The sequence below is a fragment of the Pyrgilauda ruficollis genome, unplaced genomic scaffold, assembly GCF_017590135.1.
Source record: "Pyrgilauda ruficollis isolate IOZ18807 unplaced genomic scaffold, ASM1759013v1 scaffold14, whole genome shotgun sequence".
Taxonomy (NCBI): Eukaryota; Metazoa; Chordata; class Aves; order Passeriformes; family Passeridae; genus Pyrgilauda; species Pyrgilauda ruficollis.
In genome coordinates, this window is record NW_024512543.1 from 9,829,654 (window position 1) to 10,116,285 (window position 286,632).

The 286,632-nt window shown below is 40.2% G+C and overlaps 8 protein-coding genes across 40 annotated transcripts in view; 3 read left to right on the forward strand and 5 right to left on the reverse strand.

Annotated features, from left to right (window-relative positions):
- Positions 1-1,699: 1,699 nt before the first annotated feature.
- Positions 1,700-71,474, forward strand: MADD (MAP kinase activating death domain). Of its 19 annotated transcripts, XM_041459764.1 has the most exons (37): positions 1,700-1,734; positions 15,405-15,596; positions 18,085-18,699; positions 22,002-22,305; positions 22,655-22,786; positions 24,014-24,127; positions 24,938-25,018; positions 26,194-26,250; positions 26,994-27,172; positions 27,778-28,013; positions 28,370-28,526; positions 29,491-29,594; positions 30,429-30,622; positions 31,262-31,542; positions 32,197-32,336; positions 33,561-33,662; positions 35,568-35,627; positions 36,084-36,186; positions 37,251-37,437; positions 37,600-37,750; positions 40,382-40,588; positions 45,442-45,495; positions 48,521-48,618; positions 48,969-49,052; positions 49,504-49,662; positions 51,120-51,228; positions 51,763-51,825; positions 52,209-52,329; positions 53,467-53,572; positions 54,602-54,712; positions 55,609-55,716; positions 55,807-55,971; positions 57,081-57,153; positions 58,051-58,157; positions 63,583-63,652; positions 68,521-68,567; positions 70,026-71,474. In XM_041459764.1, the coding sequence occupies exons 2-37, from the start codon at positions 15,535-15,537 to the stop codon at positions 70,131-70,133; spliced, it is 5,049 nt and encodes a 1,682-aa protein (XP_041315698.1). In that variant the 5' UTR covers positions 1,700-1,734; positions 15,405-15,534; the 3' UTR covers positions 70,134-71,474. The 19 variants fall into 19 exon arrangements, with proteins under 19 accessions (XP_041315698.1, XP_041315678.1, XP_041315680.1 ...); XM_041459744.1 differs by lacking the exons at positions 1,700-1,734; positions 15,405-15,596; positions 18,085-18,699 and adding an exon at positions 19,215-19,417 and having other exon boundaries at positions 29,488-29,594; positions 31,211-31,542; XM_041459746.1 differs by lacking the exons at positions 1,700-1,734; positions 15,405-15,596; positions 18,085-18,699 and adding an exon at positions 19,215-19,417 and having other exon boundaries at positions 29,488-29,594.
- Positions 71,475-80,252: 8,778 nt separating this feature from the next.
- Positions 80,253-142,037, reverse strand: MYBPC3 (myosin binding protein C3). 2 transcript variants are annotated; one of them, XM_041459719.1, is made up of 35 exons: positions 141,888-142,037; positions 132,787-133,053; positions 130,848-130,943; positions 130,532-130,618; positions 130,242-130,390; positions 129,199-129,316; positions 127,805-127,853; positions 126,757-126,801; positions 124,494-124,550; positions 123,857-123,859; positions 119,738-119,761; positions 118,828-118,994; positions 117,914-118,046; positions 117,678-117,680; positions 117,147-117,271; positions 116,449-116,554; positions 112,347-112,513; positions 111,800-111,965; positions 110,786-110,892; positions 110,440-110,469; positions 110,127-110,263; positions 108,562-108,639; positions 107,289-107,448; positions 105,213-105,317; positions 101,897-102,085; positions 99,761-99,895; positions 98,380-98,547; positions 97,038-97,126; positions 91,891-92,086; positions 87,182-87,321; positions 86,260-86,419; positions 85,559-85,695; positions 82,905-83,091; positions 81,938-81,980; positions 80,253-81,482 (listed from the first exon to the last, which is right to left on the reverse strand). In XM_041459719.1, the coding sequence occupies exons 1-34, from the start codon at positions 141,910-141,912 to the stop codon at positions 81,970-81,972; spliced, it is 3,816 nt and encodes a 1,271-aa protein (XP_041315653.1). In that variant the 5' UTR covers positions 141,913-142,037; the 3' UTR covers positions 80,253-81,482; positions 81,938-81,969. The 2 variants fall into 2 exon arrangements, with proteins under 2 accessions (XP_041315653.1, XP_041315654.1); XM_041459720.1 differs by lacking the exon at positions 126,757-126,801 and having other exon boundaries at positions 141,888-141,983.
- An 8,461-nt stretch (positions 142,038-150,498) lies between these two features.
- Positions 150,499-170,267, reverse strand: SPI1 (Spi-1 proto-oncogene). The gene is made up of 5 exons (XM_041459721.1): positions 169,902-170,267; positions 163,374-163,467; positions 155,931-156,118; positions 152,022-152,169; positions 150,499-151,357 (listed from the first exon to the last, which is right to left on the reverse strand). Exons 1-5 carry the CDS (start codon positions 169,944-169,946, stop codon positions 151,041-151,043), a joined length of 792 nt encoding a protein of 263 aa, XP_041315655.1. The 5' UTR covers positions 169,947-170,267; the 3' UTR covers positions 150,499-151,040.
- A 32,138-nt stretch (positions 170,268-202,405) lies between these two features.
- On the forward strand, positions 202,406-222,531 carry SLC39A13 (solute carrier family 39 member 13). Of its 4 annotated transcripts, XM_041459978.1 has the most exons (12): positions 202,414-202,436; positions 203,347-203,394; positions 206,850-206,948; positions 208,149-208,448; positions 208,885-208,998; positions 210,663-210,781; positions 212,049-212,183; positions 217,315-217,404; positions 217,947-217,997; positions 218,234-218,366; positions 218,495-218,594; positions 220,037-222,531. In XM_041459978.1, exons 4-12 carry the CDS (start codon positions 208,181-208,183, stop codon positions 220,110-220,112), a joined length of 1,086 nt encoding a protein of 361 aa, XP_041315912.1. In that variant the 5' UTR covers positions 202,414-202,436; positions 203,347-203,394; positions 206,850-206,948; positions 208,149-208,180; the 3' UTR covers positions 220,113-222,531. The 4 variants fall into 4 exon arrangements, with proteins under 4 accessions (XP_041315913.1, XP_041315914.1, XP_041315912.1 ...); XM_041459979.1 differs by lacking the exon at positions 203,347-203,394 and having other exon boundaries at positions 202,406-202,436; XM_041459980.1 differs by lacking the exons at positions 203,347-203,394; positions 206,850-206,948 and having other exon boundaries at positions 202,406-202,436.
- A 2,287-nt stretch (positions 222,532-224,818) lies between these two features.
- LOC121349412 (transmembrane protein 178B-like) lies at positions 224,819-236,219 on the forward strand. The gene is made up of 4 exons (XM_041459775.1): positions 224,819-225,230; positions 231,986-232,099; positions 233,311-233,448; positions 234,581-236,219. Exons 1-4 carry the CDS (start codon positions 224,849-224,851, stop codon positions 234,823-234,825), a joined length of 879 nt encoding a protein of 292 aa, XP_041315709.1. The 5' UTR covers positions 224,819-224,848; the 3' UTR covers positions 234,826-236,219.
- Positions 236,220-236,671: 452 nt separating this feature from the next.
- PSMC3 (proteasome 26S subunit, ATPase 3) lies at positions 236,672-243,483 on the reverse strand. Its single transcript, XM_041459772.1, has 12 exons — positions 243,267-243,483; positions 243,095-243,175; positions 240,374-240,499; positions 239,530-239,634; positions 239,373-239,435; positions 238,778-238,915; positions 238,513-238,656; positions 238,144-238,292; positions 237,556-237,652; positions 237,262-237,407; positions 237,013-237,094; positions 236,672-236,891 (listed from the first exon to the last, which is right to left on the reverse strand). The coding sequence occupies exons 1-12, from the start codon at positions 243,291-243,293 to the stop codon at positions 236,781-236,783; spliced, it is 1,269 nt and encodes a 422-aa protein (XP_041315706.1). The 5' UTR covers positions 243,294-243,483; the 3' UTR covers positions 236,672-236,780.
- Positions 243,484-243,630: 147 nt separating this feature from the next.
- Positions 243,631-253,148, reverse strand: RAPSN (receptor associated protein of the synapse). Its single transcript, XM_041459774.1, has 8 exons — positions 252,600-253,148; positions 250,138-250,476; positions 248,753-248,911; positions 248,326-248,424; positions 248,108-248,230; positions 245,466-245,519; positions 244,669-244,868; positions 243,631-243,875 (listed from the first exon to the last, which is right to left on the reverse strand). Exons 1-8 carry the CDS (start codon positions 252,813-252,815, stop codon positions 243,803-243,805), a joined length of 1,263 nt encoding a protein of 420 aa, XP_041315708.1. The 5' UTR covers positions 252,816-253,148; the 3' UTR covers positions 243,631-243,802.
- A 4,188-nt stretch (positions 253,149-257,336) lies between these two features.
- CELF1 (CUGBP Elav-like family member 1) overlaps positions 257,337-286,632 on the reverse strand; it is a 57,731-nt gene continuing 28,435 nt past the window's right edge. For 4 of the 11 annotated variants that reach the window (XM_041459910.1, XM_041459911.1, XM_041459902.1 and 1 more), the window contains 13 exons: positions 285,424-285,611; positions 284,724-284,806; positions 284,276-284,324; positions 280,987-281,121; positions 280,711-280,790; positions 280,159-280,320; positions 278,747-278,828; positions 275,619-275,747; positions 269,209-269,322; positions 268,843-269,028; positions 267,839-267,982; positions 266,021-266,188; positions 257,337-260,331 (listed from right to left, as the gene is read on the reverse strand). In XM_041459910.1, the coding sequence (XP_041315844.1) occupies positions 266,061-266,188; positions 267,839-267,982; positions 268,843-269,028; positions 269,209-269,322; positions 275,619-275,747; positions 278,747-278,828; positions 280,159-280,320; positions 280,711-280,790; positions 280,987-281,121; positions 284,276-284,324; positions 284,724-284,806; positions 285,424-285,601 (1,470 nt within the window). In that variant the 5' untranslated portion in view covers positions 285,602-285,611 and the 3' untranslated portion in view covers positions 257,337-260,331; positions 266,021-266,060. The remainder of the gene's footprint in view (positions 260,332-266,020; positions 266,189-267,838; positions 267,983-268,842; positions 269,029-269,208; positions 269,323-275,618; positions 275,748-278,746; positions 278,829-280,158; positions 280,321-280,710; positions 280,791-280,986; positions 281,122-284,275; positions 284,325-284,723; positions 284,807-285,423; positions 285,612-286,632) is intronic. The other 7 variants (XM_041459909.1, XM_041459908.1, XM_041459905.1 and 4 more) reach the window with 7 other exon arrangements.

Genomic DNA, 286,632 nt, shown 5'->3' on the forward strand with positions numbered 1-286,632 from the left:
GGCAGCGGTGAAAACAGTGATTTCTCTTGCCTCTGTGTAGTGGTTTCACCCAGACAGCAGCCAAACCCCACACAATCACTTGCTCACTCCCCAGCAGCAGGAATGGGGAGAGAATCAGAAGGGTAAAAGCCAGAAAAGTCATGGGTTGCGATAAAGACAGTTTAATAGGGAAAGCAAAAGCTGCACACACAAGCAAAGCAAAGCAAGGACTTCATTCACTGTTTTCTGTGGACAAATCACAGCAGGTGTTCAGCCATCTCCAGGGGAGTGGGGCCTTACCACATGGAATTGTGACTTGGGAAGACAAACACCATCACTCCAAACATTCCCCTCTTCCTCCTTCTTCCTCCCTTTATATATTTAGTTATATGGTCTGGAATATCCCTTTGGTCAGTTGGGGTCACCTGTCCTGTGTCTCCTCTCAATCTCCCGTGCACCCCCAGTTCCCTCACCACCATGGCAGCATGGAAAGCAGAACAGGTCTTGGCTCTGTGTGAGCCCTGCTCAGCAACAACAAAAACATCCCTGCATTATCAACCCTGTGCTCAGCACAAATCCGAAACATAGTCACTGTGAAGAAAATGAACTCTTCCAGCCCAAACAAGCACACTTTTCATTATCATGTAGTCAAATACGATCTTCTTGTTTCCATCTTCACATTCTCACTTTTTTTGAACATGCAAATCAGTATAGAACCTTTTTTTTTTTTTGTCTTTTCGAAGCTTCACAGGTTAGCCCATGGTGCTCAAGAAAGCGTGTGGGGGAAGAACCATCTGTGAGATTGGTGACCCTTTGTACTTTTATGTTTACAAAATGCACTCTAGGCCTGAGATTCAATCCTGCTGCTCTCTCTGCCTGATCTATTTCATATTAATTTGGCTGATTTGGCCACTGGAGAAATCTTGGGGTGCTTGGATTAAAATCCTGGGAGGTGTTCCTGGTTGGCTGTACTCTTATTCAACAGCTGTATCTGCTGTATCTGCTCAGGTTGCATTCAGATCAATGCGGAGGGAGGAAAAGTATTTCTAAAAACCCAATTCCTCTACAGTGGGTAAAGTAAAGATGACAAATATCTAACAGTGTTTCTCCATTTTGCACTCCAGATGTATAAAAACTGTGGGTTACTTGTGGTGCTTTTGGTTGCATTTTGGGTTTATTTTGGTAGTTTTGGTTTTGTTAACAAATGGATTTGTTTGAGCAGCATACTGGTTTTTAACAGCTTGGAAGGAGTTTAAAAAAAGCTGTATCTCCAGCTTTTAATAACCAAATTCTCTCGTAATCTTACGAAGCTACTAGCAAATCAGCAAGTATGTAGCTCAACACAGAGGGTGAAAGCACACGGCACTGTGTCTCCTTGCTGCAAGGCAGCGAGCTCTTGTCCGTGTGGAGCCGGGCTTTGCTGCGAGGCTGCAGCTGCTGCTTGCCAGGACCAATGCGACGCTTCAAGCGGCTGAACTCTTCCCGGTTCTCTCGACGCAGCCTGCACAGGCGAGCTGCCTCTCTCCACGCTCCCTGACATCCCGCCTCCAATCCCGCCTCCATTCCCGCCTGCTCCTCCGCGGCTGCAGCGCCCCCTGCGGGCGGCTGGCGGCGCGGCTCCCCCCGCCCGGGCTGCGAGTGGTTCGTTCCGCCCGCCCCCGCTGCCCCCTGCTCCAGCAGTGGCGCGCGCCGCCGCCTGCTCTCGATGCGGAACTGGGCGGGCGGCGCAGAGCGGCGGCGGCGGCGGCGGCGCAGGTGAGCGGGGAGCCCCGGGCGGGGCCCGGTGCCGGTGCCGCAGACGGCCGGGTGCGTGCACATGTCACAAGCCGAGCCTGTCTCACCGACCCTACGTGTGGGTCGGGCTGGGGAGCGCGGAGCGCGGCCGGTAGCGCTGCCCGCTGTGACCCGCACCCGGACAGCTGGCGGCGGGGCCCCCCCGCCCGCCCCCAGCGCTGCCGCAGCCTCCCGGCCGGGAGCGGTGGTGATGCTCGAGAGCGGCGAGCCCTTCCGCAAGGTCACGGCCGGCGGCGGACAGAGATCGTGTCCCGCCGCCGCCGGGAGCGGGGCCGGTTCGGCTCCATCGTCCCGGGGCGCGGTGGCGGCCGCGGCCGCGATGTCCCGCTGTGGCCGCGGGCTCAGCCGGCCGCTGTCGGAGCCGTCCCCGCGCGGGTCGGCAGCAGCCCCTGCGGGCTCGCTTGCGGGTTTCCCGGCGGGACTGGGCGGCTTTAGGAATAGCGGCGTGGCCGGCCGGGGAGGGGGCTCTGCCGCCGGCGGGGCTGTGGGCGCGGGGCCGGCGCCCTCGGTCCGGCCGCCCGGAGGCTTGTCCTCGCTCCCTGCCGGGTGGAAGCGGGCAGGACGGTGAGGGGAGGGAGAAGGGCGGCTCAGGGCGGACAGAACCCCTTGGAAAGGGTGAGGCGTGCAGCCATGTGAAAGGGTTGCTGCGGTAATGTGACTGGAAAGGAGCTTTTACTCCATGGTTTGTAAACAGCAGATCCTGTTACTCTGCAAGACAATAGAATAGGAAATCCACTTTATAGTGGGCAATTTCTTATGAAGTCGACTTTAAATCAAGAGCATTTTTCCCGCAGAAATGGTTGTCACCACCGTGTTGTGAAGCTCGCTTTAATTGTCAGGTGGAGGAGGGGAAGAAAGCTTGCTCTGTGTCACTGTTTGTGTGGAGCCACGATAAAGAAGTGTTCTGAGAAATGATAAGCTTTGAAGGAAACTGATTTGTTTCCCATCTTTCTTCTCTCGCTTTCCCCCTGGACTCCTTCGTATCCCACACTGTTTTCAGTCATAGGTGCAATAACATACGTTATAAATTTGCAGCCCCATGGAGATGGGGCAGAGCTGTGGTCTGGCAATATGTTATGCTCTCCCTAGACAAGCCAGCCATTTTCTCTATGCCCAGTGCTACTCTGGGTCAGCATTTCTGTTGGTGTGCTCTCAAGTGTCCTTGCTGTGCTCCTTGCACCATTGCTTATCTGCAAAAAGGATGCTACTTGTAGACACAAACAAGGGGAGGGAAGATTTATTATGGTGTCCTGAGGGTCACATAATCAAACCAAAGTCATCCAAATATAGGTTATTTGGGAAGTGTCTCTATTTTTGGACTTTATACTGCTTGGATGTAGGCAACTGTTTTGGATTGGGCACAAGAAACACTTGCTGTGTTCAGCACTAATGAAAAGCTGCAATCCTGACACATCCGAGAGAGCACTTCACATCCAACATAGCTAAAATGCAGTTTTTACAGGATCTAATCTGGCCATCCCCTCACAGCATGTTATGTAACACTGAACTGATAGATCATTCCATCTATAAAATACTATTTTTGCCTTACTGTTGTATTGTTAGAAAATGCACAGCTTTTGAACACAATTTAATAGACACTGTAATTAAATGCACACTTGTTAAGTATCTTACTGTGTGTTTAACACAATGCAAAATCATCAGCAAGTCTCTAGAATGCTTTTGTTTGGAGATTAATACAGCCTTTTCCTCACTAAAAGATCTTGTACTTGCCTGTCCAGTGGTGCTGCAGTTGTATCACAGGTCTGGACTCCTGTGTTCTTACCAAATTAACAGGTTTCAAGCTGAAAGCTTCAGAGTTCTATTGCATTGCTTTCCAAATTACTGCTTTTAAAACAATTTAAGTTTACTGGATGGGCAAAAAGGGAAAACAGTGTCTTCCCTTGAACGACTGTTGCCTACACAAAATGCATAACATGGCCAAGACACAGTTCTAGGATGTGTATTATATGCCAAAGCTGTGAAAGGTGGTGAACCAAAGGCTGTGTGGAAATCGTCAAAAAAAAAAAAAAAAAAAAAGAAAAGTCTTCTAGTTTAAAGTTTTCATGGAAAAACATAAATATATACTAGAGGGCAAACCTCTTCTTCAGTCATGGTACCATTCTGTAATTCTTTTGAAAGCAGACAGGGCATGTATGTAATGAATCACAGAATGTGCTGAGCTGGAAGGGACCCACCAGGATCATTGAATCCAGCTCCTGGCCCTTCACAGGACTGTCCCCAAGAGCCTGAGAGTATTGAGTCCAACTTCTGCCTGTTTTAGAAGGATTTGGAGGTCAGAGGAGTAAAAGTTTTGAGGATTTTTAGCAGTAATCCTTGCCCACCTAGCCAAAGTAGCTTTTTAGGGTTTAGAGCATCAGGACTGGTTGTTCAGTTGAAATGGTAGAAGCATCAGTGCATTTCAGGCCTAACTAGAACACTTGTTCATATTATCTTCCTGAATTAAATTAGTGTTGGCTTTGGTTTTATCTGCCTTGGGCTCAGGGGCATAGAGGCTCATAATTTATAGCTTTCCCCCTCTCAAGCCATATCAAATACTCAGGTTCTGTATAGACAGGATATACTAGGCATACCTCTGTCAAGATGTTCAGTCTGGTCTATTTAATATCTTCTGTGGTGAGCCAGTGGCGAAACCAAATATTTATGAAAACTTTGAGTATTAAATTAGAAAGTCACAAGTACTGCTAAATTCTAAGAGAATAAATTTCTTCAAAGTTTTGAATTTCCAGCATTCCAGCTAGTAGATTTTCTCTGATACTCCTTTCCAGATACATTTGTTAGAAGAATGGCTTTCTTTTTTGGGGGGAAAAATTGGTAGAGATTTAGTATGTGAGAGTGGATAACAAATGGTGTAAAATACTGCATCTTCGCTGTCATTTCACACTGTCATTTTTAAACTGGATTTGCCATCGTACTCACAAGATGGTAATTGATACTTTTATGTTAAAACTTAGTACAGAGGTGAATGGTTCACTTACTTTCCATTAGGAAGGAATTGGAGACAGGCAATGCATATGTTACAACCCAGATGAATTCCTGCAATGTCCTTTGGCCCTGTTGTGCCTGCATTTAAGATATACTGCATTAAATTTCCAGGCAGTTGACATAGTTGTTCAGTGCACTGGTGGAAAGTACAGATACAGCTTCTGATTAGGGATTTGCAGCAATGAGGAAAGGCTTTAGTAAAAAAGAATGAAAGAGCTTGATATGCAAGATTAATATCATGCCCCCAGTTTAAAGAACTTTCATCTATCTCAAGATATTAATTTTTGTGAAGTGAAAGCATTGTAAGTGACCTAATGAGAAACTAAGTGAAATAAAAATGAGCATCATGAGGCATCAATTAGAAGGGAATGTATTTTAGTGGGATAATCGGTTAATCTGTGGAATAATTGTGATATTTCTTTTGAGGACAGAACGCTTTGCTGCTTTTCCTTCTCTGCCTTGAGAGCTATGAAAAACTTCCACTGACCTACTGCTCATTCTCTGTGGCTGAACCTGTATAATTCAGCTGGTCTTTGCTCTGTTGTTTGAGCTGGAAAATAATTTTAGAGCAGCTAGATTCTCTGTCACTGGATCTCCTTAAACCTGTCAAAACAACATGGAAATTACTGTTGATTATTGACAAACATGTTCCTGATTTCTGTTTGGAACTAGAATAGCCAGCTGAAACCCCAAACCAAGCAAACTGAAGAGCTGACCCATGTACTGCCAGGAGCTCTGAAGTATCTTTACACTGGAGAACACCCAGTTGGGGAGGTTGTGCCTGCTGGTGCCCAGAAACCACTGAATTGTGAGAGGTTGTGTTCACTTTAGATCACTGCTACTAGCAGGACCCTTGCAGGGATTTAGAAATAAGAAGTGCTGCTTGCATATGCCTAAATTACCTAAGCTGAGGCAGTTCTCATGCTGTGATCCCAGACACTGCAGTTAAATGAGAGACTTGTGCTTCTGGGTTGCTGTGAGAAATAATGCATCAGAGTAGCAGCAAGGAACAAGGTTTTATGTTTTTCTGTTTCTTCTACTGCCTCCATTATGTCAGAGCAGCAGCTTTCCTCAAAACAGAGCGGGTCATCATGTTGCCTTTGAGGTATCTGGTCATGTTTTCAGATATAACCTTTTTGTTTTGTTTGTAACTAATCTCTAAACAGTTGTGACAATCAGGGAATTATCATTTGCTTTTTTATACAAGGGACAAAGATACATTACTGTCAAATTTGTTATCAGATGACCTCCAGGAACTGTGTGTTATCTTTTGGGCAGAGCAGCCTTTTATTTAATATCCTGTTACTTTGTCACATCAGTGCCCTGGTTGTGTCCTGCTTCCCATTATATTCTGACTGAATTTGCCAATGTCAATATAAAACTTTTGATCACCTTCTTGCCTGTAGCTTTGACACCAGCTTGCCTGGATCTCTTCTTGCCTGGGTATCCTGTCCTTGCTCTGGAAAGGCCTTGGTGACAGGAGATGAGGAGTTGTGCCTCTGCCTGTTTCCCTGTCATCAGCTAGCAGGAGGAGTGCTTTTTGTGATACAGATAATTAAGAATCAAAACCAGTACCCACCAAAATTTGCTGCAGCCACACACACTGAGCAGCTCTGCTGCCGTGTGTTTCCTCTTGATGAGCAGTTAAACTGCTCTGCTGGAGCCACGAGCTGGACACTCTGCTTCTGTCCTCCAGGCCACCTGGTTTCTCCCTTCTCTCTTGTTAGAAGTCTTAAGACATACCCAGCAGGGTGGTGTTTTCCCTCCTTCCTTTGCTGTGGTGACTGCCACTGCCAGTGTCTAGAAGGACCTCTCAGGAGCCCTTGCTCTGTTGTTGGCTGCCTCCAACAGTTGCTTGAGGCAGTTCCTGTCCCTTCTTCACTCTGAGCTTGCTTCCCCCAATGTTTACGTGTGGGTGAGTCTGCCAAACACATGCTTCTCACACCCCAGAGCTCTTGCAGAGAGAAAATGGGCTTGTCTCTTTTATTTCCTTTCAGTTTTGACCAGCTGGTACTATGATTTGTCACCAAAATTAATAGTAGGATCGGTTTGAGAGTAGGAATTTCTGATCTTCCACAGTGTTGATGAAGAGAAGGGGAAGGTGTGTAGAGGGAAGGAATAACAAGCAGGTGGCACAGGTGGGGAGACAGGCTGAGCGTTTCTAATACACAAGGCAAAACAGATGTGGGGCTCTGAGTTCTGAGGTGCTAACAACAGCCAAATGACTGGATTATTTAAAGTACTTTATTTTCTGGTTCACGTTATCCTGAACAATGTTTCAGTGTTTCCACACTGGTTGTGAGCATTCCCCCCACTCTGTCTTACAAATGGCTGTAATTTATTGTTGAGATCCCATTTGTCAGTGTGACCAATTTCCAGGAAAGAGTTGAATGTGCCTGTATCTGGTGGTGGTGATGCCATGAGTGATGTCTCCTGGCCCAGAGCTGCTCACTGTGGCTGGGGGAGGCGCCGTGGCAAGGGAAAGCACTGAATAATTTAGCAGTTGCAGCTGCATCCAGCAGTTCTCTCAAATGTCACACGCTTTGTTGTTGTCTTGTTAATTTTTTTATGGCTGTACATTTACACTATTTGGTTATTGGAAAAAAACCTTCTGGTGCCTGCATTATGGGAACTGTGGCCTACTGCTCAAATTCCCAGTAGAGGGCTGGGAATGGAAGCATCTTGTGGGTGCTGGGGTCTGGACTGCACTCAGAAGCAGCACCAGCGTTTCTCAGCTCAAAGCTAATGCCAAAAGCAGTTCTGGTTTGGAAAAAAATGTAATTCTGTGGTGGTTGCAGGTGGTGTGAGGCTAATTGGGCTTGGGGGCATTGTGTGGGCTTTGGTTTGCCCTTCCTTCCGCTCACCCCCACTCCTTGCAAAATGTTCAGGTGCAGATTTGAGGATCGGTGAAAAGCTGATGAGATAGAGAAAATTAGAAGGCTCTTGTATTTTGTGATGGTGGCGTTTCACAAGGAGGGGCAAAAAAGGACAGACTTCAAAAGAGTTGGCCTTGTGTTACTGTTCTCTCATGCAAATCTCCAGAGATTAATTTTGAATAAGAGATGAATTTAAATTCAAACAGTGTAGAGCAGGAGAACTGGCCAGATTGGGAGAGGGTTTTTATGCCAGCATTTTTCCTATGATTCTGTAGTGAGTGGTGCCCTGCACAATGATCCTGGCCAGGAAGGATCACGAGAGAGATGTTTCACACAGTAAAGGAGGGGAAGAGAATAAGGTCTTCAACCTAAATCGAAGCATGTGAAACGTCCTGTGGCTGAGGCTAAAATCTGTCATCTCCTTCCTGTTGAGAAGTAGAGTCCTATAAAAGGGTGTGTTTTTCCTGCATTAGTTAATTGTTGATGGTTTCCCCCAGGAGTGTAATGGAATAAAATGGATAACAGTATTTGCATACTGTTTTTCCTCACATACTTATCTCTTGTTGCTCATTCAAGCCCTGGTCTTGATTTTTCTTCATGGCTTTCAGGTACTGCTGGTGGGTGCAGCTGTGGCTCTGTGGGGCAGGTGCTGCTGGAACTCTCCTTAGCCTTTGCTGCTGCCTGCAAGTTCCTGTTAGGATTGTGTGTTTGTGTTAGCACACTCTGCACGTTCTTTTTGTGCCTGCACTGCATGTTTGTGCAAGCATCCTGTGGGTACCTGGGTAAGCGGATTTTGTCAGCTGCGGTTGGTAACTCAGCTTTCTGTGCACAAGAATGCCTCCTGATATTTGTAGTACTCGTGGATATGGCAAGCTCATGGGCTGGGAGGCGTTTGGCATGTTGCAGATACTGTGCTATCATCTGGCCTGGGGCATGCAGGTGCCAGGAGGGCTCTGTTTCAGCGCTGACTCCGGGCAGTCCGTGTGTCTGGGTGAAGCTTGTTGGTAGTGTGGGCAGTGCTGGGAGCTTTGGTGGTGGAGCAGAGGGGGTGGAGCGCCGCAGCTGCTCTATAAATATACCCGACAGGCTGAAATCTGGGGACTAAAAGATTGGGTTGCTATGGTGATTGATCTGAATCAGATTACCTGTGGGGCTGTTTTCACAGCATGTGCATGTGTGGTGACTGCGTGATCTTGCATGTACAGCAGGCTGCTTTAGCCAAGCTTTTGGCTGAAGCAGGGAGGAGAGAGGAAGCAACACTGAAGGGCTGACATATGGCAAGGACGGGGAAATCTGTCACTATAGCAACCGGGAACCTGAATCAGTCCAGCTTCACTCTGTGATACTGCAAAAAGGTTCCCATCTGTGTGCCATGATTCTTCTGTTTGTGGAGTAATTCTGGTCATTTTCAGTCTATCTGTCAGCACCCCTGCCCATGCTACTTCCATTTTGCTCTTGACAACTAATGTGGAAGCTAAAGATGCTTGGCTGTGTCAGTTCTGTTTTCAGAAGGCAAAGAGATAATATTACTAAGTAGGAAAGGAAGAAATCTTTTAATTATTATAATTATTGAGAAGGCCTTCAAAATAAGACTTCTTGTATTACCAAAACCTGTTTTCCTCATTCATTCTTTAATTTTCTTTTATCTGGTTTGTTCTGCCCTTTCCCTCAAGATTTATTGATAGATGGAAAGTGGAAATAGTTGGGGTGCATCTGCTGTTTTACCTGTAAATAACTTTTACTGATTGAAGTGATGCATGTGCTCCAGGGCGGATGCTTTTAGAATTTGCCGGCAGTCCTGCACTCTGCTGGGTGATTATTTATGCTTGGAACTATCCCCATGGCATTTTGCAGAACCACACCTATGTTATAGATTAGCCATACTAGATAAATATGTCATTGTCTGTTTAGGTATGCTTGCAATTCTTTGCAAATATCCTTTTTATTATTTTTTTTCCCCCTCCAGAGTGCAAGTATCTTCTTAGGAGTCACATTTTTGGCATGCACTGGTGCCTTGCCAAGGTGCATGGTAACACACAAAGCAGCTGCACCAGTATAGCAAGTCCATCCAGGTCAGATTTTAGAAATTGTCCCATGTTCTGTCAGGTTCTGGAGAACGGGAAGTGTTCTCATCTCTGCTGTTGTCTGTTTCTTGTGTTAGCAGAAACACCGTAGTATCTGGAAAATAGCAATAATGAGCTTCCTAGAATGTTGCATATTTTAAAGTATCAAACTATTTGCAGTGTTTTATATAGTTGTTAAGCAGAGGAAGTGAAAAATGGCTCATGTGAAAAGAATACTGCCTGTCTGCTTCTTTAAAAGTTTAGTACAAGCAAAAATAGCATTTGCTATATCAGAGATAATGTCTGGCATCATTTGAAACACACTTGGAAGAAGAACTAACCAAAATTTCAGTGGTAAAGATTCCATAAAGATTATTAAAATGTCTAAAGACAAAGCTACCATGAACAGTTCATACTGGGCTTCAAACCATGTTGTTTCCAGTTCAGCAGTGAGTTCAATGGAATTCCTACCCACACACGTGAGGTTGGCTCGTCCTGAGGTACTCACACCTATTTCTCATAGCTTAGCAGATAGGTCAGGGTGTGTGATGTGAGAAAAAGAAACATAAATCAACCCAAAGGTGGGCATTGAAACTCCTGGCCCTATTTGTATTTGTTTCAGCTCTCAGTTTAGTTCAATTGGTGAGCCTTGAGTTCACAGAAAACAATGCACTAAGGTCAGCCTTAGCGGCTATTAGAGCTGAACTCAGTACAGACTGTCTTGGTGAGAGTAAATAGAAATTCAGGATGTTCCAAGGAAACAAAAAATTTAGTTCTTTTTGGGTGTGACTGGAAATCTGGTTTTTCACAAGGTGAAATTTCAGTGAACCATAATTTATGTGGCTTCTGTCCTGTAATTTGTTCTGTCTCCTTCACAATTTCCTCTTTTTTCTCTTACAAATTAATGTCCCATATATGCTCACTCTTCAGTCAGTGTGCGAATTGAATTGTATGATGCTGATTTATATTCTAAAGGTATCCATGCACTGGTGAACTGTGCAGTATGATTATTTTACCAGGTAAAAGCTGGAGATAATGAAAGGAGAAGCCTTTCTGGTTCCATCTTAAAGCATGGAAGAGTTGTAAGGAAAGCAGGGCTTAGCACTTGTTGGAAATGAATCTGTTGTCTTTGTACCGTTTTTGCAAGCAATGATGTAAATACCTGCTGGGCATCATGCAGTTCAGTGTAAGCCTGGCCCATCAAAGCTGGCAGCCTCTGTGTGAGGAAAACAACTTGAGTGTGGTGGGTTGTCCTTGGCTGGATGCCACTTGTCCACCAAGCCACTCTATCACACCCCTGCTCAGCAGAACAGGGAGAGGAAAATAAGATGGAAAAAAACTTGTGGGTAAAAGCAAAGGCAGTTTAATAAAGCAAAGATTGCATTCATGGAAGCAAAGAAGCCCAAGAAATTTTATTATCCACTTCCCAGAAGCAAGTGCTGTCCAGCCATTTCCTGGGAAGCAGAGCTTCATATAAATGTTTTAAATAATGGATTCTCTGCCTTTCTCCTCTCTCTTAGGTTTTTCCTGAGCAGATGTCATATGGGATATCCTTCTGGTCAGTTGGGGTCAGCAGTCCTGGCTGTGTCCCCTACCAAGACTCCCCAGTAGTGCTGGGAGGAAGATGTTGGAGAGGCAGCCTTGATGCTGTGCCAGCACTGCTCAGCAGTAGCCAAAACACAGATGTGTTATCAGCATCTTTCCAGTTACCAGTACACAGCACATCACTGGGAGGGCTGCTGTGGGGAAAATGACCTCCATCTCAGCCAGACCCCATACAGTGACACTAGCTGAGTTAAGTTTGTTGTATCTAAGTGATTCTAGACTAAATTGCTTTGTTCTTCTAGATTTGTGTCTCGAATGAGAAGACTCTTAACAAAGATTGAGAGCTCCAAGGGATAGATGAAACAGGATAACTGCACATGTCATTACTCCTACCTCAACTTGGGACTAATGCAGGGCATGGCTCTGACACAGATGACTCTAAATTGATAGAAAGTATGCTGTGGTTCTTTCATTTCATATCATGTGCTGTGGTGCTTTTCATGAGTGTGTGTGTTTGTTTATATAGACTTTTATTTCTGGGAGGACTTTAAATTGCAGAATACCATGCAGATTGTCCTCTAAGAAGTTGTGCTACAACCTAAAATGTGGGTGTTTGGGGAATTTTGAAATGCAGAGTAATGCCAATAATAGAAGTGTTTGTTGTTTTGAACACTTTTTTCATGTCTTGAGTTGCTGGTAAGCCGTGGTTTTCTGCTGGTTCTTGCCTTTTGTCTTTGTGCCTAGGCTACAGTGCCAGCTTTTACTAGTGAGTATCGCTGACAGCTGCTACAGTGTGTGGGTAGTGTTAGTTCTCACCAACCCGTTCACCATCCATGTAAGTGCTTATTTCAATTTTGGTGTTGTCTGAGACATGATCTGTTGGTGCAGTATTTTCCTGTGGTGGGCATTCCCTTCTCTATTTTTCTTCTTTTCTAGAGTTGAAATAATAGGAAGTCTCTTCTCAAGTGCTGCTTGAGGGTTCAGCCTTCAAAGGGCTGGTTCCAATATGTTTGCAAAGAGAAAAGACTCTGCACAAGGCCTTTTCAGAGAAAGCAATGTAAAGTTAAAGCAGTTTGAGAGAGAGAAGAGGTTTTGGCATATCATCCATCTGAGAGTCAAGATAATCTCTTGGTTCAGGTCCAAATTCCAACATAAAAGAGGAAAAAATGAAGTATCTCTTGGTTGTTTGATCTATTTCTGTCCTAATGTACTTAGTCTCTAAAATCTAGGAGGATGATTAGAAGGATGATAGGAAATCTCTTAGGAAGAAACTACTTTACCTCTATATTGTCTGTAGAGGTGCTGTCTGTAGTTCTGTGATCATCTGTGTTCAGTCAAGTCTTCCAGATTCCCTTAACTGCTCTCTCCTACCTTTTCTTTGTGCCTGCACAAGCATTTGTGGGGTCACTTGATGAACCACGTGAAAAAAAAAAACCCTTGTAAAAACGAAAGCGGCAAGGGAGAGAAGGGGGGGCGTTAGGTTTAGTCTGTATCAGTTCCACAGTCTGTTTTGCCCTGTAGCTGCACAAATTCTTCTGCCAGCACAGAGAACGGAACGATACTGGCCTGAAAGGAAGCCTTTGGCAGATAGGGAGGGGGAGGCAGGACTGTTTGTGGTGCCTTGTACAGATCATCAACTGTGGTGTCTGACTCCAAGCAGGAGTAGGAAGATGAGTTCCAACAAATGCTGGTGCAATACTCTAAGTGCTGTCATCAGCCATTGCTAGACTCTGAAGAAGCCAGAGATTGAATAGAGGAATGCAGAAAACCTACCCTTGGTTCTAATTCTTCTACCTCTTGCTCCAATCCAACAATAAATCATCTTCCCAAAAAGAGCCTTTGTCCTCTTATGTCTGACTGAAACTGTTGTGTTGTTAAATATAGTAAATCAATAAAGGTGGCTCTGGAATCCCTGGCACACCATCTGCATCCATCTGGTCTCTCTGGTACTTGTGTTGCAATAGAAAGCAGAAATCGTGGAAAGTGCTCAGATCTTTTATTAAAAAATGGACAGAAACTTCAGTGTCTGATATCAGTGCATTGTAGCTTCAGCCATTCCAGAGATATGGTAAGCCCTGCATATATTCCTTTTATTTGTCTGCTCAGATATTCTTGAAATTTCATTATTTCTAAGACCTTCATAATGCATACCTTGCTAACTCCTTTGCAGAGCTGTGGGAAATATGTGTAAGGAATTGCAGTTGTAAGACAAACGCAAAAGTGTATTTTCTCCACCTTCACTGAGGGGTTGGGTAGCCTCTGTTTTTGAGGAAAAATATCTTTGGTTACCACTAAGTACAAGAATTTCCTCAAAGTCGTACTTCTAGGTTGCATTGCGATGACTTCTCGCTATGTCCCTGTCTGTGACTGAGCAGTTTGTTCTTTAATTCTGGGGAAAGCCATTTGGAAGGAAAACAGATAAAGTAGTTCTTCAGAATGGAGACAAAAAGGACCACTTGATATTCCAACTTCATCTTGTTCCTCTTGAGTTTTTCTGTGCCAAGATATTTGCAGAATATCAAGGATCAAGAGCTTTTCCAGGACAGATTCTACAATGTTTTCAATAATGTCATTAAAACCTAGGAACAGAAACTTTGCTTCCTGTGTCTGTATTTTCTCTGTTGTTCAGATAAGATAATTTACAACAATATTGCTGCTCAGAGAAGATAATTCATCTTATGATGAATCCTAAGTCTGTTACTTAGGACTCTACAGTAACTGTAGTTGAGGATCTACTAAAAACATGCCACAGTTTCACAAAATGTGGGGGTTTTTTATGTGTGAGGCTTTAAGTTTCTTTCAGTTTATTACTCCTTTAATAGTGCCTACTGACTAGTATGATTTTCCTTTTTTGTAAATTGCATTTGTGCTTTTTTGTTCTTACTGTTGTAATGTTTTTGTATTCTTACTGCTGTTTGGAGGGCTAATGAATAAAACTTCCCTGCTGTGTATATGATGTTTTTGCATCCTGCCTTAGGATGTAAGCATGAACTGAAATGGAAACTTTATTCTGAATATGTCCCAGAAAGCAATCAATTAATTTTTAAATATAAAATAATTCTTATTAAAAAATCCATTGGAGTACTCAGTAAACTTCTAGAATACTCTGAGCATCTCTGATTTTTTAGTTTCAGAGACCTTTCCATTTCAGGAAGTTTCTGTTTTCAGGTTGGTTTCAAACACTGTAGGGAACACTGTAATGTGGAACTGTATTCCTTTTTAAAACTTTTTTTTTTCTCCCTGTTCTTTCATGAATTCTGTGAACTATGAATGGTGGGATTGGAAAAAATTATTTTCTGGATATCTATTAAGCATAATTATTGACAAGTAGTAATGCTGCAGTATAATCTCAGTTTTACCAAGAGGATCTTTCTACCATGAAATACTCAGAGAAATTAGCTGCAGGAGGCATGGGTATCAAGAGTAAGGAGTGAAGTTAAACAAGACAAATGGAACTGAACGAAGTAAGTGAAAAACCCAGTATGCTTTACAAGATGCACTTTTGCTATTGTAAACTGCAACTCTGTAGAACTGCAGTTCTGTATCTCCACAGAAAGTGTTAGAGATCACAGTCTTTGGGAATTGTGGAGATCATTCCTGCTGACAGCCATTTGCAGGTTTGGGATGGTGGGATGCGTTTTATCAAATTGGATTTCTGGTGTTACCTCTTCTTTGGTTGTTCTGTTTATCCCACAGCTAAAGTTCAGGTTGTGGTTTTTTTTCCTTCAGTCTTGCCAGTTGAAGCTCCCTTCCCAAGGACTCTCGAGATCTTCTGGATTTGCCTAAGCAACACACAAACCATGTAATGAGTAGCTCTTTGCCAGTGGTAGGCAGCTTTGTTGGTCTGTGTTCTCCCTTAGAGCAGAATCATAACATCATTTACGTTGGAAAAGACCTCTAAGATGATTGACTCCAACCATTAATTCTTGAGATACTCTTGTACTTTTTTGTGTGTGTTTTTCATCCCTCTGCTTTTGTGGGCATATGGCTGTGTTTTTATACTCATGAAGATAGAGATTGTGGGTGACCATGACTGCACCGAACATTGAGGCTTTTTGGGAATGTAATTAAGGTCATTAAGTTGCTTGTCTGTATTGGATGTTCCTGGTTGTGCTTTTGACACTCTTGCTTTTCTTGGTTATAGATTGGACTTGGCAGACCGTTCCAAGCAGATTCTGTTCCCCAAGGCACTGATCACGGCTGATGGGATAACTGACCACTGGATCAATGAACAGGAATTCCTTGAGATGACATAGGGAGGGGCATCGAGGACAATGGTGCAGAAAAAGAAAATCTGCTCTCGGCTACTGGACTATCTTGTGATCATTGGAGCCAGGTAATGTGAAACAGTCTCAGCAGAGCTTTTGCTTGGGCAGTAGAGTGGGGATAAATAGCCTTGCATCCACTGATGAGGCCTTCCTGATGCTCAGGAAGTGCTGTCTGAAATGTGTGCAGAGTGCTCCCCTTAGGAGAGCACCTGCTTGAGCCAGGGCACTTCTTGAAAGATACTAGTATAGTCAGAGTTTTTTAACTTGTGGTCTTTAGACTTCTTTTCAAGGGTCTGAAGAGGGTGACTAAGAAAAGCTAGTTTAACTCTCTGGTAGTCTTTGTGTCTGAACTTTGCTTCTACTGGCATCAGGACAGAGGGATTCACAAACTGAAAAACACTAAAAGCTAAATAGAAGTAAAATACAAGTTTTCTACTCCTCTTATTACTAGTAATGTGCTAGTAGTAGAATAATACTACTTTTCTAGCTTTTGAAATGTAGTCTGTAAACACAGTTTAAAAAAAAATCTGAAACTTGATTACTTGGCCATTTCTCCCTCTAATACTTATTTATCCTCACAGGAATGACATGAATGCTTTCTGGTTTTAAAGTCTTATTAATAGATAAAATGTTATGCATATTTACTTAAAGCACATATGAAATGCAGGGCTGATGTGTTCTGTTTGTCAAACACAGAGGTGCTCAATAAATGTTTATTTTTTCCTTATTCAAAGTTTATGCAGCAGCTTTCTGCAAATTCTATGTAATGGTGTATCCCAAAGTCTGTTTTACTTTCATTTCTAAATATCAGTGGTTCATGGGCATCAACCTGTTGCTATCTCTTGCTTTCTTTTCAGAATACTTTGAATGTAGTATTTAAATAGGCTGAGTGGAGGAAATTACATAATCTTGACTTATGGTTATTTTATTATTGCATTTTATGGACCGAATACTGTAATAGTTTAAAACTTCTTGCTGTCTGTAGAAAAACAACCAAATTTTCTTAATTTTCTATACCAACTAGGAAGAGGAGGGAGAAATGTTAGCTGCCTCCTCCAGTGAAGCTTATAGTGTCTGGTGTTCTCACTTAGAAATTTGCTACTATCACTTCTGGACTCCTACAGTTCTCTTGCTTTTTGCCAGCCCGTGCTGGTTGGACTGCTTCTGCTGTCTTGTTTGGCACTTTGGTAAATGCCTGTGATGAAAGATGGAGCTGGCTGAAACATCCTCTCCTACAAAGCCCTTAGGAGGTCCATGTGGCTTTTACTGTTACATCTTGTTATCCACTGTGCACAAACAGCAATTATTTTTGGAACTGTTTGGTTCAAACTTTCTTAATGTCTGAGAAAACTCTGTCCTTGTAGCTAATATTACAGCAAAAGCACGAAGTGGTGATACGTGCACTCCTACTTTGTTGATGTCATTTTTTGGATCATTTGCTGCCAAATAGACTCTCTAAATAGTACCAGCATTATTTGACGTTTCTTTTTCAGCACATGATGCATTAGTTGTGTCCATTAACATATAAAAGATTTTAGTGTTTCTCTTTCTTTCATACAGTATTTCAGTATCTAACTTTACAGGCAGTATAAATCTTGTTACCAGTTTTATTATGAAAGCATATTTACTTGTTTTAAATAAAATATTAGTTTGGAAGAATTAGTCAGCAGAGCTATTTACACCAGTGATTTTCTTTTGTAAACTGCAAGCATTCTATTACTACTTGTTGGAATTTTTTCACATCTCTTATATGAGAAAAGCAAGTGTCATTTGTATTTTGAAATAGGCAAAAGCATAATATCTTGAAAGAATCTAGTGGAAAATTAGGAAACAACAGTATTGCCTTTCTGTCTTCATGTTTCTGTAGTGATTTGTAGTCCAAAGATTAGTGAGTCACAGTGGTAAATAGCTGTGCATATTACCATGCAGTTTTTATATAAATTACACTTTAAATCCCAATTTGAAAATCAAACACATGTGTTTGTGGTTGCTAGAACTTTTTAATGAAAGTGGTTTTAGGGTGACGTCCATATCCCTCCACTATTCATCTGAGTTCTTTCCTGTAAATTCTTGCTTTCTCAGTTAGGAATTTTCCTGGATTTGTCATTTAATTTTTCATTTTGTTCGTAAATGGCTGAAATCTAGGAGCTTTTCCTCTGTGTATTTGGGGAGGGACAATGTGTTTCCTAGTGAAGTGTTGCATAGAGACCTGTGCAGTTAAATTAATTATGAAAATCAAAGTCAGAGCAACATGACAATACAGTGTTCTCCTGGGAACAACATATTCCTGGAAGGCATTTTCTTAATCAGATTTGAACAGGCTCCTTGCTAATGATTGTATAGACTTAGACTTCTTTACTGAACCTTTCTGCCTTGTGCTAGTGAGTGAGCTTTGTGGCTAGTGACTGAGAAACTGCACTTGCCCTGGACAGTAGGGAAGAGAGGGAACAAAGATGAAGCTGAGTCCTCAGGCTCCTGACACATTAGTAGGAAGTTCCCAAAAATATTTATTATTGGTCATCTATGTATGTGGTTTTTTGTTTGCTTCTTTTGTAGGCACCCAAGCAGCGACAGTGTTGCTCAGACTCCTGAGCTGCTGCGGCGCTACCCTCTGGAAGACCACGCAGACTTTCCTCTGCCGCCCGATGTTGTGTTCTTCTGCCAGCCAGAAGGATGCCTGAGCGTGCGGCAGAAGCGCATGAGCTTCCGTGATGACACTTCCTTCGTGTTCACCCTCACAGACAAGGACACGGGGGTCACTCGCTATGGAATCTGCGTCAACTTCTACCGCTCCTTCCAGAAGCGAGTACCCAAGGAGAAGGGAGAAGGCACGGGGGGGCATCGAGCTCGAGAGGGACAGAAGGTCCCTAAATCTGGGGATGCATCAGCACCCCAGGAGGAAGCGGGCACCGAGAGTTCAGAGAGCGGTTCTTCACTGCAGGCTCCCAGTGCGGAGTCCACCCCTGATGTGAATCGATCCCCGCGCAGTAAGCGCCTGGCCAAGGGCAGCCATCGCTCTCGGAACAGCACTCTGACTTCTCTGTGCATCCTTAGTCATTATCCCTTCTTTTCCACCTTCCGTGAGTGTCTGTACACCCTCAAGAGACTTGTGGACTGCTGTAGTGAGAGACTGTTGGGCAAGAAGTTGGGGATTCCACGTGGGGTGCAGAGGTACGTTGAGAGGGGGAAGCACTTTTTCCTCCTACTGTTTGTGTTCAGTGCTGCAATGTATTTGCGCGGTAAATTGTGGCTGCAGATGTGGTTGCAGAAGCAGCCAAACACCAAAGATTGGCCTTTTTCACTGTTTTAACCCAGGTTCACAGGAGGAAAAGGAAATTTTTGTAATGATTTCTTTAAAACTTCTGTCTCTGATTCTGTTCTGATAAGATTTTCATTTTTGGTGCTCCTAAGGAGGCACTACCCTTCTGATGACTGAAGCTAAGTGCTCATGCTGCTACTGTTGCTTTGGCATTTCAGCTCTGTGGCAGTATATGTCAGGACTGATTCTCTGGGAAATTAGAAACAGCCAAGAAATAAGAGAGAATTTCTACTTGGGGCAGGAGGGAAATGACAAAAATGTGCTTAACAAACTTATGAAACAGTCTAAACTTCAGTGTGGGAGAGAAAAGACTAGAGAAGCAGGATCAGCTGAAATAGGTCAAAGTACAATATTTGCCACCCCTGATGTGAATCGATCCCCGCGCAGTAAGCGCCTGGCCAAGGGCAGCCATCGCTCTCGGAACAGCACTCTGACTTCTCTGTGCATCCTTAGTCATTATCCCTTCTTTTCCACCTTCCGTGAGTGTCTGTACACCCTCAAGAGACTTGTGGACTGCTGTAGTGAGAGACTGTTGGGCAAGAAGTTGGGGATTCCACGTGGGGTGCAGAGGTACGTTGAGAGGGGAAAGCACTTTTTCCTCCTACTGTTTGTGTTCAGTGCTGCAATGTATTTGCGCGGTAAATTGTGGCTGCAGATGTGGTTGCAGAAGCAGCCAAACACCAAAGATTGGCCTTTTTCACTGTTTTAACCCAGGTTCACAGGAGGAAAAGGAAATTTTTGTAATGATTTCTTTAAAACTTCTGTCTCTGATTCTGTAATCTGGTATGATTTTCATGTTTGGTGCTCCTAAGGAGGCACTACCCTTCTGATGACTGAAGCTAAGTGCTCATGCTGCTACTGTTGCTTTGGCATTTCAGCTCTGTGGCAGTATATGTCAGGACTGATTCTCTGGGAAATTAGAAACAGCCAAGAAATAAGAGAGAATTTCTACTTGGGGCAGGAGGGAAATGACAAAAATGTGCTTAACAAGCTTATGAAACAGTCTAAACTTCAGTGTGGGAGAGAAAAGACTAGAGAAGCAGGATCAGCTGAAATAGGTCAAAGTACAATATTTGAGGAGGAGTGGGAGGAGAGGTAGAAAACAAAGCAGTTGTCTAGGAAACATGGGAATGGTTGTTGGTAACAGCAAATTGACAGGAACTTGGTGTATATTTAATATAATGTAGGAAACCTAACGTCTGCTGTTGTTGTGAGTATGTAACAGAAGCTGTTGCACCGTAGGGTATGGAAGGAACAATGTCTTCATGTATTTCAGTCAAGGATGTGTATCTGCTGCTGTGCCTGACATCTCCCTTCCGGGATGGTGTTTTCCTTTCCAATGTGCTGACTGAATAGGAAAAGTATGAAATGAATCTCTGGAGAAGCAGGGGATTATCTCAAAGGTTTGAGGGACAGGACTGTGCGGTAGTACATAATGTGAGTTAAGTAGCTTGGTACACACCAAATTAAACTTGTCAAAAGCAAAAAATGGCAGGATTATAATTATTATAATTTTTATCTTTCTAAGCTCTTTACATTTTGCATGAAATGGAAAATGTGTCCTATTTATAGAGCAGTGGCCTACTTCTTGGGCTACTGCCCTGGAATAGTTCTAGGAGACTGTTCTGGGCTAGTATGACTGCTTTCTGCATTAGAAGATTTATCACTTGAATCCACTGATGGGGAATAAATTATTTTGTCAGAGCCACAGTTCTCCCCCCAGTGGAATGTTATTTTGTCACTTGGTTTAGCCTGATAATTATTGAGGAAAAAACACCCCACTGAATTTCATGATTTTCCTCAATTCAGTGACATGTGGCATATGAAAAATTTGCTCTTATTGGGCATAATTCTTAAAGAGAATAATTGAGTGATGGATGAGGATAGTAAGAAAAGGAATATTGAGCATACATCTCTGGGAAAAGTAAAGCAGCAGATTTTAATTACCATGTGGTTTTCTAGTGGTGACCTGGAAAAGTAGAATAGTTTTGAAGTGGTGGAAGAATAAAGGTGAAACTCAATCCTTACAGCTGACAAAAGGTGGAGCACACCTCCTAGCAGCCTAATGTCTTATGCATGGCAAGTAGCTGAAGGAACAGTGGAGGATTAGAAGCATCACAGTTCCTGAGAGGTGTATCATGTACTCAGTGTAATCTCAAATTGCCCTTATTTTGAGCCATCCAAAGGTCTCAAATTATTCTGTCTTTCTGAAGCCTCCAGTGTCACAATATTTTTTCCTTTTTGTTATTTTTTTTAAAGTTGTGAACTGTAAGATAGAGCCTCCAATTTGAACCCATAACTTTCTGGGGGATCTGTTACAGTAACTCAAGATATTTATCAGGCTGAAGTTATTTGGAGAATGAATACAGAAGGTTTGCAGCCTTCACTGTGCTGCAGGGTAAAGGGCTCAAGTGGACAAGACTCTGTGCTTCCCTTGTAAGACCCAGTTTTGAGTTGTGAAGCTCTGAAGGCCCTGAGCAATGCTGTACCTGCTTTTTGGCCAGGCTGTCTGTGAGCTGCAGGTTTGCAGATTGCCAGCTTAGGGTGTGGAGAACTTGCTGCTTGTTTTGCTAAGGTATCTAAATGTTTTCTACGCAGCTTTCGGAGATTTAGCTGAAATAGATCCATTTTTCCCATGAGTTATTCAGCTCTTAAGAATGATACATTGCAATTTAGGACAGAATGATGAAGGGTATTTTATCTGGGAGATCTTGGATGTGGCATATTTTTATTATCTCAGGTTTAATTCCTATTCTTGCAAAGATTTGTAGACTGGTAGAAGCAGAGTCTTGCAGTCAATTTGCTACAGTTCTGGATGAGGTAGGAGAGTATCCTGTGTGCCTGCTGGATTTCAAGTGTGAGGGTGATGAGAGTCCTTCAGAGATCTGGACCTGACTGAATCCTTTAAATGTGTGAATGAAGTCTGAAGTGACATACTTGTGTTGTTCCCTGCCACAGAAAAATTTATTCTTCCTCACATTGTGGGTTGTGTCAGTAAGCTTGAATGCCTGTCTTCCATTCCTTTGGGTGATCAAAGGTTTGTCAGTTGCCTCTTTTAATCCTTGGTGGATCTGCCTTTTCTCTGGAAGAGCCTTGCGGGATAGCTGTCAAGTAAGGTTCTTGGAGTGTTAACCTTGGCGTTCTCCCCATCCAGGGACACAATGTGGCGGATTTTCACAGGCTCCCTCCTGGTGGAAGAGAAGTCCAGCGCCTTGCTTCACGACTTGCGGGAGATTGAGGCTTGGATATACCGGCTGCTCCGCTCCCCGATGCCCGTTGCTGGGCAGAAGCGGGTGGATGTGGAAGTCTTGCCACACGAGCTGCAGCCAGCTTTGACCTTTGCTCTTCCTGATCCATCCCGCTTCACTTTGGTGGATTTTCCATTACATCTGCCTTTGGAATTGCTGGGAGTGGATGCCTGCCTGCAGGTGCTGACCTGCATCCTTCTGGAGCATAAGGTAAGAAGGGAAGATCATTGATCTTTGGTAAGTATGTAGGAAGTTCTGCCCTCTTCAAACCAGGGTAGGCTGGATGTGTAGAACAGCTACACTGCCTGGAATGAGTTTTGTCTGTGGAGGATGAGGGGAATAAATAGCTCCTTCTGAGGTTCCTGTTTTGAAAAGTTGTTCTCACTCAAAAAAACACCCAAAGCTTGTTTTCAGACAGATTAATGGAGGGTTACCCAGTTTACAGCCATCGAATTTGAGTCTGCAGAGATCACAAAATCTGTGGTCTTTGTATACACTTGAGGGGAGTCTTAGAAGTGAATGGTTGCTGCAGTGCTAATGGGAGTTTCTTTGGTTGCAGGTTGTATTGCAGTCCCGAGATTACAATGCACTTTCAATGTCTGTGATGGCCTTTGTGGCCATGATCTACCCATTGGAGTACATGTTCCCAGTGATCCCTCTGCTTCCCACCTGCATGGCCTCTGCAGAACAGGTACATATTTTTCCTGTATTGGTCTTTCACAAAAGAGGTTTCTATGATGTCTGAAATTCATATAGTTGTAGTTCTTTTTTCATTCACCATCTTCTCAGAGATTGTGTCAAAGTCTGCCTTGCAAAGAACATTGCTTGAGTGTGACTATTTAAATCATAGGTAACACCACTTATGTAGGATATCTTCAGAGCACGCTCAGTGAATAGAATGATTCAAAGCAGTAGTTCACAAAAAATGCACTGAAGGACCATAGATTGACAATATTATGATGATATTTACTCCCTCCCCCTCTAAACTGAGTATTAAAGTTTCTTGAGGAGAGTAATATTTAAGGATGCTTGAGGGCTCTTTAATTCAGAATTCAGAAACTCTTGCCTGCAATCTCAGAAATATGAAGTGTTGTTTAGCTTCAGCTGGGAGCCTGGGTTTTGCCAGTAGTCAGTTCTTTTCAGGGGCTCATTATTCTGTTTGGAAAGATAGAATTCAGGACATCTTACTACTTCAGTGCTATCCTGCAACTGATGCTGCACATTTGTTCTTGTGCCACTCCTTGGAGCTGGCCAACAGTTCTGTATTAAAAGAATAAATTAGCCTCCCAAGCCACTGGTCTCAAGCTGCTATGTTGATTTAAAACTTTTTCCTCTGCACATTGCCTTATCAGAAGCAACCTGAATTTCCCCATAAGTTTTCCACATACATCTGAAAAAAATGTGTCTATCTTGTACTTCTTAGAGATGCTATTATTTTGAAACCAAATTGCCACTACAAGCATAAGGATAAAGTCCTTGTATGTGCCTATTTACAATGGCACAGACTCAGTCTGAGCTGAGGATGTATTCATCCATGACTTCCTTTTTTTAAACTTAGGCTCTTACTCTGAATATTTTTTTTTGGACCATGATAGACATGGAAAGCTGTTTCCAAAGAGCTATGTAGACGTATAAATTATGTCCTGGGTGGGAGTGGGATATGTAACATGGGAGATAGAAGTGTATTTTCTCCTAGATGAAAAATGAGACTTTCTGAGCAGGAGCTTTTATTATTTTTTTCTTTTTATTTTTATTTTTTTTATGCTTCCATTGCGTGGTAGTAATTACTTATTTATCAATGCCTTTTATGTTGTCTACTCTGTTATAAACATACAGTAGTCAATAAATAAAGATTTGGGAAGAACATGTTGATATGAAATGCAGATCTTGTCCTTAGTAATGTCTGTCTTTCTCTCAGTTGCTTCTAGCCCCTACACCTTATATCATTGGTGTTCCAGCAAGTTTCTTCCTTTACAAACTAGATTTTAAAATGCCTGATGATGTATGGCTTATTGACCTGGATACCAATAGGGTAAGTGGCACCTATAAGAAGTTGTGGCTTTGTTTCCAGGAGCTGTGTTCTGTCACCAGTGTGCCCACTGAGAATTTAGTAATGCCTGGCCTCAGTCTGCCTTTGCCACTCCCATCTTAAACTTTAGGATTCCGTTCCTTGTTGTGTCTCAAGGTCCCCATGTCTTTTGCATTAGGCATCCTTTTTCAGTTAATTGACCTGGCTATATCATTAGAAGGTAAACCCTCAAGCAAATGATAGAACTTCCTTCTTGACTAATTGTCAGACTGGCTTATAGCCCTACCTAAGAAACCCAGTCTGTTAAGAAGCTTCCCACAGGTTGTCATTATTCAAGTGGGGCTAAGTATCTCACTTTCTACAAGGGTATGAGCAAGGGTAATTTAAGGAAGATGTGAATAACAACATCAACATGATGGAAAGTGTGGGTTGCTTCAAACCCACAAACTGTGGTAAATGATAAAGTAACTCCATTGTTTATTATATTGTAAACAATAACAACCTTAAAGAAGTGAAGCAAGCAGGTGTCTGTCTAAGACTGTGGGGGTTTTTTTTCTTATTTTACTTTTGTGTCTTTTAGTCTTGTTTTTGTGGTAAATGATAAAGTAACTCCATTGTTTATTATATTGTAAACAATAACAACCTTAAAGAAGTGAAGCAAGCAGGTGTCTGTCTAAGACTGTGGGGGTTTTTTTTCTTATTTTACTTTTGTGTCTTTTATTCCTCGATGTCTGGAGTACTGGAGATTTTGGGGATTCTGTTTTGGAAATGACTACAGCTGGGGAATTTTTAGTCTGTTGTGCTTAATTCCAGGTGATTGTTCCCACAAATGCAGAATCTTTGCCAGCACTGCCAGAACCAGAAGCTTCAGAGCTGAAAAAGCATCTGAAACAGGTAATATGCACTTTGGGGAAAGGACTCAGATGCAGCAGGGTGTAGCATATGTAGTGTTGCCCAGTCTTCTGCTAGAGTGGATAAGAATGCAAGTCAGTGAATGTAAAGCTGAAATGTCCCTGTGCACAACAGAGGTGGTTTCTTATTTTTACCATTGTTTGAGGCTAACTTGTTTCCAGTCGATACAGAAAGTTCCAGATTTCTCCTTTATGTTTGCCATGTGGGCTTTAAACTCTGACTTGATCCATCAAGCTATGATCATCTTTGTTTCCCCTCCATTCACAGATCTGTGTGTGAAGTGTCAGTCTCTCCTCTCAGGTCCTGCTAAGCCATTAATCAGCTTGGGTCATCCTGGCTGATCGTGTCAAGCAGGTTTTATCTCTTCATTTCTGTTTTCCTTATGCACGCTGCATGCAGTATCTAAAGGTAAAGTGTGTTACTAATGTGATGAGGTTTGCTCTTTCTCTTTCCTCATAGACCAGGAGAGCAAAGTGTGTAACCTCTCTGATATCCCAGTACCTGCTGTCAGCACAGATGGAAGTGATGTATTGCCTGGAGTTTTGTTAGATCAGCCTTCCCCCCACTGCTGCCTCACCCCCTTGCAATTTCAGGCACTACTTAGCAAAACTGTCTCACTAGTGCGAAGGCAAACTCAAGTATCAGAAGAATAAATTGCAATTATTTTTGAGGATATATTTAAAATTCTCAGAGTGTTTACCCAAATGCAGATTATGTCCCCTGTGTATTCCTATTGACATTGTCATGAAGGGTTTGCCATCCATTTGGCAAAGGAGTGCTGCTGGTACAAAGCAGACAAATTGTGGCCCACATTATTAAGGTTGACACTTCTGTGTGCCTTTGGTTCTTAGAGTCAATAAATGAATTTCAGGATATCTACTTTTAAACTGCTGTAGAAAGTTCTTAGCTGCATCATTAAGGACAACAGGCTTGCCTGTTTCCAAAGTGGCCAGATGAGAATGCTTGGGGGTGGGGCAGTTATCCCTCTTTCCTAAGATGTGTCTATTTTGTGGTCCGTTTTGTTTTCCTCTCATTTGTGATATTTGGTAGTAATAGATATTTTTTTTCCTTCCATCTGTTTCTCTGTGGTCATGTGTTCGTCTTGGCTCTGATGGGCTGCTGTGGTGTTGTCATATGATCTTCCATCTTGCCTCCAGTGTCTGGTTAGCATGACTGCAATCACTCAGAAACAGCTGCTCACTCCTGACAACAAGGTTCTTTATTTTATTCTTTTCCCCTCAATTTTCCATTTTACCCTTTTCCTTTGGAGTTTTTTTTTTGTTTGTTTGTTTGTTTTCTTTGTTTTGGTTTAATATATTTATTTTTTAAACGAAAAGATGAAGCCTCAGTGGGCAAATGGGAAAAATGAGGAAGATTTAGGATAGGTCTGGGTGTCCAGGACTGATTCACCACTTGTGCTGCTCCTTGAAGTTTTTATGAGGGTTGAAGAGGTAACTTTAGAGACAGATGAAGGCTTCATTCCAATGAAAAGTGGAGGTTTTCAGGGATACAAGCAGATGTTTATGTAGAGGTGTCTCCACATTTTCCTGGAACGTCAAATTACTGGTTGTATAGCCACTTTTAAGGGCAAGTTTCAAGGCCTCTAATTCCCAAGATGTATTCAAATTACACATTACAAGCAGTAGAGTTGTGCAGTGCCATACTACTAGTGATCCAGTTAGGACTATCTGTTTTCATGTCATGAATGATCTAGCAAAATGGAATTCTGTGCTACTCCTTGACTGGCTCCAGGACTGTTTCAGCACTGAGGAGATAATTTTGACAATCAGCATAAAGGAGGGCCTGGAGATACTTGTTGACTCAGCGTGGAGGTGGTTTAAGACAAATTAACGGAGCATGCATAATGGTTGCAATTGCCTAGAGGGCAGGGTAGCTCTGATCATCTGTTCCTTAAATAACTGTTCTTGCTGAATGTGTGCATAATGTCCTTCAATAGGCCCTGGCCAGCATGAGCCTGAATACTCAGCCCATTCTTAATCTAGAGAAGTTTCATGAGGGGCAGGAGGTGCCTCTGCTGCTGGGAAGACCACAGAATGATTTGCAGTCTACTCCCTCCACAGAATTCAACCCTTTGATCTATGGAAATGATGTGGACTCTGTTGATGTGGCTACCAGGTGAGGCTTAACAGGAAGGTGGCATTGAGTCTTCATAAAAGTTTGCACTTGAGGGCAGCACAAACATTTCGTGGGTGAAACAGCATCTGTCAGGTACTATTGTAGATTCTCCTTGACATCATGTGGGGGAAAAGAGCAGCAATTACAGTGTTTATCTCAGATCTATTACCTGCAGGAACATAACTGTGTATCTTGAGGGGGTGTTTTGCTTCTTGCATTTTCCTGTAGATCATCTACTTTACCTGGATTTATCACTCTGGTATTGTATCCTCAGCTTAAATCACAAGCTTTAACTGCAGAAAAAAAGGAAAAAAAAAGCTGGGGACTTAGTTGTTACCTCAGCTAGTAGAAACAAGAATGCTATCTTTCACTGAGTGGGTGTTCATGTTAAGATGGTATATTAGAACAAAGTGATTTCTTGAGTTTTGGTTCGTTTGGATTTTTCTTTTATTTTTTGCAAGACAGCTGTTTACTAAGAAGAGTTAGGTTACCATTCTTCAAAGGTTTGAAACATTGTCTATGGCATACCTTTTAAGGGCTCTCTTTCTTCTTTTTTGTTATGCTCTGTGTTTTTATCTAATGTGTTGTTCTCTGGTTTTTTTTAGGGTTGCTATGGTGAGATTCTTCAACTCACCAAATGTTTTGCAAGGTTTCCAAATGCACACTCGCACTCTTCGCCTCTTCCCACGGCCAGTGGTAGCCTTCCAGGCAAATTCTTTTCTTGCCTCTAGGCCGAAGCAAACACCTTTTGCAGATAAGCTTTCCAGAACACAGGCAGTAGAATACTTTGGAGAATGGTCACTCAACCCTACTAATTATGCTTTCCAAAGAATTCATAACAGTAAGTGTTAGTCTTGCTTTTCCTGCACTTGGATGTAATGCAGGAGCTTGAAAACCAGACATTCTAGGGAAGGATTTAATTTTATACCGTATTAGTCCTGCTGGGGAGGAAAATCTAGTTCAAGGAATATTTTTCTCTTTTTATGTATGGCCTCATGTGTTTCTCCCAAGTTAGCCCTGCTATTGGTGAGTTGCTCCTCCAATTAATTTTACCTCGTTTGATTATGGGGAAGTCTTGTAGGCTTCTCAAAGACTGTCCCTTTGTTCAAGATTTAGTAGAGGGTAGTGTCACTGTGAATGAAGTCTTTGACGCCAGTAAATGAGTTTGATTAATGCTCTCCTTGGTTTTTTGTGCAGACATGTTTGACCCAGCCCTAATTGGTGACAAACCCAAGTGGTATGCTCACCAGCTGCAGCCCATCCACTATCGAGTCTATGACAGCAATTCACAGCTGGCTGAAGCCCTGAATGTCCCTGCAGAGAAGGAAACAGATTCTGATCCCACTGATGACAGGTTAGTGGGGAACATGCCCGTAGTCACATGAGTTATTTCAGATTGTTGGACCTCTCCTACTTCTCATTTGCAGTCTTTTCCTGTAGTCTGCCAGGCTGTTGTTTCATTTCTTGTCTGGGCAGAAAACTGGCACTGAAGTAAATTTTCTCACTGCTCTGTTATCACAGCAAACCTCTTATCCCTTTGCTAGTGTATTCATTTAATGTGATTCTCCATACTTATTTTCCTGTTTTCTTTTGCTACCTTTATGCCACTTGACATTTGTCATTTCCTCACACCCTAATTGTCTTTTCTTCCATGCTGTTCTTTCTCTGTTTCTTCTTTCTTTCTGTTGCAGTAATGCAAATACTCCCACCCATCCTACCACGCTTCCAAATCTCTGTTCCCTATCCTTAGTTATGCAAAACTTGTTAGTACTACCCACTGTCTGTGGCCACCTTGTGTGTTTAGTAAAATGAAAGGAAACTTTATATAGTAGTTTTTGGCCGTATTTCTTGGAGTTTTGTGTCTAGTTTTCCTTTCATTCCTTCCTGATTTGTGAGATCTTTCAGCCTTGGGCTTGCATGTATTTTGCATTCTACACAGCACCTGTGGTCCTAACAGAATGGGATTTATCGCTAGTGCAAAAAGGAAATGCTTTTACTTGTCATTCCCAGTTCCCTTGAAGTTATCCTACATAAACACACACATTTTGTGAATTTATACACTATTCTCTACTCATGTTTAGTCTCATAACTTTGCTAAGAGATTTTAAATGTTTTTCCATAACTCTTCACATACCTGAAAGTTATGTTTTTTGCTCTTACCTTTCATGAAGTTGGCCTGTGAAATTTATTTGTAGCTACTATAATATGAGATTTTTAGGAGGTCCATGAAAACCGTGCTGATTCACATCTTCAGAGCATCAGAGCCTGCTGTTGCTTTGATGCTGCCACTCATCTCTCTCTCTCGCCTGTTGCGGCAGTGGCAGTGACAGCGTCGACTACGACGATTCAAGTTCCTCCTACTCCTCCCTCGGTGACTTTGTCAGTGAGATGATGAAATGTGACATTAATGGTGATACCCCAAGTGAGTAACTTTTGCTTTTACTTTCACAAGGTCCACGTAGGTTCCTTTTCCTAATTCATCTGAAGAACTTCGGGAAAAAGGCCTCCCCTAAGTCTCTGAATCAGAACAAAGTATTGTCCCATTGTGGTTTTGCTCTGAGGTAAAAGTGTGTGGGTAGACTGAGAAAAGACATTTCTCCTGCTTATAAACAACTTCCTCCAAACAACACTGTGAAGAGGAAGAACAGAAATAGATGCTGCTGAACAAAACTGGTTCACTAGATGTGGAAACAACCTGCTGCTGCTAGTAAATACTGTGCAATATGGACAGCAGAGTGTGAGCTCTCTCCTGCCCCTGCATATTGATTCTCAGTGCTAGTTTTGAAGTATTACTCTGTCCTAGTGGAGACAGAAAAATGCATTCTCTGTGGCTTACACGGAACCTGCATAAACACTCACTTTGTTCAGTAAACTAAATCTAGAAGTCCCAAAACATTTCCCATGTCCCAAGGAGAAGAGGTAATAATCATAAGCTGCAACAAGGAAACTCAGGTGTAAGTAAAAAAACTTAATGTTTATTGTAGTTGAATAGGTTCCCAGGATCACTGTAGAATGTCAAACCTTGGAAACTTTAATAACTCAGTGGGACAAAGCCCTGAGCAACCTGCTTTAATTTTGAAGGTGCTCCTGCTTTGAGGAGAGAATTAGAATGGATGCCCTCCAAAAGCCCTTTACAACCTAAATTTTTATACAAGTTTATTCTGTTGAGCAGTCTTCATCTTCTAGGAATATTTAGTTAGATGGGCAAAAGGCTGAGGAAGGCCATGTTGTTTAATGAATAATGATGTGTTTGCAGATGTTGACCCCCTGACTCATGCAGCCCTTGGTGATGCTAGTGAAGTGGAATTTGATGATTTTCAAGAATATTCAGGGGATCCCGATGAACAGACCATGGACAGTGAGAACTCCCAAGAGAATAACCAGCCTCGCTCAAGTTCCAGTACTACAGCCAGTAGCAGCCCCAGCACTGTCATCCATGGAGTGAATCATGTGTGTACTGAGATGAGTTCAGCCTCAAGATCAGCGTATTAGGATATAAAGAATGGGAGAATGCACGTGGTTCTTTCTGAGAAGGGCAAAAGCTAATAGGACTGTGACACCATGCACAGATTTAATTGCATGCTCACCCTGGACTTTCTGAGCAAGGTGGAGTTTGCTGGTACCCTCTTATGCTGGGATAGACCATTCCTGTACAAAGAGTTTCAGTGCATTGAAAAATGCAGCGTTAGCAGAGAGATATGGTCCAGGTTGAGACTGCAGGAATTGCTTTTACAGCATCTGGAAAGACGTGATATCTTTAGGGGAACAAGGAGTGGGGTGGGGAAACTCATGATTTTGTGATCTTTTAAGAAAAATGAGAACATGGTAATGGAAAGCTGTTATCCTGAGCTAACATTTACTAGTCAGAGCTGTTTTAAAGAGAAGTAAGTCCCCAGAACAATGCACAAATACTGCAGTGTGTATGAAATCCTAGTTTAGAGACACAGATAGTGAGGATGTGGTGGGGGCCCCATAGCAAACAGCAAGAACTGTGCAGATTTCCCAGTTTGAAATAATTGTTCTTGTCCTGCCCTTCAGTTGTATGTACCCCACATTAGCGAACAGATCAATGATTTGACTGGTCCACAGGAGGCAGCAGACTCAGCAGAAATAGAAGAGAAGTTGGCTGCTGGATTTTCAAACCATCTCTCTTCCTTGCCACTGCAACCAAGCTTTCCCAAGATAAGCTTGGATCGTCGTGAGAGTGACATCACAGCTGGCAGCATGAGCTCCTCAGAAGGGGTGGTGAGGAAGCGAGAGTATGACAATCCATACTTTGAACCACAGTATGGTTTTCCTACAGAGGATGAAGATGATGAGCAGGAAGAGAGCTACACCCCAAGATTTAACCAGAATCTAAATGGAAGCAGGTGAGTCCTCCTTGTCTCCTGCTCTTCTGTACAGCGCTTCTGGGGTTTCTGTCTGCTTCATGTAGTTTAACATTCATGCACTCAAATGTCTTTGGCTACTGAGATGTGTTCTTGGTCACTTTCATTTAATATTGAAGTGCTGTCAACCCTTCTGGTTTGAATAAAAACCTTTGCTTAGTCCCTCAGTTCCTTACTTTTATGTAAGCAGTAGAAGCTATGAGAATTAACAATTCTTTCTAGAACATTCTAGTATATCATGTACTGATTTCTGGAAACTGTTTCAGTAAATCTTTGTCTTTTGGGGAAAAGATACTGCAGTGATTGGTGGCAATGGGTTTTCTTGTTACTCCTTTCAAACCCTTTCACCTGCTAGTCTGCCAACGCCCTTTTGTAGACAAGTTTTCAGCAGGCCCTGAAAAGCTATAAAAGCCTGCATGTAAAGATGTTTCAGTTCTCTCTTTTTTTTTTTTTTTTTTTTTTTTTTCCCTTTTCCTTGTTTGTTTGGGTGTTTTTTTTTCTTTTCCAGAGGATGGAGGTAGTGTGGTGGAAACTGGAGGGAGTGAGACCAACATGAGTCTACCACAACCATACGATGTATTGATTTGGGGCGGGAAGGGGGAATGTTAATAACAGATGTACTTAATTTCTTTAAAGGTCTCAGAAGTTACTTCGGCCAAACAGTTTAAAACTGGCCAGTGATTCTGATGCAGATTCAGATTCCAGGGCCAGCTCCCCAAACTCTACCATCTCCAACAACAGCAGTGAAGGTTTTGGGGGCATCATGTCTTTTGCAAGTATGTATGATGCATTAATTAAGCTAGTTTTATTTATTATATCAGAGTGTACAGAGAGATGGAATAGAGAGATGGCTAGTCAAGAGAATGAGTTGGTTGTCAAATTGTTACCAGCTCTCCAGCAGTCATGGTGGCTTACTGACAACTGCTGACGGCAGTGCTTTATATATTCTTCAGTAAGAAGGACTTTGGTTTTGCGGTTAGGCCCTTGAGTTGTGTGGTGCTTTAGGGCACAGATCAGAAATTTCTTCAGTTTTATTTAAACAAAGCATTGTGTAATTTTATGAAATGGATAAAATAATCTTACAGTAATATGGCTTCCATGCTGCCATGTTGTGTGCTTAGGTGCAAAATTCAATTCCTTGACTGCCGACTTTCAATTAAGTTTTTATTAAAAAGAACGTGGGTGTGAAACATGAATCTGGAATCTCTTAATGAGTGACAGAAGGCATGGCCACTTGAGTCTTGCACTACAATAAAAAGCAGTGAAAGAAGTTTGTAGCACTGGGAAAAATATATTAAATGTTTCTGGTAAGATGACTGTTGCTAAAATAAGTGTACAAAAAAACAAAGAACCAAAGCAAATTGAAATAATATGTTGGCACTTTAAATTAATAATTTGAAGTGTTAATCAGTATATCTAAATGTGGTGCTTTCAGGCTGTCTACAGGCTTAAGCAGATGATGATGCATAATTGTGTCCTTAAGATCTGCTTGTACCAGGAAGAATGTATGTTTTTTTCCTAATAAATGGAAAGCTTCTATTTCAAAGCATGGTTCCTTGGCAGATTTACAGTGTTTCACAAGACACAGTGCACAGTCCTCACTTCAGGGTTACATGTTTTGCAGATCTTCTGTCATCCTGTTTTCTCATGTGGCTCAGCCATTCATTTGCTCCCAAAAACAGGATCAAACTAGAAGGTAGACCTAAGGTGATGTGATCTAAGTACAGGAAGACAGGAGGATTTTGCTGTTACATTAGAGCCTTGAAGATCCAACATCAATTGTTGTAACGCGAAGCTACGACTTACGTTTTTGTACTGTTTAGAATAATCTGATTACAGATATGGTTGCAATGTAAATGAGGTCATGTTATGGTTGTGAGACTTTTGGGTAATAAGGAAGAACTTAATGATTAAGGATCTGAAATAAGATGGCGAATTACAGGATCTTTGGCTGTGTGCAGTGAGCAGTAGACATTAATTGTTTTTGTCTTCTGTCATAGGCAGCCTGTACAGAAACCACAGCACAAGTTTCAGTCTGTCCAACTTAGCCCTACCAACCAAAGTTGGGAGAGATAAGAATACTCCCTTTCCCAGCCTGAAAGGTAATGATTTTTCCCTTTGTCTTCTACAGCCTTTTCAGTTCTTGTGACTTGGCAATCTGAGGTCCTACCCCTAACAGGAATCCTGGGAGTGATGTCTTTTGGTCATTTGGGTAGTACCTGTGTTAAGGAGCAAGACAGTAAATTGTTGTGATATTTCTCAGTCAGTCTTTCTCCCAACAACTCTTGGGATGGGAGAGTGTCCAGTCTAGTCTGAGTTAACAGACAGAAAACAAAACCAACATTCACAGTGTATTTTGTTTAGTTTTATTTTTGAGTACTTAGTATAAAGAATGGGAACTAAGAGGTAGATCCTGCTTTTGTACTGCCACTATCTTCATGCTTAGCCTTAGGTAATTTATAAGAGTGATGATGCTGCATTTGTAAATGGGGGTAATGCCAACCTCCCATGGAGACTGCAGATTATGTGAGTTTCAAAAGTGTTTATCATCTTTTCAGATTGCTAAATAGAAAATCAGATTACAACCATGCTTTCAGTTCTATGAGAGTGAAGATCAATCCCTAGCATATGTGCACAATCTTCTCAATCTTTTCATTAGAACATCTCCTGTTTGCAGTGTCACTAGATAATATATCTGAATGGGCACTAGAGAAATGCCCCTCACACCATGGGTGTTAGACAGCCTGGTCATCCTTGTACCAAATGTAATATCACAGGGGTGACTGAGCTTGCACTGGTGTCGTAGTGTTGAGACCTTTTCAGATGCTACACCGAGGAGAGGTTTTATTTTGCCTTTCGAGTTATTCTATCTGATTAGAACTTACTGCTTTTGTTTTAATGTGTTGATTTTTTTTTCATTTATTTTTTCCTCCTCATCACTTTTATCGGTAAAGATTACTTTAATCTGGAATTGGGAAGGGATGTGGATGAAGGTTGGTATGACGTTTTGCTGACCTTTGACCTTGTAGAAACAAAGACCAAAAGGTGGATTTTGTGTTTCTGCTTTGGACTTTGTTTTTGAGACAAGTAATCATTCCCTGTGTGTAAAATGAGGAGTAACAGGACTGGTAGGGTGAAAACACTAGCAGAGACTCTGCACAGCTGTTTTTGACAACCTTTTACCAGTTGGTTATGTTTTTGTGTCCAGTTGTACTGGATAAGAAACATGCTTTGTGTCAGGGCTGTTTCCATGGGTAAACTTAATGACTGATTCCATGCATTGGAAGAAAACAGTGATGGGGTTTGCCATTCTTCATTCATGCTTTGTGCCTCATCTTCTGCACTTTGGTGTTCTTTTCTTGACTATTTTAATCCTGTAGGGCCTTTAATGTTACTGTGCAGATATGAGGATGGGATTTCCATGGAGTAGCTCAGTCTGTTTTATGCATGTGCGAGTGTGTGTGTGTGTGTGTGGTCATTTACATGTGCATGCTGGCTCACTGGGATTCCCACTGGGCACTTCAGTGGTTGTTAGATGCTTTTGTCTCTGTTGTAGAGATACAAAGTTGCTGTATTAACTTGTTCTTGCCAAGTGTGTGTTTCTAACTGTAATGGGAAATGATGCTGGGACTCCATTTCATTGCTGCTGTTTGACCACGTTCCATTTTCCTTTTTAATTTTTATTTCATGTGCATCCATTGATTTTTTTCATTGGTGATGCAGATGGTTTTTGTAGTGCCATTCAAATACAATATGTGCAATAATGTCCTTGAAGATGCAATACACTGGTTCCACGATGCCAAATTTCAAGTTGAGCACTTTCTCTTAAGATAAGTTATTCTGGCCCTTGTGGTCTTGGGCTTTCAAACATCCTTCCTGCTCTAGTGTCATTTGGGTTTTATTATGAGGGAGGGCTGGGAAGAAGCTGGTAGTTGGATTCTTTTGATGCTGACAGTGGGGAGTGTAGATATTTCAATACACTACTAATTGTATATTTTGTGTCCCAGTATTTGGGTTAAATACTATAATGGAGATTATTACTGAAGCTGGCCCAGTAAGCAATGAAGGTGGGTTCCCTACAGCATGAGCTGTGCATGATGTAACAATTTCCAGCATTCCCTGTGCCTGACTTCGGGCTACCTTTCTCGCTGGGTAACCAGTACCACATGATCTATACTAGTCACCCTCAATGCATTATGCTTTTACATATAGTGACTAATTTGAAGATGGTTCTTGTTGTGGAACTGCATGCAGAGCAGCCAAACTTTTCCTGTCTCTCACCTCCTGCTCCCATTACCATCTCTTTTTCTCTCTGCATTACTCCCATTACTGTTTTCTGCCGATGTGTGATGCTAGAATATGATATACGCTGCTGCTTTTTTGGAGTTTCCATTTTGTTTGAAGTCTGTTACCTGTAATTCGAATAGGTGTGTTAGCCAACTTTAGTGTTGCTTGTTACTGTCCTGGGATCACTTTGTTTTCTTCCCTCCTTTTCCTCTCATTCTGTTTCCTCTCCTCTTTAGGAAACAGACGGGCCCTTGTTGATCAGAAGTCTTCAGTCATAAAGCACAGCCCAACAGTGAAAAGAGAGTCTCCATCACCTCAGGGACGATCTAGCAATTCCAGGTAATATTTTTTCCTGCTTTTTAAGTATACAGTGTAGTTTGAGTGGCCTCATACCTGTCCAATGTTTTCTCAGAAGCCTAGCTGTTGAAAACTAAATAGTACTTTCCTGTTGCCCTAGACCTGGACATGTTATTGAGTAAGAAGATTTGGTACGGATGTCTTACAGTTAATAGTGCACATGCTTGTTTTTCTGTACTCCAAAATGTATCCTCCTTCTGTCTGAGATCCAAAATGTTCTAAGCTTCTACTTTAACTCAATAGTTATTCTTTGTAGTTGAGTGTTCTGGACAAGGTGATCTAGCCCATTAGAGTTTTAATGCACCATACAGGGGATCAACTGAGTCCAACGAAGAAGTCTGATTCCATAAAGTGCTTTCCTCAGCCTTGGGAAGGGACTCAGAATGGTGCAAGTAAACATTACCTGACCTGTGCCTGTGCTTTCTCCTCCCTTTGTTATGTAGCAGTCATGGGTAGAGTGAATTTATTTTGATCTAGTGGCTTTGGGGGACAAGTAAGAACAATAACTGTAGTTCAGACTGGGGAATGACTAGGTTCAGACTAGGGTGCAGTTCAGACTAGGTTGCACAGTAGTTTCCTTCTTCTTACCTTTCCCTCTGTGGCAAAAGAAGCTGAGCAAACATGCCACACGAAACATGTGCCAAAGCTGCTGCAGTAATGCATTAGTAGTGCTGCACTTCCTCTTTCAAAGAAAGCCTACAGCTCAGACTGGGGGCTCTGGAAGAAGGTTGAGGCATAAAGGATTCCTATGGATTCTGAGGGGTGCTGTGAAAGTGAAGGGTAGAGTGTTACCTCGAGGAGCTAGAGGAAAGCCTGATTATGGCTTTTTGTAGGAAATAAAGGACAAAATAAAGTATTTGATACTGCACCTGTGGAACAGAGCTTGAGCTGTGTGCAGTTACGTTAGCAGCAGGCAGAGCTGCATGTCAACTACTGTTGATAGGGAAGGTACTTCTGTGTGTGCCCGGGCCATATCTCTCTTCCCATGCAAGGCAAAGTAAGCAGAGGTTAACTAACTTTTGCCTGCTTTCTCTTAAATGTATCAGTGAGAACCAGCAATTCCTGAAGGAGGTGGTACACAATGTTCTTGATGGGCAAGGCGTTGGCTGGTTGAACATGAAGAGAGTCCGGCGTCTGCTGGAGAGTGAGCAGCTCCGTGTCTTTGTCCTGAGCAAGCTGAATCGCACGATCCAGTCCGAGGAGGATGCTCGACAGGATGTCATACAGGACGTGGTCAGTGCTGAACTCAGCAGGGTGCTCACACTGGGTGTCTGCTGAGGCTCAATTCACAGGAAGTTTTTGTCAATTGCAAAAAGCTGGTTACAGAACTTTTAGAAATTATGTTCTTGACTTACTTTCTTGCTAATAACAGCACTAATGGGGCTTTCATTGCAGGAGATCAGCCGCAAGGTTTATAAAGGCATGCTGGACCTGCTGAAGTGCACTGTGTTGAGCTTGGAGCAGTCATATGCAAATGCTGGCCTGGGAGGCATGGCCAGTGTTTTTGGCCTGCTAGAGATAGCACATACTCACTACTATAATAAAGGTAGGAAAAATGTTCATGAGAATACAGTGTTCATGAACCAAACAAGATTGGGAAGGTAGCTGGTTTTGTGCCTTTTGATATTTCAGGGCTTTTCCAACACTTCCAAAATGGTGAGAATTGTACCATTGTTACTGAAGCCTTATAAAGCTTGAAGCCTGTTTTGTGTTTCTTACACACATGTTACTGGACCTAAGCAAAATAATGGCCATACTGATCTTTAATTGAAAATGGAAACACTGCAGTAAGATGCAAAACCTGGCACTTCTACAGCTGAAGTGGGAAGTGTGGGAATGGGGACCTTCAGCTAAACCTGTCCCAGCCACAGTCTTGAAAAGTTGTTGCAGGCAACCTCAGTAGGGAGGGAGATACTTGTAATGTGGAACCATACAAAACTTGCATCTCACCAACCACGTTGCGCTACACAATTATTCTCGTACAACTAAATACTCTTAGAGGAGAAAGTCTGAAAATATCTCTTTATTTTTCAGCTGTTTCTTAAGAATCTGATTCTTAATGCAAAATAAGAAAATGCATGCTAAGGAAGAAAGCAAAAGATGACAAAAAGATAAACTTCTTCTTAGTATCTGATTTTTCTGTAATCTCAAATGATGAAAAGTTACTTATTTCATTGTAGCAGAGGAGTAGCATCTACTAAACCCTTTATAGTTGGTGTTCTGGGTCTTGTATCAGGAATTTTTTTATGTGTTGGCTTAGGTACACCCTGTGTTCCTTTCCAGTCGTTGTTAGAATGCTAAGGAAGGGTAAGGAAGGCTGTGCTAATGGAACAGTCCTGAATGTGGAGAATGGGCTGATCTTGGTAATTACAAGCTTTTAGTCTGACACTGATTTCTAAAGAAAATTGGAGTGGCTGATGTAAAACTCAGTAGTTTTAGAGTGAAGACCAAATGATGTAATTTGATGGTAGGTAGAGTTTTCCCAGTGCACTAATTGTGGTCATGACGGACAAAATTTGGTGCAAACCTTTAAAGACTCTTCTCATTATTGCATAACATCTTAATTTGCAGTAAAATTTTAACTTTTTAACTGTTAAGTGTGTTTTACTTGTTTTCAGTTAGTTGAAGTTAGTATTTATTTCTAGAAATGTTTTGTAGAGATTAGTCCTTATGTTGGTATTATTTAACATATAGGAATAAACTAGTAATCCTACAGGACATGATGGATATTGCTTATTTGTCTAGAGTAAGCTAAGTCTTAATAAAGCATGGTTGTGATTAGGTTATTATAATATGGTCAAACTGAGGACTTGTTTCTAGGAACAAGGATAGTTGACAATAATAGTAGGATTGGGAGTTATATCCTAGGAAGCAGTCTCCTGCTGCTGTACATGAACTTCCCACTATTTACTGTGTCTGTAAAAACTGGGCAGGGGGGCACTGTGTGTCTGTGAATACACATTTGGAATGCAGCTACTGTATAGTATCTTGGTATATCAGTAACAAGACCCACAACTGAGGTAGTGCTCCCACTTCTGGTATTCACATCTTGCAAAGCTGAGGAGGTTTCTGAAAGATCTGCAAGGAATTGGGGAAACACTTTTGCTCTAAAGGATGGAATTGTTCATTCTGTTGAGTGTTAGGTGTTGATTCTTTTCAATTACTGTCTAAATAGAAAGGTTTTACTGATAGCAGAATCTTAAATCCATTGAACAAAGGTATCACCAGATCTAGTGGTATGACAGTTAGATTCATCAGGTATTGAAATAGTTTGTGCAGGAGGCCCTTTATGGAAAACCTGGTTTTAATTATTCTTTTCTGAAGGTTTTGCTGTAGTTCAAACTGTGGGGTTTGATACAGAGAAATAATCCAAACTGCCTTAGGGACATATGGTTGTAGGAAGTCTCAGAGATTTATGGAAGAGCTATAGCTGATTGGTATTTTTTGGTTGGTTTTTTTTTCCCCCCTATTTAGATACTAGGAAATGAAGTTTTGACTATTAGATTCATCAGGTATTGAAATAGTTCGTGCAGGAGGCCCTTTATGGAAAACCTGGTTTTAATTATTCTTTTCTGAAGGTTTTGCTGTAGTTCAAACTGTGGGGTTTGATACAGAGAAATAATCCAAACTGCCTTAGGGACATATGGTTGTAGGAAGTCTCAGAGATTTATGATTTTTACCAATCAGCTATAGCTGATTGGTATTTTTTGGTTGGTTTTTTTTTCCCCCCTAACTGAAGTTTCATTTAGTGTTACCCATGAAACTGAATGCATTTGTCATTTTTGCACTGAGTGGAACTTGCTTATTTTCTACAAATTGTATTCTTGGTAGTTTAGGCAGAGTTGTTTAATTTTTCGCAATTTGGCAGAGGAGATGCTACAGTTACTGTGTCAGAGAAAATTCCTAGGTTTCAGATATACAGAAATGAGATACTTGAGTATCCCTAAAACTCTGGGTTTCTCCTCTACTATTTCCACCAGTATGTCGGACTATCAGCAAGCCATGTTGGCCTGTGGGAACAAATGTGGCACTGAGCTGTTTCAGTGCCAGGCTTAATGATTTAGGTGAGACCATCTGTCTCATCTTTCTTGTCCTGCTCTCATTTTCTTTTTCCTTAGGCTTCTTTCTATTTATTTATTTATTTATTTTCTATCAACACTGTTCTTTTAATTTAAAGAACCAGAAAAGAGAAAACGAAGTCCTACAGATGGATCTGTCACTCCAGTTGGCAAGGATCCTGCATCATCCCCAAGAGTGGAGCCAAAACCTGCGATGCAGCTGCCGGTACCTCAGCTAATGCCAAAGCCACCGAGCCCTGCAGGCAAAGGGCCAAGGGAGTTTGACACAAGAAGTCTAAAGGAAGAAAATTTTATTGCTTCCATTGGTGTGTATTGAGGTGCATGTGAAGTGCAGGGGGGACTTCTGGTTTGGCATTAGGTTCTATTTGCATTCTCTTCATTTTAACACACTACATTGCTACTATAACATGCTTCATTTACACCTTGGATCACAAGGAACAATCGTATGTGTTTTCACCCTACTCTTGGATAAACTATCCACCGCAATTTTCTCCCAGAAGCTATCTAATCTTAATTGTTTCTATATTTCATTACACCTTAAACAGCCTTATTTTTTGTTCTGTGATTGCTGTTTTCAAGCAACGGGAAATGGCAAAAGAGGAACAGGGGCAGCAGGACTTCAGAAAGGGCAGCTGTGGCAGGGAAATGTGAAACAAAGGTTTTCTGTCATTGCTGGCTGCTGTGAATAATGTATCCTGATGTAAGTGGGATCCAAAATCTGCTGTTTGTTAACAACAAAATTTCCAAAAGGATTTTAGTTACAGTTTCAGTGAACAGGAGTGATGGATTTTCCTTCTATGCAATAGCAAATAGAATGTGTGCATCTGCTAGGCTGGTCACTGGAGATTTTCCTGTCTTACTCTTAGATGGCCTAGCTTTTCCCTATGTCATGGGAAAAAGTTTGAAATAGGGCTTTCAGAACTGTTTTATTTAGAAAGGGCTTTACAGACTTTTTTGGTGGAGGAGAAAGAAAAAAATTACTTTGGTTGGATCCTCTGGGCTGTGGGTTGTAAACATGAGAAGTACCATCAGCATATGAGAAATTTTTTCTCAACTGCAAAATTATGTCGTGTTAAATTATAGACATTGCTTCTTGCAGCCTGTTTAAAATAACATTTTCATAAATCACTGTGTGAAAGATTAATCTTCTGAAAGTGTGGTGCTGTGAGGATTTGTATGTAGTTTGTGGCATAAGACAAGGGAATGTGTGTGTTGAGCAGCCAAGTGACAGGAGTACAGACATGCATTCTTATACACACATAATAATTGCAGGCTGGGTGCAGTCGAGTCCTGAACTGATACTGAACCCCTCTGACTTGACTGGCTTTCTGTTTAAAGAGGTAATCTATGGAGGCAGTTGCTCAGACACTGGTCTTGCACTCTGTTTGAAAAGCTGTCAGGAGGTTGAAAGAGTTGCAGATTCAGATGTCCAGCATTTTAGTTAGTTGTTTGGTTTGGTCTGGGTACTTTTCTCTTCTACTTTTCTATAGAAGAGGAAAAGGAAAGTATGCTTCTGGCACAACTAAGAATAAACCGGGCTCTAGGACAGTGTTCTTTTAAAAAATGAAGAGAGATCTTTTGATGAGGTTGCTAAGATTGCTTCTTTCCCTTTAATGAAATTAAAGCCTCATAGAAGTGGAAATCATAGATATCAGATAGTTCCTGTTTGTGAAGCATCATAAGAAGTGCTTTTCAAAAGAAGTGCTATGCAATATGCCATGTTAGCTGCTGTTGCCAGAATATAAGCCTTAAACAATTCACAGTCTTCAAGGATGGGCAAAGGTACATCCTCGTTGGTGGTTCTGATGCTATGATGGTTTCCACTTGTCTTTTATGGAGCTAAATTACAAGAAGAATATGGTTTTACCTAGACTGGCAAAGATCAAAAGACTTGAATGTTTTTTTTGAAGCCTTTTTTTCTAACTGCTTTTGTCTTTCACCACAAAACATGAACTGGTATGCAAGTCACTTTTTAGGAAATTGCTGTAAAAACAGTGTAGTCTCCATGTTCATCTGACTCGTGTGATCTAGAAGTAAAGGATGTTTCTCTTGTGTTGCAGAGAGATAATTCAATGCTGCTTGCCTGTTATATTTTCTTTATATTCTGTCATAGAAACTTCAGAACAAGACAGCTTCGGATATACAGGGCTGGTGTTAGTCATGGCTTAGCTGTGAAATGCAGGTGTTCTCATTCAAACTAATTTATTTAGGGAAGAGCATTTGGTAAACATTTACATCTTGCTGAAATAAGGTATTTGTAAGCAGTTCCATTTAAATATGGGGAAAAAAAGTTTTTATATGAAGGTGATCCAACACTAGAACAACTAGGTTGCCTGGAAAGGTGGTAGATTCTCCATCTGTGGAGAAAGTGAATACCTGAATGGACATGGTACTGTGGCAGGCAGCTTTAGTTGATCCTGCTTTAAGCAGGGAGTTGGACTAGGTGATGTTCTCAGGTCCCTTTGAACTTCAGCAGTTCTGTGATTCTGTGAAGTTTGGAAGGTACTTACAGCCTCAGGTTGCAGATACATAAATACAACTTTGAATTAATCTCGTGGTATTGTATGGATGAAATGAAAATTGGGCTGCTACCCTTTTTACCTAGATACAGGAGGAAATACTAGAATGAGAAGTCTTCAGAAGGATGGAGCAAAATAATGTACAGTTGTGTTTGCAGTAGTCATGTAAAGTATGTTAGTGTGGTGATTAAACTGCATCTCAAATCTGGAGCTGAATCTATGGTAGCTGAACCTGTGGAGTTTTCTGGTACTACAGGAACAACGGCCGTAAAGTTCATAGGTTTTCCTATTTCTGAGGTGAAGTAGGATGGATTTTTACTATCTGAGCTTTGATCTCGACTGTGCTTGATACCTAATTCCTACCTAGAAAATTCAGTATGAAGATGATGCTTCTGGTACTCACCAATTGCTTACTTCTGAGGTTCTTGTCTTCCAGGGTTTATCACCTGTAGTGTAGGTCATCACCTGTAGTGTAGGTCTTTTTGTTAGGACACTCGTGGCTTTTAAGTTGATAATTAATTTACCCCTTTATGTTAGTGATAAGTTTGGTTTATTGCATACTTTCCATAACTGTTAATGAAAATGTCAGTACTTACTTAAGTTTCCATTACTAGTTTTTAAATAATTTTATAATCCGGTCAGATCACTTTATTTTGGCTGGTTTTTTTTCAACAGAAAAGATTGTGCTACATACTTAATGCCCATCAGGTCCTTTTTGGACCTGCTGTCTTGTTTAGTTCAGGGTCATGTAACAAAGCCACAGGTGTAGTATTTTATGCCCTGTGAGTTTATTCAAAGTTTTGTTTTTCTTCTTTGACTAAGTAATTGACAGTAAAATCTAGTCTGTTTTTAATGTGCTAGGGTATACTCTACACTAAATTAACAGACAGGTCAGCTAAAAGTAAGTTAATGGCAGGTGTTGTAGCTTTCAGACTGGTGATTTTTAAAGTAAAGCCATATAGACTGAGCATGGAAGAGGCCAGATGTTTTCAAAGCCCCTTAACAAACAAATTCAGTCCATCTTAGAGATTGTTATCTCTGTCAGTGTATGCTTAGTTTGATAAGCCTGTAGGATGTTGTTTGGATCCCTCAGCAGTTTTATCTTACCCATCTGTCTATGAAAGTTGAAGGAACATCCATCAATCACGAAGCAGATCTAGAAATTGGTAGGCTAGAAGCCATCTTTCTAGCTTTTTCTACCTTGTTGCATGTCTTACTCCTTATGTCTTCTTTCATAATCCTTTGAAGCCTTGCTTCACAGTTGTAACCTATCCTTTTAAATTGTTTTTTCAGTGGACATTTTACTCAATACAACTTATTTAGAGCCTGTCTTGCCCTTATTTTTGCTATTTGCAGGGTGGAATGGGTTTCTAACACATTTAAGTGACCTTTCAGTTGCTCAGAAAGTTTTCTTAAAGAGCAGTAAAAGAACATTTTACTTCTTTTTCCTTCCATTTGCCACTTTTCTAAGAGGATCTTCCTCTGTAGCATCTCCAACTTAAATGGTGCTAGTGAGAGAGGACAGTGCCTAACACCTAGAGTCAGCTCACCATGTCAGGTTGTAATGTTTCCTTTGGCCAAAGGGCCAGCACCTGGAATGATCTGATGTTTCTGAGCGGAAAAGGTGACTGCATTTCAGAGTTGAACAATGTGAGTGATAGAAAAGTGCAAGTGTCTCGTGACTGTTTTGTCCCAGGGCTAAGTTTCAAATTCAGTTTTAAGGACACTTCAGACTGTTTTGCTGGTTTGTGCATTGTATAGTCTCTTAAAGAATTCATCGACTTTATTAGAGTGCTGTGACTTTGAGTTCTGGAAGTTGGAGTGAAGCATGTCTGATATCTTGCTTATTTTCAATTCTTCATCATTTTCTGTTCTCTGTGGGAGCAAGTGGATGCAGAGAAGTTCAGCTCTTTGCATATAGGACAGGTTCATAGGCAGAGCCAGACATTTATGGAGAATGTTGTCAGGTCAAAAATAACGTGTAAACTTTATGATAATATGTAAGACATAATATTGATTAAATGTTGTGTTAACCTACACTTTAATATTTTTGGAATTGTTGCTGTTGTTTTTTGTGTCTTCCTCCTTTCAGTGATATAAACTAGAGACATTAAAATGTTTCTGTTTATTAGAACTTCTGTGATGCCTGCGTTTTACAGGAGTAAATATCTGACAGTCTTAAATCCCTTTCTTAGTAAAGGTGATTAATTATTTGTTCATAAGAGCTGTTTTTCCTTAGTTGATTAACTGCTGTCGAAGTGTAGCCCGAGGAGGGGAGGGGGGATGCACCACCATCACTGTATGAAGTCATCTCTAATGTCTGAATACTGTTACTAAGAGATGATGCAGTGCTCAATACCTAACACTGATTTCTTTTAAACTGGTGTTAATTAACCCTTCACTCAGTAGTTGTCATAAAAGTATTCATTTTTTTGCCCTTTTTTTTTTTTTTTTGTTTTGTTTTTTGTTTGTTTTTGGTTTTTTTGTTTGGTTGGTTTTTTTTTTTGTTTGGTTTGGTTTGGTTTTTTTTGAGGTGAAGGGGTGGGGGTTTTTTTTGAAATTTTTTTCCCCATTTTCACCTGTCTGACCAGCTGCTGACTCTTTCTCTTTCTCTCCTGCTTTCAATGCATCTTGGGTAGAATTGTGGAACAAGCACCAGGAAGTGAAAAAGCAAAAATCTTTGGAAAAAACGAGTAAGGAAATTTAAAAAAAAATGTAGAAACTGACTCCTCCAGCCTCCCCATAACTGCCAACTCCCCAGGTTCAGGGTGAGCTTGCATCTCTGGCACACAGGTTTTATACTCACAAGAACAAAATCTATCAAGAAAGTCTCCATTAACGGACCAAACAGATCTGTTTGCCCTGAGGAAATTCTGTTCAAATGTCTCTTTCTTTTTTTTTTTCTTTCTTTTTCCTCCCCCAGTTGTTGCCTTCAGAGAAGAGGAAGCAGGTGTTCTGCATCCTCACTAATCAGATAAATATGAAAGAATTTTGAGATACTCCATCTCCTTCCTTAAAAGTTAAAACTTTTTTAACAAGTTGTTTACATTGATATATTGATTGATTAAATGTTACTGGAATGAAGAATTCCTACTTGTTCAAGCTGTGGGATGGTGAATTTTGTTAACTGGCATCAACTATGAACAGTCAGTCTGCAACAAGAAATACTTCTGAGGGGGAGAGAGAAGGTGTATGTGAATAACTGTATTTAGTGATGGCTTCTAGAAAATAGCCTCATAATAAGGAATCAACCTCATTTTGTTTTTCATATCCCTTGGTGAAGAAAGAGTGAAATAGTTTGAGGCTGTTGCAGAGTCTAAATAATAGTCTAAATCTAAACAAATCTGAACATCTGTTAAAATATGATAATGAATAAAATATTGAATGTGAATACTCTGCAGGTGCAATACCAGGTTTTGCTCTTTTGGTTGTCACTGTTGTAAATAGGGACATATGACTTAAGGGCAACAGCCAATGTATAACAACCATGCTGTGGTAGGTGTTTCTTAACCATAAGCTTAGTTTGTACTTCGCAGAGCTGATGCTACCTATTTTACAGACTGGAAATTGGGAAGGATTAATACCTGAGATGAATGAGTGAAGATTCCTAACATTCTGATTAGGCCTGGGTTTGCTTACATTAGTTTTAGGCAGATCAGTTAAATACTTCTGTTAAGTACAGATTGGGATGTGGAGTTAGTTCAAAGAGAATGTGGTGACTCTGCAGTACAGCTTACTGTCCTTCAGTTGTGAATTGCTACCTGCTGAGGTAGGAGTGTGTGAGACAGACACACAGCACATGCACACACCTGCCCTCCCAAACGGAGCCTTTCAGGTAGGTGCCTGCATTGGGAGGGATAAATAGAAGTTTTAGTGTTCCATGTGTATTAGAAATATGGCTCCATAAAGAAGGGAAAGGGAGGTTTTTAAGTGCCTGTAAATTGACAGTGACAACAATGTAGTTGTGGCTGTTGTGCTCCTTAAACTCAGTTGCAGGCCTCAAATATCTGAACTGCTTCAGTCAATTTCAATTCCTTTAAAAGTCAAACTGCCAGAAACATATCTGAATTATGTGTTGGGACGGGAAACTCCTAAATTGCTTAAAACACACAGCTGAAATTTTGTGTTATTTGCTGTAATAATAAGATATAAAACTTTTGGCTGTATCAGAGCTAGAAATGATGACCACTTGAATGAGTGGATATAGACCTCTAGAAGTGAGCTATGTGTATTTCAGTGAAAAATAATATTCCAAATTCTTAGAAAATATTTTTTTAGTTATTTTCTTCATCAATTCTGTTTATGCTTTCTCTTTCTTAGAGTCTTTGAGGAGTTGATTTACAGTAACTAAGGCATTTGGGTCTAGAGGCAAAATACTATAGCAAGCGAAGAATGCTTTCTGTAAACACTTCACAGGAAGAACTGATGGTTGAGTAGTAAGCTAGTATGGTCTGCACAGCCCGCTTATGGCTTTGCTATTCATGAGTTTACATATCATCTCAAACTCACTCCCACAAATCTTTGTATATTATCCTTCTCTCTCTCTCTCCTCCCTTCTCTTTTTCTTACCTTTTCACTATCTTATCCTCTCTAATATTACATGTAATACAAACATGTTCATAATTCCCAGGTTGTTGTGATCAGTGGTTACATAGGTAGTGGCATTGTTTGTTTAGGGATACTGGCTATAACATGGGTATAGAATGCAAATATTCCAGCAGCTGATCATGTCTTCCTGTTACTGAATAGTTGGCAGATATGGCTATGGCAGCAGTATTGCATTCAGTCTCTTCCCCTTTCTGAGAGTATTAACATCCTGTGCACCGCCTATAACACACTCTTTTCTTGCATTGTTATTTACTTCATTCAGTGCTTATCCAAATTTCTTTTCAGGCTCTACCTCTCCATCATTCTCTTTTCCTTCTGCCATCCCATCTGAGGACAATAGATGATACAATTGTAGAAGTGCATGGGAAATTGAACACAAAGTTCTTTATCCTTTCTTTCCCTTTTTTGTTTTTTTGGATTGTTGGGTTAATGAATGCATGACTTTAAAAGCTTGCTGATTTCCTCTCTCTCTCCTGCCTATGTGATTGCCAACTCTGGAGAGCCATTTGTTAATGTAATTGGGGAATGTTGTGAAGTACAGCATCATACAAGTTTAATCTTTGAAAGTATTATTGGGTAACACCAATTGTCGCTGTTTATTTGCTTGTCATGTGTTGCCTGATTTTTGCCTAGATAATTGCAGTGGGCAACCAAAAAACTCAGTCCAGGACTTTGAGCAATTTAGCTGTTCAAAAAAGGATTCTGACTTTTAAGTAAATAGGTATTCTTTTTTATTACCAAGAATTAAAGGAAGTGGCTTCCTAGAGTTGAATGTCAACTGCTCTGCATGTGTTATTGTAACTGGAAGCTACTTGACTGTCGTCTGTCCTCTTATCTCTCTTGAATGGCTAAGAAAGGTACTGTTTAATTATAGTCACTCCCGGACTTTGGAATATTTGAAATTCAAACTAATGTTTGAAGACTAGCACATGTGTTCTGCTGGCCTTGTTGTTTTCAGTACCAAGGAATAATAAAATATGCATTAAAAATCAAAGAAATGAGAAAGCAAATCTGTTTTCTTGGTACTGTTCCTGCTTCCAGTCTGTCATCTGCTTTCTCCTATGCTGTTTTTTCTTGGTACAGTAATTATTTACTCTTTCCTTTGTTCAGGACCAGAAGGTGTGAAACAGTTTGATTTGGGAGAAACAGATGAGAAGAAATCCCAAATCAGTGCAGACAGTGGCCTCAGTTTGGCCTCAGGTTCTCAGGTCAGTGGCTCCTATGCTTGCTTTATTTATGTGGTAAGAGATAGGATTCTTCTATTGACTGCTTACTTATGGGAAGACTTCTAAGGTTTGAGTATTCCCTCAAACCAAATGAGAGGCTAATTTGGTAAAATTCCTTTGCCCCTTTCTCTAGGGCATTGGTCTTTGTAAACTCAATTACAGGACACCATGGTCTTTTGACACTCAGACAGTAGTTTCTATCTGATTGGCTAAATAAACTAAGGAAGCATAAGGCATGGGATTCAAGAGCCCAGAAGAATGGGAAGTGATGTTCTCTCCTTATGGTAAAAACTAATGTGACTCTTCTTGTCCTTTATATGTTTTGACTGCAGAAGAGTGATTTTGACTCTATTCCCAGTGGAGGACCAGCAGTTATGGTCCGAAGTACAAGCCAAGATTCTGAAGTCAGCACTGTGGTAGGATATGCCCAGAGTGAAATCTGGATGTGATTGACTGCTTGTTAAAGTGGGAAAGGGCATTTTGTGCCTACATTTTGTGTGGTGTGGCAGCAGAGTGTCACACATGCATCTTGTACTCCATGAGTTGTCTCTCCAGAGCCTCTGAGTGGGCAGCAAGCATGTGTGTGTGCCAGAACATACATAGTGCTTGCTTTATGAGCACATTACAGCCTTCATATATGGTGCTCATTGCTGCTATGCATTCCTACATATTGGTGTATGTATGGAACTGGTGGATTGCAACAGTTCTATAAATATGTCTTAGTTTTGTATAAACTATCTATAAAAAATAAAAGTTTTAAAATGTAACCTGAGATCAAAGAAGGCAGGTTGTTTGATGCATTAAAAATGAGAGGAAATTCTCTGATGTATTATCTGTTGAAGGTAATGGCTTTATTTTTCTCCACAGGTTAGTAACAGTTCTGGAGAGACATTGGGAGCAGACAGTGACTTGAGTAGCAATGCTGGTGATGGCCCAAGTGTGGAAAATGGTGGCAATTTAGCAGGATCCAGAGGCACTGTGTCAGACAGTGAAATTGAGACAAACTCTGCTACTAGCTCTATCTTTGTAAGGGCATTGCAGACTTAATTTTTTTTTTCTTTTTAATCTTGTACAGTAATATTTCAATGTGTGTGCCTGATTCAATGTGTGTGCCTGATTTCAATGTGTGTGCCTGATTCTAAGGCTTAATCAGCAATGAGGTACAATATTACAATGTCAAAGATATAGTTTTGTCTGGATCCAGATACCTTTCTTCATCTACTCTGCAATAAATGTTTTTTTGAAAGTAGTAGAATCACATCTTGCACCACTTTAGAGACTCTAGCAATGTTTAATATTAATTCAATGTTTCTCTCAACCAAATGGACATTTGGTGGGCATTATTTGTCCTTAACTAAAATGAAAATTCCCTGTTTCTTAGGAGAAGCTGATTGAGTAAAGGAGTGATCCATGTTAGTTTTAGCAGCTGTTCTGTTTCTTTAAAGTATTACTTAATCCTATTTGAAGTGTAATCATAACTTTTAAATATATTAGCCTAGTTGGAAGGTCTGTATGCAGCAAAACCCAAATAATTTGTGAGCGCTTCATTTTGTAAAGTCCTTGATTATTGTGCATAACCTCTAATATGCATCTTACCAAGAAAATAATGATACACTTGTTTTGGCTAAATCAAGCTCTCAGTGAAATAAGAAAACAACTTGCAGTGCCTTAAGATTGGTCTCACTGTGTTCACTATTTTATAATCCTGATAAGATTGTAAAAGCCTTTACAGGGCTTCTTCTTCTAATGTTAAGAAAGAAACAAAACCATTGTGTTTCATGGCAGATTTCTACAAAAAGCATGAAAATTATTTAACCACATCTGCTTCCTTAGTTGGAAGTGGGTGTCCTCTCAGTTACTGAAGAGTCAGACTTCTTTTAACATTTATTTTTCTGTGTTTTTCTACTAAACTAAATAGAATAGAACTGAATAGAAATTAAATAGAATTCTAAGAAACCTCGCAAGAGATTTACAACAAAGATGATGGGTGTATATGAAGTGCAGTGAATTCAAATATTTCACCATAGTTTACCTGGTGTAGAGAAATAAATGGGCCAGCTTTGTTGTCACAGTTCCTGCTGGCTGGTCGTCCCAGCTCTCACTCTTCAGGCCAGATGAGATGTAATGATTTGCTTAATGTCACACCTTTATGAATGCATAAGTTTGAAATAGGGGGGATGACAGAAGAGTTTCTTTCCTTCAGTCTGGGGCTTGTGTTTTGCCTCAGTTTTCCTTCAGGGAAGCATTGTGCCTCCTCTGTGTTTTGATTTCTCTGTTTGTCTTTCTTAGATTTTTCTTTGGCTGACTCTGTGTTAAAGTGTATTCCGCTGCTCTTTGAACAAAGCAATTGTTTTGTGAATGTTTGCAGGAGAAGCTTTTTTGAAGTATAGCTTGAAAACTTGCATCTGTTAAACCCAACAGCACAAGAGAGATGCCTGCAAGGTGCAGAGTTAAATTGCCAATTCCTCTTGTATTATTTTCAGGCCAAGTCTCACAACCTGAAGCAGAGTGTGAAGGATAGCAAAGGGAGTACTCCAGGGAGAGGTCCAGAGGATGGGAGCCAGCGTGTCTATCTGTATGAAGGACTTTTGGGTAAGCTACTTTTATTTGTGGGGAGGGAATCTTTCAGGTTGAAGTTCAGGTGAAATCATGTCTAGGACAGACTGGAATTTTCACTTCCCCGACACTGTTTTTAACCTCTAGCTGTTGTCCGTGCTGGTAGAATAGGAAGGCACATCAGACCATTCAGAGTAAAGCCAAAGTTTTGTTGGGGAAATTAAGTAAGAGGAGATTGGTGTGAGTGGTGTAGTTTGCATAAAATTAAGTGTGTCCGAATCTCTTGCTCTTCTTGAATATGAATTCTTTAAACACGGTGAAGAAAGGGAGAAGGAAGTTAGCTATGTATGGAAAGCTAAAATATATCCCTGATCTTGAGAAAATATCATTCGCCTTAAGTCACTGAACAGAGGGCTAAACTCAGAATACTAAAGGGTTTTAAGTATATCCCTTGAACTAGTACATTGGCTATTTTGTATTTTGTCTGGACTTGCTGTTAATCAAAAGCTCTCTCTTCCTGTGTTTTTCATCCTTCCCATTTATCGTTCCTACCTGCTTGGAATGGTGCAGGTAGGGATAAAGGATCTGTCTGGGACCAGTTAGAGGATGCTGCAATGGAAACCTTCTCTCTGAGTAATAATCTTATCTTTCCACTTCTCTGTGTGTTTGCTGTGATCTGTGTCTGTCTGAGATATTCCTGTCTCTTTTGGGCAGTGTTAACAGTGTATGGAAGAAGCTGTACTCCTTAAAAAATAGAGATGAGAGGTACTTTACTGTAAGGGATTAAAAATATTGTGCCGTTAATTAGAATGAGAGATTTGTCTTGTCTTTTCTTTTAAACTTTTCTTCAGTTGTGATATTGCTTGTGGTTTACAAGTAACCTTTTTTTATTTAATATAGTTTCATTGTGTGTTGGCTTATGGTATTTTCAAGGAGTGGGAATGAACAGGAATTAACCATAAAGTATCTGACTGGAATAAACGGAATAAATGCTCAATTTTTTATACATTGCATAGGCAAAGAGCGTTCAACTTTGTGGGACCAGATGCAGTTCTGGGAAGATGCTTTCTTGGATGCTGTGATGTTAGAGAGAGAAGGAATGGGGATGGACCAGGGACCTCAGGAGATGATTGACAGGTGAATTCTTCAGTAGACCTTTTTCCTCCTCATTGTTTCACCTGGGGTTCAAATAGTAAAAATAGTAGGGAAAAAATTATTTTAGTTCTGCTTAACATGCTATTATCACTTTGTAAACCTTGTTACTATACCTGACTATTCCAAAGGGAGTCTCTTCTCTCTCTGCTGGTCAGTAGCTCCTGATATTGAAATACTTGTCTTTAGTTATGACATATGCATTTTTTAACTCTTGTGGTGAGATATTTCCAGAGAAATGGGTAATGTAAGCGTAAGAACAATATGAATGGATGGAATAGACTAGATCATTAGTAAAGCAAGAGATTTCTGTGGCAGGATGGCCATATTCTGGAATAATAGTGTGTTGACATACAGTGAAAAAATTAAGTAGCTCCAGAAATGGCATTTTGAGCCTTCTCAAAATGCAAAGTAACTTAAAGGTGTTTTCACAGCTTGTAGTTAAACAAAAAAACCCATGAGGAAACCACTCTCTAGAAATATCTGTGTGGTTGCCTAAGGCTTGACTGTTTCTAAGATGTCAATCTTGACTCACTTCCTCTTCCTCCCCCCAGCTCTGTTAACAGCTGATCATTCGGTGTTCATGTCTACCACCTGCAGCTCTACTCCCTCCATCCATGCTATCATGGAACATGAAATTTGGTAGCCAAAATAAGAACTAGTTTGGGGTGATAGTTTCAAAACTGTTGTTCCAGAAACTGCCTACCTTACTTGAAAAAGAGAGTGCCTGGTGCACTTCCTTCATCAGCTTTCTTCTGCCTTGCAGCTGTATTTAAGCTCTAATGTGGGATAGCTCTTGTGCTGTGTTATGTGTTCCTCTTCTGACAGTTGTAATTGTCATGGAGCTGCCACTGCAGAGAACAGGAAATGGATGATAAGCCCAGCAGACCACTAACAAATTTCCCACTGAACAGATGTTATTTGCTTCAACTAGTTAATAATTAAGGGAAATGTTCAATTACTGATGACAGTTTTTTACTGGAAAATGCACACTTGACTTAGTGTTTTTAGGGGTTTTATTTGCTGTATGCTTTGCAAACAGTGCTGTGTCCTCTGCCAGTGCTTTAGTGAAGTGGATGAAGAATGCCTGTGTGTCTGTTTCAGATGTAGCTCTTCTTGCAGGTATCTTTCCCTGGGAGAGCACGATCGAAAGCGTTTGGAGGATGATGAGGATCGCTTGTTGGCTACACTGCTGCACAATATGATTGCTTATATGCTTATGATAAAGGTGATTTCTTGTTCTTTTTAATAGATTGCTACTCAGATTTTCATTTGTGTTGAAACCATACATCTCTGCTAATGAAACTCAGAGCTGTGAATAATAAAGGCAGTTTCTAGTAGAAACTGGAAAGTTGGAGGGCTTTCTGTTACCAGACAGATTAATTTATTTGGGAAGGGAAGCATAATCCTGCAAAGCCAACACCTTGGTACTTTAATTTATTTTCTTGTTTTGCATAGCAGAGCCTAGTAGGTTTTAATTTTAAAATATATTGAAAAATACAATGCTTTCTTTCAAGCACAAAGAATTCAGCACAAAGAATTCTTCTGAATTTAGTGAAACAGACTGAGTTTGTTTTATATACTCCTCAACATTAAGGTCATAATGCAAATGTGTTAGAAAACATGTTTGATCCAGCTTGAAATCAGCATTCAAACATGTCTTTGAATCCTTTAGTATCAATGGCTGGCATTCATACTCACCTTTTGAAATGGAACCTAAGGCAGAAATATTTTGCTTCTGAGCTTGCCTGCAGCTCATCATCAGGAAGAGCCTTTTGCTGTTTGAAGGCTCTCTGGGAGTGCGTGTTAGAGCCACAGCCTAGTGACCAAGAAACACATGGTGAAAGAACGAGAACTCTGAAAGATACCATGTTGTGTTGAGGGCTCCACAGCTTCATAACTTGAGTCTGTGCAGAGGAGGAGGTGGAGGAGCTGGTCTGGCCAGTGAGACTCAGAAGTGGTAACATGGAGAACTGAGGCTTCTAATGTCAGTAGTTGGAAGTGGTGGGTAGTGGAACTGCAGCTTGTGCACATGGGCAGGCAGGAAATCTGTTGTGCACAGCATCACGTGCACAGGAGCTGGAAAAAGTGGGGAATGTGCAATGTGGTCCTGTGCTGCTGATTAAAGAGGTCCTGGCATCAGTGAATTGGATGTAAATTGTTTTGCTTCTTAGCAATGGAAACCAAGATATGTTTGGGAGATTGGAGTTGTCTGCTGTGAATAGAATATGCAACTGTCTGTATATCTGCTTTCTAGGTGAACAAGAATGATATTAGGAAAAAAGTGCGTCGTCTAATGGGAAAATCACATATTGGATTGGTGCATAGCCAGCAAATAAATGATATTCTAGACAAACTTGCCAATCTGGTAAGTAAAACAGATATCACAGTGATGAGTGATATACCTCTGGGATCTACAGTGGAGGAAATAAATTGCCTGAAAAGTCTTATGTATATTCTCTGCAACACTAATTTTAAAATATTAAAAATAATTAATTGAATTTTTGAATGCTACTCTTCAGAAGTATAGAGTAAAGACTGTGACTATATGAGCCTGTTTATAATGTTTTAATGTTACACAATTATCAGAGCTGCAATACAAATATCTATTAACATGACACTTATGTACCACAGTTCTGTGCAACATCAATGTTTTCTTAATAACTTTTGTTGGCAGGAACCTTTATGATTACTAAGACCGTAAGAAGTGTTTAGTTTTCCATCAGTTTCCAGGCCACTATAAGACTTATAGCAACCAGTTTCTGTACAAAACTGTTCCCAGTATTCATAGAGAAAAAACCTAATGTCCTCTAATGGTCAATAAGAATATAAGCTAAATCTTCAGTTAGTAAATCTAGCCAGTTTTTAACACAATCATCACCAGTGGGAACACAAGTTAGGCTCTTTTAAAGGTAATTTCTACCTTTGGAACTTACTTTTCTGCACAGAAAAGACACAAAATTATCTTATAATTAATTGGGAAAAATCAGACCAGTTTACTGCAATGATACCAGAGCTCAGACACCTCACTTTCCCATACTGAGTATGGTACTATGTGAATACTGTATGCTGTCATAACTCTCCCAATCACACTTTTTGAAACCAAACTCACTAGAGTATCTTGCTTACAGCTATGTCCAAAATTGTCTCCAATGAGCTCATTAAATTCTGTTAAAAATTCTTCTTCCTTTCATTTGTGTCACTGAATTTTTTTTGGTTTTTTCCCCAATGTTCATTCATGATTGCATGTGGGTTTTTTTCTAGAATGGACGGGAACTCCCTGTGAGACCCAGTGGCAGCCGCCATATCAAGAAGCAGACTTTTGTAGTACATGCTGGGACAGACACAACAGGAGACATATTTTTCATGGAGGTAGAGACAAGAATAATACTAATGCAACCAGTAGCAGAAGAAATAAGAGAAACAGCATTAAAAATCTTACATAATATTTTGTGCTCCTAGGTATGTGATGATTGTATTGTGCTGAGAAGCAACATTGGAACTGTGTATGAACGTTGGTGGTATGAGAAACTCATCAACATGACTTACTGTCCCAAAACAAAAGTGCTTTGCCTCTGGCGCAGGAATGGTCAGGAGACACAACTGAACAAGTTCTACACAAAGAAGGTTTGTATCTTGTCTAATATACACAATACTGCAGGAATAACTGCACAGAAAAAAACAAATCCTTTGTGTGTCATATTCTATGTTTAATCAAAAAATAGCACTCTCTTTCCAGCACTGGTTACTGGACTGCAGTGGCTGTTCAGCAACACTGACATCTGAAGCTGGCATTGTGCCCTGTCATTTACTTGAAAACAGTTGTCCACCAGAAAGTAATTTAAGAAATGACATGTAGCTTTTTTGTTGGAAGAAGGAAAACATCAGTATTACTACACACTGTGTGAGCTTGCAGGCTTGTGAAGATAGGAAAAATACTACAGAGGATTTGTGGACAAAACCTAAATAAAACTATGCCCTAGGAGTTAATGGTGTAATTTTTGATCTTAGAGTCGTAGAATGGCTTGTGTTGGAGAGGACTTTTAAGATCACCTGCTTTGAACCCCGCACTGCCATGGGGCACCGTCCATTAGTCCCTCTGTCCATGTCACTGACCCAGTACTGACACCCAAGGAACATCACTTGTCACCGTTTTCCACTTGGATGCTGAGCCATTGATCTCCACTCTTTTGTTTGTCCATCCATCAAATTTGTTTCTTTCTAGTACAGAGTAGCTCAGCCTTCTCTGTGTCCTGTATCTTGAGCTATAGAAAAATAGAAGATTTTCTGAAATTTAGCTCTGAGATTATGGCTTAATCTCAGAGTTGAAGGAAGATGAAGAGAAGAATATGCCATAAGGAAATTGATATGAATAACGTAATTATGTGCTTGACTAGCAATATTGATTGCTGGAAGCTGAAAGAAAGAGAGGGATTATTTTGATGCTTATTCTACAGTAAGAAACTGCATAGGCTTGGTTAGAATGTGCCAATGCATGAACTCTTCGCTAGCTTTTGTGGTTAAATGCAATGAAATAGTTTCTCTATCATCTTGGAAAAAAAAATATAAATACTAACTAGTAATTAGGTGTGCTTGAGCTTGTATAGACTTTTGGTTGTTAGGCATCACATGGGGCTTGTTCTTTTAATAGAATCTTAGAATCTTGCTGTTCTTTCCCTCCCTTAGTGATTTGGAGAAATAACATTGCATTACTCTTCTTATCTTTTATCTCTTAGTGCCGGGAACTGTACTACTGTGTAAAAGACAGTATGGAGCGAGCAGCAGCAAGGCAGCAAAGCATTAAACCAGGTACAAGATTTTAAATGTTGGGAACATTCGTTGTTTAATCTACAATCAGCAAATTTTTTTATTAATAACTCCTTTGAACATAATCTCCTTTTACTTGGAAATCTTGGGGTAGCTTTGTGCATCCATGTGCAAGTAGCAGACTGTTGTCTTTAGCAAGAGTGAATTGGAAAGGTATTTTAAGAGTTGGGCAATAATGTAGTATTCAAAATATGTTTGAAAAGTGTTTGCATTGTGTTAAAAGCCATTCCCCAGAGCTCGGTGGTTCTGCAAAAAATGATAATTTTTCAAAAATAATTTTAAGAACACACTTTTTAGCTGAATTGAGTAATGCAAAAGAAAGTAGATGAAAATGTCTGGATTATTTACCTATTAGTAACCTCCATTAAATGATTATTTAAATAATGTTTTGACATTTTAATTGCTTAAAACAATACCATGCAATGCTGCTCACAAATACAAGCCTCCTTTGTGCTGCTTATGTATCTGTACTTAAGACTATGCTCTCTATGGTATTATGTGATGGCAGGGTCTTACTATGCAGAAATGAGATGTGGCATTTAAAGCAAACACACAATACCCCAATATGACATACAATAAATACAGGATGAACTGACATTGATGTTACCAGAACGAAATTCATTACAATTTGTAAAATTCTAGTGGTTCTCAGAAAGCTGTCATTAGTGAGTGGACTCACGGAAGTGGTCTCTACTGTCCTTAGTAGTGTCCTTTTGCTATGCACATCAATAGGAATTATGTTTTTACTATTTTGTATTCCCCTTCCACATACCATGACTCTGCTGACTGCTTTCTGCACTCTCTCTCTCTCTCTCTCTCTGAATTTATGTTTATGTTTGTTTTTGTTTTGGATTTTTTTTGTCTTTATTAACATCACAGGCCCTGAGTTGGGTGGTGAGTTCCCTGTGCAGGATATGAAAACCGGTGAAGGAGGTCTTCTTCAGGTCACACTGGAAGGAATTAACCTGAAATTTATGCATAGTCAGGTATGAGGGAAATCTATGAGAAGACTGAGCATGAAGCTTCCTGCAGCATGCCTGTATAGGTGTTTCCTCTTGCCAGAGTATCAGTAAGGACAGGGGATAGCTTGATGTGGGTAAAAAACCTTAGATATATTTACACTCAAACCCACAAGCATGTATCAATATGTATATGTAAAAACACACTGAAATTAAATATCCTCAGGAAAACTATAATCTGCTAAAGAAAGATGTTGATAGATCTTTCAGCTTCTTGTTTCTTGTGGTCTGAATTGTCTAAGCAGAATACAAACGTTAGCCTGTATTAAGGAACAGAAAAAGTGATCAATAATAATCTAAGCTGCTATAATGCATCACACTGTGAACAAATCCTCATTGCATAAGCAGTCAGCCTTAAAGATACAGTGTTTGAGTATTACAGGTACAGAAGGCAACCTTCTGCATTGTATTTAATCTATCGTATTTTAAAATTTTAGACATTATCTAGAAGTTTGTATGAAAATAAAATAGGAAACTGGCTCTTGATGTAATTCCCAAAAAATAAGAAAAAAGTACTTATTCCTTTTTCCTTCGAAATAGCAGATATTGTGGGCATAGAGGAAACAAGTAGAATTGTCATTTTCTTCCTTTCTATGGATGTTGTTTCTGTTGCTTCCTTTGATCCTTGTTTTTTATTTTGCTTTATGTTTTTTTGTTTTGCATATATTAAATGCATGCTGTGCTAGACAGTAGAATCAATTTTTAGGGGAGAAGGGAGGGTGTGTGTATGTGTGTGTGAGAGAGAGAGAGAGAGAAAGAAAGAAAATCTTCTGTCAGTTCTCTGTGGAGTGTTTTTTCCTTTCCTCTTGACTAGACTTTTCTCCCCACACAAGCTTTGTTTTTCTTTGAGGATACATCAGTGTAGATCCCGCTGGAAGTGCACGTGCATCTCAAACACACATGCTCAGAACCTTTAATACTTCTCCCAAGGTCACAGCAGCACCATGTGGCACTTTGAGTTCATATGTGCCAGTATAAGGAGTGGAGAGTTGTGAACCTCCCTCAGTTTCCTTGCTGTCTCTTACAAGGATAGAACCTGGATTATGTCCAACCTGCTGTAGAGTTTCAGACCTGCTCCGTGATGGAACACTCTACTTGACTAAGTTACAGATTTTTTTTTTTTCATTGGGTGTGCTGAAATACAAAGAACTGTAAGAGGAAGTTATTGCTTGTACAGAATGAATTTCCATCGTTCTTGAAAATGACAGGTCTAAAGCCTTTGAAAATTAAGCCCTGGTCTCAAAGCAACACTTTGATATCTTTATAGGTGGATATAATAGAAATTAATTTGTCCTAAGGTAAGGACACAAAATAGGAATGTTCTGTTTGCTACTTCGCCCAGAAGTCAAAAAAGTTCTGCTCAAGCTGCTCATCTCTGTGGAGATGACTCCGTTTCATAAATGAAAAGGCAGGCAAATTCACATTTGCAGTGAGAAAAGACGTATGAAAAGATAGCCACGTCAGCAGCAGCATGGTTTCTTAAGTGTAGCAGGCATCTTCACAAGACAACGACACTCAGTATTAAGTACATAGTGAGCACACATGTATTTGTGCAAAAGAAAAACTCCGGATGCAAGCCTTTTTTTTTTTTTTTTCCTGAAAGGCTGAAATGACATTCAGAAAGAACTTTAGGGAAACCTTGTACTGATTTTTGTATGGGACTGTCTGGAGCATTACTTTAATTTTGTAGAGCAGGTACTGAGACCTGTGCTACTACCAGAACTCATAGAATACCAGCTTTATCATATCCTTCCTTAGAGAGAATGGTGTTTTAATTTGCTATCTGTCATGAAGATTCCTATCTTTTTTCTGGAAAAAAGTCTGTACAGGTCAGACCCAGGACATATGCCGGCAATCTCCCTCACCTGAAGGATTATTCCTTCTCTTCATCACCTTTCCAATGAAGCTATTGCCAGATGAGTTGCCATTACTTAAGATGGATATTGAAACAAGTGCAGTTCTGGAAAATACACTGCATTTATTCAATATGTTTAATTATTGGTCTGTTAGATTATATTACTATCTTACCAGGGCATTCAGTACCATTTAGGGGATCCAAGATATATAACCTTGTTTTCCTTCTCAAAGCAAAGTGTCTAGACAGATATCAAACATGTATCATTGGAGGGTATCTGTAGAATGGACAACTGTAGCAGTTACATAAAGGACTCATACTAGTTGCACTATGCAAAAAAAAAAAAACAACCAAAAAACAAACAAACAAACAAAAAAAAACCAAAAAAAAAAAAAAAAAAACAAACCAAAAAACAAAAAAACAAAACAAAAAAAAACCCCTCCAGTTTCATAATCTTTGGAGCTAAAGGATGTTGGCATTCTTATTCTGACACTCATCAACCAGTCTGTTTTCTTAATAAAAGGTCTGCTATTCTGGATGATTTTTTTTTTTTCAATTCTTGTATACATTGTGTGAATTGCTCCCTAAGGTGGCTGATTTCAGAATATTTATATAAGCATCATTAAAACCAGAATCTTACAGCTGTTTTTCAGTGGTGAAAATGGCATTTTCTATTTCTGTTGAGTTTGAATGGGGATATTGACCAGAAAAAGCCTACAGCCTACAGGATCTCATCAGGCCCAGCTTTCTCTTCATCTTCCTCTCCTTACTTAATATGAAGGCTCTATTCTTGGCTATCTTTCCAAGTATTCTTTTCAGTATTGTGGCTGACTAGTATAAGGGATTTCTATTGCTCTGCTTGATTGGACATCATAGAATTCATTTACAACGTAGGAAGAGGGGTTTCCACTTTTTAAAAGAAAAATATACATGGAGTCTGTGTTCAGAAGACTGAACATACTGCTTCAGTGTGAAGCTTGCTGTTATGAAGCTGTTTTTGAAGGCTCTTCATTTGCGGTGTGTGTACTTTCTTACCGTCTTGTGAATTCCTTAGGCAATGTCTCAGATGCACGGTGGGACAACCTGTTATTGACATGTGAGAGTTGTCTTTAGTGTTCACAGATTGTCTCACCATGCTGCAGCACATGTAAGTTTAAGAATAAAAAGTGTTGAAGTCTGTCTGTGCCTAGCAGGTTAGAGGATGTCCTTTAGAATAGGGAGGAATTAAATGTACCTGTGGCATTGGCAGATAATTCTGAGTTCACATCTACAAACTCTGTTGTAATATTGGGACTCAGTAGCCTGTGCCCGTTGCAAATTTGTCTGTGTAAAAATAGACGGAAGCTTAATAAATGCATAAGGCACATGCCCATCTACAGTAGGATCCACACTGAATGCTCTGTCTTGAGGAACCACAGTTTCCCTAGGGTAAGTAACTGCTATTTCCTTTATGTGTGTTTTCTGATGGAGTGAGAGGAGAGCATCTCTGTCCCTTAAACAACATAGCAAGAAATTGCCCTTTAACTCATATCTTCTGAAAATGGATTGTAATTGTGACAAACTTGATGCAAACTTTCATCTTGCTCATGGGTCTTGTGGAAATGCAGCACTCCATAACACTAACTCAGACTGTGAGCACCTGGGGCAGTCAAGTCTCTTAGGCAGTTTTACTCTTCCCAGATAAAATGGACAGTGTTTTGCTTTAGCGTTTCTATTGAGTTTCTGAATTTTTGTAATTCAGACTATTAGCAAAAACTTTTCACAGAAAAGATTACAGAATAAACAGAGCTAAGTGCAGTAAAGAAAGTATTCTGTTATTGATTTGTTTATTCTGTAAGCATGCCTCAAAAAATAAAGTGTTTTGGCCAAGTAAACTGATACAGAATATGAATGAAAACAGGCAAACAAACAAAAAAAAAAAAAGATGGGATTAAGTCTCCTTTCCCTTGAGTGCTTAAACATAAGCAGAAATAAAGATTTTTGGTTAAGTAAGTGGAAGTTTTGAGTTTTTATGCTGAACAAAAAATATCTCAGGTCTGTTGGTTAGTTCTCTACCAATAAAAATAATAATAAAATACCTTGAAAATCAGCATGTCTTATCTCAGATGTACAGTGGATTTACTGATCTCTCTTGATACAATAAGTCTCTTCAAAAAACTCCACAACAATTTCTAGTGTTGACATCCTTTGTCTTTCATGCATAGCATATAATGCATGACTACATTGGTGCTGCTAATATGGCATTCAAGAGGGTTGCAGAGTTTTACTTTCCCTTCTTTCCAAGACAATGAAGTTTCTCCAGTACCATTTTAAAAAAAGGTCCTGAGATCATGGTGTCCTAAGGGTGTAGGCACTTGAAGTATCAAACCACACTATTGTAATAGTTTTTAAAAGACCTCTCTAAGGTGTTTTGCATAGACAATCTGAATGTTAGGGCAGTGTTACTCTTAGTGTTTCTCTTGCCTTGAAAAGCAAGTCTATTAAAACTGGGATATGGATTAGAGTCTTTATAGCACTTGCTACAGCTTCTTGTGCTGTGTACTGACTTTGACCCTTCTGGACATGTGCATATAAGAAGGGTCTGTTTTGTATCTTCAAATAGATTGGATTTAAACAAACTCATTATGCAAAGAGAACTTGTTTATTCATGCAGTCTTGGTATCTACGTTCTGGACTGAAAAACCTCGTTGTGTAGTTCAACTGCTTTTGTCTTTTGGGGTGCATGTAAAACATGACTTAAAGGCAGGTTTATTTTATAAATGACTTGCTCAACTGGCAGAGCCATATGTGAAGTGAGCAAAACAGAGAAGGATCCAAACTCTCCCATCCTGCTTCAAGCAGAAAACTGGTACTGACTGTTAAAAGGAGATGGTTCCAAGAGTAACTCTGAAGATCATATGTCATAAACTCTAGTTACATGGCAGAACTGTCAGGGAAAAGAAAGGTTAGTGGTTCCTCACTGGATTCAATTTGACTACGTGGTAGGTTAGGAGGATCAGTGTCAGGGTGGGAAGTATAGTGCCCCTTACCTGCCCTCTGTGCTGGAGGAGGATGCATGGAGGGGCAGAAACTACCTGGGATGGATCAGAGGCTACAAATAGTGCCAAATTTGGGAGCCAGCTTTATTCTCGTCCCCCTCTTTTGCTGTATTTCAGGTGTGTTGGTATTCTTTTTGCAATAACTCATTTGAGTGCCTGAAGGGGTAGCAATGTTGGATATGTCAGAGTTACTAACTCCTTCGTTTCTCTTCCATGCTTTCTCCTCCTGCAAGGAGCGGAAGGTACTTCATCTTCTGCTGTCTTCGCTTCTTAGCACTTTTAAGTTTTTTGTTGATTTCTAGCATTGTGGCAAGTTTGTCTTCTGAATATTTATTTCACCCTTTATTTATATATTAAACTGTAAATGAACTGGTAGTGTATGCTATCAAACTTCAGGTTGTACCTGTTGTGATGATGTTTTTGTTTAGTTTTGATTTTTGGTTTCAAAAAAACTCCAAACTCAACTAATTTTATGTTACTTTTCCTCCTGTTTTTGTAGGTTTTCATAGAGCTGAATCACATTAAAAAGTGCAATACAGTGCGAGGAGTCTTTGTCCTGGAGGAATTTGGTAATTACATTATTTTGATATTAGGTCTATACTCACATGGCAGTAACTCAAATTTCCAGTCTTCAGATTCAGAGTTGCACTGCAATTTCAAAGATGGGAGAGAATGTAGATTGCCTATAAGGAGTTGCCTGAGAGATAGGTGACTTTACATAAAAATTTCCACATTAATTTTTATAATATTAAGACTTGTGATCTAGGTGCTTTTTATTATTAGACAGAGCAAAGGTTCTGAGTCATCTGAAACAAACAAAAACCAAATGTGGGTGTGTGTGAGAATTGGCTTGGTATGTTCCTTTTTCATCTGAGAAGCCACATTTTTAAAGCAGGATTTAAAGCTGATCTTTCTCAACACACCACACTTTCATTACAAAGAATTACTGTTAATTGCAAAGCTTTCTTTTTGCTCTAATGTAGTCTAATTTTTCTTGAATGGAGCAGAAACTGTTTTGTCAAGTTGTACTTTATTTATCCTGTGATTCTTATTTTGGAGCATGAGTGGAAAAGTAAAGGTTGAGGAGAACAGAGAGTTTGTGCTGTTTTAGTCAGTTATTGCTATTGCATATCTGCCTACACCAGAGTCTGGGGAAAATTTCAGGTTACTCTTCAGTGTTAGTGTCAGTCACAATATTAACAAGGGTCTGAAAAATACAAGTGACTTCAGAGGCAGCTCTCTGGAAGGGTGATCCACGTACTTCTGAAGCCCAAGCTGGTTTATTCTTCCAGCCATCTTTGAGGCATTTGTTTAGGTCTTAGGAGTATGTATGAAACATAGAAAAAGGAGCTGAAATTTAATTCCATATAGATCAGCATGCATTCTTTGGCCATTAAACAGAATCTGCATCAGCAGCTCCCATTACCAAGACTGTCATTGTTCTTTGGTACTGTAAACAGAATGTTCTGGCTGAGGGCTTCTCTCTTGAATTATAGAAGACTCATAACATGAAATTATAGAAATCTCATTAACATGAGATTTCTGAAATTAATGTCTTTGTCCATGAGAATGTATTGTCTCCTTTGGGTGACACAAAAGTTCTGAGTGATAAAACCATTCTGGCTGCTGCAGTTTGCCTGTTGTTTACCATAAATCTCTCAGGTGTTTCAGATTTAAATTGGTGAACAATTTTTTTTCCATTTTTTGAAAATGTTGTTCATGGTTCATATGATCAGATCTGTATATTTAAACCATGAACAGTTTCTAAGAGCTTAGATGTTCATAAGTTTTGTTCAATTTCTGTTCCTTTGATAGCATGTTTTCATACTGATGGGCACGATTGATTTTATTACTTACAGAAATTTCTGAAGTCAGTAAAAGATTATTGATGGGTTTTACAAGATGAGAATTCAGAAGCCATAAAATTAGCTTAAAGAATGGCTTCAGCTTCTGAAATCTTTACTTAAAAGAAATTATTTGGATCAGAAATTATTTTGGCTCCTTTTTTTAGGTTTTATGCAAAGAACTTATTTTAATAGTTTGTTTATATTGCACAAGAAGAAAGACAGTGTTTGACTTGGTTATTTCTAGTTAATTTGTATGGGTGACTCTGTAACAGAGCATTTAGCCCCTAAATAATATCTGTAATAAACATAAGAAAAAGTACTTCTTATTTCTTTACAAAAGATTTTGTAATCAAGGGCCTATTGCAAAAGCTAAAATTGTCATATGGAACTTATAAAAGGGTAATTTTAAGAAGTAATGAAAAATAAACTGTGAGTTGAAATCTACAAGCAAAAACTGAGAAATTAAACCACTTGAGTTAAAAATGTCCTCTCTCACAAAATAGAGGTCACAGACAAGAACCAAATTAGATGTACCAAATGAGATTGACAATTTTCCCATGCAGCTAATACGTAGGAAAAAAAAAAAAAAGGAGGATGTTGCAGGGGAGTTAACTTTTCTTCTTATGCTGAGATTAGAGTCTACCTCACCGCTGTTTTTTAAAAAGGTGAGAGGATATGACAATCTGTCCTGTTCAAGAGAAATGAAAATGTTTGGTAGTAGTAGACTAAAAGCATTCATCAAAAACTTACTTCAGAAGAATGAAGTCATTTGGTGTTAAATGTTTTAAACCTTGCCATCAGATTTATTATAGTAGGAGCATATTGAAGTAGTAGATGCTCTTAGAAAGGTAGAGTTTGGTGAGTGTGCATACTCCAGTCTGATGGGAAGTACTTCAATGCAAGATTTTGATTTTACCAAGCATGAGTGCTCCAAATTAGTGACAGCATGGGAGGAAATGAAAGGTCTGTTTGTGTAAATGCTGGGTTTAGATGGCAGCATCACAGCTGGACTTGTGGTTTCAGAGCAGGATGCAAGCAGAATTGTGTCCCACAAATGAAAGTGTAAACTTAAGTAAGTGAGGAAAAGTAAGGTTCTTCCCTCTGGAATTTGAGTTACTGCTGTGTACTTGTGCTTTACTTTCTTGTGGCCCCTTCACCGCCGCTGCTATGAAAACCTTCATTCTCCAGCAGGTAAAGTGATCTCCCCTAAACTCATTTTGTGGTAGCACCATATTTTAATTTACAGGACCAAAGGCTGCAGGATGTTGCCTAATTTACTCCCTTCATCCACTCAGTTCAAGAGCATCAGGAATAACTTTTAATGTTAGAAGAAAAGTGCTAATCTTTCAGTTTGAGGCTTGAATCTTTGAAAGCTTGGGTCTTTTCTTTGGGTTTTTTTCTTGTTGTGGTGGGGGGGGTCTTTTTTTATTTTGTGGGAGGACAGTTTCTTTTTTCCTTTCTTCCTTTTTTCTTTGTATTCTGCAGTAGTAGTGCTTTGACTTCTGTGTTTGTAAATGCAAACCCACTCTTCTTAATCTTCCTAACTCAGTCCTCTCAGGAGAATTTTCTGCATTGGAAGGACTGTGAAGGAGTATTTTATTTAAAGACAAGGCAACTTACTGTGGAGAGACAGTACCTTGCCTAGCTGCTCTCCTCTTCCCTCTCTTCCTATTCTCAGTTATGATACAGGACTTTACAGCTTCCCTTCTCTCCTTCCCTCGTGGCACAAGGTCCTTACAGCTTTCCCTTCCTGCTTTTTGAAGAGTATATGAACAATTGTATGTTATCCAGTGGGCAGTGAGACTTACACAGCTGTAAAAGTCCTACCCTATTTGGCTGTGCACCAGCCTCACTCCCACCTTTATCCCCTGGTGACATGGAGTTAATTTGGAACATCTGGTGCCAACGGGTAAGGTAGCTTGGATGTGCACCTCCTTATCTCCCCAGCTTTAGTCTCTGGTATCACTGGGGCAGTGCAGCCTGGGTGTGCACTTCCCTTGTTTCTCAGCCCTTCATGCATCTGCCAACTCCAAGGAGAGTGAGAGTTGAAAAATTAAACAAAAATATTACTTTTTATCATGATATTCTGTACTTTTCAATAGATTATTTTCAAGAATGACAGTACCATGACATATGAGAATTAGTAGGTACTGGTTTATATTTTGAGAACTTTCTCAAACCCAGTCTGCACTGCCTACTCTTGGCCCCTTAGAGTGTGATCCGTCTCCCTCTCCAGCGTTTAGCTGTGTCATACCATAGTTGAAGAGATGACATCTGCATGGATAGGTTTTGTTGTGGACTTTTCCTGGTTCTTCATACTGAACTCATCTGCCTTTGTTTCTTTTCTTGTCACTAGTACTATGTGTAATAAAACATTTATCCTTCCTCTATGAACCTGGAATGATTTGGTTTTGCATAATTTCTGTACTGCTTCTTCTAAATTCTTTTGTTGTGACACAGAAATTTCATGGCAAATTCCAGCTATTCTGGAAGGGAAGTACTCAGAGTTGGTCTTGGTATTCCCCTGATACGGACATTTTAAATTTGCCAGTTGAATGTTCTAGTGTGGTCTTTGTTCTCTTCTGGTGATTTCCCGTGGTATCTGTTCACAACATTTGCAGACCAAGTGTGGGCCAAAGGCACAGTTCAGATGCACTGCACACAAACAGGCTGGTTACAGTTTGCTTTTTTAGGCATTCTACAATGAGAGAAAAAGACAAATTTCCTTTACTTATGTTGTGCCAGTTTTCTTTCTATCAGTTTGAGGCAGTGCAATGGAACAAGGGCAGATTTTCTGGATAATAGATTTTTTTTAATCAATGCCCTAATCTTCTTTCTGTGTAAAGATTTCTATAAACCAACCAGCTTGGTATTTTAGGAATATGTGTCACTGAACTCAGCATTTTATTTTAAGGCAACTCATTCAAAAACTATGAATGTTTTCAGGGAGTATGTCAAGTAAATACCATCACACACATCCTATACAGGAGAAAGAGTATCTTGAGAAACTTTAGAGCTGGAAAACAGTCTTCAAGTTGAGAAAAAATTCTCCCTCAGCTCCTCTTTTTTCCCCTTGGATTTCACTAGCTTACTATACAGTATACAGTGTCCAACAGTTCTTTTGAAATCTCTTGCTCAGCAGAGAAGATCTCAAGGGTAAAATCTTTGGGACTCGTATAGTGACAAATTCCTGTGGAATTTTTGAGTCATGTTTTATTGTAGTAGGCATTAGGTATAGTTTGTCATTAAGAATATTTTTTCATTATTTTTACTGTCTAGCAGGAATAAGTAATATGAGAAAAGCCAGAGTCTCTTAAGAACCATCGAATATCTGCTGTGCCAAACAGAGGCAGTGAAAATTTTTGCTAGCTTGAGTAATTTATTGTGACATTACCAGTGTCTTCCAAGGATATATGTAATGTAAATGAAAAGAAGTATGTAGAAGTGAGGGATAGTGAAGTGCCCTGTTACCTGCACCTGCTGTCTGTCTGCCTCCCTTCCCTTTCCCATGGGAACATTGTGCTATTTCTTCCCCATTTGCCTCTCGTTTTTTGAACTTTTTGTTTTGTCTCTTGCCCGTCCGGTTTTAGTTCCTGAAACTAAAGAAGTGGTGAGCCACAAGTACAAGACGCCAATGGTGAGTCTACTGTGATGCCTCTGGTGGTTCTCTAGAGGATGTATCTTTACATTTTCATGTGGAGAAAAGAATTACATTGAGACTTCAGGATTTACAGTGAAACACCAGCTGCTCTTTATGACGTTTTCAGTAGGGGGAGACAGGAAAAGCAGTGCTTGTTGGATCTATGAAATTAGAGGAACTCACCAGTAGTGAGTTCTAACACTACTAATTTCAGTAGTTTTTCCTTTTTTAAGACCGATAAAGATGAAAGGTTGCCAATTTGACATTGAACTTCAGCACAATAGGAACTGGTGGAACTGTTAATTTTAAGACAGTGAAGAGCACAACCCTTACTCCATAGAAGCGATGGAAAGGGAAACTACTTGCTAAGAATAAAATGTTAACAGTTTGCAAAAAATTCCCATCTCCTCATGAGCAATGACTTGTGAGAGAACAGTAAAAGTATTGATTCCTGCTGTATAGATGAGTTCATGTTCTGGAATAATATTCAGTTCTTATAACATTTTTTGTGAACACCAACAGTTGATAATGATACTTAGCACTTTTATACATGATCAGGCTTATGTGCACTCATGAGGAAGAAACAGGAACCAATGATTATCATCAGAAGAGAAATTTCAGTTTATGTCTGATGTGCAGTGTGCACATTTGGTGATTTCATGGAAATGCAGTCCATCAAGAGGAGAGAGAGCAAAATCATTTGAAGAAGCTGGAAATGTTTTAGAACAAAATGCTTAGAATATATGGAGTTTAAGAAGCAAATAGCTGTATCTGTTAGTAAGAAAAGCCAGTTTAATGGAAAAAAGAGTATTTTATGGAAGTGTTTTAGCTTGTACTGTAATACAGCAAAACATGTTGTCTTGCTTATTACCTTTACAGAAAATTTAAGTGTCAGTTTAAAGGACAAGAATTTTTAAAATCATCAGAACAGCTGGTATTAGAACTGGTATATAATTTAAGTCTAAGTCTTACCTTCACTGAATTGAGCTGCCAGTCACATGATAAAAGAGGATTTTTGGTTAAATAATAGCACAGTTAATCAGTTAAATAATCGTGAAACTGCGTAGAGCTATGTGAAACCCTCTCTTTAGTTAGCTCTTTCAGCCCCTCCCAGAAAGTACCTTGTGATTTCATGCAACAGACCAAAAGCAAATATGCAGAATAGTTTTTCCAAAGCCAGTTGGCCAACTTTCTAGATTAGCATACTGTTCTTAAAAATTATTAAATCATACTGTTAAGCAGCTATCATTTTTATCCCAAAGGAATTTTTTAGTTCGTTATATGGCTCTTCTCTTTCCGTCTCAGTTAGAAGGTGGTAGGGGACACATTTTCCTGATTTTGTCTGTAGCCAGAGTAGTTGTCCCATGAAGGAAGACATGCAGGAAAATAAAAGTGTGCAATGGATTTTGTAAAACACTTAATCTGAATTTCAGTGTCTCTTCTAAATTCTTGTAGGCTCATGAGATCTGCTACTCCGTGCTGTGTCTCTTCTCTTATGTGGCTGCAATTCGTGGAAAAGAGGCAGAAAACAAAAGCAAACCACCTCGACCAGTTTCCAGTTGATCAGGATACTTGGAAATATCTACCCTTTGGCACACTGATATGCAGTACTCCCAGTTTTACTGCAGTTATTGGAGCTCACTTTCTGTCCTTTCTGAGAACTTGATTATTTATGTATGACCCTGCAAGTCTTTCCCCATAGAAAAACCTAAGCCTTCCCTGTTCAGTCTCCTTCTGAATTCATCCTTAATGGAGTTTTTAAATGAGCTTTTAATCAGACAGTTTTGAGCATCTGCATCCAGCTGTGAGTGATTTACTCTGGTTATTCCTTTGAAATTCCTTTTTTGTTGAGTTTGGTTGTTTTTTGTTCTAGTGATACTTGTTACAATTTGATCACTTCACAACTGCAGGCTTCTGCTTTCAGATTCTCTGGTATGTGCACAGTGGAAGCAGCCTGGTCCTGTATGTTGTTTCAATGTTGTGTTTTTGTTGTTTTCCTTCTGTGTTGTTCATTTTAAATTACCAACACGGCGTTCCTGTCGCACAGTTCTACAGTCCCTTTTGGTAGAGGTGAACAATTTAGCTGTCATCGTCTTAAAATATCATGTGACAGTTGAAGTTTGGTTATTTAATTGGTCTATCTGTGGGGATGGCTCTTCTCAAGCGGAGAGAGAAACTTTGAAGGTAGTATAGTGTAAAAAACCTCAACACTTTATGGGTTCTGTGGATTTTCAAATGGGATTTTAGATAACATTGGTAGCTACTCCAGCAGTAGAGTTCACAGATGAAAATAAGCACTCCCTAAAGCAGTTAATCACAGGGATTAGAAAATGAACAAGGCAGTGTAAAACTTGGAAACATTGTTGGCAGAAGCACAGTACAGAGATCTGCAGAATGTGTTCAGAAGCCCAGAGGATTTTGCTGTCTCCAAATTTTTTAAACTATTGCTTTTTATTTTGTTTTCAATCTGTACCTGTATATGAAGGGATCTTGAAAATATTGTGTTTATGTATAATGAAACTCACGTAGTTAAAACTATCCATCACATTCCTTATTTTAAACAGGCTGGATATGAATGGGTTTTTTGCATCCTCTTTTTGTTTGAACTGTACTGCACTTGTCTGGAAAGCTCTTAGGATGCTGGAAGGTGAGACTGTCTAGAGAAAATAATGTTACATGTAAAATACCAGGAAAAATTGCTCTGACACAAACTGATGTATTGTATGTTTTGACATAGAATCCTGACTAAATGCACCCAGAAATAACCCTTGGTCAGGGTATCTACCATTTAAAATGGAATATACTAGTATGGGTGAGGATGATGTAAATATTATAGTATCACATCTATTTATAGAAACTGTACAGCTCTCTGAATGTGAAAATAAAATGTCATTCAACCAGCAACTAGTTTTCATCCTCCTGTGCTTTTCTATCATTTGTTATTCTGAAACAAATGTAATTATATACAAAACACATCACACACATACATGAAGTAGTGGAAAACACTCTGTATGGACTAAATCTAAATTTCTTTCCACATAAGCAGCTTTAAATGATGTGGGGGTTTTTTTCTTCTAAAACAACATCTGTGTCATTTGTCTTTAAAACAAAAGTGTTTGAAAAACATGAATAGGGAAAACAGACACATCTGAAATATGGAAATTTCTTTTGCAAGCTTGCAAGTAGAAGTGGTACGTAAACGATCTTTCATCCTTTCCTAACACAAAAGCAAAACTGAAATTGGCAAATAATGAAATTAACCTGGTCTGAATTAATTTCCTTTCTTTTGTCTTTTGAGACCGTAAATTTTCTTACAGCAATATCTGAATTTTTAGTATTTGTAGTTTTCTTCATGCTATTGTATTTCAAGTACAGTTAAGACTGAAAGCACTTTGATCTACAATAGAGGTTCCATTTATGCAATGCTGGGTCCCACTGAGGTAGGCAATTTCAGTTTTTAGGTTGTCATTATGTTAGTAGGCCTATTAACATAATCAACTTAAAATTATAGGGGGAAGTTTATTAAATGCACAACATCATTTACTATATACAGCTCCTTTTTAAATTACATAAGCTGCTGTCTGCTTTAGGTTGATGAGAAACATCAGTGCAGAATAAGACTTTTAAAGGACCTGATAATAAAAATGGCCCTCTGTCCCTTTTGTTAGAATTTGTTTTGACAAACAAGTGTGGCTAAATATAGAGCTTGCTGTTCCATGGCTGGGATGAATCAGTAACAAGCTCAGCGACTGCTCTGACATTGGGCTTCTGCTCTTTAGGTGAGACTTGGCTTCAAAACTGAGGACATTTTTGAAATACATGAAATGTTTTGCATACTTGATGTTTTGGGTGTTGCATATTCATCTGAGCCAAAGATGTGCTGTGCAGTTTCCACCACTAAATGCCCGGTGCTGCTCTCTGGGCATTTGCTCTCTGCCAAATGCAAATGCAAGCTGGATTTTAAATTGTTACAAAAACGTAAATCTTTGGAATACAGTGTTCAATCCTTTCCACTCCATCACTCTACTTAGAGGTAGATAAACTTTATTTTGGAGGAAAAAAATTGTCACAGTGATTTGTGAGTGTTTTTAGTTATGTCCCTCTCATTTTGATATTTAGGTTACATTTCTTTGGCAATAGGTAAGAACATAGAGGCCTCTGAACCTTCCAGAACCTAATGGGAGGCTAACAGACTAATTAGGCTAACAGACTAACTATAAATCGTTCTAGAAATTTCCTGACACAAAAATAATAATTCCTACGTTTTTACCACTAGGAGGAGCCTGTGTCTTAGTTTTTAAAAATTTCAAAATTGCAACCTTTTTATTTTAACTCTTATTTCCAAGGCTCTTACGCAAATATGACAAAGAACATAAACTTGCCTTAGAACTTCCTTATGGCTGAACAGGTTTCTTTTCTTGCTAAAATTTCTTGTTCAAGGAAGTTGGTTTTCAAAGTGGTGGTTATAAAGTATTCTCTGGAAATGCTGGAATTTGTGAGTAGTCTTCCTGGCAGTTTTCAAATTGGAACTTACGTTACTAAGTTATCTGTATTCTGCTTATCAGATCTTCATTGTGATGTTCCAAAAATGCTCTTGTTTTATTTGTGAATGCAGTGTCCACTTCTACTACGAATGGGTCCACATTTTAAAGGTTAAAAATTTAAGCATCAGTGAGTGTCACGACACTGGAACTTATTAAGTGATATTTGTTAAAGGTATATCTGGAAAAAGCATTTTGAAGGTCTGTTGAGGGAAAGAGCTCATTATTTTAAGAAACCTGTTGTAAAAATTTCCAACACCCTGATTCCTAACTTTGGATAATCCCTACCATCCTACTTTAACACTATCAGGATAGCAGAGTAAGATGAAATATTCATCTGGGTATTAAGAAGGGAAATTGCTAGTAAATGTGTCATTAAGAATTGCAATTCCAACTCAAGTTCTAGCTTAATAATCAAAGTGGATGGGAAAACTGGCTGTGATTATAAGCCTTAGGAGCCTTTACGTAGCAAAAATATTGAAAGTATTTCTAGAATGATGCTGCTTATGCCAGAAGAGGGCTTTTGGCTCACACAGTGTGTTTCTAATAAGGCTGCAGTTGTCTGCAATGGTAACAAATCAGCTCTTGCCCCAGTGTCAGGCACAGGCTCCTGTTATCACTGAATTCAGAACTAGGCAGGAAATAGAAGCTAAGCTTCTCACAAAGAGCAATATTTACATCCCAGTTCCCCTCAGTTGCCAAAGGGATGAAAGTCAGATGATGATGCCTCTAAGGCAAGATCTTCCTTCTGGGAAAAAACTGGTTTCTGCTTAACTCTGACTCCAGTGGTACTTACAAACTCCAAGTCTTTACTCTTAGACAAGCCAAGTGTTGAAAAAAAAATCTCAGAGCTCCAGAAGAAGTGGGAATTGGGACCAAGAAGCAGCAGCTTTGTGCAAAGGACCTTGTCATACAAAATGCAGTGCCAAAGAGCTTCTTGCTGTTCCAGAAGTCACAATTCAGCCAGAGACATCTGCTTGTCACAAAGGCAGGACACTCCCAGGCAGCTGAGTGGTGACTTTGTGCTGGTGGTAAAGGCTTCACACAGAGCCCTACCCTGTGACACCCTTGGAAGATGTTCAGTGTGACCAACAGATTTGAGATTCTACAGCCATTCCCTGTCACCATGATATTTTATGAAAAATCCTTTGCTAGGATTTTTCTCCTAGCTGAGAAGCCTCAGAAAATAAATGTAAACAATTAACTATCTGGTGGCTGTGGAATGTGGTCTGGACATTGTTTACCAACAGGTGCATCTTAGATTGGTCCATGTGGATTGTTTTCACTTGATGAGCAATCACAGCCACCTGTGTCCAGGCTGTGAGCAGTCACAAGATTTTGTTATTCATTCCATTCCCGATCTTTCTAGCCTTCTGATGAATCATTTTCTCTCTATTCTTTCAGTATAGTTTTAATGTATCATTTTAAGATAATATATATCATAATATAATAAACCAGCCTTTTGAAACATGGAGTCAAGATTCACGTCTCCACACATGGGGTATCCACCACAATTCCCAGTGTGGCTGTTTCACTAAAATAGTGGAAATGTGATGAAGCTTTAAATAGTAGGTATGTGGTCCCTCTTTCCAGCATTGTGTCTGAAGGTTTAAAAGCTTGATGTTGGTAACAAGGGAGGTTTGAGTGCAGTTGAGTACATGACAGGCTTGGAGGTACTGTGCTCAGGCAGGTACTGTACTCAGACATGATAAAAATGATATCATTTATACCAAGGTTAGTAAAATTGTAAATTAACTTTCTGTTTACAGAAAGTTAACTTACAATTAAGTTTCAAAACATTGTGTACAATGTTTTGAAACTTCTGCAGCATAGTAGTTCTAGCACTGATTGATTTTGTTTTGTCCAACAAAGAAGCATATATATGTCAGCCAAGGGCAAACAGTCCTGCTTCTATTTGCACCAGTTACTATAGTAATAATCATGATTTAGGAACCTACAGAGAAATAGAAATCCCCATCTCCCAAAATAGCTCTATATAAAAAGGAACAAACAGTGTCAGGAAAAACACCGGTACCACTCTAAATAGTTGCTTCCTTCAAGTATGTGAAAACTCTGGTTCTGTATTCTCATTCTTTGCTCTCATTTTTTGCCTTTTCAGTTTCTCATACTAAGTCCAGTGAGTACAAGTCTATCCATAGTGCTCTGGGTATCAAAGAACTCTCCTTCTCTTTTTACACATTGCCCTGCTTGGATTCCTCACTGTTTCCTCACACATCCTTGGATTACACTCTCTTCAGCCAGTCAGGCTCAACTCTGCACCTCAATTTTCCATCAGATCATCTCCATCTGTTTCCCTTTGTAGCTTTTCTATACATTCTTCTTGCCTCTGTGGCCATCATCACCTGCCAGCCTCTTTGCCCAGGCACTTCAGACTTATGCTTTTCCCAGTCACCTGCTCGACCAGTCCCTGCCCCTTTCCAGCATCCTGTCACAGCCTCTCATCCCTCTCTCCTGTCTTACCAAGTGCTCTGTCATCTTTCATTCTCAGCCTTATTCCATGCTTTCTCCTCTTGCATTTAAATCAAGTTATTTTTGGTGGAGTGCTGAAGAGTGCTGTAGAGGGAAGGGAAGAGGTTTCCAGTCTTAGTGCTGCTGTTCTGTGATAGCTTCCAGCAGCAGCTCTTCCCTACACTGCTTGTTAGAAATGGCTCAGCCATTTAATCTGATATTAAAAAGAAATAAATTTGTGTAAACCAGATTTGTAGCCTAAAAAGTTTAATAAATTGTTAATGTTTTTCAGTACTGTAGGAAACAAAAATCATAAGAGCAAATACTATGCTTTTAAATACACAGTCCAGTTATTTACAAGTCCCATTTTCAGGTAGAAATTTTTGAGGACTTTCCTATGATCAAAATCTACTATACTTGGGGTTTTCTTTTCAGGCATCACATGAAATGAGCTCACCTACAGAGAAGAAGAGAAGCTTGGATTTTTTTGCCATTTTTTTCCTGGGTACATGAAACTATAAGTAAGTAACAAAAGTGTATTTGAGAGTTATATTGATATTTAGTCTTTTTGTGATCATAATTTCCCAGAATATATCTGGATTTCTGGGGCAGTTGTTAGCGTTATGACAGGTACCAAGGAAATGCAACCTTATTGAATGTTAAAGTGTATCCATACACAATTTGGGTTCATGTGTTTGGGTCCCACAATTTATACTTCCAAGCAAAACAGTGGAATCTATGTATATTGTTTATGTTTGCTAAATGCGTTGTATAGAACACAAAATCACGTTCAAACTATTATCCATTGATAAGAAAAAGGGAGTGCACTTAACACATATTTTTGTTATACATTTGAATATCCACTGATGTTTTATATATTTTAGATTCACCACTTTTTTAGATTATTTGTCTTTGGTACAGCTGTGCTCATACACACTTACTGACTGAAATGTGTTCATAACTATGACAGTTATCTGGAATTTCAGGGCTGGTTATTGTCAGTGTTTCTGTCTGGCACAGACAGCAGATGCTTGACTATTTTTTCCATATCTGGACCTAATAAGTGAGGCTGTTCTTATCTGTTTCTTTTAAACTTTCACGAGTTCATGCTGTTCAGGATGTGTTGCTTATGCAGACTGCTGTGGGGACTCTGCCCAATGACAAGTAAAGGATATCTCTATGACAGCTTTTGTTTCCCTAAAATAGAGTTCTCTTCTTGGTAAGCACTTGAAAGGTATCAGTGGGGCTATTTTTAATCTCAGCAGACTGTTCTTATAAAATTCATTTGTAAGGAGACAGGAACAGCTTGTAGTTCTAAACCTGCTCTGGGATGACATGTTAGTGACAAACTTCCCTCCTAAATACATACAAGGATTTTGTTTCATAGGAATTCTGTGATCAAAGCAGCATAAACGATTTTTTTAGACTTCCAGAAAAGTCTTTTCTCTTGCTACTGTCCTTTGAATGGCCATTGTATGAGTCCATTAAGGAAAAAGTTCTACCAAATAATATTTTCTTGTATTTTGATTCATTCTACTCAAATGTAGATCCCTCTTGAAATAGAACAACAGTCCTTTCTCATAAGGGATGAAACCTGCAGGTGAGATGTACTGAGGCTATCTTTAAATGTCTGGCATGTTCTGCATTGAAAAATTTGTTAAAATAATATATAGGAATGTCTTGATCTCTCACTGTAATTTTCAACAAGCAGGACTGAATTTTTATATATAATTTGATATAGTAAGCCTAGAAAAATCTGAAAGAGTTGGTAAAGATAACTGTTCCATCTTACAGAGAGAAAGAGGACGATAATCTCAAGACAGGTGAGGCACTTTTCATGAACATTTTGTTGGGACAGTTTGAACTCAATTTAATTTGCATGTTACCCCACTATATCACAGACTTATCAGTCTTCCAATTTCTTTTTTTTTTTTTTTTACCCCACTATATCATAAGTACTGTAGCTTAGGTAGCAAAGCTGCTTAGGAATAATAGAATAATAGAACATTTTGGGTTGAAAGGGACCTTTGAAGGTCATCTAGATACTTAGGTCATGGAAACATTGGTGACAACACACACTGATGGAAACATAGCTTCATATTACACAAGTTACCCTTCCTTGGACACACGAGTATTCACCTGCACTGTGGATGGTATAAAATATATATTAGGAGTTGGCATCCTTTCTGCAAGAGTAGCTTTAGTACTAGAGCATGTACTTGGATTTACAGTGACTTGGGAATGAAATACTCCTGAGATTTTTATTAACCAGTCAGAAAACTAAGACTCAGGAATGAAACAACAGTCACTTTTATTCTGCAGGTATCACCACAGATAAGCCTGCTAGTTTTAAAGTAATAGTTGTGGATCTATGAGAGCAGAATACAGAACAGGCTGCAACCTGAGAAGCTCTGCCAAACAGTCACTGTCATGACTGCTGTGTGGACATAACTGTAATTTCCTTCTTTAGCTTCAACTGATCCACTTGTTATTTGTTAATAGGAAAAAAATAATTATCTCCATGGGGGACCATCCGTTAACTCCCACACAGCCTTTGACAGCTTCTGTATAAGCCTGCTGAAGAGGAAAAGGAGGAAACCCAGCAGCTTTACCTTAATCTGCTATGCTCGCACCAAATTTTAAAGAGATTTTCTTCAGGCCTTGCAGCCCTGAGCAATAATCTCTCAGAGCAAGAGCTGACAAGTGGGTGAGGGAGATCCTGGCACTGAAGGGGAAAGCTGGTGGTGCAGCAAGAGAGAGCTCTTCGGCTCTTTTCTTTGTTATTTTAGAAGTAATGGTCAATCATTAACTCATTTTGCTATTACTGTTTGCTCAGAGAATAATGATCAGGATTTGAGGACTAAGGGAATTTCAAGGAAACAAGATACTCAGATAAGGTTTGTTTGCATTTGACAGTTTAATTCCAGCTGGTGGCTTTTATGAAGAGTATTACATGAAGCTACCCATTGCCAGGAGTAAGTAATATTGTTTACTTAGAGTATTTACACAGCAGTGCTGAAAACACAAATGAAACAGAAGAATTGATGCTGTGGTGTGAAATGTGTGTTGTCCTAGGCTAAATTGTCAGCAGAGGGTTTGTTTGGCAGGTAATGCCACCCTGAGACAACTGGGCTGGTAGGAGTACTGGAAGTGCTTCTTCTTGTCATAATATTTCAGAGTTGATGTTTCTTACCTGAAGCAAAGCACTGGGTTTTAGTAATGCTCTGCAATAGCCCTGTGCTTCAAATGAGTCTTACATATGTTAATTCAAAGCATCCAAGTATCTCCATCAGGTACATAGTTCATAGTCTGAAGGAAAGGCATGTACACTGAACAGGCAGCCAGCAGCCTCAATTGATAGGATTTAAATGGAAATTGTGGAAGCATCAAAACTTACAGTCAGTTTCACAGTCCAACTGGATGGAAATAATCAGCCTGAAGAGGTTATGTTTGTCTAAGTTACATATATTTTTCACATGGAAGGGTCTTTTTACTGGAGCAATAACAGATTTTTTTTGTCTTGATGGAGAAAACTACTGGAAGAACTTCAGTAGGACTGCTGTTTTTGAAAGCAGAAGGGACTTAATGTGCTAAAAGAGGATGCTGCTAGGTATTAAATTTTAAATTTTATGACCTATGTTAATTCTTTCTTTTACTATTGAACAAACCTTGCACACTTCTAACAGTACTAAACAACTACAAGGTAGGAATATTTACCATGACATTTAGAGATAAGGCAGATTTTACTTCAGAGGAGATCTCACGCAGGAAATGATAGTGTAGACTGTCTTTCATCAAGTAGTCTTTCAGGTGGGGGAAAAATTGGAGATACTTTGTTGTTCTTAACCAGGTAGGTTTGGGAGAAGCTTCTCAGTGTATATGGTTTTAATCAGATTGGGATGAAGGTTATTTACTTAATAATTTGTTTATCGCCAGCATGGAATTAGTGGGCAATTAGTGACTCTACTTTTAGGATCTCTGTCAGCCACTGAACAGATAAATGACAAAGGTATATGCTGGCAAAACATCAATAAACACCTACTATTTTCTGAAGACCTTTCTCGGAATAATTACAGGAAATTGGGACTTTGCAGGTGCACCTCCCCCCTCCCTTTTCCTCTTTTCAGTGTGAAGAGTGGTTAGCGTTTGGGACTCAGAATTCTTAATTTTATGAAGAGTTTTTAGAAACGTAGTTAGAGTTAGTGCTTCTCTTTTGTAATGCTTTGGATTTGCCTTTGACTCATTGTCATTGGAAGTTTCGGAAATCAAAACTAATTTGTGTTTTTCGAGTGCAGTATTCTTATAAGGCCCTATGAAATTAGGCTCCAAGTCTTGCAATTCCGTCACTGCTTTGCAATATGCATTGTCCCACAGATGCTGAGATGGTCCTCTTGGTCCACTGCCTTCTGGTCACAGGTTCTTTAGTATATGGATCATCTCTGTCTTTTATTTGTGGTATGTGCCTTTTTTAAAAAAAATAATAGCATTGCTCAGAAAATGTAAGCACAAAACAATGGAAACCTGGCTGAATATTTTCCTTTTAAAATTTTATTTATTTCCTGAATAACAACAGTGTGCAACAGACAAGTGTTAACTAGAATAAGTTTGCTTTGGTTTTAGAGGGTATGCTTTTTTGTTCTGATATCATAATGAAATAATTAAAATACACATCTCATGACCATCAGTGCTTTTATTATGAAGATGCATTTGCTTGGTTAATACAACTAACACGCTGTGTCAGATATGCTTTGCCATCCCAAGTGGCATGTTGGAGGCAGGGGAGGAGTGTTACTTCAGCTCCTTTGTGTAGCTTCTTCCAAAAGGCAATGCTGCCTGGATTAATATCATCTTCCTGCCATCTCCTGTGATCACTGAAATGTAATTCCCAGCCAGAAACTATCAACTACCTCAGGAAAAAACCTACCCCAAATACTCTTCAAACTTGTAGGTGAGAAGCTAGAAATGCTATTGTGTCATTTGCTTAAGACAAAATCATCTGCAAAAATGTCTACATATCACTCATAGCCTTTCACAAACCCTCAGGAAGAGTTGTGACAGTGAATTTATCACATTCATTCCAAGCTTCTGCTTTAAAGTTTTTTATTTACGTGCAAATAGTCTCCCTTGCTAGAATTTTCACTATTTCATCTGATGTGCAAAATTATCCTTGTAGATTCATATGATGTCTCTGATTGGTAAAAAAAGAATCTAATAACTGGAATTCTATGCTGGTGTCTTTTTAAAAGCTAGAAAACAAGTAGTGAGTAATTATCAAAGGAATTATTTTCTATAAAAAGCAGAACAGTAGCTATAGCCAGTGGTTCCCAAATGGTGTGGTTTGGACACAGTTCTGCTCGAGAGCACAGCAGTGGATATTTCAAGCACTCACTGACAGTGAAAACAGTAGGAATGAAAGTTACATTCTGTTGTACAGAGACAAGTATAATGATTATATACTGCAAATAATATCTTACTGATTCATTATTCTGAGCTACTTGTTTCTTACAAAGAATGTCAGAGCTCTGCAAAGTGAAAATGGAGTGACCGATAGAATTGGGGGATTTATGCTTGCTTCAGACATTAGGAAATGACTAGGGTTTTTTCAGTTTTACACGATTTTACAATTTTTTTTTAAACATCTTTTATATATGTAATGGGGGAGAAGTTTTATCTTGATTTCTTTTGATTTCTTGTCATATGGAGACAAGGGCAATCTAACTACAACAGATATATGAAAAGAGGAAATATTCAACACACCGAGTAAGCAGGACATTACAAGACACTGCTGCCTCCTTGTACATGTGTATTAAGTGATTGCTAAGATGAGCAGGACTCCTAAATGAGCAGAATTTGGGCTTCATTAATCTCATCACTTTTCTTCTTTTCAAGTTCCACTGTAATGCTGAGACAGAAAATGGAGAGAAGGATTTATTGTCAAATACATTACCTGCCTGCTGTTATACTGCTTCATTCTTTTAAAGTCTAAAATGTACATTACACATCTAGATGCATTTAAATGTTAACTATACTTTCTTTGTTGAAGCAATGTTATTGATATTAGATATCCCTACTTTAATAAATAAAGTCTCTTAGAGGGAGTTCTTGTAGAGAATTAAGAAAAAATGATTAACAAAGTATTCTGTTATTCTTACAGAATTTTACACTGGCACAGTGTGTTAAAGGTGGAGACCCATGAAATACTGACTACTGAAAAAACAAACAGAAATCAAAACAAACACCCATATTCCACCATTATAAACATTCTAAATAGTCTCTACCATGAATATCTAATGATTGTTTATTCACGGACCAAATAGCCATTACTCATTTATCCAGCTGAATTATTTTTATTCTTACCTTGACTTGCAGATCAACTGAGATTCAGAGTTTTACTGAGGTGCTGGAGAATGAAAAAAAGTTTAAGATGTTAGCAGACATTAAATAATGCTAATTTTAAATTGAGACTTGGTACTGAAAGTGAAATATGGACACTCTCTACTAGTTGCTTTTATCTGATGATTCTAGGAAGATTTAATGTTCCTAAAGCAAGGTTCAAATGATGATAAAATTAATCTGTGAGCCCTGAGGGTATTGGCAGCCAGCACTGCAAGGTGTACTGTATGCACGTTCCTGATTTAGCACTGAGTCAAATATTCAGCTTGGTGCTGTGTAGAAATACCTTCAGTCTTGCTGTGCTGAAAATGGATTTCCATCAATTACTGTTATGTAGGTCACTTTTGCAGCTTTTGCTGGGTTTGAGCACTTAAAGTAATGCTACATACATTTATATTGATAAATTGATACTTTGCTGGCAGCTTTACAAAAAATATTTAATATTTGATTTTTTAAAATTGTGTTATAAACATGTGATTTTTGTTCCTGGTCCTTTGACAAACAAAATAATTTGTTACTGTTCCAGAAATGTTTGTGATGTAGCATGCACTACCTTTTAAATATGTTGAATAGCCAATGACTTGACTTAAAACCTTCAGTTATGGAATAAGCACAAAGTGTAATGAAATTATCCTTAATGCAGTGGTTGTAGATAGAACTCCCTTCCACTGCTAATTATCTGCTCTAGAAATAGGAAGTCAGAAGCGCAATAATTGTACACCATCAGACCTGTATTACCCAGCAAGTAACCTAATTCTATCATAATGCTTCAGAATGAAAAAACAATCTTGCTGATGCACATAATTAACAAACTTTTTATAGACCACCCAAAAATCAGATAAAGGGTAACTATGATTTTATTTCCTTTTAACTACCCATTACTCTCTCTTCATTACAGTGTTAGGGTTACCCACAGGGTTCCTCTGATTACCTCTGACATCCAGCCTGCACTCTATTTCAGCTTCACCACACTCATTCACAGCTTTGCAGGTGTAAATGCCTCCGTCAAAGGGAGTGGGTTTTCGGATCTCCAGGGTCAGCACCCCCTGCTTACTGAACATGCGGTACTTGGCATCCCCAGAGAGATCCATTTTGTTTTTGAACCAGAATATCTTTGGCTGAAAAACAAAAAAGAAGATTTTTTTAAAATAGAAGGTAGAAAATGGAAGATTTACACCTGATCTTGCAGCCTCAATGTAGCCATCAAAGGCTAAATAGTATTATGAGGACTATTTACAAAGCATTGTTAATAATTTTTCAAGGAACATCTCATTCAGTACAAATTCATGAAACCAATAACTCAAAAGTTCAGTATTTTTGTTAACTCAAAAATAGCATATAGAAAATGTAGGGTTTTGCCCTGCTTTATTGCAATTAAAAAAAGCAACCCAACCCCTATTAACTGTCTACAAATTCATTCATTTAGGAGTTATTTAGTTGTGCTTATTTAAATGTATTTGAATGCTGCAAGTGTCTTACAGAAGGGGAATTAAATGTCACACATTATTACAACAGAAGTGTCATAAAAGTCCGCAGGTGCAGGGTGGCCAAATGAGGATGCCAAAGTTTTGTCCAGCAAAGGATTTTCCAAACTCTCTAGCGTGCCTTCAGAAACTTCAGGAATTTAAAAATGAAGTTCCTGTTGGCTTCTGCTGTGGAATGAAGTGGTTGCTTCTATACCAGTTCAAGCTTCTATGTTTTGTTTCCAGTCCCTGAAAATGTGCCTTTAATTTTTATAAAGGAAATTTTGAAAAATCAGATATTCTGCTTTTGTTTATTTCAAGCTCATTAGTACATACAATGAAGAAACAAAGTCTTTAAAGAATAGAAAACCAAGCTTTACATTTATCTGTTTTTCTTTCAGACATTAATGTCTTCTGTTTCTTCATCTCTAAACCCCAAAACTACTGCACTGTTTTTACAGAGTGCACTCAAATCTGTGGAATCACTTTTGTCTTTGACCCGTGGTCTTTCCATCCAGTGCATCCCACCTGCCACTTGCTTAATTTTCTTGACAGATCTCTGCTGGAATTTTTCCTGCCTTAACATTTTTCCCTTGTTTCTCTATAGCTTCTTTATCTTTCTGGGTGTATTTTTCTTATTATACTTCATTACTGGCAGGGCATGAGTACTGTCTCTGCTTGCAGTGGTAATTTTTCCATGCCATACAGATCATCCTGAGGTGTGCTTGAGAATCTACAATCACTGAGAGCTGGGAAATTTTCATCCACATAAGGTAATGAGAGCTTTTGCAGAGTATTGCTGCAGGTACTGAAACATTTTATCAAGGTTAATTTGGGCAATGGAAGTACAAAAACATATCTGGAAAAGCTGCTTTAAGAGCATTAGGTGTACTGAAGGTTGAGGACTACTTGGATCCTTCAGGCTAACGTGAAGGAGGAGCTAGCATGCCTGCATTCCAAAGCCTTCCATTACTGCACAAGAACAGCTGTAAAATTGAGAGGGTTTTTTAAGAATCTTCTTAAAACCATGGAAACAGAATGAAGTGGATGCAGATGCACAAAAATGTCAGTTAGCCAAGAGGGAATATTGTCAATAACACTGTCATTTCTAAGCTGAGGCAGCTACTGAAAGATGGATTTTGCCTGTGGTTGCTGGTGTTTATTCTGTAATGTTCTTGTTTTTTTTTTTAAGCTGTTTACACTGATATGCTTCCTTTTTACTTTTCAATTTTGTCTGCAGCTCGTTCTTCATCCAGTGAACTGCAGCAAATGATTTTTTTTAAATTTGGACTGAGTGATTGTTACATGTTTTGCTCTGCAGCAATCAGATCCTTTCACAGGTATGAGGTAGTGAAAGAAGCTGAAAATAAGCAGCCAGACATGAAGGGATTGTGCTAATTTAAATTTAGGACAAGATTATGTCATAATATGGTAAATTCCTTTACTGCCGACAAAAATCTTATTTCCCTTTTCTGAGAAGTCTAAATTTAGCTCCTAGCTGATACAGTTTTTACTGTTTGTTCCCGATTAACAAAATAGTACATCTCTATGTACTCTTTGATGGGACTTTCATAAATATATTTAGAATGAGAAAATATTCCTGTGAGATTAAAAACCCAAACCAACAAAACCCCCACAAAAAAACTTCACACGAGACCAGGCCTTATTCTAGTTAGTTTTGCAAAATAGCTCAGACTGTCAAAAACTTATGTGGATGCATTGGTGTGACAGAAAAAACTGCTGTTCCTCTGCGTCATTTGGTTAGTGGAACAGTAGATGACATTCAGCTGATGTTTTCTTCAAAGTCTGGAGAGAGCAGAGTACAGATTGTGAGCAGACCATTTTGTTGTTGTTTGCCTCCTCCAGGAGGAGGTTTTGTGCAGATGTGCTGCATTTCCAGGGGTGTGGTGCCCCCACAAGCAGTGAGCGCGCTTCCCTCTGTCCCCCTGACTGTGCTGCCCCCCGGCTGTGCGCTCTCCCCCTCTGCAGCCCCAGGTGTGAGCGAGGTGGGATGAGCAGGTGCCTCTGCTGCCCTTCTGCGAGCCGTGCCACGCTCAGCCGCCCTGAACCGGCAGCAATTCTTGCCTGGCTGCAGCAGTCTCAGTGCCAGTGGTGACAGTACCTTGGGGATTCCTCTGACAGCACAGCTGAGCGTGGTGTTGTACCCTGCGATCACGGAGCGGTTCACCAAAGGGTGCGTGAATTTGGGAGCTTCGGAGAAGTCGTGTTCTTTGTAACAAGGGGGTTTGTAAATGGTGCCTGCAGTTCAAAGAGACAAAATAGTAAGAACCGTGTTGGCTGCAGTTCTGCTGACTTGTGTACAATCTGTCTGTGATTTATTTTGTCTGTATGATTTTAAGAAGCTTCAAAGCTTTTGGCATTTGTGATATAAAAAGTCTTTAAATACATTTAATTCTAAAACACATCTCATGTTTAATGTGTTAGTTAAGGTAAAAGGTCCCGGCAATCACGAGTTTTCAGCTTCTGTTAAAAATAATATGTGTGCAGGGAAAGTCTTCACCACAGACATCTTCAACTTTTAACCACAAAATATAAATATAATCCCCCTGCTGTATTATTTACTTCAGACAATATAGTTTAGGAAAACTGTGTGATTACATATTTTTTAACTAACTGTTGCACTAGTACAGGAGATCTTCCTAGATAAAGGCTCTTAATGCTAAAATTCTTTATAAATGCTAGTTACTAAATAATGAAAATATCTTTAGGGGTGCAGCTAGTAAAACTCTATTTTCCGTTTGCCACTGTATTACTTCTGGTACTTAGTGGCTGTTGTGATCTTTGGTTTGAATAATATGTTACCTGTTTTTTGGATGTGAGCAGGATTTTTGGTGGTTGCAGCAGTTTCACTCAATCCACACAAATTTTCACTGAAGATTCGAAAAAAATACTCATTTCCCATAATCAGGTCTGACACTATACAGTTTGTGCGACGATAGTGATCAAAAACCGTGTACCATTCCTGGAACAAAACTGCACTGTTTAGAAGGATGTTATGGAAGGTCAGACTGGTGCTACTTTTGGTATGGAGAGAATTTTTTTTGCTCCAAAGAAACGACAGGCAGAGAGGTATTTAACACTAACCTGTGAAATGGATATTACGTTGCTCCCTGTGAAGATCAGCTGATCTATTTTCTTACTTTTATATTCTGGCAGTGTGATAGGCATGTGAATGCTTCTATTTAGAGAAAAACAATTCCCTCAACTCTCTACCGTATTTTAGCCATACTCATATCTGGGGAATCTGGTACAAAATGTGTACTCAGAATGCGACTGCTTAATGGGGTCTTCCATGAGAAAGATATTTTCCAGTTTGACAGGCATTCATACCTCTCCCAGTACATACCCTGGTATGCCTGGCATCTCACTTCAAGTCTAACTCTTCCTCCCTCCCCTTAAAATTTTTGCTGCATTTATGAAAAGTATAATTGCAAATAGAAAGTATAATTCCACCTTCTAAGGAGAGCTGTCTATGCAGTCATCACCTGAGATGGCACAGGCTTGTTCTCTTCCATTTTCTACTGAGCATTTTATTTAATCTTTCACCTTTTGGGGGTTTTTAGATTCTATTTTTCAATGTTTAATTGCCTCTGAGATGCCATAGGACACCTTGGACACACAAATGAGAGTTATGAACTCAGTCATTTCCCTCAAATCTGTGTTTCCAGAGCAAGTACTGATCTAACTCCCTTCAGAGCCACCATAAACCCAGCCAAGTTCTTACCATTGTTTTTTTGTCAGCTTTCTGAACTGTGTAGCCCAAGATCTGAGCATTGCCATCGTCCTGGGGAGGTGTCCACTCCAGGGCTGCATTAAATCCCCAAACATCTACAAGCTTTATATTCTGAGGAGGACCAGGCTTGTCTGCAGAGGAGACATAAGAAAACACCTTAGCTTTTAGTTCAAGATCCAAGAGCTTTGTCATTTCCCCATGCAGGGAAAAAAAAAAAAAATAGAACCTGATAGCAATCTGTAACACTCCATAGCAACACACTTCATTTATGTGAAGTTAAAACTGTAAACAAGAACATTGGGAAATTTTCAAATACCCTTTGAATATTCTTTTGGGAGGCCTGAATCCTACAGAGAAATAGAAAACACACTAGAATTAGTAACATCTTCAAAATGGAATAAGAATTTTGTGTTGTTTGGATGGATGTGATTAACTCTTTAACTGCAGTTTTATTACTTACTTTGTTACCTCAGTGCCATTTCTTGGCCATTTATCTACATTGCTGTAACAACCAGGGCAGTGGGTATGTGCCTTCCAGCTGAGGAAGGCCAGCCATTTGGGAACACACCTTTTCCCTCTTGGCTCAGTGCTTGTTAGCTTGCCCACTAGGTGATTGCTCTGTAATAACTAGAAAAAGAACAAACTCTCAAAGAGATAGAGAAATCTGTGTCCTTTTAAAGATACATGGAAATATAGAGAAAAACAACATAGTATGAAATGATAATAATTTTATTTTTTTCTTTTTGAGGATCATTTGTATTTATACCATGTTGTTTAGTCAAGTGCTGTAAGGTTTAGATTAGATTTATTAAATAATATTTCTGTCTTTTTTAATTTGAGGACACCAGTTCACCTTTTTGATGTTAGATTGTTGCACCCATTTATGGGGCCTGCTGGGGACAGCTAGATAGTTCATCTTGTTATTGAGTGAAAAATAGTTCAAGATCATTCTAGACAGCTGAAGGGAAACTGTCTCCCCATTGTGTAGATAAGCTGGAAAAATTAAGAAAATGGTAAGAATCTGATGGATGTAGGTTTGAGATGAGCAGAGCACAGAGGAATGTAATTATAGGTGGCTTGTAATTTAATTCCTTAAAGAAGGATATGCAAACCAGTAATAAATCAGTCTTTGTTATTAGGGGAACTGTGACTTTCTACATCAAAGCATAATGTGCTAATTCTCTTTTCACTGACAAACTTTGGAATTGAAAACTGCGTTATAATTAGGTTTGACCCCTCCTGTCCTCCTTCAAAGTGGTGCCTACTAGAACACTGCATGATGTCTGATAAGGGATGTGGAATGCATGACTCTCTTTGCATTTATCATCCTCTTTCTGCCTATCTTAACTAGCATTTCAGAGAAAAACCTGCCATCTTCTTGTTTCTCAGCAGCCACCAACCAGGTAAAGCCTTCTTACCTCTCCTTCTCTGTTTCTGAAGTAGGGAGTGACAATATGTTGTCAAATGAACAACATTGCTTATGGGGATGTGGAAATGGATTTGTTGTTAACTTGAATCACAACTTAGAAGAAAAAAAAAACCCTAGTTGCTTTGTTAGATATGTATTTAACTGATATTAAATACTATATTATTCTGATTTAAGAGAAAAATTTTTCATACTACATACCTGTCTGCATATGTGTGAAGAACAACCTTAAAAAAGGCAGAGATGGCTAAATTTGCTACATAGGTTTTTGTGATATGTATTTCATTATACAGAAATCAATTATTCTGATTTAAGAGAAGAATTTTTCATACTACATACCTGTCTGCGTATGTGTGAAGAACAACCTTAAAAAAGGCAGAAATAGCTAAATTTGCTACATGGGTTTTGGTGTACTTGATCTTTGTGGTTCAGTGGGGTAATGCAATCTGCAAGATCTATCCAAAATTTCTTCGTAGAATATTTATTTCTCAGTAATAACCAGTTCATCTCTAGCTTGTGGATAGAGGATGGGAAAAGTTAAATTTACTGATGCTTCTGACCCAAATTATTTTTTCCTGTAGGGCACTGTGTCAGAGTGGGGATTTATATTCTGAGGAAGTATTCTGTCTTACTCTCAGCACAAGCTCAGCTGAGGAGTTTTGCAAACTAATGAAATTTATACAATGGGAAGAAGAGATAAAGTGTGAATTATCTTTCAAAGATAAATTATAATTTATATTTTCAAATAATACATAGTGAGAAAAAGAATTATTTCCAGTTAAAAAATAAAGTATAGAACTGAGGTTTGCTTTGGTCAATAGAAGTCATGATGAAAGACATGATTTATTGATTCATATAGAGAGTGAAAGAAGTTGAGGGAACCATATTCTCCAGAGATTGGAGATATTTTCATTATCTTAGAACTTTCTAGAAGTAATAAATACTCTATTCCAATAGAAATGTGCATATTTTTTCCATCTATAGAGTAAATTACAACAAGAGTTTTGGCAATGAGGGAAGGTGATGGCAGTAACAGAGTTGTTTCCTCTTGTTTGGAGCTGATCTGACTCATCACCGCAGCAGAGCTTTTGGCTGCCTGCACTCTAGCCTTAACCCAAAAAAAGATAGCACAAGCATTACTTCTTCATCAAGGAGACTTTTGCCAAGGGAAGTTAGCTGATGAAAAGACCCCTCAAAAGATCACTGATTGACTTGTGTCTCTGAAAGCCAGGCTGGCTTTTCAGCCTGCTGTTCTACAGCACCTAAAGCACCACGAGGAGTGTAGAAAGAGTGCCTGAATCACCCATATTTCTGTCATGCCAAGAGAATAGAAAATCTGGGGAACAAAAAGTGCAGTTAACAGAACTGAGAAAAGGTAGTTCTGATGACAGAATAACAGAATCAAGCATCAGAGTAGATGCTCTGATTGCAGAAGTATCTGCATCTATTACAAGCCATTTCTCTTCTTGGTCATGAATTAAGGAAATACACGTATTCCCATTGATTTCACCAAACTGCCCAAGAAGTACAAAATTAATGCCTGTCCTCCAACTCTTACCTGTGTGATAAGATTAGTTCTTTTTTTCAATCAATCATTTTCTGTATGGTATAACTCTCTGGCAATGGTAGATGGATGTGTTTTTGTGACTTTCTACACAAACAATAGGCAGAAGATACTTGGTGCTATGGCCTAAGAGCAATGGCCAGAATCAAGAGTCACTAACCAGTTTTAGACAGATAATTTAGACTGTAGGGTGCACTACTCCCGTGAGTCAGAGAATGGCTTGGGTTGGAAGGGACCTCAATATAATATATTTCAGTTTTAACCCCATGCCCTGGGCAGGGACACCTTCCAGCAGACGAGATTGCTCAGAGCCCCATCCAGCCTGGCCCTGAACACCATCAGGCATGGGGCGTCCACACCTTCCTGGGCACTCTTGGGATTATTTTGGTTTAGCTGCCATTTACTTATTTTGTTCTTGCAGAACTGGAGTCATCCTCTTGAGCAGAAGCAGCTGCTGGAATTAAGACATATTTGCTCCAATTTTTAATGCTGTTCTTGTTTGCTGTTGGCACCATTGCATACCCATTCGTTCTGCCAACATAATAAAACCTTAAGCATAGCAAAGTCAGCATTTTTAATTCCAAAACATTAGGAGTTGAGCCAAAACACATATTCTAAAAATGTATTGATACACTGGAAGAAATTTGGGATAACATTGTGAAAGTGTGGGAAAAAGAAATAAAAACAGTTATCAAGAATGTTAAAAAGAGTGGTAATGAGGAGAAATAGAAAAACCCTGGCTAAACATTAATGAAATCTGAATAGGCAAGATCTCAGAATGTCTCTCAAATAATCCCAACAGAAGTTATAGAAACTTTGGCAATGCATTCCTTTAAAATGACATTAGAGAAGAGACTGGAAATTGCATAATAGAGAATAAGCCCCAGACTAACTAGACACACTTAACAGAGGAAAACATTAAATGTAAATTTTTCAAATTCACAGGACTGTGCCTTCTAGTTTTTGGAACTGTTGAGGTATATTATGGTAATGAGTTTATCTTCCTATCCTTATCTAATGAAAAAACCCAATGGAATACATCCATTCCAAGGTTCATATTTCCTTCCTTGAGTACAATATGGCTATGCCTAAGAACACCAGAACTCTGAAATTCTGTCTTTCTCGGAGTAATAGAAAGGAGACTGATAAGGATCATCAAAGATGGCATCTGTTTGAAAATAATCAAAATGAAGAGAGTAAAACTTGAGAAAATTAACTGAGGCAAGTGGGACTGAAGGCTATAAAATCATGAGTAACATGGAAAAGCTGAATGATTACTCGTGTTTTTTTTCGGATACAAAACTGGATGTCAAATGAGATTGTCAGGAGACAGACTCAAATCAAAACAAATAGGTATATCTACTGTACTTAAAATGAAATTCCTCATAAAAGGATGTTTGGGTTCTCAAACTAGACCTGGATTAAAATACAGACTGGACAAAATGAGGCAAGAAAAAGATCACTAAAAAACTGCGGAACACACAGAATATTCCTCACCCTCTGAAGGTCTCTAGGACACAGATAATTTCAAGGTGGGAAAATGTAGTAGGAAAATAAGATCACATACTAGCCCTGCTCTTTGTCCTACCCTCTGCAACCAACCATTGGAAGAAAAGGGATTCTGAGGTAGCTGGATCTTTGGGTTGCTTCAGTCTGGCCATTATTTTGATTTGCATGATCTGCTTAATTCTGATGTCGTCAGGGTCTTACCTATGATTTGTATTGTTATTGTAACTTTATCAGACATGTTTTCTATCTGAAGAGTGACTTCATATGCTCCCGAGTGATGAAGCTCTGCTTTTCTGATGAAAAGGATGGTGTCCGTGCTGCTGTTCCGAATTCCCACATCTTTGGAGTCTAGACTTTGACCATCTTTCAGCCAAGTAATTTTGGGTCTTGGTTTACCCTAAATAGAGACAAAAAAAAAATTTTATGGCTTTAGTATTTCCATTCTGCTCTAAGTGATAAATCTAGAAGGTTTAATATAATACACAGAGTTGAGATAGTAAACTCCATAAATACTTTACAATTTTTGTTTTCTTCCAGACAAATATTTGCTACCATCTGTGTCGTTTAGTGACACCATGCTCTGAGGATGCCATTTAGTTAGAGACTGAAATGACAGAGAACAAATTCAGAAATACTATACTGTGCTGGGCTGGTACCCTTTACCAGGCATCAGAGTGGCCAACAGGTGATCTGACTTGTTCTGATTGTTATTAGCAGAACCCTTACACACCTGAGGACTTTATTAGCTCTGCTCCCCTTCTCTTCTCTTCTCTTCCTTAAAATGTTTGCTGCTCTGTCCTCTGGCCTTTTAAAGATTCTTTTAATCTTGTGGATGGGATGTGAAATTTACTGTGTAATTCTTTCTGCACTGCAAAATTATTTTGGTGACTGTCAACGTAAGCAGTCAGGGTTGCTACACCCATGGAAGATGGCATTGTGGAATCAGCGAGATACCAGTGGTGTGCATCGCTCTCATCCAGCCATTTCCAGGAAAATGGTAAGTACTATTTAGCTCTTCAAAAGTTATTGGGGTGCTGCTTCCACAGTACAACTCCAAACAAGGAATCCCAAGAAAACAGCAAATGGCCATAACATATTTATTAAGTGTATTAATAGTTAATCCAACAGCAAATAACTCAGTGGGGGTTTTTAAGTTTCTGGCAGATTACCAAGGTGAAAGAGAGCAGCACAGGCCTGGAGTAGTTCATTCAGATGGGTGGGAAGGGAAGGTGGGACCTTGCAGGGCAGCAGTCAGCTCTGCTCAGGCAGCCCTGAACTGCAGCCTAAGGCACTGAAATGGGGACTCTCCCTCAGGTAAAGAGCAGAGAAAGCAGCTCTGGAAGGTTCCTCAATCCATTGGAAAGACTCTTTCTCATTCTGAAAGACTCCTTTAGCCTACAGAGGGAGATTAAGATACTCAGAGTCTTGGTTTTGGTGCCTAACTGTAGACAGAATAATAATGAATCTTTGCGCATTTTTACACCTTTATTTCAGGTTTGTCTGGTATTTGCTCAGAAGGTCTGTTCAGTCTTTTTTTTTTTTTTTTCTAGAGGTATTAGGAAAAAAACTTCACCTTTTATAAGAGTCAGGCCAAGATCTGTCCAAAATGATACTAAAGGATGTCTAGAACACCTAGAAATTGCTACTTGTTCATTGATGCTCTTTTCTCTAACTCATCGGATGTATTGTAGTTTATTTTACATGAGGGCTGATATATACACCTTGAATGAGCAATGGTTTTGGATCTTGCATTCTGTCTCTCTGGTAAATTACTTTCCTACAGCTTTCTGCCAAGGAGCATAGTTAAGAGCACCTCAGGCCTGCAGCACTGAAATAATAGATACAAGAGAGTTTTGTCCTGTTCTAGTGTACCTGTACCCTGGTCTCATTTCAGTGAACCCTCACAAAAACCTGTTAGAGCAAGAAATGGCTTCCTCTCTTCAGCTATAGTATATAGTAGAAATTCTGGAATAAGTGAAAGGGTTTGGGTTGTTTTGTGTTTTATTTTCCATAGCTGTGTCTTATTATTGGTGAACAGCCCAAGAACTGACTCTATTTTACTTCCCACATATGCCTGTATTTTAAAGTGATATGAAGATCCTCCTTGAAAAATTTGGCTAGGGAATGCTTTGAAAATAAAAAAAAATCTGCCTAAATAGTATAGTTCTATGGGCATTTATTTAAATTTCTACTTTGTCAAGACAAATACTTGGCAGGTTTTCAGACTGATTACAAGGTTGTTGCTGCTGGTGTTCTAGTATGCTTGATCAGATATGTTCACTCACAGCTTCTTCTTTTTTGAGGTGCTGTGAGAGCCAGTGTTCAAAGATTGCAAGTGTTCAAAGTGTTGGTTTTCATATACTCTTATATTTATAGACTGTGAAAAGCATAATCAGATAGAAAGCATGTTCCTAATACATATGTCAGAGGATTGGATTTCTGCAATGTGTAATAGATAATCTGAGAGAGAACAGTGAGTGACAGAGTAGCTAAATAGCACCAGAGAAACTTAGGGAGTTCACAGCCAGGGAAGAATGAATTTAAATGCTCTTAGATATTTATATTCACACATTTATGATGGACAAAAAGACTGCTCAGTACTACTGTGAATTTTATCCACTAATAGCACATAATACCCCTCCAATCACATGCCACAAAGTTAATTTTGAAGCAAGAATGTGTTGATTCTCTTCCTTTCACCAGAATATTCCACCTGCTTAATGCACTCAACCAAAAAAACGTTAGTAACAATGTTTTACTTTCTTTTTGGGACATTTTGATCTAAAGGTTTAAATAGATCTGCCAGTAGCATTAAACCCAGGATACCTTGACAATGTATTTCACAGAATTTACTGTAGTGAGCACAGAGGTCACTGGAAAGGTTGCAGAGGCTGTGAATAGTAGAAGACACTGGCTTCCACGTTCACCAGATACTAGATTCTGTATTTACTTACAGTCTTCTTCTGCAATAGAAATGGCCAGTGACTTAAAATTTTTCAAAATGTGAAGTGAAAAGTTCTTCTTGATTTGCTTTTTTTGAAAGGTCATCAGTGTTACATATTCTAAATAGCTGTAGCCACAATTCTTAATACTGTGAGAGCTGCAGTTCAACACTATGACAAATTTAATTCACTCAAAAAATACTAATTGAATTGAATTCTGGCTTTGTTCTCGGAGTAAAATCTGGTGTTGCTGGATAGATTTTAGCATTTTTTGTTAGCACTACCCTTTAGGAGACAAGAACTTATACCAACACATGATTTGTCAGTCAGCTACTCAAATCACTTTTCAATCAGTTGGTTCAATTTGGCCAAATTTTCCAAAGCACTCGAAATCTCAAAGATTAGCTTAGTACAGTTCTGTGAAAAATTGATCTGTGGGTGAAATGCCAAAACCTCAGTTAGTGTCCCCACTGAGAAAAGTCAGGGAAAGCTCAGTCTTTTAACTATTTTGTTTGGCAACAGCTGAATGGTGAGGCAGGGTTAAGTGAAGCTCTGGATTAGCTGCCACATGCACTTATCCTGGCCAGGGAGCTGAGGACGTGTCAGCGAGGGGAGGAGGGCCCAGAACTGGCAAATCTCTGGGAATATGGCAGTGAGGCTGCTCCCAGCAGAGGAGGTGCTGCATGTGCTGGGACAGGGCTGGGATGGGGCTGTCATGGTTTAGCACCTCCCTTCCTGGCAGAGTCTTCTGGCGAGCAGAGGCAGCCTCGACTCTGTGTATGCACTGCTCTCAGCAATTGCTAAAATACCCCAAAATTATCAATACTCTTTCCAGCACTAATTCAGAACATGACCCCATAGTAAGTTCCATGAAGAAAATTAACTGCCCAGTCAAAACCAGCACAAGGGGACACAAGACACAAATCTCTAAAATGCTAAACTTTATTCCCCTGCTTATAGGACAGCTTGTCAAATTTGTGCAATTTTTCTTCAACTTGGACATCAAAGCAGGAAAAATATTTGTTTATTTTAGGGGTTTTAAAAAATAATTACATAACTCAGAACTAGCAGATGTACAAGTCTTGAATTTTGTGTGTGGCTAGACATCAGTAAAAAAGGAACTTTAACAATTTTGGACATAAGAAATGTGAAAGAAAAAAAAAATGCCTTATGATTATGCTGAAATAATTCAAGCATGCAATTCAAGAAGGTTATCCATTCATGGGCATGCAATTGCGTACTAATGAGATGTATCTCTGTGAAAAAAGCAACTTTTCATGAGACCCAGTAACCATAGTGCAAAAAAACATGTACCTTTAAGTTTACATAAATTTTGCTCTAACAATTTTTTTTCCTGCCGGTGCTGCTCAAACAAAAGAATGCAGGTAATGTGTGCATATTTGTCTCCCTCGTGGAAAAAAAATTTTGCATATCTCCAGCACCTTTTATATAAGAATTTCAAAGCTCTTCTCTAGTAATAGGATTAGATTTCTAGAAATGTCAATTCTGGACAGTAGAGAAATTTCAGTGTCTTAAAATTTTAACTGAGGACTTAATTAAGTGATATATCTGTTATTACTGAGGATATCTTTATCAGAGCCAGAGTCTGTAATTTACAATTTCTTTTGCTATTTCTCCCTTAGGAAACCATTTCCTTACACACACTAATTCCTGCACTCTGTTGGTGTTATAGTCTTGCATCTGAAAAAAGGCATGTGGGGTTTTAGAAACGGTCAGGTCTGTACAGCTCTAGAAAATGCCAAGATGAGGTAACTGGTCAGGTCAGTCTTTGTGTATATTTTAGCAATTTTGTGCAGGCCTTAGTGAAGTGTAGTTACATACATGCACCCTTGATTACCCTCAGCATGCTCTGGTTTTTACACCTTCATGCACAGTAATGCCCAAGCAGGTCTTTGTACACACACTCAGGTTCTGCACCCCAGGGCCAACTGGGGTCTTGTCTTTATGTGCAAACTCTGATTTTTGCAATCAGCCTTTCAGAATTTAACATACACACTTTTGCCAAAGAAGTTGCCCAGTGGCATCATATGGCTTGGTTCCAGAAGAGTAATTAGCTGGATTCTTACACTTTTGTCTACTGCTCTCTAAGGTGCCTCCTGTGCTCACTCAGTAAGCAGGAATGGGCTGGCACTTACTTAGACCACTTTTTTCTTCTTCCCCAAAAGGTGAGATTAAGGAAGAAACTCTGACTGTAAAAAAAACAATTACTGAAAAAAAAGAGTGATTCCCTCCCCTTCTCAAATTTTTGAGAGGGTTTCATGATTCATCATAAGCCATACTTATGTAATTCTGCTTAGGCAGTGAGGTAATGGGAACTTGCATTACGGAAACTGCTTTAGGTAAGAAACCATAAAAAACCATGACAAAATGGAAGCTGATACATACCTGAAAAGGGATCACAATATTGATTGTTTCACCCACTTTCTTCACCAGAGTCTGTCTGAGGTGGCGTGGCAGCCAGAATTTGGGACGCTCTGCAGTTAAGCATTAGCACACTAAATACAAAACTTTTGATGATATGCAACATTATTTATAGCAAAAATAAGGGAATGGATAACTTTAAACATAAGAAAATTGTGGAAACACTGTTTATACTTTTAGGGACTACCTCAGTCTCTCAGTAGTTTCAAATGTATTTGTCTACTGGATAAAAAGTTAATATTAAGTCTCAGTTATATATTTACATCTGAGCATGTTTTCAGTGACAGCAGCATTATGAAAATGTGTCACATCTGAAATGCCAAATTTAGGTGGCTTCTGTTGGATGTGAGTCTTCTATGTGGACTTTGTTTCTTTGGAGAAATTCTTCAGTTCATTAGAAAGGATGGGACAAGGGATGTATTGGAGTAAAAGAGTGATGATAGATTATGATTATCCTTTGCTATATTGATACTGCAGCACTTCGTAAATTGCCACTGGGAAGTATTTATGGACATACTCTGAAAGCACTGATGGATTCCTTTATCATGCTACAGTCATTCAGTTTGAGTTCTTTCTTTGAGATGGGTGTAGTGGAATCTCTTTGTAGCATCTTACTTTCACTAACAAATAAGGACATTACTGCATTTTTTTTTCATTGGCCTCTGCTTTCCTCTACTTCACTGGAAAGCTTTCTAGGCTCTCGTTTTATCCTTAGTCTTTCCCCTATTATTTACAGAGGGAATTTCTTAACATACAGTTGGAGTATCTGTGTTCATGACCATTTGGTATTGAGATGCATTAAACTTTGTTTTATTTACATTGGCTCAATTTACTGCCAGCGAGACTCTGGCAGACACTTTGTGTGAGCCAAGGTTGAGGAATCCACTATTAGCAGCTCTTGATGTCTTTTGGACTCCAGTCAAATGAATTTTAATCTACTGCTGTTGGGTGATACACAGGGTGGTAACTAATAATCTGTAATAATTAATAACAATGAAGGAAATAGATCTCTTGCCATAGCCAACACAGTCATTTTGCAGTAATATAGCAGCTTTTCAAGCAGAGAGGTAAATATTACATAAATGTTTCTTAAATGCTGACAGTGCCATTGCAAGAGGTGAAATGTCCATCTTTTGAAAGTAAGAAGTAGAATTTTATTTTAAGAGCTATGCTTTACAAATATAAGACCTGGGTGCTGTAGAGATGTTCTCAGAGTTAGAAGACACTGAGCACCTAATCAAAGTGGAAGAGCATTTTGTGTGTTATTCTCAGATAAAGGCAGAATTTATTCAGTATAGATACTCACGCAGGATCTCTTGAACAGTAACTGGCTCTTTTATTGTTGCTGCTGCACTCTCACCAGCCAGGTTTACAGCCTTGATACGGAAATAAAGTTTGTCCCCCGTGACCAGATCTTTAATCAGTGCAGACGTGCGCTCAGTTAGGCCAGGAAGAGCAGGAATCCATTCTGTAGCTACAAGTACAGTATTTGCATATTGCAATAATACATTATTTTTCCAAACTGAGGCCTTGTTTGCAATTGAAAGTAAATTTCTGTTAGGGTAAAATGAACTCAAGTTACAGCACCATACTTAAAAGGGAATAAAATAAGCTGGAAGAAGAACTCTGGATCAAGGAGATGTGTTTACATGTGGAGTTAAGCAATCTCTACACTTTGTTACTCAAAATAGCTAAGGATAAGGGATCATCTTTGGGTAGTTCCTTTGCATTTTGTTTTATGGAGATTAGAGCTGTGGGACTTCTTGACGTTTATTTTATTACATGGGAATGGGCAGAATTTTGGAAGTAGTTTTAGCAAGAAAGTGAAGCCTTAATTTAAATTTTTTTCTTGGAGTAAATATACCTTCTGTGACTGTCCAAACAGATCAGTGAGAGCCACATATGCTGAAAACAATAATAGAGCACATAACTGTTGGAATTTATTGTTTAATTCTCAATTGACACAGTAGAACAGAATTCTTAGTGCTTCCTTGTTATAAAGCACAGAAATATGACTGATAAAATAATTCTGCTGTGACAATGACATAGAGATTCTGGTAATTCTATAGTGATGTCTCATTAAGGACTGTAAATTATTTCTGCATAAATTATGCCCTGTAAACCCCCTAGTTTAGATTATTTGGCAATTGAGCCTAGTGTCAGGGGGAAATGTCAATATTGAAGTGACTATAAATTTGTTGTTGGACTTTTATGATGTAAATATGATGTTGTAACAGCACAGAACATTGAATTTTGTAGATATGGTGCTGTTACACTCTCTATTACCAGTAATAGTATTAAATGAGATAAGGTAATGGTTACTTTAAAGTTTGACTGATGTTGCCACAATCATGTTGTTTTATGTGTTTTAAGGAATATGCAATTCATGAATGATACAGAAGTATAGGAGTGACTACAGAACAGTAACGATATTTTTGTATTACTAATGTTTATTAAAACTTATGATGATTGTGAAGATGACATTATGGATGTGACTTACATGGTTTTACAGTCACATTGTAGTGGGTATGGTGATGGTTGGAAAGGATGGTAGACATAGATTAGAGTTAAAATTTGGTCATGCTGGACATGGTTAGGTTGTTGGTAGTGTGTTGAGGTGAAGTTATTGCAATTGTAGCATTTTTTAAATGCTCTGTTGCTGCTGCCTAGTACTCATGGTTACTTACATCCATCTTTGCAGTATTCCACCATGTAACCATCCAAACCCCCGGCTCCAATCCGCTCAGGGGGCCTCCACTTCAAGGAAACAGTGCTGTCAGAAACATCCTCCACTGTGAAGTGGGTTGGTTCACTTGGAGGAGCTGTAAGGAAATGCAGACAAGTAGATTCTGAGAAATAGCAATACAACTATGAGAATTCAAAGGCTGTACAAGGAGCGATTAACCACTGATTTATGTACCACTGTCTATATTAATAAAATAAATCTATCTGAAGCTTACTTGTAAGTGTAACACCTATTACATCATTTAATAAAGATGCAGCATAAGATTTCCCTAATAGGAAGGGGAACAAGAGGTTAAGATAGTAGTCCCTATTTACAGATGCTCACTGATGAAAAGCCACTAAAGAAAAGAAGACTTGTAGAAGGGAGTCCAATTGTCATCGTAAGTCTGTAGAGAAGTTTAGAAATTAAATGCATACCTTTTATATTCTGTACTTATACCCTGATTGTGACTGGACAAAATTCGCATGGTCAGAGGAGCAAACTGACAGTGGCTAAATTTCACTTCACTCACACAGTGAAGAAAATGACCAAAAGTTATGACTGCATGTTTACAGAAACATTGCTTCTGATTTGTGCATTTGTAACAGAGATACTTGAGAAAAATATTTTGGGGATAAAAAATTATGGTTTAGATACAGCTTTTTCGTATCTCTTCAGAACAGTTATGTCATGGCTTTTTATAAACCCAGAGTTCAGAAAGACCACTAGCTAGATTCAGTCTTCTGCAGCCTGACTATGTTCCACTAATTTAAAAATATTCAAGAAAAGCCTTTACTAGAGGATCCAAAATACACATAAATGTTACTGTGAAATAATTTATACCAAAAAACAAACAGAAAACAACTTTTTCAAAATAACATTTGGGGTGCAGGACCACAAAATTTAGTATACATACCATAAGAGCAGTCGTGTATGTTTGGTATGTTTGGCATAATCTGTATATATGCGTATTATAAACTGAAGATTTACTGAATATATATAATAGATTTTACAAGGTAAGTTAAATACAGGTTCACAAATTGTGGAACTAATTTAAATCAGTCTTAGTTCTCAAAGTTATTGTAAAAGAAAAAAACAACCCAAAAAATATCACCTAATTTCATTTCTGTAACTGTCAAAAATTTTCGTATTCACATGGTAGCAAGGACAGCACACAGGAGGAAATGCAATTGGGAGCATACACAACACAGTACACGATCAAAACCCCAAACCTCTTCTCTGAAGAAGTAAGTGTGAACTTTATCCTTAATCAAGTAAAACTCTGCCTATCCCATGAAAACTTTGGACCTTTTTTTTCAGTAGCTCCGCTTGATGGTTCTTGTTTGACCTCTTTTGTTGCAGACCAGCCGTTGTGAGTTTGAAATCCAGAATTAAGAGACCCTTCTTGCAGTTCAGCCTTCCCTTCTGACTCCTTCACTGCATCATCTGCTTTTACATGATCTCCATCAGCAGGCTGTCCCCCTTCGCTGTTATTTGTAGACTTAGAAACTCTAGTCATTTTAATCTCCAGCTGTTTGTATTTTTGTGGGTCTTCTCCCTAAAAGTCTTAGCAGGCAGGCTTCCTGAGGACTCCTTTAGTTTGCTCCTTGCTCAGGGACTGCAGGAGACACTGCGCTGCTGTGTTGGGAAGGATTATTTATAGAAAATCATTCCTCAAATATTTTCTTAATCATCTATCCTTTTAGCTGTGGAGAGGGCTGGGATTAAGGGAGCACTGGACGGGATACTGTGATATTTGCACCCATAAGGGAATGGGAGAAGCTGAGAGGGACAGGGAAATCTCTGTCAATTAGTTCTCCTCCTTTCCAGATCCAGCTTGACTCTCACACTTCTAATTATAACAACTAAAAATTCATCAGCAATTTCATGAAACTGGAACCTCTGTGCTCTTCAGGAAGAGGAATGAGAGATAGAGGGACATTACAAAGAAAAGGTTGATTAAATATAGAATATAGAAGTGGCTGATAGCCTCTTTCCTGACACATTCTTTTTAGCTGTGAGAGCGGTTGAAGAGAAGAGATCGAAATTGTCCTGTCTTGGTTTTATCCTAGAAATACCACGGAGTTTCCAAACTCACCAATTGGCATGAAGGGTTGCGAGGCAGGGCTTGGCCGGGACATGCCAATAGAATTCACAGCATAGATCCGCATCTCATAAACCACTCCTTCAATCATCCGCTTGGCCTCGTAGGTTAGCTCTTTTAAAAGGTCAAAGTTCAGTCGCATCCATCGATAGCTCTTCTTCTTCTTTCTCTCTAAAATATAGCCTGGAAAGGACAGCTGTTATGATGTGAAAGAACTGGAAATTGCTTTCTCACATGCAGGGAAAAACATCCTTTTAAGCGAAGGAGATGTTTCCTTGAAATGTCTAAGACGTGGTATAGAGTTAAAAAATTATTTTTTTTATTCAGCTTCAGTTCAGTAATCTTGACTAACAGCCTAAATCCCCCACCTAGAATTAATTGGATAAACAGTTTGAAAATTCCTTTTAAAAAAAATTAATGTTTTATCAAAGAACTGATGCTAGATCTCTGTGTTCTTTGCAAAGTGGTGGAAATGCAGAATGCTTCCCAGACAATGCAGCTCCCAGCTTGCTTCAGCCCTACAGTGAGTGAGACAGGGGCACTGACCATTTTTCTTGCTCTGATTTCCTTGAGAAGGAAAGAGAGCCTGTATGATAACAGAGAACACAGAGAGCCGGGTGCACTGCAGACCAAATCTCCAGTACAGTTTAAGGTGTCATCTCTATGCCTGGAACCCAGGTCTTAGCACTTCTACAGAGCATCCATAGCCTTTACTACACTACCATGCTGTTTTCCAGAATGACTAAGTGAGGCTGGATTATCAGTATAAAATATAAACTTCTCATTTCCCAAAACTGGGAATGGAATCTGTGATTCTTAATGCTTAATATGGAGGATGGTTGTATATCACATTGGAAACATAGATGTCAAATATTTTCCAGCTGACCTGCTACAAAGGACTACTGAACTGTGTCTTTCTATTTAGCTATATTAAATTTCTGCGGTTTCTCTGTGTTGCAGATAGAGTGGTTGGATGTGATTTCAAACAAATTTTGCTATGAAACGGTTCATTTTTTAACTATAGAAAGAATATCAGAGAATAGTCATGTGCACATGCCGTGTATCTGAGTGTGTTTTGTGGCTGTGCTCCTGCCCATGGAGTGCAGAGGCCTGTACAGATGGCTGTAACAGGGGGCAGCTGCAATAGTGTAAGTCCGTAGCAAGGACTTGCTATTGAGCCATGCAGGAGAGTGATTCAGTCCCTGCTGCTCACCAAGGTCATGGCTATCAAACTTGCAGAGATCCCTTTGGTATACCTGGGAAGGATGATTCACCCTTAAGGTGTCTCCAGGGATAAGGAGAATGACAGGCACATTTGATTTGCTGGCATGCTGTAGGCACAGACACCATGCAGCCTTTCCTGTCAATGCTGAAATGCAAGAAGAGCATGGGAGTCTGCAGAATGTTCTGGGAAAAGAACAGTGATGGTATCTTTAAGCTGACAGGTTGTATCATCACTTTAAATGCATAAAGATGTACTCCTGGCATATTGTTTTCACTAGCTTTCAGACTTAAATGCTGAAAGCGACGAACCTATGGTTCTTTCAGTATGTTCCTGTTTTTTTCTCTGTTCAGCAGGGTCTAGGAGACTGAGAGAAGATTCATCAACTCAGTTTCTGGGGTTTTTTGCTGTTATAGATAACCAGTGTTAAGCACATAAGAGTCAAAATGAAGAGGTTTGCAATTAAAAAAAAAAAAAAGGCAGAAAGGAGGTAAAATGGCAATGCTGGTTGTATTGGTGACATTTGGTAAAGCAGATTATTTCCCCAAATGCACCAATGTGTGAGAGTTAAAGATACTCTTTTAGTAATACAAAAAGCACACAAAACCCCAGGAAAGGTGAAGATGGGGTGTGAATTTCTTTTTTATATCTGTTGGATACAGCTAATAAAGACTGTATCTGACTGCCTACAAAGCCATCTGTAACAATATGAAGACAGATGAGAATGAATATGCCTTTTCCCCCCTGCCTCCTTAACTTGCTTTTAAAGCTCTTTTTGAATGGGTAGTGCTGCATCTTGGCTTTTCCTCTCCCCCTGCTGCAGGTGTTTTATTGGAGCTCTAGCAGTAGTGCAGCCCTGTGCTACCTGAAGGAACCTCCTCAGGTAGTGCCAGGGCTTCTTACTGGAACATCAACAAAATCCTTCCTTTGACAGTGAAAACAAAGTAAAGAACTTTTCAAAATATGTGCCCTGAAAACCCTACAAAATAAAATCATAGGCTTTGTATAGTCAGTGAGGTGGAGGTTGCCTGTGGTAAGGGCACAACTACTGGTAAATGGTACATGGTAAATGTCTTTGCACATAATATTTTGACTTCTTGCTTGCTGCCTGTCAAAACTGATGAAACCACAAAGCACTGGCCCAGCAATACCTTGTTTATTCCTGCACAGGTAGATTCTTTGATTTAAGTGAAACATTTTGTGGCAATGAATGAAGTCCAAACATCCAAATGCAAATACAAACTTCTCTATTCCATACTATTCAGGGGATTAAAAGAATTTTAGACATTTCTAGCTCTGGCATCACCTGGGAGTCCATATAGCTTTCAATGTATATTTTTTTCAAAGAAACTCAAGCTCCAGAGATTTTTATTAAACAAATTGCTAGATATGGACTCCAGAGGAATTTTTCCCCCTAAAATTGGTCAAGACCCTGCATTATTTTGTATTATTTCTGAGGATCACAGAGATTTTTTTCTAAAACTCACCATGCTCTGTGCAGAACTTAACACGGTGTCAGCGATAATCTTGATTGTGCCTGCTCATTTCCTGCATCACATGATAACTTTGAACTCTAGTTTTTAGTACCGACTTTAAGGTCACTAAAATGATTGAAACTATTTTATGACCCATTGCTTTATATGAAGTAAAATTATGAAGTAGTTTTCCACTATAAAACATATATTGCATGAGTGCCTGAGATGGCAGATGTCTGGAGTTGATGACTGAGGTGGCCACAGATCTGTTTGGATATTCCTAGGTAAGCACAAAGGCCTGTATACTGACTTAAAATTTCAGTCTTGAATGAGGATAGTTCGCTTTAGCTATTTTTCTTCTCACCTTTTCGTGCTTCGAGAACTTGTTTGCTGAAACACTTCTCTGACTCAAATCGCACAGGCAGGGGGCACTCTCTGCTCAGACTTGGAGGGCCAGACCCTGGGCCGGTTTGAAGGTTCAGTGCATCACAGTAGCTCCTACCTGGGGTCAGCCTTCCTTATGTTTGAACAGAGAATCCTTCTGCGCCATTTCAAAGGAACAGCACAAAATGTATGCCAGGCTGCAGGGGACTTCATGTCTTTGGACTCTTACCTAGTACAGGTTGCCCACCATCATATTTAGGGGGTTGCCAATGCACAGTACAGTAATCTTCTCCAATGTTGCTGATTGTGGGAGCTTCTGGAGGGTCAGGAACATCTGAAGAAAGGGTGAGAATGAATGAGAGTTTTTATTGTTTCAATTTCTTTATGCAAGTAAATTAAATATTTTTAACACTTTTTTTTTCCTGTGTGGTATTGATGTAGTGGTGTCCCCCAGGAATCAGTGTTGAGCCCAGTCCTGTTTAATATCTTTAGCAAATTCATGGATGACACCAAGTTGGGTCAGAGTGTTGATTTGCCAGGGGGCAGGAGGGCTCTGCAGAGGGACCGGGACAGGCTGGATCATGGGCTAGGGCCAATGGCACAATGTTCAACAGCATCGAGTGCTGGGTGCTGCACTTTGGCAACAACACCCTCCTCCAGCACTACGGGCTGCAGGAAGAGTGTCTGGAAAGTGGTCCAGTGGAAAAGGACCTGGGGGTGCTGGTGAACCATGGCTGAACGTGAGCCAGCAGTGCCCAGGTGGCCAAGAAGGCCAATGCCATCCTGGCCTGGATCAGCAACAGTGTGGTCAGCAGGACCAGGGCAGGGATTGTCCAGCTGTACTTGGCACTGGTGATGCCACACCTCGAGTGCTGTGTCTGGTTTTGGGCCCCTCACTACAAGAAGGACACAGAGGGGCTGGAGCACATCCAGAGAAGGGCAGTGGAGCTGGGGAAGGTTCTGGAGCACAAGTCCTGTGAGGAGCAGCTGAGGGAGCTGGGGGTGTTTAACCTGGAGAAAAGGAGGCTCAGGGTGACCTTATTGCTCTCTACACCTCCCTGAAAGGAGGGTGTGGCCAGGAGGGTTTTGGCCACTTCTCCCAGGCAACCAGAGACAGGGTGAGAGGACCCAGGCTTAAGCTGGACCAGGAGAGGTTTAGGTTAGACATTAGGAAGAAATTCTTCACAGAAAGCATGATTCGATTTTGGAATGGGCCACCCAGGGAGTCGCCAGCCCTGGAGGTGTTTATGTAAAGACTAGATGTGGCAGTCAGTGCCTGATCTAGTTGACATGGTGGGGTTGGACTTGATGAGGTCAGAAATCTTTTCCAGCCAAATTTATTATCTGATTCTGTGATACAGCTTTGTCAGATAGCAACAATAGGTACAACCAGAATGTATTAACTTAGTCTAAAGGGAATCCTGCTCTTTGATGCTTCTTTGTTAGGCTGATTTCCTTTAAATATCATTGATTATTCAGCTCCCTTTTTCTTCCCAGACATAATAAAATTTTTGCAAAAATGTAAGGTAATTCTGTTCTGTAAGATGAGACTTGCTCCAGGGTTTCCTATTTTCTCTGGAATAAATTTTATAAAATACTACTGCATGTCTCACATATTATGTCACTTTAGATATATTAATAGTAAATATCCTGATTTAATATTTATAAAAGATGGAAGAAAACTTAGTATTTACCAAGCAATTCTAAATTTTAATACTGTAGGTGAAAGTAATTTTCTTTTATCATTTCTGATTTGCTTATAACTTGTTCTTTTGTTATGTGTGTCAGGGTATCAGCAAATTAAATATTATGAAAAATTTATAAAACTGACTGACTCAAAATTACATCCCTCCCAGGTCTTTTGTGACTCATTGAAGAGTCTGTCAATCTGTTCATCTTCTATCAGATACATTATGTTTCTTTATTCCATTAACCATTTACTGCTTATGGAAGGAAATAATCTCTGCTTAAAAACATAACCCACGACAAAATGAATAAAAGCTTTTCTTATTTCTGACAAGCATGAAGCATGTACTTCAGAATGGATTGACATCTGTAAAATGATAGAATCACCTGAACCAGGGAATACATTGATTACTACTGGGAGTTCTTCTCTTTTCACCTCTGAAAAAATACTTCTGCTGAATTTATGGTTGATAATGTTCCTCTCTTTATGACCCTTTCCCATTTTTGTAAACCTAAAGTCAGAACTTGTATCAGAGAGACTTTTAGACTTTTTGAGAAGGGTGAGTTTCAGCAGACTCAAGATTCTTTCATGCTCTGGGTGTTTCTTTCCTTCACTTACCAATAACTTTGACTGTGATATCAGCCTTATCTTCTCCAACTGGATTCTTAAGTATAACTCTGTAAACTCCCTCATCCTCTTTTTCTGCCCCTTCAATGATGAAGACACAATGGTCTTCATGCATCTCCACACGGACTCTGCCTTCAGATTCAACCAGGAGCTGTGGGCAGTGAAAGGGACAGATAAAATCATTGCAGGTTGTGCCAGGGACAGCCTGATGAGTCTGTAAGCTGGTGAAAAACTACAAATGATTGAATATTGCAATATTTATTGAAAAGCCATAAAATGTTTTAAGTTCTTTTTGTGTGTAGAAGAGAGAAAATATAGACTGGTTGGCTCACATAAATAACATTTGGGAAAATTGGTTCTGGAAGTCTGTAGTTTGTTGGGATTCACCACTAGTTACACAAACTCAGTTATTTTTCTAAGTTACTGAGGACTTCCAGAAATTCCTACCTAGAACAGCTGCTAGCATCACTGTGAAGAGTTTAAGGGATAACAGTTGGCTACTGGCTAAATTAAAATAAGATTCTTGTAACTGTTAATGGCATCAGTGTGATTTCTGCCACTCAATAATGTTATATGGGGAAACTTTCTACTTTTTGCTAAAATCTAAACAAAATGACCACAATTTAATTGGACATATGTAATACACTTCTTTCTTCCTTATGTGCCAATGTATCTTTAGATTTAGAACAGGAGTCACTAGAAAGAATACATGTCCAAATAGTGATTAGTGCAATGGGATCCTGACCCTGAAAATGGTTTATTGCTGTATAATAACTGTAAAATGTTTTTTACTCTATCAAGAGAGAAGTAATTTATGTGAGAAATGGAAGTTGCTGCAAAGTGAGTCCAGTTTCACTTCTTTATTGTCCATCCACTCTCTTGACCTGCTTTCACCTTTCCATGTGTCCTGTAAGATTTTGTTCTAGACATTATTGAAGCTTACAGGTTACTGAGGGAAAAAATCACCACAAATAAATCTAAAAGAGTTTTCAAATAACTGCTTTGATTCCTTGTAACCCAGTCACCATGTGATGGTGATTAGAAAGACTTTCTCAATCAGCTTCTTAGTCTAAAATTGTTCACCAGATCTCTTGTGCCCAGCAGGTGTCTGGTTAATTACCACTGTGAGGCAGGATAGCGGGCTTGATGTGCTGTTTGATTTTTAATATCTACTGACTTAAATGTTATTTCCTTTTGAGTATGACCTTTTATCTGGAAAACACTAAGAATACTTGTGTGGTTGCATAAATAATAAGGAACTTACCTTATTATCAGTATTTAAATCACTGCTGTTTTCTGAGGGAGTCATGGAATCATCGTTGTTGCGAAGTAGGTCGTTTCTCTAGATAAGCAAAGAAACCACAAAAAGTCAGCTGAGGCTGAGCAGAGCAGTAAAGCTGTTTCTGCAAGACAGAGAAGAGTCTGTTAGGGGGGTTGAATATGAAGGTGGGAGAAAAGTAAAGTTAGGCAGCAAGCAGAGCTGGAAAGGAAAGCTACCAAAACCAAAGTAAAAAACAGAAGTGGAAAAAAGTATCAGAATGCGGTGAATTAAGGGAAGGATAAGTCAGCAAACTCAGGTCTGCAGCTTAGCAAAGGGAGAAGAATGACATTCCTGCAGTATTATTGTAACAGGTTGTGAGCCTGTCTGTGTCCTCTGGTACTAGTTACTCTAGATGTGTAGGTACAAAAATAAGGATTACTTCTCTCTGTAATGTGGGATAATAAATTGATGTAAATATTTTAATATCAGAAATAGTAAGGTCTGTAACACTCATTGAACAACATCTTTTGAAGCTGTGCTACTCTTTGTTTGGAATTTCATTCGTAAGTATATTTTACACAACCTTCAATCAAGACTGGCTGCTTTTCCTCATAGGTTGAGCTCTCACACCTCAGAAGTAACACTGTATAGAGGTTTGTCTGATACCAAATTGTCATTTTATCAGGAACTTCTGTAGAGGTGAGTCAGTTTCTTGGCTTTTTATAAATTTGTTTCCATACTATTTCTGCATTGAAGGAAAAAAGCTCTGAGTGCTATTAGATATGCTAACCTGAACAAGAATGTGGCATAATAATGAAGAAATGGGAGATTGGGGGAATTAACATAATTGGCAATATTATTTTTTCTGTATCTACACATATGGATGTGTAATGATGCTGGAGAATGCTATGCAAAATATTTCTGTTTTGTGCTAGTTATAGCTCAAAAGCCCACAGATGGTGAGGGGTGGGGGTATTTTGAGATACCCAGAAAGAAAGCTCACTTAACATTTTAAGTCTAGCTTCTAAATTCTTTCTCTGATGTTTTGTAATTGCTTTGATAAGGTAAATAGCAAAGTTCCTCTATTTTTATTATATGAAATTCAGTTTTATGCCACTAGTCTGCTAAGATGACATTTACTTCACAAATGGTAGAATCCTTGATAAAGACTAAAAAAAGAAGCTGCCACCTCCAAAAAATGTTCGTTCTATCAGGTGAAGGTGATGAGGATGACTCATAATTTATTTATTTTTCTCTATTTATTTTTATGGTATCCTTCTATCTGCATCTACATATGTCTACTCATATATAGTCAGCTTCTTCTTTCGGACTGAAAAACCAGGGAACAGTTCATAAAAAGGAACAGTTCAGGATGAATCACAAAGCCAGCTATGTCCCAAGCAGCTGCAGTCCAGGTATTTATTTTTTTTTCTTGAGGTTTAAAAACATAAAATTGAAAGGAAGATGAAAATACTTGAAAATAACTGTAAAGCAAAGTAATATTTGAGAAGAAAAAATAAATTTGCTGTTGTGACTTGCCTCAAACACTGTGTCAGGTTGCACATTACCTTGTTTACTTTCTGCCAAATGACAGTGGGTGTTGGATCTCCTGATACAGGAACATCCAATCTCAGTTTGTTCCCAGCCACCACGACAATAGTGTCAGGGGATTGGCCCAGACAGTCAAGGTGGATTTTAGGGGGTTCTACAGTAAAGATGGAGAAGATAAGTTTTAAATATAGTTTGAGTAATCTGAATGGAAAATGAAAAAAAAAAAAAAAAAGAATATTCATGCATTAAATCAAAAATGAAAAAAAATTCCGCCTACTTTGCTATTGAAAGCATTTTTACTTGCATATGACTAGTGACTGCTGTTCTTACCTTCTCTTGGTACAAAATCAATCTTGACCTCTGGGAGGGGAAAGAAAAGAGGAGACAGGGAAGAAGAAATAGATCAGAAAACAGAATTTACATAGCACTGCACAAAGTAATTTAAAAACTGATTGAAATTTCATAAGGTATATTAATCAGCAGATTTATACAATAAATTAAAAAACAGGCTCTGTAAACCCATGTGATAATGGTAATGCAAAATAACAGGGAAAAGCAATGTGCCTACACTGAGGTATTAGAAAAGAGATCAGCATTCTCTTTCCTGGTATAACCATGATTAATGTCACCATTTTATCCCTGTGGAATTCCCATTACATGTTCTAAAATAACTTACCCAAAAACTGAAGCTTGGCAGAAAGGTTATAAGCAAATCCTTGAGGAATGAAGGAATAATCAGCCTCGTCCTCTGGTGTTACATCCTCAATAGTTAGCTTATGGATTCTGGAAACATGAACAAATATATTGCACTCCCTTACCTTGCCTCCCCAGGAGAAACAGGGCTCGAGAGAGAGAGAGACAAGGTGCAGGCTGTAGGATACTAACAGAAATTATTATTTCTTCTTCCCTTGCCATGACACAAGGCAACAACCACCAGGGCTGTGGACTGCTCTGCTTTCAGTATTAAAGCCAATCCATATCAGTACATTGTCTATGAATGGATTTTTTTTGTCAAGGTAGATAGTTTGAAGAGAGGAAGCATTTTCCTTGCTCCAGTCCAGCCATTTGCTATTACAAGGGCAGTTGTAACACTGCTGACTGATTTCATTTAATCCAATTGTGAAACAGTAACTCTGACTAAACAAACTAAAAAGTGATTCTCCATTCCTGTATTATTTTAAGTTCAAAACAGAATGCAGAAAAGAGTACCAGGAAGGACTTCACCTGGTATTTAGTGCTGAATCTTCTTGGTCTCCATTTCCATTAGTAGCTAGCCTGCTAGGAAACTTGAGCACAGAATTACACAACCGTATATGTTAATAAAAATTCTAATTTTTCGGTAGGGTTTACTCACACATACTATCTTAACACTACTGTTAGTTTTAAAGTTCTCAACAATGTGTTTTGAGTACCAAAACTCCACGTAATCCTAATGAAAACTAAGATTTACTTTTGCTGATATACCGCCGAGGACCTATATATAAAATGCACCAACTCAGAAAGACTGCACACATGCCAAAACAAGTCTATCACTAAATGTTGGTTACATATGAAAAGTTTTTAACCTTTTTACCTGTTAGCTGGAGCCAGGACAAAATCTCCCTTTATATTCTTAACCCCTGAGATAACAATTCTTATGGATTGCACTGCAATTCCCAAGCCTGTAGCTGCTTTCTGAAAAAAGACTGACCTGCCGATATGGGAGATTTTTATCCTCTCATCTGGGACCACCTCCTTTCCGTTTTTCAGCCAGATTCCTTTCACATTTTCATCTGAAACTTCACACTTGAAGACTGCCTGGTCACGTGCCTTCACTGTCAGGTCTGCAATGCTCTGATAAACTTCCAGCTTTTTCTCTGATATCACGAGAATAATTGATACACACATCAAAAATCAGAATAGCTCTGTAAGTAGATGATGTGGATTTACTGAGTAGAAAAGGCAAAGGCTGAACAAGCTGTCTATGGAAGAAGGAAATATGAAGGGAAATAGACAGCCTGCAGGGCTTTAGCAGGACTGATAGCTAAGCACCTGTTGTTGTCAGAGTATCTGTTATATCCGGCACACAGGTCTGAGCTCCCCTTGAAGCCTTTATTATCAAACCTATGCCCCTTATTGCATCTCCTTTTCCCCTGTCAGGGGGATTATGCTAAAACTCCGCGCTATCTGGAGAAGGTTACCTTCAGCCTGCTCTCATTTTTCAGCTTCTCTGGTTCTGGGATATTCCCTGTGCCTACCTTGCACAATCAGTTCAGCGACTGATACCCCACCATTGGTCTTCACAGTGTAGTGTCCGCTGTCCTCCTTGGTTGACTCATTAATAATAAGATACTGTTTTTTTCCATCTTTCTTGAATCGGTATTTAAATGTTTCTTCTCGTGTCAGTTCAATTCCATCCTTTTCCCTGAAATACCAAATAGTGTTGAGTCATTTTTCTTATGGTTGAAAGAGGAGAGTAAGGGTCAGCTCAATGTTACTAGGGATTGGAAGACACAAGGTGAATCCAACCTTTGTAGCATTTCAACTTAGCAAAAAAGGGATTGTTGCGCAAATGTCAGTGCAACCAGAATGCCTCTATCTTGACCGTTAATTTTCCCTAGGTATTTGCCTTCTCTTTCAAGAGAATTCACCACAAGTAATTACTTGATTTTTTTCTATTTATATGCTATAGATAAACACGAAAATATGGTAAATGCTGTAGGACATAAAGGGTTGAAAACACACAACACCAGCAGGGAATTTACTGTCTTAAAAACAGCCATAAATTAAATGGCACTTGATGGGATATTAAGAGCTTTAATTTTCCTGATGTGACATATAATTGTTATAAATCCATGATTTGTGGGAATCAGAAAAAGGATAAAATTTTAGGATGGCTTCAAATGAATTTTGGATTTTGTAGCTCTTTCCATTCAAGGATGCCACAGTAGACTTAAGACTTTACTAAATTAAGCTTCACCATCTAGCCCAGGAGGAAATTTAATTATTGTAATTTCCAGTCATCATGAAGGGAAATGCACAGGGAGGACTCACGCTGTTTAATCAAGGTCATACAAAAATACATAAGGTGTTTCAAGGGTTTCCTGTTCCTAATCCTAAATAACATAAACAGAAAATACTTGTAACTTCTTCAATTTACTAATTTTGTAGCATTACATTTTGTTATTACTTGAATATATTTCTGTTTTGTTACTTGAATGCTGCTGCAGTTTGTAAATTAAAAAGGTTTTCTATTTGATAGTTGGTTGCATGGAAAAGTAAATAGAAAATATGTGTGGTTTTAATAGAGTGAAAATATTCTTTCTACTTTTTTGTCATTTCCCTTATTTGTGACTTTGTGACCAGTGACTCAGTGACTATTCGGTTTAACAAATGAGCTTACAGAACAGCAAACTGAAATGCTACTTGGGACACATTAAAATACTATGGCTCTGTTTTCTAAGTAGAGGTATACAAGAAAACATTTTACCTCTGTCAGAGTCTGCTAAAGTAAATCACAAGATCAAAACTTCAAGCAGAGACAAGGATCCTACAACTTGTGACAGATGTTCCTGATGCGCCTGCATCTCAGAATACCGACAGGCGCCTCCCTCAAGACTGTTTGTTACAGCAGAGCTCTCTGGAACTTAGAGCTGGTTTAGGGAAGGACTGGCCTCCCTCCTAGGGCACAGAACAGCGCTAGTGAGGGAGGAAGCAGAGGACGCCTTTAACAGCCACTTGAAACACAGCACTTGGTATTATTGTCAGGATAATGTTTCCTTTTCTTTCCTCTTCATTACTCTTCAGACAAGAGTCTGAGACAACGTGTAAGATGATCTCTTAGGGCTGTTGTGATTCATGCAAATTAGTTCTGGAACAAGTGCTACAATGCATTACAGAAACCTTTGCTGAATTGCTGAAAACGGGCTTTTATCCCAAAGTTCAGCATGCTGCTGTCACTAAATGCAAAGCCAAGCATACACACTGTGCCTAGACTTTTGGAGCTGAACTTTTAAATTTAATTTTCCCTGGTCTATTTTGATACAGGGCTCATGAAAAATATCTGAATGTTCCATTAATCTATTGGTAAGAAAGAGCTCTTTTGCAATCTTGACTAAATAGTCTTTTTGTAATGATTAGTGTCTTAAATCCCTAGGAGGGGAATACTGTCTTTAACTTGTGTTTGTTTTGCTGACTGGCACATTGCTGATCCTGTGGATGAGTAGAGAGTTTGCAGAGGGGTATAGTGACAAATAGAGACTGTAAACCTCGAAATAGAACTCCAGGTAGCATTTGGCTTAAAATAATACTCTGCTGCTGTGAAAAGCAGAAAACCTCTATAAGGTAATATTACAGGCCTTCTTTTGGCAATTGGAACTATAAGATAGAAGAATCTGTTGATATTAAAGTGTAAGTGAAACATTATATAGAGTCATAGAAATGTTGGTTTACAGAACACCATAGGTCATTGGCCCAGCCTCACGTTTGAAGCAGAACTAGCGCAGTAATAGCCAGGTCAGCTGTGGTTTAGTCTTTCCGAGTCCCAAACATCTGCAAGATCAAATATCTGTTCTCAACTTCACCACTCAATTCCTCTTTGTCTGGAAATGCATTCCTATTTCCTGTTTGGATTCTGAGGATTAATTGGTTAATGTCTTCTGAGATATCACTGATGGAGGTGCTATGTGATAATTGGGACACACAGATTTTTTGCTATAAATATACATTACCATGGTATCTTTTGATTTGGAGCTGATAAGATGGTACATCCAGCATTCAGAGATGGAAAAATTAGATCAAAACTATGTACTTTGTCTTTTTCTTCAAGTATTATCTTGTTTCCAAGACCATCTGAAGTTTCGAAAAACCTTTTCCATAGTACTGCAAGAGTTGTAATAATGTGAAAACTTCCAAGAGAACATTAATTTCTGATTGCTCTGAAGAGACCCACATAATGAATTCTCCCTGCCCTAGTCTAATGGCTGTGCCTCACCCTTATTTCTGCCTCGTGCAAGTCACATAATTGCCTTTGTTCATGTGCTTGTGGATTTGTATCCTGGGTTTAAAGACTTAAGAACTATAACAGGTGCTCTGAGTTAGTGCCTGTTACTTGGCTTAAACTGTTGATAATTTCCCTAATGAGCCATAAAACTGGAACTCTTTCTCCACACTGTGTTTCAAGTTTTCCCTGGACACTTCTCTCTGCGGTCCAAAATGTTCCCTTTTGTTGCCAAAGAGTTATTTGTTGACAGAGTCTCACATAACAAAACCAGCAAAACACAGTGTGAATGTCTAACCGCTCAGTTTTCCATTGCAATGATTTGATGAGTTTCTCTGACCACTTGCTGCATTGCAGACTGAGACAGCTGCTGCTTTGCCCTTGTCACATCAAATGCCCATCCCACAGATAACAGCTCTGCGAGATGTATGGGAGTTGTTCAAAGGCACAGGATCAAAGTGTGGCAGCTGCACTGTGTTCTGAGAGGGACAGATCTGGTTGTCCCTGTCTCTTGTGACCAGGCATCTGCAGGCAGTTCCTGAACAATAGAATGTGTGTCCCTGTGCTTGTGGCTTTAATAGTGTAATGCACACCCTGTACTAGCTCTTGGACTCCATTTACATTCTCAGTTCCTTCCTTTGGGACAGCAGATCATTAGTTGGCACTTTCCAGGAATGTAATGGGCATTGTGGGAATGCTTGATAACCATGTGCCTGAAGCTGTTAACAAGCACAAGGGAATTTCATCTGGTAGAGAAATGAAGTGAGAAATGAAGTGCGCGTGAGACGTGGCATATGAGCCCTGCTTGTCATGCCTGCCCAAGCAGCATGCACCTTCCAGATCCTGCTCAGCTGGAATGCCCAAGAAAACAGGATCCATGGTCTAAGTGTCATCTTAATCTGTCTCGCTGCATCAGCATAATGACCAGCTTTGCAGGATCACCACAGATGTGTTCCCTCCGTGTCTCAAGAGACACTAAGTTTTTTACCTAAGAAAAAATACTTCAGAAACCCAAATGCCCCACTGCAGCTGAGAAGATTTCAAAAAGTACAGAGAACTCGCCACAATACAGATCTGGTTAGTCTGGGCAATCCTTAGACATTACTGAAGTGTAAACACTGAGCAAGAAATTCTAGAGACACCATAAAATATCTATACTTAATCTGGAGTTTTGTGTCATATTTTTGCTTCTCGGTTCCTCCTCAATATTTGACATATAGGAGGAGGGACAATCTTTTCATGAAAACAGTTATGTAGGATGTGTTCTCCCTTTTTATTCCACACCTCCTGGTATGTTCCATGGAGGAAGATGGTTTCATGTTGGTTTGGTTTGCTTTGGTTTTTTCCTTCTATTCCCTTACCATTTCACAGTAGCTCCTTCCTCAGACACTTCACACTCGAACTCCACTCTCTCTCCAACCATCACCATCTGGTCCTCCAGTGGATGAGTGATCAGGATCGGAGGTTCTGAAAATAAAGAGAATTTTATTAAAAGAGTATTCTGAAATGCTGGAGACCATAGGTAGATTTCACCACTCTCTACTCCACAGGAAGAGTCCCTGGACAAATAAATGGTGATGATCTCTGTCTTAGAACTTAAGATTGACTATGCCAGATCACCCTATCAGAGTTTTCAAATGACATTTTTCATTAACTGGAATAAAAATATAGGATTAAACAGTTTTCATATATATTCTTAATTTCTAAACAGGAGGCACTACTTTTCTGTACTATTTGATCTGCTTGTAGAGCTTGGGGCACGCTCTTGTCTTGAGCAGAATCAGATTTTTAAAGTAAGTTTCTAGCCCCATTGTTGAGATGTAAATAACTTTCCAAATGAGAATTAATGATAACTATCACTGTTCTGCTTTCCTGGTTACTGTTAGACAAAATTTTCCTCAATTTAACTGTAAGAAAAATACCTACTTCAATAGATCTCAGAATTTGTTAATATGTTTAAGAGTTTTCTTTCCTGTAAGATAAATATGAGAGTAGAGAAGACAGTAATTCAATGCTAAATGTTAGGGAAGATCTCTTGCCTTTTGCTACCATTGCTCACCTTTTACAAATAATTCTGTGAAGCTCTTCTCATCCCCTACCACACATTCATATGCTGCATCGTCAGCCAGAGAGCAGTGATTTATGGTCAGTATTCTCTTATTTCCAACTGCCTCAAAAATATATCTGAAAAGAGAATATAAATGTAATTATCAAGGAAAAACCCTTCTGGACCCAGTCTCCTGCCTGGAAGAAAAAAAAGATTCCTTCTATTTTTCCGATAACAGTGGCAAGATTTGTAAGGACTCAAGCCCAATAGGCCTGTCCTGGTGCAGTGAACAGCAGCAATGTTTGAGAAACTAGCTTAGGAAATTATGGGGAATGTTCCTCCAAGGGTGAGATGTGATCCTGTGAATGGTGTTGGATGCTCTCCTAAGATCTAGCATGATTACCATTAAAAATGGCTTCAGCACAAAATCACTGAAAATTTGTTTTACATACAAGTTACACGGAGGTATATTCCAGATCAGGAGAAAGTACATTTGAACCCTGGATATACCCATCAAGAGCAGAATATAATCTCAGGACTTACTTGCTAAGTTGGTAGATGAAGGCATCCAGTCCCACATGTAGATGTATAGAGCAGAGGGAAGAAAAAAGAAAAAGTTATGACAGCAGCAAACTGACTCTGAGCCATAGCACTACACAGATTCATTCTCAGCTCCTATTTCTCCCTGTTTATTCCTTTCTTTCTAAGAAAAGCTAGATTTTTCACTTTGTCCAAGCCATAGCTCATTCCTTTTTGGATTTCTCATATTTCTAGTTTACCTGCCACTCACTTGGATCTCCTGTCCGTTCTTCAGCCATTTCACATCAGCATCTGGATTGGCAACTTCAACCATTAATTTAATCTTTTGCCCCTTGTCTACTTGGTAAGCTGGATCCAGTTTCTTGAGGAATGCTATGATAAAGAATGATTTCAAAAAGAAAACCGTATCATTTTTATACTTTTTTTTTTTAATTCTGGGTAATGAAACAAATCTTGATTCCCTTTCATGTTGTTTACCATCATCTTAAACATGTTTCCCAGTTTCTGCATCCCTGTTTGAATTTTTACCCCTTCTGTCTGCTCTTCATCCTGTACCGTTTTTCCTTAATGTAGGACGACAAGCATGTGTTGCAAACCAAAATAAGCAAAGTAGAATAGTCTAAATAAGATGTGAATATGTACTTCAGCACATCCTAAACAGAGTTACATCTGCTCATGTAGGAAAATTATACTTGTTCTTCTCAGTACTGATGAATGCAGACTGTTTGCCTTCTCTGCCTTTTAAAAAAGTCAGTTATAATTAGATAATTAATACTTCACAGGACTCGGAAAGGCTCAAGAATTCCAAAGGTATCACACCAATGAAAATTAAATTGTTTAAATATATCACTGTTGCTTGACATACTGACTGACTGGGGTGGGGGGCAAGTAGGGGATGTTGTTTTATGTTCAGGGAAATATAAGGGGCCAATCTTGTGGCACTGGTGAAGTGAGCATGTTCAGTATGTCCAGAGTTTCAGAGCAAGGTAGCTCTGAGAGTATTGGGCATAGCTGCAATCTTTGGTAATTGGTATTTCATACGTGAAGGCTGGGTAATAACTGGAACAGGAAATTACTATTTCTTATGATCTTGTATCTCACTGCTGTAAAGAAGATATGAACACTATATTTGGAAGAAAAGCATCTCACCAACCTGTGCTTTTTTTCTCTTCCTTCTTTATGCGTTTGAGGCGTTTCAGCATCCCACGCAAATCTGTGATACCATACTGGAAAGCAATTTTCTCATATTCCGTAGGAGGAGCTTTCCTCAGGATATCCCAGACATCAACATCAGATTGTGATTCAGATTTTCCTTCACCTCTGCAGAAAGGGATTAGAGTATCTGAGTGCTACTATTAAGAGTATTTGAAGAAAGCTGTAGGGTTGGCAGCTACATATTGTCTTCATGAAGCCATTTCTTAAAAAATAATTAACAGTCTAACTTTTTACTATATTATTATGCAAAATAATGAAAAAAATACCCTGGTGACTAATTTTAATTTTATTTTTCTATATAGTGATTAAAATTGAATTCTGTCCTGAAGAGTTTATTTCTAACAACCGAAACTAATACATTTTAAATTCCTTTAATGATGGGTAATGCAAACATAAGGAAACTTATTTTCTTGTCATGGTTGATGAAAAAAACATGAAACATGGCAAAGCCAGGAACTGAATTTATATGCTGCCAACAGCTTAGAAAAAGGCACTTGGTTTATGTAGATAAGAGGCATATCCTTTTCTACTCAGGACAATTTTTATCTTCACTAAAAAGAATCACAGGTTATTAAAGTTTATCATCTGCTGTGAAGAAAATTGTTGTCTGTAGTAATCTATAAAACATAAAGAGACTGGTGAGTAGAAACAAACAAGACAGTATTTACAATGAATGGCTTATTTTATATTTTAGCCAAAGAACTAATGATTATGAAAGAATGAATGTTTGGTTTAGTAAAACTAGGGGAAAATTTGGCTGTCTGTCTTTGGGTGAGATTTTTTTTTATCTGTCATCATATCTTTGTTTGAAAGGTCATAAATAGAAAAAGAGATTGGCATGACCTTACCGGTTGGAAGGGCGCAGGAAGCTGCTGTACTCCAGAAGGACACCGAGAACCATGTGGGAAAACACACAGCATCCCAGGGGGCAAGAAAAAGAGCATCGTGTGTCAGTACAAAAGAGCCATGAATCTCATCTTCACCCTTAGCAGAGCATGTCCGTGCTTCAGTAGCAGGGACATGAAGGAATTCATGCAAATGCTCTGAAAAGGGCTTGAGGGAAATGCTGATCCATACTGAAATCAAACTCTCTCCCACACTTTGTATGTGCAGTTCCACTGTGGGATTTTTATCCTAAGTGCAAACACTTCTGTTTATTCCTACTTACGGCTGATCACCTCCCAAGGAAACAAATAACTACTTCCCCCTGCCATCATGGAGTTTTTGCCTTCACAGTTTGCATTTTAGTAAATAGAGAAATGATGGAAGAAGTAGCATTTTTTAAAAAATGTTAAAAAATTCTTAGAAGAAAGAAGTTCCTGTGACTGTTGTTTCTGGCTATCACCAGCACCAAGAAGATTCTGGTGCAGCAGAACACACCCTTTTATTAAAGTCATGTTCAGTGGTAAACCCCAACAAGAAGATGAGTTATGCAACAGGTGAGGCAGAGAAAAGTGGAATGTTATTGGGTGTGTTTCCATTTTTTGCAGGAAAATAACAGTCCAATTAGTCTGTGAGAAACAGTGCTACTTAACAGTACTACTGCAGTCAGTCCAGACAGCAGATATAACCAAACATTTCTGGTACTCCTTTCATTGCCAAAAAAGTGCCTGCCTGCAAGAGGAGCAGTGTGTTTATTAAAGTGCTCCAGTCCAAGCTTGGAATTTCCAGCACCTTGTAGCTCTCGAACAGAAAGGAAGCAAGAAAGGGGGTTTCTGCTCAGTGAGGCTGAGCTGCAATACGGTCGGCAATGTCTCGTATCTCCAAAGTGGTTTAGCACTCGCTAAGCCCTCAGCCCTCACCAGCACTCACTGAATTGATAGAAGGAGCTGAAGTTTGGAGTGCCTATGATAAGAGCAGCACACTGGGTATTTGCTTTGCCATAACACTGCATCTGCATCACCAAAAAATTTTACCAGGGTTCCTCTTCTACATACCTATCATTTAGTTTGAGGCTGCTACAAATAGTTTCTAGTTTTGCTTAGCAGGAGACAGGCAAACTGAACTGATTTGCAACATAGATCAAGATTATAGATCAAGATTTTTTTTACATAAGCAGTTCTTGGGCTTGTTGCCCTGATCATGTCAAGGAGTGGCTTTCAAATATTTCTAAATACATGTAAGTTAAAATATATAAGTATTAAATAGTAAGTACTATATAAAACTAAGGGCAAATAATTTTCTAATGTGTTTCTAATTCTTTGTACTAGTACAGTCAAACTTCTGTTGAGAAACTGTATCTAAAAAATATAAAATCATAGGAAATAAGGAAGACTTAAGAGATTCAAATATTTTCATCTTCCTTAAGACATTATATAAATATTGGTAGTTTCTCTATCTGCCTACTTATAGGCTTGTCTGTATATACACACTCTATATCTGAAAATTTGCAGGTGGGACCATTCATGGAGATTTCATGGAGAAATATTTTGTGTGAGTTATTTTTAAGTACATAATGAGAAAAATCTTCCAATTTCAAAGGAGTCCCAAAGGAGTCGAATATCTCTCACTACTGAGAAGACTTCCCTAGTTTTTGCTTTAGCTTTTCCATTACTCAGTGTCATCCCATTGTTTTATCTTGCAATACTGTTCTGGTGTATGCAATATAAGAAGTTTGAACATAAGAAAGAATATAATCTCTTCCTAGGAAATACTAATTGTTTAAAATTAAAATAAAAGGCTTTTGAGTTTCATGCAAAATGGGACTAAAAGCTAGAGGCTGTAATTTCTGTTTAGCTGAGTTCTGGAAATGGAAAGAATAAAAGTGTTTCCCTTTGATCAAAATTTTCTCCATCCCAGCAGTCCTTTTCACTATTTTGCATTTGATAAAATATTCTCTTTGATCCCAGAAAGACACAGAGTTTGCCCGGAGAAGCTGTACTCCTCCACTACCAACAGGAACTAAGCAGTGTATGAAAAGTAGGAGAGCACTTGGATTCATTAGGTTTCTGCCCCTCCTCTGCTCTTCTCCCTGATGCTGGGGATCCTTATTCCCAGAGATCACCTCATAGGTTAGCTATGCACTTGGGGGCATCAAGATGCAGCTCAGTGAAGCTGCTGTAAATGGAATATGCAGCTGATATGTTTTAAACGTATATGGAGGGGTTAAAAATAGTTTTGTACATCCCAGAAATGGTTCCTTCCTATCCAGTTACTGTCAACAGATTGGACCCTGTCAGCTGTCACCTCCTTCAAGGTCTCTGCTCACTATCCCATTTAATAGTCCTGTGACAGCTGTTCCCTTCCTCTTCCCAATGACCTCTCCTTGGCCCATGACATCTGTATGTCAACACCAGTTAATTAAATTACAGTGATAGGAGATACAGTGTTAAATGAAGCTCTTTATTGTAGTGAAGCTATTTGTTATAGAATGATCATTACCTGTGGATCGAGGGACAATTGTAAAATGGTGTAAGAAAGCAGCAATGGTAAAAGAATAATTCTTGATTCTGTTTGAGTCTGCATAGCTCTTGAGAGTTCCCCAGCATGAGATCCCTTTTCCTGTTCTGTTTTAGTGAAGAATTATTTCATTCCATTATGAGATTTTATGCCTATCAGTTCTCATTAATATAAGTGGTCTTCAGCCTGAGGTGTGCAAAGACTGAAGAGTCCACAAATTACTTCTGAAGTGGCTGTGAAAAACAACTATAAGCAGTGAATTTATGTTCTTAAATTCACTAGGCAGAGATTTGCTAAGTCAAGGGATGGCAGAAACACTGTTAAAATGCAGTGAAATTTATAAGCTTCTTTTATGAAATCACATTTCTAGTCTAATAAATAACAAATAGTTATATCAATAAATTTAACATTTCTGTAAATTCTGAAGATTGTTACTGCTTTTTTGAGTTTGATTATTGCTCAAAACTATTTATGAAACAAAAGAGAAAGGCACGAGGAGAGGGGCTCTTAGCACCTCATTCCAGCTGGAGACCCTGTATGAAATGATGCAAATATTTTCATGCTGGTTTTCATTTATTTCAAATTTTATAAAGAAGACAAGCAATTGCTTTATGCCTTACGTCTTCTATGGAAACTAGAGTCTGTTTACAACAATTTGGGTTCATGGTGGAACAAGAAACTTAGATATCCATGTCAGCTAGAGAAAGTTTGCTAGGTGTCTTTTCTGTCTGATCTGTCTGTCCCCCTGAAGTGTTCTGCTTTTGGTGTTACTGCAAAGCCGGGATTCACCCATGAACTGATGCCCTGCATGCAGTGTGACACAGGGGCTGTGCAGCATGTGGCCTGGTTTGCCCCACTGAGGTTTGGGTGAATTAACCTGAGGCCATTGTGGCTTTATTGCCTTCTGTAGGAAGTTACTTAATTTTTCAGCATGATCTTGTACTCTTTGTGAGGATAAAACAGTTTTTATAAATAGTGATACCACTGCCTGAGCAGAGACTGAACACAGATTCACAACACTCATCCAAGTAGTTGATTGTGAAAACTTAAACTAAGAGAGTTTAGACTTGCAAAACATGAACCTAAGTGACAAGTTTTTATATAGTTTCAGGTGCTGGAAAGACAGAGTGAGTGGCCAGGGTCAGTGAACAGAAAGAAGCAAGCAAAACTTCATTACCTGTTTGATAGGCAACAATATTATGCAAATGATTTTTCTGATTCTAAATACTGTGACAACAGGTATACAAAGCAGCAGGTTATTGAGAAAATCTGGAAATTCAAGGAAGTTTTAGAACTGGTTGCATGAAAGAAAGTGATGGTTAAAACCAAAACACATTCAGAGAAATACATTGATTGTATGAAATTTTCTTAATTTTAAACTTAAAACTGTTTAAAAGATTTTCTGTCTCAGAAATTAGCAGTCAATAATTTTCTTTCACACTATACAATTTTTATCGTGTTCTACATGTAAAGAAGACAATGATGCATGCATGCATTATTTCAAACCAAAAGGTTCTTATATTCAGTCTGACCCATGCATTTATAATACAATTAAAGAGAAAGCTTACTCTCTGTTGGCAACAGTGGAATCCAAAGCATTCAGATTAAGAGTTTGGTAAAAAGAGAAGAGCATAAGTAAACAGGTTATGAAAATAGATGCATCAAGGAAAGATGAGAATTAGAGAAGAAATTACAGGGGAAAAAAAAGTGAAAGTAAAAGTAACAGAAAGAAATATGAATTACAACTGGAAGACTAAAACATTTGTCATATTTATGCAACATAGAATATCTATATAATAGATAAGATATAGTTGAACAGTGTAATAGTTACATTTAGGTATCTAACAAAAAATGTTGGTTCTTAATAGAGCAGCATTATAAATAGGCATTTTAATCCCCCCCTTGCCTCCATGAAAAGAGCTGCTGGAAACATGTAATTACCTGAGTACAGGCCTTTTCTATCTTGGGAAAGATTATTTTTTTTCTTTTTTATTTCCCCCTGTATAAACCTAGCAGAAATGCAGCAAATGCTGTGTATTTCAGGAAGTAGCCATAATTACCTGTCATGTTTCTTCCATTTAGAGCTGCTTTAGGAAAATGACAAGGATTCTGAGTTTGTGAAACTTTCACTTATTCCAGTTCTGGTATTTCAGAGTTGTTCAACAGAAGCCTTATTTCTCTAAGTCTGTGGATTTTTTTACTCACCTTTTTTTCAGTAGGGAGCTGAAATTAAACTCTGCCCCATCATCATGTCCCTCGGTACTGTACAGTAATAGAAAGCCATAATTAGTTTCAGAAGGAAATGCGAATAGCTTGTGAGACTATAACATTATATAGATGACATATTTTTGTAGGGGAATAGTAGATGGGTTTATAATTAATTAGAATGTGCATTGACATGGAAAGTGATTTAAGCAGGCTCTGTGTTCATATTAATTTGCATTTAGGTTTAAAAATAAGTGTAATGAAATTGTATTTTTTCTGTGCCGATTGGGCATGAAGTTGTACGGGGTATTAATTTGGTCATCATATTGATTTGCAATGTATTCGTTATCACAGAGGTGTTGCAGAAGCTTCCCTCTTTCCTCTGTCTTTCAGGAGTGTGTTTATTGTTTACAGTTGGAGCAGTTTCTTGAGGCTCTTTGTGTTACCAGAATTCATCACACTGAAAAAAAAAGTGTCACATCATTGGTGCCTGGGAGAGTTGAAGGAGGAATTCTGTGATCTGCCTTTCAGTTGGATGTGCCTTTGCTCAACAAGCATCATGGCAAGCAGTGTTGTGGTGAGTTGGTCTGTGAAAACAAGAAGCACCAGGCAGGAGATTTTTGATGTGTAGTTCTGCCCATTGCATATGCTGAACTCAGATGCAATGCACAATGTTATTTTTGGTGTTCTGATCCAGTGGGTTTTAGCTGTGCTTCTGAACATATGTAATACTGACCTACTCTGGAAACAGCATAAAGTCACTACAATAACTTCTTTAGATTTAATTCCTTAAAAAAGGTCATCTTTGCATTCAGAGAGGATTTAGAAAGCCCAAATGTATTTTCTTCATCTCAGCCAGTCTACTATCATCAATGACCAGCTGCTCTTTAACATCTCTGCTGTCTTGAGTGAAAGAATCTGGTGATTACATCTCACAGCATTAATAGTCTTCCAGAAGTAACACCTTGCATTTCATTATTGTTTCGTAAGCAGAATTTTTTCTTTCTAGTTGTACTGGTGGTAGTTGTTGACCATAATGCTGCCTCTGTCCACACACTGTCCTTCAGAAAAAAACCGGTCTGTCTATAGAATGTAAATCAAAGTGTTGGGAAAACTCAGTGTTGCAGGAACAAGAATTTTTAGAAATAAGAAAACAGCCTCAACAGAAAAATGATGGGCAGTACTGTTATTTTAACAGTACTGTTAAAAAAAAAAAAAAAAAAAAAAGAAGAAACAAGTGCAAGCTTCTTGTGCTGCTGAACAATATAAGGTTAAAGAACAATTTAGAGTCTGTGTAATTTGAAATATGCTGTGAGAAGAGACTTTTTAAAGAAAATACTGGTTTTACATCTTGGATTACTTTCAGAATAGTACAGTACTGGAAAGGATAATTTCCTGGGTATGAGGCTCAGACAGAGAGGTGTGGTTTTGGCCCTATTTTCACAAGAATTTGCATGTTTGCAGGCATAAAATGTACATAAAAATAACTATTGTAATCCCAAATTTGGAAAGGATTTCCTGTGAGCAAATATTCAGTAAATCAGGTCTACAGCTAGGAGAATAACTATTCACCTTATTGTTTCATAAGTGGTAGTTAAAGTTTCAGGAAAGGACAGCAATCAAGGTTTAGCTTTTTTGAAGAATAAGACTAATAATTGCTTTAACATGCATATAGTTAAATCTAATCTCAGAACTCCTGTTTTTGCTATAGTAGAAAACATTAGGAGCAAAAGGCATAGAGTGAAAAATTTAATGATAATATGATAAGGAGTGTGCCAGGAAACAACAGATTTTCAGTTGTGTTGGTACATTTCTGTGAGCAACAGCAAGTTTAGTCAAAATGTGCTCAGTAGAGAGGAAAATATGTAAAACAGAGAGGGCAGACATGCATATGATTTAAAGTTACTTTTTTTCTTCTGACAAGGGTGAGATGTCACTTGCCAAACACATGCTCTTTCTCTGGATGAATCTGCCTCTCACTGAACTACCAAGCTACTCCTTTATTTATCTGTTTTTATCTATCCTTTTATATTCTTATGTTTTATCTTTTTAATTTTTCTTTTTTTTTGTCTTACATTACTTCTTATTTGTATGTATTGAGCTCATATAAATACTACAGATTACAAACAGTGATTTATTTAAAATTTAAGCTGCATCTTAATTCTGTGGGCTTGTTTTTTGTTTTTTTTTTTTCTTTTCTTAAGCAGAGAGAGACAGTTCATTGTAAGACTTGAGTTTGTCTGCTGACACAGTCAGTGACTACCTGAGAAAAGCTGAAGTCATCCGTCTCCCCCCTCCTGCTAGGCTCCTGAGTGAGGGTATCAAAGACAAAGCTTCAGATTTAAACAGTTCAGTTCAAAATCTGGCTTCATTCTTACAGGAGAAACTGACAATCTGAACAGCCTGAAGCTGCTCACACTGCACTCCTTTCCAACTGATTTGGAATTCTTTTAATTGTGCTAAGAAAAAGAGAAACTCTCCTTTCACTGCAGTGAAACAACACAATGCAGTGAGTGGCCACTATTTCACAGTGAGGCTGGTGAGCAACCTACAGATGGACTTAACTGTAGACAAATTCTGCTAGCCTTGTTTGATTCTTTGTGATAAATGTTAGAAAAATTCTCATCTAAAAATAGGGCTTATAGAGAAATACTCAAAGAGTTGCCACAGATGATTTGTGTCCTTTAGAGAAATAGATGTCAAAATATTCTTGTTCTTGTAACTTTTCAAAAATACATACAAAAACTAAAATAGAAACTTATTTATTGTTGCATTACAGAAAAAGAGAGCACATATTAATGTATAACACTAGAAAAAATCCAACCAATTTTGTGAATCTTTCATTAAGAGAGATATCAGAAAGTATTGATATACTCTCTCCATGGGGGGAGATTGGTCTTTTCAACATCAGCCTTTAATATCTAAGACTATGTATAGTTGAGTTTTCACCACTCACAATGTCATTGTCTTCATTCAACTAATACAGGTATAGACCATGAAAACAGACACAATCAGAATGCTTGCAGACCTGGAAAAAAGATGCTGAAGTTCCTGTTACAATTATACACATTATGGATGGCCTAATTGAAGGCAAGCGTGATTATTACACTAGCACAAAGTCCAAACTCTCTTAGGTGATTTCCAGAAGTTCTGTAGTATTTTAATAGTAGAAATATTTTCTTAGTAGACGTCTGTATCTTTGTGTTTGTTTGTACAACAGCTTTGCTTTTAGCTAGTTTTATCTGGGAAAGTAATGAATTCCACAAGGATGTGCAGCCTGATCTAGACAGGTTTCTGCTGTGCGTACTCACGTGCGGCGAAAGGCAGCTCGAATGTCCAAGTCTCCACTTGCAGGTGCTTCTGATGTGACAAAAAGTAATGAAGAAAAATGGGAAAGCAAGTCAACAAAATGCAAAAATACACAGCTATTTCTAAACTTTTCCTTTGCCGACATTTTTAGAAATAAATTCTTGTATTGTAAATTGTGATTAATTGCCTATGAAAGATTAACACATCATCTTTAAACATGTATCGCTAATTAGCATTCAACATCCAGTGTTTTTTTGATAACTTATTTCTGTCTTGTGTTTCATAATAACCTGGAGCCTGATGGACTATTTTACCTCTTGCTTGTCAATTCTCCTGCTGCAAAATTTTAATTTCAATAGTGTCTTCACAGAGTATTTAAACCCTAATGAGAATATGACTGGATATCCACTGAATACTATTATTAATAATAAATTATAATCTATCCTCTGACAGCAGAGGTAAATTCCTGGAACTATGTAGGAACTATTCTGTACCTCTGTACAGAAACTTAATTGAGGATGTTGTATAGAGACTATTTTATTACATTATTGGCATAAATTGGTGTGCTGCTGCTGCTGAGAGAAAAACTGTTCTCAGTTGCTGCTCTGAAGTCTTATGAGTCCTGTCTAGTGAAACTACCAAAATTAACACTGATGATCAAATAACTTAATAAACTTTTGTCTTAACATTAGGTTCACTGGTAGCTGGACACAAGTTAATGTTGCAGCCTCTTCAACAGAATTGCTGAAACCAGAAATGGTCCAAACATTCAGCTCTTTCAGGCAGTCCGTGCTTATACTCTTTTACTTAAACTTTTCTACACTTAAGGCAAATTGATGTTGAAAAGTACTTCCTTTTCAATTTTTATAAACTTTTCAGTATAGCACTTGTGAGGGTGGCACCTTGCATTAAGTAAAATGAATCATCTGCTCTTAAAGCAATTTTATCTCACAAGGTGCTTCTGTATGAGTTGAATTTATTTATATAGGAAGGAAAAAGGAATTTGCAATAGTGTCACATGTCTAAATCTATCTTTTTCAAATATCCATTTTTAGTACTGAACTTTTGCCAAAATAAGAATGAAGTTCTATTCTAGTGGAATTAAACTTCATGAAAGAATGAATCTGAAACCAGAATAAAGCCAGAGAAAAGGTGGCCAGTTTTGCATCTTTGTGTGTGCTTTCTTTAAGAGCATGACAGTTCTGACCAGAGTGACAACAAAATGGTATTTCTAATGATCCCAATCCCATTGTCTTCTCTAGATCTTCAGGTCTATACTTCATATTTGTGCTTGTCTAGTAACTATTATGTACCAGAAAGAATTGGTGGTGGACAGGAAAAAAAAATACCGGGGCGAGAAGATAAAAGAATAATAGATGGAAGGAATTCACCTTACCATTGACTGTCAGGCTGAAGTTAGAGCTATCAAACTTGTCCTTGGTAGACACCTCACATCTGTACCCTCCTGCAAAAGTCATGTTCGCTTCTATGATTTCCATTTCAAAGGTGTACACCTAGAAGAGACACCAATGATACAATAATTAAGTTAGAAAATGAAATGGTGAAACCTGAGAGAGCGAATTCACGAAGAGAAATAGACAAAGCATGAACTAAGTCTTTGTGTCCTTTTAGAACTAAGAACCTCGTGAGTGTCCAACTCATTACTGTAACAAAAAATTACCTATAATCCCCACTTCAGTAGAAACAGCTGCAGAGTGCTGTCAGTACAGGTATTCCTGAGGATACAAAGATAGCAAACTCTGCTGGGGCATACACTAATTGCATGTGCATTGGAAAGCAATAAAGCTTTCACTAAGCAGTTTTAGCCTCTTCCCAGACCGTATGCAGAGCACGCCAGAATTCAGTGAAAGGAGTGGCTCATGTGGGCGAGCCTGTCCAGTTCCATCCAGGAGAGGGTGGTAGTGGCTCATGTACCACAGAGGAAGCAAAGTCGTGGCACAGACTCGTGTTCCTGCTCAGGTACCTTTGGACAAATTTCTTGGAAAAAATGGGTCTTATTCAGTTATTTAAAGCAGTCTAGACAAGCCAAGAGAGCAATCAATTCCAGCACTAATAGCAGAATGATTGACCTATTAAGACCGAGATAGACTATGCTTAAATAGCGGTCTGATTGTTTTCTCTTAAATATGCCAAGTTTCTTGAGGGGAAGATGAAGGGAATCTTGCAGTAGAACGTGCAAAACTACTCCCCCAGACCTCCAGATATTTTCTCATTTCACCATAGATAAAGTATGCAAGAGTCTGTATGTAGAGCTTGTCTCTTGTTGGTGTGGTTGAAACACAGACTTCTGTGGATAAGTACAGCTTTGTGTGTTGCTTTGGGTACCTTAACATCAAAACAGTCATATTTTAGTTTATATTTTCTTAAGAGTAAAGATTAGTACCTAGAAGACTGAGAACCCTACTCTGCTAGTTGTACCTTTGTGTTTCGATCATAGCTGTCATGTAGCTGGAGATGTTGCCCCACTTTGCTTCCCAGGTCCATCCACTTTCCTTTGAACCATTTCACTGATGGCTTCTTCAGCAGGCTCTCACCTGCAACTTTGGCAGTGAACGTGATGTTTCCACCTTGTAGGAGAAGTAGATTAAAGTAAGATTATCAGTTATGTTTACCTGTTGTATCACTGCTGTCATTCTATACTTGGAGAGCTAATAGTCAAGCAACAGGTACAGTTTACAAACTTCACTTGACTAATATTTTGCACTCACCAACAGTAACTTCTCCATCCTGTGGTCGTGCCACAAAGAGCCCAATGGGGTCCAGAGGTTCTTCTGGTTGTGTCTCAGCAGATGAAACTGCAATAAACATCATAGTTACTATTTAGATATTTTTTGCATCAAACTATATAGAGAACTAGTTAATTAATTTAAAGATTTCTCAGTAGATTTCTTCTGCCTCTGAGATTCCTTATTCTTTATGGTCTGCTTTCATCTACTGTCTATATCTCACACTAAGAAGTGCCTGTGGATGTTCTTCCCTTCTGCTAATGAACCAGACTTGATGTCAACGTTAATTCTCTGTTACCTTCTGTGTTTTGGCTGCTTTCTGCTGGTGGAGCAGGTGACTCTGAGGCAGCTGGGGCTGGAGCAGCTTCTGCAGGAGTGATTGTCTCACTCTTTTCTGGAAATGAATGTAAGCCAAGGTTAGAGAAAGTCTATTTCCTCTTTCTTTTTGAAGAAATTTTGCAAAAGAACAGGCTTTAATATATTTTAGGAAATGCAGAGAAATTAGCTGTTGTTTCCTAGAGCTTAGAGGATGTGCTGGAAGCAGAAGGGGCCCACTGAAGCTGGATGATGAGGCTTTTTCTTTTGCTGAGCTCAGAAAGAACTGATGCCTGGTTTTTAAAATTCTATAGTCTTGATATGTAAAAACTTGTCAGGTGATGAATAATGCTATTATTTGTTGCAAATGTCAGTAAACTAAAGTAACTACTGTCAGTTTCTAAACAGAAAAGGTAATGAAAAAGGATGTAATTCTTATATTCGTAAACAGTTTGCTTATTCATGAGATTTTGTTTAATGATGCTGTTGGAATGTAATATTACAAAGGCTATTGTTGTCTGCAGCTTGGAAAAAGCTCTAGACACTGCTAGTAAACAATATGGATTAAGTATTTTAAAAATCCATCTGTAATGTCTTCCCCTGGCTTATGGAAATTTGTATCCTCTCAATTAAACCATGACCTCAGAGACAAATTTAGGCAAATGCATTTGGCACAATGGAGAAGACAGAATTGTCTGAAAATGGAGTAGGAGTGAGCAACTGGAGCAGATGGAGGGAGGTAGAATTTCTTGAAATAGATCAGTTGCAGCAAGATATTTTTTCTCTGTAGGTAGTGGGGCCACTTCCAAATAATAATGGGCAATCCATTTCCTCTGTAACATTACAAACTCTACTCCACTGTGCTCCATAGCATTATTTGCAAGTTTTCTGCCTATAGCAGCCTCAACATGGAACTAACCTGAAAGGCAATGAGGAAAAATGTAATGAGTACAATATGGACCAGTTTGCTTTCAGTATGAGATAGTCAGCAGGACCACATTTCTGCATGCTCTGACAGCTGTCAAGTTGTCCTAATCCATACCAGGATTTTCCCTTACACATAATCTGCCATGCCCTGTCTTTGCATACGGAACAGGGCATTTTGAAGCATGTTAAATATTCCTCCATTTTTTTTTTTAGCTGACCAGAAGGTCTCACAAGGTCTCATCATGATGCTAGAACAAACAGTGATAGCAAAGAAACAGAAAGTATATAAACAATCTGAGTTTGAGGCTTTTCACCAAGTTAAAAAGCAAAATGTCAAATACCAGAAGTGGTAAATGGATACAGTTTTGGAGGGGAAAAAGGGATATGGAAGGTCAAAATGTTTCAAAAAATGAGTGATTTCATCTATCCTAAGCATCTTCAGGTACTTTTTCATGAGAAAATTCCAGGAAATTTGACTCTTTAAATTTATTCCCAGGAAAAGCTTGAGAAAGTTTTTGAAACTTCCACATAACTGAGACAATTTTGGGGAATGTATGAGCTTCTAGAAATATTACAGTATAACTTGTGTTTTGTCAATTGCTACAATTTTGTATTTAAATTAAATTATTATAAGAAAATTCCACTTCTAAGATCAGGCATCTTAGTTTAGGTCAGGGTGAGGGTTAGATTAGCTTTGCTTTGCTTTTCAGTAGCTAAGTGTAAAAGCGTGACAGAACTCTAAAGAATTGACATTTCCCCTATTATCTCTTCTCTGTGGACTTCTGACACCTGGAAAGAGGTGTCTCAGCCGCTGGAAATGTATTCCTCAGCTTAATATGAATGAACAGTTTCAAATAATTGGGCAAAACAGAGGTATTGCTGGTAGAGAAATTTTACAGTGTTACAGTAGGCTAATTTCCATGGGCTTTATCTGTGAAAGTTCATGTGGGACTGGAAATACTGATGAAACCAGAATTGCATAGCAAATGATGTACCTGCTTCCTTGACCTTGAGTTCAAATTTGACCTTGGAACTTCCAGCTATTACAGCATATGTCACATCATCTTCTTTTCCTACATTATTGATTGTCAGTGAATGCTTGTTGCCTTCTGTCTTGATGACATATTTTTCACTTTCAGTAATTTCTGTGCCAGCTCGCTGCCATTTCACCTTGATGCCAGACTTTTCTGTCTCTGCTTCAAACACAGCTGTGTTTCCGGCTGTCACCTCTGTTGTCTTTGGCTTCTTGGTAAATGCAGAAACTAAAAAAAGAGAGAGGGCTCACTAAAATCTGTTTTGCAGTTGTGGCATATCTGGTGTAGTCAGCTGTTGTGGCTGCAGCAGCTGTCTCCTTTCTCTCCCATCTGCCCATGCAAGTTATAAATTACAACACTTTCCACAGAGAAGTTGTGGAATTGCCTTTGAGTTTATCAAGTTCTGTGTATGACTGAGACATCATATCACCTCCACATTGTCATGAAATAAAGTGGATTTTCACCTCACTTTCTGTCTTCCTCTTTCTTTTTCCCCATATTGAGCACTGATTTTTCATAAGTGAATGTTTTGGTTGATGACAAGATGTCATGGAATGTATTCTTACATATCTAGCTGTTTACATTAATTTGCCATGCACTTTCATCTAGAATTATTAATTTTGTCCTAAAAGCTTCTTAATACGGTTGTTACAGAGGATCAGGATCTGTTCTTCCACAACACTGCAGTTTGTGCAGTAACCTGTGCCCTAATACACCACAAGGAATTAAAGGCTCATCTTTAGTCCTTCTGTTTTGACTGATCAAGGCTTTAGTGGAAAGGAATTCACATTCCTGTGATGACCCTTGTAATTCATTCCAGCTAAAATATATCAATTGTTGTTTGCATTCAGGAGTTTACTTCAGCATTAAAAGTTGAAGTACTTGCCTACATGACACTCTACAACAATTAGTTTTCTAATTACTTTCAAGGTGTAGATTAAAATATTTCCTCACTGTGTCAAGAAACATTTAGGAAGCTTATAAGGAGAATTAATGACATTATTAATATATAGGGTGAAAGAGCATAAACCAAATGATGTTTTACCTCATATGCAATCAAAGTAGCACAGCAGAGAGGAAACTGTAAGCAAGTAATGAGTATCCTAATCTCTCTCAAGATTAGGTTTTAGGTAAGTAACTTTTATTTTACTAATTTCTTTAACCTGATTTATTTATTTATATTTATTCATCTTTATTTTGAATCAAGTTTTTAATTTCATGCTAGTGTTTTTTGTCTTAATCTGTTATCATTTGCTAATTGCCATGAGCTATGTTGATGTGTAAAAATACCAGCAATTAACATTCTGATTCATACACTGCATGGTTTTTTGTGCATCATTCTGTCATCTGTCTATTGACTCACCCCTGTATAACTACACTTTTATAAAATACTAGTAATTTCATCACATCTAATTTTATCAGTCACCTCTGTGGCAAATTGTCTATGGCTCTACTCCTCTGGCAGCCACAAGAGCTCTTCCAAACAACACAACAATGGTTATAATTAGCTTTGAACTTTTAGTTCTGCTTTATAAAAATGAAAGGATCATGACATGAAAATGTTTTAAAAGAAAAAGCTTATGTTCATGTTCAAACAGATGCTTTATTTCATGTAAATGATATATTATTAATAATACCATCTATTCTTTTTATAAAATCTCTATTCCTGTAGCATGTTTTTAGACTGCATGATTTAGTTGACTTGAGTGGAGTTACATCTGCAAAGATTTCATCATTTTCATTAAAGGCCTTTGGTCAATTGTATTATTGTCATAATACAATTCATGCTTCTTGCATTGTTTTACAAAGGATTCGAACCTTCTTAAGCATCAGTTAAAATATGAACTACAAACACTTTTAGAATTTCGTAAAGATTGAATTTTGCTTTTCTTCATTATATAAAAACCAAAATTACATGGTTTCAATTTCTTTTCTTCCCCCCCCCCCTTTTAAATTTCTGCTGAAAACATAATTTTAGTTTTCAGTGAGCCTAGAAAAGCCTTGACTGACCTCCTATTTTATTCATCTGCATGGTTTCCTTCCCTGTTAAAAGTGTGGGAAATTTCCCCTGGGAGTGGAATGTTCCTGCATGCTTATTATTGAGGTTTTTTTCTAATCTGGTGCAACAGTTCTTTAAAAATATAGTGCTTTGTAGGATACAAGACTATGTACTGCAGTGTCGTACAGCGTGCTGCCTGTTACCAGCTGCACACCTTTAGGTACCTTCCTGCACTTCTGTAAATAATGCAGCAGGGTAGGGTGTGCATTGATGCAGTGTATCCTGAATAACTGCAGGAGGGTTGCTGCACAGCAGGCTGGACATGCAGGATTCCAAAGACCTGCAAAGGTGGCCAGGCTGCTGCACAGTGGGGAGACAGGTCAGTTCTGGGACCCACTCCACTAGTGACTAGCTGGCTCCTTTCCCTATGATTCTACAGACAAAGCAGCAAAGAGACCTGTTTTCAGTCCTTGAGTGCTATTATCATCACTCTTCTATTTAAGCACAAAAGAATCTATAAATATATTAATTACCTAACAGCAAAGTGATTTGTAAAGGTTCCAGCCTACAGTGTCAGTGTTTCATGACACGCATACTTGGAAGTAACTCTGTGATCTGCTGCACACCCTGTAAAGTGATTAGGTTTCTTACATTTGCTTTGTAGGTGACTCAACAAGAACAAAATTGTTGGCGAGAACACAGTGAGAAATCTCTACCCCTACATACGATTCTGGCTTTAGGAAATCTAAACACATGTGCAGAAGTTTATAAGTAAGACTCTTTGTATTCTTTCCCCCTTTCCTGCCAAAAGACTCACTTTCGTTCCAATTTAAAATGATTGTGAATATTTCTGGTAAGTACAGAATTGGAAAAGCCCAAAATCTCCCATGAGAACAAAGGCCTGCAAGAACATTGTTGTGTACCCACTTTTTCACTGGTAGAGGAGACATAGGTTTTAATTGAATCTTCTTCCTGTACTTCAGATTCAGTCAGTGCAGGGCAGTGATTTCTCTGTATCCAGCTGTATTCTTTTTCATCTTTCACTGCTCTTTTTGCAAAGAAAGACTAAAGATGTAGGGCTGGAGATTTTACAGGAAATAACTTTGCTGCAGAAGAGATTGCTGAACAAGCATGTGAAGAGAATACCTTTTTTTTTTTTCCCTTTTGGGGAAGAAAAGGGGCTGCTTAACAGGATAAAGAGCTCAGTCATTCCCCACCCCATCATTGTGGCTGTTACTTTAAGTAACATGTAAATCCAAGTTGACCAGAGGTTTTCTTTTCCTCATGCAGTTACACCAATGTAATTCAGGTATTTCCTCATTAGGATTACTCCTAAACACCACAATCCAAAACTTCTGTCCTGAGAACCACACTTCTGCCTGCTTTTATCAGAAACACATTCCCCATCTGACAGTCTCTCTCACTACAATGTTTGGCTTCTACCCTGATACACCCCTCTGAGTTCTATATTTCCATCCCATACTCTAAACACTCTCGAATATCTCGATGAGGCTGTGGAAAACCCAATGCCTGTGACACCTCTTGTGTAATGCTGTGTCAGCCACTGACAGATCTCAGACACTGTCCTGTGTTTATCCAGAGTCCAGGTGCCCAAGAGTTAGGAGCCATGGGGCTGGGGCACCTGATGTCCTCTGCTGCTCGCTGTTAACTCTCTGATCCCTGGTGTGTTGTAACCCAGCACAGGGGGAGAGAAAAGTGACATTAGTACTAGCACAGCATGGCACTTCTGGAGAGAGAACAGAGAGCCATGTGAGTTACCAGTGCTGATGAAGACAGAAAGTGTTGAAGGTGCTCTGTGTGTTTAGTGGGGATGGAATTGGTGTTGCTGTGGGGATTTAATGGAGGGAGAGAAGACGGACATTAAGCTAATAAAAGAAAATGAACCTGGGGCCACTTTGTACTAACCCATTTTTCAACACTTCACCTCTCATAACCCAGGCCTTCCTAATCACTTCTAGCTTCCATAATGCAAACACACTCACATAACTTCTGAGTGACATAAACCAGCAGATTTTACCCCAGGCAGAAGAGGAAACAGCTGTATGTGGTCTGCAGTTGTCTTGCAGAAACTTTTTGGTGGTTAAGGCTGCAGCTACCAGAACTTGTGTCCTCTAAAATTCTCCAAACACCTAAAGATGTAACATTAGCCACAACACTATGTATGTTAACACAAGTTACAGCTTAACTGGTCAGTAATAAAAACCCCTGTTTGGAGATCTGTGATCAGATTGCTTTTTGAAATTTTACTGGTAGGTCTTTCAATCAGGAGGATGAATTAAAATAAACTACATTTGCTGTGGCCAAATTAAACGATAATGAAATAATTTCAGTTCCAAACCCAATTTTCTGTGATAGTCACCTAAATAAAATAACAAAACTAGTATTCTGCCTTCATTCTGCTGCCATTTATTAAATCTTCATGCTTTCTCCTTTACTTTCTGACCTGCTTTAAAGCAATGTCCTTCTAACATCCATAATCAAACAAGTTTACTATTATGAATCAAGTCTTTTTCATACTCTCCTATGCAAACCCCAAGAAATGGCTAAGCTACTACCAGGATTCCTATCTATTGTACTAATAATTGTTTCCTTTGCTCTCTTGTTGAACTATCAATCTATTTACTGGGCTTTTATTTTATGAGTGTTTTCAGGCAGAGACTGTTTTCCCGTTGTCTTTGTACAGCATTGAATTGTTAGTAGGTAGCTGCTAAGTACTGTTGTATCTCTAATAAGAATAAAAATTAATATTAGAAGCTAGAAGAGCAATTCTTATTTCATTATTGTCAGAAAAAGTGGAGGTAAGGTGCATATTAAAATACTGTTCAAATTACCAAAATAATTTCATTTGCTAGCAACATTCCCTAAATAATCTGGCTTAGAGTCACAAACATCATCTAAAAACCTATTCTTGAAATACTGGAATTTCAAAGTATGTGTGAACTGTGTGAAATGAAAGTGAGCAAGAAATGTGTTTTCTACAAGAGTGGTTTTCATTACACAGAGTGGTAGAGGAGAATGTGTTTTAAATGACATTTTCAGATGATATTTCTGCCTTTCTGAAATAAAACCTGTTAAAGGTATAAATACTTGAGAAGATTCTAATGTATCTGGTTGAATGCAGATGCTAGAAACTGCAGCAGAAATTTGTGATGAATGAAATTAGACAAAATAATCACAGGTTTCTCCCACAAAGCTGAGTTATCTTATGGCACGTTCTCTGTATTCGGTGTTAAAATATGTATTGGTCAAGATATTTAAATAATATTACAAAAGCAGTATTAACTTTTGGAATTATTTTATTTGTTAAGACTTCATGTTGAAAATTTATCTTTGCTTACACTTGGCATGTAGTTTTGCTTCTGTATCATTTGCTCTTCCATTGTGTTAAAAGCCCAGCTGAGCACAAGCAGACTGCAGTAATGGAGCTTGTAAATGCCTTTCTGGGGAACTATATAAAGATGCTGCACATTCCTCAGTCAGGACCTAAGTGGCTTCTTGCAATTACAAGCTTAATCATTCCATGATCCAGAAGCTATTGAAAGACTCAATCTTATCATTCCTTGCCTACTTCAGCAGCTGAGATTGCAAATTCCTGCAACATGAGCAACAGGCGAGGAATAGTTTCACTAATCAGTCACCTCTCTCTCTCTGCATCCATCACACTTTCTTAAAACGGGGATAGTAATGTTCAGCTTGGTTTGAATCTTAACTTACAAAAGAGGAAACTATGTCTGTATGGATGTAGGGTTTTTTCTGCATTCCTGTGGTGCATAGAGGTTTGTTGCAATACTTTGTTGTGCTAGGTGCTTGCAAATGTGAAAGAATGATCTAATATTCAAACTAAAATTCTGCAGTTTACTCTTCATTATGCAACATTTATTATTATTATTATTATTATTATTATTATTATTATTATTATTGCCTCTGGGTACTTACAAGTTATTTGTAAATTCTTGATGAAATTTCCTAATCAGAAATGCAAAATCTAGACTCCTCAATCTATAAAATATCTGAGTAAAAGCTGACTGATTTTAAGAGAAGGTGAGTAATATAGACTTCTCCTTTTCCAGCTATAATAAAGCACACACTTCCCATTAAGTCCCATTTATCTACTAAATTTGGTGTTTAAAAAGCCAACTATTTCCTCCTAATGTCATAAAATATTGTTAGGGAAATGGTTGGGGGTTTTTTAACATTTCTGAATTTTCAGAACAAAAAAAAAAAAAGATCAAAATTTTCCAAACAGTGAGCTTTTGAACAAGGATAAACTATGAAATGTTTAAATCAAAGGGAAAAGAACATAAAGTTTCTGCAACAGAATTCTGCAAAAAGTGGTGCTTTTCAAAGTTTGATTGTTTGCTCTGACACTAAACTCTTACAGGTCTTATAAATAGTGTTGCTCTTGTAGATGTGTAGATTTTCATGAATGCTAAGACAGTTCTTTTGGCATTCTTGAAATAAGTAGGGAAGTGCTTTCTCCTGAAGTATTTTAGTTGGACAGTTGAAAGTGAAAATGTTTGTTGGAAAATCTACTTCACCACACCATTTTAAGTTTAATGGTTAATTTAATGATTTTTTTTTAAATTTATTTTTGGTGGGATCTTTGGGGGGTTTTGGTGGGTGGGTTTTTTTTGTTTATTTGTTTGTTTATTTTGGGTTTTGGGTGTTTTTTGGTTGTTATTGTCTGTTTCTTTTTACATGTTAAAAGCCCTGTTAAAACAGCAGATATAAGCTAAATATCACTGATCATTCTTTGACATGAAGAATTTTCTTTTGCCTATACACCAGATGCACAGATTTCAGTAATACCAACTAGGGAATTTGGGCTCTTCAGTACTCTAACTATGTGGTGTGTGCAAGGCAGGAATTGTGATTTATCCAAGTGTGAATTGCCCAATGTTTTTTTGGCCCTCCTGAGATGGTGCTCAGCATTATCCCATCTTGAAATGGCTTGAACTGTATAAACAACATGAAATAGAAAACCAAAGGGATTAGTGTCTCCTGGGAGACTGAGAAGATCCTCTCCAAAAGTTGTGGGGCATGTGACTGGTCCTGTCTCGGTCAGAGTGAGTAACAAGAGCTTTTCCTCCCCCCGCTGTGATAATCCCAGTGTTTGGTCTGGTTTGTTCATAAGAACTGTGTAGGACTAGTGATGTTAGACACCTGTTAGATTTCTCTGGAGAAATAAGTTGGGATAGAATTTCTCTTCACCATTAGCCAGCAAAAGTGGGCATCTTCACAGAGACACTGTCTCTCACCCACAGAGAATGAAAATGTTAATTTAAAGGCAGTAAAACAATTAGAAATCAGAAGTCATAATGACAAGGTCACTGTCAAATTTTGCCTACTCTGTTGTATTTCTTTTTGTCTGCATTCACAACGATTAAACATTTCAATGAAACTTAAAAATCACGTGACTTTAAAAGCAGAATATGAGTATGATTTTCTCATTTTTGGGGTGATTACTGAAATTTTGCAGCTTATATTTTCAAGCTTTTGTCTACAGTTACACAATCTAATATATATTTCTTTTTTATATACAAATCTACTTTCATTAGAAATGGCAGCCTTATGAACATGAAATGATGTTATATTTGCAATGCAATGGAAGGATTGCTGATAACACTGTTGCTTTAGGGGAACACAAAGAATCTTGCTGGAGTTAAGCATGCTTTGGTGCATTGCAGGTTATAATGGGGGAGTCTCTGGGTGTGTAATGGGTCTGCCTCTGGTAGTGGCTGATCTCAAATATTTTGGTCAAATGAAAGTTCTTAACAAGTTCTTCTTTTGTTATTATTCTTATTTTGTTATTTTGTTATTGTGACCATAGGAGATTGTCTCAGTGGCCAGACTAAGAGGAGACCAATGGTTGCTCAGGCCTTTGCAAAGCACAAAGGCCATTATTAATAAGTCTCCACAGCTGGCACTGACTAATTCTAGAAACTGCACATTACTAAACATGTGCACCTTGTAGTGTACATTCAGGTAGTGGGCATTCCAGGTATGGCCTGGCATCAATGAAACTCTAAAGTGGAGAATCCCAGGTTTAGTACAAGTTTCTCCAGGCTTGACTATTGAATATGTTCACACTTGACAAACAATTATAAATTCAGCTTTTGTCAGCCTTTTTTCCCAAAGTTGTGGATGCAAAATGCTCCTGAGGCATCTTCCTCTGCAGGTGTCCGGAAGTTAGCTGTCTCTTCCTTTTCTTCCCAGGCTCTCTTCCTCCTCAAAACACCAGACCCACTTCACCTTGCACCCCATTCTCGGCCTTCTCTATGTGGGCAGCACCTGAGTGATTCCTTATTTGAATATTTTAAATTAAAACATTCATAAATCTGAAATATTTTCCTGGCATTTTTCTCTGTGGCTCTGTGACCTTGGCTTCCTGAAAAGGGCTAGTAACCTTCTGGCTCAAGGGGAAAGGATGAAGGAGGGCAAGGGAAAAGAAACTGCATGTATTCTTCCCAGTACAATGTTGCCTTTTTTTCCTAGAGTTCTGTTGTCAGTGGTTGAAAGAACTAGAAAGAATAAACTCTGACCAGGTACTGTTTGCTTTCATTTTCATAAAGATATCACTCACAATAAGTGCCATCAAATTTTGGCCATAATACTTCTACAAATTGTCAGGGGAAGAAAACCCCAAACCCAAAATAAAAGCAGGAGGGGTTTATACTTTTTAACTGTCCAATAGAGAGACTACAAGACTTTATTTATTTTTTTTTTTCAGACTCCTAAAGGTGACTAAGAAAGGAAATGAGAAATTAAAAGCATCTGAGAATTAAATGCATTTCACCTCTATTTTTTCCTCATCCAAAGTCTCTTGAGAAAATTCTGTGGCTGAGGGTTATCAAAGCAGTTAGTGGTTTCTCTTCAAGATCACTCAATATCTCTTACATTTATAACTTAATAAAATAAAATTTCTTTTTCTTGTCTATTTATTTTTTTCCTTTGAGGCATCTCATTTCCCTGGAATACATAATCTAGTCACATTTTTCCTGTCAAGCTGTTCTTAGTTTCCTCTGTCAGTTATGATCCTTACCTGTTTTCTTTACAGGCTCTGGCATCTTCGCTTTGTTTCTGGTGGAGCTCCCAGCTGCATCTAGAAAGCAGGGTACGAGTCACCCAGGAATGTGACTGCAGGGCTTTTGAGACCCCCTAAAGAACCACTGGATGGGAGCCCCCATCCTGCTCCTCCCCTTTGATCCCCCCCTGTTGTCGACTACGGCACCTTATCAGCCGCAGGACACACTTGACAGGCTACATCAGCTGGGATAAATATAGCCAGTTCCAGGAGCCAGGGAGCTCAGGCCACCCAAGACTGGCTACCACGGGTCTGTTGGTATAAACCAGAGCACACTGTGATGCTGCACATGCGTGCAGTGCATTTTCCAGCTCCAGCCGTGTATTGCATGAAGAATTCCAGCACTGCCATGTTTACAGCACATGCAGCAAACTAGATCTGATGGTTACATCCCCTGTGTGCTGGTTCCTGCTTACTCAAAGTGTGCACTTGCTTACATTCTTACTACTTATTTCAGTCTTTGTTATTGTCATAATTGGGTCAGAGCTGAACAGCCCCTCACAAACTGGTTTTCTTGTTTCTTTTTTTAGCTCTTCAACCCAAGACTGTATTTGTAGAACTAACTGTGAACTTTAAGGAAAGAACTTTCTTTTGCAGAGACACTTACACAATACTGACATTTGCAGTCACAAGTAGAAAGCATGACACTACTTAAATAGTTTTAGTCCTCCCTCCCCATCCACCCACTTGATCCAGAGCATACGTTTCTTGATAACTAGCAAGTTTTTTTTCTTCTTCTTTTAAATATAATTTTAAAAATAGTTCCAAGGTTCTGTTTTATACCACTAAGAGTTTCAATTTTGCTTAATCATATAGAAAAGATCTGGGGTAAAATCTCACCAGAAAATTATTCTTGTATGGCCATTTCATGCTCCAATCATTGCTTCTTATTTATCCATATATTTATCATATGGCAAAAGAGTAACTGTGGACAATCATTCTTTTTTTTATCATGATGGTTTATCAATTTTGAGTTTTTAGCTTTACCAGAAAAACTCTGGAGGCCAAACATTGAGCATATTTTAGCCCCCACTAGTATTGACAGAATAATTTTTAAAAAAAGAAATGGTGTGGTTTTCATTTTTTCCCCTGGCTTTACTATCCTGTAAAAACCTCATTTTTAAATGATTTAATCTTTTGGCATGGAGCTCAGAATAGACCAGTGTGCAAGCAGCTTATCAGTCACTGTACTCTGTGTCTGTCTTCCACATCTGACTCTCGCAGTAGGCTGATAGCACAAATGTGAACATGCAAGAGACACTGCTGATACTTCTCCTGATCTGGGGCCAAATACTTCCTCCCCTTCCCTTGAAGCAATTTTTAATGGATGAGTGAGGAAGGTGGGGAGGATGTTGCCCGTGTTTATTTTCCATTGCCTGTGTTTCTGGTGGAGCACAAGTTACCATGATATGTATTTGGCTACTGTCTTGTGCCTGAGGTAGTTCACTGGGAGTCAGGAAATCTTGGCTATTTGCTTTGACTTGAAACCTTTCAAAGGACTTGGGTCTCACTTCTTCCCCCCAATGAAACACAGCTATGAGGATTTAATCTGATGCAGGGAAATTATCCTAATCCAATAATAACTTCACAGATTCTGTGATTTTTAATGTTATTTAAAGTAATATGTCAAATACATTGCTATGTTCAAGACTGAGAAAAATGAATGTTTTTTCTGCTATTACACATTAGGTTACCAGGTGGCAGCATTGTTGTAATAGTAAACTTTTTTCTAGCATTTTCTATATTATATTACATTATATTACATTACATTATTTGACTACTTTTAATAACAAAACTGCTATGCAAGTGAAACTTATAATTTCAGTGGCTACCCTGACCTAAAACAGATGTGTAGTTGATTGTGATAACTACTTTCTAGTGCACTGCAACACTAGATAATTGTTTAGCAAGTGTGTGAAGTTTCATCCTGTATTCAAATGAAACCAGTGTACAAGAACAGTGAAGCAACATGTAATAATTGTTTCAGGGCCTGTGCTTAAAAAGTGAGTGAGAGGGGAAATTCTTCCTTGTCAGAAGAATTACTCTGAAATTATTACTCTGTGCTTCAGACAGTGTCTTTCACCACATAATTCAAAATCAAGTTCAAAAACGACAGAATTTGGTGGCCTGCAGTTGACAGGCTGTGCGATTTTAGACAGATGCACCATGGCTTATGCAGAGAAAACCAAGGATTTATTATTTATAGCCAAAGTTAACAGCATCTCCTTCTGAAAAGACTACCCAACTTCTTATTAAAAGGCTATGTATTCAGGTGCTTGTGACTCTGCCCAAATGCAGCTATCCAGGCAGAAATACTTTTCTATTTTGGGCCTCTTTTCCTGGTAGTTTCTGTCATGCCATTTAATTTCTTGTCTCTATGTCTGTTTATTTCCTTCTCTGCCTCTTTGTTTTGTGTCATGGAATTACCACCTCCTCAGTGGCTGCAGGTTTGCTGCTGTGAATGGTGGGGCTGGGCAGAGCACAGGACGCACCCACTGAAGTGCTCATAGAATCATGGAATATCCTGAGCTGGAAGGGATCCACAAGGATCATCAAATCCAGCTCCTGACTTGGCACAGGACAGCTCCAATATTCACACCAGGTGCCTGAGGGCATTGTCCAAACCTCCTTGAACTTTGGCAGGCTCCTGCTGTGACTTTCCTAGGAGTTCTGTCCTAGCACCCACCCACCCTCTGGGTGAAGAATCTGTTCCCAATGTCCAACCTAATCCTCACTGTTTCCTTTGAGTTTTTGAATCACAGAGTGCTGGTGTGTACAGTGCAAAGCCACTTGACCTTACTGACAGAACTTGAGTTTGCAGGGATTTAGGAGATTTGGGTAATGCTGGTCCTGCTTATTTGAGCTTTCCTCTGCACAACCATTTTGTATCCCTACCCTTTGCACTCCATATTTGAGTTCTTTCTGTATATTTGACAGCAACTTGCATTCATTTCAGGGATGTTCTTTTAACTGGCTTCATGATAAATAACCTGAGTTGCTGCATATTCTAGACTGTGGGGAAAAAATGCAGTCTGCATATGCTCAGTGAGAACTTTCTACATTTCTTCCTCTGAAGAAGTTTTGTTTGTGCCAATGAGGTCCAGTGCAGGGGTCAGCAGAGTTTTCTATGCATTTATGTGAGGGCTAATGTGGGACTTGGACTTAATCCAGACACTGGAACTAAAAGCAAACAGCCTTTGTGTCCTGTGCTCCAACCATTATCTCCCTCAGGCACATCAAAATAAAGGGGAGAACCCGCAGGGTTGCGGGGCAAATAGTTGGAACTTCAGAGAGGGAAGGGATCACACCAATTTGAGTGGGAGGAGGAAATAAAAATGTGTGATTGAAGGGCATGGATGGGGGGAGAAAATTGGTTTTTCTAGGTAATAGGGAGGGATTTGAAATAGATTCTCAAAGGACAAGGATATTAGATGGGAAGCTGGGATAGAAATGGGGCGGAGGGAAGAGAACTGGTGATAAGACTGAAACTGTAAGAGGATGTGGGATGGAAAAACTATAAATGGCTGAACAAATAATTTGGAACTGAGAACCATTCACATAAAGAGAAGCATATGTGAGAAAAGTTGGCCTGAGAGGAAGCAATGAACTAGCTGGGCAAAAGTTGAAAAAGGACGTTGAGAATAAAGCAGTTGGAATCTACTAAATAAGGAGGCATCTACTGGCTGAATCTAGGCATGGAGAAAAGCTGAACAAAGCTGGGAATTGATAGCTCAGGCTGGCAGAGAAAGGAAAGCACAGTGTGAGTGAGTGGGATAAAAAGGGGGAAGGGAATATCTAGAGAAGAAATCTAAAATTATGCTTCTGAAAGCAGACACCCAAAACTCAGAAACTTAGGTAAATCTAAAAGAACCCAAACTGATTTGTGTAAGCAAATGCCCAGCTCAGCACCCAAACATTCTTGACTTTGCATAAGGCAGAGGAATCGAAGCATTCTGCACAAAGGCACCAGTGGTCAAAGGGCTTCTTCTACCTAAAGCACTGCTGCTCTGCTGCTGGGGAGTTAAAACAGAAGCTCAGAGGGAGCCCTTAAGGCACAGAAACTGCATTCCTTCCTACCACAAAGCCGCTTCCCCAATCCTTTGCATAACCTTGGTCTCCCCAATACCTCCTCCCACCCTTCTTTCTCCTCCTCCACCTCCTGCTAACCCTTATCTGCTCCACCACATCCTCATTCCCCTCCTGTCCATAGACTGCTCATTCTCACGTACTGCTTTGACTCCCCAATAGCAAAAAGTAACACTGCGGGGAACCAAAGGCGTGAAGGAGGATGTGGCTGGATGAGTGGAGAGAATGGAAAGAAACAGAATGGAAAGAAAGTTGCCCTGAAAAATCTGATCTAATAGGCCTGCTTTGAGCAGGAGGTTGGATGGGGTGACCTCCAAACATCCCTTCCAACCCAGGTTGCTCTGGGATGCTGTGTGCTGATGTGAGGTGTTCAGCTAAGGCAGACACGGGTGAGCTATGAGTGAGGAAATGAGAAAGAATATCTCAGCCTACCGCTGTTTTCATGTTCTCTGGAAGATGTTCACATTCCCCGGCTCTTGGAATGGGACTGATTATTTGGTTTATATACAGACCTCTCTAATAGCACAGGCTCAACTGAGCCAACTGAATCGTAATGTGCAAATTTGTTAGAGAAGAAAGGTGAAACTTGGTGAAGTTTTAGCTACTGTCACAGTTGCTTTAAAGAGTAAGCTCTTAATCTACTTGACTGTAATATATTAGTGGGTTCATTTCAGTAGCATTTTTATTATAAGCACTACATGTTTAATGTTTTAAGTATATGGGTATGCAAAAATAAGTAAATCTGATTTGAGTGTTTAATAGAAGAAGAAAAGGTGGCAAGATAGCAAGGTAACACACAAAATAAATTAGAAATAAATGCAAAATCTTGGAATTGGTACCACGGTCTGTGTCATATCATTGTCTTTTCTATCCATTATCCATCCATTTTAAATACACAAGTGTGGGATTTCCATTGAGAACATACTGTTCAGGGCATTCTTAAAGGAAAAATGCTCATTGTGTTGTCGTTGGTAATAAAGTCTTTGTTACGAATTTACAATGTGCAGCTAGGGTACAAGGAAATTTTTGAATAACAGTATAAACACACTGAATTGAACTGTCATGTGATATATGTACTAGTTATGAAGCTGGCAATATAGTTTGAATTAAGTTTGATGATAATGAAGGGAATTTTGTTGTGTGGAGATCCAAATGAGGGAGGGAATAAATAGAAAGAAAGGCAAAGAGATTAAGTGATAAAATTAAAAAAATATATATATATACTTACTGAGGAAAAGAAACCTGGCAATGTACAGAGCCTAAGCCCTGTTGTAATTGCAAGTGAAGACAAACACAGATTTTAAGACTGACAGTGTATGAATCTTGAAATGAGGGTATAGAGATAAAACTTCGTGAAGGAGGAGACCAAAAACCTCCAGCAGATATACTGGGATGTGTGTGTATGCATTTTTCAGGAAGTTTGGAGGACTCAATAAATGTGGGCTTTCAGGCAAAAAAATAAATAATAGCACCTTTAGCTGCAGTTCTGTCTGGTGCAGGTGAGTAGTAGCTTACATCTAGAAATGTCTAAAACTCTCTTTGACTGAGTAGAATTTAAAAATACATGCTACCACTGTAAATTATTATAAACTGATTATCTGTTTAGTCAGTGCAATTTTTCTAACTTTGATGCCTCTGATGAACAGCTAGAGGGAGTCTAATATATTGTTGGTGCTGTTCAGTATTTTCAATTTAGCTCACTGATAATTTCCAGAATAATCTTTCCACAAGAATTGATTTGGAACCTCTCTGAGGCTAATAAAGCTGATGTTTAAAGCAGGCTGAAAAGGGCCAAAGATAAGTTGAATATCCAGCTGTAGTATGAACATTTGCTTTGAAAGAGGATTGATGATCTCTAACAGCAGTGGGCTGCAAAATGTCCCAATGAACTTGTCCTAATCGTGGGTCATCTCTCCAAATAATAACCCCCCCGACCTTTTTTGATCACATCTGTCTGTCTAGTACTTGGCCACATTCAGAAAAAGCAGCTCCTCTGTAATTTTGCAGAACCTGTGATTTAGTCATATTCATTTTGGGATTTTTGTCTAAAACAGCCCGAGAGCTTCTGCTTGCATGTGCAGCTGAATGGCAAGAATTCAGCTCGCCTAGACTGCCCAGTGTCCCGAGCAGTTGGATTGTGTGGCAGACAAACAGTACTCTGGCAGAGAAGCATCATCATTTGGTCTCCTTCACAGCTGCAACACATGATTATTCACTCTTTATGCCACAGATGAAAAACCTAACCAGAAACAGATGGGGAGTGAATATTTTTAGAAACAGTATTTCAAAGCATTAACAAGAGGAAGAGAAAAAGTTTTCAGCTTTGGAGATAAAATTTTAAGCCTTCTTGTTAAAGTATATTCAATATTACTTTAAAAAATATTTTTTAATAATAATACTATCCCCCCAAGATAATTTTCTCAGAATCTTCAATTTCCATGTTTCTTGTGGTCCAAACCAGTGTAAAATGCAAAATCTTTAATTCAAGTATAAGTAGTTGCTCTAAATTAGCATTTTATAGTAAAGCACACACTCAAAAATAGCTCATTTAAAGGTTCTTGTTGTTTATTTGAATGCTTATTTTAATTTTGTATTATTTTTCCAGCATCTAATAGGATTTTATGCAAGAAATTGCATAAATATGCAATTGAAATTTTATGCATTTAGGGAAATGGAAAAATAGGTCTCATAGATCTTAGAAAGCTTTTTGGTAAGCTTGAAATGGCTTTTGTGATATCCTAAGTATCTCCACAATTAACTCACCAGTTGGCTCTTTTCAGTTATCACAGTTTTCCTGCAAGAGGAAATGATCCTTCTCCTCCAAATTACAGTGTCAGAGAAGGATCAGTTCTGCTTTTGAAGCTGTGTTTGTGATAAAGATATTTTTATGAAGAGAGGAATTTTTACTCTAATTTTCTTGAATATCAAGTCTGCAAGTCTGATGAAATGCAAATGTCTTCAATATCTTTTTAATTCCAGGCCAGCAGTGCCAAACATTATCAGTACCAAACAGAGAAGTCCTGAGTTTCCAGCTCAGCAAGAAGGAACCTTAATTGTGTCAGTATTGGGTGTTCTAGTCTTCTCAGAGCTGTCTTCAAGAGCTTCCATCCTGAACCTTCAATATGGATGCAGATGGAGTTATCTGAGTGCAATTTAGTGAGTATTACAGTATTTCCTATAGGAAGTAAATCCTTCCAGTACAATTTTAGAACCAAAATGTCTTCTTAATATGACTCATCCTAACCCTAAGTGAATGAAAAATGATGCTCAAATTAACATGATCCTCAAAGCATAGTAACTAAAAGTTGGATTACAATATTTTTAGAAGCATGAAGGATAACTCTCTGCTAATTTTTGGCAATGACTGATGTATTTATCAAGTCATGAACCGGGAATAGTGATTGGGAATTAGTACTTCGGGATGTTTTTTAACCAGGAGCTTCTTTCTTGTTTGGCTCCAAAGAGATACTGCAGGCCATGATGCCAGCAGATTTTCACTTCCACAGTGAGATCGTTAGTGCAGATAACACTGACTGTGTTTAGATTTAATTTTGAGAATTCAGGTCTGTAAGAAGCTCATCACTTTCAACTATTTCTGATTTCAGTGAGGAGCAAGCTCTGAAAAATTTCAGGTTATTTAGTGATATTTGGCATGTTGTACTGCATTTCAGTATTGCTAAAAAAAAACCTTCTCTTCATTCTCGATCTGCCTCATTTCACCTCATCTATTTTGGGAAAGTCCTGATTTTTGAGTGATTGAAACAGTTGAGATATGTTAAATAATGTTAAAACTTAAAATGCCAATTTTCTTACTGTTGCTTGAATTTAGATTTAATTTCTGTGCTTACATGTACCGGGTAAATTTACCATGATGTTTCAGGTATTGAATTATCATTTATTTTGCATTTTGAGTGCTATCTTTACAGTGCAGTTGTTATTAGTTACTATTAATTGTTTTACAGTAGGGCTTAAAATCCACAGTTAAAATCTTGAAACTCTTTTGTACTGGAATTCCACAAAAACATGATTAAGCACAACTTATTTCCAAGAAAGATTCAGGAGCGAGAATCAAGGGATTCAGTGTCACTGTGGGGGAAAGGAAGACAAAAGAATAGGAGTAGGAAAATAAGTAAAACCATAGAAGAGCGTGGTTAATTGATACATTCTAAATGGAATGGGGACATAAATGCAATTCTTGGTATACTTGACCAGAAAATGTTCAGCTGGCAGGGTTTTTGCACAGGAAAAACCAGTGAGAAATATTTACATATATGCATTTTTAAATGTCCTTCAGTACTGTAGTCTCTTTCACAGTAATGTACTTCACCTTGTAACATTTGTTACTGAGTTTGACACCACTGATGGTGTTTCCAGGTGAATTTAAAAGTAGCTACAGATGGATAAGGCCCTACTACCCAGTGCACCTTTTGTTCAGACACCACAGAGGAGCTGCATCTGCATAACTGAACATGGGACATTTGGATGTGAACTAATCATTTATTATGCAAACATCAAAACTTCATTATATCTAATTTTATTAAATATGTACATGTTATTACTATTTAAAAGAACGAGTCTCATTCCCAAGATCTGCAAACTTCTCTCTAGCTCCGAGAGCTGCGGCAGAGCCTGTATTAATGCTAGTATAAAAGCTGGAAGCTAACGTGGTGTCACTGTGAGTGACACAGCACCACCTCTGGAGGCAGAACTTCATTGGCTGTATTCTTTAGTTACAATACAATCAAAAAAAACAAAGAAAAAAAAATCTTTCCTGACAACAATATATTTGTACATTGTTTAAATTTCCCAACTCTGTCCAACTTGGAGAATGGAAGCAAAGAATTCTGTCATGATTAGGATTCTCAGATGCTGAAGAAGGGAATTCGTACCAGAAACATCTGATGATAAAGGCTGTTTAAAGGCAGAGAAGGGGGCACAGGAAGCAAAGAGAAAGATGCGTCCATCTCCTCTGCTGGTATCCAGCCAGGAGCTCTCAATACTTTTCTTGCTTAGGGTCCCATGGCCTCAGTGAGGATAATGCTTCCTATCAGTGGCCCCCCTTCCCATCACCTCTCCACTAAACTGGTAGGTCAGCTTCTTCTTAACTTTCTTGACCTCCCCTGTCTTGCCATAGTTTCTCAAAGCCCGTGCCATCTTCTGGTAGGTCATTTTCTTGCGGTTGCCTTTCTGGATGCCCCAGCGATGGGCCAATGCTTCTTTGTGTTTGGAGGAGAACTGGAAGGTACCTTTCTCCTTGTCCACCCACCAAATGCTGTCCTTCATGTCCCCACTGCGAAGAAGGTCCAGAAGGAACTGATACAGACGTATCTTTTTCTTGCTGCCTGTGTGAGAATCAAAGAAGGCCAGTGGAGTATTAGTATTTGTGTGTAGTTCCTGGCGAAACAGCAGAAAGTATCTAAGTATTCCTAACATAACTTCTTCAGTTTGCAGCACTTATAACAGTAGACAATATAACAGTGTGAGGACAAAATGTGGGTTGATATACCAAGAAGGAAAAACAAGAATAAGTAATTCTTATGGCTAAACTTCTGAAATTAATTTGCTAATTTGAAGCTAATTGAAAAACATTGCTATCTCAAAACTAACTTAAACCTAATTTTGGCAGGTTATATGGAATGTGTCTCTCAGATACTGAGCAAAGAGAGCTAAATATTTTTTTTTAATTGGTTCTTTCTTGACCTTCTTGTCTTGGTTTTCCTGGCTGTTATTAGAAATTGGAGTAGAAATGGCAAAAGCCATTTCCATTCAGGAAGCCTGAATAGACAAAGCCGAAGGAGGCAGAGGAGTACGTTAAGAAAGGAGGTTTAAGATTGTTACAGTTGTGAGATTCAGAGGACAGGAGAGTGCAATGAGTCAGGGAAAGAAAAGCTTTGGCAGTAGCATAAAATACTAGCACAACAGGTCTACAGTTTTATTCATTATCCTCATGGTATTATAATACCTGCTCAGTTCATAGCTTGACAAAATCCTTCTGTTTTCACTGACCTGTTTCTCCATGCATAATTCCAGGCCCAGGGTCCACACCATCATTCTCCCCATCTGAAACCTCCAAGGGGGGGCTCTGCCTCTCTATGTCCTCCTCGTCAGAGCTGGGCTGAGGTGGAGAGAAGTACATCCGGGGCAAATAGGACACCTTTTGGGGAACAGAGTAGTAGAGGGAGAAAGCAGTGATACAGAGTAGGGCATCAAGATTAAAAAAGGAAATGTAATGAAGAGAGGCACGGAGAAAAGAGGGGAGAAAGTTACAGGTATGGGAAAATGTTTAGTGTAATACTGAGTGACTTAGTTGTTGACATTTATAATAAATGCCATCCTATTAAGAAACATTTTCAGATAACAGTCAACATTTACACATGTACAATGATGCACCTTTACCAGAGGGAAGGATGAATAACTTTGTGAATGCCAGAACTTTCTCACATCTTATATCCTATGCAAGTAACACTGCTCCTCTTCCCCATATCTCCCCAAAACTTCCTTTCTTCCTGGGTTTCTGATCCCGGTTGTCTATCCCCAGAGTGAAACTGCTTTTCAGAACAATTTTTTTCCTAACACAGACCATCTGGAGCCGAATTTGAACGAGATGAACAGTTCTGCCTTATCATGGCTGGCTTTGGCTCTGTTGTCCTCTTCCCTTCTCAGGCACAGTGCCTCCTGATGGCACCGAAACCCTATGGGACTGCATCCAAATTTGGAGATGGGATTGTACCGGTCTGTCAGCTTTCTCTCTTAAACATCCCCCATGAGGAGAGGAGTAGCCTTAACACTAAGATAAGGATATATCATATCAGCCCATATTCTCTTTTCCCAAATGGCTATCTGAAAATTCCCCATTAGGGGGGAATTTCTCATCTGCAAAGCTAGCAAGCCAGTGTTTGTGTTAAACTCTCTTGCCCTTATATAGAGGTGTTGCCAGAAGCAGTGTGGAATATACCTCAGCTCTGTAAATTCTCACTTGTGGTCTGGTTTGCTAGGAAACATGACCAGTTGGCACAAATGATTGCATCTTCTTATTTAATAATGTGAAACAGGTCAATCTGAGGGGCAGGGAGTAAGAACCCAGTCCCTACATTAAAAAAACCCAACCAACATTCCCCAAACTCAGCAGCATATCTTATGCAGCTTTCATGATGGCACAGATAGTCCTTGAAAGGAAGCTCCTTTTGTACTGCTCTTCTCCTTCATCAGGAAGGAATGTTTTGAGCCTGATCCTCTCCCCAGGGGACCCGAGACGACGCTGAAGTGGGCAGTGGGTGTTCATGAGTCACTCACCCTGCGCTGGGTTTGGCCTAGTTGGGCTTTTTGGGTGACTTTTGCACCACCTTGAAATGTCCCAACCAGGCGTGTGCCAAGGGCTGGTTTGGGGCACAGCAGCTGGCAGTTAATGAGTTGGCAGATTGGCTGCAGCCGATCTGGCAGGAAGGGCAGGATTGGGCAAGAGTGCGTGTAAGCTTCCTGTCGGATCCCCAGGAGCGAAACTTCAGCCCTCACCACAGCCACCCTCGGCTTTTTACAGTTAAGAAAGCTGCAGCCTCAGGGCTAGGAAGGAAGGGAGAGGCTGTGCCATGGGGGAAGGGGAATGAGAAGGTGGGACAGTGTCCTACAGGCGAGGGGAACCGAGATTGGTGCCCCTGCGGAGCAAAGGGCGGTGGAAACCTGGAGTGCTTTGGGAGGTTGAGTGGGAGTAAGGAACTGCTTCTCTGGGCTGGAGGGGACAGTGGGAGGGGACATGGTGTCTTGCAGAGGCCAGCCTGGGGAGCTGAGTGAGCTTTCCCCATGCTGTCCCCACTGTCCCTGACTGCTGTATCTTTGCCTATACTTCCTCTGCACCTGAATCTCAGCAAGGACAATCAATACAGTGTCACACAGTTTTGGGGCAGAGTCACAGAGGACTGGTCTGTGTGCTATAAAGAGCCAGGTTACTAATACAGTTCTGGAGAGAGAAAACTTAAGGAACTACTAGCTACTTTCCATATTCTGATGTTTTCCCAGGGTCTGTGGCACCCATGTGTGATTTTCCTCATTCTAGAGTTCTTCTCAGAGCTTTTCAACCTTCTCTTTTCAGAATGATTTTTTTTAGTATCTCTGAGGCCCCTGTTGTAAGGCTAACAAAAGTTTTCAAACAAATCCTGCTCATGAACAGGTTAAACCTCAAATTTAATTTCACAAAGCAATGTGATATCAACAGAAAATTGAAGAAATATCTTTGCACGTTCTTCCTTTACTGCAACCAGCAACTCTGATATTGCAGGACAGGCATGCTAGTTAAAAACTAGCAAATTTAGAGGAGGATTAAGACTTGCTTCCTCCTTGTTTCTTTGCCTGGACTGTGACTGAGACACACCAGAAGCTGAACTTCAGAGCGTGCCAAGCTATTTGCATGAGCTATTCTAGGAATAAAAGTAAAGTAAAGTAAAAAGCCAAAGATCCCCTGCTGGTGAGGAAAAGACGGGTAGTGGTGAATTCTACATACTAACATCTGCAGCTTGGTAGGGTGTGGGGCAGGGAGATCACAGTGCTCTTTATCAAAAGTTGTAACAAAATTAACTCCATGCCTTTCATCCTGAAATGAAAGACCATAGTTGAGGAGAATGAACGTGGATAAGCAGAAGTGCCCTCTCTTGCTTTTTGGTTGTGCTTCCAAAGACATCCCTAAAGGGACTTGTTTTCATCCTTTGCCCTTGGCCAGAGGTAATGGTTGGTCATTAGGTATTAGCAGTTGCAATGAGCAACTGAAACAACTTGATCTTCCCACAGACTGCTGTTCCATGATGCATTTTTTATATTTGTAACTTTCTGTTCCTAATTCTTTGTTTGTACCTACATCTTATATTCTATTCCTGATTTTTTTGATGGCTTGCAGTTTCCTGTTGTCAGTGTTAACTTACTCATTCTATTTTTTTTCTTCTTTCTTTTTGATTAATATGGTATTAACATACAATTTCAGTCTGCTTTGAGCAGAGAAACCCAAAATGCTAAGCCCATGCATGCGGTTTTTCTCACAAAGTTTCAGCAAGGATACTGTCATATGCAGCATTGTAATCAGCAAACACTCTTTTCTCCAACTTCAGTTCTACTCTGTCTTGTATTTAGGACATTTCATGTACATTGGGAAACTCTTTAGCACAAGGTCCTCCAGCTTTCTTGCTGCTCCCAGTAATGACTTCGGGCATATTCTTGTAGGGTCAAGAGTGATTTCCACATCTGCTGTGCTTAGTGTCTTTGCAGTATGATGGAACACCTTATAATTTCAGCTTCAGTGAGAATTCAGTGGTGCTTTGGTGATTACTGCATAGTGGAATATCTTTTTTTACAGGGAAATGCCTGGCTTAATGTGAAATCTGAGCAAAGACAAGACAGTGTGCTTTGGCTTGTCACTTATTTACTCCCAGATAGAAGCTCAAGTAGGGGCTCCTCAGCCTGTGGTAGAATTGTCAGTGACTTTGTTAATATTTCTCATACAAGCCATATAAAACTGTCAGGGTTACTTTGAAATATTTAAAGCTTTACTACTACTTCAAAGCTCAGAATTACTTCTTAATAGTCACAGGTACCCTTGCTATGATGATACAAAGTTTCTCAGCTCCAGATCATCTGCGGAATTGCAAATCAGTTGGTTTTTTTTCCCCAAATGAAACAAAAATTGAAATTCCAAACACCTCCACAAAATGCAGTTCTCTTTTTAGACAGTGTGGGGAGCATGATTTCTCATTATCCAGGTAAAAAGAATGTTTAAAATACAATTTGTCCTGAGAATGAGGAGCTTTATATGCCCTAAGAAACTGAGTAACTCATTTCAGAAGTGTCTTTCACTTAATAGTATGCATTCCCAGTGTATTATTTTCTTTACCATTAATTTCCATCTGAAGTCCTGAGCAGGGTTGGTAACCATACCTGATGGTTGAGTCCGATGTGTGTGGTTGGGATTGCAGAATCCAAGACGTGCATTTGCTCGATCTCCATGTGCCTGTAGAGCTGCTGCAGCTGGGGAGGCTGCACACTCTGCAGCTCTGTGAAATGGTTGTCTCCAAAGGTCTCAAACTCACTGTGCATGTGGTGTGGATGATATTCCCAATAATGATCTAAAGAAAGTAAAAACAGATTGTCCGTCACTGCAAGATGGAAAAACATGGCATTCGCCTGGCTTTCATTGATTCTTCCTCCCATCACAGCCCTTTCTGCCCTCTCCAAACCACTCCTGTTGGCCTGTTTGTCTCTGCTGACAATCCCTACAGTCCCTGTAAAGTCTCTTCTCCTAATCTCATAAATTCCTGTGACTGGGAAGTATTACTTAGGTCATTTTGAGTAGGAAAATACTCTCAGATAGTGAGATGGATTTAAGTGATAATTTAACACAAGATGCAGATTTTAATGCTGGCACTTTTCTCAAGAAGAGACCATAACAAGTTTCAAAACATTGTCATTCTTGAGTCAACAAATTCTACTGATTTGCACTCTGTCATATTCTTATCACACTCTTCCTCATGGCATGGAAATGAGGAGGTGGAAAAAATGTAAAGACTATTCTGCAGCTATCTTTAGTCTTTATTTTACTATGCTAGCAAAATTTCAGGAATGCTGCTGAAAGGGCACTTTTCTATATTCTTCCTGCTGTTTTGCTATATCACGCGTTTTTAAGTACCAATACTAGAGAATAAAAGGATAAACACATGTGGAAATCTTGTGTACACTGTATACAGGAAGGCTCAATTCTAATGCAGACTCTTTCTCTACTTTTTTTATCTCTTCAGTACATTTGAAATTTTTGTGATAATTTGGATTTTTAAAAAAAATATAAAGAAGTACTTAAATAACCACTATAATGTTTCCTTATTCATTTATCTTTGAAATTAAATTCCATATCATTCTCAGTTTTAGATTTCTGGCTTTTTTATTCAACATAAGCCTCCAACTTTTTAGAATGTTGTATTTGCTGCTCAAAATTTAAAATTTTCTACAAGAAATGTGAAGTATTGCTAATTATATTTCTATATACAATAGCTGCACATATAATTTTGCACATATTTATGTGCAACCTGTTTTTAAAATCAGTGTCAACACTACAGCCTCTGCTCTGTCTGAGCCTGGAACTAATCTTCCAGGGTTCATCTTTTTGTGTATCACTTTATACATGGCTGAAATTTCTTTATTATATTCTGTGTAACAATTCTAATTTATATCTTACTATTCCACATTCTCTTCCCTTATTAAATTATTTTTAAAAATTTCTGTTCTCTCCTTCACATGTTTTCAGGTTGCTGTCAACTCTTACAATCTACTTCTAATTATCCCTTAAGCCAGCATCAGCTCTGAGTCTTTCAGTGTAAATCAGCATATTCAGCTCCCTATTCACACTTGTACACTCCTCCAAGCTCCCTCCCAGCTGTTGACATCCTTCCAATAACACAATAGACAGACTTGGACATGCTCCTCTAAATGTAGTTAAATTTATAGAGGAACAATAGTCTTGTTCTGCAATATATGCTGTTGTGCATGACATCTGGATATTAATGTACTATGAATATTTTTCTTAAATATCAATTTTTTTTTAATCTAATCTCCTATCTCCTCATCCTTCCCCATTTGTGCTTCAAACAGTTAAGTGTAATCACATTGAGGATTTGAAATCCAGGGGAATGACTTTGAATGTGGCTTCTTTTAGAGTGAACTCAGTGATATGTCTATACCAAGCACATTTATACCTGAGAAGCTGTAAGCTCTTTCATCTGCCTTTGTGCTCAGGCCTGCAGAAATTTATTTGGAGGCTCTATGAGATCATTTATGACACCAGCACTTACTTTTTTGTCCTTTCTGCTTTTATGATTCATGAATAAGCCTCGTCACTGCATGTGAAAGGGGTGGAAATGTGCTTTTAAAAGCATACAGGGAGCTGCTGCATTACTTTGTCATTTCTTCACTTTGTTGTATGGCACTTTCTATGGATTATGTATGGATTTTATAGCCCTAAGATAATTACAATGCACAGTAGCACTTCTTCATGTTGCAGTTCAAGACAAAAATTTCAGTTTCTAGTGTAAAAAAAGTGGGGTTTATGGATGCAAAGGACTCAGGTATTTTTATATCCACATCTACTTCAACCCAGGAAACAGCAGAGTGAGTGAGTTGAAATCCATAATTTACCTAAGGCTGTGTCCTGGTAGGAAGCTTTGAGCACTTTCGGTGTGAAACCTTTCCATTTAGTTGGAAGACTGAGCCACACTAACTCATGTGTCCTCTGGGTTAAATTCGTGCAGATTTCTCTAAGCAGAACCAACCCTTGAGGTCCCATATACCATGGGCAGCCCTGCTTATTAAATTGTTGAGAATACATCCCAGGAGTAATCAAAACTCTTGTTCCTTAGAGTGATCTGGCTCTGTTTGCTGTGCAGAAAGTGCACTGTCAGAGGGCAATGTATATTCCCAAAGATCCCTCGTCACTGATAATCCACAACAGCAAATGAGATCAATGTGTAATTGGGCGGATGACAAAGCCCAGGAAAAAGTCTCTGAGGCTGTCAATGGCAGGTCTTCAGCTGTGGAATGTCTTACTAGCAGCAAATACGGTGGCCAAGAGAGAAGAAAGAGCATTTCCAACCTGCATAGCCATGAGTATCTGTGCACCCTCTAGGCAGTCTACTTCTGATTATTTTAAAATATTTTTTTATCAGCAGTTAGGTTTTTATCCTTCAAGATACCTCTTAGTTTTTTGGAGCCTATGAAAAAGTTACTGTTGCTCCAGAACTGTTATAACTTTTCCCTTGGCAGATTAACTAGCCCATGGAACACTATTTATGCATATTCATGCTTATAACTAATTAGTAATTATCATATTAATTACTAAATTCCTTTTTTGATGGAATTAGATGCTGTTGTAAAAATAAAGTAATAAAATAATACTATTAACACAGCATATAGGATTTAAAGTAATGACATAATAGTATTGCACTACCAAAAAAATCTACATCAGAAATTACTTCAACAAAAACTTATGTCCAATTGTTCAAGTTGTGATAGGGAGCAAAATCCTTATTTTTTCCAAAATATCTATAATTTTCCAGTAATCCTTAGGAAAAACAATATTGGTTTAGGAATGTTAGAAGACAAATTACAAATCTGTCTCCACAAGTGCTTCTGCAGTTAACCATCTTGGCTAAGTTATTGCATATGAAAATAAAAAGAGAAAAACTTAAATATATGCAGATATTTGAATTACCAGGAACTCTTTACTTCTATGCTCTTTGTAGTGTTATGTCAGTTGCACATACCAATTTTGTTCTTTTCTCTAAAACATGAAGGTGGAAGGAAGAAAAAATATAGGAGATAAAAATTCTAGAAATGGAAAGTGCCTGTTCTTTGGGTAAAGGAAAATGTCATTAAAAGCCAAGCTATACCTACAGAATGGAGTCATTATGAGAAATTTCATGTGAAGTGAAAGAGGATGTGAAAAAAATTCTCTCTTACAGAAACATGGAGATTGTGTTTGTTTTGGTCTTGTATGTAGTGAAAGGTTAGAGGAAGGACAATAATGAATTCTGAACTCCCTCCCATGACAGAGAGGATGTTAGCCTGTTGGGAAGCAGTAGCTGACCTAAAGGCATTGTGTTAATATTCACCATGGAGGTAGATCCTCACTCCACAGGTGCGAAAACCTGACTGAATGTTTTCATGCACCTTCTCATCACTGTAAATTGCTTTGCTCCTGTTTTAATAGATGAATAATGGTGGAACCACGGTCAGAATACGAAACAGGCTCTAGGCAGGTATTTGTAATAAATGTGGAGCAACAGGTTAAATGTGCATAGTGCAGTGCCAAAGGGAGCAGCAGCTGCCGAGGCAGCTGTGGAGCTGAGAGCTGCTGCCAGGCTGTGCTGCCCGGCTGCGCTGCCAGCCTGGCCCCGCGCCTCTGCCGCTTCTGATGGGCTGGGCGCCTTTGCCAGCACATGCTGGACTAGGAGAGGGTTTCTTTCACAGCCCCACACTGCACAGCTTACAAGTTCCCAGTGTGTTTTGCACATCTGAAGAAGCAAGTCAAGGAAAAAAGCCGAGAGGAAATGGGAAAAATATTGAAGGACGCTGGAAACTCAATGTCTTGCTCAGACACTACAGAATCACCCTTGAGAAGAGTGCTGTGGTCCTGGGCAGAGCATCAGTCATATCTAAAACAATGTTAGAATCTCATTAGCTCACACTTTACAAATTAATTTAATCATGCCTGATGTTCAAAAGCCTATGGGTCAGGCATCAAATAATGAGAATAGCTTTGAAGGGAGGGGATTTTTTAATGAAGTTTGGAATTCTTTCTCTTTTTCCTATAGCATTTAAGACTAAGGTTCACATGTTTGGACTTTCCTCCACTTCTATGTGGGCTAACAAAATCAAAGCTGAGATTCGTAAATGGTCATGTTACTCCAGGATGTGGGACTAAAATAAAATCCCAGATCATGAGATCTAGTAAGTTCCAAGAGGCCAGCAACAAAGTGAACAAAGGTCAGCACTCAGCTTCATGCAAAAAGAGATTTTTACCAAACCTATAATGTTTGGTGATAACACAGAAACAAAGCTGCAGTGGAATTTTGTAATTACAAAGATTGCATTAGTGTTACAAAATATGCTGTTACACTTACAAGCTCAGGGTAGGGTGATGGACTAATACATGACCACTCAAAGCAGCCTCTGTCCAGCATGACTGTGCCTCTGTGTTTATTACAGTATTTAAAACAGAGTTGCACTGCAGTACAGAAAATAATCGCACACAATGCTTGTGGTGATGAACATATCATGTCGTGGTTTTGCTTGTTAATTTCAGTGTTCACTTATAGGAAATTATTTTCTAAATATTATTCACTAGTGGAACAGATCTACAAATTTTTTTATGAACTTTACTACCTATTTGTGTAAATAAGTAAGTAAGGGATAATAAATAAGGTGTAAGGGTTTCCTTCAGTACTATATTTGAGGAAAAGGGACAGTAATGCATGTAGCACAAATCTGCAGATTAAGACATTGCCATCTCCCTTTCACAAAATACTTTTTCTAGCAGTGAGAGAGAGGTAGTCTGACACCTCAGGAAACAGTCCTATTTCTTTAACAGTCCCTTGCCAGCAAAATCAAAAGTATTATACTGTCTAGTGGCATCTATTTTTATTAACTGGTAGTATTGAGGTACATAGGGGTACTGAGTAGACCTGCAAAATTATTTTTATGTATTGTCAGTGGTCTCACTATACCACAAGGTGAACTTCTCTCTCACGATTCTGTTCTTATTTTTTCTTTTTATCCTCCTATCTAATCAGGTTCTTGTCTCTTTCACTGCTGTTATTGCAGCATCTTTTTATTCCTTTCCCCCTCAATTTTTCAATCATTGTGCCTTTAGCACTTTGTTCTGAATACTTAGTACATATTTCTAAATGCACTTTTTGGCATCGTTATCCTGCTCTTCTGCATGGCTGTCCTCAAGACTCTATACTTCTGTCATGCAAACAAAATGAAAGCCAAAGTTGGGTTTTTCAATGCTTATCAGAAAGAATGAAACTACAATAATTTGTGGGTTTCAGTCTCCATCTGTATTTTTTGGTTGTTCATTGCTGTTTTGGACTGTGAGCAATTCAGGACAACACAGGGCACAGATATATATACACATCCAATTATATTACAGGTGCATTCATAAATTAAAATTTGATTGAAATGTGCAGGCTGGGTTTAGGTTGCATCTTCCTTAAGTACTTACTGTAGGAGTTAAAATGTTTTTGGGGTCTTTAGGACAAGTGCAGAACAACTTTAGGAACAGACAAATTTCTGTTTAAAGTGCATATTTAGGTACTGCTTAGGCTATAACTCATATAGGTCACTATCCAGGTTTTGTTGTGTTCATCATGATGAGTAAAATCATGCTAGTGATCTGAGAAATGTAGCTTAGAAGCAACCTTTCAGAAGAAAAATGGACAGTAAACCAGATGGGGTGATAAAATGGTGAAAGATAAAGGGAAGGTTTGCTTGAGGTAGCCTGGACTTAATGACAGAAAAGTTATTTTCCAGCGCTTTTTTCCTACATGGCATCTTTTACATTTATTGTTTAATTGTCACAATTACCTTTTGAGATAATCAATGTTATCCTGTTTTATGAATGTGCAAACAGATACGGGGTATAATGTAAAAACCCTGAATTTCCATGTGGAATTTGCTGGGTTTGATTAATGAGACGCGACAGATGCCATGAGATAACTTATAAAAACTGAATTAATTCTTTGTCTTCAGGTGTTAAGAATATCATAGGTGTTTCCTGAATGATGTGTAGAGAACAAATTTAGGTAGGAATCTCTTTCAGCTAAATGCTCAGAACGATCTTACTCAGTAACTCACTGCTCTTTTGTTGCCACAAAACAGTATTGTGCTATGATTAGTTCGTGTTTTAAATTATAACAGCGATGGCTTTAGTTGCTATATCAGTGGGGTTCTTTCAGGGAAACTCCAGGACCTGCAGGGACTGCCACCACTGATGGAGTAGAACGGTGCTTTTCCTTCCTGAGTCAATATTGACTCTGGTATTTCCAGGGTGCTGTTGCTGGACCATTGTATTGCACAGGAGAAAACTCACAAAGCAAGACTCTTGCCTCTGCATTGATTTAGAGTCCAGTGCTCAGACAACACTAAAATATAGACACCAAAGCTTTGAAATCACATACATAAATTGAAATAGTAAATAATCATACAGCATTTTTAGCTTGAGTTATGTTTATGCACAAACAGCTACAAGGAAGTTTTACTTAGATTTAGAGACAGGAAGTACTTGGGTGTACTGGAGGGAGAGTGAAAGTTAAAGTTAGGTGTGGCAGCATGCAATAGAGATCAAAAGAAAGAGAAAAATATAAGGAGTTGAAAAAAGCTAAATACCAAAGAAACCTAAGCACAAAAAGATTATCTAGGACCTAAGTAAAATGGTAGTTGGACTTGGGAACACAAGAAGAGGAATACAAAATCCAGGTTCTTAAAAAGTTGAGAAGCAAGCTGAATGCTTTTGATCTGCAGAGGAAAATAAAAGCACAGTAAAGATAATGAAGGATAGAGATCACGAGATCCCACTTTCCTGGGAACTCCTTGCATCATAGAGTGCTTTTTAAAATGCTCTTTCAGAGGAACCATGTTGCAGTTGCTGGGTCGGAACAAATAATATAATAATATTATGTTATTAATAAAATAATTTTTGTTCCTGATTCAAAAATGTGTTCCTATACATTGTAGATCACAGCAATAAATTTGTTATTTTCTTGTATGTCCTAAATCCATTTCCTGTGGTAATCCATGAGACTTTATGCTTCAGGGAGATATTTTTTGACTTACCACCATGACTCTCTCCATCACTGTTGAGATACTGGTAATAGTCATGGGGCTGTCGGTAGAGGTCTGACTCATAGGGTACCATATCTTCAGAGGGCTGTAAAAAGAAGAGGAATTTTTAGAACAGTAAGTTTACACACATCCTTTCCAAATTATTCATATAGTTAGTGAAGGGCTGATGCCAACCCATTTTATACTGCTTAGGGAAAGGAAAGGGAGTCTTCAAGTTATTACTGAACTAGCAGAAATAAAATGTGTGACACCAAACACTGGTTTTGGGAGAAAAAAAAAAAAAGAGTAATCCCAGTAGAAAAGAGACCCAGCCTGTGTAGCAGAACTTGTCCAGTTGTAATACAGACATCTCTTGTATCCCACACTCCAGCCTTCTGAGGATACTGCTTTAGAGCTGTTGTAGATATTAAGCACAAGTAAAGGTGAAATATTTTCTTTGGTAGTAACAGACATTTTCTTCTATTGATGATGATAATGATGATGATTATTATTATTCCTGCACACAAAAAAGAAAGCAGAAACTTGTCTTGCCTAAACATATTGTTCCTACAAGCTCTGACTAAACGGTGGCAGTCTGTCAGAGGGTAGTGAACACTGACAGAGAGCATAAACACATTTTCTTCCTCAGTTACTGCCCAAAGTGACCTCTAAATGTTTGCTGCCTCAAATCAACTGCACAGGGCTTTAAGATACACACAGTGAAGACTAAAAAAGTCCAAATGTGGGGCAAGTAGTGAGTTGTGACCTGTTGGATGCTCAGCTGTAGAATTGGAGTCTTCTCTACCTTCTCAAAACAGGTGACACAGGGTACCTTGCCCACCTCTCTTCCTCCTCAGGCCTAGTATTCCAATTTCAACACTGAGTAAGATCTTATGTTGTCACAATAAAGGCTGTTTATTATTAGTTGTGCACAATTTTGTTGCTTCATTTAATGTTTCTTCGTGTTTATTTCCAGAATGAGAGTTAGAAAAGACAGTCTCTGTCATGGCGTTTTGTTAAACCTTAGTCCAGTTAAGTTTGTTGCAGTGTTTCCTTCCAATCCAAAGAAATTCTTGTGCTGTCACAGCAAAGAACTCAACCGCCTTCTTGCCCTTTTTTGGAAAGGAAATTACTCCAAGCATTTCTAGGTGTTAATAGAAACATTTTACTTCTATTAAAGACTGCATCATAATTAACTTTGAATATTTAGAATAACATTATAATTATATGATGGGTGTATTTCTTGTGTTTATATTTCATATGTCTATCTGTATGTCCCAAATCCTTTCCCTTCATGAACCTGTCACATTTTTGGAACATCTGCATTTTTTAAGTTTATGCTGTGGTAACAGCATGACAGAAATACAGGACAGCTTCTCTTTTCCTTACTCCTCTAGACTGCTTGAGAAATGGAACCCAAGGTAGCAGCTGCCACTAAAATCCAGATGGAGGTGGTAGATAAGCAATTAGCAAAAGGAAAGGACTTTTTTTTTCTGGTTTCTTTAATTCTTCTGGTTAACTCCTTCAGTTCATTCTGCTGGAATTTGGGGATTTAAAGATTGTCCCTTTCTGAGGATTAAGATGTTAGAGCACATACCAAAAATATCCCAACAAACCACTTTCAGAAATTACTTTGGAACTGGTAAATCCTTAGCAGCAGCCATGTGTTCTATTAGTGTATCGTTAAAAGGCACTGGTAAGACTGTCTACAACTTTGTGACTTCCAGCACACACACTAACTGGGAATCAGATCCATGGAACATTTAAAGCCTCAGGAGAAAATCCATCACCTGGCTACAAGTTCCAGATAGAATTGGTGGTGGTGGATAATTGCTTTGGGGAAATCTTGAGAAGATGATAACCCACAGTAAAGGCTTTCTAAGGGAAAGACTAAGAAGGGACAAGTCATCATTTAATTGCATCCACAGCAGGAATACCAGTGACAGGACTCTTCTCTGGTCTCCAGAGCTGTACTGTAGGTACAGTCTCCCTTTCCAAATCTATGTGATTACAACAGAAATGCTCTTTATTCACACATAGATACAATGGGAAGTATAACATGTTTTCCACATTTCAGGGAGGTGGTCAAAAAGTCAGTACGGCATGCTTTTCCTCAATGTTTCTGCTTTTTTCTCTGTGTATTTTCTTGGTGTTCTCTCTGGTTATATGTATTTACTCATCTTCATTCCTTCCACCTTTGGTGTAGTCTGATCTCTGACAAGAAAAAGTAATGAGACCATATTTTGCTTCCTTTAAGATAAAGTTCTGAATGGAATTTCTCCTTTTCATTATCTTTGCAAATTAGTTCATCCTACTCCTTCATTTCCTTCCCCTAAATATATGCTTCCTGTTAAAATACAAACTTATGCCTTCATATTCAGAATTTTAATTATTATATTATAAATTTAAAACTAAATTTATAATTAATATTATAAAATACTATAATTCAAAGGAAAGCATTGATGTTCTGTGAAAGGGGAAATGTCAACAACTAAATGGAAAATGCATATCATACTAGTTGGGAAAAACAGAGGTTAAAAAGTCATATAAATGTACATTGTTTGAAAGAAAAATCTCTGTTTCTTCTCAACTGAAATACTAGAAATTGATAGGAATTATTAAGAAGCTAATACTTAAATGCATTGAAGTTTTAAACGCTGATAACTATTTATCCCAAAGTAAACTAATTTAGAAAGAAATCAGTATCCTGTCAATCTAGGCTTAATTTGCTAAAATTTCCACTGATACAACAAGGCATCTATCACTCATATCTTTACAGAAGCATACAGAAGTCCAAAAGAAGATTAAAAGTACATATTTTAGGCAAGAAAAAGAAAGTTTGGCTTTTCCTAATTGTGCTTTCCTTTGTTGTCTTCTCTCAGTTTCCAAACTCCCCCACTTCAGACCAATATACATTAACAGGCAATAGTGTCTCACAGTCTGACAGATGAGAATAAAGTATTATACCATTCAAAAGCTACTTTTACAGTTCAGATGTGTATTCAGTGACCAGAGCTAAAGGGAAGTGTGTTAAATAGACTCTTAAAACAATGATTCCCTTAATATTTACAGATCTGACTGACTACAGAGTGAGTTGCAGATACCCAATCTCTAAAAACTATTTTACATAGAGCATTGGAGTACTATAAACTCTCATTTGAAAGTCTGGGGCTTAAAATTTCTTTATTATGGATTCTTGGAATTTTTGTCCTTGGATTTGAATCCTGTCCAGTGATCCTTTTGATAAAATATGTGTGTATATCCTTGTTAACTCATGCAACTGGACCAATCCATCCTCACAAAGGACTTGTAATGCCACTGCTTTCTGTCTTGGTGTCTGATCTTCAAGGGCACAGTAACTAACATGGCAAGATGTATGTTAAATATTTAAAAGTCTACTTATCATAAACCTAATCACATGGTGGTTAAAGGACACAGAATAGCATGTATTCTCTCTGATTATCCTATGGGAAAGTGGCATATTTCCCTCTATTTAATAGAGAGGCTATTTTCAATAACATGTTTTTAATTGCTTTCTGTTTTTTTGGGAGGTGGTTTGTTGTTTTGGGTTTTTTTAAAGAAAAGTTTATTTAGATATGTTTCCTCTAATTAGAGAGAAGAGGTTTCACCATGTACTGCTGTTGCCTCTTGTGCCATTCTTTACCCACTTGCCCTGTCCTTCTCTGGAACCTCCCCACCCACACCCATTTCATCATCGTACTGACAGCTCTTCCATGACACTGAACTGTTTTGTTACTCCTGACAAAAAGCAAAGAACAGCTTATGTTTAATATTTAACTGATGTCAATGGCCATTTGTTCTATCGGTTGTTTCCATGTAAAAGAATGACTGAAAGCTTTGTTAGGATCCCATAGTTGTGGTCTGAAGTTGGTATCTCCTTCCATGCATGCCATGAGGTGCAGTGCACTATCTAAGACAGTATTCTAACCTCAAGTAAGAGGTCAACAAACAATACTTTCTGTCACAGACTTTGATAAATGAGGAGTGGCCTCAGTCTTCCATCTTTGCCCTGAAACTTGAGGGAAAAGCCACAAAACCAGTCAGAGAAAGCTCAGTTGGCACTGGTTAAGAGAGACACATTAGACTCGGCTGAATAGCGTCTGAAAATCTTGTTATTCCCCAAGACTTTGTCAGGTGATTCCAGGGAATTGTAAAATCACTAAATCTGTTTGTTATCTTGATATAACTATTCACTGGCATGTGATTCAAAAATACTTCAGACAATTTCCAGTGATGTGCTGCTGAGACAAACTTTATGGCCAAGATTAACTTTATTTCCTTGGAAAAAAATTACAGTATAACTATTTTAGAAAAGATGAGTAAAAATATTAGCATGATTACTCATTGGGCCAGCCTCACTGGACCGTGTTGACAATGCAGTTATGTGGAACAGAGTACTTCTGTGGGGCATTTTTGCTCTCATGCAAAAATACTTCATTCAAAGCTGTGATTTCTACAGGTGGCTACTTAAGGATTCATATAAAACTGGAACCCTCTTCAGGCAAAGGTGTTTGACTTAATCATGTTTTGACCCATAACACAACTGAGTTCTATCAAGCACTGGAAGACAGACCCAGTCTGCAGAATTTATCCCCACAAAGTTTCTAATCTTCAGAGGAAGATGCAGTACTCCCAAACAATTTAAACAGTGTTTTCCTACTGAAGGATAAGAATTTCCTAGCCCAGGCAAGAGAAGGCAGTTACTGACCCACCCTCAACTGAACAGGGAAGGGTGGAGGAGGGAAGCGCTGCTGCAACCCCTGCCTAGAAACAGGCTTGTGTCTCTCCACTGAAAAAGTCCCAGGAGACAGACTTGTAGGACTCTAGCTGGCAGTGCTCAAAGTGCACTTAAAGAAATTTTGAAAGTACAAACTACAAAATTATTAATTTTTTGACAGTTTAATCACAAAACAAAAAAATCAAATTGCTCCATCAAGGGCTTCAGTAAGATGCAATTGGGTTTTCACTGCCAGTTGTATCACTCATCTGAACACAAGTTCAGACAGATTATTAACTGCAACACAAATTAGAATGTGGGCCAAATTGTGTTACATTTTCACTCAATTTATTCAACATATGTCCTGGAATTCAGCGCTGGGAAAAAAGGCAGAAAACTTGGCTATGAGTTAATGAATGGACAGAAAATTAACAATTGGAGTTTTTTTCCCAATGGAGATGCAGTTTTCTGGGGTTGCTAAGGACAAGGTTTGTGTTTCTTTTCAATTTTTTTTTTTTTAAGCCCAACAAGCAACATACTGAGAAATCTCTAGATACATTTTTTTAAGCTTGTTTCTATTCAGATTTTTATTCTGTTGCACTTACAGGATGCCCATTGGGAAATTCTGTATATTTAAGAAAAAGAAAAATTATTTGTAGAGTCTCCTCAGCCTTTGGGTAGATAGGTGATTTCAGGGGCACTGATGATAAACTGAGAAAATAAAGGGTCTCCCCCAAAAATAAGATAAATACTTTCAGTCATCATGAATTCCAAACATGACAGGAATTCAAAGGGAAACATTTCTGGATGGAAGATAATAAATGTCTTTAGTCTTCATTACATGGGACAAGACAAAACCAAAACTCGATAAAAGTTTTTGTTAAAAACCCCTTTGATCTGCATTGTCTCTTTCTGTTCTCTGACACATGTATAGCAATTACTGCAAGCCATCTACCACATAAAAAGCCAAATGAACCACCTTATCTGACACCTCTTCAGCTTCTACAAACTTAATGAAATCTAATTAAGGCCTCTTGTACCCATTCTGCTTAGAGATTTCCCATTAAGCCTGGTTTCTGAACAACAAGTTAGTTAGTGACATTATTTTTTTCATAAATAATTGTTTTTTTTAACTCACTGTATGATAAATTACAGCAGTGTGACAATGCTTCAGAGTTAAGGGAAGGATAGACCTGCCACATAAGCACACAGAAAAATTTATACCTTAGAGAAAACATTGAAAGACGCAAATAAGGACCATAGGTTTTTTCCCTATTCGCCAATTGCTTTTTCACAGTCAGTGAATTCGAGAGAATTCAAGAAAAGATTAAGTTAAAAACTAAAATGCCATCACTGGACAGAGTCCTATAATCTGCAATATGTAAATCAACATTCAACAACTCTTCTCTCACAGATTAGTAGGCAGTTAAATACATAAACTCTGCCAGAGACCTCAGAGGATTAAGAATTACAATCTGAAGAAAGACGGCTTTTATATCACGTAGGTGGCACTGAAGAAGAGAGATTTACTGACTTGCTATAAACGCCCTGTACAAAAATACCATACATTTAATCTGTGAAAACAAATGGAGATCAAAATCAGATACAAGTTTGGGGAGGAAATGTTAATTTCCCTTTCATTGCAGTGTTGTCACTAGTTTTATATATTGACCTAAGCCAAACTTCCTGGCATTACAAATACAGACCAAAACAGAGATATTCTCAAATAACAAAACCTGGTTTACTTTGTCTTTTGCTACTGAACCCAATGATCCATATTACAAATAATTCCATATACTCACAGGGGGAATAAGGGGAAATCCTTCCATCTTGCAAGCTTGCAACATTCAGCCAACTTCTGAGTGAATTTTTCTTATTTCAGTTTTCAAACATCCAGAATAACTGACTTGCAAAAAATCATATTTAAAAAATTGAGGAGGAAAAAAAAGGAAAAATAAAGAAAAAAGAAAATAAAAATTTTAAAAAAATAAAAAGTGAGATCCTTGGACTCTGTGAAGTCCGTCAGCAGTGGTGGATCTCAGGACAGGAGGACCCTAGCAAGTTTTCATAGTTTGCCCTAATAGGTTCTGAGGTGAACTTCTTCCCGAGCTGTATGCGAAGTTCCTGATTTTATCAAATGTCTGTAGAAGGCAGATAGGCCTTGGGTCTATCAGTGCGCTGTGACATCACACTCGAGCCAGTTTGCATAAATCTCATTTCAGGGAGCTGTGGCGCTGCAGCAGGAAGTCTGCCCCAGCCATGGACAGGTGCTCTGCTGTACAATCAGCAGCCCAGAGCCTGCACCAACAAGCAGCACTCGGGGGAAGGCTGTGCGCTTCCCACTGCCCTGAACCAGCTCCATGGTGCTGCTCTCAGGTTTAATGAGAGATCATAGGCACAGTCCTGACAACTTCTGTGGGGCCAGAGCAGTGGCGTAGACTTGCATTAATAATAGTCCAGTGTTGAAATTATGTGGCAATACTTAGCAGGTAGGAAAACAAGAGTATGCGGCTTCAAATACACAGCCTGAGGTTTTTACAAAACACTGAAGTTATGCTTGTGAGACTTTTGTCATCAGCTTTGCATGAGAGTAAATTCAGTGAAAGATTCTTTGTCCTCTTTCTTATTTATTTCTTGTGAACTCTTTTGTTTCATAATTCCTGCAAGGAGAAAGTGAGCGGGGAAAAGGAGAAAGTATTATTTGTCCCTCATGATGACTTCCCTCAGGTCCTGGGTGCCTTTAACAGTGAATAGAGAACAAGATTTATAGACTCTTGCTCAAAGAGTCAGGTGCAGAAATACCTTGTAGAGATGTGGTGTTAGCTCACTTGATTTTCTCCTCTCTCTTTATCCCACTGTTCTGATGGCATTTGGCTGCACTGAACAAATGCCCTTGATAAGCAGGTTCTGGCAGGGGCAGAGATGAGTGGGGCAGGGGGCAGGATGTAGGGGATGGGGCCTGGCTACAAGGGGAGAGGGCTCTCATTCTACAAAATGCCTTCTTGCTTTGCAGTTAATTACTAATGTCTTGGAAAAGTGAAGTTTCTTTGTCTCGTTTGTTCCCTTTCAGTCTATGCCCATGTGCCACAGGTTCTGCTTTTGAAAGCAGCCTACTTACCACTCACCTGGATCTGTGTGCAAGGGGGAATTTCAGCCACTCCAGACTTCCTCCCTCGTACACTGGTAAAACCAGAGGCCACTCACAAGTTCCTCTCATTCCCCACCCTCAGGAACTTCACAAGCAAACCATATTAGCAATGGGATATAATCAAGAACATGATGGGATATTAACTCTTCAAGCCTCAGACTGGATTTCGTCAGCATTAGTTGATGCATAAGCATTTAATTCTTCCTTAATTCATACCATGAACTCTTGACTTCAGCCTGGGAATAAGCAAGCTGCTTAACAGTCCACTTCTGTTTCTGAGATGGTTCTCAAGTCTCCCCCTGGATACCAGCCTGGAAGTGATCAAACCACCTGGGGGAAAAGCAGAGAAGCAAAGTAGCACCCTGATGATAAAATTCAGTGCAAACAGAGGAGAAGGGAGTGAACACACAAATCTTACAGTGGGTAATTGAATAATAGATGATAAAAGCAATTGTGGAAATTGTGTGTCTATTAACAAGGCTATTCAGAGCAAGGAAGATATGCTATCTGATTCACTGCACACTGAAAGATAGCTTAAGCAGCTTCTGCAAATATTAAACATGTGTTTTATACAGAGAGGATTCTACTAAAGTGGAATGAAACTATATTCCATAGGCTGGAGGACATTACTGACTTTTAGCACAGGAAATTGCCTAATAAGGACAGATATTTTGCACCAGCCTTACTGCACTCAGGGAATGCTGGATTGCCAACATTATTGACCAGGTTCAAACATACAGTAATTGTAATTGCACCAAGGCAATCTATATAAAGAATTGAATTGATTATCTGTATGCTGAATCAAAACTAAATTATATGACATAAGGTTTCAGGATGAGCAGGAAGTCCAGCAATTGAATAATCTTCCCAGGAAAGAGGGTATCTCCATAAATGGAAATGCTCAAAGTGAAATAAAACACTTGTTTATCACACTTGTATAGGAACATCACTAGTAATGACCTTGCTAAAGTTCAACACAGACTGGTTTTTCACAATTGCATATAACTGGGATTTTATCCTCTGTTTGTAAGCACAGAATCTTCTCACCCTTAAAGCAAGGCCTACTAGAGGTGATACTTCTGCCCCAGATCCTTGCCATTGCCTTATCAGATGACTTACATGCAGAAAATAGATGAAGTAACAAAACAGTTGTGTAGTAGAGAACTGATTTCCGACATATGTGATGTGATCTGCTACTCACAGCGTGCATTTTGACCTTTAAAAATACTTTTGAATTAAGGTGGGGATCCTTATCCATAACGGAATTTTTAAAAGTAGAGAAAAAACTGATGAGTTGAAGGATTAAGTTTTTGAAAGATTATTTCTGATAACATTAAATATACATATGAATCTTTTCCCTCTGAGCATCACCTCACTGTGTGCAGTTTTTTGAAGCATTTCTTCTCCTGCCTCTAGCCATTTGTTCTTTAAGCTATTTCTAACCACAAACTACCAAAGCAAAAGGGTTTCATCTAGGAGCCACATCACAGAGAGGTCTCGTCACCTCAAACCTTGTTTGGTGCTTGGAAGGTAATTTTCCCCCCTACTAAAACCACAGACAACATCACTCATTCTCTAGTCCTTTAATCAGAAACAGGTGTTCACACAGATTTTGCTACTGCGTTTTCTTGCAACAGAAAGACACCTCTAAGCAAGGAATTCCCCTGGGTGTTCCAAATTCTTCACAGTACTATGTTTTAGCATGGAACTTGTTTTTCATCTAGACCTAATATGGCTTGTATACCATCCTTTAACATTGACTATCCATTGAGATGACATGGGTCTCTGACTGTGGAACCTGCAGGGCCTGGAGGACAATCCTCTCTTGATAACTGCTTGTTGCATGCACTCCTACTGAGTTGAAGATGTGAGCTGAAATATCTTCATTGCACATGTTGATGTGAGAGAGTAGGAGGCAGAAAATGGCTGCTGCAAATTCTGGCTAAAAAGAATTTTTAACCTCTTTTTCTTATGTGGACCTGCACCTTAGGACCTTTAACAGTCTGACTATAGACTCTCCCATTTCTACTGTGGTAGTATCCCTCCCTGATGTTCCCTGTGATACCCACAGGTTTACTGGCATGACTGTATTTGAATAAAGGCTTTTCCTCTCTATGTGGGTATCCCTTCCCAGAGCTGATGCAGTTTGTACTTGGAAAAAAGTGCTTTTGACAGTTCAGCTTTCATGAGTTCATGAGTTTTATGAACCAGCATCTGTACAAAGACTTTTGCTAGTGGGAAATGTCATTTAAAAAATGTAATTAAAACAACAGTTCTAACTAACTTCAATATATTGGCAAAGATTTTCAAGCATAGACTAGACTCCAGCCATATCAGAATGGAGAAAACCACTTTCATTTGGAGAAAGAGAAAACTTTATGGATATTTTAAGAACTACTATGATATGCAAGCACTTACAGAAATGAAAAACATTTATTTTTTCATTTGATTAGTAACTTTAAACTCTCCATAAAACAGAATTCAGCAAAGAAGAAAATATCTCTTTGGAAATTTATATGGCTTTAAGATCTGTTTACATGTCAGCTGCATTTTATTACTTAATGAATTTGGGAAAACTTGTTTGGGTTTTAAGGCATTTTCAAATAACTATAAGATTTTATACGGTTTTTAATGATCTTCTGCATTCTGTGGGCAACTGATTTTCAATTCACATATTTCTACTTGCTTATTGTCATCCAATTTCTCAAACCTTAGTATCATTTCAAGTGATTGACACGGAAGACTGCTTTAACCATCTACTTTTGAAGTCTACATCCAGTGTGCATCCTACCTACAGTCAGCAACACCAGTAAGGTGGAGGTAGAATTGTCTATCATCCCTTCATAAAGAACCTACAGTCCAATAGGAGTTACCTTCCCTCTCACCTCCACACTGCCTCCCCCCCACCCCCCAAAACATCAGATCCTTTAATGATAAAAATTAAGTTATAAGGTTAAGGTGAATCTGTGATTTGGTTTGAGAAGAATATATTTGTAGAGAAAAATACTTGCTGCTGATGGAGGCTCAATGCACCCCATATTTCTTTTGACAAGGCGTTACTTCAGACTGACTCTCGTCTGATGCCATGGAATTCCCATTTGCAGCTGGAGACCTGAGCTACATCTTCAGTTTAATCTGAAAATATTCCAGTTTATGCATCCTAATACTGCTGTGTGGTGCAAAGTGTAGTAAGGGGGAAGGATCAGGATATTGATTTTAGAAATGGTCTTATGATCTGAACTGTTTTGTTGATCTACATTCGCCACTGGAGAGGATTCTTACTCTGAGTCTGGAGTGACCTCTGCCAAGCTGTGTCAGAGACACCTTTGCTGTGGGGAGCTTGATTTGGATATTTAGGCAGCAGTTCTTTCCTGAGAGCTCAGCTGTACCTAGTCTTACTCTCCTAAGGTAAATACCACTTTTCAGACTTGCATCTTACTAGGATTATACCCCTTAGCAATCTCTCAGAATTTCAAAGAGAACAACACTATTCACAAGTGAATGTGCTTAGGTAGCTGGTGGGTTTGTAGCTGTGCTTCTGACTCTCTGCCACCACTTTGGAAAGGACTTTGTGCCTGGAATGTTGCACAGACAGAGGAACTAAAGTGCTGGGAGCCAATGCTGGTCTTCCATCCTCCCCACGGATGTCTGGCTGCAGAAGAACTGAAGCATGTATGCAAGCCCTAGGTCACAGCTTTTTGTGTGTGACTAGGCAGGTGTGTATGACACATTCAGGAGTACATTATCTGTAAAAACTTTTTACCAATTAAAAAAAATTGTGTTTTAATTAATTACAATTCATTCTTTTGTAACCTCAGACCATCTCTACTAAATATATCACATGCAGTTAGATTCAGTCTTCATTTTTACTTTTTTGCCTGCGATTTTTTTCAGGTGTCTTGAAGTCTGCAGGGTTTTGTAAAAAGCTGGAATCCTTACCTAATCTGGTAGAAAAAATTAACAGCCTAAAGATAAGTAGCTCCATCTTAAGCTCTACCTTTCTTTAGGCGCAAAATTTGCTGACTGCTTTAACAAACGCTACATCAGCCAGGTAAAGGCTACAGGCCCATTGAAGGTGTTCATAGATTTTTGTTTGATTGCAGTTGTTTTGCTCTATTTTTTTTTGGTTCTATGTTTTTTGCAAAGTTGTTCTGCTAACAATATGTGGGTTGATACTTTATTTCCTCCCTCCTCTAGTTTGCATGAACTGTGGCTATTGGTCCCCTAATGTTGCAATCTTTTCATTTTAATGCAAGCAATTTGCTGTATCTGCAGTATAGTAGGTACTGTACTGAACTCTATTTAATTTTTTTTGTTGTGCCAGAAGTATTACATCAAACATTAAACAATTACATAACATATTGCACATTAAAGAAAGAAATATTGGGGGGAATAGTTGTGTGAAGGGTCTTAAAAGGACATCAAAATTTGGTTTTGATGTGATAGTTTAAGGGAAAATAGTGGAGAAATACAATAGAAAGTTTTTGAACAGTGATTTGATCTCCCCCTTAGAATGGAGAAAGGAGAGAAAGCAAAAAGAAAGTCTGTAGCCAGGAACACCAGACAGAAGGAGACTGTTGTTTTTCAGGTCATTGGTGGGCAAGAGTTTAAGCAATGAAAGGAAAGCGAAAAATTTTCCTCTTACAGGTGTTCTGCAAGAGGAAGCTGCACATCCTTGATAAAACCTGGTTGTGTAGATTGGCATAGTGTCAGAGACAACTCTCAAGGACAGCAAGCCTTACAACAGCTTTGCTAATAGAAAGAGGGAGAAGGAAAACTGAGAGGTTTTGTTTTGACCATATTATATTAGTGGTAGTGTTTTAAAGGATGTTGCAGAAGAGGTATGTATCTAAGATATGTAAACTAAGAGGTATGTATCTTGAAAAATGAGAAAAATGAAATTGTCTTCCTGTTTTAGGAGAAGAAACAGTCACAAATCTGAACAAATTAACCATGTGGAGAGCCTAAGGTGTTGTGACAAGGATTTCAGTGCTGTGGCAGTGGGGTGCACAGGAGCAAAATGCTTTGAATGCAAAGTGCTTGTATATGGCTGAGGAGGAAAAAGGGAAAGAGGAACTCGGGATATCTTCATTTGTAGGACTGGATCAATTCACAGTAATTACCAGAAGGAGTTAAACATTTTCTGGGGTTAAAGTGAATCAGAATCTGCACACCATGTGCTGGAAATTCCCTAAATGATTTCAGTGGTCATTAAGAAAAGGGAAATGGTTCTTTTCTGAGTAGGAGATAATAGGAGACAGAGGAGTAGACACCAAAACAGAGCAATGGCTGAGTATTTATAACTCAGATTACAGGACTCCTGCCAGCTGAGAAGGGGACAAACTCTCAATGGCTTTTTCTGTTGAGTGGGGGTCTTGCTGGTAACCACTATGACCCCCTGTGACTGGTAACATGAGAGGCTGAGATACTTACAGTTCTACCAGAAATACTACATGCAGTTATGTACAGCATGGGCAAATACAGGTAAAGCTGCTGATAAAATATGCTCTGCTGATGAATGAAGCTTCAACTCTTCTGCAGTGACCTTATTCCCACTCCCATGCCCCTGGACTTACTCAAGTTTCTTGTCCCTTCAGTCACAGACCTCACCCATATACAAAGCCTTTAAAATTTAATTAAAGTACTGGATTGTGTATTTTAAAGAGTGACAAAATTTAACATAGTTCACAGTTGCAGCATGCTGTTACCACAGCTGTTGTTTTCCTTTAATTCAGTACTACAGAATAAGCTTAGTTTAAGCAGTAAAAGTATTGTGTTTAGACCTATATTTTCCAGTCAGTATTTAGGGATTTTTCAGCTCATGGTTTGTAGGCCTTTGCAAGTCAATGAAGCATTTCTGACGAATCTGAGAGAAATATAAAAAATAACACTCTTATCAGTGGGCTTAAGCTGGCCATGTAAAATGCATGCATGGTTGCACCTACATAGATGAATTTTAGGGATCTACAAGTTAAAATATTTTTTAACTCTGAGATCTGAATAATCTTCCCAGGAAGAGGGTATCTCCTTTATTTTATTTTCTTTTAAGATGGTACTTCTTTATTTTATTGTCTTTGTACACCTTTTCTTCTGAGTGCCATTTGTCTCCAGTTAAGATCATGCCATCATCTCCCAATCCATAACGGGCTGTAGGATCTCTACTGTGGTGAGAAAAACTAGCACATGCCTGTCCCAACAGCTTCTCCAGTAAACCAATAGCAAAGTTTGTCACTGGAGTAGCAGGCAGAGTACAAAGACTTCAGGAGTGCTGGTGCTGTTTATCTCACTACCCCAACCCACAGTGTTTTTCCTCAGTCCTGCTCCTGCTCCTTCCCCTTGCTTCTCCCTGCTTTGCTAGGAATCTCTCCTTGATGCCATGACTAAAGAAAGCTTTTTCACTGTTTCATTTCTAATAATTCGTGCAATCATAATCTTTCTGAACAGCGTTCTACTCACCTATCCACCCTGTCTCTTGTGGAGACTGAGGTGTCTGCTGTCTGAGGAATTTTGAAGATTCCTCAAAAAGGAAAATCTTAATATTGCTCTTTGTTCCACAGCTATTGTTCTGGTCATGACATCACTTTGCATGCTCAGTGCAGATTCATGTCAACCTAGAATCACCCAGTACTGCTGCCTACCTTGCCACAGTTTAACCTTCCAGAGGCTGTCACTTTGTGCAGAAGTTTTTTACTACGCATTTAGGAGATTGCATTTCCACTTTTAGCTTATGCTACATAACTGTGTATATTTAGTGGAAAATTCTGCTTTGAGCTGAATTTTTTTTCAATATACAGAGCATTTTGGGTGTTTTGGAATCAAAACTATGGTGGTGGGTACATAATTTAGAGCAAATCCGGCCTGCAGTGAAACTCAAACCCACAGCAGTAGCTGCGGGACTGAGCTCACCATGTAGTTTCCAAACAAGCTGACAGCAGTAGGAATCGTGGTTTATAAAAAGCTGCCAGCAGTGCTGAGCTGGTGAAGAGAAAGAGGAAGCTACAACGGGAAAGAGAAAAACATCACAACCAAAGGCAACTTCACTTCTCTGCCTTTACTGTTTTTAAATAGATTTGGCTCTAAGTTGCTGTTGAGGGTGCTGTGAAATCTTACAAACTGATCCTCACAATATTTATCCCTTTCTGAATACCACCTGCAAATCAGACCCAGATCCAAGGGGTCTCCTCTGTGTTTTTTTGTGCATACATGTGAGAATCTAAGTTTGTGAGTAGGAATACACACCATGTTACTGAGGCTATTGCTCAACAGCATGCCAGTAAATAGAAGTTTACTAGAACAGCTTTTGCTATTCCACTCCCCCTTCGCACGATATGCTGAGCTGTTCTCCTGAGATTGTTTCCTGATGTTTACATCCACTTCATTCTGTGGATTAACTTGATTATTCTTCTTGTCCTATGAAGCGTTAAAAACTGCTTCTCATCCTCAAACCACCAGTATCAGAAAATCATCCAAGGCAGTATTGACTGAATTGTCTTGCATTGGGTGTGAGGACTGTGGAAGGTGGTCTTGAAGATCTCATCTGGGGAGTGGGACACAGGCTTACTACTTCCACTTTGGTTGCTACAAGTGCTAAGCTAGGTGATGGAAGATATGCTGCATCAAAGTGGGAGAGTAAAAGAAACTCAGAAAGTTGAGAAATAATGTGAAAAAGGCTATGCTTAAAATTAGTTGCATTGGCAACTCCTTTATTTTGTGTCATTCTAGGTTCATATCTTCGATTCTGTGTATTTTAGTTGAGATGGGATTGACATTTTGTAGAGCTAGTCAAAAGAAAACATTGGAGAGGGAAATACCTTAGGGGCTTTGCAGGTGAACTGCATTTTGTGTTACACCGTATAGCTCTTGGAAGAAGCACCTGGCAGGGTCGCTCTGCATGTTTCCTGCTCTGAATCTGAACACAAAGTATCAAAACAAAAGCCATACAAAGATGACAGAGTCTGTTTTTAGTGGCTGTGCTAGTCCTAGGGAGAGGGCTGCCACTGGCATGCCCTGGAAGAACTGAGCATGATCTGTGAGGATAAACTGAGCCCAGTCAATCTGCAGTCTGTCTGTCAGTGGGAGGCAGAAGGCAGCAACAGAACACATGACTCCTATGATTTCCCAGCAGCTAAAATGCTGAGCATAGTTGCAAAGGGTTAAGTACACAAAAATTATAATAATTATTTCTTTTCCTTCATCATTGTTTTTTTGGCTCTAAATGGATGAGTACCTTTTCTTGCAGGGCCTGAGGTATCAGGATATACCAAGGTGGTTTTAGCTCTGGTTCCAAAGCCCTTTATATTTAGCAAATAGCTGTGAGTGGGTACTGGGATCTGCAGTGCTTTTTTTCTTATTCTTGATGAAATATTAGCATCAAATCTTCAAGAGAGTCAGCACAAAAATTACTTCTTTTCACAAGCTACCTCTAGGTGATGTAAGAATGGCCTAGTGAAAAATTATCTTCCTCAGAATGTCCTTCAGAGAACAGTTCCCATTTTTTCCATTCCCATTTTGTAGGAGGTCAGAAGAGACCAGGCTTTTCTTCATGGCCAGTTTGTGTAGGCTTGGAGAGAGACACTGTGTAGCTCCCCTTCCATCCAACAAATACACTTCACCCTTCTACAATGTGCACAGGCCTGGCATCACTCTCAGCTGCCTTTCTCTTATCATGGAAAGAAAGTTTCTTAAATATTTTTCTATTTATTCTCCTGATCCTATCTGTTCTTAGAAAGATCAAAACTGAATGCAGTTGTTGTACTTACTCATAAAACTGTTGTAGTTGAGACGGAGACAACACAAAGTAACATTTTCATAAGGCTTCAAACCTGTTTTTATTATAGCATGCATGCTTTTTATACATTCTTACAAAACTCCTAAGTTTACACTTTACTCACTGGTCACAAAAGACAAACAAAGTGCTTATTGGAATAGGCAGTTGCAGGTTTCTCTTATTTATCCTTCTCATTTTCTTGGTTTCTATGTCAACGACCTTGTTAGAAAATTCTTTCAGGGGTAAACATGGAACCTCTTATCAAACTTCTCTCTGGCTCAGAGAAGTCACTGTAAAACCTCATCCACAGAAAACCATGATTCCCGAGACAAGGATATTTTACAGATCTTTCAAGATAAGTCATCATCAATGTCCTAGACAAGCTTTCAGAGATGTAAGGGCAAGTTTTTCACCTCGACCACCAAGTACTATATCAGGCTTGGTGTTGGGAATGGCACTGATGAAAGATGCTTGGCAGAAACATAAAAAATAACCAAAATCAGGAAGTCATCACTAGGCTGTTTCAACAAAATTAAATGTAAAACATTTTTCAGTGGGTTTTTTTTCAATAAAATCTTAATCCATTCCAAATTATTTTTCAAAATCTTTATTCTTTAGTCCTTAAACAATCAAGACTTAACTTTTGAAATTAAATATCTTAGCCTGTAGTTCTAAGTTTAAAAGGCATTACATTTTTATTAAACCTGATTGGTGTTTATTTTCCTGTGGAGAACCACCTCCAATTTGGAAATCTGATGAGTTGAATTTGTCAAATCTTGATAGTCTGTTTATTTACCACTTTTTCATCAGAAATTGTTTATTGTTGCTGTCACTCTGGAAAAGGCGAGCTGTCCAAACATAATTTCTCTTGACAGATCCTCCTTACAGTGTCATCTTGTGACAAGAAGGCCTCATAAAACAGTAACTAAAATAACTGATCATTTAAATGTCAGGGAGTTTACAGTGTCTCAGGGATTTTCCCCTAAACTCAATTCCTATGTGCTAGGATACTAAACACTCACCTTAGACAATAAGGGCCTACTAGTCTCAGAGTAAGACCACATAGTTTAGAGGACCCACAGTCAGACCCCAGACGCAGGAGCACCTTCAAGATCCTCCAGACAAACAGGTACACCTGGGCACTAAAGGACCAAAAAGAAACGTCAGCTCAGCCACGGGCCTGGCCATGCCACTGCATGGCACAGACCTCCCCCGGGCATCAGTTCAAAGATTTCTGCACAGTAATATTTTATTCAGGGAAGACATGCTTTGTGACAGTCTCAATCCTTGAACATTTTCTCACCAATCCTGTCAGCCAGCAGGACCTTCCTCTTCTTTTAGCATTTTAGCACACTCCACTGAGGCTAAAACTGTTTTCTCAGCCTGTCTTAGATGTATTATATTTGCATTACATTACTTTGAGCTCTGACTGACAGATTAAATGCTAGATTTTGCAGGAGATATCTTCTAGAATCTGTAGTGGAGCGCTCACCATCCTAGCAGTCAGAAATTGCTAAGTTGTCATTAGGGAATCCACTTGGCAACAGTATGAACAAACGATCTGAAATAGTTTAAGTGATTGTGTACTCCTGAGGTTTCTGGTTTTGTGTGCATGGCTCCCCAAGCCTCTTTCTTCCTTCACATTTGTTATGTGCCTTGTACCAATGAGATGCTGGAACATATGGCTATAAAGACAAGGTACTAGTTTTCTTAGTTTTTCTTCCAGTTGTTTAAGGATAAAGGACACACCGCTCAGTTCCAACTGTTCAGTACCAATTATTGGACAAAAAAATTAAGGCCTTTCACACATGCAAGTTTACTACAAATGTATTCTATGCTCACCAGCCTTGCACAGGTGAGGAATATTGTTTCTTGTAAGAAACTTCTCTGGATAGTGATAAATCACTAGATTAATTATCTCTAGATTTTCTGCATATGTTTCAGGGGACAATGTTTATTTTATTTGACTGGACTGAAAATGCAAAGTATTTTTTTAGTAATTTTCCCCATAGGTCCAGTGTCTTCAAATTACATAAAAAAACATTCAGAAACAATCAGAAAATGTACCTTGTAACAGATTTTTGTTAAGCTTTGCTTTTCCTTTCATATTTTGAATTGGCTTTGGTTGTATCTGCCTCCACCACTTGCTTAGGTTCATATATAGAAGGGAGTCAAAGAAGTTTGACCCAGGCCAAGAAGATTTTTATTCTTTTTAATAGTTTCTTATTATAATGATGAGAGAACATTACATGGTTTCCCAGTTTGATGAGGAAAGGAACCCAAAAAGCAGGAGTAAAAACAAGATGAAGAACTTTTGTTTTTGGAGTAGTAGTATTTTTATGAGCCTCTTACACGAGAACAGAAGATCTTGTTCTTCCATATTCCATACCATTTTATCCAAATTAAAAATCTTGTAGATTTGATATAAACACATAGCATTGGTCCTGAGCAGACAAGAGAGGTTACTTGGAAAATGAGTATTGGGCCCTGCATTCCTAATTACTTATTTTTGAGTTGTTATCCAGCCCAGTCCTGCAACTTCTCACAACTCTGTTCTTTTATGCAGTGACACAAATCTTTTAAATTCTGGAAAATGCTGTCACTACAATTTTTTTCCTCTTTAACAGACTTAAGTCTTATCTAACTGATAGCTGTAAGTTCAAGCTTTCATTTGTGCGTGTGCCTGCTGAACACCTAGGGTGTTCTGTGAAAGGACAGGACTGCAGAGCAGCAGTTCCCGTACTCTGCTGATGATTACCTGTATGGGGAAGAGCCAGGTTCTGGAGTGTACAGCACTGCACATGCATTATTGCCCTAGAATTCCCACATTCCAAACTTTGCTACTGCTCTTTCAGTTGGTGTTGATCAGTCTGTGTTTATTGAGCCTTGAAAGAAGAGTGGGATTGTTTTTAGTTAACCTGCTCAGGGGTTTCTGCTGGAACACAAAACATGGACAAGTGCACTGCCTGTTACCCTAATGCAATTTAGAGGCTCTTTCTGTAAAAGCCTGCTGTTATTTCATGCATGCTCTTGCTGCTGATAATCAGTGGATAAACAACTTTCATAATACGACTGCAATGCCCGCACCCCCACCCAGCAGCCTGGCAGTTGGCTCGATGGTTAGCCACGGGCTCGCAGCAGCCCTGGGCAGCCACTTTGGAGACTGCAGCCCGCCTTTCAGGCCAGCACGGCCCTGCCACCCACAGCGTGTGCTGTCACAGGGCTGGGCAGCTTCAGCACACAGGTCTGTGAACGTCTGCTTCCTCACACAGAGGTTTTGGAGCTACTGCAGTACATCAGTAATTGCAAAGTGATGGGATTTGATCCTCTGTATCAGTGTAGTTCCAGAAAACAGTGCAGGACATTTTTGGAAAGTTAGTATCACTCATCATGTCATCCAAACTAATGTGGACGCTGATATATCCACAGATGACATAACTCTAGAGTTTCTCTTTTTTTACCACCATCCACATTTGGTATTTTTGCACCATCCATGTCTTTTAGCATTACATTTCCTCTCATGTTCCAAGGCCTGTCTGCACCTCTCTGCACTGCTTCTCCAGTTTGCGAAGCCCTCAGCTGAGGTTATAAATTATTACAATTACCATGCTAGCCCCATATTGCTGCAGACTGAGCTGCATGCCAGACTGTCAGAGCTCTGTGCGATTGATGACTGCAGTCATTCTGCTTTTAGAGCCAGGAAGGAAAAATAAATAAATTATCTTGCAGTGCACCAGAGACTGATTCTCAGAAATATTTTGCTCAGTCATATGGTACAGAAACTGGGAAGTGCACTTTTTTATTCTACAGTTTTATATGCAAAACCCTGTGTAGATACCACTAAGCAATCTTGATGAGATTTTCAGAAAAAAAAAAAGTACTTAAAGGAAGGGATGCTTGAAGGTAGAGCCACTGATACAGATCAGGAAGATATCTAATGGGGTGTCCTCATTGCTTCCATACTCCAGCAGCACCAAGGTCTTCATCCTATGAACTGGCATCTCAGAAACCCTACACTTGAGCTCAGAGAGAGATTCAGATTAAATCAGTAAGTGAAAAGAGGAGAAAGTGAAACAAATGCAGTGTGAGGAGAGGAACTCAAGCTCTTTCATATTCACTTCTCCGTGAAAACTCAGGGCAGGCCCAGGACAAGAATTCAGAAAGCAAAGGGATATTCATCCATATAAAATATTTATGTAAAACACAATCTATGGGACTAGGCAAGAATAGGAGAGTATGAGGGTCCAGTAAGTGGAAAATGATACGCAAATATTTTCAAGCACTTTAGACAAGGTAGCATGAGGTTTAAATAGATGTTCAATAGCAGAGGTGTAAGTATACAGGTAATGGAATATAAAAGCATTCTTGAGTATGTTAAATGCATCTAGACCAAAGTAAACATTTGACAGTCAGTTGGGTTGAATATACTTTGAGGCGTGAGCCTTACAGTGAGATCAAGGAGAAATAACAGAGCCACTTGGTTTAAATAGTAGTCTCTGTTCCTTTCTGGGCTGGCTCCAAATATCAAGAGTGACCACACATATCTCACTATGAGGGTTCCCCCCAGTCCCTCCTTTTACCAGCACTCCCTTCAGCCTTAAGAGAGATCTTTTATGCTCTTATTTTCTCACTGTCTTCTTCTTCTTTCCATTTTGCATAGGTCTTGTTTCCAAAATGTAGACCTGGGCTGCTTTTGAGCATGGAACTGATGACAAGAACAATGCACTAAGCCTTTAATCATTAAACAATCTGTAGAATGCTGGGGAGCTTGGATATAAACTGAAACACATTAAGAAAAAATCAGTTTGCCAGAAAGATCTAGTGCTATGATGGATAACAAAGCATAGAGGAAAACCTAATATTTAAATACACGAGTTTGGTGCATGATAAAAAGCATGCTGCCTTGTCTATACAAGATTTCTCAAGCATATTTATTAGCATATATTAGCTGACAGGTGTTAGCCTCAAAATTTCTAGACAATCTAGGGGATGATATGAGTCTGAATCTCTAAGTACAGTATTAATTTGACTACCTTTTTGGTGTTTTTTTTTTTTTTTTTTTTTTTTGGGTGTTGATGTTTGCTCTTGCAAGCAGGTTCTTCAAATATTTATTTCAATTTTGAGAATGTGTCCCAATCAGGGAAGCATCTTCTTCAATCCTGGTTATATTATACTTATTTGTAGACAGTTTTGGGGGATCTCTCATGTTGATACTAAGGTTTTGATAATAATAACCAGGTAAAATTGCACCAGGATACATTTATTCTGCATATTTTATCTTACAGAATAAGATTTTTCTTTTGTCAATTTATTTTCCTTTCCTTTCCTGTCTTTTACCAAAGATTTCTCATCTTTTACTAATACACTGAATTAATGCACCCTTGAACCCTTCAATGGTTTGAATATTCATTTTGTTTGAATGTTTATCAAAACCTGCATAAAAGTACTTCTGTGTTTGAGTAATCTTTCTGTCCATCTATGGATACTGACTTGTGGTTTTATTAAAATTCTCATGATACTTTTCATATTAAAAAAGAAAATATTTCTTGCTTTTATTGAAGAGAATAAGATGTAGCTTAGAATATGGAAATCCAGTGAAAGGAGAAAATATATTCCAAAAGTTATATGATTTTTAAACTAATCCCATAATCTGTTGTGGTTTGGCTCTTGATTTTTGACTCTGGTGTTCTGGGCATTTCCCACCCTCTTCTCAATGAAAGAGCAGGTAGCACAAAGCCACGGAGTTAGAGTTCCAACTCTGGAAAGATTCGGGATTTTTCTATAAGAACGGGATGATGATTCATTCTGTGCTCTCACAAGACAATCATGCATCTGCCCCTGTTTCAAAATCAGCAGCCCCGCCAGCTCGTCTCCATCGGCCTTGAGAAAACAGGAAGCAGAACACCACAGGAAGTGGTGCACTCTTACACCCACCCCAAAAACTTAGCTGCTGAACCTATTGCAAAATGCTAACAGAACGCTGCAGGGTACACCGAGAAAGAGATGAGAAATCTGCTGACCTTCGGGTGCCTGTGCAACTCCTGGCTCCAGTTTCTCAGGCCCACAGCCTAACTCAGTCACCAGCATGTCCTGTGTCTCTCAGTTTAGATCCCCTGTTGTAGGATGCTCTTACACAGAATGCAAAGATAATAATTTTTCTTGATTATTTTGTTTCACCCCCCAAATTTGTACAAAAATGCAGTAAGAAGCTTCTTGTCTGGAGGGTTGACAGACTGAAAGACAGAAATAGAGAAGGTGGAGAGGACTGTGTGTTGTTGGTTGTGATTAACTGTGTACTCATTTCCTTGGCAACATGGAAGAAATGGGTGTTTTTAGAGGAGAGATTTATCAGTATATCTTGTGACTTGGATGTCTTGGATGTTTTTCATATTAAAAAAGTAAGATTATTTCTCACACTCAAGGTTGCAGAGAACAGAGTGTACCATAAGTTTTCAGAGAATAGAGGTGCTTTCTGCTTATAAAAGGAGGTGCAGGACAGACTGCTCTCAAGTAGGAAACAATTCCTTGGATGTGTTGTGGGGCATGGAGTGGATCTAGGAAAGGCTGAAAGAGAAGAACAGGATATTCTACAACAAACAAAAGAGACAAAAGATATACAACATGCAAAAATGTTTTAAATTTGAGAGCCGCATTTGTTATTTTTGAGTACTAAAATAATCTTGAAAATTTATTCTGCAAAGCCAAAGGGGAAAAATGCAAGTTTATATGCTGGATGATGGGAAAGTAAAATTTTAGTAGAGGATCAGACATTAAAAAAACCAGGATTTCTTAATTAGAGCAGTTGCTTCAAAAGAAGTCCAATAATAGGAAGGCAGGAAAGGGTCAGGAGTGGAATTTGATGTTAGCTATTTAGACTAGATGCAGGTATTATATTTCTGTTAGATGTTTCAGTTGTCCAATAAATGCGGATTTGAGAATCTGGTCATGGAAACCAAAATATTTCTAAATACTTGTTAAATTCTGTGAATTTTTTTGGTCAATATTTAGAGTGAAATTGAGTTACCTAGCTTTTCTTTCCTGTTTTTATTTTGTTTTTGTTTTTTTCATTGTTGTTGTGTGTGTGGGTTTTGTTTGTTTTTGTTTGTTTTCATTCAGCCAGTAAAAGCCAATTATTCCTTTAGCTTCAACCACATTGAGAAAAACAGTCAGATTCCTGAATCTAGTTTTCATCACTACTGGGAGCTGAAGAACATTAAGAGCTGTATTGCAAGAGTGCTGAAAGTCCTATACAAACACTAAATGTAGATTTGAAGAGACTGTCTTCAAAACATTAAACAAATATCTCCAGGAAGGTGGCTTAGTTTTAATAAAGCAGCAGAAGTTCTATGTGGAATCTTCAAGTGATCTTGCCTGGATGTGGATTTTAGACAAGTATCCTATTCAGAATGGATGAAAGCTCTCTCTCTTTGTCACTAGCTCCTCAGTCTCTTCTTTCTCTGTCACAGTTCAATTGAACTTTATCTAGAACAAATGGAAATGTAACTCCACTGAAATTAAATTGAATATTTTACCTCCTGTTTTACTATGGAGAGACTTCATCCAGATTTCTGTTCTCCAGATTGTTTTGGAATGGAATTTGTAACACTTCCAGCACAGGTTAATTTTGAAAACACCCAATCTGAGACAAAAACTTCATTATACTTCCTTTTGAAGCAAGTCATTCTATACGGATTGCTTCTGTTTTGCACAGTCATTCAGCAGGCAATGTCAGTTTGTCTTGTAACTCCCCTCATTGCATTATATCTCTTAACAACACACACTTTGGAATTTTTCTAAAGATCACAACCATGGGTTTTTTCTTGCCATGAAATAAATTTTCATTTCAAATGTGCTCAGAGATTAGTAACATGACTAGTTCCCAAATTAGCATATCCATATTCTTCTCATTTAGATCTAAATCTTTCTCTTCCTGCTGGTTATTCTGTCTGTGGGCTGTTTTAAAAGATGTTATTAAAATCTTGAAGTATACTGGACAGAATTCTGCTATGCTGGTCGTGTATTTTCTCCTGAAAATTATGATAGTTACCATTTCTTTAAGTATCAAGCTAAGCAAAATGTAAGATTGATCCTGTTTGTTTCTACTAGAATGTCCTGGTTCACAAACTTGTGGATTCTGCATAGAGAGCTTTGCAATTTTATTTGGGGGAGACGGCAAATCAGCATATACTTAACCTTCAAGATATGTTTTATCAGTGTGCATTCATACTGAAAAAACAAAAAAAACCACCACTGGCTCACTAAAATTTGAGGTCAGCATTGAATTCTACACCTTTGGGAATATTATGCGTGTCCTTAAGTTTGGACTGCTGGAATTCCTAGCTATATAAAGATGAAAATTAGCCTATTCTGAGCAAGGAAGAGATTCTTATAGTGTCATTTACTGTGAAAATACATACTGGATTTCCACATGGAAACCAAACATTTAGAAAAAAATATTCCACCAGTTCTTCCTCATTTATTTTATTCAAATTTCACTACAACTCACAATTGGCTTTCAGCTTCTTTCTGAAGTTCTGATGATTTGTCTAAGACTGTTTTGTGCTTAGCATTTATTGAGATTTATTTTTTCCTCATGAGCTGTCCAAACTAAGTGTTATTAACTTCTGCAGACAGAAATTTAAGTCTGGGTGGAAAAATCACACATTATTGTTAATTGTCATTGCACTAAAACATAAAGTTAATGAAGATGATGTGGGAAACCAGGGGGTTTCAGTCCTAAACTCTGTGAGCTTATTAGACTAGATCATACTCTCTGAAATTTGTGCCTTATTAGTGGTCTAATATGCAGTATGAAAATAATCTGATGTGTGAGGCAAAAAATAGAGGGAAAGTGGTGCATTTTATGCAAATAAACCCAGAAGTGTTCAGGACTAGTGAGTTTTAAGTGCTTTGCAAACTGTCAGACGCTTGTCAGACTTTTTTCATGTCTCTCACTGGAGAAAGCATTGATTTTATAGGATTTAACATTGCCCTTTCCAAATCAAAACCGAGGAAAGACACACTCTGTGAACAAAGATTTGTGCTATAGATATTGTGTTAAACTGCATCGTGTGGGTGCAGATTGGAAAATGAAAAGACTTTAAAATACGGACATGATAAGTGACTTGGAAAACAAAATCTGTCCTACAGGAGGCCACATTAGCAGGATTTGATGGGATTTCAATCAATTACCTCTTACTGTTTTCTCAGAGAGAACTTTTTCAAAGTTGCAAGATGCTGCTATCCCTCCTGCCTGTGGCTCTGCCTGGGCAGTCTCTGAGCTGGCTCCTCTGGTTTTTCTTTCAGCTGTTGCTACCAAGAGTATGGAGGCCTTAAGTAAAGCCAATAAATGCTTTGATTTATGGACCTTCACTGAGAGGAAGAGGAAGCACCGTTTCTCCAGTAGCTCTGTGCTAACACACATTTCTTACTTCAAACCCATCTGGGTTTTTATTTAAAAATCACCCTGCACACTTCATCCTGTGCCTTCATTTGCTCTCTTAAATTCACTGGCAAGTCTTTTACTCTGTTTTTCTGGTATCTTTACTGTATTTTTACCAGTCAGCAGCTTCTTTTAACTCCTCATTACCTAATTTTGCTAAGCTAGAACTGTTCAGATCTCCTTTTGTGAAATATGTTTCAGATTTATTTGGTCATTCCATAGTTTGTTTGTTTGTATTCACTGACAAAACTGAAAGACCAAAAAAATAATTGGAACCATGGAGAAAGAGAAAAGCAAAAGGAAGGCTAAAAACTCAAAACACAATTTCATCACTTTCAGCATAACATATATTTTAGTCCATCAATTTCTCAATTCAATCTTAAATCAAAGCATGTTTTTATTACATCAATTGAAGCATAATTTTGTTTAATTTCACTATTTACAGTTTCTACAGTGTGAAAGGTAGACAGTTTGTTCTCCTCTTACACACTTCAGACTTGATTTTCATAGTTCTTGAGCTCTGTTGATTTCACCTGCGCTTGCTGGAACATTTAGACTACTAGACATTTTACCAATAAATAATATAAGCTTCAGAGCTGAATATGATCTACAAAGAATTTTGTAATATCAGGCGCACTTTATTAGCTTTAACAAAATCAGTATCTAAAATATGCAAACTCTGTGTTTTTAATTACAGGGTTTCTACTTGCAAATTCCATTCTGGGTCCACCAAATTTTCTTAGCTGAAGTAACTTCCTTATGTCAGGATTATGTGACACAGTTACACATATGTAGCAATGTTCAGGACAGAGCTGACCTCAGAGAAAAAGAAGACTTTTGTTTCCCTTCTTTGTGAAAATTTCTAGCAGTTCTAGACTTATTTAACATTCTGCTTGCCTCAGGTTTCAGTTATGCAGATGCCCACAGTACCTTTTCCCTTTGAGCAGTCAGCTTGAGTCTGAATCAGATGACAGAATGGTTGGACAAGGTTGTCTAAGGACAATGTCTGTTCTGCTCTGGACATTTCAAAAGAAGAAACTGCAGCTGCCATAGACCTGCCTGGTAAACCCACCCTTGCTTATTCTGTAGCACTCAGGACTGTAAGATCTTTCTTCACTGCATAGAACTTCAGAAAGTCAGGTAGAAGATTTTTCTTAAGATAGGCTAATAAACACTTGGAGGAGATGAAAACAGATATTTTATGTTTTTTCCATGCTTCCCGACTTAATTTTAATTATTGTTTTCCACTGAAGAGTTAAAGATTGATTTTAGTTCACCAACTTCCAGAACCATTACATTTGTTCTCTAGTCTTCAAAACTATGGCTCAATCTCTATTGTTGTGTGCAGTGAAGCTTCATTTAGGATTTGTATTTCCTGTGAACAAAAATAATTAAAATTTGCACAAAGAGAAAAAATAATTAAAAAGAAAAAATTTCAAAGAGCAACCAAAGCGTTTTTATTCGGCATTTTTTCCAGTTGGTGATAAGCTTGACTGTCTCTCTCCCCACCCATGCAAACACTGAGCTTTGTTTCTGTAGATCACAAATGGCATGATTTTGCATTTCTGCTTGCTGATTTGGGTGAAGTAGAGCAGTGGGGCTTTGCAGAGTGGGACAGCTGGGTGAAATGTTTCTTGCTTTCTTGATTCTTTCTTTCTCTTTCAAAGTGAGTGGTACTAATCCTTGTGGGAAGGAAGAAGATGGTGGTTTTGCACAAACATTCTCAGCAACTATTCTTTACTTTGGCAATCTTGGAATTTCCCTGAAGGCTTTTGTTTCTTGCAAGTTCCCTGATACATTTTTTTCCTTCAGTTTATTTCCTAAGTCTCCAAGCCCCAACCAAACTTGGTCGCTGTCTTCCAGTAATATAGTGGAAAACTAACCTTTGACCCATCCAGACCCTTTGGAACACCAGGACTGTAATAAACTACAAAAAGATGTGGAGGTATGTCTGCTGCTTGCCTCTGGTAGATGGATTTTATCAAAAAAGGTAGTGCTGATTTGTATCGCTCAGCCACACTAAGGTTATACAAAGAGCAGCAAAGCCCCAGGAGCATAACAGTCGGTCTGCTCTTAACCTCAGACCTTTATCTCTCACAGCCAGCTTCCTTCCCACACCACAAGCACCACGTGTTATTTTACACTGAGGCAACACTCAGCAACTGGGGTCTATGTGCCCAAAGAATGGAACAGGAAAAGGAGGATGACATGAACATAAGATGGGTGGGCAGCACAAGGACTAACAATCATGGAGCAATACTCTCACAAACCAGTGCCAATCTACTCCCTGCCACAGTGTGTGAGCTTTGGAGTGCTCAGGAGGGGCTTTTCATCAGTCTTTTTTGTTTTGCCCCAAGGTGTTGTCTTTACCTCTGGGTGATGAGAAGTGAATTTGACTAACAACTGCTGAATGAGGTGAGAGAAAGCTGAAGGAATCAGAGGGTGATAGCACCTGTTCCAGTCTGCCGGAAGGCACCCATGACTAAAACCAGTGTCCCCCCAGTCCCAGGGGACAATCTGTATTGCACCCGGATATATATGTGTTGCTGGCAGCAGCCCCTCTAAAGTTCCATTACTACACAGTCACATCACCCCACATATGAACTGAAATTTGTTGAATCCCACAAATAAGTAGGGAAACTATTTTACCCTTTTATGCATTCTCTGTAACTCATCTCTATAGGGAGAAGAGAGGTGCATATTGGAGTTCAGCAGAGTGGGACCTTCTAAAGCCTTTGGCAAGGGATAAATCCCTGACTGTGTAAGCCTGGAGAACAAAGAGAAAACAAAGGAAAATCTACAGCCCATGGGTAACGTTTATTCTGAGTAAGAATGTGTTGGTATTTACTATATAATTGCTAACAAACAGGACAGATACTCGGCCATTGAGGGTTTAATGATCAATAAGTTGCAGGAATCAGAATATTATTTCTTACTCTTCACTTCCCTGATGTACAACATAAAATGATAAACTGTCTATAAAGACGAGATGGGGTAGGCAAAAAAAACCTAAACCACCAGAGACAGCTGCACAGATCAGCAGCTGTGACACACACAGGAAATTTGGATGGAAAGAACCATTAGTGCATTGAGATCTCCTTGTCTGTTAGCAGGGCCAGCCCCCTTTTTGCAGACTTTGAAAAAGCAGCTCCTCCGTGACATGTGGGTGGCTTTAAGATTTTGTGCTTCTTAAATAGACTCAAAGGGGAAAAGGCCTTTACAGATATCAGTCTCTGCCTCACCTTTTATAATTTGAACTTGCCTCCATCCTGCAACAGAAACAGGCCCATCCTTTGTATTTGAATGTCCATTTTGCTCGGTGTTATCCAGGTAATGACTGTTCCTATGTTGTTCTACAGCAGTTTCAATGGCATGACAAAACCCATCCTAGGATAGGCATATGATGTCTAGGAACAGCTGTTTTGCAGCCCTTTCATTGAGTGATGGATGCATATCTTAATTGTTAGAGGAAATGAATGGCAAGACTGCACATGTCTCTTGGCCAAAATGCACATCTCCCATCAAGCCTCAAATACTACAGTTTTGTTTTGCAGACCATCTGCTTATTCTCTCAGTCCCTTAGGAATGGAGAGTATTAAACAGTTGATAAACACAAGCTCAAATTTTAGAGACTTTGTGACAAGTCTGTACTTGGGCCATCCTGATTTCCTGCTCATAATATGATCGATTTCAAATTAATTGAGGGAAAAATCCAACATAAATGTTGCATGCATAACTGGATAAATTTCATGGAAACTCAGACGAGAAGAATATTCAATCCAAATTTGAAACCTTTTATTTTACCCTATTATAAACTACCAAAGATACACAGTGGATGTTTTTTGAAGAGCTGCAGCTGCAAAACAACTAATTGCACTGGCAAAATCAGAGGTCTGAAGACCTCGTATGGCTCTTAAGCCTAGTCTGTCATCTTCTCCATATTGTTAGACATAGAAACCATGTGTTTTCTGTCAAAATCCCACAGCAAAACATGTGGAAAACAAAGAGCTGTAAATAACTCCTCCCCAACATGAAAGGTGACTAATCTGCTGCTCCCAATAATATCACTCTTCAAACCCCTAAAATTTTCCTTTGTCTTTACCTGTATTTGTATTAAAGCCAGATGATGTGGCCATCACTGTGCTCTTTCCCTGACCACCTCTCCTACTACTTTAGTTCTCTCTTTCAGTCTTCAAATAGTTGCAGAAATGTCACTTTAGCTAACTGTAACCTCTGAATTACATTCCTGGAAAGGCAGATTTCATGAAAGAAAATGGAATAGCAAATGCTGACAGAGGAGAATATGCTCCAGTGTTTAGGGTCTGGCTTGTAATCTAGGATATTGAGTTAATTTTCTGACTCCTTGACTCATTAGCTGGCCACTTGCACCCTCTATGCCTTTATTTTCCCTCTTGGTCATGTTTAGTGCTTTATTTGAAGTAAAACATTGTGTCTAAAGAAGAATTAAGTGTTTTGAGATCTGTTAATTTAAAAAAAAATGCAGCAATACCAGCACTAAATGGTATGACCACAATGAAAAGTCAGCTGAAACTGTGTTACAGACCTTAAAATCCATGCAAGTCCAGGAAAAAAAAAAAGTCCAGTGAAGGACTTCATCCCTCTGTCCTTGCTGCCACTCACCCTTTATCAGGTATGGAGCATAAATCACCCACTTGGTCTTGAATCTGCCCTACATTTAATGAAAATACAGTGGCAAAAGTGGTGTCAACTTTACTTAGCATAGGCTAACGATTGCAAAGGGATTGCAGTTCAACAGCCAGTGGTATTTCAGCACAGTTCTATAAACATTTGTATAACAGTGGTACAACAGGATGTTTTCTCAATAGAATTGGGATGGATATATTTGAAACTACGAAATACATAAAGCACATGATAGGGAAGTTTATGCAGAGTTTTATGGTCTGTTTTTAGTAATGACTATGCAAGTATTTTTAATTTTGTCCTGTTTTAATGTGTTATGAGCCAAACAATGGCAGCTGAATTGAGCAAGAAAGATGATTTCATTTGTTGTTAAAAAAAAAATAAAAATTCACATGACCTAAGTCACACAGTTATGTAATTCAGTAGCATATTTTTTTATCTTATTTTTTCTCCAATAATTTATTTTATGGGTTCTGTCATTCACATTTTGATTTCCAACTAAGTTACAATTTTTTTTTTCCACAGGTAGAATTTCAGCCAAATGCTGTTCTCACCTACTTGTAAATAATAGGAACAATAACAATTTTGTAATGCCTTAAAAGTTAGTGATTTATGTTGGCTACATTATGTCATAATTCCAGGCTAGTTTGTTATTTTGAATTCATTATGCATTTTGATAATCTTAGGGTGAGTCACAGTTAGTGGGGAAGACTCAGTAAATGAAGAAGTGAAATTTCTATTGCTTTTCCATATTTTCTTTTAGAGTGCAACTTTGTCTGTTTGTTAGTTGGTTGGAAAATAAGAATTTGGAAGAGAACAGCAGAGGAATAGGATTCTGCTAGAAGAAATTACTACTTTGTTTTCATTTGTGAATTAAATTCATTAATTTCTGAATTTTCCTAGATTTTTCTAACTGATGCTGTAGTTTTTAAATTGAATTTCTGCAAGACATCAATAGGTATTTTATCCTGGTAAATTTTTTGTAAAAGTCTGGAAGTGTCTCCTGAATACTTTGGCAACTCTGTGTGGGGCCTGTGTATTACTTTAAAGTAGGAAAGTTAAATCTCACTGGGCTATGAAAATACAGCTTTGAAAAGTATTTATCTGCACATAAAACTTTTAAATGCTTATGACTTTATACACAGAAAATTTTGATCATCATTAAGTTTTTGGACAGTTTGCTAATGATCTCTTCCTTTTCTTGTGTTTTGCCAGGCCTCTCAGGCTTCCCCTTTGACATAACTTACTCTTGTTCCCTGCCTATTTTTAATGTTTTGGTAACTTCTTGTCCCTGGTCATCAGTGTCTCCTCCTGCTTCTTTCTTGTCTTTTTTTTTTATGTCCTTCTAGTGTCTTTCTATGATGTCTAAAGCTACCAATACATCCTATTCCATGCACCTCTTTCCAGACACAGCACTGTTTTCCCTCCTCCACACCATGTTCTTGGGAACTCCAAGGGCTGAAAAGGCAAGCCATAGTTCAGCTCCATCTACAGGCTTGTGAATAAATTTTGTTGCAACTAAGTATCCTAACAAAATATTTTTGTAGTCCAACTAAGCCCTCTATGTGGGAGGTCAGCTTTTCAAATGAGCAGTGGTCCATTTGAAAATCTCCCTTGGGGCTCTGACCTTGTAGGCAAATCTCAGAAACTGGTACCAAATGGCTTTTCATGGTGAGCTGTCCAGACAGTGTCTGCTCAGCAAGGCTATCTTTTCACAGGCCAGAATCAAATCTTGGTTGTGTCTGTACATGGATTTTATCCCACTCAAAGGAGGAGAACTCAGAGTGCTTCATCTCAAGTGCCAGTGCAGGAGGAGCTAGGACAAAAATCAGTGACTCCATTTTGACACAGGCAGGAAACAATGAGAGGGAGGGGGCCTTGTTTCCATAACATAAATAACATTTTTGTGACACCCCTATCATGATTCAGCAGCTCTGATGTCAATTTACAGTAACAAAGGAGATGGGAGATGGTCTATGCGGGAAGGAGTGTCGACAAAAGCATCTTGTACAACTTCCTCTGGGCTCCTCAGCTGTGTTATCGGCGTGGGCAGCTGTGTAGGACAAGCTCAGCATTAGGGGAGCAAAGCCCCAGACTGCTGAGAAGAGGCCTGTGGTAGTAGCAAGAAATGAGGTGGTAGATAAACTTTCAAACTCAGGATCTGTGATCTTTGTGGGGCCACTGGCTCTGCCAACCAGCAGATGTATTTCCATGGCATAAATAAATGCCTGACCTGGGAAAAAACACACAGTGTTCAGAGCATAGCCCATTTCTGACAGTGCAAAATTTGTGATGCTCAGAAACATGGGATGGGTCTAAAAATGTTATGGCTGGTTAAAATATTTTTAGATCCTTGAAATATTAATTAAGGGTTCTTATTTTTGCATTCAGTTTTTTTCAATTTTGTCAGTTTCATGTTTCAAAATTTTTCAAGCTGCCTAATTAAAAACTTCTGAAACAAAGAGAGACTGAGATTCCATGGGACCTCTTGCTATGCCAAGAGGTTTGGCTCCTGAGAACACAAAACATAGATGAAATACAAAACACCTAGTATGAAGTTGTGGGTTGAAAAGGGATTTGCCAGCACTGTCTCACAACTTTCCTCAGCTATCTTTATCACTATTGTATCTGATACCACCTCTATCCAACTAAGATCAGTTTACAGACCTTATCTCTGAGATGCTATGCCTTCATGCCAATTTTCTCCTCCTAAGGCTTACTTTGTGTTGGACTCTCACAATCTTTCTTGCCCCAAGCTGCTTGTTTCCTTCTTCTACTAGACCTGTTGATTCTCTGCTAAACTGACTCATGCTTGCACATTTCTATCCTTGATCATAGCACCAGGAAACCATTGCTGTGTACTGGACTGCTCATCTTGCTTTTGCATGTGAATTGTTCTGTTTAACCAAAACATCAAGTTTCCTCAGATTACTGGTGACATGTTCTTATGGATGTTAGTTGTGATTCAGTGACAATTCCCTTTGCTATTCTTCTTCTGAATCCTTCTCCATAAAGAGACACACTAAGTTTCAGTCTTGCCTGTGACGCTCCCACTATTACTTCAGTCCTGGGCTTCTTTGTCAACTAGAAAAGAAAAAAAAAAGGGCTTCCCCCACCTACTTTGAGTACCTCGGATGAACTTAGCTATCAATTGCACTTTTTTTAGTGCCAGCTTTATACAACTTCTGTCACCTTAGACAAACAGAAATGGAAAAACCCTGATCTCACAGTTTTCTTCCGTCTTTGAGAACTTATTTCATAATGCAGGATGTCAGACTGAAACACAGCAGTAAATGTCCTCCTAGGTCTTACAGAGCTACTCGTACCAACCTACAAACCTGAGTAGTTCTGTGTTTTACCCAAATGGAGACAGCATAGATTCATCAAGAGTCTGGAAGGAGACTGTAAACCCCTGACCTCTACACTGTTGTGACTTCCTCATTAGAAGAAAACTGGACTAGGCTGCAATAACTGCACTTAACATTTGAGTGGTCAATGCTAATAATGGATCCTCTTGAATTTAAGAAACTGGGAAATTTAATTCTGTCTTTGCTGGCTTGAGGTAGGCATTGTTCTGAGCCATAGAAGTGGCTTTGGAGATCCTTCATTACAACCAACCCCCTCATTACAGAGGCCTGATATTTAAACCTTCTCTTCGCACCACACCTCACAACCTTACAGCTCTGCCAAGTGATGGCTCCTCCACTTACAGTCAGTAGCTCTGTACAGTGTGAAGCCTACAGCGATCAAGGTGAGTGACAGCACAGGCCTCACTACTCGCAGTAGCTGAGAGTGTGAATCTTGGCACCAGCATGCAGAATATGGCCCTCACTAGGGAGGGATGTAGATCACACGCTGTGCAGAGCCTGGAAGTGTGAATGTAGCTTATGAAGTATGTGTATGCCTGCAGCACTGATACTGAAACATGCATACACAACTGCAGCCTGTCCTCTGCCAGAGCTGGGTCTCTACCCTGGAGACATGAAGCTGTGCTAGGTTATAGAAATCAGGTTTTCATTACTGAGCACTGAAAAACATAAGGAAGCCTTCTTTCATGGTCAGAACCCAGCATTAACTACATTTAGAGCTAAGACAAAGACAACTCTGTATCAAATACAAAACACATATCCAGCTTGGTAGGATAGTAGTGTGACCTCACTATTTAAGTCTGAAACTCTAGTGAAGAACAAACACATGCTGGTTTTCTGCTAGAGGTTTAGATTCTGCTAGAGCTTCCAGCATTGTTTGTTTTCCATGATTGCATAGATTTCCCTTCAGTTTCTTGCTTATACTTGTTAAGATGAGGTAAATCAGCATGAATCTCCATTCTAACTTTTGAAAATCATCTATTTTTCGTGTTTTCTTATCTGCCACATTTCGCTCATTTGCCCTAACCTGCTCTCTGGCTTTCCAAGACCAGGTCCATCTTTTTTTCTTCTTCCCCCAGAATGACACAGAATTCTGCCCAAATAAAACAGCACTGACCAGGCAGTTCAAAAATTCCTTATAAATACTAGTAAAGCGTCAGACTGAGCTCCCAGCTGGAAGCTGTGCATCTGTGCATGGAAGCGGACATAAAAGCAGTCACTAGAGCTAGTGGACAAACTTGAGGTGCACACAGAGTTAATATGCTGACAGAAATACTGAGCTTTACATCTGAAAACCCAAATACAAAAATAATATGATGAGTAAGACTAAAATTCCCTGTTCTGAGCTTCCATGGGGCCAGCTCCCCTCCCCACCCCCCGTTCAGGGCTCAGCAGTCACTTCTCCTTTTCGGCCGTGCCTTGCAGAAATGTCTCCTGGGATGAGTCAGAGCAGGACTTCCAGGCAACAGTGTTACTGCCTTCGGCCCCACCAAACAGTGGGCAAAAATGCCTCTGCTGGGGCCTCACAGCTCCTTTCACATACTTTGAGGGCTCCCTCTGATTCACTTACCCCTTGATACTGTTTTTTTTCTGAATCAGAGATCATTAGAGAAAACATTAGGTTGACAAGGATCTCTAGAAGGTCATTTTGGCCAGTCTCCTACTCGAAGCTTCTCAAGTAGATCAAGTTGCTCAAGGTCGGGGCCAGCTGAACTGCTGAAAATCTCCCAGAGATACCACAGAAACCTCAGACATCTATTCCAGTGTCTGACCACCTTTTTTGGGGAATTTAAAAATCTTTCTGCACTGTCCACATTCATGGTCTGGCCCTGTTTCTCAGCTTGCCCGTGCCCTCTGTCAGTGTCGAGTCCTCCACATGCAGGCCTTCCAGAGATGTTTTGATGCGACCTCTCCAGAGATTTTGCTGGGGCTCTGGTACCTTTTCTCTGCAGCAAGTGCAGTTTCGGGGCAGTGCTCAGGCCCCACCCTTTTACAAAAGTGACCTTCTTACTATACCACAAGAAAAAGTATGTTTTAGAAGGTCCTGAGGACCGAGTAGAGAGAGCACTATTAAATGCAAGGAAGCATGAATTTATTAAGCCACTATGAGCCCTTTATGAGCAAGTTTTTTGGGAAATTCAGCTGCCAAAACGTCTTTCTGGGGAAGACCACTCCCCTGCGGCGGCCAGTGAGCCAGGCTCCTCTGCAGGCCCCCGTCCTTCAGTCAGAGCAGAAGCTTGCCAAGCTTTCTGATCCACTCGAGGCTAAAGGAAAGCCTCCCGTGGCGCCGGTGTGACCGGGGGAAGGTGACACCATCCCTGAGCTCGGGCTGTTCGCCTCCTCCAGCACAACGCGGCGCGTTCGTGGGGACAGGCCACCAGCGGTAGCGCCTCGCTCCCCGCCCGGCCGGGCACTGCCGGGGCCGGTCCCGCGCCATGGGCTCCGCGCGGCCTTCAGGTGCCTCACACAGCTGTAGCGGCCCGTCTCCCACAGACGGGCTCTCACACAGCTGTGGCGGCCCGTGTCCCACAGACGGGCTCTCACCCCCCAGGCCACACCCGCTTCCCTGCGGACGGGTTTCCCTGCTCCCCCCGAGGACGCTCCGGGCCCGGCCCGCGGCTCCCGGCGGCGCCGTTGGGCGGGCGGGCAGCGCCGCCGCGCGGGGCCCCCGCGGCACTGCAGCCCCGGTGTGCTCCGGAGCCCGGGGCTGCGGCCAGCGCCGCCGGGAACCGGCCGGGACAGCAGAAACACCGCTTCTCCGCGCTTCCTTCGATATTTATTAATCTTAATTTGTTTGCAGCCGAAATACTGTAAACGGATTTTTCATATGGGTTATCCAGCTAATAACATACTCCTTTATCAATTAAAGTATGTCTTTAAAGGATAATAATAATAATAATAATGTGTATGTAGCATTTGTCATGAATTGACTAACACTTTTGAGTGACTTAACTTTTCAGTAACCAATGTAAGTCCCGTGCTCCACTGCTCTCGCCTTTTGTGGATGTGCAGCACAGCAGCCTCTGGGGGCTGTGCATGAGGGGTACCCCATGTCTCTGCCTTCATGGTGCCACTGAACTATAATGGGTTTACTTTTTTTGGTTTTAACTCTCTTCTGGAAAGCTCTCTCAGTTCCATCATTGTCCTGCTCCTGCGAGACTGATACAAGAAGACTACAAAGATTGTAAATAAGGGTAAGCATTGGAGACACTCAGGTAAGGACATTAGGGAGGCAAGAGCATGAGTTACAATTCAAAGAGAACTGAGGATATAGTGACTGTTTTGCTAGTCTACATTTAAAAGTGATCAGGTTTTTTTACCCTCAGCTGGGGAAATAATTCAGTAGAGAATTATTAAAAGAAATAGAAACTTAAAAGTAATTTTCAGATAAATTATATTGAAGTGATTCTGTGGCTTGGGGGAGTCAGGAGAAGGTCCCAGATCCCTGATTTTTTCATGTGGATCTCTAGACTATCACTGAAAATTTCACTGCACAGCCACCAAAGCTATAAGCTGTAAAAGCTCCATTTGATGCACAGCAGCTGACACCTGATGACATGAGGTACAGAGCGAACATTTAATCCAGAATACTTCCTGTGTAGACTTACAGCAGGATGTCATAACAACAGAGAGCCTTGGAGTGAATTCCTGCATCACTGGAGTCAAAAGCAAACTCCCACTCATTTCACTGAGACCATGGTACCCCTACTGTTTGCAATAGTTGAAATTCTCAGTATGGTTTGGCTTACCTGAGGGTTTGCTTGCTGTAACTGTGATAATCACAGCTGTGATCCATCAGCACAGGGAAGTGTGTCACTGGAGCAAGGCTCAGAAAGGCTGAGGATAGCAGTAGGAAGGCAGCTGTGGAACACAAAAACTAGAAATTGTACAATTTGAGAGCAAAATGCAAAATACTTTATCTTAAAAGTTTGCTTTCAGAATTCAGCTTCCTATATAAACGTTCTGCTTCTGAGTAAGAAAGATACAACTTATCTCTAACTGCATTTGCAGCGCAGTAGCCTGTAGGACTGTGCTGCTGTTAGACGAATGCAGAAAGAGCAGCTAAACCATTGCAGGCGACTGCGGCTGACTTAATTCCTAACTCCTGCTCCAGGGCATGACATTGGTATGATGTAATGAGATCGGGTGAAGCCGTAGCGAGAAGCACCAACATCAGCACTGCCTTCTTGGGAAATAGGATTCATTCTGAAATCTGGAACGAGAATCAAGTTCTGTGTCTCAGGGGAAATGGTAAGAGATGGAACTCAAAGGTACATCAGTACATTTTGGAAAGTGTCTGTATTGGAAACAATACAGGTCCAACCTAGCTTGGCTTGTATAAAGGTAAATCTTTATTCTCTTCTGACCTAGTTTCCTAAGCACACGCAATTTCTGCAAATCTCTGCAAGAGCCGTGGGTAACCTTCACCACTAACAGGACACCAGTGCTTAAGGAGCTCTGGTGGTTCACAAGTTATCGTGAAGGTTGCAGTGAACCTGTGAGGAGGAAGCAAATTTGTTTAAAAGTCATTGTATCTTTCAAAAGCATTTCGAGACTCAGTCCTCAGCCACACTTTCTTCTCCTCTAACAACTTCCAGAAATTCCGCTCAAATCCCGGTTTCACACTGTGCTTGTCTCTAGACATCTGTAGCCCAAAGAATTTATAATCCATTTAGAGAGATTAAAAAATTAAAAAAAAAATCTCAGCAAGCATGTTGCAGAAGTGCGGGTCTCGCACGGCACGCGTGTCCCGCAGCCCGCGTCGGGGATGTGCACAAACAGCGCGCCGCGAGGGGCGGTTTCCCAGACTTTGTCCGGCCGTGTGGCCGTGCCCGCGGGCAGCGCCGCTCCCGCCCCGCCGGCCCGGCCGGACACAGCGGCGGCGGCCGGAAGCGCAGCGCGGCGGCGGCGGGTGCCCNGCGGCCCGGGGCACGGCGGCGGTGGCGCACGGTAACTGTGGCTGGCGGCCCGGGGGCGGGGGTGGCCGGGCCACGGCCGGCCGCTGCTGCGGTGCGAGGGGGGACGGCGGGGCCGGGTGCGGCAGCGCAGCTCAACCACGGGCGGCGGGACGGGGTGAGCGGGGGCGGGCAGCGCCACACGCAGCGCAGCCGAGTCCGGCTCTAGAGGGGTCCGGCCCGGCCGAGCGAGGGATAACTTTGGGAAAGATGTGGCGGGGAGCGCCTGGTGGGGCCGCTGCTGCCGGCAGCCGTGCCCCGGCCCGGCGGGACCGTGGGCTGCGCGCCGCCCGCTCCGGGGCCGGGCTGCCCCTGGGCTCCCGGGGCCGCGTCCCCCCTCGCAGCCCGCCTTTGCCGCGGCTCGCCGGGGGAGCGGCGCCGCGCGGCTGCCGCTGCGGACGTGCCCGGGGCTGCGAGCGCAGTCCCCGCGGGACGCGGCCGAGAAAGTTTTGGAAGTCCCTCCTCCGGCAGACGATGCCGCGAGAAGGTCTCGGCGCGGGGGCTGCCCCGCGGGACGCGCGGAGCGGGGGGGGCCGGGGCTGCGCGGCCACAGCGGCACAGGGACCCCGGGCGGCAGCTAATGTGCTGCTCCAGAAAGGTGCGTGAGCAGCGCTCGTTACTAATTCGCCCCGCGGCAAACGTGTCTCGCTTTGCATGGCTCAGCGTTCCTCTAATGGAAAACCCGCGCTGTCTGTCCCATCCGCCGCGATGTGACAGACACGAGCGGGCCCGCCGCGTTAATCGCCTGCGGTGACAGCGGGGCTGGAGCCCGGCCCGGGAGCGGGGCAGTCTGCCCGGCCTGTGCTTCGGGCTGCCACGGAGAGAGGGCTGGGAGGAGAGACATCCCGCCTAGCCCAGGGAAATGAAGGCCATTGCCTGGTCCTCAAACTTCCCTCTCATCCTAGGGATGAAAGGATGCAGAATGGGGAAGGAGTAGCAGTCTCCCAAACCTTGTAAGTGTTCAGTCGGTTTCAAATGCCTTCCTTGCCAGCTCGTAGGTTTGCTTCGGGTCTGTAATCTGTAATGATCTGCGACCCATTGTTTGTGATCCTGTGCATCCCCAGCTTTTAGCTGTGCACGCTGTCATTTGCAGAAATGTGAGTCTGTGCAGAGGTTTTTTATGAGTGGTGGGGCAAAAGGGAAGGGTCCCATCAGAGCAGTGCATTCCTTAGAGATGGGCAGTGATTCAGAGAGAAGGGAGTGCTCAGGGAGTACTACAGACCTTTTGTGCTTCTGCCGTGGTCAGGGTTTCCAGGAGGAATTCAAAACTCTCCACAGGGCTAATGGAGGGAGGTGGCTCATGCAGAGTTTTTTTGGCTGAAAATTATGCGTCCTCCCTGGAAAATAACTTTTTTCCATTCCATGCAGTACTCTTTTGCAACTGTAAGACCAGGCAACTGGCTTCCAGGGAAAACACTGGTAAAAAAAGCCTTTTTTTTTTTTTCCTTTCAACAACATCTAAAATGTTATTATGTGGCAATGAGCAATTGCATTGAGAGAAGAAATTGTATGGTCTGAGAAAGCAGAATGTCTAGGAAGGGAGTAATAGAAGCATGGTCATCATGTCAGTGTTTCATTTTCTCTTTTCTAGTAGGTTTTTGCCTTGGCATTTTTATTTTGTCCATGTTTTCTCAGTCACTGCCTGCTACAGAGGTGCTCAGTGAGCACTGTGAGGTAGGGGAGGCCCTGGGAGCCTCATGGATCTCCTGGCTTGGTGTGCAGCTTCCTCTGCCCCTGCTCAGGAGCATGTAAATTGCAAATTCCCATTTATTTGTTCTTTCTGGGCTGGGAAAACCTAATGATTATTCCAGTCCTGAGGCTGTTGCAGGAGGAGCTGAGCAGACCTGAGTCCTGAGTGCTCAGACACGTGGTGCTCTGGAGAGTGCTGCCCGCGGTCTTGGTCACCAGGCTGTGAATCAAGCACAGCTGGGAGCTGTGATCCCAGACAGAGAATTGTCAAAACTGATATGTAAATGACCCACTGGCTATTTTTCTCTCAGAGTTGCATGCTCTTAAGTATGTGATAAACCCTACTTGAGAAAACACATCTCTAAACCTGTTTGTGTCTCTGCCTTGTGACCACAGATGTCTCTGAGAGCCTGCAGTGCTTTCTCTAGAAATTTCTCAAGACATTCTCTGACTGGGTTCCTAAAACAGATGCTGTTGTCTAAAATTAAGGGTAGATATAGACTTCCTCCACCCTTTGCAACTGTTTTGACAGGGTATTATTTTCCTCTTGAGCAGTTTTTTTCCTATGACTGCATCTTCACTGCTTATTTTCTTCCTCTTAAGTATTTGCCATAGGGGTAACCAGTTTGAATGTTTGAATTTAGAGACTTTGCTAATGTTCTAATGAGATGGAGAAGCAAAGGGGCTGTAGAGATAAAAAGTGCTTTTTTTTTTTTTTTTTTGAGCAAGTGGTTATGATGTGTTAAGAATAAGGAAATGCTGGGAATATGCTCTAAGCAATTAGCTGGACACAAAGAGCAGTTCAGGTGTGTCCTGGACAATACACTGAGTTTCTCATAGATGTTTTATAAACATGAGGAATTTATTGCATGAGATAAGGGGTTGTTCCTGAGGCATGATGTCTCAGGATGGTGGTCTGGCTGCACAGGAGTAAAGAAATGTGCTGCTTTTTCCTCATGTGAGTAACAGCAGAATAAAGACCTGTGGGCCACAGAAAGTTGACCAACATTAATGTGAGTTAGGGAATCAGTTTTCTGCTCTTTATACCCATTTGTTTTCCACCACCATCCTCTTTTTGAGGAACCTGATCGCATTTGTGGCTGGAAGAGAGACATGTAGCCAAGTATGCAAACCTTTTTCAGAGTCCTGGACATGACCTTTGTCCTGTGTGCTACTGCGTCTGTCTCTAAGACCCTTTCAGGTGTCCCTTGGGACTTTTGTGGGTTGTGAGTGTGGAGAATGAAATGCAAGAAATCGACCTGTTGAATCAATTGCAGTGTTTACTTTTCCAGATTGATTCTCAAAAGCTGTGACAATGTTACAGAAGAGATTTGTGCTGCTTCTGATTTATGCAACTTATTTTTGGTGTGTTCCTCACAAAGTTCTCAGTCATTTTATAGGTCTAATCCAATCATAAAGGATGAGGACATCCATCAGGCTCACTGCAGGGTTGGAAGGGGTGTAGGCCTGAAGGACTTCAAAGAAGGGATTTGATCTTGCAAATGAAATGGTATCTGCATCAGCAGTTTCTTTTTCTCAAAATTAAAATAAAAAAGCCAAACAAAAAAAACCCCAACAAAAAGTAGTGCTGGAGATTCTGCATCCTGTATAACCTGTTTCAGTATATCCCCACTTTGACACTATATATATTTATTTATTCATATTCAGGCTGAATCTTGTTTACCATTTGAACTGATGTGGAAGAAGAGTACTTTCCCCCTTTCTTGTGACTCTTAATGTATGCAGGCTGTTCTGTTCCTTTGGTGTTATCTTCTTAAGACTAAACACACTCAGGTCCTTTGGTTGTTTTTCCAGGTCCTGCTCTCTACACTCTGATTTTTGTTTCTTTCCACTGCAGTGTCTCAGATTTTTGTGTGTGTTTTATGAGGATGAATATGTGGGGCTGGATGTGGTCTGTTGGCTAAAGACTCACCTGACTACTGCTGTGTCCCAGGCTTTTACCCTTTTTGTAGCAACACAAGCCTGCTGGCTTGGAATTAATTTCTCAATCAATGTGCTTTTTCTTTGTGGCATGTTGGAATTACTGTTGTGTCATTTCCATTTGATTTCACACCTGCCACCCCTGCCCTTAGTGTACTGTTTTGAACTGATCTTTACTGAGATTTGATAGTAGGTTGTAGGTAGGTGTGGGGTTCCTGCAGCCAGATCAAAACACTGCAATAAGATGCCCCAAAATCTTGAGCTGGTTTGAACTTGCTGTGTTGAGGGATTTTAGTTTTTCTGTTGTAAGAGAAAAGTGATGGCTTTAGTGGTCCTTGCTCAACTAGCCAAGCCAGTGTCTTCACTGATTCCTTCTTGCATCCCTGCTCCTGATGGTCACTGTGCTTGGAGATTGGTGTTCTCCTTCGGAGATGCCATGGGACCCTGTCCCTTAATTTCTTTTTGATTGCTTTTGATTGCAGCTTGGCTTCCTCCTGCAGTGTTTTTGTTCAGGGACTGAAATTGGCAAAGGGCCATGAGTTTAAAAAAGCAGTTTTTCCTGCTAGTTTGTTCTGATACCACTCACTGTGGAGTCTGGCATGAGCATGGAGAGGCGATGCTTCATGAAGGAGGGGGGGACAAGGGGCAACACTGCCCTTTTCATCCACAGCCTTAGATTGGCTCCAACATCCTGAATTTTGTCTTGAGAGTTTCAGGTCCCTTTCTGTCTGGCTGTTACTTAATGCTTTGATATCTTTATCAATTTCTTATCTTATAGGTAACTACCAACTGATCATTTAATTTGATCAAGAGTCCTTCAGAGGATTGAAGTTACTGGTGTGTAACTTCTCCCACCTTTTTTTTTCCTTTTATAAAGGTAGGTGAGGCATGATGCTTCTCCAGCCTTCTTGTGGCCTGCCCATACTCCTGTAAATTTTCAAAGATGGTCACTGATGCTTCAGAGATTAGACTGGTTTCTTACATGCTTTCTGGTGAATACTGTTATTACCTCTCAAGAGCTGTTTTGTGAACATTTGTTAGGTCTGTCTTTTTCTAACCCACCCTTTCCTTCCATTTCTAAATTATTTTTGCTTGTCACATTTCACTTTTTCTTCTGGAGATTGAAGGAACATTTGTACTTCAGCCTTTACATAATTTGCTTTCTTTCCCTCTTTGTTAATGACTGTAATTATCTTTATTTTTCTCTTCTAACATGCCCTCTTCTCCAGTTTTCTTGTGATTGCAGAGCTCTTACTAACAGCTGTGCTGATTTTGACTAAGAGACCATCTAATCCAGTATCCTTCTACAAAAGGATGAAAACAGGACAAGTAGATACGGTACTTTTCAAGTACACTTCCATTTTCCAGCTTCTCTCATATCAGGGAATTTCCTCTGTCTAATGTGAGCTGTTTAACCATTAACAATCAATAGATTTGTCTTTCTAGTACTTGTCCTGTCTTTAGATGAGTGCATGTAAAATTTTTCGGCATTTTTGGAGAAGCACTATCACCCCAGTTACCTGCTGATGAAGGGTCATATTTGTTTGTTTTGAAGCTGACCCTCGCTGGCTCCATGTGGATGGTGTCAGCATTTGTGTCTGATGAGATGGTGAATAATCTATCCTGTTCCCCATCTTTTCACCACTCATGAGTTTACAGACCTCTGGTATGTTGCCTGTCTTGCATCCTAATTTGTTATAGGGGTGCTGCTCCATGCCAAAGAGAAGACTTACCTGGGTAGCATCTCTGGTCAATATCTTTTGCTAAAGACTTGGGACACTGAAGGGCAAGAACAAGGATACTTGGTGTCCTTGTCCAGCCCATCTGAAGGGAAATAGTGAAAGCCTGATGCTTTCCCAAGATGTCTCAGTTTGCTGCACCCATTGATAAACAGCCCCTCTGCCCTTTAGTGCTGTGTGGAAATCCAGAAGAGTTTCAGGTGTTCCTCATGGGTATTCATACCCTCATGGGTATTCACACTGAAGGGAGGGCTTGGTGTGGCCAAGGCTTTTCCTCTGGGATGGTGGAACAGAGGGTTGAATGTGTTTTCAGGACTTCTTTCCCCTTATCTTTTCAGAGATTGGCCAGCCTGGCTGAGACCACTTAGCAATGACAAAACAAAAACTCCTGCTTGACGGGACACTCTCCTTGTTGCTGATCGCGGCCTGTGAAGCTCAGCAGCTCCCGAGGAGTCATGCTGCTGCCAGTTCTGGTTCTCTGTGTGACAAGGAGGCAGACTCTTGGGGACACCTGTTCAGCAGCGAGCGGCTGGATGCTTGGATCTGTTCCCTCATCGGTTCCTTCATGGTGGGGCTGAGCGGGGTCTTCCCCTTGCTGGTGATCCCCCTTGAGACAGGAGCTGCGCTGCGCTCTGAAGGTGAATCTGTCAACTGCATTGGCCTTTCTGAAGCCAAATGTCCTGGGATGTGACAACAGCACAGTGGTGAACAGGACCTTGTCACAGAAATGTTGTTCTCCAAGATAGAAAGTCTGTTTTTGGTCCTTTAATGAATTTAATGAACCTGTGAATTTGAAAGGGAGTCCTTAGACAAATGTAAACCCTGGATGGAGCTTGTACAAAGAGTACTGTTTTTCACCCTGCTTGGTTCAGGACAGTTCACACGCTACTGTCTCAGCCAAGTGCTGTCAGGGCTTTTTCTTGCACTCCATTTGGTTGTGCTCTCTCCTTCGAAGGCTTGCAGATGCTTCCAGTTCGGGTTTCTTCGTGCAAAATTTCATCTGGAGATGCCTTGGTTCCTGGCTGAGTAGTGATCAGGTTTTTTTCTTCTTGTTTCTTCTTTTTCTCTTTTTAGCTGGGTCACAGCGTTTGAAGCAGTTGTTGAGTTTTGCAATTGGTGGACTACTGGGAAATGTGTTTCTCCACCTGCTTCCTGAAGCCTGGGCCTACACGTGCAGTGCAACAACAGGTACGAGAGCCTTATGTGCCTGGAAGCAGCTTGTGCTGTGCCTGGAAGCAGCTTGTGCTGTGCCTGTTTTGAGTCTGTTCCGCCTTGAAAGCCCAAGATCAGCCAGTCTGGGTCAGCCCAAAAACTGGTCTAGGCTGGTATCCTTTTCCAAGTAATATGTAAAAGCAAGTGCCTAGGGAGGGATGTGAGAATAAAAAAAACACACACGTAATGCTTTATCTTTGTACTCCGTAATCCTCCAAAGACTTTGAAATTAGAGGCTTCCTCAATTTGCCATGGTTTCTTTATGTTTAGTAACTTGGAATGGTTTTCTTGTTTATTGACTTTCCCTATTGTGCCTTTGACTCCTGTAACTGTTGATTTTCCTTTGTTCCTTCTGTAAGGCAAGGGAATGCTTCCTTAAGCTGATGGGAGGTTATGGTTGTGTATGTGGTCTGGTACATGGACATGTTCACTGTCTTAGTTGGGGATCAGGTTCACCTTTTTTACAAATCTGTCCCTGTAATAGTGTTACTCCTAAAACCTCTTTCTTGGCACTAACTGGGGCCCCTCTGTTGGATGCTTTGATTTATGGGAGCTCATGTGTTGGCAGTCTTTGCTTTGTGAGAAATCATGGAACCTTGTGTATAGAGCCACAATTAAGATTGGAGGGTGGGGCAGGGGAAGAAAAAGGAAATGGAAGTGACAGAAACTTAGCAAACTAAAGTTTAGCAAACTAAACACTGAATTGGTATAGACCTTTTGATATCAGTGTAGCTCCTTCATCCCTCAAATAGCCAGGGTTGCTGAAACCTATAATGTTTGTATCTATCTGCTTCAGCAAACTGATATCACAGAAGGCAGGTGCTGCTGCATCCCACCTGTTGAGAAACCAAGAAGTCATTTTCCTGCTGAAAATGCAAGAGAGGGAAGATGATGCCCTGGGTTTCCCAGACTTTTTTGCACCTATGTCCTGGGATTTCAAATCTGCCAGGCCTTTACTCCTCTTCTTTATTACAGCTCTAGCACTGTCAGCAAAACCTCCTGTACTTTTTTTCACCCTTTCTACAGTGGTTCCCAAATTACTCTGTCTTTCTGCTCAAGCTTGTTTGCTTCTGCCAGACTGTCCTGAAGTGTAAAGGTTTCCTTGACCCATGTAAGTCCTGATACAGAGTCGTTCTGTTCTTCCATTGCAATGCAGTTTCCATTTCTGGCAGTGAGGCTGAATGGATTATTATCTCAAAAGCTTGGCTGTAATTGAAAAGAAAGTTTATAGCTTTGGGCTTAATAACTTGCTGAGGTGTGGCAGAAAGGGGAAGGTGAGTTTGTAACTCCACTAATGGCACATTTCATGTCAGGGCTTGCTGCTCAGTAGGTACAGCAGCTGTATTTTTGTTGATGTAATATTCACTTGCCTCTGGAGCTCAGGGAAATTCCCAGTGTTGTCGGGAAATATTTGGGATTGAGCTGATGTGGAGAAAGGGATGGTAGCTCTCACTCTGAGTGTCTCAAGATGATGATATCTGTTAAATCAAGAATGGGCAAGTTAAACTAATCTGTTTTGAGATGTATTTACCCCTCCTACCTTGCAGGGAGATTTTCCACTGTCTTTTTTTTTTTTCTTGGAACTGTGTGAAAAACTATGTATTTAATAGAGACATGAAGATTTCTCTTTTGTCCTTCAGGAGAAGGGCAGAGCTTTCAGCAGCAGAAGCTTCTGGGTCTCTGGGTGATCATTGGTTTCCTGACCTTCCTGGTGCTAGAGAAGATCTTCCTAGAGAATGAGGAGGAGTATCCTGGTGTGGTAAGTTGGTAGCCTGAGCGGGGTGGGGGGGAAGTACTCTTATATTTGAAGCTCTGTACTAAATAGCTCATCTGCCCTATCTGACAGTGTCAGGAAATTATCCTGTAGCTGTGAGTACCTTGTCATCGCCCTTTGGGAGTTTTTTGCCACTTCTTTGCCACTGTTTTGTAGGAGTAGGTTTCATCTTCAGGCTTTTGTTTTGTGGTTTTAACTGAGATTTCTCACTTCTGGTTTGGTTTTGTTCTTTATGTGGTAAGTGTAAAAGAGAGCTCCTGTTCTGTGGGGGCTGGGAGCTGGAGCACTCTGCAAATCAGACTTTTGCTCAAGTAAGCTTTGAGGGGTGACAGCTTGCTGATGCATGTTCCACAGACCCATTGTGGCTCATTCCCTTTCTGGGTCCTCAGTCAGGACAAAGGCCAGCCTTCTTGAAGATGTTTCTTCTTGGTTATGTCCTGAACCAGATGTTTGTTTGGGTGACTTTGTGTGGTGGAAGGGATTTATGACTGGCCAGGTAATCCCAAGTTCAAAATCCCAAGTTCAAATCCCAGCTGCAAAGGGGAGAAGTAGATGAGGTAGCAGAAGGTAATTCCAAGACAGAGGAGAGCACCTAGTCTTCAGAGATCTGCACAACTCCTAATTGCAGCTCTGTTAGACTGTTGAGTCCTTGCTGTGCCATGACTTTTGAGAGGTGAAACTGCAGGTCAGGCACTACGTAAGAGCAATTAGTGTTAACTTTGACTCACTGTGAGACTTTAATGCCCGAAAGGAACTTCATCTTCTCATTTAGAGAGAGGCTGAAATCCTGGGTAAATATCTTGTTGTTTGGAAGGTGATGATCCCAGCTATAGAATAATTCTGTAGACTTGGCTGTTCTGATGCACTGGAGAGAGCAAGACTCTTTTCCCCATCTCCTGCCCAGATAGAGTTGTATTTGTCTGGGTGGTAGCTCTATCAGGAGGTGCAGGCTCAGTTCCTTATCTTTCTGGTGGAACTTTACTCATGCCAAGGGGCTGTGACTCCAATTCCTCCCCTTTCTATTTCTCTTGAGGATTGGGAGGTCTTAGCTCTTGTCTTTCAGGGCAGATGTCACAATGCTCTCTGAATCTGTCTCATTTCTGGCAGTTGTTATTAAACTGGGGTGTCAAAGCTGCTGAGTCACATTGTAAGGACAAAAGGATTAAGGGTGAAGGTTGAATTTCTGATCCTGATTCATGCTCATTCATCACTGAAAAAAAAATCAGTGACAAGTTTGTTTCACCTAATTTAGGACTGTGATTCCAAAGCATCGTCTGGAAAGATTCCCAATGGAAGTGGCTGCCCGCTGCCCAAGGGGTCCCAAAGAGCACGAGCTCAGTGTAATGGCTCCTCTCTCCAGTCTGGTCCAAAAAACAACAGAATCAAGGTAAGAGGCCCACAAACTCACCTTCACTTTTTAGTCAGGAATTGTCTGTGGAAAGACTGTGCTTGAGTGAGGAGCTCGGTGTTTGAGTTGTGCTTAATTTTGCTCTGTCAAAGTATGTCCTGGTCACACCAGGGAAGATATAGCAGACTTGGAGAAAATCTACACTGCAGCTTATGTGGAAGAGGAAGAGTCAATACTATAAAGACACAAGTGTGATGATGTGTATGTTGGCTGAATTCTGGTACCAAAATACAGAATTTCATGTTTTGTTACTCTATATTTTATAGTCAATATGTCTTTATTTACTTAATTTTTTGCACCATGATTTCTCTGTTCTCTACTGCCTGCATTGTACTGATTCTGAGCTGCACTTTTCCTTTTAAGGCACCTTTTGGAAGTGTTTTGACACCTTTAGGAAGTGTGTTGAAGCTACTAGTGTAGAATTTAAAAGTTCCGTTTCTTAGATTATCAGTTTATCTGCTGCCAAAAAGGACTTCTTGTCCACTTCTGTCTCCAAAGCTGTATTTCCCATCGCTTCCTTTGCACTGGATCTCATCTGACCTCACAGTGAGCCTATTCAGGGAGCTAAACAGGCAAAGAATTTGCTTGTCTACACCCACACACCCACCTCCCACCCCCTGGTCTATTTCTCTCCTAACTTAACTTCTTGAATCAGCTTGGCATGCAGACAGGCAGCCTGTAGTGCTGGGGTAAGGGAGATCAGCAGGCTCATAGGACTGGAGGGGGAGGAAGAGTCCTGCACCATGGGGAAGCGGATAACCTCCACATTGGCTTTGCTTCCTGTTCCATGTTACTATCTTTGTACTGTGGAAAACCCTTTCTGGGTGAACATTACAAGAGAGAGAGTAAACAACCGCTTTGGTGAAGGAGGACCTGCAATTTGAGTTTGAAATCCCATAAAAATGTGCAAGATTGTACGAGAGTAACTATGGGCAGAAAGTGTGCTTGCATGAACTCTGTGGTCAGGCAGAGGCTCTTCAGTCTTCCTATTTTAAATCTGTTTTGCTGTAACTTTATAGCTCTTCCTACAGAACATGAAAGTTATGCTGAGGTCACTGAGTATTTTTGACATCTGTCACATCCATGTAATTTGTACATAACACTGCACAAAGTGCAAGGTGCCATGTGGATGTTCCTAGAGGTGGTGGTAGTGAAGATACCAATATTACTGGGTTATGAAACATTGTGCCCTAATTTTAGAAGGGTTTATATAAGGAACTATAGACTACTGTTTTCAAGTAGAAATGAAACACAGATAGGTGATACAATTGCTCAGGGTATGGTTCCAATATAAAAAATAATAATGTAATTAATCCTAATTGATATGATTTTATGTAAGATAAATTCTTATCAACCAGACATTCTTCCTGCCTCTTATTCAGGCATAAAATTGTTTAATAAAGGTCATGACATGTATATAAAACATAACTTTTTCCCCCATTCTAATCAACTTTGCTAATATTAGCTGTATTAAAAATCTGTTATTCTATGTTATCAAAAGGAACTGGTTTAATGCAGCCCCCCTCAAATCTGTTTGGATTATGATTTTTCTAAGTTATTATTTATAAAAACAGTATATCTTCACATTTGCAGGTACTGTGTTACATAAATGGCACATTGTGACTGCATGAAGTCAGCGATAGCAGCTAAACTGAGTAACTTCATCAGAAAAATGTGCTGAATTTTTAATAGGTTTTGATACATCCAATTACAAGGAATAGATTAAGAGGGACCTCAGATCATATTTACATGATAGGGATAGTTTCTATTTAGTCAGTGCCTTGGAAAAACACATGAGGATTACAGTAGGAAATTGTCTGAACACATTCTTCCCTCATGGTGCTACAGCCAGGAGGATGGGTGAGTAGGAAATAATATATAAGAGGAGAGGTGAGAGTTCCTCTTTCTGTATAGCAGTAGTGAAACAGCTGTCTGGCTTTTTCCAGACAATTGCTGGAATTGTGCTATTCCAAATCTCCAAAATACTACTAATAATTTGTAAAGGAGCCCAGAAAGAGATGAAATAATATTTTAAGTTTGCAGTACATGACAAGTGGCTTTCTTTAGTTTAGCTCTGTAGTCATGGCAGATCAAGGGTGACTTAGAGTATACAAATACCCATAGAGGAATGACTAAATTTGGATAGTTACAGCTATAGCAAACAGTAGTAGTCTAGAACTTAGAGACAACTCTCTAACTGAGGGTAACTTGCCAGTGGGCCAACTTTTTGTCATTTGTGAGCTGTAAGCTGTGCTTTAAGCTGCTCTCTACAGAGTACATGATAGCTTAAGAAACAATGAAATATATGCACAAATTAAATTAAGTTCTTTCAGTTGTGTTACTTGGAAGGTTTAGGCAACCTTCTAACTTTAAAACCCTAATACATCTGTTCAATTTTACAGATAGTTGTTGATATGCATGAATTAGAAACATAAGACTTAATGGGTGTAGTTTTAACTTTTTCCCTTCTGGTCTTTTAATCTGAATATTTTAATAGTTTTCCTGGTAGGGTAGAAATTATCAAACCTACCGAGATACTCCTGCGTTGTTAGCCTGTTTCCTTAGGCAACAACATAAGCAGTCATTCCATCTGTCTGTCCATCTGTTCTGCCCTTCATTTTCAATAACTTTTGAACCCATAATTAATTTTCCTTGAGTTCAAGAGAGGATAGGAGTCTTGAGGGTGATCAGATTTCTGCAAGTTCCATAAAAATCAGCATGACAGTAGAGGGGGAAGGCAGAGGGATGCCCTGTTGAAAGCCACAGCTGGAGCTGGGGTGCCGCGTGCTGCCCGGCCGATGCGCCTGGCTGCAGCTGGGGACAGGGTGCCGTGCTGTGTGTGCAGGGAAGTGCAGGGTGTTGCTGGGAGTGAACAGAGCAGGTACTCGTGAAGGAAGGAGTGAAATCCATGGTGTGACAGATTTTTTTGGTTCTTCTATTCACTCAGAAACCCCCATTTTTTCAGCCAAGAAAAAGGGAAAGATACTATTTAAATGAACAAAGTCACCCTTCAGGACTTTATTATTAGTAAGTTGTAGTGAGTTGACTGTTGTCCACATATATATATATTAGAACTTCTGCTTTTTAGCTGCTGCTAGAAAATTTGTCCTAGCTTGAAAATGGCAGATGGGAGGTTTCCTCTGCATGCAGCCATAGATCTGTTCTGTCCCTCATTGCAGCCTTTATTCCCTCAACAGGTAAAAACATTGTGTACGCTACTTTTGCCTTGCTTATTCTTTCTTTCTTTCTCCCTGTGGCTCATGGGGTCCTGGTTGATTTGTGGAAGTATTTTTTTATTACACAGTGACATTAATTCTGAAGCATGAAAGTAAACACTTCATCTGGCTGTGCTCTTTATGAGCAACGAGAACATCCTATTAGGGATTCGCAGAATGTAAATGTCAGAGGCTCATAACTGTCAAATCAACCCAATTTATTTCTGAGCACTCCAAAGCTTTGCTTCTTTCAGTGACAGCTTTTGCCCAAGCCACTGACAACAAAAAGTCATAATGTTTTAATCATGAAGCCTATTTTTTCTCTATACTGTGGTATGGGAAAGCATTTTTGTGTAAAACTTCTGTGAGTAATTATTATTATCCTGTGGGGGAAATGCCATCATGTAAAAAAAACAACATGAAAAGGAGAATTTTAGTCATATTTGACTGTCTAGGAATGAGTGTATGAAGAATGAGAAGTAAAACTGTTGCATTTTTGTGTCTGCCTGCATGCATTTATTTGGGTTTCCTTTCTTATAAAAACATGCAGGGATCTTCTTTTGCATTCATTGTGGGGATGTTACTTAGCTTATTAAAAGTGGGGTAGGCTTTGCTTAATTCTTAATTTTCGTATGTAATCATCACTGCACTTCAAAAAATATAGAGGCTACAAAGGTGCCCCAAGACAGTGCAGTAAAAGTGCCCTGCAGGAAGGTGGTGCTTTGGAGAGATTTGACAGAACGTTCCTGAGCTGTGGCATACAAATGGCAGCAAGATGCCTCAAGCAGAGTTGATAGAAACAGAGAAGAGCACAAGACCAAAATGAGCTAATGAAGTGCATCAGCACTTGTGATTGTCCAGCTGAACGTTGGCATCTGGTGCTGTGGTGAAGTAAGAGTTTCACAGTGTCCAGGCAGTGTCTCCACTCACTGGATACTGCCCTGTATCTGGAGTTCTTGCACTCTAGAGACAGCCTGATGTATGGGCTAACTCCTGGTTTGATAGTAATTTAAGCTGCAGTCCCATATAGTGAACTGCAGTATCTCAGGACCAACATGAAGTAGTTTTTGTTAAATATGATGGAAAAAAACCCAAAAACCTGTGAGCTAAAGAGCTGGGGTGGTGCCCTTGTAAATTACTTTAGGTCAAATACTCAGATTTTGTCAGGAGATGACCCTAGTTAGAATGATAGGGAATTTTAACTTGGAGATGGACTTGTGAAGAAGACAGCTGCTTTATGCTTATAATTTTAAGAAATGTGTTTATATGCAAATGCTGATACATGCTATCCAGCCTTCTAGTAGGTGTTTTTTTGGTGACTGTCATCACTATCTTCTCTTTTGATTCTTTGTTAAGGGAAAGCAAACCCACAAGTACGAACTTTTTTGGTACAATGTTTGAAGATTTATTCAGTTATAGAAAGCAATTCCAGCAGCATTTGTTCTGTTGCATTGTTCTTGCCAGCTCTTGAAGAGGAGATATTTAACAGTTGGATATTAAAGTACATGACTTGAAAACAAGATCAAGTCATATTTGAAGCCAGTCACCTCTGTAAATTAGTCAGTGTTACCTAAAATTGGTTTGACTTAAAATTAAATATATTCTTGCTTTCTGGCTTTCTTTTTTTTTTCTTTTTCTAGAGCTCTTCATAATTTGCATACAGTAATTATTCTAATCTCAGACAATACTTGCCTACCCTGGAACTTAGTTTACTCTAAAACCAAAAATTAATTTAATTTGTACTCAAGCACTGACAGAGTTTAGGATTTTCAGCAGAAGCATTGTGCTCTGTCTTTTCCCATCTGATTGTGACTGCATAACCCATGTCTAAGCCATGTGCTTTTTTATCTTGTTGCGTCTCTTCCTTTATCAGGGGCTCTTCTTTCTCTTTGTAGATTAGTGGATACCTCAATCTGCTGGCCAACACCATTGATAACTTCACACATGGCCTGGCAGTAGCAGCCAGCTTCCTGGTTAGCAGAAAGGTAAGGTTTCTGTCCCCAGCTGTGTACTGAAGTGAAGAGGCCTTGTCTCAAGTATGATACAATATGCAAAACAGCCAAAAAATGCAAGGAGTTTCTTCCTCTTTGCTGGAATTTTCTGAGAAAATGCAGGCTACAGTAAAACTCAGCCCTATCCTGATCCTCTGATGCAGAGCTTCTTTGAATTTGGGACACATTAGTCATTTGTACTGGCATTAGGGGATGGATTAGCTCATCTACCCTCATCTACTCAAAAGGCAGTCCAGAAATAACATGATGAGGATGGTCACCTCAGAAACTGGGACATAGACAAGGCAGAAATGTTTATTGCATTTTTGCTTTTGTCTTCCACACTGATGATGGGCTATGGGGTCCCCATTGCCCTGAGCTGGAGCACCATGACTGTGAGAATTATAAACTCCCAGTCAACCCTGCACTGATGTGGTATCTGCTGCTCCAGCTTGATCACTGTAGGTGTATGGGACCTGATGAGATTCATCCAAGAATACTGGAATTGTTTCCTAATTGCTTTCTCTTTGCTGCAGGTTGGGTTCCTAACCACAATGGCCATTCTCCTGCATGAAATCCCACATGAGGTGAGAGGGCTTTGTATCCTGCCATTGTGAGGGGGATTACAATGTGCTTCATCTACTAGGAGGAGGTCTGGGTCTGGTTAACATCTTCTGGTCTTCTTAAAGGCTGCTCCCTCTGGGGAAACCGACAACATTGAAAACCAGGAACAGTCTTGAAGCACTGGCCTTGTTGTGAATGACCTTTGTGATTGAGAATTTGGTATTCGAGTTCATTAACTGTCAGCTCTTGGTTTTCTTAGGTTGGAGACTTCGCAATCCTACTTCGGGCTGGCTTTGACCGCTGGAGTGCAGCCAAGATGCAGCTTTCCACAGCTCTGGGGGGAATTCTAGGAGCCTGCTTTGCAATATGTGCTCAGTCACCAAAAGGAGCAGGTAAGGTTCCCTGGGACCTCTGTAGAAATGGGGGAGGAGGCAGTGCTTGTCATCCTTCTGCATCTTCTTTCCCTTCTGTGCTGTGTCCCTTGGCTCTGTCTCAGTAATAACCTTCTGTATTTGTGCAGGAGAAACAGTAGCTTGGATCCTCCCTTTCACTTCTGGAGGATTTCTGTACATTGCCTTGGTAAATGTTGTGCCTGATCTCCTGGAGGAAAAGAATCCTTGGTAAGTGCTCCCTCCTGTTCCTCTGCAGCAATTTGTGCTGCCAGGGGGCAGGAATATAACCCTTCCCTGTGCCTCTTCTGCAAGTGTGTGAATGCCAGCTTTCCGACAAGGCTGGAATCAAAATACACCACTTGCTATCTGTTGCATTTGTGGGACTACAAAGACGCTCTGTAACATGAGAGCTTTCACCTGGATAAGTCCCAGAGACTGTGCTGGCACAGTATGCAGCAGGGCCAGCTAGAGCAAGTTCCTGGGAAGCATGTCCACTAAGGATACCACTGCCCAGTCTGTGTTTTCAGCTTCCAGTACATACTGTTGTAGGGACTGTCTGAACCAGGGCCCCACAGAGGTGTGCATGTCTGATAACCACATGTGAACCTATCCTTCCATGCTTCTGTCTTCCCTTTCTGACCCTGTCCATTAAGTCACCCCTCTGCAACCTCCTTCTGGCAGCAGTTTGCAGAGTTTGACTCTACTGTGTTAAGTGATGCTTCTTATTATTTGGTTTTTACATTCTTGCATATTGATTTTTTTATTAGGTATCACTGTGTTGCTGTGTGAGTTGAAAAATAATAGTTTTCTTCTCTTTATCACTCAGCATTTCATAGTGTCTCCTTGTATTCCACCTCAGACATCTCTTTTCTGCACTGGTATATATATGCCAATGTATTTGTGTTTCCCTCGTGTATTATTTTAGTTTCATGCAGTCTGATTAAGGCTGTAGCAGGTCCAAATCCAGCTGTTGCTCTCAGATCTGCTGCCAGAGATGGTCCTGAATGTTCCCTCCTATTTCAGTTGTAATAATACAAGTAACTTCAGTAGTTTAAATAAGATGCCTTGGTTCACCTAGTTAATTTTGACTGAAACAGTGCTCAAAAAACCAGCTCCACAGTTCTTTCTGAGGAGGTAGGAACTTTGTGGAGAAATGTTAATTTGGGTTGGTAACCTCTTGTGTTGGCAGAGGTTGTTGGCAGAATTTGCAGAAGTGGGAGGCACACAGTCGCTTCAATCCAACATAAACCTGAGACAGTGATAAAAGAATGGCCAAATTTGTTGGGGTTTTTTTTCTGTAACTGTAGTTGTTAGCTGGATGAGGTCCCTGAAGTGTCTGTGCACATGCTGCATAAGTGCTGGTTTCCTCGTGAGTGAAAGGACATGAATATGTACCTGAATAACTGCATGACTCAATCAGCTTGCATTGATTTGGAAGCCTGGAGTTGGGCCTTGCAGCTGAGTGGAGCAAGTCCATGCCAGTTTATAGACAACTCCTTTGCTTGGGGTGCTGGGAAGGTCTTCTCATCTATGCTAGTGGCTTCATACATCTGTTGTGTTTACCACATGGTAAATTTGGAAAGGCAAAGAACAAATCATTGGGGAGCTCTGTGCAGCTGCCTATGGGGATTGGTTTATGGCTCCTCCTAATTTTGCTGTTTCTTTCCCAGGAATTCCCTGCAGCAAATTCTGCTCCTGTGTACGGGCATTACAGTCATGGTGCTACTCGCGCTCACAACTGAGTAACCTCTGCGCAGACCTCATGATGCCTCCCAGAGCCACCACAGTGACTCTGAGCTTTACAAAGCAATAAGGAACACTAATGTTACTTCCCACGTGTGTGCGCGCAGATCTGGCTGCTAGTATGAGAAGCGGGTGACAGAGAGGTCTGGCTGTGCAAGACTTCGTTCCCTGGCTCTCCTATCCCTGTTCTGCTAAGCTCCACACATGAGGGCTTCTGTTCCTTTTCTGTTTGGTTGGTTTTTATGGAGCAAAAGATACACTGGGCAGAAATGAACTGAACAACTGCTCCACTATGAGTGAATGATGTTTCATTCGGTTCATTCTGATGGAACTGCATCTCCCAAGCTCTTGTGTGAAAACAGCAGAAGTGATTCCTGTAGCTGATGAAGATAAAGGATTTTTCCTACCACTTTAAGGGCTGGAGGCAGAACAGGCATGACAAAGCTTTAGCCAGAACCCCCTAGCCATGAGAAGTTGATGGTGCTATGAGATAGATGGGAAGAGACCCTTTCCAACTTGATCTCCAGCTGTTCATTGACACCGCTTTTTCCTAAAGGTAATATTGGCCTCAGCAGTCCAGCTCTTTTGGTCTATTTTGTTTACATTGAAATTGAGCCAAAAGCTTGAGGCACTTTAGGGTAGGTCACTACAATTAAATGACTCAGCTTGGAGATTACTTGCCTCAGCCCTAACCACTCCAGTAGCCAGCACAGCCCAACTGTTTATCTGATAAATGATCAGTAAATGTTTCTTCAATTGCCAACTACCATGGAGGGAAAGCCATGTAGCTGTTGTGACTGAGCTCCCTCTCCTCATACCCATTAGCTGAATACGCTTCTGAGCCTGCTCATGAGACCTGATTCATTCATCTGCCCCACACCCTGTTTCAGAGCTTTCTTGAGGTGCAGCATGTTAGACCTGCACAGCATGCTACAGCACCCCTAGACTGTCATGGCAGAGGTGCTTGAACACTACAGCCTGGTCAGCAACTGATAACTCCTGGTTTGCTTTTCATCTGTTCAGTGTAGCCTATTTAAGAGCATGCTGTAGATGGCAGCCTATTTCTGGGGTTCTTATCTCACAGTGGAGTTCATTTGTTGAGGATGAATGAATAAGAAATAATGCTGACAGCTTTTAGATGGGAAGGTTGAAACTGCTGCTGAAAATATTTTTAAGTAAGGTGAGAAAGGGATATGAAAGGGTGACAATAAGTATGCTTTAAGAGGAGTTTTCTGTTATGTGATGCTTGGGATAAAATCTTTGGCAATTTGAAAATTTAAAACCAGGTCTAATTGAATTAACAGTCACTGAACACAAAACAGGTGCCACAGTGTGATTTACACCAACTTGGCTCAGCCTTAACAGCTTTTGTGAAACAGTACAGCTCTCCAGTCTGCCCAGGGCCTTACCAAGAGGACTCATGCCTTGAGAGGGCGATTTAGGTCAGAGCAGCAAGGCAGGTATACTGCCCACAGGAGAGGCACTACTTCCCTAAGAGATTCCTGAACTGTTGACACAGTTCTTTTTTATGACAGCTCCTGTCCTACTTTTCAGTGAGTGCTGGAGAGCTCATGCTTGCAGTTCTGTCTGCCCAGGAACTGCTGTCTGAAATTTTTTCAGCTTTCCTTTCCCTGGACTTACATTAGTAACTAGTTTCACTGCAACAAGGAGGGAGGCTTAGTGCAATTGTTTATGTGCCAGCTCCTCTCTCCATCATTCAGTTGTCGTGAGGTCTGAAGGTAGCATCCATTTCCTGCTTTCCTGGAAGGATGATTAATCTAGTTAGCCTGCAGGGACTGGGGGAGTATGCCAACCCTCTGGTTCTACCTTTGGGGGTTCCTTCTGCCCAGGGACTGCAGCTAAGCAGACCCTGTAACAGAGTTCTGGAGGAAGCAAGCTTGCACAGAAAGTTGTGCCTGCTGTTTCTCAAGATGTCTTTCCCAAAATAAGGCTGGCATTTAAGTTGAGGCATTGCCAGGTGAGTGCCCATGAGTTGGCGTTGTTGCATCAGCACTGAGCCTTGCCAAGACTCAAAACCATAGTCAGGATTTTATACTCAGCGTTCAGGAATGTGAAGTGGATGACACTGAACAAAGAATTTCTGAGCTGTTTTTCTTGGCTGCTGTCATAGGCATGGATAGTCTGTGGTTCTTGGGAAGATACCCGGGTAGGAGGTAGCATGGGGCTTGTGGGAGGGAGGAGTTCAATAGATTTCTACTGCGTCAGCCCTGGGGCTGAGGATTGAGAGCCTTGGGAGGAAATGGAGCATCACTCCACCACATTTGTCACTTTTGGAAATGCAGAGAGAATTGTATTTTCTAGCTCTATTTTTTCAGCTGCTCTTATGCATTTTCTCCCTTCATCTGTATTGGTCTGCTCTGCATGGAGACAATAGAGATGAAATAAATAGTTTTCCATGTCAGTTTTTGTTGTTGGATTATTTTATTTGGTTGGTCTAGGCTATTTTTGAAGTTTCTACTTTCCTTTGATTTAAAAATTCAATTTAAATTTCATTTGAATTACACAGACATATCTCTGGGTTAGTCTAGAGCAGTGTGGACTCTGGGTTGCTGTCAGACTTTCCCCAGACTTACACAGCTGAAAGAAAAATTTCTATTCCAGTTTCTTCTCTCTGCTGCCATGGAACTGTTGTCCAGGAGCAGTGTGATGGAATCATAATTCTTGAGTGCTTCTCAGGGTTCCCTGAAAAGCATCACCAAATTAGTTTCTCCTCTTTCAGGGAAAGCTTGCATAGTAACTTTACTGTTCAGAGAGTTTTGTAATCATATTTGACTATAATCAGTTATTTTTTAAAATCAAAAACCCTCAAGGCCTGTGGTTTCAGTTAACACTAAGCTGGATACCTGCCATGTCGGACAAAGGTGCCATCATGAAAGGTTGTGTGTTCCAATTGCCCTGAAAGGACTAAGAGGAAATTCCCTACCCTTCAAAAACATGGGTTCAGAAAATGTCTTATCCCACCCTTCATTTGGAAGATTTTCAGCTATTAATGGTGCATTTGTATCTTTTCTCACCCAAAGTCTTCTGTAAAAAGAAGGAAAACCATAACCCAAGAGCTGGAAGAAGATGGAAGTAGGTAGGTGATGAAGGGCATGATGTCACAGTCTGGATTTTGCCAGTAATCTACATTTTGGAATCTCTGTCCCTGGATTTACCACACTGCACTCTTGGGCAGTGCTGGTACTCCTGCCCTATGAGCCTTTCTCCATCATTCCTTTTTCCTTCTCAAAAGTAATCAAAATTATCATGAATTAATCAGCTATCTGTTTCAGAGGCTCTGGGAAGAATGGCTCTGACACAATTGCAGTAGTACAGAAAGGAGAACATGTTGAGTTTAATTCATGGGATCTTTCTAAGATGATGGTGTTGCTGAAGCCCCAGTCTTTTGAAACTGTATCTGAGGAGCTCATATGGAGAGTAAGGTGACATAATAGGATTGCAGACTTAGGAAATGTGACTATTTGGACTTTTCTGGGAAAGAGCTATTAGAATTGAAGGATTTTTCCATGTTAGCTAGAGCAGTGATTGTATTTGAAAATTATTTTTCATTCTTGCTGTGGAAGACTTAATTTAGCTGGTATGTGTAAGAAAATTCTTTTGACAGCAGCCCTTTCAATTTGTCTGCCTTGAAGGCACCAGTGTGCAGCTGCATGGATGGTAATCCCATCTGTCCAGTGCAAACTGCGGAAGAGGATCATGCAGAAATGTGGTTAGAGCAAGCTTTAGCTGTGGCTGCTGCATGTTTCCAGCAGGCAGACTGCTCAGGTGAGATAAGCAGTACTCTGTTCTGGCCAGTGTTGCTGGGAGGAGTGCTGGGGAGCATATTTAGGTTGTGCTCAGTGTGGCCGAGAGACCAAGAAGTGGCAAGGGAGAGGTGGGGGCAAAAGAAAGGATCAGAATCTCCTACAGTTGAGCATTTGCTCCTGGGAACCAATTAACTACTTCTAACACAAAAACCCCAAAGCTAAGGATTTCAAAATTGGACATTAAATTAGTAGTTTAGGCATAGCAAATCACTAGATCATTTTATCTGGAGGCCAGAATTGATGAGATGATGCCCTAACAACTGGCTTTGGGGACTGACTTGTAGTGCTGCAGCTGGAGGAACAAGCCCTATACAACAAGCAGGATCAGAAAGGATTTTGTGCCCCTATAAATGCTGCATTTAACTAATGGCTTGGATTTAATCTGCTTCTCATTGCATAAAATAGATGGACATTTTTCAGGCCTTATTTTCCATTAACTGATAATGAAGGATGGAGGGGAAGTCATAATCCAAAAGCCAACAAATGATGTTTCAGGTGGTGTTTGCATTTCGTGTACATTTGAAAAACTGCTGGCTCCCGCGGCCTGAGCAGGGCTGCTCTCTGCCCTGCCCTGCCCAAGCCAGCGGGACGGGCGCCTGCCAGGCCAGAGGAAGCCGCGGAAAGGCTCGGAGCGTCCGTTCACTTCTTCCTCCGGTCATCCATCCCCCGGCAGCTGCCCGCGGCCACCCCCGCTCCGCCCTGGACACGGGCTCCTCCAAGGGAGGGGCCCTCGGATCAGGAGCGGGCGCCGCGGCGGGGGCGGTTCCGGGACCCCCGTGGGGCCGTGCCCGGGGGATGCCGCGGTACGGGACCGAGCCCGGCGCGGCGCCGCGGGGCGGGGCGGTGCCGCGGGCGGCGGCCCCAGCCGGGCTGCAGGGAAGCGCCCGCCCCTGCCGCCCCCGGCGCGGTAAGATGGCGGCCGCGGCTCAGGCGCTGAGCGGCACCGGGCTGCTCCTGGCCGCCGCCGCCCTCGCCCTCCTGGCCGTGGCCATCGGCACCGACTCCTGGTACGAGACGGACGCGCGGCGGCACCGCGAGCGCTGCCGCGGCTTCGGCCACAAGCGCAGCGACCCGCCCGGCTCCATGTCGGCGCCCAGCTCGCACCTGCCGCTCCGCGCCCGACCCCCGCGGGCGCTCCTGCCCGGCCGCCCCCCGGCCCCCGCCCCGGCCGCCGCCGCTTCCGCCGCGCTGGACTCGCACTGCGGCCGCCGCTTCAACTCCACCGTCTCGGGGCTCTGGAGGCGCTGCCACCGCGCGGGCTACGAGCCGGACAGCGAGGAGCTCATCCGGAAAGGTGCGGGGGCGGGGGGCGGCGGCGGCCCCGCCGCTGTCCGTGGTGCTGAGCGCGGTGCCGCGCCGGGGCTTCGGGCGGGGCGGGGGCTGCAGCTGCCGCGGCGAGACCGGGCCGGCGGGCGGGCGCGGACGGAGCCCGGCGGAGCCGTGGCTCCCGGTGTCCCTGGCGTGCGGGAAGCGGCGAGAGCGGCCCTGACCCCATCCCGGGGTCCTGTGCGCCTCCCTCTCCGCTAGAAATGCTGCAGTGCTGGGTGGGACCACGTCCTCAGAGAGCCCCCTCGGGGACCCAGAGCAGGGCCTGGCTCTCGGTGGGCGTCCGCCTAACCCCGACACTTTCTTCTAATTGAGTGCTGAGAAACATGCAGTGTTGTTGATAGCACTGTGATTTTTGCGGCAAGGTGAAAGGGACCTGTTGTTCCCATTCTAGCATGAGGGAGTTCTCATTGCTGCAGTGGATTGCCAGGCTTTCATGGTGGCAGATGTCACTCAGAGCCCCCAGGGTGAAAGGGGAGAAAGCTATGGATCTTCTACTTCTGTGGCACATGGTACAAAGCCAAGCAGGCCATGAAGTATAAATAAAAGTCCTGCATTTGATGGTACAAATAACATAGTGGGCTGACCCATGAAGTCAATGGGTTATGTATGGTTAATGATAAATAACAGGACTTACTGTTCCAGCAGGTACATATTAGCACAGAGAGAGTAGGAGTTGGGAAAAGTGCTTCCATTGAGGCACAAAATGGAAATGCTATCTTAAGAAAGCGAGAACAGTTCTTCAGCTTGGCTTCCAACTGTGACGCCAGTCCTGCACAGCAGAGGCTGGATAGACTGGCACTGTGAATCTCAGCTCGTCTTTGTCCCTTCTTTCCAATGCACAGCAGTGACTCTTACTTCTCGAAACTCTAGTTCTGTGTGCTTAGCTTCTTTCTCTATTTATTCTCCTAGGATCCATTTTATGTAATTTCATTTTTATTTCCGTGCTGAGCTCCTTTCACTAAAAGGGAACTCATTAATTTCTTTATATTAATTGTGGCTCTCATGTAAAATATTTATCTATTTTTTTGCTTCACATCAAGCAAAATGCTTTCAGCTCCTGCTGAGATTAGCTAAGATGGGGGAACAGGTGGGAAGAATACTGGTTTGGTCCTCAATACTTCTCTTTCTGAGGTATTTTCCCAACACCACAGCAAGTCGCACAGGGAAGCTAGAGTCTGCATTCTACATGAGGCCATTACAGGGTGGTGAATGGTCTTTCTCAGTGTTTGATGAGTAAAACTGGAAGGCCTCTAAATCCAAAATGTTTTCTGTTTACTTTATTTCCTTTTCCCCCCGCAGCTGTTCTAATAAAAGACCTTGCCTTTCCCTACAAAAAGCGTTGCCCCCCTTATATTCTTTGCCTATTAGGTCTGCAGTTGCTACTGTAAAGATTTATGTGTCATCTTATAGAGGGAAATTATTAATAATAGTTCTTGTAGAATCAGATCTTTAAATAGGTATGACTCTCTTATCCCTTCTCCTGACCTGCTTTACTAGCAGCCTTTCCTCATTCCCACTGTGTCTGTCTTTTCTCTGACAGCTGTGATTAAGCAGCCTTTTCCGACTGGTGGTCAGGTGTGGCTGCATCTGAGCTGTTCTCTGAAGCATGATACCAGATCTGGTGCTTCTGAAAAAGAAAAGCAGGTATTTTTTCCCCTTGTGTGACCTGAAGATTGCTCCTGTGCACTGCTAAAGTCCTATTCCTCCTCAATTTGCATTAAGTTTTCAACTAGCTCTTTGGTGATGTGTGATGCCTTTCTTTATTCCTAGTATTCCTCAATCCAGATATTTTTATGGCCTTTTAGTGAAAGAGGAGTAAATTTTATTTTTTTCTCACAGTTCTATGGTAATTTTGGTTTGGGTTTATAGTCTCCATTTTTTTCTAGTCTCTCTGGAATAAGATTTCTTTCCTTCCTGCATCTCTCCTGAATTCTGAATAAATTACTTAAGTCCATAAATACACTTATCCATGTAGATAATTCAATGGATTTCTAGTCCTGTATTTATCTACTGCTATTAATACAAAGCAGTTTCATGGAAACTTGCATACTTGAGCATTGTAACTAATGATGCATATACATTTATATATATGGGATATTAAAAAAAGCAAAATATATTCACTTCATATATTTAAAAGAAAAAACTAGTCAGAAAATGTAGTGCAAAACTGAGAGGTGGGAAATGTTTAAATGTAAGATGGGAATGATATGTGAGATTTTTCTTAAAATGCAAAATGACTATTTTGGAACTGTGAAAAAAATACACAGTTTCATTTTAAAATACAATTAAAAGGCAAAAGAAGGAATGATGTAAAAACCACATGGGGGAAAATGGAGATTAGCAATAAGTAAGAGATAGAAGGCAAAGAACTGAACCATTTGGTGAGGAAACTGAGAGGATCTCTGTGCACATATGGGAGGTTCTCTGAGTGTGAGAACATGAGAACTACACGTCATCTTGTAGAGCCTGTGCTGTGTGGATTCCACATTCAATAACTGATGCTACAACAAAAACCATCTGCATGGACTTAAGCAGTAAAGTCCTGCAGGGATTCACTATATCTTTTTTAGGGGTCTTCTCTACCTATTAGTAGAGTAAAAAACTGTTGCTTACAAAATGGTGACAGTAGAAGATGATGAATTGGGAAAGATCCATTCTAACAGGCTGCTTTGGATGACTTGGTGGGCTCATTGAACAGCTTTAACATCCCTAAACTGAAGGAATTTAAAAATAAAAAGTTCATCACTGTTGATAAACCAGGGATTTTATTGCTTCTCAGACTTGCTCTGAAAAGTCTCTGAGGTGGGACTGGTACATCTCATATATACTGAAAAGACTTCTTGGTACCACAGTGTAGCTGAGAAGGTGAGGAGAACCACTGGATGCTTAAGCAGAGGAACACAACAGTTTGGGGCCATAGTGAGGCCCTTGAGAGAAAACTGCTCAGTCCTGGTGTCTGTATTTCCCATTCTTTCTGACTGATGAAAGGTGGAAAGAGTTACAGGATTGCCTGTGAGGGCTGTAGAGGATCTATTAAAGTGGCATGTTTAATAAACTTGTTCTGTTTGGTCATGGCCCTTGGTAAGTATGTTCTGTCAGTGGGATCTGTAAGAGTTCTTGTGGTATTTTAAAGGAAGGTTGATTCATTTGATCTGGTGGCCCTTGGGTGATGATGTGGACAGAGTGAATGCATGGTGCTCCTTACAATCCTGGGCAGAAATGGTAGGAAAATGCCAGGAAGCTTCAGTGGCCAGTTGGTTCTGGGGCATGAAGGAGGGGAGGGCCCGGCCTCACATGGCATTTAGTTGTTAACTGGCTGTGGCTGCTCATGGGCAGTAGGGGGTCTCTCCCAGTGTGTGAGAGTCCAACTGTTCTGATACTGGGCCACGTAGCAGAATTGAAAATGAATCCCTCCATTTCTTCATAAACATCTGGCAGGTTGTGTAAAGAAAACCCGCATGTCTCAAAGTTGGAAACAAAAACTAAACTGAAAATCAGGGTGTGCTAATTCAGGATTACCGACTGAATGTATCACAGCAGGGTTGGTGTTTCCATGTTTCTGGCAGTTTAGGAACAAGGGGCCTGTGCTCTGCCTGGGTATCTGGCTAGTCTAGAATGCATCCTCTGACCTTTCCCATCCTTCATCTTCAGTCAGGAGAAAAGACTCGTCCAGAGACAGTCACATGTGCTCTTCCAAGGGCTGTGTGAGTTCCAAGGGGAACCTGTCTGCAGTTGCAATGCTGAGGGGTAAAAAAACCATGTTGAGGACAAGGTGTTAGAAACCATGTTGGCTGTGAGAAGGCACGGGAATGTAGCTGGGCCATGAAAGTGTCAGAGTGACACTGCTGGATGCCATTCATGTTTATTTTTTAATCAAGAAAATTGTACATGCAGTGTGACTCTCACAGAGTTCTGTTAAAGCCCTTAGAAATGCTGGCATCAGGCTGTCCATCTGACCTTTTTCTTGGATGTGTGCTTTATGGTTCACTAATGATCTGGAGGAGAAGGAGGCACCTGCCTCCTTCTGTCCCGTATCCCCAATGTACTTGTGTGCCAAAACAGACAACACACACTTTTTGTTCACCACATGACTCTGTTCTATTCAAGCCCTTGCCTGAAGGCAAAAGTTTTAATTTTGGCAGGCTTTCTTATGGTACTTGTCTGAGTGTGTTGTAAACAAAAAGGAAGTCACTTTGCTAGCAGGTTTCTGAAATGGAGGGCAGGATGCTGTCCTTGTTTTATAGACTATGATTTCAGGTATGTAAGGCTCAGGTCCAAGGACTTACTGGAGTACCTTTGAAACAACTTTACTTAACAATAACTTTGGGACTGCAAACCTGATTTTGATTTTTACTTTTTTTTCTTGAGTACTTAGAGAACAAGGTGTTATATGACTTTAAGTACAGTCCTGTGGAGTACCTGGCCATATTTGAGTGCATGGCATCTCTGCAAGTGAGATCTAGAAATTCACTCAAAAAATGGGGAACACAGACCAGTGATGGCAAATGCAAAATTGAGGTTCTGAAGGTTGCCTGGGTGCGTGTTAAAATTTCCTGGGAGAAAGTAGCTTAGGTATTCAGCTGAGATCACATTCACTGCTTCTCCAGGTCCCTGACTCTCTTGCCTGCTTATATGAACTTTTCTAGAAGATCTGCAGAGAGAGACCTTCCTTGTTTTGCCTATAGTGGCTCACAGTAGAGTGGGTCCAGCCTGTGCTCTCAGAAAAATGGACTCTTGTTGGAAAAACAGCTTGTCCTGGTGTAATCAAAGGCTGTTACTAAGCCTATGGATTAGAGGTCAGCACTGAGCAAAAGCCCTGAAATCTGTGCACTCCTGAGCATTTTTTTTTCTTGCGAATTTGCTGTTTTAATATAATAGTTGTGTGCTAACTATATAAAATTAGCACTTCGAATTCTGGGGAAGAAAGGATTAGGAGTACAGTTTTTAAACCAGAGGCAGAATGAATTTATATCCAAAAATTTCTAAATAACCAGTTTTGTATGGGAAGGTGGAGAGGTTTTAGTTTACGTGTTAAACTCTTGGAATTATAAAGAGCAAATATTTTTCTTAGTGACGTCTTAGCTGAGAAGTCCATAGCTTTGATCATAAGGGATGTACATTTCTAGTCTTTGCTTTTTCTGTAATGAGCTATAAAAATAGTAATCCTTGCTCTTATTTAAAATGCTGCTTCATATGTATTACTTGTATGATCAAGAAATATAAGTGCATATAAATAATACTTTTAATGAATGCAGTGCATTGTAATCTGAAATCTGATGTCATTAGTTTGTTCTATATACATATTTCTCAACAACACATGCAAGTCGTGTCCATATTGAAATTGAGTTCAGTCAGCAGTCACAGGTGAAATTTGATTAGATACTGTGGTGTGTTCTATATGGCCTAAGTTCTTAACTCAGATGTCTGCAGCTTTTGCAAATGAACTGGCAGCCTCTGACACTGGGTTGTCTTGCTGATCATTGGCTCAGGTGGCTGCGCATTGTCCCGAGGTAAGTGCAAGGAGGGAGCCCTGCTCAGCAGGAGGGCCACTGGCTGCAGGTGAAGGGCAGCCCCTCTGTGTATTGTGTGCAGCTGGAAGTGCTCTGTGCTGCTGGGGAAGCAGCAGGGAGCCGCAGCAAGGGAAGGGGTGGTGGGAAGCACAGCTGAGAATTGGAGCTCGCTTGAAAAGGGGGGAAAGTCAGATCACCTTTCCCTCCCTTGCCTGATGGCTGGAATTGCCTGGGCCTCTCATAGGCAGCTTCTGATCTTGTGAAATGGGGGCTTCCTCTTTGCAGGTCCTTGCAGAAACCAGGTCAGTACAGTCCCAGCGAACATTGTTAGAGAACAAAATCAAGCTTCTCATTGCTGTGGGAGCCACAGAAAGCTCAGTTCTTCTGCGTTTTCTAGTGTCTTTTGCAAAGCTGATCACTGAATCTGCATCTCCCTGCTAGTGATTGTTCACCAGCTTAATTAGGTCACTGGCCAGTTGATTGTTTTTGAATGGTTCTTCTGCTCCAACATTCAAATAGTGGTAATGGCCCTGTAGCCACTGTTTAAGAGGAACTTTTTCTGCTATTTAGCTCTTTTATCTTTCTGGTTGCTCTCTTCTACTCCACCATTCTCCCCCAATTTCTAAATTAAAAATCCCTTTCTGGAAAAGCATGCTTCTAAGTTCACATTTACATCTGGGGTACACTTTTCTTTAAGCTATAATGGAAACATAGTATTCTACCTGGATACTACTGCTCATTGAAAGTAAAGCAAAGAGCCAATGACTATTGGAGTGTATTCAAAAGATTCTCCTATGCAGTTCACTTTCCAGCATTCATTCAAAATTTTCAAAGTGTTACGATTCTGTCTTCTTACAGATGAAGCGGTCCTGTTGGTGCTTGGCCACATTCTTGTCTCCTTAGACATCCCAAAAAAGATCATAGCAGTTCCTCTAGAAAGCTTTTAAACATGTTTTTCCTGACTGTCTTTACTGTTTAACTTCAGCTATTGCTTCTTGGAGAGACACCTGGCTCCTGCTTTGCTGGTATTTCTTAGTAGGTTCTCTCCCCTCCTAATCCCAAAGCCTTTGAATTAAACAGCTCTTTTTTGGCTACATTTACCCTGTTACTGAAGGCTTCCCTTGTGCGAGCTCTGCTGGGCTAGCCAGCCCAGCAGCAAGTGCAAGGCCAGGGGGATTTCATGCTGTTTCATACTGATGTCTCTTTACAGGAGTCATCCAGCGCTGCACTGCTGTGAAGTACCACTACACCTCCAGCTCTCTGCCTCGCAACTTGCCCATCAACATCACCAACACCATCCGGCAGGATGAGTGGCACGCGCTCCGTAAGTAGCCCAGAGCAGGGCTCAGGAATGTTTGCATTGCTAAATGCCTTAATGCAATGCCAGCTGAGGGCTCGGGATCACCTCATCTAAGCATGGCACTGGGCTCTAAGCATAGATACAGATTGATTAGTGAGGAAGTGCAAGCAGCCAGCTGGAGGGGGACATGGGATTTGGAGAGGCTTAAAGCTGGGAATTCAGGAATACAGATGTGTGTAGTGAATTGCAAGGTGTCATCATATTCTGGATCTGGGCACAGACAGTTCCTAGCTGGCTTACAGCAAAGGTGCTGCATCACTGTATAGATCCTGTTGCAATTTTCTGTGTGCACACCAGTGACCTGATGCAATCCCCCCGTGACCAGTTCTTTTAGGGAACATCTCAGTTTGTCTTTGCACCAGCACCTGGCCCACAAGCTGCCTCATGCTCAAGTCCTTCCCACACAGATAACTGACCTGTAGCCTGTGACTGAGAATGATTTAATCAGTTTTTTTTTTTTTGCTCCTGCTTCTCTCTGTTTTTTTGTTCTATTGCTCACATAATTCAACATTGCCCCTGTCATGTGAGAGTCAGTGCCAAGGAAATCCTAGTTCAGCTGGAGACTGAACTAGGACAGCAATTTTACTATGGATAGCAAAGTGCTGTTCATGACACTGGTACCCCAAGCTTTTTTTTTTTTAGAGCTTGTTACTGGAGTTGTTCCCATAATACTTTATTGATCTGCTGTCTGCTTCTGTCCTCCCACTATTCCTCTTTTCAGTTCACACTGTGTGCTTCCCTTGCACTAGTCCTTTTGTCCTCTCCAGTGTCCCTTCTTGCTTCTTTTGTTTCTATTTTCAGCAGAAATTTTTCTCCCCCGACAAACTCTATCCCAAAGAAAGATGCCACAGAAGGAAAAAAAAAAAAAAAAAGCCCTTGCAGTACTAACATGATTTTGTGATGCACTCCTTCTGTACCATGCTGGTACTTTGGATCAGGACAGAAACGCTCTCCAGTTGCACAGTGTCCAGCACAATGGAACCATTTTAGATGGATTCCTTTAGTTTCAGTGTAATAGGCAAACTATCTACCTCAAAGAAGCGATGGGAGGAGAAGTCCATGCTTGAAGTATAAACTTAGAACCAGTAAATCCACATCTGGCCTCTGCACTGGCTGTTTTCTCTAGGTACTGCCATCTTCATGTCTTTTGTCTTGCTTTTCTCCTTTTCCTCCAGATCTGCGGAGGATGACGGCTGGCTTCATTGGCATGGCAGTCTCCATCATCCTGTTTGGGTGGATCATTGGTGTGCTGGGCTGCTGCAAACAGCAGGAGCTCATGCAGTACGTGGCTGGGCTGCTCTTCCTAATGGGAGGTGAGAGCCTTTTGCTTCTGCTCCTCAAGTCACCACATTCAGTATTGCTGCCTTGTAAAAATAAAAGTAAAGTCAGGACACAACAACTACATGAAGCAGTTACTTAGTGCAGCAAACTGTCAGCACAGTGCAGTTACTGCTTCCAGCACTGGGCAGGATCTGTGCTTGTGTGGGTACTGCATGTTTCTCAGTAGACCCTGATGTGTGTGTATGAGCCTTCTGCTCTAGAGAGCTGGTGTGTAGCCACGGGGACCATGTGCACAATGAGCACAGTCCTCTGGCTTGCTCCAAGTGTGCAGCCTGTGGCTCCTGTCAGACAGCTCAGCCCAGCTTTCCCTAGGAATCATGACAAACAGAGGTTAATGTAGAGCATCTTTCTGGTACTCAGAGATGCTTAGATCTTCATGTAATGAGGAAGTCCAAACCAGCCAAGTCTGGGAGGACATCGGCCCAGTGATAAGGATGTGAGCTCAGTGCTTGCCAGGGGTGTTACATCTGTTTGTCCTGGGTGGGAGGAGACTTTCTGAATGGTCAAAGGTTTTTCTGAACTTTGATTTTTCAACCTGAAAATGGGCAGTATAGACCTGGAGTCTAGTGTACTAGTGTATATTAAACATACTTCTTAGGCTTTTTTCTCCTCTATGTAGGTGTTCAGTGAATGTGTAGCAGATGACAAAAATCTGGGCCTAGAGTACAGCTGGCAGAAGTGTGGGTGCTCCTAGTGGAAACCAAAAAGTGCTGCACTTTGCAGCCCTGGGATTTGGTGAGCTAATTACCTTTCACAGCAGAAACTGGCCAAGTACTGTCTGGAACCTGATGACATTAGACACTGGAAATAGTCTCAGGAGAATCAAAGCATGGTGAACTATGACTGAGCTCAAAATTGCAATGAAAGGTGCTAAGGTAGTAGTGGTTTTTTGTGAAGAAAGGTATCCTGTAGTCCTACATATTTTCCTTTATTTTTTTTTTCTCTCTGCCTTATAAGGAGAGTGGCTGGTAAGACTGCAGAAAAAACCCTAAGGGTAATTCTTGATTTTGAAAATTCATGATTTTGAAAATACTGAGGGAAAAAAACAGAGCATAATTAACCTGTCTGAGGGCAGTGTAGAACCCTCTTGCTTTTCTCCTGCAGGTACTTGCTGTATCATCTCACTCTGCACTTGCGTAGCTGGGATCAATTTTGAGTTATCCCGCTATCCTCGCTACGTCTATGGGCTGCCAGAGGACATCAGTCATGGCTATGGCTGGTCCATGTTCTGTGCCTGGGGGGGCTTGGGCCTCACCCTGCTGGCTGGGTTCCTCTGCACTTTGGCCCCATCACTCAACACCTCCCGGGCATCCGTACAAAAACCCAGACAAGAGAACGGGGCCGTGTGACCCCAGAGAGAGCGAGGAGAGACTCTGGAAAGCGCAGCCTGGGCAGAGCTGTGGGTTAACACCAGGAAGAGGTGGCATGTCGGCGTGTGGAGAGCAGTGCCAGAGCTGTCGAAATGCCAGCCCATGGAACGCTGCTACAGCCTCCAGTCGCAGACACGGACATTGCAAGTAACTCCAGGTTTGAATTATTGGCAACTTGATCATTGATGGTTTAAGGGGGACAGTTCTTTCAATTTGTTTTTCTTCTGTTTACAAGGGATTAAGTCCAAGATTGTGTCTTTTTTTGTGCTGTTTTTTGAACTGTACCTCCATGGTCCTGTTATTGTCCAGTTGTAAGGGATGTTTACGCACCAACTCTATTGCTGCAGGTCTGTGTAGTTCAGACCCAATTTAGGGCAAGGAGCTAAGTGAAGTTGGCTTGAACACTTTTGCAACAGGCATGTCTAGTGTTGGCTCAGGCCATCCTTTCCCAAAAGAACCTTGATCTAAGCCGAGGTTGAGGCCAAAGAATTAGCCCATTCTTAGTATTAATTTATTTAAATCAGAAACCTGTGCTATTCCATGCTGTGGATTCAGCTATTTACTCACTACTCAAACTATTTCCAAAAGGAGCTAGCTGTAACTGAGCAGCAAGTCTCCAAGAAAACTCTTAAGGACTCTGGGAAAACAGAGGGAAGTTTTTCTCAGCTTCTTACACAGTGAAAATTACTCATCTGGCTAAGTAACATACCCTTGTTTTAATGGGGAGTTGTACGCAACATGCAGCTTTTACTATTCCACCAGAGGTACATTTTTCAAAATGTGTCATAGTTTGAGATGCCAGCATCAGCTTTCACTTCTGAACTAACTTCTGGGTGCAACTCCTGTTCTGTGAAAGGAGATGAGTAATTCTCCCCGAGCTCAAATAACAGTACTGCTAAAATAGCAGATGTACAGCCCCCTCTAATATTAAAGTCCAAAGGAACCACAGTGTATTTTCCTCAGGAACATGTGGCTTCTGCCCCTTCCAATGTCAAATGCCCTGAGCGCAGCGTGTCAAGAGCATGCGTGTTCTGCTGGAACAAGATCCCTCTCCAAAATGAGCACTAAGGACCTTGGTACCAGCACAAGTACTAGGGCTAACTCAGGAACATCAGCCAAAGTACTTTGGAGTGCATTTTTCTTTTATCCATCTAGTCTTTTTTTCCTTCTCATATCCCCACCCCTCTCCCAAGTGTCCAAAAACTGCACAGGTAAAGATGAGATGGCCAGCATTTGGAGATGTTTACATTGTATTTAAAATACAATACAGTGGCATGTAAGATACTTAATGCTAAAGTCAGTGTATTTATGAAAAGTGTAATTTTTAAATGGAAGTTGTAATTCTCAACTGGCATTAAAAGTACTGAAAGACTTGCTCAGTGAATGAAACCTTGGAATTCTTTTATGACTAATGACCTGACTGGTTCCCCAGAGCTCACATACACATACCAGCAACAGTGTTAAAGCTTCCAAGAGTTAAGTTCAAGTGACAAAGTTAAAACATCATTCATGTGTGAATTGTGTTCACCCTTGCAAAGTGAGTGTTCCAGTTTCAAACTCTAACCAGGCTGTAGGCTGTTCACTGGCTGCGCAGGCAAGAACCAGGGATGCTGTCTGAGCTGCAGGTCATCAATGTCACAGTGCACTTACTGCAGTATAGCCTCTTGGTCCTCATAAGGAAGTATCAGAGCAGGGTTTACTCCAGTGCTAGTTGGAGGAGGGTCCAAAGGCAGCATGGTGAGCACAGTGCACAGGAGGCTTTTAGCCTCCCTTTTCATGGATGTAGACACACCGAGCAAGGGCGACAGCCCCAACACATCATGGATTTGTTTTTAAAGGGAAAAAATGCTTTATTTTCTCCAGACAGAAAGTGAGTGATATAGTCCAGTCTATTCCTGTCCTCTGCCAAGGCCACAACCTTGACTGGGCAAGGATCAGGCATAGTACTGCAGGTTGGCTTTTTTCTTTGCTTGAACCTCCAGGATTCCTTCCATGTAGTCCTCGTGGGTGAGCTCTGTAGCTCCACGGCGGAGGGCAATCATCCCCTGCCCAATGAGACAGTATTTAGAGAGGGAATGTGAGCACCACATCAGCTCCAAATAACTGCTCCATTCTAGCTTTCACATTTCCCTCCCACCAGTACTATTCCTATGGAGGAATACTTACCGCTTCGACACACACAGCCTTGCACTGGGCTCCGTTGAAATCATCTGTGCAGCGAGCCAGTTCCTCATAGTTCACGTCAGGGCTGATATAAGCAAATGGGGAAAAACGTCTGAGAACATGTACCAAATAGGAAAAGCAACACAGGGAGTTTCCTCAGCCCCACAGTGAGCTCCCAACAAGTGACTGCCAATCACTTCTCAGCACTCAGGTACCATCGTGAGTGACAAAAAGAACCCCAAGAGACCACACCTGACATTCATTTTGCGTGAATGAATCTGCATAATTCTGGCTCTGGCCTCTTCATTAGGCATTGGGAACTCAATCTTCCGATCTAATCGTCCAGAGCGGAGCAAAGCTGGGTCCAAGATATCAACCCGGTTGGTTGCAGCAATCACCTAAGCAAAAGTAGGATCATCAGTGTGAGGCACCTGGAAGACAGGCTTCTTCTCCCCAAAGATTCACCAAGCTTCTTCCCTGGACACTGTTTTCCATCCCCTGCTAGACCACCCTGGACCTCAGCAGCACTCCCTGCTAGCTCCCAACCTTGACTTGTGTGTTGGGCTGGAAACCATCAAGTTGATTAAGTAGCTCCAGCATGGTCCTCTGCACCTCCCGATCACCAGCCTTCTCACTATCAAACCTGAGGGGAAACAAGGACAAAACTGTCAGTATGAACCTGACCACCCTGTCCCTATGTTTTTAATCACATCAAAACACTGAATGACTGTAGTTCATACTCTTTGGCTGAGGTGTTCCAAATTTTTCCTTGAAACTACAGTCCTACCATGATGAGGACTGCAACTAGAATAACTGTCAGAGCACCTAAGACTTTTAGTCCTTAGAGCTGAATGGGGCTTATGTTGTCCAGGCCCATGTAGTAAATGAGGGTGAACATCTCCAGGTGCCTGCTGCAGAGAAAAAACAGTTATATAAAGCAGGAGGCTATCAGACAGATCCCAAGATCTGACAAACTTTGCTCCTGAGCCCAAGGATTGTAGCAACTGCTATCTATCTGTGACTGTGTTCACACTCTCTGAGCAAGCCATGCTTTAAAAGACTCTGCTTACATACACAGGCGAAGGAGGCTGCTAGGCAGCTCTCAAGAACTTTACAACATGGACTAGAGCTCACCTTTTAGTGCCAATGGCATCCAGTTCGTCAATAAAGATGATGGAAGGAGCTTTTTCCTTCGCAAGAGCAAAAGCATCGCGTACCAGCTTCGCTCCATCACCAATGAACATCTGCACAAGTTGTGGACCTGCCAGCTTCAGGAACGTGGCCTGGGAAGGGAAAGAGAATCAATCCTAGGCCTCATTTCACAATAGGGTCACTTCTGAGTACTATAAGAAGTCCTTAATTAAAACAAGCAAGCAAGCAAATAGGAAAATCCCAGCCTTTGTAACACCAATTTGTGTGTATGACCTTCTTCCCCTGGAGGTGTTCTTACTCTTTGTCAGGTACTATTCTACAGCTGCACACACTTTCACGGGTTCCTTTTACCTTGGTCTGGGCAGCACATGCTCGAGCCAGAAGTGTCTTCCCTGTTCCTGGAGGCCCATACATCAGGACTCCTTTGGGTGGCTGTATACCCAAATTTTCAAATTTCTCCTTATGATTCATCGGCAGGACAATCGCCTCCACAAGCTACAACAAAAGAAAAATATTAATATATAAACCCATTTTTCTCCACAGATCCAGGCTGTCTGCTTTAGAGTTGAAGTTCAAAGACTGTTGTCCACACCAGAATCTATACATAAAGTAGCACCTCTTGGATTTGTTTATCCAGCCCCCCGATGTCACTGTACTGCTCGGTGGGCCTCTCATCCACCTCCATGGCCTTCACCCGTGAATCATACTCCGTAGGCAGAGTCTCCAGGATCAAGTAAGAGTCTTTGTTCACCCCCTGTAAACACAAGTCCTTTGCTTTTAACAGGTTCCTTCAGATAGCACTTAATAAACACGCAATCAAAGCTGATTTACTAGACCTCAAGGATGCAAGAATAACCAGCTTTGACACTGGCATTCATCAAATCACCCCAGCTTGGCAGAGTGGACAATGCCACAGTCACATTTTAAACGAGTGGTCCAGTTTATTTACAATAAAAAGACAGGGTTTAAAAAACTTACTAAGCGATCTTTAAACTTTCAGCACCTAATTGTATGTATAAAAGGCACACACCCCAAACTGCTTTTCTTTACTACAAACAGTAGTAACTGAACCCATAATACCTATCTATGAAAATTTTAGTAGAGAAATGGTCTTGGGGAAATCTGGACAGATTTGTCTTCTTTCTTAAAGGCAAGACATATGCAGTTTTCTGGCCACCATCATATCCAACTCTCACAATACAATCACTCACCACCAGATCTCCAGGCTTCAACTTCTCAGCATCAACCAACCCAATAACAGGCAGGAAATATGTCTGTTAAAAAGAAATCAAAGTGAGCAAAACCAGATGTACCAGGAGAAGATCCTTTGCATCATTCCTCACACTCGGTTGGGCAGATGGGTCTTACCTGACGTGTAGAGGTCTTGATCACAGCACACTTGCCCTTTCTCTGGGAATCCAGGTCAATGTTTGCTCCATCCTCCTCCTGGTCATTTGGGTCAACATCCAGCAGCTGAAAACCAGGGTGAAAGAGTTCATAACAATGTAACCAGGCTAGTAGGATTAATGCTTCCAACATACATGCATTAGAAGAAATAAAACTTTCCATCATCCATCAGCAGCAGAGTCCTGAAGGCATTAAAGCCATCCTGTAAAAATTGGTTTCTTCCTTTCCTTATGAAGCAGCGCACACAGTAGTGCATAGAAAGGCGTTACAAAATCCAGAACAAAGTAGTAGCTAATGGCACAGATTCCTTCTCCCATACAGCAGCTCACATTAAGGCTTAAGCTCATTAAGTTTTTAAACAGTAGTACACAGCAATCCCATTTTTAATTGCAAACTATCAGCATTCTTCTTCCTATCATCAGAATTACTGAATTACAAAAATAATGTGATGGAGTAACAGCCATGGCCTTTCATTTGCTGTTTCACAAGTTACAGAGAGCATGTGTCCAATTTCAGATGCTCAAGTTTACACTCAGAAGGGCTGTGCCACCCTCTGATGGTTTTTAAGTACAGATGAACAGTACCCAAAGCTTAAGGAATGACCCAGAGAACAAGTGGGCAAGAGACGTGCACTTTAGGTCACAAATAAAAACAACAGAAAAACCAGAAAGTCCTGGCTCTGGCAGCACTGGAAGTCTGAGAATACTCCAGGTCTTGAATCCCTGGTGAGTTCCCTGCCTTTCTCCCTGCCACTATAAATTTCACACACTTCTCATGTTACTATGTAAATGCCCACAACCCTCACCTCAATAACATTGGAGACAAGGTATGGCAGGGTTTTGTTCACTTTGATCTTTTCACTGTTTTCTTTGATCTTGTCTTTCATGGCCTGGAGCTCGTGGGTCACTCTCAGTACCTCACTCTTCATGATCTGCAATTGGTACACAGAAGAAAGAAAAAGGAATCGTGTCAGAAAACTGAGGCAAGATAAAATTAATATAGTGTTCCAAAAGCAAACAGTTACAGAAATGTAAGTCTGAGGAATAAAGGGAAATGTAATATATAAAAAAGCAAAGCCAGCAAATTAGCCAAAATTTGTTAGGAATCAAGGCTACACAGGCCATTTGGTCTCTAACTAATCAATAACCCCAAACAATTTCTTCCCGGTGTCACTTGGTAGCCTCAGCCTAATCAGTGCAACAGCTTACAGGGCTGCAATATAACCTACATAACAATATGGCCCAGATATGGCAACTGTGGCTTGGTTTGGATGTGATCTTTTAATATATACAGATACACAAGTAACTACATATACACACCTATTTTAGGTTTTTTTTGCAAGGTGGTTGGAACTAGATGACCTTTAAAGCCCTTTGCAACACAGAGCATTCTATGATTCAGCCTGGAGAAGAGAGGGCTCCAGGAAGACCTCATTAAAGCTGCCTTGTAAGAAAGATGGGGACAGACTTTTTAGTAAGACCTGTTACAACAGGACAAGGGGTATGGGTTTTAAACTTCAAGAGGGTAAATTTACACTGGATATAAGAAATTTCACAGTAAGGACAGCAAAACACTGCAACAGGTTGCCCAGAAACATGGTGGATGCCCTATCCCTGAAAACATTCAAGACCAGGTTGGACAGGGCTCTGAGCAACCTGGTCTAGTTAAAGACATCCCTGCTTATGGCAGGAGCTGGCCTTCAAAGGTCTCTTCCAACCCAAACTATTCTATGATTCTATGATCACACTAACTGTAAGGAAAAAAAAACCTCTAAGAAAAAAAGTTCTTACTCCCCATCCAACAGTGAGTACATTTACACAGGTGTCTGCAGTGCTGTCTGGCTGACACTGACAGGCCTTTTCCTCCCTTTCCTGGTTAATCACACAGTGTGCAAATACACACTGTGTGATCCCCACTGAAGTGACTGGAGCACCAAGAGATCTCAGGAGAACTGGTCACACCTCAGTTTCTTCACCAAGAAACTATCTTTTTAGAAGTCTTTAGAAGCATAATACTGTGCTGTAACACATTCACAGGACAGAACTGTTACAGGAGCCAATACAGAATCTGTTAAATAAAAATGCAAAAAATAATAAATTTAATAAAACACCCTAGAAAACATTCAAGGAAAACTGAAGGGAGGTTCTTACAAACATTTTGCAATTATAATGCTCTTACTATAAAATGAAGAAGGCTACTTCTACTCCCTTACTGTATTCCATAGTTTAAAAATAAGACACATATTTACCTTTACTGTCTTTATAGACTAATAAGGTACATTAGTAAGTCAGAATTACTTGTGAAGCCTGAAGCAGTATAGGATGAAGTTACTCTGTACAACTTATGAAATATTTTATCTCAATACTGGTAAAACGGGGCAGCAAACATTCTAAATTTTTAAGTGCTCTTTTATGCAAAACCTATCTGCTTAACATCTGCATGAATGAACAAGCAAGAGGATGGAGTGTTTTCTCCTCGTGTTTGCAGATGACACCAATTTGGGGGGCATAGTCTCGGTGTTCAAAGGCAGAGCTGCCACAGAGAAACCTTACAAAAAACGAGGACACGTGGCAGCAGGGAGGGCAGTGCACCCTGCATTGACACACGCTGGTGACTGTCTGGCTGAGGAATGCACCTGGGGGTCTCCGTAAGACAATGAACTGAACAGGAGCCAGCAATGTGCCCTGACAGCAAGAGTGGCAAATGGCATCCTGGGCTGTACTATCACGACTGCGGGCAGTAGATAGAGAGAAGTGTTCAGTCCCCTTTATTCAATACTTTAGATCCTACCTAGAGCACTCAGTCCAGTTTTGGTGTACCCCCATACAGCAAAGACATTGATAAAATGGACTGAGTTGAGCTAGGGCCACCAAGATGGCTGGGGGCTGGAGCATGGGCCCTCCTGAGGGAGGTGGGTTTGTTCAGCTGGAGAACAGAACTGGGGAAGGACGTATCAAAGAGACTGAACCAGACACTTCACAGCAGTACACAATGGGCAGATGAAATAACAAAGACTGAAACAGGTGAAGCTCAGACTGTAGCAAAGCAAATCTTTATCCTCACGAGGTCTGCCAAGCAGCAGCACTGAACACCCCGTGAAGCGGTGCAGTAATGTCTTTAAAGGCTATCAAGATCCAACCGGCTAAAGCCCTGAGTAGCCTGGGTTATGGCTGACCCTGCTTTGAGCAGTTTGGTCTGGAGATCTACTCAAGTGCCTTCCAACCTAAATTACCCAAAGATCCTTCCTGACTCAGGCCACAGAACAGACTTCTCCCTCCCCTGTGTAACTTTAGCTAAAGCATTCATGGCTGCGTCGAACAGCCGCCCCCTCAGATTCCTCGGGTCGATGCTCTTCCAGTAATTCTCCCCTACCTCTGCGGTTCAGTATTCCTCAATCTGCCGTTCTCGAGTCAATTAACAGGGTTTAATTTTATGCTGGCCCGTGGCTGTGCTAACCCGCCCGCCCCGAACAACAGCAGCACAGAGTTCCCGGGAGGGCGGCCCGGCTCCGCTCCTCGGCCGCTACCTTGATCTCGCTGTCGAGGAGGCGGGTGCGCTGCACGATCTCCTCCGTGGACATCTTCAGCACCTCCTCGCCGACGCCGTCCTGCGGGGGCACAACGGCAGCGTTACCTTCAGCCCGGCCCGCGGCTCGCCCCGGCCCCGCCGCCGCCCCCGGCCCGGCCCCGGCCCCTCACCTCCGACTCATCCCACACCGACGCCATCTTTCTGCCGGCCCGCGGGCACGCGCACGGCGCGGCGGGTTCGGCGCGGCAGATTCCGCACTGCGGTTCCCGGCGGCGCAGGGCGGGCGCAGCGCCACGGGCGGGACGGGCGGGACGGGGGTTTCGTGCACCTTCCCCTCCCCCGGCGCTGCCGCCGCCGCCGCCCCGATTGGGGCCCCGGCACCCGCGGCCGTGCCGAATCTGCCGGCGGGGCGGGGAGCGGCCGGCGGGTCACGTGCCGCCCCCAAACCTGCTGAGTGATGGCGGCGGCGCCATGGCGGGGCGGGGCGCGGCGCGGAGCGGGCGGAGCCCGGCGCGGGAGGCAGACGGGGCGGTCTCCCGGAAAAACCCTTTATTACAGCCAGTGCCCGTACACAGCGGAGAAGGGGAAGGGAGCGGGGTCGAGTCGCGAGCCGGTCCCGCGCAGGGGAGGCCGAGGACGGCCCCGGCAGGCACAGCCCGAGGGGCCCGGGAGCGGCTCCGTCAGTCCCGGCCGAGCCCGCGGGCCGTCAGACGTAGCCGGGCTTCACCGACAAGCGGCGGCAGTTGGGGCAGCCGCGGGTCCCGTTGGTCTGGAGGCACCTGCAACGGGAGGAGGTCGGGTCGGGGGGGTCTCCGCGGCCGGAGGCTCCCCCGGCGCGGCTCAGCGGCCATTGCACACCTCAAAGCTGTTCCCCGTGGGCCCTCCCGCCACGGGCAGAGTCTGCGTCTCTCTCCCATCCCTTCCAGGGAGGCACGTGGGCAAATTCCTGTACAAAGGTTTGTTCCTGTACTGCTGGAGACAAGTCCAGAGAGCTCATCGGGCGTCTCTCACTGCACGGTAGTTTGATGCTAGTTCTGGTGTCAGTGTGAAACTTTGTTATTAAATTCTGAGTTTCCAGATTAGTTTTCAGAGTGTTTTGTAACACTCGTGTTTTATCTACAATAAAATGTGGTTGAGCTAACTTCTTTCATGGCAGTAGCATGATAACAGTCTGAACAACTTCACCTCTATGTGTGCCACTAGCCAAGGGAGAAAGTGAGGGGACTCGGGAAAAACCCACGCTGCCCCTGGGAGGGAAGAACTGATTCCCCACGAGGAGTCAAGTAAGAATCTGTGAACTGGGCTGACCACCTACGAAGTGAGGACATCAGTGAATAATTGTTTAGAGGACAAGTGGGAGTGTGATGAGTATGATGGCTAAATCTCACCCTCCAAGGCTTTGAGACTCTTAGCACTGCAATGGGATCCGGCAAGGCAGGATCAAGAAAAAGGTAAGCAGGTGGTCAAGACAAAGACTTGGGGAACAGCATGCATAGGACTGCTGTGGGCATAAACAGATCTTTCCTATGACTAATGCCAATGACAATAGTTTTAGTGCTTCCAGCTAATTACTTCAAGTGGAAGAAGTGGGAGCAAGGTAGTGCCTGGAGCTGGTTGTTCTTCTCCCCAATGGACTCTCCACACATGCCACAGTACAGCTCCATCTCCTCCACACATTCATGGAACTTCACCACGTGGTCACGCAATTCTTGCTGCTGCTCCTTCGTGCGATAGATCCTTTCACACAGGCAGTGGAGCTTCAGCAGCCCGAGCTGCAAGGACAGAAGGACAGAAACATAAGACGAGTGAACAACAGGGTGAACACAGACCAGAAACAGGGGTGGGAACCCACAGCCCCTGGAGAACCCTCAGCCAGCTGGAGAAACATCAGCAGGCCTCAACAATTCCTGTCATTAACCCTTCTTTGTGTCACAAAAGGTAACACCAGGTTTGAGACACTCAGCAGCTCTTCCACTCATGGTTTCCCTGAGCTACCCATGACATGACATACATCACTTTCCTTTGCTTCCAGCCAGCACATCAGCAGCTGCTCAGGGCAAAAATGTTTTTCAGGAAGAGACCTCTAGTCCTTCAGTTCTCTGCCTGTTCCATACCCCATTTTCACTGCTTCCCATTCTGCTTTGCCTATCCCATTCTGACTCCTCACTCACTTTTCAGACTTGCATACTGATGCTTACCTGTGCAACTGCTCACAACCAAACACTTCATGACAAAGTAAATCCCAAACACTCAGTGCTTAATGGGAATGCTAATGAGCAACAACAAGCCTGAATACTTCAATGTTTGACATCTTACATTGCCTGACACAAGACTATGAAGAGCGCTGAAAAGGAGCTGTAGGATCCTACCTTGTTCCCTAGTCCCTCTGCCAGCTCCTGTGCCTTTTCAATGCTTTCCAGAGCCTGTGAATTGAGAGCACTGGTTGTTAGTTCTCAGCCAAATATATGAAAAACAGGCTTTTACGAATGTCCTATGAGAATTATTTAAAAAAAGAGGTAAAGTACAGAGTAAAATTTGGATTAACAAGTATCCCTGCAACACTGGAGAATCAAAAAAGCCTTTTTTGGGAGACTAAATTTCCCTCCCCTCCCAAAAGTTAATCCATGAGAAATGGCTGGTTTCTGAAAGACCACAAGTAATGCAAGAGCTACATTTCTGTCGCAGTCAGTGTCAGTGTTGACAGAGGCTGGTCCCCAAACAGAGAGAATGCAGACTTATTTAAACTCGGTCCCACACGCTCATTTGGGGCTGGCACGGAGCACTAGCAAAGCAAGCCTTGTCCCCATCCTACCTTGCAGGCTCAATAGTTGTTGGGCAACTTCAATTTCACTTGTACCAGAAGTGAGGAAAGGGATCACCAGCACCAGTACACCACACTCATCCATTTTTTCTTTGCTGTTCATATTTCCACCTTGCCTTACTTACACATGGCGTGATGTAGGAGTGTTCTGCTATCCATTTTTAAAATCTGAAGAAAATATTTAGCATAGCAGCTGTCATACCAAATGACTCCCTACTTTCACCTAGATGTCACAGTGTTCCTTGCTGTTCTGATAATAATTAGTCTCTCTTTTCCAGAGTTATTGAGATCTGCTTCCTATTTGTCCAAGGGGAAGAAGAGGTCTCCCTTGTGATGCAGTAGTTTTCAGGAGGAACATTATAACATTTCTACCCTGTAATTTGGTGTTACTGCTATTGTAGGAGGAGAGGACCAGATGAGATGCAAAAATGTGCTGTGAATGCAGAGGAGATGGCATTAGACTTGTGGTGGCAGCAACAGCCTAGGATAAGGAAATGTAGGAGAGGGAAGCAGGAACTAGAGGCCAGCAGGGAGAACATAACTGAGAACCGTGCTTAGGCAGACTGAGTGTGTACTGGAAACTCCTGAAATTAATGACTATGACCAAGAATCAAAGTGAAATGTGTGGGGTAGGGGAAAAGATGTTGACGAGTCTAGGGGACAGTTTGTCTTGGACAGGATTATGAGACTGCACAAGAATGAGGTCAAGCAAGCTGTGAGCAGCCTGGGAGCATCGGTTACATTACATGCAAATGAAATGGACTAACTGGCCAAAGATACTGGGAAGATGGAGGAAGCTTGAACAAAACCAGGGAATCTGCAAGTGGAAAGTTAGCAAATTGCTTTATTAAGTAACTGATGCAGGGATGAATAGCATGAGAAATGGAAACTGGGCCTGGCAAGTTGAAGAACAGGCTTGGGTGAATATTTAGGGATGTGACATCTAAGGAGGTCACATTTGGCCGACAGACATAAGGTCCCTGGCCCAGGAGGGCAGACTTCCCTCTAATGCCTGGAACAGAATACAAGATTCCTCCACTTTGTTCTTCTGTGGGATTTGGTGAGATTAGAATTCTGCGCAAAGCCCTCATCATGTTCTCACAAGTGAGAGCTGCTTGAAATCAGACAGTGGTTTGAGATAGAATCAGTGAATGGAAGAGTTTGATGAGTGCTCTGAATATTCTCTCCTGCAGAGGCCTACCTGCTGTGCCCTGTCCCGTTCTTTTGATACTGAGCTAACTTATCAAGTCCATAGTTTCTTCTCCCATTGCTGACAAGCACTGTGTTCACTTACTCAGATTGCACAATGTGTCTCACCCAACTGATTCCCTGATGGAGGCACTCAGATGCTGACAGCACCCTGAACTGGTCTATTCTGACATATACTGGACATACTGATTTCTGGGATACTTCATTTGAGCTAAAATTCTTGGTGTCCCAGTATGAGTGATAAGAGCAAATTTTTATCATTTTTAGACCCAACCAGCATCTCGATGTGGCACTTTGCACAGTTGTTCAGAGCTAGTTCAGGGCTAACCTTTGAGCATTTCATTCTGTGGCTGAGTAATGTTCCTGCCGTGCAATGTCCTGCATCTAGTGCAGTCTGGATTTTAACACACATGCACAATGTCTGCGCATTTTCAAAATAACTAACTTCACCCCCTTGTTCTATATTGACTGGTTGTTTATCCCCAAATAAAATAAAAATAAATATCTCATTCCTCTGTTTCACATCAGAGTTTACAGACCGTCAAAGTTTCTCCAGGACTTTTATGCCACATTTGCCTGCAAAGCACATGGTGGAGCTGTAGAGCTGTCTAAACTTCATTAGCACATCAATGAGCTTAGTCATAGAGCTAAAAAGTAGGCAGGAGAATCTATTTCAGAGCATAAGGCTTCCTTCTTCCAGTGCTGGTTTCTCAGCATAGAGCTTAAAAGTCATCAGGATTGACTAATGAGGCAATTCTGTAACTTAGCAGTCTGACTCAGAATGGATGCTCCTACCATTAGTTACAAATTCCTGACTCAGAGAGACCATTCAGAGAAATATAACTCTACAAGCAACAGGCCCTGTTGGTAGAAACAAGGGGGTACAGGTCTCTTCTGAACTGTACCCTCACCACAGTGCAGTACAAGACTGTGCTCAGATCTTGTCCTACAAACCTCTGTAGGAACAAGTTTGTAACTGACCTTGTCCAGCTCCTTTTGCATCATCCAGCACTTAGTCACTCCTAGCAGCACCTGGATCAGGCCCAGGCGGTTCCCAATCTCTGTCATGATGCTCATGGAAGAATCATACCGAGGGAAGGCTGTCTGCAGAAGCAGGGAGGAAAACACGTTTTGCTATGAACTGCTTTTCATGCCCTCCTGCTATTCCCCCTATCCTTCCTGGCAGGGAGGAGCTGTACCTGCACGTCCCTGCGGCTGCGATGGATATCTGCAAAGCAGAGCAGACACAGTGCTTGCAGCGGCCGGTCACCATGCTGCAGGGCAATCTTCATGGACTCCTGAAAGAAATTGCCTCTGGTCAGTAGAACAGCTTGTTCCTGGTTCAAAACAGCAAGGCTGGGACTTTGGACTCCAGCCACTAAAAGCTCAGCTCCAAAGAAGTGGCACCATCTTTTAAGGCAAGGAAAACGTTTTTCACATGTTCCTTCCTAAGGGCCATTCATAGACCTAAATTTTGAAGCCCTCTGGGCTAGAGAAACCACAGCTCTAGGACTGGAAGGCAGCAGAAGATCTACAGTCAAGTGTGCATGGCAGGGTATCTCTCTTTCTCTAGTGGTGTGGCAGGACGCCCTGGCAGAGCCCCCAGAGCTCTGCCCGTGCCCGTACCTCACAGCAATCCATGGCGTCTGCCAGGCGCCCCAGCTTCCGATAGGCCACGGCCATGTGGTACTGGCTCATGGCACGGTACTTCAGGCTCCAGCCCTTCCCGTAGTCATTCACCAGCTCAGCAGCTTTACATGGGAAAAACAAGGCTTTCTCGTAGTCCTGGAAGGCACACAAGCACACAGACAGCAGTCACAGCAAAAATAAAGCAAAAATGAGAGAAAGAAAAAGACCAGCTATTTTTTATTTACTAACACTGCAACAGTTACCAGATTTCTGTACATCTTTAAACTTGTGCTGCTCCTCTTCCATGTGCAGTATTTTGGTGGATATCAAATTGTGAAAGATGGAATTGCCATATACTGAATTCTTATTATTCTCTGGGTTCAGGACACTGGGGCAATGACCCAGCAAACGAATTTGATGTAGTATGCCATTAACTTTATTCTGTAAAAATCATTTGCCCTCCTCTATAAGCAAAGGCAGAAAACTTTCTCTGCTCTTACATCATCTCTACTTGTAACACCTACATGCAGCCTTCATTTTCTCTAAACGGTGAGTTTGGATCTCCAAGAAGCTCATTATCCATCATTGCAGGAAAGAGGAACTAAGACCCCGGCCTCATCAAATTCACAAAAAGTAATAATACATCTTAAACTTTTTTTTTTTTCATTAAAAGCATGCTAGAAATAAATCTTATTTTACAATAATTATGTAAAACTTATCTTAATATCTAAAACCATTCTCAAGTGAGTTATATGAGACTGCAGAAGTGAAAAAGTCCTCATATTTTTTTTCATTCTCTACAATGCAGAAAGGAAACCACAGCTTCTCAAATTTCCTTTCTCCCTTCTTATTTCACACCTGAAAAGTATTCAGCACAATGTTATTTTCTTTATTTTTGGTCACCACACTTCATGTGATGATCTTCTGTGAGTGAAGAAATCAAGACCTTGTGAGAAAAACCTATTATTTGCTGTTTGTACCTGAAGTTAGAGCTGGCAAATCACCTCTGTGCTCAGTCCCTGCCTGGTTTTACCTACAGCTTGCTGGCAGCTATTTGCCTACAATAGTGGTAGAAATAGAGAATCCATCAGTTTTGGCTGCCAGCCCTGTGTCTCTGATGTGATCTTCTTTGAAGCTAAGTTTGATCTCTTCCACACACATATTCACAGCTGCTCTGCTGTGCTGTGTAAACATGACACTAATCCTCCCATCCATACTGTGGCGGAGAGTACTCCATTTGGATTTTACAAAGGGATTTTAGCTTACAATGCTCTCTCAGTACTTCACTTCCTATAGGGAAGACAAAGGCTGAAATCCACGTGATTTCAATGCTTCCCTGAATCTGTGGGACAATCACCCTCCTGCCCCTTAGGTTACTGTACCTTTATCTGGGTGTAGAAGTTCCCCAGGCTGCAGCAGACTCGACACTCCAGCATCTTGTCATCGTTGTTGTGTGCGTAGCGTAAAGCTTTCTCAAAGCACTCCAAAGCCTTCTGGAAAATGCTGAGGCCCAAGAAGGCATTGCCCATGCTGAGGCTCACCTGGCCATTCAGCTGCATGCTCACAGTGGTACCCTGCATGTTCAGGCACGTCTTACAGTAAGAGATTGTTTTCTGGAATTCACAGAGTTTCTCATTGCTGCGAGCCAGGTTTAGGTAGCTCTCTGTAAGGAAATCTGGGTCTTCCAGCTCCCGTGCTGTGTCAATCTGGACCACTGCAAACTTTAAGTAGAGAAGATAGTGTTTACAAAAGTGTGTAATTTATTTAAATACAGCTCAAGCACCCACAGAGTAGCACCCTGTACTGGAGGAAGAGGCTCATCTCTGAGCAGGGCAGACAAGGCCATCAGCACACGGAGAAGCATTGCATGCACCAAGCAGTTATCTGGTGGTTTAAAAGGCCTATGAAGACTCAGAACTAACATCTCCCTCTTTTCGCACAGTCTCTGGGCAGGGAAGATGAACTAGGCTGGCTGTAAGGGGAAAACGGCTGTTAAATGGCCCTAAAAGGCGGGAGGCTGGTGAAGCAGGAAACATCTGACACAATGCAGTTCTGTTTTCTTCCACTCATTGTAATGTATCCCATTTTCTCTGGAATTCCTAAGCTATTAAAATAATCTATTAATAGAAAAAAGTAAGCTACTTCTTTAAGGAATTTTCTACTGATAAATTGCAGTCTTGATTTTGACAGTCTTGGTTCTGTAACCTCCAGAATTTGTTGCATACTGTTCTCTTAAATGAAGTCTCTTTCAGGCTGCAAACTCTTCTATGCAGTAACTCTTATGTTCTGTGATGAAGCAAGCACAAGCATTCAAGCTGGCTTGAATTAGTATCAGTAGCAAAGGTAAATAGTTAGCAATTTTCATTAGACATTATCAGTTAGGATTATGGATGGCAAATTCCAAAGGAATCAATTACTTCCTTTTTATATTGTGGCTACACATAATAATTTAGGCTACTAGAACATTTTACATTATTTGGAAATAAAACCAAAGCCAAACAAAAAAACCACACACAATCTGATCCCACTTTCTGTTCTTTTCTCAGGTAAGGAATTATGTTTGGGTATACTAAGCTCATTGTTTTTCCTTTTTTTTTTCCCCATGAAGTCTTCAGTATTTCCTTCAGGTAGCTACATCTTGCCCTTTTTTCTTCTTTCCTCCCCAGTCAGTTTGTTGGTTTTGCCAGCACCTAATTTCACACCACTTAACAGAATTGTTTGTCTTCAAATGTTTTCCAAGTGTATTAATACCTCTCCCTTCTTCTTCATCCTAAGTACTTGGTTTCAGTATAGGGCTTTGACACGTGCATGGCTTTACCAGTAAGGTGTGCTCCTCTCCCTGCTCCAATTCCAAACACAGCTACCAAAAACTTTTCAATGAGATGTAGACACCCCTTTCACATTTTGTTCTAAATGCTGAATGATAGGCAGTCTAGTAAGAGACAACCCAAAACATCAGGACAAGAATATCAAAGCCCTTTAGTAAGACCCTATTTCAGGCTGGGATAGTTTCTTAAGACTATTACAACACTCTCTTGCCTTGTCTTACAGATTCTTGAGTTGCCCTCCCAAATGCTGCCTGCTGCTCTTTGTACACATCCTCTTCTCAGATTCACACACCAGCTTCTTTTTGCTCATTTAATTAAACTGTTTATCCTCATGTGCTTGAAATGTAACTTCAGCTGCTTTTTACCACTCTTCCATCAAGCCCCATATCCTTCCTTCTTTCTTCTATACTGTCCTGACAACTGGAAGCTGCTCCCTGACCTCAGCTGTGAGACATCTGGGATGTCTCAATTACCTCACCAAAACAGCATCTTCTTTTCCTCTCTTAATCAGCCCCCCGGCAAACAAATAATTGTCATTAGAAACGCCCAATATAAGATATATACCAGATATGAGCCAGAAGCTGAACAAGATAACAGACATGTCTCTAAAAGAGAGATACTTATTCTACAGAATCTACTTGGAGTTCTCCTTTTATGCTGACATACAGACTGTAAACAGCTTGTAGTGGACAAAGGCCCTGCTCTCATACCTTTTCTTGAAGCCTGATAACATGGTGTGCCTGTATGTGGGAAATAATCAAGAGAGCTTCCCATGAATAACTGGAGAACTTAAATAACCCAGGAATCCTGATGAACCAGACCCAGTGAAAAATCATATTCTGTGTATCTTGTGGGCTGGAGCTCTTGGTGAGCACAGTGATCACACCAGAACATGCACTCAATAGCTGGTATTTTCCATTTCACACAAAACACCCCCCACTTCAGGTTCTGCTCTCCAGCCACGTTCCAGCGTGGGTGCGACACAATGGCATGCATTCTTCTCCAGTTCACCTTACCTTCAGCATGTCTTTGTATCTGCCCATCTCTGCGTGAGCAGTGATGAGGCAACCCAAAACCCGAAACCTGCCAGCAGGATCCGCAGACTTCTCCAAAACCCTCATCCAGACTCGCAGGGCCTTTTCGGTCTGATTAGACTGGTAAAGATGGAGTCCTTTCTCTATCTGCTGCTTTGTCTGGTCCTGACCCATCTCCCATGGATTAAAAAGCCTCATACACTAACCTCTAAGGATAGCAAAAAGGACGTGCTTACAAGAGAACACAACGTAAAATGCCCCACTAGAAGGGGGCGGGTTGTGTGCTCAGAGGGCCCAGAGCCGTAAGAGCCCAGCCATGTCAGGGGGCTGGAGCTGTGGTAGGCAATGGCAAGAAGTGGTTGCTCAGCACTGAAAGCAAAATCCCAAATCCACTAGGCAAACACCTTGCTTGCTAGGGCTCCATCAGTGCATTCGTCTGTCCAATCCCGTAAACAAAGAGCAAAAGCACGACAGGGAGAGAAAGAGAAAAATCTCAAGCCTCAGGAGTGAAACTCAATCTGAACAGCCAGTGCTGGTCTCCTCCCCATTGGCTGCAGCTGCTCCTGCCAGTCCAGCTCACGTGGCTCCCAGGAATTCTAGTCAGGCTCCCCAGCTCCCAAGGTCACGGTGCCAACTGCCCACCCCTGCCCGCCAGTATGCAGCTTATAAATACCCCAGGGAGAGACAATTGGCTGCAGTCACAGCCGCAGGATGTCTCGGCTGTCTCTTTCCTCTCTGGCCATCCCCTTAGACAAGCACTGCTGGTGGTGAGCTAGCTTGGGAGGAAGCAGACTCAGCTGGAATAGTAGCTTTAGGAAAAATATATGCCTTAAAAGTCAGGTGTGAACAAGGCAACTTCAGTGTGTACACACGTGCAGTGTTACACTTGCAACAATGTACTTGATATTTTGCTAGGCACAAAATCAGCCTCCCTTTTGAGGACCTCATTTGGCATCATGGACTTTTTTTATGGACATAGGTCAGCTCTGTCACAGATTTGCTGCAAATACACCTCTGACTTCCTAATTTTAGGGACCAGGAGGTAACCATCCTGGAAACCTTTGTTCTTGACTGAATGTCGCTCCCTGTCATCAGATGAAAGTGGCAGTCCTCCAAAAGTTTCCAGCAGAAGTCAATGGCACTGTTTAAGTTCTGCATCCAGAACTTGATGATCTTTTATGATGAATAACAATAAAGACACAGAACAACAGGTATCTGCACTTTTTTGTTGCAGGAGAGAAGTGTTAACCTCATTAAAAGATAGGTTTATGTCTCCCACACTGCAGATGGCTTCCTCTAGGAGTCACATTTAATACTCTCACCAATGTGCTGCAGCCTTGGTGGTCCAGAGATTTATTCAGTCCTTCTTAAGAAGATAGACCAAACCTGGGGAGAGGGGAGCAGGTGGAGAATGCTACAGGGATATTGAATGTTTTTCAGATGTAGAAGTTCCAAGAACCAGTTTTGTGATCCTTTAACTGGGCAAAGAGAAGCAATTTGAAGTTTTAACAGACCTGCCTGCAAAACCAGTCATGTCTCCAGCTGCCTCCCTGCTTCTTGGTGAATTTGGTAGCAGCTCTTCCCCAAGCAAAGGTCAATACCTACAGAATCACATCAAAGGGTACCAATCAGACTATCCTGGTCTGTCAACAAAAACCCAAGGGAGCCTTCCTGAGGTAATATCCTTAAGGAAAGCAGGATGCAAAATAAGGAATAATAGTCTACCCAGAGGCTTTACATCATAGCAGTCATGATCTTAAGGGATTACATCTGTCCTTTACCCAAAATTCCCTCAGAAAAGTATTTCAAAAAGAAAAACACTTTAAATTGTAGAAGGGTTTTGCTACAATAAGACTGATTCTCTTTTGGGAGCTCATACACACTATGATATTTGCATTATTTAACTTAGCTTTGTTTTTCAGAGATGCAATGTGCTAGATGATATTTCAGCATAGACTATATGTAGTCTCAAACTCTGGAAGTAGAAACTATGGAAAAATCTACAGAAGCTGAAGAAAACTAATGGTGAGGCACTGCTGGGTAATGTGCGAAAATCACTTCAGCAGCATTGTTAAAATTATTAGCTAGGTAGTTGGTAGATTTTAGGACTTGCAAAAAAGTCTGATTCAGAATATTAGAAAATCTCTCTTCCTTGCAGTAATTCTTTTATGTTTCTCTAGATGTAGGTGATGGGATGGCAACAAGATGCAGAAGATCAGTCCCCATGGAAAGCATTGACAATGGTGAGGCCATTCAGATTTCTAGACTTGGGAGAAGTTAAGAGGCCATAAAATAGCCACTTGGAGCCTGCTCTGTAACAGAATCAGCCAGGAGTCAGGGATGGGGAAAACAAAAATGACATCATTCTTGGTAGATCAGACTATTTTGCAAAATTAACCTTCCACAAATGAGCTGCCTGTAACTCAAACTCATCCTAAGATTCTTTTAGACCATGTCAGTAAAGCACTGCTCCCTTCCCCACACCGCATAGCCAAAATGAAGAGGGTGCCTTGCAGCCTGACAAAACCTATCTAACAGGAGATGATCTGCCCTGCATTCTGTTAACCTCACTTTGCCTCCTTGCTTTTGAGCACTACTACAAGTGCTTAGTTTCTTAGGAATCAATTCGCAACTCACCTGTTGAGATAAAAACACCCTAGTAAAATAAGGGCTAAATCCATCAAGTTCAAATGGGTCATTTTCAAAAAACCAGGAACATGCTCTGATATGGAACATACCACTCTGAGCCCAGCTGCAGCTGCCTAAATAAGGAGGGATAAAAGATCAACACTGCCTGCCTGTACTACTTGAAAAAAAGCAATGGCATCTGTTTGCAGCTCAAGATAGCTGTAATTCATTCAAGATTCAGGTACAGCTTCTACAGTTAATAATCCACAGTTTCTCCTCAGGAAGTGCAAATAAATGAGCCTGAATGGTGCTTGGCAACATCAAATAAGGAAACCTTACCTGCCATACACGCAGTGTGACTCATCACGCACTCACTTCTTCAGAGAGACCTCACTGACCTGCTTCTCCTCCTCCCCCCTGCTCTCCATAATGCCCCTGGTGACTCCTGGCTGCATGAAGAGAGCAGAACGTGGCAGGAAAAGTCAGGAAGACTGTAGTCAAAACACATAGTGAAAGGTGGAGGTGGATGTGAGAGGAAAAAGGTTTCTCCTAGAACATTCAGCATCAGGATTTCATCTACAACTTGGTGTATTTCCTACAAATGCTGATAAATGTAACAACTCATGTGAAAATGCTGATTATTTTCAGAGATTAATATACTGGCTTTTAGGTGCAGTTTGATTGTGTACAGATTGGTGGTGGCCTTTTAAGTTGAAGAAAAAGCCTTAAAAAAAAAAACCAAAAAACCTCTGACCCAAGAGTGATCTGGTGTCAGTTCTGTAAGATGCAGCTGGCAGAGCTTTGATTGTGTAAGACAAGGTGAGCGAAATTTCTGCACAAGCTGGAATCTTCCATTCAGCCTAAACAAACCCTTTTTCTGTTTCAATTGTTTCTCTCCATCCTTGGTCTCAAGTTGTATCTAAACTGAAATCCCTCCAGCCTCTTTCCTCAACAGCTGCAAATTAACTGCAGGGATCCCAGCACAGTCTGTAACAGGTGGCTCTGTGCCTTGTGCCGCAATTGGTGCGCTCAGGGCAAGGAATGCAGCACTGAATCCTGATGCTTTGCAAGTGCTCTCGGATTTACAGTCATGTAGGAAGTGATGGGGTGAAATAGAGTATCCCAGATAACACAGGAAAAGGACATGGAGGAGAAACATAGCTGTCCCAAAAACGCTTGCAAGTCTCCAAGATGCAGGCCAGCAGAAGGAAGCAATAACATCAGGAAATTTTAGGAGCTTTCAAAAATGCACCAAATCAAGGCCATTGTGGTACTTTCCTTCTGAGAGAGGCAATATTCGTGTCAAACTTGTGGCAGGTTTCTAAATGCTTTGGCTATGCCAAATACTTTTTATTAATTTGAAGTGAGACATCATAAAAGATCTTAGTACTAAGAGCAAAGCAGGTAGCCTTTGCTTATCACTAGTAAGTAATCCAAATCCATTTGCTGTTTCCCTGTGTAGCACTTCCAGGATGAAGAGCACTGAGGGCTGCCTTGATGGTACCTTGATGCTGCAGAACCAGGACAGATTCAGGCAGCTTGGCTGTGTTCCTGGAAGGGGAAGGCGTGCAGCTTGTGAGAGTGGCATCAGCTGGTGCCTCTCTAATCCCACACAGCACCACGCACTGGTGCTGCTCCTACAGAGCTGAGGGCTGCTGCTCTGCCCAAGGTATTGAGCTCCTGAAACACCCTGACGCACCAGTGCATGCACAGGCAAGTGGCTGCATGGCACCAGTTCCGTGAGGCTGGATATGCCTGCTCCTCACTCCCAAGTGTTGCACATATGTGCATTATCCAAGATCCTCAGCTTTTCCGTATCTAAAGGAGACTGGACTGTCAAATGATCAAAATGGATGTATATCAACCAGAAAACCTCTTCCATTTCCACTCAGAGTAGCTCATTTACACAGAAGTAAAAGCCCAGGGCGATATTATACATCCAGAACAAGGGGTATTGGGCCATGAATATCTTTGTGTCTCACAGCTGAGAAACTGTAAAATAGTTAGTTCTCTCATCTTTCTCTTCATGTTCTCACACTTGGACCCCAAAAAGAACCTCAAGTTTAAGACACAAATACAACACACAAGGACTCTTCTCAAACAGTTTAATAGCAAATAAACAAAGGAAGGTACCACACTTGGCATATACAAAATGACTTGTTGTCGGTGTGTCTGTGCAATTAAAACAGCTTTAAGTTGCCCTTTGGGACAAAAAGAAAAAAAACACACACACAAAAGGAAGAAAATTCCTTTAACACATACTCGCTTGTTCCAAACTTGTAACAAATCTTTTCATTTTTAAATCCACTACACAAACTCTGTGATCAGATCAGAAAAGCAACACGCGCTCCTCTGCTTTTTAAACCATTAAAGTAAAACCTGTAATTCTCTACAGAGTACAACACAATTTCACACAAAAAGACAATTTGTTTTGCAAATCAAAACAAGAAAAAAAGGAACAGCTCAAACAAGGTAAAGAAAAGCATTTCTACGACTGAACCACGACTTCGAGTTGATTAAATCCCGTTAACTGCAGAACAGACTCTACATTTGGTCATAGTGGCAATTTGTTTTCTCGTCACATTGTGAATCACTTTACATTGTTTTCTAGTAGAAAAGGCAAAAAACTGTACAAAACCCCTAGTGTTAAATACAATGTTTGTACCAATAAAAAAGCCCACAGGTTTGTCTCCAAAATGTAAATTTTCTTTTTAAATTATTCACAAAAAGCAGCCAAAAATCAGAAAGGCAGCTGCTGCTCCACTGTCTCAAATCCATTAAAACCACCACAGAACAATTAAAACAACCAAAGGAAGAAAAGGAAAGAAGAAAGGAAAGAAACACCCAACATTTGGCATTTTGGTTTTCTTCAGATATTTTTCCACAGGTTTCCCCAAGGTTCCTTACGGAACCAAACGCACATGTACAGAAACGTACTGGCAGCTCCTCCACACACTGCAGGCCATCAGTGCCCCCTGGCACACAGCCCTGTGCATTCAGACTGTGGGACTAACAGCAGCCAGCCCCCAACCCTACTTCCCAAATAAATGAGTCTCTACCCTTTTTCATTCAGCCTCACGATTCACTCCCAGGTACATGTATCATATTCAAATTGTTCTCTTTTGTAAGCAGATTAAGGACTGTCTACACAAGTCTGGTCAACACCTAGTGAGAATACAGTATCCTCAACCAACTCAGGAGTAGGACAGAAAACAATCTTTGCATCTTTACATTATCCCAAACACTGGACAAAATTAAGATTTCTATCCAGTCAAACTCTACTTGTTTTCTCAGCAAAAACCCTTCTCCTGGAATTCCATTTCACATTATTTCAACTATTAAGATACTTACACTAGCTTGCTGCTGCTTCTGACTGAAACTTCATCACAGCACACACTCTTCAGGTGCCTTCATCTAGAAGCTACTTCCCAGTTTCTACCTGTGCAGATGGTACGTAGGGCAGGGGAAGCCTGCTACCCAGAGAGCAGTAACCTGTTCTAGTTCATCCTGCAAGCCATCAGAACTGCTCAGCTCATTACCCAATTAAAAATGAAACAAAAACTAAAAAAATCTCCGCAGAGATTCCCCAGCTAAGGCCCTTGAAAAGAGAGCTGGGGATGGTACCCTGTTCAGGTAACAGCTTCAGAGGCTGTTGTATTGTGCTTGTCATTTGGGAAAAGAGCCAGCAGTTGTAGGACCAGTGTTACAAATGCTTTCTCTGGGAAATTTAAAACACTTTATTTCTTGAGCTAACCTAGATCCTTCCAGAATCCTGCCACCAAACTCTGATGGTATTAGACTGGGGCTGGACTTCACAGAAATGTGCCCTGAGTTGTGCAAAATGCTCAGTGTTTGAAATGAGCCCTAGCTTCAGACAGCTTTGGAAACAGAAATGTTGTGAGTTCCCCCACCTTCCTGCTCCCAGCTATCCCCTTCCATCAAAACTTCCACTAGGGGAACAGTGTAACCAAGCACCCTCAGAGCTTCTGACAGCGCTGGAGATGGAGCAAGGTCCAGGTGCTCTGTCAGGCAGACAGTCTAAGTGCACAGGTAGATGCCCTCAGGTGGCTTCCGATCAGATATTAGTCATACCAAAACCACCAATTTAAAGGATACCTTTGAAACGCATTAAATTGCTCAGTTTTTGCACAAACTATAGAAAACAGAGAGGTGAAGGTGATATATACGAGGGTGTGAAGAAAACAGCAGGAAACATGCACAACATTTCTGGGCACTATCTTAGTTTGAAAGATTAAAACAAAAACATCACATTTTGCTGAGGAGATTGTAGTTACAAAAAAAACCCAAGCATGCCAGAGCTTAACAAAATACAACATCAATTTTGATCAAATTTTCACTGCAGACTGATAATCACACAGGGAAGCAGGGGAAAAAATAAAAATAATAATTAAAAAAAATCCCAGTAAATGTCAGGGCAAAAATGTAGCTACAATCAGAGGAAAACGTAGTTCAAGTGTTTTCTGTTGATGCCACTTCAAGTCACAAGTTTGAACTCATAAAAACACATGCTGTCTCCTCAAGCACAGAAACCAGATCAGCAAAATGTGACTAGGAAGTCTCCTGAAAGATTGAGTCACACCATATAATTGACTTTTTCTTCGAACTGTGTTTTTAAAACTAAGCACACAGAAAAAACTAAGCCTAGAAAGTGATTGGCTGTATGTTCACAGAAATACAAATACTCCACAAGGTATGCTAGCAAGGCTGCTCTGAAGACAAATTACAAAGAATCAGATTCACAAAATCAAGTGGTTATCTTACGAAGGTCTAGAAAAATAGAAATTCTTTTATATTCAAATGCAAGTTTAAATATTCCCCTTCAGCAGTCTTTCTAGCAAAACCAATTTGGCAGCACAAAAAAAAAAAAAAAAAAAAAAAAAAAAAAAAAAAAAAAAAAAAGAAAAGAAACAAACATAATAAAAATACACATCAGCATCAAAGGTCAACACAAGGTCAAAGGTGAGAGTTCAAGCATCAGAGAAGCTGAAGAGACAAGGATTTGGACGATGTACTTGAACGCCACATCGACATGCTTTAGGCACAACGATGAACAAACGGCAGGAATCTAGAAAAAAAAACAAACCAGAAAGAGGGAGACCCACTGAGTTACACAGAGCAGTACATCCAAACACGGAGAGAGAGAACAAGAATGGGCACTGTACAATGAGATCTCCTGGGGAAGGGAGTTGACAGGGAAGGGCAGCACATGCCAACGATGGACAAGTAAAAGTCAAAGTACATGAAAGACACCAAGTAAACATCAAACTGCCAGAAACCAAATGGAAGCAGAGGCCTGGATTTCCCTCTCAGCACCCAGTCTGGGGAGCATTCCATAGCCTAGTGACACACTGGTTAGAATGCAGTCACCTTGCCCCGTGCCCAGTGTGTCTACTACCTCTGTTTAGAACAGAGTAAACTCCCTCCCCAGGAGACCGATTCCAAAAAATATGGCTCCAGGGCAAACATTTTTGCCCACAGAGATTGAGACCATGAGAGACAAGACAGAGGACACAAGGGATTCACAGGTGGTTTGACGTTTGAGACTTTTCTTGCACTCTAACATGGGAAGTTCTTAGGCAGTAGTAGCCCAGCAAATCCACGTTCTTTCCTTTAGCTACAGTCTCTTCTCATTCCCTAGGAGCCCATGTAACTGGGGGTGGGTGATTTGGAAAAGGGAAAAAAAAAAGATTATACAAGACAAAAAGCTCACACATCAGAGAAGAATTCCTTAAGACTTGACTGCAAGTTAAGACTTGTCCTAGCTGAGCACTTGTCATACCATTAGACCTGCACAGGGATTTTCCATTCCCAACCTTTTATGTAACAGCCCTCAGCTCCCTGGCTTCACAAGGAGGAGATTCTGGGCTCTGAGAAGCTCTACAGTCACTGTTGCCAGTTTGATGAGCAGAAAAAATGTGTTTCCTGAAATTTTCTTGAAGCGTTTATTAAAAAATAATTCTTACATTAAGTGACATAAATACCTCTGTTCCCTCCCCTCAGCTTGTGAACTGCAAGAGACAAGGAGTATTTTGAGATGAGAGTGGGAGGCAGAAGAGAGAGGAAATGGTTTGTTTTCTTATTCTGCCTCCCCACTCTGCCTCCCCCAACTCCCCTTTAGCTCCTGTTTGTGGCCTTAATCTTCAGCACATCTCAAAGCTTCTGGTTACAGACTAGAACAAGGTGAGATTTGCATATTATCTAACATAATTTGAGAATAGCAAGTGTTGCATTCTTGTTCCAAAGCAACAAGAAACACATTGTCTACTAAATCAGCAACACTCTTATTAGAACTGCTTAGATTAATTTGCTTTTCATGCTTTCCAATAAAGGGAAAGGACTTTAGTACAGAGTTTAAACCAACTCCAGCAAACAGAGTACAATGCAACTTTTGCACTTGTTTCTATATTTCAAGAAAAACTCTAGATAATTTGCAGATTTCACTCTTAAACCAGAAAAGCAAATTCATCATGAACTGAGGCATGAGAAACAACAAGAAGCATGAAATCAAGTGACATCTTAGCATGCACCACTGGTACCCTCTGTGTGATTTATCTGGGGATTTTCTTCATATGGATTTTTCAAATATTTCTCCCAGCTATGTTGAGTTTTATCAAAGCCCTATGGAAAGACTGGCCTATAAAATCAGAATCATGAGATGCTGGACGAGGTCTTAATGACTTGAAGAAAGCTTTTCCAGTTTGTCCTTGTTTTATTCTCACAATCATGATAATTCTGCCTTCTGTGTTTTATATTTGGTGGCAGGTATGCTGGGGATATCAAACATCTTTATGTTTAAATGTCTGCACCAAGAAGTTTTCAAAGCATTTTACCTATTCATGGTTGCACCCTTCATTTGCAATTTCATTTATCAAAGTTGGTTTTAGGTATTTCCAAATAAAATAGGAACAAATTCGTTCTGCTTTGTTGTTCTTCCCTAATCCACAGCCATTACCAGTTCAGTTAGATTCAGCTTGCATGACAGAATTATCATAATATGTGATTTTCAGTATTCAGGTGAAATGTCCTGGTAGATGCATTTGCCAGTGAGATTCTTCTGAGCTGGATTTTTTTAAAAATGCCAGCTTTGTATTATAAAAAAGCTAAACTACAAGGAGCTATCCTATTTGGAACTGTTGATTATCTAGGGGACTGAAGAAATGATGATTTCATTTACTATACTACTGACACTAAGTAGTATCAGGCTAAGTTCATAATTCTTTCACCTTGTTACATCAGTAAAATCAAATATCTCCTCGGAAAAAGAAGAAATCTATGAAGTAGACGATTTCCACGCAGTAAACTAAAAATATTTTAAGTATTTCCTGGTGGCACACGTAATAAGGAATTATATTTCATCAGAAGTTCTTTTAGCTTTTCTTGTAGAAAATGAGGTTCTTTGGCTTTAAGCATATAGCATACTTTGTCCATGTGGCTGCTTCAGCCAACTTTCTGCAGTTTATTTGAACTCCCCCAACTCTTATCTTACTATCCAGGAAATAGAGTATTTGACACTGATTTCATTTGCACTTGAATGAGAGCATGATATGAACTAAAAATTTAAAAGCCCCAAGTTCCCAGAATCCCAGATTTTCCTGCTAATAAGTGAGGAAGAAAACTGGCTTAAGACTGAAAGGCAAGAGCAGCCTAAATCCCCACAATCAGCAGCAGCCACCAAACAGACACAGAGAAATGTTGACTTTATCTGATCAGTTTTGTTATCAGAAAAAAAAATCTGCCCAAGTCACAAACTTGATACATTTATTAACTTTGGCAACATACACATTGATACACCAAGAAAGGGAAATCTGAAACAAATACACAAAAAGGGCAACATCTTCAGCTGGTGAAAACTGATGCAGCTCTACTGCATTCAGAGAGCTGAACTGCATTGATTCAAACCATCTGAGGATCACATCTTTTAAAATTTAACCTGCATAGATTTATTTTCTTTTTCTTTTTGGCAATACTTATAGTTACGCCAGTAAGGCACAAGAGCTAGCCCAAGTTAGGTGTCTTAAGGTGATTATGTCTGGGAGGAGTCACTGATCAAACTAAGCCACAGTGTAAACTGGTGAATCTCCTCAAATTAACAGGAGTTGCACCTATTTGCAACAATGCCAAGCTTGATCTGTAAGTTACAGTATTGAGGACACAGTATAGGATGAAGAAGCTAAAATATCTAATTTTGGGCAAATGAAATGACTAGTAAAGAGGCCAGAGCATCAGGTTAAAAGAAAAACAGGACAAAGGTCTTGGATAGTACAGTGGGGTAGGATGCAAAGAAGGTAAGAGTGACTGTAGAGACCCCAGAGCACAGTGCTCTCCTCCACTGGTTCACAGCATTCATCTTCCTCGTTTAGCAGTTGTTGGGCTGCAAACAGGCCACTGAAAATCAGTAGTTTCAATCATGCACATCATTATGTGTGTAAAACAATCACATTCAGGATTCTACAAAACCCTGGCCGTTTTTTCCAGTGAAATAATTTAGGTAATAAATATTCTCCACCCTGGAGCGGTATAAAACTTCTATAAAAATAGAAACAACATTCTTGGTTACAGCAGGTTGCACTTGGAGCAGTTGCTCCCAACTATGGTTTTTTATGTTTTTTTTTTTTTTTCCTTTTTTTGAAAAGTATATAATTTATATATATATATATAAAAAATCCCATTATCACCCTGGAGGCCTTCACACTTCAACACTCTTTTCTCAGAAAACCAGGACACATCTTTCCTATGGTGCAGAATTCAAGTGTACATGGTTCACTTCAGTGTATGTTTACGTTTCTAGAGAGATTCAAATAATTAACATAGAAAGGTACCACATGCCAGCATAACTGGGAAATTTGGCAATCTGGCCTTTGAAACTTTGCCACCACAAAATTATTTAAATAATACTGACAGATTTATCTGTCTGCCATCAATATGGACAGACTGACATTAACTGCTTGATTTTCAATCTAAGAACTGGAAAGGGCTCCCCTTGGATGTTACCTATCAGGCCTTGTAATTCTGAGGTTTGAGATCCTAGGGGGCCTAGTCCCTGGAAATGCCCAAGATTCCCAACAGATCACGGCACACAAGTGGGGATTCGGACCCAAGATCTCAGGTTTGATGGGTTCAGTGCTCCTCCTGCTGGAGCAGAACACGAAGTCCTGACCCCACGTCTGACCCACACACATCATTTAGCAGCTGGCTCCCAGACTGCAGTGTTAGCTGGAGCCCTGGGAAACAGCCTTACTACTCAGGGATACAAAGAAAACAAGGAAAAAGAGATATTATGAGGTAAATTGAACTTCTGTTAAAGATACAGAAATTGTAAACTTCCTCTTGTGACAGAGGTGGATTTTGGTGGTTATAAAATGGAACTCTACAAAGATGTCTCGAAACAGCTCAGGCCAGAGTGTCAAAAGTCCTTTGAGCCCCCTAAACCAGTGAATACCAAAGGCCCTTAGCAATGCACTAGCAATTTCACTGGTGTGCAGAAAAAGTGTGTGTTCAGTTAAGGGGTGCATTCCATTTTCCTTCAATATAAAAGGTAACAGCTTGTACCAAAAGGCAGAAAAAGACTGAATGGCTCAGTACTCTGGTTCCACAGCTCCTGGTTTAGCCTGTTTTGCACTGGTACACACCACCTTAAAGGAAAACTGCAGCAGAGAGATACACCTAATTACTAGACCAAGTCACTGCATGAATTTTGTTCATGAAAAAAAAACAACAAAAAACCCCAACAAAACAGGAAGTTATCATTTCAATAAACAATGAGCGCTTACATTATGCTTATGAAAAGGAATTCATAGCAATCTCTGCAAAAAAAGGACATTATTCCACAGAAATGGGCAATGTGATCAACTGTTAAAAAGAAAAATTGTCAAAAATTTCTGCAGGTTACCAGGGATCTAAAGTTTATTGTTTCCAGACCCAGATGTATTCATCCAGACTAAGCTGCCTCTACCTTTCCACAAAATCTAGATGAAGTACATAGGTTAAGTTTTCTTATACATGGAGAAATTCACTGCATCTCATTAATATTCCACTGTAGACAGAGAGTGAAATTTTCTGGGCAGAGACATTATCTAATAGTTTTATAAAGTGCTGTGTACATTCACACTGCTATATAGACCCTAGTTTACATACAGCAAAGAAAAAAAAAATCACTGCAGTTTTCCTTTGGCTTGATAATGTGTTCACCCTTTTAGCCCGTCTACTGCTTTAGAGATGATTTATTAAATCCCCACCATGGCACACAGTTAGGGAAATTTCAAAGAGCAGATGGGGCATGACAAAGGCTACATGGAGTCAGTTCTTTCTCACCCAGGACTCTGTTCTCCTTGCCCATCTTTGTTTTCATCAGCTGTTCTGCGTTATTTCTGCTTTCCCTTCTCCTCTCTACCCCAAGGCAGTGTGGTGTCAGTTTCTGCTGCTCCCTTTAACCTTCTCTCCCCACCCCCAAGGAGCTGGCATTGGTCCTTCTCAACACACACTGGTTACAAACACAGCAAACTTCAATTAAGGGAGGAAAAAAAAAAACAAAACTAAACAAAAAAACCTCAGCGATATGGCACCTAAACTCCAAAGTAAAACACTGGAAACAAAAGCACAAACTTGTCCTCCATCCGAAGCGGGATTCTCAGCAGAGGCTGCAGCAGAGTCTTCAAGGGAAGATGTGCCAGATAGAAGGCATGGATCAGCTTCCAGGACTGTAAAAACACAGCCTTAGGGCTTCGAATCACTAAGTGCGCTCCTCTCCAACTTACCAGAAGATCCTTCTCACTCCAGTCCCGGAGGGGAGGGTGCTCAGTATGGCTTGCTGTCGTTCTTGGAGCGCTTGAGCTGTACTTTCAGCCGCTTCATGCCGATCTGGAAGCCGTTCATTGACTGAATGGCAGCCTGCGCAGAGACAGGATTGTCGTAACTTACAAAACCTGAGGAGAGGAAAACACACAATTACCCCGTGCCAGAGCTGCATGTAATGGCTACTCACAAATGGAAATGCAGGCACTCACAAGGTCAGAGAGGACTGCATGAAGTGCCACTTTCAGAAGCTCACAACTGTTTCAGATTCCTCATAATAACTTCTAAAGGCTCTCAAACAATGCATTGGTTTCTGACATATGGAACTTTGGCCAGAAGATATATACAGCTCAGGAAATCAACATGTTTTAGTGTATCAACAAAATAAGTACTGCTGTTTATAAGAACTCATACCTGGGAGAAAACCAAACCTGGAAAATGTTCATCCAGATGCAAAAGCTCATTAAAGATACAAGGTGGAAACCACCCTCATGACACTATGGGAGAAGATTTGTTTGGAGTGAAATAGCTGCCAAGGAAGGGTAGCACTGGCACCACTATTGTGTTTAGGTTGCTCTCAGATGGAAGGTTACACATCATTCCTGGAAAAGATTATCCTGAAAATAAACTTCTCCAGTGTTTTGAAGGAGCCTATTTTAAATAACTCCACTCAATGTCTGAAGCGAGAATAACTCCCACTCCAGTCAATGGCAATGTGTCCATATATAGGTGTTATAGCTGAATGATCAGCATATTTCTGTGCTCTCACAAAGCATCAGATTGTCCACATCTTTTGGCTGAAATAAGAAAAAATTCAGGATTTTATGTAGACACAAAGCTATCAAAACCATAGAGAAAGGCGTGCCTCTCCCATTCCATCACAAGAAATCTCCACCTATCAAAACAGTCATGAGAGGTTATGGCACTACAAAAATGCAATGTGGTACCCACAATAGTTATATCTATAAAGATATTAAGAGAAACAATTCATAATCATAATGTGCTAAGTAATATATACAAATTATTATTGCAAGTATTGAAAAGATAGGAAGAGGCAAGAAGAACTCTCTCAGGATTACAGTCTGCAAACACAAATAATAATCACATATCATTCTGAGTTAGAAGGGATCCACAAGGATCAAGGAATCCAGCTCCTAAGTGAATGGCCCAAAAGGGGATTGAACCCACAACCGTGGCATTATTAGTGCAGTGCTCTAACCAACTGAGTTAATCTCAGTGAGAAATATCTAGGGCCAGAACACTGTAATAGGGCACGATAGTATGAAATCGTGAAAAGCAAAAAGTCACATTGAAAATCAGGAAAATACAGTTTATTGCTGGAAGCATTTGGTTTATTTATTTATTAGGAATATATAGAGATTCCCTACTTAGTTAATAGCTAGACTAGACAATATACTGAAAAAGAGTACTATGAAAGTCACCTTTTCACAGACAATGATTTATTAGAATAACAAAATATCCTGAGATGGAATGGATGCACAAAGATCACTGAAGTCCCTGAGAATCACACTGTTTGTCTGAGAGCACTTTCCAAACACTTCTTGAACTCTGTCAGGCTGGTGCTGTGACCAGTTCCCTGGGGAGCCTGTTCCAGTGCCCATGCACCCTCTGGGTGAAAAACCTTTTTCTAATATCTAACCTAAACCTCCCCTGACTCAGCTTCAGGCCTTTATCTCAGCTCGTGTCACTGGTCACCAGAGAGAAGAGATCAATGTCTGTCCCAGTGCTTCCCCTCAAAGGAAGCTGTAGATCCAACATACCAAAACACTTGCTTAGATTGGTCTGCTTGTCAATGAAAACCTTGGCAGAGACGACATTTCCAAATGGCATGAACATCTGCAGCAGATCCTGATCCCCAAATTCCTGGGGAAGATGGTAGATAAACAGATTGGCTCCCTCTGGACCTTCAAACAAGTAGAAAAATAAATTCAGAAAGAGCATGGATACCACATACCCACTGCACAAAAAAAGGTGGAAGAGCCAGTCAAGACAAATTTTCTAGATAAAACAATGAAACTACTGTTTACAGTCCTGCAGAGCACTTGATTCCAGAATAAATGAGCATGACCCTTTGCTGGGATTGATCACTCAAATAATTCTAGCTCTTTCTGACCGCTTTTGTTTGTACTTTACATATTGTGTCAAAACTGGTTCACAGATATTTGCTGTAATGACTGCTGAACAGTAAAGTTGGAGTGCTAGATGTTGACTGAACAAAAAAATGGATATGCAAAACCTGTGGTCCCAAAGCAACTAAGTAAATTTCCAAACAAAATACAAATAATCACATTGCTTGTAATCTGACAGATTCTCTTCTAAACATGCTACATTTTACTGAAAACGTACTCCTACATTGTACATTACATTACATTTAACCTGAATCTGAAGAGTGAAAAGACTGCCATTAAGTAGCTGTTGGAAGAGGTGAAGGATCCAGAAAACAACATTAACAAAACCACATCTGATTCTCTGACAGTGCGATCTATCAGGCTGTGGACTCATATTCTCCTTCCCTCTGAGAACATGCAGGAGTATAATTAAGGAAGCACTTAAGAATAGACAAATCCCATGAGAAACACCCTATATAAAAACTACTTTGGGCAGCCCATAGCAGAAAGATCCCACAGACCTTTTTAATCTTCAGTAACTCCTGGATTCTAAGAAATGACGCCAAATAAAAAAATCTGCAGGCAAGGAAGGTGCAAGGGCTAAGCTTGCCCTTTTGAAAACCCGTCTCAAGTAACTTCTACAACTTTCTGCCTACCTTCTTTTTGACTTCCTGCTGCACCAATACTCTGCTGTGTTAAGAGACTCTGGTTATAGAGTGTGGGCAGTGCAGCAGCAGCATATTGCTGGATTCCAGAATAAGCCTGTGTGAGGGCTTCCATTGTGCTACCTGTCCCATTTGAGAGACCACCACTGCCAAGTCCTCCATTTAAGGCTGCCATTCCTGTATAAGAAAGAGGAAATAAAAGCTGACTGAGTGTTTCCACTGAGCCAGATCAATAACCTTTCAAATGCTCTGCAAAATTACAAAAAGCAGGGAGCAAAAAAATCACCGCAGAGAGCTATCACAGGCTGAGGAATGAGAATCAGCTATTCCCCCAAGCTGGCACGACACATAACTTACCTGCTAAAGAGCTAACGTTGAGGCCTGCTGTAGCACCTGCCAGTGTCTGCAAAGCTCCAAGAGAAGCCATTGGATTAACAGAGGAGCTGCTACTGGAACTAGGTGAGGAACCTGCTATTAAAATAAAACAATTAAACTTCAACTAATATTTTTTAGTCCTGATAATTCAACTTCTTCATTAAGTTATTCCAGTAGGAAAAACTAGTAAGGAAAAGATTCAGGCAACACAGGATATCTTATGTAAAAAAACCCCACCCCAAACCCACACAACTTCCTTGATCATACTGCTTGTATGTTCTAAGCCCTTCCTACATTTTAAAAAATTTCTACTTCATCATAGCATCTGCTCTTTGTAGCAATAATAATGTCAGTAAAACATCTAAGATTGAGACATTAAACAAATACTGGCTAAACTGTATCTCAACATAAGGTAACCAGCAGTGATGTCCTGTTTCCTGCTGCCTAAAGTAAGAGTCACTTGCTATGTATTAACATATATCCTTGAAACATCACTCAAGGTGAAAAAGATCTGCAACATAGGTAGTAGGGACATTAAAGAAGGCTGAACATACAGTTTTCCCATACTGCCAGAACAGGAACACCACATGCCCAGATTATTTTCACACATTAAATAATTTTCTATTAAAAATCCTGCTGCTGCAGCTGGGGCTAGGACTGAGAGAAGCTGAAAAGTTTTAAATCCAAAAATAGTCTGTCCTCTATTCCAGCAACATCTTCAACTACATTGATTCAGTTAGAGAAGTCTACCAATATAGTACCTAGGACAGTAACAGCTTACATGGCTCACCAAATTCTACACCAGGTAGAGTTAGTTCTACAGAACTCAGCATCAAAATCATGAGGAAAAAAAGCTGGTATGTCAAAAGAAAAAGAAGTTCACACTGAGGTCATCTACAAAGATTTTGGACATGATAAAATAAGAAATGAATACTATTTTCTGCAGAAGAAACGCTATGTGTATTGCTATTAACCAAGATGTTTATATTTACTGCACAAAATGCACTAGAAAATATTTATGGCTGCTAAAAATTAAAAGATATTGAAGACTGATGCTGTAGAGGCATCTTGTAAACTGTTTGCAAGAGGAATTTAACAGTTTGACCAAGGAGGTAAGAGAAGAATTGAATTTGAGGCATTTCCTATTTTCCTCATGTTTTGGTGATTCTCAATTATGCTGCATACATCCATTAAAACTTTTAAAAGAATTGTCAGCATCTTTCAAGTAGTTTCACACACACTTAATATTTACCATTTCATCTTTGTGACATAAAGTGTCTGCTGCGGTGGGATATTGGAACTATTTGAATGGAGTACAGCCTAGCAACCCCCCTAACTAAAGTAGCTGTACCTAACTAAAGCTGCTTGAGAAGCAGAACTGCACTTCACACCACTTTTTGTAATAACAGTTGGATTGACAAACCTCCTCTAGTACACGTTAAGACAAACTGTTCTAATAAATCAAAAACTGAAAGTCAATGTCCCAAACTATTTTAAGATGCTTACTCTGATGAAAAGGAGACACTTCCTGTCTTATTATCAGTAGCATATTAAATGTTGGGAAAACACAGGGAACAAGTTACAGTATAACCCTCAAGCCGGTAGAAAAATTAGCACAGCTGGCTGAATAAAAAACAGAGTTCAGAAATCATATAGTTACCTGGATTTTATAATACCACTTGTTTCTGCAACATTTCAAATAGACACTATATTTGACAGATGAGAACACCATTTAAAAACCCTTCCAAACCCATCCCAAATAAAATAGCAGCAGCTAAGTTAAAAATGGCTAGAGAACAAAGTGAGAGGGAAAAAGGATACTTTCCCTACTTTAAAAGACTGTGATTTTAAATAAGTTAAGTTAAACCACTATAAAAAGCCTCTCACACAATTTTTTTAGTTTAGCTGCCTTTATCAGAAATTTCTTTAGGCAAAACAAGAAATGCTTTAGTACTGAAAATGCCGAGAAAACTAAAGACTTGTCTGTATTTTCTTTATCCTGTGTACATAGCAATTGAAGATAGCATCCCATTTCTGATGATGACAAAAGGTAGATAAGTAACAGTAGAGCAGAAATACAGGGCAATTACAAAGGAATGCTTCCTGTGTATAGCCTATATACCAACAGAGCCATCTGTGAATGTAGGATTTTTTCAGCCAAAGGCAATGTCTTTATTACAAAGTTACAATTTTCATTCATTAATTTAATTGGTGAAAACCAAATTGTTGGACTCTACTAAGTTCTAGGGCACAATTTCTGCAATTTAATAATGCACTCTGCTAAGAAAAATCTGATTTTTATTTTTAAATGATCAGGTGACAACTTGACCTGATATCCTGCAATTCTGTTCTTGAAATATCTAATGTCTGTTTTTTCCCTATTCATTTTCATCACAACAATAATGTATTTGTAAGCTGTAATCATATCCTTCTCACATGTCAGTCTTCTATTTTTTACACTATTCCTAATAGCAAAGGAGTTTCCCTGTTCTAGTCATAATTTCTGTTCTCCTGTTTTTCTTGTGTTATTTTTTAGATCAGAAAAGAGAACAAAGCAACGGGAATGGGAAATCCATATTGTTTTATACATGTTCTTTATCCCTAATTCTTAATGTTGTTTCTGGGCAGTTTTTGGTGCGTTGTTGGGATTTTTTCTTGCTACTAAGGTTATGTTTTCTTAAATCTACATACTGAGTTATATCTAGTAAAAAAGGTGAACTCTAAGAGAAGTAGCTGAAAATGCTTAAGAAGGTTTTAAGAAAATTTGAATATGTAATAAAGAACAGCTTTGTAGAAAGATACTGAAAGACATATTATTAGAAAGAAAATGAAACTCAGACAAGGGCATCAAGTAGCAACTTGTGGAGATAGGTGAACCCAGAGAACACTAAGTCTGTCCTAATTTAGTCATGTAGCATCCGAGCAATGACCTAAAGAAAAGTTAAATTCAGGTGACAAATCTGACTGAACTGTACCTGAATTAGTTCCAGTAAAACCAGAAATATTCTGCTATCTCTGAAAACAATTTTGTTGTTGACACATCAAGGCCAGGAAAATCATCTAAGCTTTGAGGTTGCCTTTGGAAGGAAGAGAAACTGAAACCTTAGTGTTTGCAACCATTCTATTTTCCTCTGAAGTAGATAATTCTTATTGGTGCTCAAGTCAAAAAGATGGCAGACAAGACACTCCTAATCTGAGATACTTCTATAGTACTTCCTTGGATGTTCCTTTCACAAGCTACCAGTTTGAGTTTATTTACAGCCATGGTCTCTGCAATGACCACTACATAACAGCAGCAGACTGTTCAGTTCCAGAGCTGATCTTCAGCAAGGCTGAAGGTTTTACTTCACCCCATTCAAAATATACAGCTTGGATAGTGCTTGGAATGATCTAAAGAAAATTGTCTGAAATGGGTAGGAAGGCAGCACAACAATACTTAATCCCTCTGTGTTCCACCATTCCAACATGTAACCCATCCATAAGTCCATGGACTGCACTGTGTAGACTTCCAAGCTCCCCAGATACAAATAATATCAGTGCAGGTGAAAGAAAATCAAGAAGACAACTATGCAGAAGGACTGACTGGATTTTTCCACCAATTATGCAATTTGAGCAGAGATGTCCAAATAAGCATCAGGTGAACATTTGGATGACAGATGGAGAGAAGTCAAGGAGTTAGTCATCTCATCTGCAGTTAGGTTTAAGAGGTTATCACAGAAGATGTTGCCATATGTCCCTCATACAAGGCAGGCACTTACTAACACATGGTACTGAACTGCTATATACTGAATTTCTTCAAGGTCTGGGTGTGGTTCAGGAGGGATAGATGTTTTCTGTGTGGAGCCCAACAGCCTTCTATGTGAACATATACAGAGTGAATGCACTTACGAATATTAATCAAAACAGAATCTCAAGTTTACTTGAAGACTAAAGAGTCAAAAAGCTGTATAATTACAGGAAGTATCACGGTATTGAATGTGTCTGTACACACTGAGGCTTCCCCTCATCCTAGTTTGAGTGTAGTTCTAGAAGGTGAAGCATATTTATACCTCTAACAAAAAGCACTAGAACTACTTCAGAATTTGATGTCAGTGACTACTTATAGACAACATGCCCTCCAAAACTTTTTATTTCTTTTGAACAAAGCTAATTTTTACTGTTTAAAATGATATTTGAAATTAGGTTTAAAGAGCAATACAATAGTGCCTGCTTCATGTTACAGGCCTGTGAAAAGTTAATTGATAAATTTGTATAGGATATTAATACAAATGATCCACCGTGAATTGTTGAAACACAACCATTTAGTGATATGACTGATGATCAGAAGGTTATTTGAATTGAGCACAGAAAGTACTGGAAAATGGGCTACTTCCCATCCCTGAGCCCCTCCAAAAGCGTGATAAAAAATGGAACAGAATCCTGAAATATGTCTCTCATCAAGGAAAAAGGAACCTGCATAGTTCTGTGGAACAGCCAAAATTCACAGAGGGGAAGCAAACTCCAAAGAATCACTGAATAGTAGCATAACTTCATTTGAAAGGAACCTCTGTAGATTATCCAAACAGTCTGCTCAGAGCTGATCTAACCTCTGAATTTGAAAATGTCCTTTCCAACTGAATTCTCAGTCTCTGAAATGATGGAGATTTCACAGCCCCTCTGGCACCCTGTTCCTGAGCTTGAACACTCTTGCCAATAATTTTATTTTTCTATCTAATCAGAATTTTCTTGGCTGCAACTTGTGTCCATTGTCCTTGTCTTTTCACTTCACACTTCTGAGAAGGGGCTGTCTCTGCTTTTTCTAGTACATCTCACATTTGAACTTCACAACCTGCCAGCCCTTCTCCACCTCAACAAAACAGAGAATAAACTTACTGCAATCATCAGACAAGACAGCCAATAAGGAAATCTTAGTTTTAAATGCCAATCTCAACAAATTGTAACCTGACAAAGCATGAGGAAATATAGGAGAAACTGTCAGACATATTGACCTTCATGCTTCCTTTATGATGAAGAAGCATTAGTTGGTTATGAATACAGCCCTTCTGTAGTCTGAACTCTTCATAGTTTTTTGTTTGCTTTCTTTTGTTTTTTAATTATAGAATAGGATACATAGCTATGAGTCAAGATAAATTTTAAAATTTCAATCTTTTAAGGATTGCAGACCATGAAGATTTTATGTAAAAAATGTCCTGCACTCTTTGAGTGAACACTCTTTGAGTGTTGAGAGAACAAAAATCTTTGAGTGTTGAGTGAACACTCTTTGGACTAATTATTTCTTGGGAATTTCTTTAAGTAGAAAACTGTGCAAAGCACCCATGGTTTAACTCCCAATCATGTGACAGAAGGTTTTCTAAACAGCTTTTCCTTGTAATCTCTTTATAATCTCTTAGCCTGGCTCCTTGGTCCTCCTACGCAACTCAAAATCTACCTGTGGAAATTTAAAACCCCCTCCCTCCAACTCTCTTTGGTCTCTCACAATCACAGGTGAGGATGTGAACTCTCTAGGATAGAAGCCAGAGATGCTGGAAAACTGACACTCTGAAAATACAGGGTGTCTCCCTTCTTATGCCAGGATTTAGTAATGACTCAAAATAGGATAGAAATAACTGAGCAGAATACCGATCCTCCTTTGTGATAAAAACTTAGTATGTCTCTCATAAGCACAATTGAATTTATTTTTAGTTTTTTGCTTGTTGCATTTAATGATCACATTTAACAACAAGGCAGCAAAAGAACACTACTTGAACATTCTAGTATCTCTTGTCATTGTACATAACCTAAAGTTTAAAAAACCCAACTCAAGAAAAAACAAAACACAAAAAAGCCACGCTAAAAGAAGATACTGATTTTTATGTGCAACTCACACACTAAATTCTAGACAACTACTTTCCAGTGAAGTGCTAGGTGTCTGTTTATTCTACTTTTATGAGAAAGTTATAATATCCTTCTCTTCATCAATGGAATATAAACTGTACTGTTCTAGTGCACAGAACGCATTACCTCACGCTAAAGGCATTTTCTCTTTCCATATTGAGAGTAACAGGGTGTATTTACCAGTACCTGCCCAAAATCACAGATAAACCAAGTATATGATGAGATTGTAATAATATGACTTGAAGGAGGTCACCTATCTTTCTGCTTCATGATGACCTCAAAAATCCTTTTTACTCTAAATTAATCTGACCATTTGGAGGAAGAGACACAGCAGGCAAAAAAGCTTTTGCTAGTGGCAAAGATATCTATCCTAAACAGAGGCCGGTGAATCCACTAGTAAACTGTTTATTAAAAATCAACATTAAAGTGACAAAAAGGGATAGACAAAACAGGTGACATCTATCCTGAAAGGACTTCCAGGGCAATGCAGTCAGGCTACAGCAGGGGCAGTCTCTTACCTGAGCTGGTGAGCACGCTCAGGGGGCTGCTGGAGGAGGTGAGCGCAGCGGTGCCGCTCGGTGTGTTCTGAGCCGCGCTGGCCGCAGCTGCCAAGGCGGCCAGGTTCTGTAACTGCATCGCGTTCAGTCCTGCAACACAGGGAGGAATGCCCAGTGTCTCCTGTCACAGACACGTCACCCACGTGTAACACAAACAGCAAACTCATCATGAGGGACCAACGGGAAGGAGCTTAAAAGCAACAGGCTTAATGCTAGTTACTGATCTTTTCTACAGTGCAGTTCCTTGCTATAATTGAAAATATTTTTCTTTGCCCAGATAGATGTGATTCTGAGAAAGGCCAGGTAGTCATTATGCCAGATGGAGACTCCAAAGGACAGAAATTTTCGAGCAGTGTTCTTTCCAGTCAACAAAACACAGGAGTGAAGCCAGGGTCTGAGAGCTCATGTGCAAGCTACAGAACTTGCCCAGACACCAGGCCAACAACTTCTCCCACTCTCGTGTCCTCCCCACTCTTTGTATGTGGACAGCAGTAACTGAAAAATTCTTTCATGAAGGCCTCACACCACAGAGGCCACAAAGTCATGGCTTCAACCCACCATCAGATGAGAATCAGCATGTTTTGTTTAGTAGCCCTGGCAAGAAGCAACAGTCAATTGTGAGACAGTTGTTAAGTGGCAACTTGTGACCACAGGATCAACCAATGTATGTGTAGGCTGGTCAAACCCACTGGAAAGGAAAACAGGAAACCTCAGGCATGCTGTGTGTTGGTAGCAAGGAATACTGCAGGGGGAGGAAGGGACCCCTGTGTTTATGAATTTTACTGGTCAATTTATTCATCTGACACACCTTCATTTTGAGCCACCGTTTTGGAATGAAACCATTTGGTCAGTACTGACTGTATTTTGCCCTTTTTTCTGCCAGAGGATCCATTAGAATGGATCTCCTTCTGAATTTTAACCATCCTTTGGTAGACTAGCTCCATTCTTCCAATTCTGCCTCCCTTCACTTTTTCCTTATTTTCCATTTTTTTGTCTCTAACTTTGATTGTTTAAACAATTCCTCCTCTCATCATCTGACTTCAGACAATCCCTAATACTTATTCCCAACATAATCAGAAACAAAACTAAATTAATCACCCTTCATTTAAAAACATCAGAACATCCTAAGCAGAGGTGGTATCTCATCCTTTGGATACTCAGTAAGACCTTGGGAGCAAAAGACACATCTCAAATAATTAAAACCTCAGTTGTGTAATTTAAGCAGCAAACAGACAACATAAGAATGTGACAATGCATTATAAACAAATTATTTTCTAAAGTACTTCTAATACCTTTAGTATAGTTTGTTTGGTTTTTAAAACTCTTTTTCAATTGTTTTCTGTTTGTGGCAGGATGTGTTTCCTTTGGCAAATATAATTCCCAAAACAAGTGAATTCTGCCTTTATTTAGATTCTCAAGATTCCATTGTAACATAAAAGCATGAATTAAAATCAAGAAGTTTTCTACTTTGCCTTTATTGTGCTACAGAGGGTTAAAAGTGCAAGTGTTGGAGCTAATGAAGAACAGAGCAGCTTGTTCCTTACTGAAGCAGTTTGTCATGTGCACACTGCACCTGTCCTCTTGTCATCATACTGTTTCCCCGTCTGCTTTCAAACAGCGTCGAGATTAAATTCTGTCTGCAAAGTCTAATCAAGTGTGGGATCTAATAACCTACTTAATTTTTCTTTCTATGAATTTCAAGAAAGGACATCAGCTGAGATATTATCAAGACCTTAAAACTACAACTTTTTTGGTAGGGAATCATGAACAGAGATGCAACATACTATTTATATGTCTGGATTTTCAGTTTTTAAGGTGTGGTGGTTTGTTTGTTTGTTTGGTTTTTGTTGTGTTGTTTTGTTTTGTTTTTCAATAGTGAAGAAAGAATTACCCTGGAAACTTCTCAATCTCAGATAGCTATCCCCTTCCCTCTGCCCCAGTCCTTACTGCTGTACTTTCTTCTTTATTACATCTTGTTTTTAAGCAGACACAAGAAGCAGGAAAGGCAGGATCATGTGTACAACAAAATAATTTATAGATCACCCCCACACATGATATTAGTGAAATGGTTTTTTAAAAAAAGTTGGTTTTTGCATGAGGCTTACATCTAAGAGCTCTGAAGAGGTCTAACATGAAAGAAATCAATGTAGCAAGCTGAATTTGGAATCAACTTCCAGTGTAAACCAAAATTCTTACAAATGAAAATATAACACTTTGCAAACACTTGTAATTGTTACTGATGGGCGCACAAGCCAACAGAAGTCAGATCTACAAAGACACTTTGGATGAACTTCTGCACAGAAAGGGCACGTGATATTGGCAACTACCACTAAACTCCAGGAGGCAATTTGAAAAGTTAAAAGTCTTCAGTATTAAAATCAAAACTATAGATTTCTCTGCCAGCAGAAGAATTTAGAGAATGTGCTGAATGGAGTTGCTAGCATGTATTTTATTATTCCCAACTGTGTGAAGACAAAAGGGACAGCCAATTTACACCTCCAGGACTGCTATACTCAGTGAATATTCTGACCAGCAGTCCACAGCAAGGAATTTGGCTCTTATCTATGAAGCTGATTTTCCATAACAGTAATGGCATAATGAACTGTAATTCAAATGAATGAATAAAAGAATCTGAATGAAGCACTAGCTTACATTCCTAACAACAATGTACTTCCAACTTAAATGCTTTTTTCTTAAATGTATTGAAAATGGGAAAACTAAGAATCCAGAATCACTGAAAACATGTGCATTAGTGAGTGCCTATTTAAAAATCACAGTTCTTCACATATGCACCTTTTTGGATGAAAACAAATACAGAGAGCATTCTTTTTGCTACCCATAAGGTAAAGACAATTTTAAATGCCAGAGGTTGGAGAGATACCACCACTTACCTTGGGGGCAACAGTTAAGTAAGATTAAGAAGGAACATCCACGCTTGTAGCAGAGAATTCCTGTCATTTCAAAGGAGTAGGCAAACAGGACTACTTATTTCAAATGAGATTAAAATGCCTACAGCTTTTGGCTACTTTGTCTACCCTTGTTCTCTTTTGTTTGGCCCTGAATTTGTCTTCTGGTGGAAGAAAACTCACCTCCCATTGGGTGGAGGCTGCTCAGTGTGTTCAGGTTCCCAGATGAAGCAGCTGCTGTCTGCTGAAGGAGCTGCAAATAAAGCTAGACATTACACCAAAAAACAAAACAAGAGTGAGAGTGAGGGCTGGCTCTGCTTCTGGGAGAAACTGCATCACACCACAGCCAGAGCGCCGTCACAAATGAATTCCTGCAGCCCATGCACCACACCACAGCAAAGCGTAAAGAGAATTCCCTGAACAACACAGCCAGAGCACTACCACAGTGAAGCTCCATGTAGCCCATGCAGCACTTTGCAGCCAAAGCAACAGCACAATGCTTTCCTCACTCAACATCAGCAATGCTGAGGGAAAATTATAGCCAACACACCAAGACAAAACCAGCAGAATCAGTAGTGACAGAGAATTCCTATTCAAAGCACCTAAGGCAGGATTGCCACACCTAAGGATATGCTACCTCAAAACAGACTGTACAGCTGACACTGCCAGCATGGGACAAATGGCAATGCCATACCAAAACCAAAGAGCCACCAGGAGAGGGAACCTCCTCTACTCTCCTTATGCACAGCAGACATAAAAGACACTTCAAGCTTCAGCTCAGAAGGTTTTTAGAGATTTCCAAATCCTTCTTCTATTAACTAGCTGTTATTAAAAAAATTCCAATCTACTAAAACTAAAAAAGTAGTAAGATAATTGTCCCATTTCAACTATACATCATACCAAGAATGAGATTAAATTTTCCTTTTGTGTTCCTCAGACTTAGTATTACATGAATACAGTTGTCAGAGCTACTCTGGCAACTCTCACGAGTCACGGCACATCAGTTTTTGAAAAGTTCATCCTTTAGGAACCCAGTAAAATCAACTGAAATGACACTGCAGTCTACCCTCTGTTATATAATTTTTGCTAAACAGAATGGCTTCTCTCTGTTTTCTGTAGGGTTTGCTTTTATTTGGTTGGTTGTTGCTTGGGTTTATTTACTTTGCTTCCAATCTGATCATCCTTTCTATCTGGACAGTACCACGTACTGTTCCAGGTTTCACTGGAAGAGGATGACAGAAATAAAGGAAAATGATAAAGGAATACAAGAACTATCAGACATGAAAAGGGCATTTATAAGGTAAATGTTGAGGCAGTACTATATAAAGAAAAAGCACATTCTACAGAATACAGGAGAAAAACCCAAGGTTTCAGTAATTAGGGCTACTGTGACTGGGGTTGAAATGCTCCTATAAAAGTACCCCAACTAGATGAGAGCACATAACATTATTTCAGCCTTCTCATCCACGAAATGGGGATTTAGTACGCAGCTCCTGTCTTCCAGGAGCCTTCTACAATGAATATATTAAACACTGCAAGACAGCCAGACACTCCAATCCCTGAAGAGATGAAAAGAACCCAAATCAGAAACTCACTGCTAAGTACTGGGGTCCAAGTGTGTTGAGACCAGCCAGGTTTCCCCATATTGAGGCAGCACTGATCTGTTGCATTTGTTGCTGAAGCTGCTGAGCAATTCGTTTCTGCTCTTTGTCCTTCTGCGTGTCTGCAAATTTTACAACAATGGGAGAAGAGCAACCCTGCAAACAGCAATTCAAACAATTACATACTTGCTATCCCCAGCAGTCACAAAAATACTGAATTAAGTCCCAGTCATTGGAATCATTTCTCTCCTCCTCTATGCATACATACAGACATATTTTTTTTTTTCCAAACAGAACATTTCATCAAAGGCTCAAAATCTTGTTTGCTTTTAATTCTATTTTGTATTTTGGTATTTTCTCTGCAGATAAAGTTTAAATCTCCAACTAATTTAAAAATAGAACAAAACAAACACAAGGGTCCAGGAGCAGTTTTTGTGAAGAAACACACAACTGCACTTGTCCTTCTCTCTGCTCTCTAGTCCCTGAAACTCCATAGTGACTGCCTGACAATTACATCTGCTCCTGACACCCACTAACTTGTTTTACCTCCATGGTTTGTGCTTGGTGCATTGCTTTGATTGCTGTTTGTGCCATGGCTCTTGTTGTAAAAGTCACAAATGCACAACCTGGGGAAAGAACAAAAAAGAATCAAGTTGTTCACTACCTCCACAATTATTGAGATGAATACAGGAAAGAAAATGCTTACTGGGCAGGGAGGCGGTGTAGGTGGGAATCACAAAACAAGCTCAAATGCCAGGTTGAGTTGCAAAAGGCAGCATCCAGCATCCTCAAACTGCCAAGAAAGCTTCTTGCATTGCTTACCTCGGCTCAGGCCATCCGGGCCCCGTAATATCCTGCATTCTTCAATCTGCCCAAAGGGGGAGAACATCACTCGAATGTCATTTTCATTGCACTTCTTGGATATCATTCCAATAAACAACTTCCTATCTTCTACTGCTAAGGAATCAAAAGATAAAGAGTATTAACAGCAAATATGTGTTTACTAGATCTTAGGTCTTCTCTGTTAACTGCAGTTATTTCCCTTGTATTTAGGATATGGGCTTATCAAAACCAGATTCCCAGTAATGGACTGCATCTTCAGTTTAAGAGGATGCATATGAGGTGTTTCAATGAACCTGACAGATGTCTGTTTTATGATTTTATGTTTATGTTTTGCTGACTATTTTTAGCCTGTAAAGTCTGTGAACAACAGGAATGTAAAAAAAAGGAAAAAAGTATGTCAAATTCAGCACTTCCCTGTATCTCTTCAGTTCTAGCTGAGAGAAGGCTTGAATGTGGTTTATTGGACTACTTCCATTGTCTTTCCTCTGCTTATTCTAGATTTAGACTACCAATATACACCTAAATGCATATAAACAAGCAAGTAAACTGCAGAAAGTGTCGTTTTAGCCTCATGCCAATCACCTAAATTAGATATGCCCATATCCTCATGCCCCTCTCTCAACAGTGGAAGCAACAGCAGTTGCTAAAACTGAACACTTGTACTTCTGTTAGTGATACGCCCATTCTGATCTGCACCAAAAGCACAAAAATAACTCCTCAAATCAAACCACGGGCTGTGTGCTGGCTCTAAATACTGATGCTATTAGACACATTAGAGTTGAAGAATACCTTTCAGAGTGTAGACCCTTTTAAAATAAACGGCTCAGAAAGGCATTTCCCGTAACTTTTCAGTTACTTGTTACTAATGTCAGCTAAAGGTCACCTGAATGAGTTGGGTAAATCTAAATTCAGAACAGATTTTTATGCTCTCGATTTACTTATTTAAGGATGCTGATCACCTCTGAAACACTTTCTTTTACAGGATGAAGTGAATTATTCACAATATCACTTGAAAATATAAAACAGTTATACAATATTCATCACAATATAAAACAATGAAAACTCTACCACATTTTGATGCTTCAAAAAAGTCTTCTCCTATTCAATGCTATAGTGAGGGGAAATCAACTTATTTGTTGAGTATTCTATGATGCTGGAAAGAAAAACACCAAACTATTCCGCAGACATGACTTTAACTGGACATTAAATCTTAATGTTGTACATAATTCAATTTCTGGTCTTAGAGCAGAAAGCTGCTTTCAAATCCTTTTAGTGGACCATTTTAGTTCAAGAGATCCGGAATCCCTTGTTTTGGTGGCAAGTTCAAATACTCTCAAAACTAATGTTTTCTTATTTATTGTTGTCACCTTCACTTTTTATTAACACTCAGAGTTAAATAATAGCCTCAAAAATAACATCCTAAAATTCCATTGAATACTTTTTAAACTTTCCATTATTTTCCCAGGATATTTCTATGTGTGTTTCTATGTAATGCAAGGTCAGTTTTAGTTTAGAGAACCTATTCTGTTCTCCTCCCAAAAATACTTCAAAAGAATGACTCCTTTCTAGATATATTTACACAGGAACATGTCCTATATACACATGGAGGAATCTGCAGATGGAATTACTCCTACTGTATGTTACCCATACATTCCATCTTCTATTTTCTGTTATATTAAGGGGTAAGCTTTCTCAAACCAGGACTATTTTCTGTTATATTAAGGGGTAAGCTTTCTCAAACCAGGACTATCTTGCGTTTGCAGCACAAACTACTGCAAATGAAGAAAATAAAATTCAGCTGAGCCTAGAAAGGCTGAAACTACAGGATGCTAAATGCTTTCTTTGCTTAGGTTGCAGCAATACAGACACATACGTATTTGAACATGCATGTGTGTTATGTACATAAAGGAAAGGCATTTCTCATAACGAAATGCATGGATAAATTATCATTTACCCAGTGGTAGATGACAAATTCTTAATCCATCTGAAATGGCCAACATGCAGAAATATTCAGTTTTTCTTCTCTACTGAACTGCTGTTAATTCTCAACCTCTCTTGTATGCTACAAAAAGTATTTTTGACTCCCACCCTAGCTGCAACAGGGACATTGGACAAAAACTTGAAAAAGCATTTCTAGATTTCATAAAATCACAGAATAGATTGGTGCAGAGAGGACCTTAAAGATCACCTAGTTCCTTTGACTGGACCAGGCTGCTTAAAGCCCCATCCAGACAGGTCCTGAACAGTGCCAAGGACGGGGCACCCACAGTTCCTCTGGGTAATGTGTTCCAGTGTCTCACCATCCTCACAGTAAAGAATTTCTTCGTAAAATCCAATCTAAATATTTTTCAGTTTAATACTGTTATCCCTTGTGCTATCACTATACTCCTAGATAAACAATCCCTCCACATCCTCCTTGTAGGCTCCCTTCAGGTACTGTAAGACTGCTAGAAGGTCTCCCTGGAGCCTTCTCTTTTCCAGGCAGAACAACCCCAACTCCCTCAGCCTGTTGTCATAGGGGAGGTATCCATCCCTATGATTATCTTGATGGCCCTTCCCTGAATATGCTTCCCAGGTCCATGTCTTATGCTGGGGGCCTCACAGCTGGATGCAGTACAATAGATGGGGTCTTACAACAGCAGAGGGACACTCACCCCCTCAACATGTTATGCCCCCTTTAGATACAGCCCAGCATGTGACTGGCTTCCTGGGCTGCAAGTGCACACTGCCTGTTTATATTAATTTTTTCAGCCACCAAGTCCTTCTCAGGGCTGCTTTCAATCCACTCATCACTCATCCATGTTTGCAGCACCTTGGCCTTGCTGAACTTCATGAGGTCAGCATAGGCCCACCTCTTCAGTCTGTCAAGGTTCCTCTGGACTTTCCCCCTGGGGTACCAACCACAGTACTCAGCTTGACATCACCCATAAGCTTGCTGAGGATGCATTCAATCCCACTGTCCATGTCCCCAACAAAGATTTAAACTACCTTAGTACAAAGAAGAACTCACTGGATGTTTCCCTAACTGACAACATGGTTCTACCACAAGCAGCAGTGGGAGAGATACTCTGAGTCATGGAATTTGAGAGACACCACTCACACTACCTATTATTGAAAACACACCTTTCTGCTTTCACTTTTTTTTTCTTTTAGAAAACCAGGCCTCCAATTAAAGACTTCATCAAAAGCTGTTTAGCAAAAGGGAAATCCTCAAGCTTCCTGACTAGCACAAATGATGACACCAAACTGGGACTTTAATAAAGCTTACCATTACTCTTTTCACTGTCAGCTGGTTTCATCTGGATAGGATGGTGCATCTGAAATGTAAAAAAGATTATTTAATCCCAGATACATCCACTTCATATTATATGAAATACATCCCATAAGAATTGTGAAAGAAATTATAGCCTAAATTGCCTCAAGAGAGGTGCATATGTAACACTACAAAAATTCCAAGAAAAGGCTTTCCTAATTATATGCCATCATTCCTCCTCAGAGTATTATAAAAACCATTCCCACCCACTTCCCTGCCATATCATTTTTTGAAATACTCCAAAATTCCCATAAGATCTGTTATGATATACATCTCATAACACTGATCTTTTGAATAGTTTCTTACAACATTATTTTAGGGCAACATAATGTGTTTGTGCTTCAGTGGTGCTGGAGCTCAGAGAAACAAGACAGTTGTGAAGAAAGCAGGGCTCTGCTCTTACCCCTGGGAGGATCTTCATGTTGTGAAGAGCATTCTGTGCTTCTAGTGCAGCTTTACGGGTATAAAATGTAACAAAACAGCACCCTGCAATTGAAACAAAATGTTAGTCAGAAAAGATCCCAACGTCCCCACTACACTATTAAAACAAACACTTAGATACATCTGTTGGAAACTTCATTTTCAAACTCAATTATTTTCTTGTACCAAAACCCTACCTACCTTCACAGGAAATATCGCATGTAACTGAACTGCAAATCCAGGCACAAAATTTAGTAAGAATTTCATGTTTGCAAGTATGAGATTAACACAAACTACTAAAACCCCAATTTCATATTTATCTGAAACTGTGTCCCCATGCAGCCACATTTTGATCATATCACAGCATCACAGTGATGCTCTGGAGCAACACAGTATTATTGGATGTTCTGCTTTGCAATTGTAATTCATACTCCGCAAGCACCTCTATCGCTGCTGAGCTCTAAAAAAAATTATGATTTTTCTGAGCTCAGCTAATGATTGAATCACAGTTCAAGTATGATTAGACAAACACACTTAAAGACTTTATAAAGTCTGGGCTTGCATGCACACCTGGTCACACAGAGCTCCTACAGGGCTGTTTGAATAAGCACACAGCTAAGACAGCAACTATGTGAAACTGGCTGAAACCTCCAGTCTCACAACAGAAGTACAGAAGTTCTCACCTTTGCTTTGAGGAGGGTTTTGGCTCCTGTCCCGCAAGACATTGATTTCATAGACAGCACCATACTGTTCGAAAAGTTCTCTTAGATCCTTCTCACACCAGCTCCGTGGGACTTGACCCACAAACATTTTGATAGCATCTAGATCAGGTTGGTCTGGGTGATCCAGTGTGCCATTCATTTTCTTTGCACTAAGAAAAACAAAAAGGAATTTCTGGTTCACATCTTCCTACAAATTCTAAACAAAAGCATGCCTATGGCAAAATTAAAGAAAAATGAATTTTCCACACACATATAAATGTGTATGATGAAAATATACATATAAAAAGGAACTCTTGCCCATTCCCAATATGCATACCAGAGTACATTCACATTTACTGGCAAGCTATGCACTTGGAAATGAAACACACTCTACCACAGCTGTTTAAAACTCTGCTCCCATAATGTAGTCAACATCTGAGATTCAAGATATAAATCTGCTGAGATAACTGAAAAATAACACTAGTTCAGCCATGTAAAATTTTACAGAAAAAGAAACCAGAACTGAAAGGAACCTATGCTCGGTCTACCTATAATCTACCCAAGTTATCAGTAACCACCAATAATAAGAGAATGTAATTACTACATTTTTAAATGAGAGTAATTGTAACTGTTTCCCAGGGTGAAGATCCATCTTAAAACAGAGAAACAGAATAAACTGATTCAATGGTAAGTTTATTTAAAGGTTTACAAGGCAATACCTCTTTGTGAAACTAGGGGGATTTCAACAATAATTGGCAAAAAAACAGGCTTAAATAGTACATGAAAAGGCTGGGATTAGACAATCCAATCACAGACTGAATCAGGTTCAATATTGGCAGGATTCTAACACAGAAAAAAAAGTCAGACTACAACAACACCTAAGTTTTGAGTATGAGAATCCTCAATAGGTTCCAAGGCATTCTGTCTAGCCATATGAGCAGTTTACACCCTATTAATAAAAGTTGTGTTATGCTCCACCCAGCCAGTTGACAAGTCCTACACTGCTCCCTCTATTGACTCCTCATTATTTGTTAGGTGCAGTGTGATGTCTGTTATCAGTACTCCCAGCCTGGTACACCAGAGCACCTCGTCTGACTGTAACGACACCCTACTGTAGCTATAGTGATTAGTTGGTTAAAATTGCTGACCAATCCCTGCATAATCTAGAAAGGACATGGGGAGTGGAACAGC

What these genes read in the sequence shown, in the direction of transcription:
- MADD (XM_041459764.1), top strand. Translation starts at nt 15,535, where the DNA reads ATGGTGCAGAAAAAGAAAATCTGCTCTCGGCTACTGGACTATCTTGTG. An exon ending in CAGAATCTAAATGGAAGCAG is followed by an intron (nt 31,543 to 32,196) that starts GTGAGTCCTCCT and finishes ATTTCTTTAAAG; the next exon opens with GTCTCAGAAGTTACTTCGGC. An exon ending in TGGCCCAGTAAGCAATGAAG is followed by an intron (nt 35,628 to 36,083) that starts GTGGGTTCCCTA and finishes TCTCCTCTTTAG; the next exon opens with GAAACAGACGGGCCCTTGTT.
- MYBPC3 (XM_041459719.1), bottom strand. Translation starts at nt 141,912, where the DNA reads ATGCCAGAGCCTGTAAAGAAAACAG. An exon ending in CGAGCTGCCTTTCGCCGCAC is followed by an intron (nt 126,802 to 127,804) that starts GTGAGTACGCAC and finishes ACCCTCACTCAG; the next exon opens with GAGCCTAGCAGGAGGGGGGA. An exon ending in CACAGAATTATTTGTAAAAG is followed by an intron (nt 116,555 to 117,146) that starts GTGAGCAATGGT and finishes CTTTATTTTCAG; the next exon opens with AACCTCCGATCCTGATCACT.
- SPI1 (XM_041459721.1), bottom strand. Translation starts at nt 169,946, where the DNA reads ATGTTGCAAGCTTGCAAGATGGAAGGATTTCCCCTTATTCCCCCT. An exon ending in TGATGGAGAGAGTCATGGTG is followed by an intron (nt 156,119 to 163,373) that starts GTAAGTCAAAAA and finishes TACTTTCTTTAG; the next exon opens with ATCATTATTGGGAATATCAT. An exon ending in ACATCGGACTCAACCATCAG is followed by an intron (nt 152,170 to 155,930) that starts GTATGGTTACCA and finishes GTTCCCCAAAAG; the next exon opens with GTGTCCTATTTGCCCCGGAT.
- SLC39A13 (XM_041459979.1), top strand. Translation starts at nt 208,181, where the DNA reads ATGACAAAACAAAAACTCCTGCTTGACGGGACACTCTCCTTGTTGCTG. An exon ending in GCTTCCTGGTTAGCAGAAAG is followed by an intron (nt 217,405 to 217,946) that starts GTAAGGTTTCTG and finishes TCTTTGCTGCAG; the next exon opens with GTTGGGTTCCTAACCACAAT. An exon ending in CTGGAGGAAAAGAATCCTTG is followed by an intron (nt 218,595 to 220,036) that starts GTAAGTGCTCCC and finishes TTTCTTTCCCAG; the next exon opens with GAATTCCCTGCAGCAAATTC.
- LOC121349412 (XM_041459775.1), top strand. Translation starts at nt 224,849, where the DNA reads ATGGCGGCCGCGGCTCAGGCGCTGAGCGGCACCGGGCTGCTCCTGGCC. An exon ending in CGAGGAGCTCATCCGGAAAG is followed by an intron (nt 225,231 to 231,985) that starts GTGCGGGGGCGG and finishes GTCTCTTTACAG; the next exon opens with GAGTCATCCAGCGCTGCACT. An exon ending in GGATGAGTGGCACGCGCTCC is followed by an intron (nt 232,100 to 233,310) that starts GTAAGTAGCCCA and finishes CTTTTCCTCCAG; the next exon opens with ATCTGCGGAGGATGACGGCT.
- PSMC3 (XM_041459772.1), bottom strand. Translation starts at nt 243,293, where the DNA reads ATGGCGTCGGTGTGGGATGAGTCGGAG. An exon ending in AGCCCAACACACAAGTCAAG is followed by an intron (nt 237,408 to 237,555) that starts GTTGGGAGCTAG and finishes ACTTTTGCTTAG; the next exon opens with GTGATTGCTGCAACCAACCG. An exon ending in TCACGCAAAATGAATGTCAG is followed by an intron (nt 237,095 to 237,261) that starts GTGTGGTCTCTT and finishes TGCTTATATCAG; the next exon opens with CCCTGACGTGAACTATGAGG.
- RAPSN (XM_041459774.1), bottom strand. Translation starts at nt 252,815, where the DNA reads ATGAGGCTTTTTAATCCATGGGAGATGGGTCAGGACCAGACAAAGCAG. An exon ending in TGCAAAAGGAGCTGGACAAG is followed by an intron (nt 245,520 to 248,107) that starts GTCAGTTACAAA and finishes CTCAATTCACAG; the next exon opens with GCTCTGGAAAGCATTGAAAA. An exon ending in CAGAGGGACTAGGGAACAAG is followed by an intron (nt 244,869 to 245,465) that starts GTAGGATCCTAC and finishes CTGTCCTTGCAG; the next exon opens with CTCGGGCTGCTGAAGCTCCA.